This window comes from Phyllobates terribilis, unplaced genomic scaffold, assembly GCF_046119375.1.
Source record: "Phyllobates terribilis strain yellow unplaced genomic scaffold, ASM4611937v1 Scaffold_323__1_contigs__length_2155407, whole genome shotgun sequence".
Lineage (NCBI taxonomy): Eukaryota > Metazoa > Chordata > Amphibia > Anura > Dendrobatidae > Phyllobates > Phyllobates terribilis.
Window position 1 is genome coordinate 152,367 of NW_027363083.1, and position 288,358 is coordinate 440,724.

Here is a 288,358-nt window from a genome sequence, read left to right on the forward strand (position 1 = left end):
GACGTTCTCTAATACTTTAATGCAGATGATTTATGCATAAAATAGGTCGTCTATATCAGATCGTTGTAGGTCGACTCTTGGCTCCCCACCAATAAGCTGTTTATAGCTCTGGCAACGGCCGGATGTAACTTGTGAACAGAGCGCACCCCAGTGGCCACTGCCTGGTGCTGCAGATCACCTCCGGTACTCCTCAATAGCTGGTCTGCACCCGGCAGCGGCCGCAGTGTACGGAGCGGTTTTGTTCCACTTTGAACATTGCCTGCATCTTGCCAGAGGTGATGACAGCTGATCATCGGGGGGCCGATGGTTGGACCCCCACCTATCTTATATTAATGACCTATCCAGTGGAGTATAAAAGTGTTTGATAACTCCTTTTAAAATCTTGTTTCCATCCCATTGTCTTATACAGCGTGTATCTGTGTTCTTTCTGTAACCAGATGGGCCTGACCTCTGATGGTTCTTCTAGGCTTCTATTACAGCTCTTACAGCCCCAGCATGCATCATTTGTGCTGGAGAGGAATATGAAGACGCAGGAGCAAATAGAAGAACAATTAGGAAAGCTTGGATTATTAGAAGAGCAAAAAATGCTCATAGTGGAGGTGAGCCGATTATTATTTTTTATTTATTTTTTTTTAACTTTTTTTTTATATTTTTTTATTTTTAGGACATTTGTTTCCTCTCTTCAGAAAATAACAGCAGATAAGATTGATTAAAGCTTCTGGAAAGGTGTTCAATAACGTCTGATCAGGTGGCTGGTTTGTAATGGTTGTCCCATCTTACCAATCCCTCTCTTCTACCATGAATGTGACATTGTGGGATGAATATATATATATGTATATGTGTATGTGTGAAAAGTTGTTTGCCCCTTCCTGATTTCTCATTCTTTTGCATGTTTGTCATACTTAAATATTTCAGATGTCAAAACAAATTTTAATATTAGACAAAGATAACACAAGTAACCACAAAATGCAGTTTTTAAATGAAGATCCTAATTATTAAGGGAAAAAGAAATCCAAACCTACAGGGCCCTGTGTGAAAAAGTGATTGCCCTCTAAACCTAATAACTGATTGAAGCACCCTCAGCAACAACAACTACAATCAAGTGTTTGGGATAATTGGCAATGAGTCTTTTACAACACTCTGGAGGAATTTTTGCCCACTCATCTTTGCAAAATTGTTGTAATTTAGCCACATTGGAGGGTTTCCGAGCATGAACCTCTTTCTTAAGGTCAGGACTTTGACTAAGTCACTGCAAAGTCTTAATTTTGTTTTCCTTAAGCCATTCAGAGGTGGACTTAATGGTGTGTTTTGGATCATTGTCCTGCTGCATAACCCAAGTGCACTTCAACTTGAGGTCATGAACAGAAGGCCAGACATTCTCTTTCAGGATTTTTTGGTTAACCAGCAGAATTCTTGGTTCCATTTCCACAGCAAGTCTTCCAGGTCCTGAAGCAGCATAACAGTCCCAGACCATCACGCTACCGCCACCATATTTTACTGTTGGTATGATGTTCCTTTTTTAAAATGCAGTGTTACTTCTACGCCAGATGTAATGGGACATACACCTTTCAAAAAGTTCAACTTTTGTCTTGTCAGTCCACAGAGTATTCTCCCAAAAGTCTTGGCGATCATCAAGATGTTCTCTGACAAAACTGAGATGAGCCTTTCTTCTTATTGCTCAGCAATGGTTTTCGTCTTGGAACTCTGCTATGCGTGTCATTTTTGCCCAGTCTCTTTCTTTTGGTGTAGTCATGAACACTGTCCTTAACTGAGGCAAGTGAGACCTGCAGTTCTCTGGATGTTGTTGTGGGGTCTTTTGTGACCTCTTGGATGAGTCGTTGCTGCGCTCTTGGGGTAATTTTGATCAGCCGGCCACGCCTAGGAAAGTTCACCATTGTTCCATATTTTTGCCTATTGTGGATAATGACTTCCACTGTGATTCGCTGGAGTCCCAAATCTTTAGAAATGGGTTTAGAACTTTTTCCAGACTGATAGATCTCAATTACTTTGTTTCTCATTTGGTCCTGAATTTCTTTGGATCGCAGCATGATGTCTAGCTTTAGAGGATCTTTTGTTCTACTTCACTTTGTCAGGCATGTCCTATTTAAGTGATTTCTTGATTGAGAACACGTGTGGCAGTAAACAGGGCTATGTGGGGCTACGGAAATTGAACTCAGCTTCCCAAAGATGTGACAAATCACAGTTAATTTATGTTTTAAGGAGGGAGGGGCATCACTTTTTCACACAGGGCCCTTTAGGTTTGGATTTCCTTTTCCCTTAATCATAAAAACCTTCCTTTTAAAAACTGCATTTTGTGTATACTTGTGCTATCTTTGTCTAATAGGAGTCTGCTGCTGACATTGATATTGGGGTAATGTCCCCCAATTCTGTTACTATCCTCCATCCTGGTATGTATGGTCCCTCCTTCCTGGTATATGTGGCCCCCATCACATCTTGGTATACGTGACCCTCATCCCCATCCTGGAATGCATGGCAGCCCTTGAGCCCCCGGTATTCATGGCACCCCTTTGATCAACCATCCTGGTATGCATGGCACCCCCTGATCCCCATCCTAGTTTTCATGGCACCCCTTGATCCCCCATCCTGGTATGCATGGCATCCCTTGATCACCCATCCTGGTATGCATGACACCCCTTGATCTCCCATTCTGGTATGTATGGCACCCCGTGATCACACATCCTGGATATATACAGTAACAGACCAAAAGTTTGGACACACCTTCTCATTTAAAGATTTTTCTGTATTTTCAATGACAATGAAAATTGTACATTCACACTGAAGGCATCAAAACTATGAATTAACACATGTGGAATTATATACTTAACAAAAAAAAGTGTGAAACAACTGAAAATATGTCTTATATTCTAGGTTCTTCAGAGTAGCCACCTTTTGCTTTGATGATTGCTTTGCACACTCTTGACATTCTCTTGATGAGCTTCAAGAGGTAGTCACCGGAAATGGTTTTCACTTCACAGGTGTGCCCTGTCAGGTTTAAAAAGTCTGGTGGATACACAGCTGATAGTCCTACTGAATAGAATTTGTACTATGGCAAGAAAAAAAGCAGAAAAACACGTCCCCAGCATGAGACACCCATTCAGGGCCGGCGTAATGGCAAGCAGACTAGGCATCTGCCTGGGGCCTCCAGCCCGTGGCGTGCCTCTATAGGGTCCGTGAGTTCGTCCCCCCACATCGCGCATTGAACTGTATAGGTAGCGGGGGAATGACTGTGCCTGCAGAGTGGAGCTGCTGAGATGCTCTGCAGAGCATGGAGCAGCTGGAGAACGAGGAGAGGTGAGTATTGTATGTATTTGTTTTTTATACGTGGTGACCACAATACTGCAGAACTGGGGGGCTGCATTATACTGTATGGAGTGGCTGAATTATACTCTATGGTTGGGGCCGAATTATACTTTACGAGGACTATGGGTTGCATTATATTATATGTACTATATGTTTGGCTGCATTATACTATAGGGAGGCTGCATTATACTCTATTAAGGACTGAGGAGAATGCATTATACTATATGAAGGACTATGGGGAGTGCATTATACACTATGAAGGACTATGGAGAGTGCATTATACTATAGGGAGGGCTATGGGGAGTGCATTATACTATAGGGAGGGCTATAGGGAGTGCATTATACTATATGGAGGGCTATAGGGAGTGCATTATACTATATGGAGGACTATGAGGTGCATTCCATTATATGGAGGACTATGGGGAGTATATTATACTATATGGAGGGCTATGGGGAGTGTATTATACTATATGGAGGACTATGAGGTGCATTATACTATATGGAGGGCTATGGGGAGTGTATTATACTATATGGAGGACTATGAGGTGCATTATACTATATGGAGGGCTATGGGGAGTGTATTATACTATATGGAGGGCTATGGGGAGTGCATTATACTATATGGAGGGCTATGGGGAGTGTACTATACTATATGGAGGACTATGAGGTGCATTATACTATATGGAGGGCTATGGGAAATGTATTTACTATATTGAGGAAAATGGGCCACATTATACAATATGGAGGGCTGTGGGGCACATTATACAATATGAAAGACTATGGGGAGTGCATTATGCTATATGAAGGACTATGGGGAGTATATTATACTATATGGAGGGCTATGAGGTGCATTATACTATATGGAGGGCTATGAGGTGCATTATACTATATGGAGGACTATGAGGTGCATTATACTATATGGAGAACTATGAGGTGCATTAAACTATATAGAGAGCTATGGGGAGTGTATTATACTATTTGGAGGAATATGGGCCACATTATACAATATGGAGGGCTATGGGAAGTGCATTATACAATATGGAGGACTATGGGGAGTGCATTATACAATATGGAGGGCTGTGGGGTACATTATACAATATGGAGGACTATGGGGAGTATATTATACTATATAGAGGGTTATGGGGAGTGCATTATACAATATGGAGGACTATGGGGAGTATATTATACTATATAGAGGGTTATGGGGAGTGCATTATACTATATGGAGGGCTATCGGGAGTGTATTATACTATATGGAGGGCTATGGGGAGTGCATTATACAATATGGAGGGCTATGGAGAGTGCATTATACAATATGGAGGGCTGTGGGGCACATTATACAATATGGAGGACTATGGGGAGTATATTATACTATATAGAGGGTTATGGGGAGTGCATTATACTATATGGAGGGCTATCGGGAGTGTATTATACTATATGGAGGACTGTGGGCCTCATTATACAATATGGGGGGCTGTGGGGCACATTATAAAATATGGAGGACTATGGCATGTATTATACTAAACAAGCAAAATGCTGCCTATTCATCGAGTGATTGGATTGTTTATGCCAGAACAAAAATCCTTGTTCTCAGCAGCACATCGCCCGGTGTAACCTGCAGATGTGCTGCTGATAACATGATGCTGTATGGGGACAGATTGATCTATTAGTGATTGTTCTGTATCCATCATTCTTCCTCAGCTGGTGTAAAGAGGTCGGGAAACAAGCGTTGAACGGCTTCAGTATTGTGGATTGCGCTCGTTTAGCGGCCTGATCTCAGCGCATGTACATACAAGCTAAATGTTTGTGTGGTGCTGTATGTCAGCATTTGGGACCCCACTTTAAACTTTTCCCCAGGGCCCCACTTTATCTAAAATCGGCCCTGCACCCATTTAAATGGTTCCCGTCCGCTGCACAGACTGGGAGAGAGAGGGGAGACTATTTGGGGCTTATGTAGTGGCGCTCAGTTTTGTGGACATCGGAGGGAAAGTTTTCTTTTAATTTATGAAATTCAATTCATGGGATAAATGTAAAAAAATATTAGTAACAATTCAACTTTATTTTAATCCTTAGGTTATGGGTGAGGATCTTTTGGCAGAAAGAACAGAGGAAGGACAAATGGACACAAAAACCACTCAGACATTGGCCTCTTACATAATGCCGTCTGACGCCGAGTTCAGAGTCAAATGGTTTCAGAAAGCGACCACTTTCCTAATGAGCAGCGAGTAAAGATGATCAGCTCTCCGCCATCACTGACTGTCTGCAGACTGGAGCTTGTCCATCTCTAATCATTCCTGCTCAATGGGGGCCACAATATTTTCACTTCACAGTAATCACTGACATCTTTTCGGAGTATATTGTATACATAGTGATCTTTATACGGCTGGAGCACTTACAGTAGCCAATCAGATGGCATGCAGGTAGCGTTGTGCGAGATCCAGTATGCCGTCCTGCTTCTATCATTAGAGGGTCCTGCTAGAGAACAGCGGCCACACTATTATACTGTGTCCAGAGTTACAGGACTCTGTCAGATGGGGACTGCTACGTTGCAAAAAATGCTTAATGAGTTATTTTTTTTCAAACTGGATTGATATGCAAAATATTTTTAATAAAATCATTTTCTTATACTTGCAGGGTTTCTGTTTATTCAGTAATGTTGTAGCTGTTTGCTCTCACGCTGTGGATGATTGTAAATGAATACAGTTTCCTACATAATCATTGCAGCGGATCAGTTAAAAACGGGTGTCGTATGTGTTGTACCCAGGGCCGGCATCACCACCCGGGCAAGTGCCTGGGCCCTGAGCGAGCAGGGGGCCCACTCACCCTCTGGGACACCAGCGCGCTATGGGGCCCATGAGTCAGCGGGGCCTGATGCCAGCGAATGGGCACTTGCACTGGGCCTTCCCCAGTGCTTTAAACTGTTTGCAATACTTACCTCTCCCTGTTCCTCTGCTGCTCCTCTGTCTTCTGCGTCTTCTTACTCTGTGACATCTCAGGGCAGAGGGCGCGATGACATCACTACAGAGCGCCCTCTGCTGAGCAGTCCCAGTGCAGAGAGTCAGAAGACGCTGATGAGACAGGCCTGCTTCCAGCAAGGAGCGGTGAGTATTTGATTTTTTTTTTTTATGTTATGAGTATTATATGGGGCTCATTATCTATTGAACAATATATGGGGCCCATTATGTATGGAGTATTATATAGGGCTTATTATCTATTGAACAATATATGGGGCTCATTATGTATGTAGTATTATATGGGGCTCATTATCTATTGAACAATATATGGGGCCCATTATGTATGGAGTATTATATAGGGCCCATTATCTATGGAGCATTATATGGGGCCTATTCTTTATGGAGCAATATATTGGTCCCACTATTTATGGAGCAATATATAGGGCCCATACTGTATGGAGCAATATTTGGGCTCCATTATTCTGTATGGAGCATTATATGGTACCCATTATGTATGGAGCAATATATGGGGCTCATTTTACTTTATGGAGCAATATATGGGATCCATTATACTGAATGGAGCAATATATGGGGATCATACTGTATGGAGCATTATATACGGTCCGTTATTCTGTATGGAGCAATATATGGTGCCCATAGTACTGGATGCAGGACCATGTGCTGCCCATAATACTGTATATGGAGGACCACGTGGTGCCCATAATACTGTATATGGAGGACCACGTGGTGCCCATAATACTGTATATGGAGGACCACGTGGTGACCATAATACTGTATATGGAGGACTACGTGGGGCCCATAATACTGTATGTGGAGGACCACGTGGTGCCCATACTACTGTATATGGAGGACCACGTGGTGTCCATAATACTGTATATGGAGGACTACGTGGGGCCCATAATACTGTATAGAGGACTATATTGTCCGGTCTGCACTGTGCGCTGGGAGGATTCGCCGGTTTCTGAGCTGTTGTAGACTTTACAATAGATATCACTCATGTAATATGAGAAGTCAGTGAGATCTTTAGCATTGTACTATACCTATATTTCTGTGCATCATGAATCGTGGTAGGTGTGAAAGGGGCCCACTGAGACTTTTGCCCGGGGCCCATGAAATCCTGGAGCCGGCCCTGGTTGTGGCATCTATTTCTTTTTGTACTGTATGCATGAGTTTTAATGGCGAATTTCTTTCAAAAAACAGTGGGATAAACAGTGATCTGAACTTGTCCCTTAACTTACATTGGTCTGTGAGGTGATCTGAAAGCAGAAAATCCAATGCTGACTTCTAGAACATTTGGGGTAACTTTCCCGCATTGGTCTCTACATAATCTGTGAATTCAGGGAACTGCTCGATCTGCAGCAGATAAAAGAGGGATTATATCAAAATGCCATCATGCAGACCAGCAAGTGACACATCGCTGGGATAAGGTCCTCTGCCCAACTTGTTGCTTTTAGATTACATAGCAAAAACCTGATGACAGTTTCCCTGTAATAAAATCCCAGAGCTTCTCCCATGGGAAATCCAGCGGGTGGCAGATACTGGCCTGGAATCCTGCAGATACACAGTACTGCCGTCGCCTATACACTGCATTGTGAAAGGATTTGGCCCCCTTGAACTTTTCTACCTTTCGCCACATTTCTGGCTTTAAACATAAAGATATAAAATTCTATTTTTTGGGGGAAGAATCAACAAGTGGGACACAATCGTGAAGTGAAATGAAATTTATTTGCTATTTTAAACTTTTTTAACAAATTAAAAACTGAAAAGTGGGGCGTGCAATATTATTCAGCCCCCTTGAGTTAATACTTTGTAGTGCCACCTTTTGCTGCGATTACAGCTGCAAGTCGCTTGGGGTATGCCTCTATCAGTTTTGCACATCGAGTGGCTGAAATTCTTGCCCATACTTCCTTGCAAAACAGCTCGAGCTCATTGAGGTTGGATGGGAGGGCGTTTGTGAACAGCAGTTTTCAGCTCTTTCCACAGATTCTCGTTTGGATTCAGGTCTGGACTTTGACTTGGCCATTCTAACACCTGGATATGTTTATTTTTGAACCATTCCATTGTAGATTTTGCTTTATGTTTGGGATCATTGTCTTGTTGGAAGATAAATCTCCGTCCCAGTCTCAGGTCTTTTGCAGACTCCAACAGGTTTTCTTCCAGAATGGTCCTGTATTTGGCTCCATCCATCTTCCCATCAATTTTAACCATCTTCTCTCTCCCTGCTGAAGAAAAGCAGGCCCAAACCATGATGCTGCCACCACCATGTTCGACAGTGGGGATGGTGTTTTGAGGGTGATGAGCTGTGTTGCTTTTACGCCAAACATATCGCTTTGCATTGTGGCCAAAAAGTTCGATTTTGGTTTCATCTGACCAGAGCACCTTATTCCACATGTTTGGTGTGTCTCCCAGATGGCTTGTGGCAAACTTCAAACGAGACTTTTTATGGATATCTTTGAGAAATGGCTTTCTTCTTGCCATTCTTCCATAAAGCCCAGATTTGTGCAGTGTACAACTGATTGTTGTCCTATGGACAGACTAACCCACCTCAGCTCTAGATCTCTGCAGTTCATCCAGAGTGATCATGGGCCTTTTGGCTGCATCTCTGATCAGTCTTCTCCTTGTTCGAGATGAAAGTTTAGAGCAGTGTTTCCCAAACTCCAGTCCTCACAGACCCCACAGGTCATGTTTTCAGTATTTCCATAGTATTGCACAGGTGAGAGAATTCCTGATGCCTTGATGATACTTCCATCACCTATGCAATACTAAGGAAATCGTGAAAACATGACCTGTGGTGGTCCGTGAGGACTGGAGTTTGGGAAACACTGGTTTAGAGGGACGGCCGGGTTTTGGTAGATTTGCATTGGTCTGATACTCCTTCCATTTCAATATGATCGCTTGCACAGTGCTCCTTGAGATATTTAAAACTTGGGAAATCTTTTTGTATCCAAATCCGGCTTTGAACTTCGCCACAACAGTATCTCGGACCTGCCTGGTGTGTTCCTTGGTGTTCATGATGCTCTCTGCACTTGAAACAGAACCCCGAGACTATCACAGAGCAGGTGCATTTATACAGAGACTTGATTACACACAGGTGGATTCTAGTTATCGTTACCAGTCATTTAGGACAACATTGGATCAGTGGATTCTAGTTATCGTTACCAGTCATTTAGGACAACATTGGATCATTCAGAGATCCTCACTGAACTTCTGGAGTGAGTTTGCTGCACTGAAAGTAAAGGGGCCGAATAATATTGCACGCCCCACTTTTCATTTTTTTTTTAAAGTTTAAAATATCCAATAAATTTCATTCCCACTTGTTGATTTAATTTTATATCTTTATGTTTGAAGCCAGAAATGTGGCAAAAGGTAGAAAAGTTCAAGGGGGCCAAATCCTTTCACAATGCGCTGTATCTACCACTCGCTGACCTCCCTCTGTGAGAAGCTGATGGTTATTAATTCTGGAATACAATGTTTTATTATAGCGGTGAGTGCTGCATTCACTTCTTACACTCATTCATGTGGATTTGTCTGATTAGTGACCTGCACCAGCTTATATCATGGGGCTGCTCAAAGTATAAAAATTTACCAAAAAAGTGTGGTCTGTTTATTTTCTTTTGGTTTCCATTTTTTTTACTTTTTTTTTTTTTTTTTACGTGGATCTTTCTGTAAAAAATAAATAAAAAATAAAATATAGTCAACCTCTGGTATGCTCTACTACCATGAGATCCCCATAATAAAGGCAGAATTTAATAAAGGGTTACACATTTATCCAAGACATTGAAAGTTATGGTTAAAAAGGTAAAAAGACTTTTCTTTTTTTGCAGCAAAATTGGCTACAATTGCCCAGACAGGTTATATTTGCCCACAGCGTGGGACTGGGTAGACTGGGGCCCACCCTACAGCTAGATGCAGATACCTGATAGCCTTTATCCCCGTTATAGTGGGACCTCGACTGTAAAACACAGGCGGCTCCTGCACATCTACTGTGCGCACAGCACAACTGGGATGGACAATTACGGTAGTTTGCATTAAAGGGCTTCTTTGGTGAAAACAAGTTATCACCGATCCATGGGCTCCTCAGGATTGGTGATAACTTAATGATCGTTTGGGTCCGACCATTGGAAACTGCACTGATCAGAATTGGGAAGTTTTATCCCTGACAGGACACTTTTATCCCCATTTTAAAATGCAGCGGCAGGTGGGATGTCTGACCGCAGATCCATTCATTCTCTTTGGGGCTTCCAGAAAAAAACAAGAGCAGCGCTCGCAGCCATTGAGGGAATGAATGGATCAGTGGTGAAGTCGCACATGCTGCTCCAGTCTAGTAGGGATAAAAGCTCCACATTCTACCAATCGGTGCAGGTCCCAGCAGTCAGACCCCCACCAATCAATACCTTATCACTTATCCTTTGGAAAGGTGATTACTTGTTTTCACAGTAGAATTCCTGTAAGTGCATCTTGTTCCAAGTATTTAATCACAAATCTAAATAAAGATTATTCTCCTAATATCAGAGAGAACAATTGACTGCTATACACAACACAATCCACTTTTTCAAGACCAATAATACCACATTCAAGGGAGAACTAACGTGACACTGTGACCAGACCACATATTACCAGCATAAAGTGACCGAATAATCCCACGTAGAAGGGAGAAATACAGCCACACCGTGACCAGACCACATATTACCACCACATAGTGACCGAATAATACCACATATTGTATAAGGGACAAATATCGCCACACCATGACCAGACCAGATTTTAGCAGCATATAGCGACCAAATTATTCCACATAGAAGGGAGAACTACCGTCACACCGTGAGCAGACCACATATGACCACCACATAGTGACCGAACAATACCTCATACTGTAAAAGGGACAAATATCGCCACACCATGACCAGACCAGATTTTAGCAGCATATAGCGACCAAATTATTCCACATAGAAGGGAGAACTACCGTCACACCGTGAGCAGACCACATATGACCACCACATAGTGACCGAACAATACCTCATACTGTAAAAGGGAGAAATAGTGCCACACCATGACCAGACCAGATTTTAGCAGCATATAGCGACCAAATAATTCCACATACAAGGGAGAAATACCACCACACCATGTCCACACCACATAGTGACCAAATAATAACACATACAGGGATAAATACCACACCATGACCGGACCAGATATTACAACATAGTGACCGAATATTACAATACTGATCATTAATGAAATGTCCTCGGACGCACATTCAGTTGAAACCAGTGGGCGCCCTCTACGTCCTGCTCAGGGTCCTGCCAAGGACTCTGGCCCACCGGATAATCGTCCAGTGTCCCGGTGCTCCAGTCAGACCCTGTTTGCCCACCAAACTCATCCATTTAAATGTCTGATTTTAGAGTTTGCATTGTGTTCCTTTTCTTTGCTTATAAAAACATAATAATTATAGTCTATGGACCTTTTCTGATGCTGATGGTTCACAAAAGAAATTTGAGACATGTTTGATTGTAATCTGATTTGCAGATAAAGCTGGCCCATTCAAATGATTGGATTGCCAAAAAAAGATCCATTTGCATCCTTGTTCTGTATGTTTTTCACTGACTAATGTTAGAAGTTTGTAAATCTTCATCACTTTTATTCTCTCATCAATAGGTGGCAGAAAATGTCATTTTTCAACATGAGGAGAGAAAACTTCATTCCATCACTTTACCTGATGGGCCCATGCAGGGTTGGACTGGCCTGGTGTGATAGCGCGAAAAATTCCCGGTGGGCCCCGATGAGAGAGTGAGAGAATTGGTAACGGGGGCTCTTAAAAAGTGCGGACCCTTTAAAAGCGCAGCCGAAGGAAATGTAGCGTCGCGTGCGGCGCTCCTACTATTCAGTGGTGACAGCGGGTGACGCGCATAGTCACATGACAGGAGGACGTGTTCTTGGTGGGCGGTGACACGCACCGCGCTCTGCTTTCCCGCTGGTGGCTGGCAGTTGTGTGGTGTCAGGTGACACGGTGACGTCACGCTCTCCTCTCCCTGCTCCCCTGCCGGTTTTTGATACACCGACGCCGCGCTCTGCTCTCCAGTCCCGGCTCCTGCTCCCTTGGAATTTGCCTTGTAACACCGGCTCCCGTCCGGGTATGTAACACCGCACCAGCACCGCGCACCGCCCTCTTCTCTCCTGCTCTCTTGGCCTTTTAAGCCGGCTCCTGGGCTGAGTATGCGGTGACCTGCACTCTGCTCTCTCACCATCACCCTGGAAACAAGGCTGCCGGCCCCGGCTACAGCTCTCCCTGCTTCAACTTCAAGTCAAGTGCAATATCCTCGTTTTTCTGGGTGAGTGTTACCAGCATTGGTCATCATCCATATATGGAGGGGTCGCAGGCTGGTCACATGGGGACACCGAGGGGGACATGGGGCTGAAGGGGGGGCTGGCTGCATCCATGGGGACATGGGGCTGAAGGGGTGGGGCTGGACATGGGGCTGAAGAGGGGGGGGCTGGCTGGACCCATGGTGACATGGATGGAGACATGGGGCTGAAGGGGGGCTGGCTGGACCCATGAGGCCATGTATGGAGACATGGGGCTGAAGGGGGGCTGGTTGGACCCATGGGGACATGGATGGAGACATGGGGCTGAAGGGGGGGCTGGCTGGACCCATGGAGACATGGATGGAGACATGGGGCTGAAGGGGGGGCTGGCTGGACCCATGGGGACATGGATGGAGACATGGGGCTGAAGGGGGGGCTGGATGGACCCATGGGGACATGGATGGAGACATGGGGCTGAAGGGGGGGCTGGATGGACCCATGGGGACATGGATGGAGACATGGGGCTGAAGGGGGGGCTGGCTGGACCCATGGGGACATGGATGGAGACATGGGGCTGAAGGGGGGGCTGGCTGGACCCATGGGGACATGGATGGAGACATGGGGCTGAAGGGGGGGCTGGATGGACCCATGGGGACATGGATGGAGACATGGGGCTGAAGGGGGGGCTGGATGGACCCATGGGGACATGGATGGAGACATGGGGCTGAAGGGGGGGCTGGCTGGACCCATGGGGACATGGATGGAGACATGGGGCTGAAGGGGGGGCTGGCTGGACCCATGGGGACATGGATGGAGACATGGGGCTGAAGGGGGGGCTGGATGGACCCATGGGGACATGGATGGAGACATGGGGCTGAAGGGGGGGCTGGATGGACCCATGGGGACATGGATGGAGACATGGGGCTGAAGGGGGGGCTGGCTGGACCCATGGGGACATGGATGGAGACATGGGGCTGAAGGGGGGGCTGGCTGGACCCATGGGGACATGGATGGAGACATGGGGCTGAAGGGGGGGCTGGCTGGACCCATGGGGACATAGATGGAGACATGGGGCTGAAGGGGGGGCTGGCTGGACCCATGGTGACATGGATGGAGACATGGGGCTGAAGGGGGGGGGGTGGATGGACCCATGGGGACATGGATGGAGACATGGGGCTGAAGGGGGGGGTGGATGGACCCATGGGGACATGGATGGAGACATGGGGCTGAAGGGGGGGCTGGCTCGACCCATGGGGACATGGATGGAGACATGGGGCTGAAGGGGGGGCTGGCTCGACCCATGGGGACATGGATGGAGACATGGGGCTGAAGGGGGGGCTGGCTCGACCCATGGGGACATGGATGGAGACATGGGGCTGAAGGGGGGGCTGGCTCGACCCATGGGGACATGGATGGAGACATGGGGCTGAAGGGGGGGCTGGCTGGACCCATGGGGACATGGATGGAGACATGGGGCTGAAGGGGGGGCTGGATGGACCCATGGGGACATGGATGGAGACATGGGGCTGAAGGGGGGCTGGATGGACCCATGGGGACATGGATGGAGACATGGGGCCGAAGGGCTGGCTGGACCCATGGGGACATGGATGGGGACATGGGGCTGAAGGGGGGCTGGCTGGACCCATGGGGCTGAAGGGGGGTCTGGCTGGACCCATGGGGACATGGGGCTGAAGGGGGGGGCTTGCTGGACCCATGGTGACATGGATGGGGACATGGGGCTGAAGGGGGGTGCTGGATGGACCCATGGGGACATGGGGCTGAAGGGGGTGCTGGCTGGACCCATGGGGACATGGATGGGGCTGAAGGGGGGGGCTGGCTGGATGCATGGGGACATGGATGGAGGCATGGGGCTGAAGTGGGGGGGGCTGGATGGACGCATGGGGGAACATATGGATGGAGGCATGGGGCTGAAGGGGGGGCTGGATGGACGCATGGGGAGACATATGGATGGAGGCATGGGGCTGAAGGGGGGGCTGGCTGGATGCATGGGGGGACATGGATGGAGGCATGGGGCTGAAGGGCGGGGGCTGGCTGGACGCATGGGGAGACATGGATGGAGGCATGGGGCTGAAGGGGGGGGGCTGGATGGACGCATGGGGAGACACATGGAGGTGAAGGGGGCCAAGTTGGGGACCTGGATGGACACATGGAGGTGAAGGGGGGCAAGCTGGACACATGGGGACCTGGATGGACACATGGAGGTGAAGGGCGGCAAGCTGGACACATGGGGACCTGGATGGATACATGGAGGTGAAGGGTGGCAAGCTGGACACATGGGGACCTGGATGGACACATGGAGGTGAAGGGCGGCAAGCTGGACACATGGGGACCTGGATGGACACATGGAGGTGAAGGGCGGCAAGCTGGACACATGGGGACCTGGATAGATGGGTGGGGTGGGATGCATATATGAGGGGGGCAGGATGGATATATGAAGGGGGGTGGGCTAGACACATGGAGGCCCGGATGGATATATGGGAGGGGCAGGCTGGACACATGGAGACCAGAATGGATATATGGGGGGGGGGGTCAGGATGGATAGATGGGGGGCCACGCTGGACAAGGGACTTTATTACTGTTTAGGGACCAGATTGAGGAACTTTATTTGTTTATGATGGCGGGTGGGGAACATTATTACTTTAGAGTCCAATTAGGGACATTATTACTTCTGTAATATAATTTACTCTTTAGGAAACTGTTTTCCATAAGAGGGGACAAAAGGGGGGTCCTGTTACTGTGCAGGGCGCCACTATGTCGCTTTATTTCTTCAACTGGTGTAGTGTAGAAGCCTGGGGAAAAGTGGGAATGTGCTCTAAAAGAGATCAGTTATTGATAACTGTGTGTTATTTTCTGCAGAGATGATTCCTGGCTGGAAGAAGTGATGGCGGACTGTGCCAGATGAAGAAAAGCGAAGATGAAGAACTTCACCTAGAGACATCACTGGTGAGTCAGTGTATTACTGTACACTTACACTATATAGTATATACAGAGCTCCTGTGTATGTCACTGGTGACCAGTGTATTACCTATACACTATATACAGAGCTCCAGTGTATAATGTCACCGGTGATCACTGTATTACCTGTACACTATATACAGAGCTCCTGTGTATAATGTCACCGGTGATCACTGTATTACCTGTACACTGACACTATATACAGAGCTCCTGTGTATAATGTCACCGGTGATCACTGTATTACCTGTACACTGACACTATATACAGAGCTCATATGTATAGTGACAGTGTTGTTAGTATTGTGGTTTGTATTCCTGATCAGTATTGTATTATTTGGTCACTATATGGTGGTAATATGTGGTCTGGTCATGGTGTGGCAATATTTGTCCCTTTTGTATGTGGTATTATTGGTGTTGTTATAGTGGATTATGTTGTGTATGGCAGTCATTTGTTCTCGCTGAGATTAACTAGTAAAAGATTTTTTTCCATGAGGCCACGGCTTCACTATCAGTATTTGGTCAGTATTTTTTCTCAGTAGTGAGAGGCAAAAGCAGGAGTGGGTGATAAATCCAGAATTGGTGACTTGTTTCTATTCTACCTTTTCTCTGATTGTTCCTCACCTGGTTTTGGCTCCCACTCCTGAGAAAAAATCCTGACTGAATACTGATAGTGGGCTGTGGCCTTAGAGATGAAATACTTGGAGCAGAGCGTCAGAGATGCACTTACAGGGGTTCTCTTGTGAAAACAAGTAATCCCCTCTCCACAGGATCAGTGATAACTTATTGGTTGGCGGGGGTCTGACTACTGGGACCTGCACCGATCGGTAGAATGTGGAGCTTTTCTCCCCATTAGACTGGAGCTCATGTGCGACTCGACCACTGATCCATTCATTCCCTCAGAGGCTGCGAGCGCTGCTCTTTTTTGGAAGCCCCCAAGAGAACGAATGAGGCTGCGGTCAGACGTCCCACCTGTCGCTGCATTTTAAAATGGGGATAAGTGTCCTGTCAGGGATAAAACTTCCCCATTCTTCCAATCAATAAGTGATCACCTATCCTGTGTAGCCCATGAATCTGTGATCACTTGTTTTAACCACAGAAGCTCTTTCATGCAAACTCCAGAAATTGTCCATCCCTGTTCTAGTCTGTGCACAGTAGATGTGAGGAGCCGCCGGTCACTGCTCCACTATAACAGGGAGAGCAGAGAAAAGAGATCTGCATATTGCTGTAGGTGGCCCCTAGAGTCAATGTCCCCTGTGGCCCCAGACACCCCAGTCCGACCCTGCTGACATCTGATTAAGGCCTAAGGCCCCGTTCACATGTCAGGTTTTAATCAGTGTTTTTTTTCTCATTTTCATCTGATTTTGGTCAGTGTGTCAGTTTTTCTCCTCAGTGGGGCATATTTTTTTATATGTAAAGTAAAAAGCTAAAGGTTTCCTCGCCTCGCTTGCCCGGCCTATAGTCACTGGAGAACAGGCAGTACAGGCAACATGGTTGGTTCTGGCCATTTTTCTGACAGACTCATTGACTTCAATAGATGATCTTTATCTACAAATCGGATGAAAATCGGACCGGTCTCAGTTCTGATTTACAGATCAATCGTCCACAAAAAATAGAGCTGTAAACCTGTCCCCGGTCTATAACGGAGCATATTCTACCTGTTAGACAAATAACCAGACGTGAAAAGAGCCATGTGCTATTCTTACAGGGAAGGGGCCACCATTTTATGTTTTGTATTAATAATTATGTAATCAATTATTTTTAATGCAAAATTAAATGTACCACTTTATTAGTTTTTTATGTATTTATTTTTACATTGGCCACTAGGGGCTGCCATTTTTATTTGGGGGGGGGGTGTAAGAAGCGCTCTTACACACCTCATTTACGGCAGCCCTGGCCATAAGAGAGAGTAGTCTGTCACCGACCCTATCTGTAACATTAGAGGCCGCTCCTCCTGCCTCTAGCTGTGACCTGGGCATGCCCCCTTGGCTGTTCTGGACGCAGCCGTGGGAGGAGATTGCAGCCATCTTTGTGGAGCCTGCAGTGTAAGCTGTACATTCCCCCTGTCGTCGCACGCACTGCTCAGTCAGAGCGTGCCATGACAGGAGCTGCCGGGGAGGAAATGCCTGGGAGTGGACGTCCCGAGGGAGTATCTGCGGCGGCGCCGTGCGGTGATCTCAGCTTCTCTGCTGTTATCACTGCCGACATCCTCAGGCACCACAGACACAGCGCTGCGTGGGAACGTGGAAGGTGAGTAGAAGCGTTTATTGTTTTGTTTTTTTTTTCCTTTGCATTGAATATATGGGGACATATACACACAAGGGTGGAGTTGGAGGCATATACCCACCAGGGTGGAGGGGGAGGCATATACCCACCAGAATGGATGGAAGGGGCATATACCCACCAGGATGTAGGGAGTGTGCATATACCCACCAATGAAGGGGGGCATTTACCCACCAGGATGGATGAAGGGGGCATATATCCACCAGGATGGATGGAGGGGGGGCATACACCCACCAGGATGGAGGGGGGGTGTATACCCACAAGGATGAAGGTGGGGCATATACCGACAAGGATGGAGGGGGGCATATACCCACCAGGATGGATGGAGGGGGGCATATACCCACCAGGATGGATGGAGGGGGGCATATACCCAACAGGATGGATGGAGGGGGGCATATACCCACCAGGATGGATGGAGGGGGGCATATACCCACCAGGATGGACGGAGGGGGCATATACCCACCAGGATGGATGGAGGGGGGGGCATATACCCACCAGGATGGAGGGGGGTCATATACCCACCAGGATGGAGAGGTGGCATATACCCACCAGGATGGAGAGGTGGCGTATACTCACCAGAATAGAGGGAGGGGGCATATACACCTACCCAGGATGGATGAAGGGGCATATACACCTTCCCAGGATGGATGAATGGAGGGGCATATACACCTTCCCAGGATGGATGGATGGAGGGGCATATACACCTACCCAGGATGGATGGTTGGAGGGGCATATACACCTACCCAGGATGGATGGTTGGAGGGGCATATACACCTACCCAGGATGGATGGATGGAGGGGCATATACACCTACCCAGGATGGATGGATGGAGGGGCATATACACTTACCCAGGATGGATGGATGGAGGGGCATATACACCTACCCAGGATGGATGGATGGAGGGGCATATACACCTACCCAGGATGGATGGATGGATGGGCATATACACCTACCCAGGATGGATGGATGGAGGAGCATATACACCTACCCAGGATGGATGGATGGAGGGGCATATTCTCCTACCTAGGATGGATGGAGGGGCATATTCTCCTACCAAGGATGGATGGAGGGGCATATACTCCTACCCAGGATGGATGGATTGATAAAGGGGCATCTACACCTAACCAGGATGGATAGATGATGGAGCATATGTACTTATCCCGGATGGATGGAGGGGCATATACACCTACCCAGGATGGATGGAGGGGCATATACACCTACCCAGGATGGATGGAGGGGCATATACACCTACCCAGGATGTATGAAGGGGCATATACACCTACCCAGGATAGATGGAGGGGCCGATACACCTAAACAGGATGGATTTATGGATGGAGGGGCATCTACACCTACCCAGGATGGATGGATGGAGAAGCATATACACCTACGATGGATGGATGGAGGGGCATATACACCTACCCAGGATGGATCGATGGAGGGGAATATACACCTACCCAGGATGGATGGATGGAGGGGAATATACACCTACCCAGGATGGTTGGAGCGGAATATACACCTACCCAGGATGGATGGATGGAAGGGAATATACACCTACCCAGGATGGATGGATGGAAGGGAATATACACCTACCCAGGATGGATGGATGGAAGGGAATATACACCTACTCAGGATGGATGGATGGAGGGGAATATACACCTACCCAGGATGGATGGATGGAGGGGAATATACACCTACCCAGGATGGTTGGAGCGGAATATACACCTACCTAGGATGGATGGATGGATGGGAATATACACCTACCCAGGATGGATGGATGGAGGGGAATATTGTTATGTTCTGCTACCAGAGCTAAGGAAAGAGAGGAGATCTGTCCCTACGATAGAACTCAGCTTGATCCCTACGATGTAACAGGGGACCTGATCCTGCGATCAGACCTGCTAAAGTCCTCAGCTAGTCTGTACGGAGACCTATAGATGTGGGGAAGGAATCCCTACAAGTACTAGGGACTGGGAGCAAAATGGACACCTCCTAACAGAAATAGTAGCAGACAGACGAACAAATAATAAATATAGAACACAGAGGTCCGAAGACCAAGCAAACTAACAGAGTTAGATACTGAGCACCGGCTAGCTAAAGAGTAGTAATACAATGAAGTCCAGCAAAGCCAGAAGGGCGGAGCAGGACTAAATAGGCCAACAAGGTCATGTGACCAGCAATAGAAAAAACCTAAGAGCAAGGTTCTAACAGTACTCCCCCTTCTAAGAGGATCCTCCTTATCCCCTAGGACCAGGCTTATCAGGAAATCTCCTGTGAAACGCTCTGATAAGTCTGGACGCGGAAACATCATCCGACCTCACCCATGAGTTATCCTCGGGTCCGAAAAACCTTTCCAGGCCACGAGATACTGCAAACTACCTCTATACCGTCTAGAATTAAGGATGCGAGAAATTTCATATTCCCCGTCCTCCACCACCGGAGGAAAAGAGGCAGAGGCGTCACAATCCGACACAACAGCTTTTTTCAACAGAGAGACATGAAACACCGGATTAATTCTCCAGGAGGTAGGAACCTCCAACCTAACAGCAGATTGGTTGACAACCTGAAGCACCTTAAAGGGCCCTACAAACTTGGGACCCAATTTCTTAGAAGGAATCCTCAACCGCAGATTCCTAGAGGACAACCAAACCATGTCACCAACAGCGAACAAAACCTCCTGTCGTTTCCTATCAAAGTAGTCTTTAGATTTTCTGTTAGCCTCCTGAAGATTACCACGCACATCCGTCCAAACTCTCTCCAAATCGGCGGAAAAATTCTCCTCCTCAGGCACGGCAGATACCAACTTGGAGAACGACCCAAACGACGGATGTCTCCCAGAACAACAAAAAAAAGGCGAACAACCAGCAGAAGAAGATGTATGATTGTTCAAAGCAAATTCAGCAAGTGGCAGAAACTCAGACCACCCCTCTTGATTGTCTGCCACAAAACAACGCAAGAACTGCTCAACATCCTGGTTTTTCCTTTCTGTCTGGCCATTAGATTCAGGATGATATCCGGATGAGAACGACAAATGAACTCCCAACCTGTCACAAAAGGCGCGCCAAAAACGAGCCACGAACTGAGGTACCCTATCAGAAACAATGTCAGTAGGAACGCCATGAAGTCTGACAATTTCCTTGACAAAGGCCTTAGCGAGAGTCTTAGCGCAGGGCAGTTTGACGAAGGGAACCAAGTGACACATCTTGCTAAAACGGTCCACGACCACCCAGATGACAGTAAAATCCTCAGAGGGGGGAAGGTCAGTTATAAAGTCCATAGCCAAATGTGTCCAAGGAGCACTGGAAACCTCCAGAGGGCAAAGCAACCCCGCAGCAGGAGTATGTGAGAACTTAGATCTAGCACATATAGTACATTGATGCACCCACTTAATGACTTCCTTCTGCCATCCAGGCCACCAAAAACTGCGACCCACCAGTCTCTTGGTCTCAGAGATTCCGGGATGACCTGCCAACCGAGATTCGTGACACTCAACAAACAAATCTCTCCTAAAGGTCCCAGGCACAAACAACCTCCCATGGGGAGTGTTAGATGGGGCATTCTCCTGTGCTTTAAGAATCTCATCTTCCAAAACGGAGTCCAAAGCAGCTATCACAACACCTTCTTGTAAAATGTTCTCCTCTTTCTCAGCACCGACTATGGGAGAAAAACTGCGAGACAAGGCATCCGCCTTAACATTCTTAGTACCTGGGATGTAAGTAACGGAAAAATTAAACCGCGAGAAAAACAGTGCCCACCTAGCCTGACGGGCATTCAGGCGCTTGGCAGCATCAGGATATATCAGATTTTTATGATCCGTAAAAACCTGAACGGGAAATTCAGCACCTTCCAAGAGGTGGCGCCAGTGTTCAAATGCGAGTTTAATAGCCAATAATTCCCGATTACCAATATCGTAATTCAGTTCAGTCTCCGAAAATTTTTTTGAAAAAAAGGCACAGGGATGAACTCTATCCCCGTTATCCTGAGACAATACTGCGCCAACCCCCACAGAGGAAGCATCAACCTCAACCAAAAACGGCTTAGTCACATCAGGCTGCATAAGGATGGGAGCAGAGGTGAACCTCTCCTTGAGATACACAAAAGCTTCAATGGCCTCAGAAGTCCACTGAACCGCATCAGCACCTTTCCTGGTGAGATCGGTCAGAGGTTTGACAATAATAGAAAATTTTTTAATGAATTTTCTATAATAATTGGCGAAACCCAAAAACCTCTGTATCGACTTCAAACCAATAGGCCTAGGCCATTCCTGCACAGCTTGAACTTTAACCGGGTCCATCTCAAAACCTTCGCTGGAGATAATGTAGCCCAAAAAACTAATTCTCTGTACAGCGAACTCACATTTCTCCAGCTTAGCAAAAAGTGAATTGTCCATTAATAACTGTAATACCTCACGTATGCTCCGCCAATGAGACTCCAGATCCGGCGAATAAATCAAAATGTCATCCAAATACACAACCACATTTTTGCCGATCAAAGGTCTAAGGATGTCATTAATAAGATTCTGAAAAAATGCAGGAGCATTAGTAAGACCAAAAGGCATAACCAAATTCTCAAAATGACCCACAGGAGTGTTAAAAGCAGTCTTCCATTCGTCACCCTCCTTCATGCGCAACAGATTGTATGCCCCCCGAAGGTCAATTTTAGAGAACCACTTGGCCCCCACTAACTGGTTAAACAGATCAGGAATCAATGGCAGTGGGTAAGGATTGCGTACAGTAATTTTGTTAATCTCACGAAAATCCAGACAAGGACGTAAACCGCCGTCCTTTTTTTTTTACAAAAAAAAATCCAACCGCCACAGGAGACTTAGAGGGCCTAATGTGACCGGCGGCCAAACTTGTCTGTAAGTATTCCTCCAAAGCCTTTCTCTCAGGAATAGTAAGATTAAATAAACGACTCTTAGGAAGAGTCGCTCCAGGGACAAATTCAATAGTACAATCATAGTCTCTATGGGGAGGCAAAACCTGCGATTCCTTCTCAGAAAAAACTCTCCAAAAATCCTGAATAGGAACAGGCAATTCCCCCCCTATCCACAGCTGCAATGCGCCCGTTACAACACTTGTCATAACATTTATGGCTCCAGGATTTAATTTCATTGGTAGACCAATCCAGTACAGGATTGTGCAATTTTAACCAGGGCAATCCCAATATTACTGGAGAAGGCAAGTTATTCAAAACTACCAAATCCAATTTCTCATGGTGAACACCATTAATAGTGAGGGGAAATTCACAGACCTTGAGAGTAACATTCTTCAAAGGGGAGCCATCCACAGAAACCACAGCAATGGGGGATGACAAAGGTTCGGGTTTTAAATTGAGTTTTTCCAAGAATCCCCCATCAACTACATTCAGAGTAGACCCACAATCGACAAACACCCGAAATTCCATTCATTTTTCCTGAGCAATAGTGGAAGCAGCTAAAAATACACCCTTGGAATTTAAACAGGCAATACAGGCATGACTGACCATTTTTTTTTTCTTTCTTCATACGAAGCACACAGCTTTTAATGAAATGACCAGAATTTCAGCAATAGAAACACAAACCTTCAGAAAATCTGCGGTCTTTTTCTTGAGAGCGAGGTGCCATCGCTCCAATCTCCATCGGCTCTCCACTGTTAGTACACACATTCATATGACCAGAAACTGACATAGCAGAGGATTTGCTCTCATTAACCCTTGCACGCAGTCTCCTATCCACCCGTATAGCTAATTGCATAGCCTGTTGCAAATCTTCAGGTGTGGGATAAGCAATTAGCAGGTCTTTAACCCTTTCACTAAGCCCTGCCAGAAACAGACTCTTCAGAGCAGAATCGTTCCACCCTATTTGAGTAGACCACCGACGGAAATGAGTACAATATTTTTCCACATTACCTGATCTCTGTCTCAAACGTCTCAACTCAGTCTCAGCAGATGAGACACGGTCAGGATCATCATATAATAGCCCCAAAGCAGAAAAAAAACTATCCACTGATCTAAGGCATGTATCACTAGGTAGCAAAGAAAAGGCCCACTCCTGAGGTTCTTTGCGCAAAAGTGACATTATGAACCCTACGCGCTGGGATTCATCCCCAGAGGACCTGGGTCTCAAACGAAAATACAATAAGCAAGCATTTTTAAATGAAAAAAATTCTTGGTGTTCACCAAAAAATAAATCAGGCAAACGTACCTTAGGCTCCAAGAAATGTGCTCCAGAACAGTTACTCACGTGCTGATGGAGCTCGGCCACCTCCAGAGAGAGTCCCTGCAGGCGTTTAGCCAAATCCAGAACCGACACCATGATGGAACAGAAAAATCTTTCCTTAGAGAATTTGCGGGCTGGACTTAGTTATGTTCTGCTACCAGAGCTAAGGAAAGAGAGGAGATCTGTCCCTACGATAGAACTCAGCTTGATCCCTACGATGTAACAGGGGACCTGATCCTGCGATCAGACCTGCTAAAGTCCTCAGCTAGTCTGTACGGAGACCTATAGATGTGGGGAAGGAATCCCTACAAGTACTAGGGACTGGGAGCAAAATGGACACCTCCTAACAGAAATAGTAGCAGACAGACGAACAAATAATAAATATAGAACACAGAGGTCCGAAGACCAAGCAAACTAACAGAGTTAGATACTGAGCACCGGCTAGCTAAAGAGTAGTAATACAATGAAGTCCAGCAAAGCCAGAAGGGCGGAGCAGGACTAAATAGGCCAACAAGGTCATGTGACCAGCAATAGAAAAAACCTAAGAGCAAGGTTCTAACAAATATACACCTACCCTGGATGGATGGAGGGGCATCTACACCTACCCAGGGTGGATGGATGGATGGAGGGGCATCTATACCTAACCAGGATGGATGGAGGCGCATATACACCTACCAGAATAGACTACCCAGGATGGATGGAGGGGCATATACACCTACCCAGAATGGATGGATGAAGGGGCATATACACCTACCCAGGATGGATGGATGGAGGGGCATATACACCTACCCAGGATGGTTGGAGGGGAATATACACCTACCTAGGATGGATGGATGGAGGGGAATATACACCTATCCAGGATGGATGGATGGAGGGGCATCTACACCTACCCAGGGTGGATGGATGGAGGGGCATCTATACCTAACCAGGGTGGATGGATGGAGGGGCATTTTCACCTAACCAGGATGGATGGAGGTGCATATACACCTACCAGAATAGACTACCCAGGATGGATGGAGGGGCATCTACGCCTACCCAGGATGGATGGATGAAGGGGCATATACACCTACCCAGGATGGATGGATGGAGGGGCATATACACCTACCTAGGATGGATGGATGGAGGGGGATATACACCTACCTAGGATGGATGGATGGATGGAGGGGGATATAAACCTACCCAGGATGGATGGATGGAGGGGGATATACACCTACCCAGGATGGATGGATGGAGGGGGATATACACCTACCCTGGATGGATGGATGGAAGGGTATATACACCTACCCAGGATGGATGGATGGAGGGGCATATACACCTGCCCAGGATGGATGGATGGAGGGGGATATACACCTACCCAGGATGGATGGATGGAAGAGTATGTACACCTACCCAGGATGGATGGATGGAAGAGTATGTACACCTACCCAGGATGGATGGATGGAAGAGTATGTACACCTACCCAGGATGGATGGATGGATGGGCATATACACCTACCCAGGATGGAAGGATGGATGGAGGGGCATCTACACCTACCCAGGATGGAAGGATGGATGGAGGGGCATCTACACCTACCCAGGATGGTGACCATATTCCATATACCAGAATGGGGCATATAGAAGGATGAGGGGCATATACTGTAGGGCGTATATGGTGTCATTACGCTTAGGCTCCTTTGATACCTGTGATACGTCTGACCTCATAGTATGTCCCCCCCTTTTTACTCTTTTGAAGGAGGCTGTTTTACACTTGAAGCATATATGTTCTACAATCCATAACTAAATCGTGTATATTTTTTTATTTTTCCTCTTTAGTGGTTAACTCTGGAATGAAGCACCGCTTTGTATTCATTTATATGAGATATTTTCATGTGCTGAGTGTCGGCTTATTTGTTACCCCCGCTCTTTTTCTCAGATATGATTATTTGATTTATCATGAGACGATGGATTTTCGTTTTTTATACAGTTCTTCCCATTTTTGTATTGTTTTAGATAAACCTTGATAAAGGCTGAGGCTGAAGTGTTGGTCATACATCTGTATCATGAACAATTTATTGTCTGAATAAATACCTTGATTTGCATCAATATCCATTGTGCCTAAAGGTTTATATATATATAAAATAAGTATTTTTGCTTGTGAGTTTTCTTATAATGTTTTTAAATAGAAGACCGTATTGCGATATCATTGAGATACAAATGTTTCTGTTGCGATCCTCAGCTCTACCTGAGAACACAATCTGCGTGGGACTGGGCAGAGTGGGGGGCATCTGGCCAACATATAGCGGCGGGCACTCTGCAGCAACTCAGCACTGTTGACTTTGGAGGTCCTCTTCATTCCCTGGTGATCAGCGGCTGCATGCATCCCCTAGAACTGGATATGCTAAGACTGTTTGCTGTGGAGCCCCCTAGTTTCGATCAGATAAATGTGGAGGACAGATCAACATATCTGTCATCATAGACAATCTGTGCCGAATCCGCACCCCTCACTGCTGAGCAGCTACCCTGTCTAGGTGGCAGCACACGGTGCTTTGTGTGTGTCCCATTGTGTTACTAGTGATATAGCAGTATACTAGGGATGCACCAACTCCACATTTTTATTAATATTACTCCAGATATGGACGAAACCCTCCAAGATGCAGGCTTTATTATACTGCAGAATTTTGGTGCATCCATAATATATGCTCAAGCACTTTAATAGAAACCTGTTCCACCATGTCCATCCTTCACTGCGCTACTGGTATTTATTTGGAAACACAGGGATATTCCAGGAAAACGTGTTTTATGCTTAATAAGAATAAACTGATCACATTTTCATAGAATTTCCATTGGTGTTTATCTCCTTTTTTGTAATTTATCTGTCTCGTTAATTCACACTTTTCATGTTTTTTGTACAACCAGTTAATGGGGTGGTCTCAGTTTCTTAAAGGGAGTCTGTCACCCCAATACTCAAATCATTTATGGATTTGTATAGGAACCTTGGCCCCTATAAAAAAAATATACTTTATGTACAGATGATGTTTTTATGCAAAAACAGCAATTTACACCCCACGCTTAATTACCATCCTCTGCCCCTTCCCTTACGATGATTGACAGCACTGCCTATATTGAATCCTCATCCCTGCACACACTGACACTGCAGGAGCTGAAAACTCAGTGTCACGAGCTTGCGGGCATCCTCTGATCCCCTTGTCCAGTCTACAGTTGTCTCGTTCAGTGGGCAGAAAAAAGCTTTTACTTAAAAATTGTAAGTCTCGATTTGAGTTTGCCAAAAAACATGTGGGAGACTCCCAAAATATATGGAGGAATGTGCTGTGGTCAGATGAGACCAAAATTGAACTTTTTGGCCACCAAGGTAAATGCTATGTCTGGCACCAAACCAACAGCTCATCACTCCAAGAACACCATCCCCACAGTGAAACATGGTGGTTGCAGTATCATGCTGTGGGTATATTTTTCTGCAGCAGTCACCTCCATTATCTGAATGCAAGGAAGATTGTGAACTTGTGCTACTTGCGCAGTAACACTTGGTCATTTCTGCTCCATTCTGTCTTCAAGCACAGGGTTAACAATGCTCTGACTCCATATCCGGCTTCATGGCTTCATCATAGATGCTGGATCCTGATTCCCAAGAAAATCCCACCAACCCAAGATTGTGAAAGAAATGCACAAAACACTTTTAGTGAATGTTAAATAGACCAAATTTTATTACAAATCATATTATTTCATTCAGTGTCTGAAATTTAGAATCAGCCAATTGCTATGAAAAAGACACTGAAAATGGCAAACCTCTGACTCACGAAGAATCATCCGTCAGCACTCAGGAGAGGAAAACCCCCTGTGGAGGAAACCTCTAGGGAACCATGGCTGGAGGACTTGCCCATCCCTCGGGCTTAGAAGGATAGCGCCAACAAGTAACAGCACAGTGAGACATGATATACATCCACTATAGATATGATAGCAGTGACATCACATAGTCACACAAGTTACACATTACATCATGAGAAAACAGACAGTAATGGAGAAGGTCAAAGTAGGTGCCCTGTGCGAGCACCATATGGAGAAGTCTAATGCGACATCTCCAGGCCGTACACATAAAGGTGAAGGCAACTAGTACCGGACGTGAGGGAGATCTGGCTGCAACATCTGTCACCCCATTGATCGCTAGGGTTAGTTTGATCTGGCTGGCTAGGCGGTATGGCTGATCTGGCTGGCTAGGCGGTATGGCTGATCTGGCTGGCTAGGCGGTATGGCTGATCTGGCTGGCTAGGCCGTATCCCCTTCCTCCCTTACAGGTTATGGAGTGATGAAGCTCCAGGTCTCCAGACACATCAAGTACGGCGCTTCATACGGCTGAATGACCTGTGGTTCCGGAATCATCTTCTATATCATAGATGTATGTGTTTATGACATCAGCACAGTTGCCGTAGTTACCACAGGTGTTTATTACTGGTGCTTCACTGGCTAGAAAGTCTCTCTCAGTGTTCCAAAGAATTAACCCTTGAATGACTGGCACTGTACATTTGTCCAGAATCCTGTAACATAATCTTGTCACTATGCAGGACCGTTATCAATATTATACTTTAAAATTGCCCTAAACAAAGTCTAATTAGTGAGCGCATCTACAGATTTGATGGATAACAAGCACAATAATCCCCTTAAACCCTACTAAATGCATAAATGTCCAATATGAGTACAGAGCAGTCCATACAGAATGGATGATATAGAGGGCAATACAGTTAGATAAAGAAGTAGAAAGCCAAACCAAGTAAATGTCTCCTGAGATCTCGGCTACTGAGGTCTCAATTGCGCATCTGCTGCCTCAGGCGGCCATTTGTGTAACACAAGCGATCGGAAGATCACAGCTTCTAGTCTGCTAAGGAGACTATTGAAGCATGTAAAAAGTAAAAAAACAATATTTAAAAGTTTAAATCACCCCCCTTTTACCCCATTCAAAATAAAACAATCAAAAATACACGTTTGGTATCGCTGCATTTAGAATCGCCCGATCTATCAATATATAAAAAGAATGACTTCCATCAGTAAACCGTATAACGAGAAAAAAAACAAAACTCCAAAATTAAGTTGTTTTGGTCACCGCACCATTGCATTAAAATGTAATAACAGGCGATGATAACATCATATCTACACCAAAACGGTATCAATAAAAATGTCAGCTCAGTGCGCAAAAAATAACCCCTGACCCGGCTCTAGATCACGAAAAATGGAGACGCTACGGGTCTCGGAAAAATTATTATTTTTTTTTACAAGCTTTGAATTTTGATTTCACCCCTTAAATAAAATAGAAGCTTCACATGTTTGGTAACTACGAACTCGTAATGACCTGGAGAATCATAATGGCCGGTCAGTGTTAGCATTTACTGAACATGGTAAAAAAAAACCTTTTGTGGAATTGCACTTTTTTTTGCCATTTCACTGCACTTGGATATTTTTCCCATTTTCCAGTACACAATATGGTAAAATCAATGGTGGTGTTCAAAAGAATAACTCATCCCACAATAAAACAAGCCCTCACATGGCCATATTGACGGAAAAATAAAAAAGTTATGGCTCTGGGAAGAAGGGGAGCAAAAAATGAAAGCGCAAAAACGGAAAAACCTGAGGTGATAAAGGGGTTAACTGGAATTTTCTGCCACGGACTCATTGGCAAATCTGAAATAGATATTTCTCGCTCCCTTATCAGGGTGGAAACATATATCTTTGGCCTCATTCAGACGTCTGTTTTTCATGTTTGTGTCCTCTCCATATTTGTTACGGATAGATCACATACACAATATAATCTGTGGAGTCGTCCACATGTCATTTTTTTTTTTGAAAACCGCGTAGTGTCCGTTTTTTATCCTAGTGGTTGATGAAAATTCTCCAGTCAGATCTATGGGTCCATGACATCGCTGACAGCTGGCATTGCCATCCATGTGCTGTCTGGGATAACACTGTTACCATAGTAACATAGTTACATAGTTAGTAAAGCCGAATAAAGACTTGCGTCCATGAAGTTCGACCTGTTAGTTCTGTAATTGCTAAAGTTGATCCAGAGGAGGGCAAAAACCCCAAATGATTTGGCCAATCTTCACCTGAGGAAAAATTCCCTCCTGACTCTGAAACCAGCAGTCAGAATAAATCCCTGTATCAACCTACTATTTTATTCTATTTTTAAGTATACGCTGAAATCTGCCTGGTATCTAGAAATGCATCCAGTCCCCGCTTGAACTGGTTTAGTGAATCCGACATTACCGTCTCCTCACTCAGTGAATTCCATATTCTCACTGCTCTTACCGTAAAGAACCCCTTCCTATGCTGGTGCTGAAACCTTTTCTCTTCCAGTCTTAGTGAGTGCCCTCTTGTTACCGTAATATCCCTCCTTTTGAACAAATCCCGGGCAAGATCTCTATACTGTCCCCTAACATATTTGTACACATTTATTATGTCCCCCCTCAACCTTCTCTTTTCCAGGCTGAATAGTCCTAGTTTTGCCAACCTCTCTGGGTATTGCAGTCCCTCCATTCCCCTTATTAATTTTGTTGCCCTCCTTTGTACCTTTTCAAGCTCATTTATATCCTTTCTATATATTGGGGCCCATAACTGAGCACAGTATTCCAAGTGTGGTCTGACCAGTGCTTTGTACAGTGGAAGAACAATGTTCTCATCCTTTGCAGCTATACCTCTTCTGATACATCCCATTACCCTGTTTGCCCTTACAGCAGCCGCCTGACTTTGGGCACTCCAATTTAGTTTGCTATCAATCAAGATGCCCAAGTCCTTCTCCATCTCTGAATTCCCGAATGATTTCCCATTCAGTGAGTACTGGTGACTTCCATTTTTCCTTCCCATATGTATGACCTTACATTTCTCCTCGTTAAACCTCATTTGCCATTTAATGCTCCACCTACCCAGCTTATCCAAATCCCTCTGTAGGTCTGCACTGTCCTCTTTTGTATTAATTGTTTTACATAACTTTGTGTCATCTGCAAATATTGATATTTTACTATTTATCCCGTTGACTATGTCGTTAATAAAGATATTAAATAACATTGGGCCTAGTACAGACCCCTGTGGTACCCCACTAGTGACGCTTACCCAATCTGAGTATATTCCATTTATAACCACCCTCTGCCTTCTATCCTTTAGCCAGTTAGCTACCCACTTGCAGACATTTTCCCCCAGCCCCATCATTCTCATTTTGTATACCAACCTATTATGTGGCACGCTATCGAACGCTTTTGAGAAGTCGAGATACACGACATCCACTGGTTCCCCCTGATCTACTCGAGAGCTAACCTCCTCGTAGAAGTCAATCAGGTTAGTTTGGCAGGAGCGATTCCTCATGAATCCATGTTGGTTCGGGGTTAATAGATTGTTAGCATCAAGATGCTCCGTAATTGCCTCTTTAATGAAGCTTTCAAAAATTTTGCCCACAACGGACGTCAGACTCACCGACCGATAGTTTCCGGCGTCACTTTTCGCTCCCTTTTTGAATATTGGCACTACATTCGCCTGTCGCCAATCAAGTGGTACAGACCCAGTCTCAACAGAGTCCTTAAATATAAGATACAACGGTCTGTCTATCACATTACTTAGTTCCCTTAGTACCCGTGGGTGTATGCCATCAGGTCCTGGTGATTTGTTTATTTTAATGTTACTGAGGCGTTTCTGTACCCCAGCTTGGGTTAGATTTGTCATACTTAGTAGAGGATTAAGCTTGTCACTTCTCATTTCTCCTGTTAGTTCGATTTCCTTTGTGAAAGTTGTCGAAAAAAAATTATTTAATAGATTAGCTTTATCCTCATCTTTCTCTATGATTTTGCCTTCCTCACTTTTTATCGGTCCAATATTATTCGATTTAATCCTTTTACTATTTATATACGTAAAGAACAGTTTGGGATTTCGCCCTCCTAAAGTTTAATGTTTTAGTTGTTCCCTTATTGATAACCCTACTGAAGGGCATTTTGAAGTCGATAATATTATGGTCGCTATTACCTAGGTGCCCCCCTATCTGTACCTCAGTTATTCTATCAGGCCTATTAGTCAATATTAAGTCCAACACGGCCTTCCCTCTCGTTGGTTCCTGCACTAGTTGGGAGAGATAATTATCCTTAATATTTGTCAAGAACCTTTTTCCTTTCTGAGATCTACAGGTTTCTGTTTCCCAGTCAATATCCGGGTAGTTGAATTCCCCCATTACAATCACTTCATTATGTTTTGCTACTTTGTCTATTTGTCCTAATAGCAGATTCTCATTTTCCTCTGTTATATTGGGTGGCTTATAGCAGACCCCCAGTAATATTTTATTATTATTTTTAGTTCCCTCTATCTCTACCCACATGGACTCGACCCCCTCTTCTCCATCTCCTATATCTTCCCTTAGTCTGGGTTTTAGACATGACTTTACATATAAGCAGACTCCTCCGCCTTTCCCCTGTTTCCGATCCCTTCTAAATAAACTATAAGCTAATAAATTTACCACCCAGTCGTAGCTATCGTCTAGCCAAGTCTCTGTTATACGTACTATGTCATACCTCTCCTCCGATATAAGCGCCTGCAGCTCATCCGCCTTATTGGTCAGGCTTCTTGCGTTGGTCAGCATGCAAGATAAAACTTTGGGGTTATTTAGCATCCTATTCTTCTCTAACGATCTAACTGTACTATCCCCACCCCCCTCTCCACCCTCATTATATTCACTTCTCCCCTTCCCCCTTGCTTGCCTCACATCCCACCTATTTCCTTGGTTTCCCCCCCGTCTCTAGTTTAAAAACTCCTCCAACCTATTAGCCATCTTCTTCCCCAGCACCGCTGCACCCTCCCCATTGAGGTGCAGCCCGTCCCTACGGTAGAGCCTGTAGCCGACCGCGAAGTCGGCCCAGTTCTCCATGAACCCAAACCCTTCTGCCTTGCACCAACTCTTTAGCCACTTATTCACCTCCCTAACTTCCCGTTGGCGCTCCTGTGTGGCTCGCGGGATTGGTAGTATTTCTGAGAAAACTACCTTGGAGGTCCTTGCCCTAAGCTTCCTACCTAGGTCCCTGAAATCATTTTTAAGGACCCTCCATCTACCACTCACTTTGTCATTGGTGCCGATGTGGACCATGACCGCTGGGTCTTCGCCAGCCCCACCCAGTAACCTGTCAACCCGATCCGCGATGTGCCGGACTCGAGCGCCAGGGAGGCAGCACACCGTTCGGCGATCCCGGTCTTTGTGACAGATTGCCCTGTTTGTCCCCCTAATAATAGAGTCACCCACTACCAGAACCTGTCTTGCCTGCCCTACACTTCCCCCCTCCCCCTCATTACTGGAGCATACACTCCCTCGGCGGTCAGAGGATCTGTCGTGCTCCAATAATTCCGGTTCTGAACCAGCCTTCCTATACTTCTTCCCTCTATCCCTCCTAACTGTTATCCAGCTCCCTGCCTGTTCAGCCTGCACTTCCCCTCTATGCTCCACCCCCAGTATTGACCCATTGAGTGTCTGCTCGGTGAGCAGCAAACTCCGTTCCATGTTGTCGATGCTCCTCAGTACCGCTATCTGAGCACTTAGATCCAGAATTTGGGCTTCCAAGTGCACGATATGCTCACATCTCTCGCAGCAGTATGGATCCTCGAGCGGTTGCTCACGGAATGCATACATTGCGCAAGATGTACACTGCACGGCTTCGGCCAAAATGGACGTCATTCTAAATATGGGGATACAGTCAGTATATATATACAAGCACAAAACACAATTATTTATATATAGGTGTATGGATGGGGATCAATTAGGGATGTGCAAGTGTATCAATTAGATATCGGCGGGGATCAGTTAAGTATGGACGGGGGATCAATTAAGTATCAAGTATGGACGGGGGAATCAGATAAGTAGGTCAGGTGGATTAATTAAGTAAAAAGTAAAGTAAAGAAAGAATGAAATACAGTCAGCAATTCAGTCCTAAGTCCTCCCTTCCAAACTCCCTGAATCCAAAGTCACTGAAAAACAAGTCACACACTTACTTTCGTTCGCACTTACGCTCCAGACACACGCAGCTCGTTCACACTCGCAAACTAAGAGATTTAAAGAGTTTTTTTTTTTTTTTTTTTCTTCCTTTTCCAGCAATGTACCCTTCACCTCAATGCACTTCCAAAGGGAAGGAGAAGCTTCTCAATTTATGGATTTATTTTGCATACAAGAAAAGCTGATGAAACGCTGACGATAAAAACTGACCACTTTCAGACATTTTTTGCATATACGATAAGTCACTGACATCTGATTAAGGCCTAAGGCCCCGTTCACATATCAGGTTTTAATCAGTGTTTTTTTCTCATTTTCATCTGATTTTGGTCAGTGTGTCAGTTTTTCTCCTCAGTGGGGCATATTTTTTTTATACGTAAAGTAAAAAGCTAAAGGTTTCCTAGCCTCGCTTGCCCGGCCTATAGACCCTGGAGAACAAGCAGTACAAGCAACATGGTTGGTTCTGGCCATTTTTCTGACAGACTCATTGACTTCAATAGATGATCTTTATCTACAAATCAGATGAAAATCGGACCGGTCTCAGTTCTGATTTACAGATCAATCGTCCACAAAAAATAGAGCTGTAAACCTGTCCCCGGTCTATAACGGAGCATATTCTACCTGTTAGAGAAATAACCAGACGTGAAAAGAGCCATGTGCTATTCTTACAAGGAAGGGGCCACCTTTTTATGTTTTGTATTAATAATTATGTAATCAATTATTTTTAATACAAAATTAAGTGTCCCACTTTATTAGTTTTTTAGTTATTTATTTTTACATTGGCCACTAGGGGCTGCCATTTTTATTTGGGGGGGGGGTGTAAGAAGCGCTCTTACACACCTCATTTACGGCAGCCCTGGCCATAAGAGACAGTAGTCTGTCACCGACCCTATCTCTAACATTAGAGGCCGCTCCTCCTGCCTCTAGCTGTGACCTGGGCACGCCCCCTTGGCTGTTCAGGTCGCAGCCGTGGGAGCAGATTGCAGCCATCTTTGTGGAGCCTGCAGTGTAAGCTGTACATTCCCCCTGTTGTCGCACGCACTGCTCAGTCAGAGCGTGCCATGACAGGAACTGCCGGGGAGGAAATGCCTAGGAGTGGACGTCCCGAGGGAGTATCTGCAGCGGCGCCGTGCGGTGATCTCAGCTTCTCTGCTGTTATCACCGCCGACATCTTCAGGCAACACAGACACAGCGCTGCGTGGGAACGTGGAAGGTGAGTAGAAGCGTTTATTGTTTTTGTTTTTTTTTCCTTTGCATTGAATATATGGGGGCATAAACCCACCAGGATGGAGGAGGAGGCATAAACCCACCAGGATGGAGGAGGAGGCATAAACCCACCAGGATGGAATAGGAGGCATAAACCCACCAGGATGGAGGAGGAGGCATAAACCCACCAGGATGGAGGAGGAGGCATATACCCACCAGGATGGAGGGGGCATATACCCACCAGGAAGGAGGGGGGACATATACCCACCAGAATGGATGGAGGGGGGTCATATACCCACCATGATGGATGTAGGGGGGGCACATACCCACCAGGATGGATGGAGGAGGGCAGATACCCACCAGGATGGAGGGGGGATATACCCACCAGGATGGATGGATGGAGGGGGGCATGTACTGACTGGGATGGATGGAGAGGCATATACACCTAACCAGGATGGATGGAGGTACATATACACTTACCCAGTATGGATGGATGGAGGGGCATATACACCTACCCAGAAAGGATGGATGGAGAGGCATATACATCTAACCAGGATGGATTGAGGGGCATATACACATAGCCAGTATGGATGGATGGAGGGGCATATACACCTACTCAGGATGGATGGATGGATGGAGGGGCATTTACACCTACCCAGGATGGATGGAGAGGCATTTACACCTACCCAGGATGGATGGATGGGCATTTACACCTACCCAGGATGGATGGAGGGGCATATACACCTACCCAGGAAAGATGGAGGGGCAGATACTCCTACCCAGGATGGATGGAGGGGCATATACACCTACCCAGGATGGATGGAGGGGCATATACACCTACTCAGAATGGATGGATGGAGAGGCATATACACCTACCCAGAATGGATGGATGGATGGAGGGGCATGTACACCTACCCAGGACGGATGGAGAGGCATATACACCTACCCAGGATGGATGGATGGAGGGGCATTTACACCTACCCAGGATGGATGGATGGAGGGGCATTTACACCTACCCAGGATGGATGGATGGAGGGGCATTTACACCTACTCAGGATTGATGGATGGATGGAGGGGCATTTACACCTACCATGGATGGATGGATGCATGGAGGGGCATGTACACCTACCCAGGATAGATGGATGGATGGAAGGGCATGTACACCTACCCAGGATGGATGGATGGATGGAGGGGCATTTACACCTACCCAGGATGGATGGAGGAGCATGTACACCTACCCAGGATAGATGGATGGATGGAGGGGCATGTACACCTACCCAGGAGGGATGGATGGATGGAGGGGCATTCACACCTACCCAGGATGGATGGATGGAGGGGCATTTACACCTACCCAGGATGGATGCATGGAGGAGCATTTACACCTTCCCTGGATGGAGGGGCATTTACTCCTACCATGGATGGATGGATGGATTTAGAGGCATGTACACCTACCCAGGACGGATGGATGGATGGAGGGGCATTTACACCTACCCAGGATGGATGGATGGAGGGGCATTTACACCTACCCAGGATGGATGGATGGATAGAGGGACATTTACACCTACCCAGGATGGATGGATGGATGGAGGGGCATTTACACCTACCCAGGATGGATGGATGGATGGATGGAGGGGCATTTACACCTACCCAGGATGGATGTAGGGGCATTTACACCTACCCAGGAGGGATGGATGGATGAAGGGGCATTTACACCTACCCAGGATGGATGGATGGGCATTTACACCTAGCCAGGATGGATGGATGAAGGGGCATATACATCTACCCAGGATGGATGGATGGATGGATGGAGGGGCATATACACCTACCCAGGAAAGATGGAGGGGCAGATACTCCTACCCTGGATGGATGGAGGGGCATATACACCTACCCAGGATGGATGGATGGAGGGGCATATACACCTACCCAGGATGGATGGCTGGAGGGACATATACACCTACTCAGAATGGATGGATGGAGAGGCATATACACCTACCCAGGATGGATGGATGGATGGAGGGGCATGTACACCTACCTAGGATGGATGGATGGATGGGCATTTAAACCTACCCAGGATGTATGGATGGAGGGGCATTTACACCTACCCAGGATGGATGGAGGGGCATGTACACCTACCCAGGATAGATGGATGGATGGAGGGGCATGTACACCTACCCAGGAGGGATGGATGGATGGAGGGGCATTTACACCTACCCAGGAGGGATGGATGGATGGAGGGGCATTTACACCTACCCAGGATGGATGGATGGAGGGGCATTCACACCTACCCAGGATGGATGGATGGAGGGGCATTTACACCTGCCCAGGATGGATGGATGGAGGAGCATTTACACCTTCCCTGGATGGACTGGCATTTACACCTACCATGGATGGATAAATGGATTTAGAGGCATGTACACCCACCCAGGATGGATGGATGGAGGGGTATTTACACCTACCCAGGATGGATGGATGGATGGAGGGACATTTACACCTACCCAGGATGGATGGATGGATGGGGGGGGCATTTACACCTACCCAGGATGGATGTAGGGGCATTTACACCTACCCAGGAGGGATGGATGGATGGAGGGGCATTTACACCTACCCAGGATGGATGAATGGATGGATGGGCATTTACACCTAGCCAGGATGGATGGATGAAGGGGCATATACATTTACCCAGGATGGATGGATGGATGGATGGAGGGGCATATACACCTACCCAGGATTGATGGAGGGGCATCTACACCTGCCCAGCATGGATGGATGGAGGGGCATTTACACCTACCCAGGATGGATGGATCGATGGAGGGGCATATACATCTACCCAGGATGGATGGATGGGGGGGGCATATAAACCTACCCAGCATGGATGGATGGAGGGGCATTTACACCTACCCAGGATGGATGGATGGAGGGGCATTTACACCTACCCAGGATGGATGGATGGAGGGGCATCTACACCTACCCAGAATGGATGGATCGATGGAGGGTCATATACATCTACCCAGGATGGATGGATGGGTGGGCATATAAACCTACCCAGCATGGATGGATGGATGGAGGGGCATATACACCTACCCAGGATGGATGGATGGAAGGGCATATATACCTACCCAGAATGGATGGATGGAGGGGCATATACACCTAACCAGGATGGGGACCATATACCATATACGAAGATGTGGTCATATACAAGTATGGGGAGGGCATATACTGTGGGGCATATATGGGACCATTACGCTGTAGAGCACTCTATGGGGACATGACGCTGTGGCTCACCATATGGGGCCATTACGCCTTTGGCTCACCATATGTGGCCATTACGCTGTGGCTCACCATATGTGGCCATTACGCTGTGGCTCACCATATGGGGCCATTACGCTGTGGCTCACCATATAGGGCCATTACGCTGTGGGTCACCATATGGGGCCACTGAAGTTCTCCACCGAGGGGGTTAGAAACTCCTATTACAGTTACTGATGATTACTGCACACCTCCTGTCACACAATTATGTTATAGCCTACTGACTTTGTACTTATATATAAAGATGATAATCATAGTGTCGTTTCAGCAGGGACAGATGTTACAGACTTTGCAGTAACTAATAAAAATGATGCCTTAAAACATTCTCTCATTATTCTGGCATTTAGCAAATATTAAAAATTATGGTAATCCTAATTGACCTAAAACGGGAAAGATTTATTCTGATTTCATGTCAGATATTGAGAAAAACATGCATATGTGTCTATTTATATAGTGTATGGAAACTTCTGGTTTCAACTCTGTGTGTGTGTATATGTATATATATATATATATATATATATATATACGGTATATACTCGCTATTGGCGAGCATTTTTATTGGTATATCGTCTCCCATGCTGGTATGTGCTGCCCCCCTCCTTGTATTTGTGCTGCCCCCATACTGTACCCACCATCCAATCCTGGTATGCGTGGTACCCCTCATCCCCAATCCTGGTATGCGTGGCACCCCTCACCCCCAATCCTGGTATGCATGGCACCCCTCACCCCCAATCCTGGTATGCGTGGCACCCCTCACCCCCAATCCTGGTATGCGTGGCACCCCTCATCCCTATCCTGGTGTGTATGGTATCCCTCATCCTGGTATGCATGGCACCCTATCCCTCACTCCCAATCCCGGTATGAGTGGCACCCCTCACCCCCAATCCCGGTATGCGTGGCAACCCTCACCCCCAATCCCGGTATGTGTGGCACCCCTCATCCTTATCCTGGTATGTATGGTATCCCTCATCCTGGTATGCATGGTACCCCATCCCTCATCCCTATCCTGGTGTGTATGGTATCCCTCATCCTGGTATGCATGGCACCCCATCCCTCATTCCCAATCCCGGTATGCGTGGCACCCCTCATCCCCAATCCCAGTATGCCTGGCACCCCTCATCCCCAATCCCGGTATGCCTGGCACCCCTCACCCCCAATACCGGTATGCGTGGCACCCCTCACCCCCAATCCCGGTATGCGTGGCACTCCTCACCCCCAATCCCGGTATGCGTGGCACCCCTCATCCCCAATCCCGTTATGCTTGGCACCCCTCATCACGGTATGCGTGGCACCCCTTATCCCTATCCTGTTATCTATGGCACCCCTCATCACTATCCTGGTGTGTATGGTATCCCTCATCCTGGTATGCATGGTACCCCATCCCTCATCCCGGTATGAACTCCATCCCTAATCCCGGCATGCGTGGCACCCCTCACCCCCAATCCCGGTATGCGTGGCACCCATCATCCCCAATCCCGGCATGTGTGGCACCCCTCATCCCCAATCCCGTCATGCGTGGCACCCCTCATCCCCAATCCCGGCATGCGTGGCACCCCTCATCCCCAATCCTTGTATGTGTGGCACCCATCATCCCCAATCCCGGTATGCGTGGCACCCCTCATCCCCAATCCCGGTATGCGTGGCACCCCTCACCCCCAATCCCGGTATGCGTGGCACCCCTCACCCCCAATCCCGGTATGTATGGCACCCCTCACCCTCAATCCTGGTATGCATGGTCCCCTCACCCCCCAATCCTGGTATGCGTGTTACCCCTCACCCCCCAATCCTGGTATGCGTGGTACCCCTCACCCCCTCCAATCCTGGTATGTGTGGTACCCCTCACACCCCAATCCTGGTATGCGTGGTACCCCTCACCCCCCAATCCTGTTATGCGTGGTACCCCTCACCCCCTAATCCTGGTATGTATGGCACCCCTCACCCCCCAATCCTGGTATGTGTGGCACCCCTCACCCCCCAATCCTGGTATGTGTGGCACCCCTCACCGCCCAATCCTGGTATGCGTGGTACCCCTCACCCCCCAATCCTGGTATGCGTGGTACCCTTCACCCCCAATCCTGGTATGTGTGGTACCCCTCTCCCCCAATCCTGGTATGCGTGGCACCCCTCACCCCCAATCCCGGTATGCGTGGCACTCCTCACCCCCAATCCCGGTATGCGTGGCACCCCTCATCCCCAATCCCGGTATGCGTGGCACCCCTTACCCCCAATCCCGGTATGCGTGGCACCCCTCACCCCCAATCCCGTTATGCTTTGCACCCCTCATCCCGGTATGCGTGGCACCCCTCATCCCTATCCTGGTATGTATGGCACCCCTCATCACTATCCTGGTGTGTATGGTATCCCTCATCCTGGTATGCATGGTACCCCATCCCTCATCCCGGTATGCATGGCATTCCATCCCTCATCCCCAATCCCGGTATGCGTGGCACCCCTCATCCCCAATCCCGGCATGCGTGGCACCCCTCATCCCCAATCCTGGTATGTGTGGTACCCCTCACCCCCCAATCCTGATATATGCATGGTCCCCTCACCCCACAATCCTGTTATGTGTGGCCCCCTCATCCCTTTCACACTGTACACACATACAAAAAAAAAAACAGTTATACTCACCTTTCTTCTCTGTACTCCAGCGCTGCTGCGTCCTCTTCTGCCGGAGGCCGGGGGAGGAGTGCGGCGCCGGAGCACCACGCTGTCCGGTGCCATTTTGCTGAAGACACGCTGTAAATGTGTCTTCAGTAAAATGGCGCCGGATAGCGCAATGCGCACGCGCCGGTCCGACGCCTTCACTCCGCCCCTGATCTCCAGCGGAGAGAGGCGCCGCGGCAGCGCTCCTCCCGGTCAGGTAAGTATCTAAGTATGGCGCCGGAGATCGCGGTATACGTTCAGTGTCTACGCATGCCGCGAACTCCGGCGCCATACACCTCCTCTTACCTGTAACGGCTGGATGCGTGCTTCTCTCTGGAGCCAGACTGCGCGTCACGCATGCGCAGTCTATCGAGGCTTCAGACAGAGACACGCATCCCGCCTTATATTATAGATATATGTAATATATATATATATATATATATATACAGTACAGACCAAAAGTTTGGACACACCTTCTCATTTAAAGATTTTTCTGTATTTTTGTGACTATAAAAATTGTACATTCACACTGAAGGCATCAAAACTATGAATTAACACATGTGGAATTATATAGTTAACAAAAAAGTGTGAAACAACTGAAAATATGTCTTATATTCTAGTTTCTTCAAGGTAGCCACCTTTTGTTTTGATGACTGCTTTGCGCACACTTGGCATTCTCTTGATGAGCTGCAAGAGATAGTCACAGGAAATGATCTTCCAACAATCTTGAAGGAGCTCCCAGAGATGCTTAGCACTTGTTGGCCCTTTTTGCCTTCACTCCGCGTTCCAGCTCACCCCAAACCATCTCGATTGGGTTCAGGTCTGGTGACTGTGGAGGCCAGGTCATCTGGCGTAGCACCCCATCACTCTCCTTCTTGGTCAAATAGCCCTTACACAGCCTGAAGGTGTGCTTGGGGTCATTGTCCTGTTGAAAAATAAATGATGGTCCAACTAAACGCAAACCGGATGGAATAGCATGCTGCTGCAAGATGCTGTGGTACCCATGCTGGTTCAGTATGCCTTCAATTTTGAATAAATCCCCAACAGTGTCACCAGTAAAGCACCCCCACACCATCACACTTCCTCTTCCATGCTTCACGGTGGGAACCAGGCATGTAGAGTCCATCCGTTCACCTTTTCTGCGTCGCCCAAAGACACTGTGGTTGGAACCAAAGATCTCAAATTTGGACTCATCAGACCAAAGCACAGATTTCCACTGGTCTAATGTCCATTCCTTGTGTTCTTTAGCCCAAACAAGTCTCTTCTGCTTGTTGCCTGTCCTTAGCAGTGGTTACCTAGAAGCTATTTTACCATGAAGGCCTGCTGCACAAAGTCTCCTCTTAACAGTTGTTGAAGAGATGTGTCTGCTGCTAGAACTCTGTGTGGCATTGACCTGGTCTCTAATCTGAGCTGCTGTTAACCTGCGATTTCTGAGACTGGTGACTCGGATAAACTTAGCCTCAGAAGCAGAGGTGACTCTTGGTCTTCCTTTCCTGGGGCGGTCCTCATGTGAGCCAGTTTCTTTGTAGCGCTTGATGGTTTTTGCAGCTTCACTTGGGGACACTTTCAAAGTTTTCCCAATTTTTCGCACTGGCTGACCTTCATTTCTTAAAGTAATGATGACCACTCGTTTTTCTTTCTTTTAAAAAAGCAGCTAACAGTCTATTCAGTAGGACTATCAGCTGTGTTTCCACCAGACTTATGCACAACACAACTGATGGTCCCAACCCTATTTATAAGGCAAGAAATCCCACTTATTAAACCTGACAGGGCACACCTGTGAAGTGAAAACCATTTCCGGTGACTACCTCTTGAAGCTCATCAAGAGAATGCCAAGAGTGTGCAAAGCAGTCATCAAAGCAAAAGGTGGCTACTTTGAAGAACCTAGAATATAAGACATATTTTCAGTTGTTTCACACTTTTTTGTTAAGTATATAATTCTACATGTGTTAATTCATAGTTTTGATGCCTTCAGTGTGAATGTACAATTTTCATAGTCATGAAAATGCAGAAAAATCTTTAAATGAGAAGGTGTGTCCAAACTTTTGGTCTGTACTGTATATATGTAATTTTGCATGTGAGCTTCCCTATCATAATGTTTTTAAATAGCAGACCATATTACGATATCATTGTGATACAAATGTTTCTGTTGCGATCCTCAGCTCTAATTGAGAACACAATCTGCGTGGGACTGGGCCGAGTGGGGGCATCTGACCAACATTTAGCGGCAGGCCACGTGACTGCTATGGGGCCCGTGAGCCGGGGGTGCCCCATAGCAGTCGCCCCCCTCCTGCACCCCCCACTCCGCTGCTTGATTGCCTCCGTCGCCCGCCAGCACTGTCTTCAGGCATGACTGTGAGCTGTGCGCTGTGTGGCTGTGTCTTGTAGTAATGACACGGCAGAGGCGACGCTACACCTTTAATTGTGCTTGTGTCGCCCCTGCTGTCATTACTAGCAGACCAGCCGCACTGCATGCGGCCATGTCTGAAGACAGAGCTGGTGGGCGACTGCGGCATTCAAGCAGCGGAGCGGGGGTGCAGGAGGCGGGACCTGATGAAGGGAAGCCCCGAGGGGGGCCCCGATGAAGGGAGGCCTTGAGGGGGGGCCCCGATGAAGGGAGGCCTCGAGGGGAGCCCTGATGAAGGGAAGCCTCGAGGGGGGCCCGATGAAGGGAGGCCCCGAGGGGGGCCCCAATGAAGGGAGGCCCTGAGGGGGGCCCTGATAAAGCGCCGGTAATTAAGCAGCGCTGGCAGAGCGGGGGGGGGCAAGAGGTGGGTCCTGATGAAGTGCCGGCAATCAAACACCGCCGGAGGTTCTCCCTGTGGAGATGCTTGGGGAGCAGTCCAGGCCCCGACGGCGAGTGGGTTCCTCTGATGGTCTAGGGCCTGTGATGCCATCAGACAAGCCAGTGGCCCTGCACAGTTGGACTGGACACAGGACAAGGGGCAGGTGAGTGAGGCTTGTCGCCAGATTCCCCAATCCCCATATTAACCCCTTAACGCCCAATGACAGACACTGCACGGCATGAGCGGGTGTATGTTAACGCTCCTTGCCGTTCAGTGTCCGTCATGGCTTTAAACTCACTGTGTGTAGACACGCAGTGACAGTTAAGTAGTTAAGTACCGACAGCTGTCTGTGACAGCTGAGTGGCACGAGAAGGGGTGCAGGGATCCATGCTGTTGGTCCCTGCACCCAGATCGCTGAGATCGGTCAGTCAATCTGACTGACCGATCTCGGCATGATCGCCCAGGAGAGGCTGTAATATCAGCACCTCCTGCATGTTCAGTGCCAAAGCTCAGCGCTGCTGGTGGCTGAGCTCCGCCACTAAACAGCCAGGAGCAGTGTCAGCACCGCCCCTGGCTGTTAACCCCCTGAATGCTGCGATTGAGCGTGATCGCAGTGTTCAGGAGGCAGGCAGAGGGACGGCAGCTCCCTCTGCCTTCAGATCGGCGCCCCTGCGATGTAATCGCGGGGTCCAATCGTTGCCATGGTGACCCAGGTCACCAAGCTACAGAATGCTGCTGAAACCATGTTCACAGCATGGTCTCAGGAGCTTTCACTACAGGTATAATGTACTGCAGTGCATTATACCTGTGATCATAGGCGGATTATAATGAGGACAATTTGGGCTACCTCCCGGGGCTCTGGGGTGCCCGGGACCCCAGGGGGTCTATGGCCAGATTGCCCTCATTATAATATGTGCGCTGTCGCGGCACATACCGGCAGTCATAGGCGGGGGGCCCCCGGATCGCTCCCCCAGCAGCGGCGCATGGCCACTTCTTCTTCTTCGGCCGGGCCAGCACTGCACCTGTTAACTTCCCCGTGTTTTCCCGGCCGCGTCACAGATAGGAGACACGGCCCTGTGTGCGGCCGTGTCTGCTAGTGTGACGTCACGCAGTGCGCGCCCTGCACTGCTACTTACCACCGGAGAGGAGCTGGACGACAGGAGCCGGGGGATGGTGAGTGTGTGTGTGTGAGTGTGCAGATATGTGTTTATGCGTGTATGTATATGTCTGTATATGTTTGTGTGACTGCGTGCGTCCTCCCGCTGTCTCTGGGGGGGGGGCGCCGTGCGGCCTCCCGCTGTGTATAGATGGTGCCATGCGGCCTCCCACTGTGTATAGATGGTGCCATGTGGCCTCCAGCTGTGTATAGCTGGCACCGTGCGGCCTCCTGCTGTGTATAGATGGCTATGTGCGGCCTCCCGCTGTATATAGATGGCTACGTGCGGCCTTCTGCTGTGTATAGATGGCACCGTGCGGCCTTCCGCTGTGTATAGATGGCTACGTGTGGCCCCCTGCTGTGTATAGATGGCTACGTGCGGCCTCCTGCTGTGTATAGATGGCTACCTGCGGCCTCCAGCTGTGTATAGATGGCTACCTGCGGCCTCCCGCTGTGTATAGATGGCTACCTGCGGCCTCCCGCTGTGTATAGATGGCTTAGTGCGGCCTCCTGCTGTGTATAGATGGTGCCGTGTGGCCTCCCGCTCTGTATAGATGGCACCGTGCGGCCTCTCGCTGTGTATAGATGGCACCGTGCGGCCTCCCGCTGTGTATAGATGACACCATGCGGCCTCCCGCTGTGTATAGATGGCACAGTCCGGCCTCCTGCTGTGTATAGATGGCACCGTGTGGCCTCCTGATGTGTATAGGAGGATTGTGGCAGCTCATATTGTGTATAGGGTCTCATACTGTACATAGGGGATGTCAGCATACTTAAATGTGCTCAATATTAAGTCATACAATTAATGTAAAAAAAATATTATAATTAATATATTAATATTGTGCCAAATTAATTTCACGTGAACTATCACATGATCTATCACAGGGGATCATGTGACGTGTCACATGATACATCAGGTGTGTGTGTGGGGGTGCCACACCTTCTAAACTGCCCAGGGCCCTTGCTACTCTTAATCCACCCCTGCCTGTGATCAAAGAGAAAAAAAGTGAAAGTCCCATAAAGGGACTAAGTAAAAAAGTTTAAAAAAATTGTAAAAAAAAATATTACAAAATAATAATAATAAAAATATTCACTAAGAAATACACATTTTTATGTAAAAAAAATAAATAAAAAAGTACACATATTTGGTATTTCCGTATCCGGAACAACCCAACCTATAAAAGTGCCACACTAGTTAACCCCTTCAGTGAATGCCGTAACCCCCCCAAAAAAACGAGGCAAACAATGCTTTATCATCACTGGAAAAAAGCTATCACCGCTGGAAAAAAGTGGAATAAAACGTGATAAAAAAAACAAATATAAATAAAATTGGCACCGTGAAAACGTCATCTTGTCCCGCAAAAAACAAGTCGCCATACAGCCCCATCAGCGGACAAATAAAAAAGTTATAGCTCTCAGAATAAAGCGATGCAAAAAGATATATTTTTTCTATAAAAGTTTTTACTGTGTAAAAGCGCCAAAGCATAAAAAAACGCTATGTGGTACCACTGTAATCGCACCGACCTGAAGCATAACGCTGCCTTATCAATTTTACCACACGCAGAACAGCATAAAAAAAAAACAATTCCTGAATTGCCGGTTTTTGTTCATTCTCCCTCCCCGAAAATTGGAATAGAAAGCGATCAAAAAATGTCATGTGCCCGAAAATGGTACAAATAAAAACGTCAGCCCGTCCCGCAAAAAAACAGCCCTTACACGACTGTCCTGGAGGAAGATTCCCTATAATGAGGCAGATGGAGGCATTGTGGACGCTGTCTGACCTGTGATCCGAAGGTGTCCGTCTTTTTAGGTCGTCACAGTTTTGTACAGATGGAGCCCAGAGTAACTCTGCTGCCTCATTATAGTGAATGGATCCCCTGGGAGATGTCACCTGAATCACGTCACTCAGAGATTTAGATGGAAACCCCAAAGCAATTGCTCAGCGTACAGCGCCGGATAAATGTGATCCCAAATGCTGTGTAAAATGTTCCCAATAAAAGCTTCAAATCAATCCACAAAAAAAACCTCACTCAGGTCCGTCATCTGTCAATGAAAATATAGGGGGGCTTCCACGTTACTGGTAAAACAAAGGCATCCGAAATTCTAATACCCCCCCACCGTGCCCTTTTGAGCCCCACAGTGTGCCTAAACCACATATAGCATCCACATGTTTGGCAGGGGTATAATTTCCAAAATGGGGTAATTTGAGGGGGGATTCTGCTCTTCTAGCACTTAGGGGCTCTGTATAAGGAGTCCACAAAGTATTCTAGGAAAATCTGCCCTCCAGGAGGCAAATAGCGCTCCGTCCTTCCTGAGTGTCGCCGTGTGGCTAAGCAGTACTGTACAGCCACATATGAGGTATTGCCACATTCAGCAGAAATTGTGGGACAAATTTTGGTGCCAGTTTTATCCATTATCCCCATTTGAAAATGAGAAATCTGGGGCTAAAATAAAATTTTTGCGGTAAAAATTTAATTATTTTTTCTTCACTGCCCAATGGTATAAAATTCTGTGACACACCTGTGGTGTCAATATGATCACTGCACCCCTAGATGAATTCATTGAGAGGTGTAGTTTGTAAAATGGGGTCACTTCCGAGGAATTGTGCTGTTATGGCACCTCAGGGGCTCTCCCAGTGGGTGATGGCACCCTCAAACCATAACAGTAAAATCTGCACTATAATATAGTGCTCCTTCCCTTCTGACCTTTGCACCAGGGTCGGCCTGGCCTGGCGGGAAATTGGGAAATTTTCCGGTGGGCCCCGATATGAGAGTGAGAAAATTGGTGGCGGGGGCCCTTTAAAAGTGCGGACTCTTTAATAGCGTGGCTGAAGCAAATGTAGCGTCGCGCGCATGGCACATTCATTGGTGACAGCGGGACTGCAATGACGTGCATGCAGCATACTTACCACGTGAGTCCGTGACACTAAGAGGATGAAAGTTCTTTCAGGGCGGTGACACGCACCGCGCTCTGCTTTCCCGCTGGCTGGCAGACTGTGGTGTGGTGTCAGGTGACACTGACGCCGCTCTCTTCTGGCCTCTGATACGCCGCGGCAGCGCTCTGCAGTGCTCTCTCTCTGCTCCAGGGCCGGCCTCTGATACGCCGGCGCCACCGAAGCCGACGTCTCGCTCTGCTCTCCCTGCTCCCGGGCTTCTTATATGGTACCATCCCGGCTCCTTATCTGCCCTGGCCCCTTGTAGTAACTCCGGCTCCACTCCGGACCGGGTGGTGGCACCGGCATCGGAGCACCGCCCTCTTCTCTCCTGCTCTGACTCTGGGCTTTTTCATACCTGCTCCGGGGCTGGATATGTGGACGGTGACCTGCAGCACTCTACAGTTCAACTCTCCAACCTGGCCTGGCCTGGAATTGGAAACAAGGCTGCAGGCCTACAGCTCTCACTGCTTCAATTTCAAGTCAAGAGCACTGTGCCAAATATTCAATAAAGTTTTTATGGGAGAGTGTTCCTAGCATTGTCCAACAATAATATACTGTAATTTATTTTATACATTATGCCTTGCACTCTCGGCCTCCTATATGAAATGTAGATCATACTATTGGCCTCTTTATAACATATACAGTCTATATGTCATATAGGAGGCCAAGAGTGCGGTATACATTTTATATGAGGCCTAAAGTGCGGGCCTACATGATGTACAACACACTCGGACTCCTATATAAAGTAAAGTATAGGCTATAGGAGGCAGAGAGTGCAGTATAAGTCATATATGGGGTCACCGCCTATATGATCTATATATCGCACTCTCTGCCTCCTATATGAAATATAGATCACACTCTCAGCCTCTTATAAGATATATATAGTCTATAAAGGGTCTTTAGCACATCTGTGTTTCTAGTTCATGTGGTGACAGTTTCCACACGTACCGGAGACACATACACACGTAGACACATTCAAATGAATGCGTCTGTGCACATGTCAGTGTTTCCACGGACCGTGTGTCCGTGGGCAAAACACGCTGACATGTCAGTTTTTTATACACTGCACTGGCCGAAAAACGTCCCACACACGTGCACACTGATGACACACAGATGACATGCGTGTGTTATCCGTGTGACACATACCGGCGCCTGTGAATCAGCGGTACAGTTCATGCTGTTCCCAGGTGCTTAAGCAATCACTCATCCTTGTCCCCTGCCGGCGCTGCCATCAGCACTAGCAAGGGACAATGTTGAGAGTAGTAGGTTCACCTCCCGATGTCGCCAAAACCAGTAAATATAAGAAAATAAAAACATATTCACCTGGCTTGAGACGACCACACATGCTGAGGAGAATGACTCCCTGCAGCAACCGGGCCCCTACGCTGAGCTCACTGAGTGACAGGGCATCGCTCACTTAGCTCAGCACAGGTCGGGGGCCCGCTCACTGCAACAAGACTAGAAGCAATGGGATGAAACTAAATGGGAGGAGACACAGATTAGATATTAGAAAAAACTTTTTGACAGTTAGGGTGATTAATGAGTGGAACAGGCTGCCACGAGAGGTGGTGAGTTCCCCTTCAATGGACGTCTTCAAACAGAGGCTGCACAGACATATGTCTGAGATGATTTAGTGAATCCTGCTTTGAGCAGGGGGTTGGACCAGATGAGCCAGGAGGTCCCTTCCAACTCTACCATTCTATGATTCTATGAAGACTTGGCTAGACGATAGCTACGACTGGGCGGTAAATTTATTAGATTATAGTTTATTTAGAAGGGACCGGAAACAGGGGAAAGGCGGAGGAGTCTGCTTATATGTAAAGTCACGTCTAAAGCCCAGACTAAGGGAAGATATAGGAGAGGGAGAAGAGGGGGTCGAGTACATGTGGGTAGAGATAGAGAGGGCAAAAAATAATAATAAAATATTACTGGGGGTCTGCTATAAGCCACCAAATATAACAGAGGAGAATGAGAATCTGCTATTAGGACAAATAGACAAAGTAGCAAAACATAATGAAGTGATTGTAATGGGGGATTTCAACTACCCGGATATTGACTGGGAAACAGAAACCTGTAGATCTCAGAAAGGAAAAAGGTTCTTGACAAATATTAAGGATAATTATCTCTCCCAACTAGTGCAGGAACCAACGAGAGGGAAGGCCGTGTTGGACTTAATATTGACTAATAGGCCTGATAGAATAACTGAGGTACAGATAGGGGGGCACCTAGGTAATAGCGATCATAATATTATCGATTTCAAAATGCCCTTCAGTAGGGTTATCAATAAGGGAACAACTAAAACATTAAACTTTAGGAGGGCGAAGTTTGATCAGCTGAAAGAAAACCTTCAACTTATTGACTGGGACAAAGTTCTTAATCAAAGGAATACGAATAGTAAATGGGAAACCTTCAAAAGAATTCTGAATACTCAGTGCGAGAGATATATACCGTATGGGAATAAAAGGGCCAGAAATAAGAGGAAACCAATATGATTGAACAAGAACGTAAAAGGGGCGTTAAATAGCAAAAAAGAGGCATTCAAGAGATTAAAACAGGAAAACAGTAAGGAGGCACTAATGTGTTACAAGGAAAAAACGAGAACCTGCAAAAAACAAATAAAAATAGCGAAGGAGGAAACAGAGAGACGTATTGCTAGGGAAAGTAGATCAAATCCCAAACTGTTCTTTACGTATATAAATAGTAAAAGGATTAAATCGGATAATATTGGACCGATAAAAAGTGAGGAAGGCAAAATCATAGAGAAAGATGAGGATAAAGCTAATCTATTAAATAATTTTTTTCGACAACTTTCACAAAGGAAATAGAACTAACAGGAGAAATGAGAAGTGACAAGCTTAATCCTCCACTAAGTATGACAAATCTAACCCAAGCTGGGGTACAGAAACGCCTCAGTAACATTAAAATAAACAAATCACCAGGACCTGATGGCATACACCCACGGGTACTAAGGGAACTAAGTAATGTGATAGACAGACCGTTATATCTTATATTTAAGGACTCTGTTGAGACTGGGTCTGTGCCACTTGATTGGCGACAGGCGAATGTAGTGCCAATATTCAAAAAGGGAGCGAAAAGTGACGCCGGAAACTATCGGCCGGTGAGTCTGACGTCCGTTGTGGGCAAAATTTTTGAAAGCTTCATTAAAAAGGCAATTACGGAGCATCTTGATGCTAATAATCTATTAACCCCGAACCAACATGGATTCATGAGGAATCGCTCCTGCCAAACAAACCTGATTGACTTCTACGAGGAGGTTAGCTCTCGAGTAGATCAGGGGGAACCAGTGGATGTCGTGTATCTCGACTTCTCAAAAGCTTTCGATAGCGTGCCACATAATAGGTTGGTATACAAAATGAGAATGATGGGGCTGGGGGAAAATGTCTGCAAGTGGGTAGCTAACTGGCTAAGGGATAGAAGGCAGAGGGTGGTTATAAATGGAATATACTCAGATTGGGTAAGCGTCACTAGTGGGGTACCTCAGGGGTCTGTACTAGGCCCAATGTTATTTAATATCTTTATTAACGACATAGTCAACGGGATAAATAGTAAAATATCAATATTTGCAGATGACACAAAGTTATGTAAAACAATTAATACAAAAGAGGACAGTGCAGACCTACAGAGGGATTTGGATAAGCTGGGTAGGTGGAGCATTAAATGGCAAATGAGGTTTAACGAGGAGAAATGTAAGGTCATACATATGGGAAGGAAAAATGGAAGTCACCAGTACTCACTGAATGGGAAATCATTGGGGAATTCAGAGATGGAGAAGGACTTGGGCATCTTGATTGATAGCAAACTAAATTGGAGTGCCCAAAGTCAGGCCGCTGCTGTAAGGGCAAACAGGGTAATGGGATGTATCAGAAGAGGTATAGCTGCAAAGGATGAGAACATTGTTCTTCCACTGTACAAAGCACTGGTCAGACCACACTTGGAATACTGTGCTCAGTTATGGGCCCCAATATATAGAAAGGATATAAATGAGCTTGAAAAGGTACAAAGGAGGGCAACAAAATTAATAAAGGGAATGGAGGGACTGCAATACCCAGAGAGGTTGGCAAAACTAGGACTATTCAGCCTGGAAAAGAGAAGGTTGAGGGGGGACATAATAAATGTGTACAAATATGTTAGGGGACAGTATAGAGATCTTGCCCGGGATTTGTTCAAAAGGAGGAATATTACGGTAACAAGAGGGCATTCACTAAGACTGGAAGAGAAAAGGTTTCAGCACCAGCATAGGAAGGGGTTCTTTACGGTAAGAGCAGTGAGAATATGGAATTCACTGAGTGAGGAGACGGTAATGTCGGATTCACTACACCAGTTCAAGCGGGGACTGGATGCTTTTCTAGATACCAGGCAGATTTCAGCATATACTTAAAAATAAAATAAAATAGTAGGTTGATACAGGGATTTATTCTGACTGCTGGTTTCAGAGTCGGGAGGGAATTTTTCCTCAGGTGAAGATTGGCCAAATCATTTGGGGTTTTTGCCCTCCTCTGGATCAACTTTAGTAATTACAGAACTAACAGGTCGAACTTGATGGACGCAAGTCTTTATTCGGCTTTACAAACTATGTTACTATGTTACTGTACAACCAAAGAACGCATGATAAACAGTGCCATACAAGTGTGGTTCCATGATGAAGAATGGAAGAATTTATGCAAAAACTTGGTAGAATCAATGCCAAAACGCATTGAAAATCTCATATCTGCTAAAGGAGGACATATTTCTTACTAAAATTAGTATGTAACAGTGCATTATAACATTTTATCCTTACATATTCAAAAATATGTTTTTTTTTGGCTTTGTCCCAATTAATTTGCACAGTACTGTATACTAGATTCCTTGATAGGGCGTTGATCCAGGGAACTAGTCTGATTGTCGTATGGAGTCAGGAAGGAATTTTTTCCCCAATGTGGAGCTTAGTGTTTGCCACATGTTTTTTTTGCCTTCCTCTGGATCAGCATGTTAGGCTATGGGTTGAACTAGATGGACTTATTTTTTAAGGTTGAAGGATGATTGTTACTATGTATATGTGTAAACAGATGTTAAGAAAAATTATTTTTTGCCTCATTTCTTTTAGGTATTGAAAATTCAAGTACAGCACATACCATCGTGTGTTTCCTCTTCAAAGTACCAGCCAAACTGTAAGTTACTCACAAAACACACAGACTGACACAGCAGTCATTTTCAGTTTTTATAATTACTTGTAAACTTTATGCCAATTTCCCCTTCAAGTAAGGGGGCATTTACTTTTTTCCCTGTATGATGTTACCCAATAATGTGCAGGAGGTGTCAGGCAGAGGATAAAGCGCACAATCGCAGAGGATATGAGAGCTGGCTTTCTCTGTATATAATACTCATGTCTAACTAGTTAAAAAAAAAAATCTGCCTTCTAACTTTCAGGCACCTGGGCTAAATGCTGAGCGCTGTTTGTTACAAGTGCTGATCGCACACTACAGCTCTAGTCTCACAGCAGCAGGACACTACTGAGATGAGAGCTGCAGTGTCCTATCAGAAGGTGTCGCATACAGCGCTCAGCATCTACCTCAGGTACCAGGGCATTATTCCACACAGCCTGAGATAGATGCAGAGCAGTATATGGAATCACACACCTCTGCTCTCCTCCGCCTGCACAGTAATCACTGCTAGTGACAGTTTTGTCACCTGGTTAAAGCCCCACTCCAGGGTTTGTTTTCTTTTATTTCAGCGCTGGAGTGGTGCAACTAAACTAGTGGTTCCTTAACCCTATTATTATACTTACTAGCCACTGTCTTCAGCTCTTCCCAGCGCCACTTCAGTCCCACAGCCATGTTTTGACTGCAACTTTGGACTGACCTGAAGTAATGGTCAGAAGCTCTCAGTGTAAGTGTGGGGGCCTGTTGCTGGCCTTGTTCTGGATCTCATGGGCTTAAATTGAGTTATGACTTCCTGATAGGCCAGCAAACACTGGAGCAAGCCGGCAGGTCACAAACTGCAGGAGAACGTCAGGAGACTCACGGAATACAGATGAAGATGCCGGTTGGTAAGGATGAGACTAGGGGCAGGGAACTTAGATTAGTGGCTCTACTCCAGTGCCGTAATACAAAAAAACTGCAGTATTGCTTTAAACATGAGTCTTATATTACTCAGAAAAGGTGAGGTCTTCCCTTAATCTGTTGGTTTTTCTTTTTTTTTTCCTTCATGCCTCCAGTTTGGTTGGTCAACCTCATACAGGGGAAATGGGTAACACTTCCAGAGACAAATCTTTACTAACATCCCTTGGCTAAAGTTCAAATTAACCTATTAAATGTAGCAAGTAACATACCCCAAACTATCTGGTATGCTGGAGCTTAGGCTTAGGGAGAGGATACTTTGCTTCTACAGTTTATGGTTCTGACAGCTTTTGAAAAATATATATTTATTTATTGTTATGCATTTGACACTTTATTGATATAATGACTGATGTTTCTATTCTAATGGAAGTGTTATATTGTTAATATTTTCTACTGTATTCTGTGTTTGTTGCACTATTGATATGAAAACCTTGTGAAAATTGGCAAGAGACTTGATTACATATTAAAGTTGGTCTGTTCAATACTATGGGTAAAGTATTTTTTTTAACTGAAGGTAAATTTTAGATTAATGGATGTTTTTTAGGTTAGTTTCACTCGGCAGCTATTTTTTTCAATAATAATGTTTCAGGTATATGGTGACCTCCGACCCGTCACGTGGGGGGGCCACGCGGGGCCCTGGCTATCCTTAATACACCCCTGATACCCAGGTCAGACTACATTCTGTTCTTCTGCACTGGAATTATTTTAGAAGGATGGGTGCGGTAATCATCACCATACTCCCACATGTCATTTACTTTATATAGAAGAATTACTAATCACGATAAAGGATTCTTCATAGAATGTGTGGTATCTGTGTTGTCAGTTACCCGATTTGTTCTACTAGTGATGGTATTGAAAAACTGCCTTAACCTCCCTTTGGCCTGGCAAGTTCACCATTGGCTGGGCCTTCTTGCTCTGCTCCTGCCGGGGATGCTTCGTCCGGGGATTCTTCTTGAGCTGACTCTTCTGCAGCACTAGGCTCTTCTGCAGCACTTACAGGTTCATCTGGCTGTGGAGGGTCTTCTGGCTGTCGAAAGAAGTGGAGTACTGGGATTATGACTGCTCCTCCTATTTGAGGCCAATCTGCTGGGAAATCTCCTAAATCAGTATGGATTACTGCTTCTTCAGGTTCCTCCGGGGTGATGAGAGGCACTTCTTCTTGGGGCTTTAGCAGTTCTGGACACAACTTCAGGTGGTCTCTAGATACCGTTGCAGTTGTTCTTCCTTCATCTTTGCTAATCAAACACGTCTTCCTGTTATCAAACCTATAAATTCAACACAGGGTAGGGTTCTGTCTCCCACTGGTCATCAAGTTTGTGGTTTCTCCTTTTCCTTTTCAATACCACTTATCCTGGTGTGAAGGGTTCTGCTTGCGCACTCTTATTATAGTGGTCTTCCTGCTTGTCCTTCACCCTAGCGAGACTGTCTTCGACACATGCTTGTACTCTTCTGTACTGCTCCTGTCTGGACGTGTCCCAGTCCTCAGTGGACATATCTGCTTCTGGTTCTGCAACACCAAGCTCCAGGTCCATGGGCAACTTTCCTGGTCTTGCTCGCATGAGATATGCTGGAGTGCAATTGGTGGAACTCATAGGTATGTGATTGTACAGATCTACCAGGTCAGGTAGTAGGTCTGGCCACTGATTTCTCTCCTCAAGTGGTAAGGTCTTCAGCAGGTCGATGACAATGTTGTTCATCTTTTCACAGAGACCATTGGTTTGGGGGTGGTACGGTATAGTTCTTATCTTCCTACACACATACAAATGGCAGAACTCTTTGAACAACTTGGCCTCGAAGGCTGGGCCTTGGTCTGTCAGCACCTGCTCAGGGTATCCATGGGGTCTGCAGAAATATGCTTGGAACGTTTTTGCTGCTGTTTCTGCCGTCAGGTCTTTGACAGGGGCGACCACCAGGAACCTGGAGTAGTGATCTACCATGGTCAGGGCATAGGAGTACCCTGACCTGCTGGGTGACAGCTTGACATGGTCCAGTGCCACGATCTCCAGGGGTCAAGCCATCTTGATGGGTTGCAGGGGCGCCTTCTGGCTGCTGTAGTCTTTTCTTCTGAGGCTACAGGATCCACAGTCTCTGCACCACTTCTCAATGGAGCTGCGCATTCCCACCCAGTAGAATCGACACTTTAGCAGGGTTTCTAGCTTTTTCCAGCCAAAGTGCCCCGCCTGATCGTGGTAGGCCTCCAACACCATCTGGATGTCCATCTTGGGGACCACTATCTGCCATACCATCTCGTGGGTCTTGGGATTGATGTACCTCCGGCACAGCTTCTCTCGATAGATGAACAGCCGGCTTCTCTCATTCCACAGCTGTTTTGCTTGGAAAGACGCATCCTTCTCCAGGGAGGAACCTTCTTGGGTTATCAGCTCCTTGATACGGCTGACAACCGGGTCGCTGTCCTTGGTCTCCTTCCAGCTGTGGTGAGGCAAAGGGTTTAACGTCTTACCACGCTGCCTCCTGGAGGCTCGTTACTCGTGGATCATCCCATTCCGGTGAAAGGCAGGTAGCTCAATCTCCTCCAGGTCATCCACTTCTTCTTCTGTGTCTGACTGGTGAGGCATCCTGGACAGGGCATCGGCGTTGGCGTTCTTGCGGCCCGCCCGGTATTTAATTGTGAATTGGTAATTGGACAGCCGAGCCATCCATCGCTGTTCCATGGCTCCTTGCTTGGTTGTTTCAAGATGAGTCAGGGGGTTATTGTCAGTGTAGGCAGTGAACTTGCTGGAGGCTAAGTAGTGCTTGAACCTTTCAGTGATGGCCCAGACCAAGGCCAGGAACTCTAACTTGAAGCTGCTATAGTTCTCTGGGTTCCTCTCAGTCGGGCGGAGCTTCCTGCTTGCATAGGCTGTCACTTTCTCTAGGCCATTCTGCTTCTGACTTAGGACAGCTCCTAATCCTTCATTGCTGGCATCAGTATACAGCAAGAACGGTTGGCTGTAGTCAGGGTAGGCTAGGATCTCGTCGCCTGTCAGTATCTCCTTCATCTCTTGAAATGATTCGGCTTGCTCCTCACCCCAGTGGAATGGGGGATTTCTGCCTTTGGGAGGACTGTCCTACCAGGAGGTCTTGCAGAGGCGCTGCTTTCTTGGTGTAATCTTTTACAAACCTCCGGTAGTATCCTACTAGTCCCAGGAACTGGCGTACCTCCTTGAGGTTCTTCGGCTCCGGCCATTTCTGGATGGCAGTGACCTTCTCCGGGTCTGGTGCCACTCCCTCTGGACTGACAATGTGCCCCAGGTACTGTACCTTTCTCTTGAGCAGGTGGCACTTTGAGGGCTTCAGCTTCATCCCATACTGGGACTGTGACTCAAATACCTCCGCCTGGTGCTTCAAGTGGTCCTCATACGTCTTGGAGTACACAATCACGTCGTCCAGGTATAGTAAGGCTGAGTTCACACGATGCGTTTTTCATGCGTTTCCGCGGCGTATTTGCAGTTGCGTAAACGCCGCGGAAACGCATGAAAAACGCATGGTAGAAGGGCAGCAATGTTCCCCAATGGAAATCCGCATGTGCTGTGCCCATGATGCGGATTTTTCCGCAGTGTAAACGCTGCGGTCAAAAATCCGCAGCATGTCAATTAAGTTTGCGGAAACGCTGCTCTTTTGCCGCCATTGACTTGCATTAGACCGCATGGAATCCGCATCACTGTATATGTTGATGCGCTTTTCATGCGGTCTAATGTGCGGATGGTACCCGGGTGTGAATGAGAGGACTCTCATCCAGACCCAGGTACCATTAAAAAAAAAGAATAAAATAAAAATATATATATTCTCACCATCTGACGGCCCGCGCTGCGTCCTGCCGGCTTCCCGCGCACTTCGCGGTTGAATGAAGGACCTTCGCTGACGTCAGAGTCATGTGACGGGTCACGTGACGCTGACGTCGGAAGGTCCTACAGTCTTCACTGCCGGCAGCCGGGACCGATGAAGCAGGACACCGGGGGCCATCAGATGGTAACGTATAGATTTATTTTTTATTTTTTGACATCACACACTATATAAATCCATGCCGGTTGCATGGATTTATATAGTGTGAAGTTGACAAGCACTTTCCAAGTGATGCTAAAATCGCTTGGGAAGCGCTTGTCAACCCGCATGCGGAAATGAAAGTGAAGACCGCTTCATTTCCGCATGTCCCTGGCAGGAAACCGCATGTACAATCCGCATGCGTTTTTTCCTGCCAGAGAGATGCAGAAACGCTCAGGAAAAAATCCTGAGCATTTCTGCATCGTGTGCACATACCCTAACACAGTCTCGAAGTTGTGGTGTCTCAGGCAGCACTCCATCAATCTCTGAAACGTTCCAGGGTCATTGCAGAGTCCAAACGGCATACTGTTGAACTCGTAGAGTTCCATCGGGGTGGTGAAGGCCGTCTTCTCCCGATCCTCCTCAGCCACAGCTACTTGCCAGTACCCACTAGTGAGGTCAAGGGTGGAAAAGTAATTTGATTTGCAGACTTTAAGGCAGCCAGGGATTCCTCTATTCGTGATAAAGGGTATGCATCTTTATGTGTAATGCGATTTACTTTTCTGTAATCTACACACATCCTCATGCTTCCATCCTTCTTCCTGACTAACACTAGGGGAGCTGCCCAGGGACTACAACTATCCCTTACTACCCTGCCTTTTTCATGTCGTGCAACATCTCCTTGGCTTTCTGGTAGTGTGCTGGTGGTATAGGCCTGTACCGTTCTTTGATGGGGGGATGGTTGCCTGTGGGGATGTGATGTTGTACCCCCTAAATCCTCCCAAAGTCAAGTGGGTGCTTGCTGAATACCTGCGCGTATTCCTGAACCACCCGGTGTACCCCCTGTTTCTGGTGAGCTGGAGTGGTGTCTGTCCCAACATGGATCTGTTGACACCAGTCCTCCACCTGGGTTGTCGGGTCATTATCCTCCACTTGGTCTGGGGAGGTTAAGGACTCCACCGTGTGGATGAAGTTGTTATTTACAGCATGTAACTTGGCAACAGTGGTATATCGTGGTAATCTGACCTCGTCTTCCCCATAGTTGAGAAGACGGACGGGCACCCTCCCATTGCGTACATCCACTACCCCTCTGGCAGTTAAGAGTGTAGGTCTGTGCTCTGAGCTAAGGGGTTCTACTACCGCCTGGTAACTCTGTCCTTTAAGACCTATTGCTGCTCTACACCATATAAGCATTTCACTTATTGGGGGAATCACAATGGGCATCGGGTCTGCTACCCGCACATTACCAATCTCACCACCGGATAACTTTACTTGCTGCTGGTACATCAGGGCTCGAATCTCCTTCTGGAGGGCTCTCCTCTGCCCCGGTCTGGCGACGTCAGCGAGCTGTTGGAGTAAAAACACCACTTCCTCCAAACAGTTATCAACAATATTAGTACCTGGTACCATATACAGTCCATTCTCATCAGAGAGAGTCTCTACTACAATGAACCCCTGGTCCTTCAGCTCCACTCTCCCCACCTTTACCGCCACATCCTTAACCCCGACTAGGTTAAGAGGGAGGTTGTTAGAGGCATAAACGGAGAAATCTGTATCTGGGGGTTGGAGATTGTCCATGGACCAGAATCTCTTGTAAAGGGCATCAGGCATTATGGTTACCTGAGATCCAGTGTCCAGCAGGGCAGGTATCTCAATGCCGTCCAGGATTATGGACAGGAAAGGTCTTCCTCCCACGAACCTGCTGTGCCAGTCTGAGGGGCCTGCTGAGTCTATTCCCGGGTGTTGGCCCTCGGACCGAGGGTTTGCTCTTTTAAAGGGCAATTACGCACTGTGTGGCCTGCCTTCTGGCAGCGGTGGCTGACAAACTCTCGTTGAGGGTGGCGCTGGTTGTTGGTCCTTCCACGAGGTGGCGTTGTCCTCCTCCCGGGCGGCATTGTCCTCCTCCGGGGCGGCGGCGTCCTCCTCCTTCCTCTCATCCAGGGGACATCCTCAGGGCAGTCGGCTAGCAGGATCCTTCCCTCCGTCTCTGGCTCCGTCCGTAGCTGCAGGGCACTCATCAGAGTGAACAGGTTTTTAGTCAGCTGGCGCACTTCTGAGCCCAGACTGTCCAGCTCACAAGGGGGCGCTGCCTGCACTTTGGCTTCATTAGCCAGTGGGGAAAAGGTGGGTGCTGCGGGCATTGGAGTGGCCCTACCCTGGTAATGTTGTATAGCAGTATCTGCTGTTTCCAGGGGTTGCAGTTCCTTTATAGCCATGTCCTTAAAGGTAGCATCTGGATGATCCAAGGACCACCAACGCACAGTCCTGCTCTCCTCTTGGGACCTCAGCCCCCGGACAAATTGTTCTTTTAGCATTTTACTTTCATCAGTTATGCTGGTTGGACTGACCTGTTTCAGAGCCCGCAGGGCCCCTTGCAAACGGCAGGCATAGTCCCGAACACTGTCCACCGGTTTCTGTGAGCAGTGGTAGAACCTCATCTGGAGGTCTGCCTCAAAGAAGTTTGTAACTTTTTGAAGATTACGGACACTGACTCCTGGTCTGCGGCCGACCAAGTCTCTACTTCTCTCTCCGCAGCACCAGTCAATTGTCCCACAACAAGTGCAGCTCTTTGTTTGCCCATCATAGAATACATGTCCAGTATGCTGCATATTTTTCGCTTGAATCCAGACAGGGTGTCTGGCTTGCCGCTGTACTGGGGGAGCCACTTTGCTCCAGGCATGTACTGTAAAGTCAATGGTACGATAGGCGCTACAGGCCCTGTTGATGGGGCGGTTGCTCCATCCCGCGCGGCATCATCCCCGGTGGGATCATCGGGGTTCTCGACCCGAACCCCGGTATCCGGCTGCTCCTGCGACATCCTGGCACCCCCCTAGCGAACCGTGGCCTACCTTCTTTTTCCGTAGGCCGCAGCTCTGCAGGTGACGGTCTTCGGATAGGACCTTGCGTCGCTTCTCGTCTTACGTCAGAGCGTGCGTTGGGGCTTCCTGCCAGGACCTGACGCTGCGTCAGTGCGTGGGGCGTGTCAGAGACTTCGCGCGGTTACACAAGTACGCCTCCTAGTTTTCGCGTGGTTACGCCCTTCTTCTCGCACAGTGACGTAACAATGGCGTCAATCTTCGCCACAGTACAATATACAGTTCGTGAATAAAGGCGCACAGTACCCGGTGGCAACGGGCACAACTCCTTCCGTAGCCGCGGGCAAGCTATCCTGTTCGTGACGCCAGGAAAGAGATGACGAGCCCAGGGGATGGGGATGTACTTGGCGCCTGGGCCTTGATGCCTGGCCTTGGGGGATGTCGCGGTAGTCGGCTCCCGGGCCCGTACCCTGGGCCTCTCTTTAAAAAGGTGGATAATTATGTGAAAGTTCGTGACGCCACCTGTGGTGTCTGGTGAGGATCACCAGCGCTGCGGCAGTTCGCTGAGGCCGGTGTTAAGGCAGCTTGGGTGGTATAGCTCCCCACAGGTGGAGCTGGGCCTCAGGGCAGTGTAAATGTAGGGATGCAGGACAGAGGGGACCCAGCCGGGTCTGAAGAAGGATTGGCAACCACATACAGTTCACTTCAGTACCTTTTACTGGTGGAAATTCAGGCACATTCCGGAGCACTATAGGGTGAAGGGTGCATATCAGGATTCTCCCCAGTGAGCAGGTATAGGGCCTCCTGTTTCTTGCCTTTGTGTAGTAAGTTTCTGACCTGCCTGGAGCTAGGCCTAACTTTGTCACTGTCCTGCACCTGCTGATCTTCTGATAGGGCCTTCTCTTGGAGTTCACACTCCCTGCTTGCGGGGCCTCCGTGACTCCTGGCTCTGGTACGTATCAGCTCTTGGGTGATCCTGGGACCTGAAGTCTTCCAGGGAATCCGGTTGTCTCTACAGGGGAATATATGGCCCTGTAGACGCGGACCCGGTGTCCGGTATATGTTTCTGGGGTGAGCTTGTACAGCTCCTCTGCCCCCAATGCTACTCACTCCACTAGCCTTCAGCCTACTCGGGGCCCTCACTAGGCTATACACACTAGCAGCTGGCAGGCTGCGCTTCACCGCTCTTATGGCGTTGGTACACCTTAAGCTCACTAACCTGAGCTACTTGAGTCTAGCTTGGCCTACCTCTGCAGACTGACTCCTGCAGGAACTGGCTGCAGACCTGTTTCTGTGTCTGAGCCTACACTAAAACACAACTAGACTGTTCTGCTCTGTGGCTGCAGCAGACTCACAGGCTGTACTTGCAGGAGCTTCCTGCTCTGTTCTGACTGCCTAACTCCACCCTCCGTATATATATGTCCCTATCCGGGCTCCATCTGGTGGTCTGAGGTAGGGTGGAGGTGTGTGTATGCTCTGAGGGCCTCTTGTGGAGAAATCCGTCCAAGCACCCCTCTAGGATCTGTGGCACTATTGCGCAGCAGGGCGCCACACATCCTCTATATATTACAGCGCACAGAACAGATCCTCTATATACTACACCACACAGGAGAGCCGACAGATACTCTATACACTACACCACACGGGACACATCCTCTATATACTACACCACACAGGACACATCCTCTATATACTACACCACACGGGACACATCCTCTATATACTACACCACAAGTGACACATCCTCTATATACTACACCACACAGGAGAGCCGACAGATCCTCTATACACTACACCACACGGCACAGATCCTCTATATACTACACCACATGGGACAGATCCTCTATATACTACACCACACAGGACAGATCCTCTATATACTACACCACACAGGAGAGCCGACAGATCCTCTATACACTACACCACACGGGACAGATCCTCTATATACTACACCACACAGGAGAGCCGACAGATCCTCTATACACTACACCACACGGGACAGATCCTCTGTATACTACACATCATGTGACACATCCTCTATATACTACACCACAAGGGACACATCCTCTATATACTACAGCGCACAGGACAGATCCTCTATATACTACACCACACAGGAGAGCTGACAGATCCTCTATATACTACACCACAAGGGACACATCCTCTATATACTACACATCATGTGACACATCCTCTATATACTACACCACATAGGACACATCCTCTATATACTACACCACACGTGACACATCCTCTATAAACTACACCACACGGGACAGATCCTCTATATACTACACCACACGGGACACATCCTCTATATACTACAGCGCACAGGACAGATCCTCTATATACTACACCCCACAGGAGAGCCGACAGATCCTCTGTACACTACACCACACGGGACACATCCTCTATATACTACAGCGCACAGGACAGATCCTCTATATACTACACCACACAGGAGAGCTGACAGATCCTCTATATACTACACCACAAGGGACACATCCTCTATATACTACGCATCATGTGACACATCCTCTATATACTACACCACACGGGACACATCCTCTATATACTACACCACACGGGACACATCCTCTATATACTACACCACACGGGACAGATCCTCTATATACACTGTAACATACCTGGTGGCGGGCTTGCATGGTGCACCATCTCTCACTATGCAAGATTGCAAACTTGATCTTCAGTCCAGTCTGCTAGCCTGGCTTCTATTCATGCTGTCTGTTTGTCTCTGTTCTGACTGCTTAGGGCAGCAGCCCGGTTACTTCCTGTTTTTTGTAGCTGTTGTGGGCACACCCCTAATGCGTCCTCAGCCTATTGCTGTCTGTCACTGGATATTTAAACCAGCTCCACCTTGAAGCTGGTGCCTGAGCAACTCTTATCCTCCGAGGGCTTCTTGCCTGATGTGCTCGGTCCTGTTCTGTTTTTCCTGCCTGTCCGCCTTCCTGGAGGCTGTATTCCCAGGCCTGTCTGAACACGCTCCTAGCCTGTTCGTCCCGCCTTCTGGGGGCCGCATACCCAGACCTGTTATCTGTGTCTTCTAGCCTGTTTGTCCGCCATTCTGGGGGCCGCTTACCCAGACTCGCTCCTGTATCTCGCTGCAGTGTCAGTTCCTGTCTGAACACTCAGTTCCTGTCTGAACACTCTCCAAGCCTGTTACCTGTTTTTCTCTATGTCCGTACCTTCCCTTTTTCTGCAGAGTCTGAACCTGCACCTAACTCCTACTCGTTGTCGCTGTACTTCCGTTTGTGAGTTTAGAGTCCACTCGCTACTTCATTGCAAGTATCTTGTGTATATCTGGTTCTGCCTTTCCCTTCCAGTCTGTTCCGTGTGAACAGAGCCCTGTCCCCTCTTCTCTGCCTTGCTCACCGCTCCGGCGGTTCCTGCTTGCTCACCGCTCCAGTGGTTCCTGCCTGCTCTGCCTTGCTCACCGCTCCGGCGGGTCCTGCCTGCTCTGCCTTGCTCACCACTCGAGCGATTCCTGCCTGCTCTGCCTTGCTCACCGCTCCGGCGGGTCCTGCCTGCTCTGCCTTGCTCACCACTCCGGCGGCTCCTGTCTGCTCTGCCTTGCTCACCACTCCGGCGGTTCCTGCCTGCTCTGCCTTGCTCACCGCTCCAGCGGTTCCTGCCTACTCTGCCTTGCTCACTGCTCCGGCGGTTCCTGCCTGCTCTGCCTTGCTCACCGCTCCGGCGGATCCTGCCTGCTCTGCCTTGCTCACCGCTCCGGCGGTTTCTCCCTGCTCTGCTTGCTCACAGCTCCAGCGGTACCTCTCTGCTCCGCCTTTCCCACCACTCCGGCGGTACCTCTCTGCTCTGCTTGTCTACCGCATCTGCGGTTCTGTTCCTGTATCCCAGTCTGTACTGGACTCTATCCAGCCTGTGCTCCAACCTGCTAGTACCTCCCCGTCTGCACGCCAGCCGCACTGGTCAGTACCCTCCTGTCTGCATAACAGCCGTGCCTGCCAGTATCCTCCTGTCTGCACTCCAGCCGTGCATGCCAATACCCACCTGTCTGTGTGCAAGCCTAACCCGCCTGTTCCTGTATTCCCCGGTGTGGGTCAACAGCCGTGTCCGGGATCTGGCCTGGAGTAGCACCTGGTCCCACTGCTCGGTTCCTCCCTGGTGCACGGCGTCGTTAGCCGTCGTGCGAACTTGGTCGAATCGGGTTGATACTTAGTTACACCCCTCCAGGCACTCTCCGGTTCATGGCACAGTGGAATCACTAAATCACGCACATGCCAGTCAGCCCAGGTGTGTGCATAACATACTACACAACACGGGACACATCCTCTATATACTACACCACACGGGACACATCCTCTATATACTACAGCGCACAGGACAGATCCTCTATATACTACACCACACGGGACACATCCTCTATATACTACACCACACGGGACACATCCTCTATATACTACACCACACGGGACACATCCTCTATATACTACACCACACGGGACACATCCTCTATATACTACAGCGCACTGGACATTTCCTCTATATACTGGAGCTGTGTTATGGCTTATTTTTGCCTTGGCTAGATGATGCTTTTATTAGTACAATTTTGGGTGAAATACATATACACTGCACAGTACCACTTCTCCTGTCCTGAATAGTGGATGTAATTCTCAGTATCTGTATTATTATGTATATATACACTGCACAGTACCACTTCTCCTGCCCTGTATAGTGGATGTAATTCTCAGTATCTATATTATTCTGTATATTATACTGGGTGTAATTCTCAGTATCTGTATTATTCTGTATATTATACTGGGTGTCATTCTCAGTATCTGTATTATTCTGTATATATACACTGCACAGTACCACTTCTCTTGTCCTGTATAGTGGATGTAATTCTCAGTATCTGTATTATTCTGTATATATACACTGCACAGTACCACTTCTCCTGTCCTGAATTGTGGATGTAATTCTCAGTATTTGCATTATTCTGTATATATACACTGCACAGTACCACTTCTCTTGTCCTGTATAGTGGATGTAATTCTCAGTATCTGTATTATTCTGTATATATACACTGCACAGTACCACTTCTCCTGTCCTGAATAGTGGATGTAATTCTCAGTATCTGTATTATTCTGTATATATACACTGCACAGTACCACTTCTCCTGTCCTGTATAGTGGATGTAATTCTCAGTATCTGTATTATTCTGTATATATACACTGCACAGTACCACTTCTCTTGTCCTGTATACTGGGTGTCATTCTCAGTATCTGTATTATTCTGTATATATACACTGCACAGTACCACTTCTCTTGTCCTGTATACTGGGTGTAATTCTCACTATCTGTATTATTCTGTATATATACACTGCACAGTACCACTTCTCCTGTCCTGAATCGTGGATGTAATTCTCAGTATTTGTATTATTCTGTATATATACACTGCACAGTACCACTTCTCCTGTCCTGTATAGTGGATGTAATTCTCAGTATCTGTATTATTCTGTATATATACACTGCACAGTGCCACTTCTCTTGTCCTGTATACTGGGTGTCATTCTCAGTATCTGTATTATTCTGTATATATACACTGCACAGTACCATTTCTCTTGTCCTGTATAGTGGATGTAATTCTCAGTATCTGTATTATTCTGTATATATACACTGCACAGTACCACTTCTCCTGTCCTGAATCGTGGATGTAATTCTCAGTATTTGTATTATTCTGTATATATACACTGCACAGTACCACTTCTCTTGTCCTGTATACTGGGTGTAATTCTCAGTATCTGTATTATTCTGTATATTATACTGGGTGTAATTCTCAGTATCTGTATTATTCTATATATTATACTGGGTGTCATTCTCAGTATCTGTATTATTCTGTATATATACACTGCACAGTACCAGTTCTCTTGTCCTGTATACTGGGTGTAATTCTCAGTATCTGTATTATTCTGTATATTATACTGGGTGTCATTCTTAGTATCTGTATTATTCTGTTTATATACACTGCACAGTACCACTTCTCCTATCCTGTATACTGGGTGTAATTCTCAGTATCTGTATTATTCTGTATACTAGATGGTGGCCCGATTCGAACGCATCGGGTATTCTAGAATAGGTATGCGGCCGACCGGGTGCAATCAGCAGAGCTGTGTTTAAATTTGGGGCCAAAATCGCTGATTGGTCGCGTTAGGCAACCGCGACCAATCAGCAAAGCGGTGTTTAAATTTGGCGGCAATATCGGTGATTGGTCGCGGGCGGCGGCCGCGACCAATCTGCGAACCGTGTTAGTGAGGACTGGAGAGCGTGTTTAAATTTGGCACCAAAATCGCTGATTAGTCGCGACCAATCAGCAGAGCGGTGTTTAAATTTGGCACCAATACTGCTGATTGGTCGCGGCCGCCGACTGCGACCAATCAGCAAAGCGATGCAGCGCGGGGTTTAAATTTAGCCCCAAAGTCGCTGATTAGTTGCGTCTGACGGCCGCGATCAATCAGCGATTTTGGCGCAAAATTTAAACAACGCTCTGTTGATTGGTCGTGGCCGTCATACGCGACTAATCAGCGACTTTGGGGCCAAATTTAAACCCCGCTCTGCATCGCTCTGCTGATTGGTCGCGGTCGCCGGCCTCGACCAATCAGCAGAGCGTTGTTTAAATTTGGCGCCAATCTCGCTGATTAGTCGCGGATGGCGGCCGCGACCAATCAGCAGAGCGGTGTTTGAATTTGGCGCCAAAATCGCTGATTGGTCGCGGGCGGCGGCCGCGACCAAGCAGCGAACCGTGTTAGTGAGGAATGGAGAGCGTGTTTAAATTTGGCACCAAAATCGCTGATTAGTCGCGACCGCGACCAATCAGCAAAGAGGTGTTTAAATTTGGCGACAATACTGCTGATTGGTCGCGGCATTTGTGTTAAAATCGCTGATTGGTCGCTGGCGCTGCCCGCGACCAATCACCAATTTGGGCGCCAAATTTAAATATCGGACGCGACCAATCACCAATCTTGGCTCCAGATTTAAACACCGCTGTGCTGATTGGTCGCGGCCGATATTTAAAATTGGCGCCCAAATCGGTGATTGGTCGCGGGCAGCGCCAGCGACCAATCAGCGATTTTTAACACAAATGTCCGGATCTTTGTAACACCATGCGCATACTGTGGGGAGATCAGCGGTTAGGGTGTGAAGGGAGGACCGGGGAGCGGCGCTGCGGGTCGGGATACTTCTGCTGCGAGCAGTCGCTCATGTCCCGGGTTCTCCCAGCGGAAGTAGCCGCACAGGCAGCGGCGCTCCCCGGTCCTCACTAATACGATTCCGCCCCCCAGCTCCTCCCCAATATGATTCGCTGATTGGTTGCGCTCTCCGCACGCGACCAATCAGTGATCTTGGCGCTAAAGTTAAACACCGCTCTGCTGATTGGTCGCGGCCGCTGTCCGCGACCAATCACCGATTTGGGCGCCAAATTTAAATATCGGCCGTGACCAATCAGTACAGCGGTGTTTAAATGTGGAGCCAAGATCGGTGATTGGTCGCGGCCGATATTTAAATTTGGCGCCCAAATCGGTGATTGGTCGCGGGCACCGCCGGCGACCAATCAGCGATTTTTAACACAAATGTCCGGATCTTTGTAACACCATGCGGATACTGTGGGGACATCAGCGGCTAGGGTGTGAAGGGAGGACCAGGGAGCGGCATTGCGGGTAGGGATACTTCTGCTGCGAGCGCCCTCTCATGTCCCGGGTTCTCGCAGCGGAAGTATCCGCACAGGCAGCGCCGCTGACATTCATGCGGCTAGGGTGTGAAGGGAGGACTGGGGAGCGGCGCTGACATCCAATTGGTCGCGGCCGCTATTTAAATGTGCCGCACAAATCGGTGATTGGGCGCGGTCTTGGCCCGCGACCAATCACTGATCTTGCGGCTAAAGTTAACCACTACTGTGCTCATTGGTCGCGGACGCTGCCCGCGACCAATCACCCATTTGGGCGCCAAATTTAAATATCGGCCGCGACCAATCACCGATCTTGGCTCCAGATTTAAACACCGCTGTGCTGATTGGTCGCGGCCGATATTTAAATGTTGCACCCAAATCGGTGATTGGTCGCGGGCAGCGTCGGCGACCAATCAGCACAGCGGTGTTTAAATCTGGAGCCAAGATCGGTGATTGGTCGGGTCCGAAGACCGCGACCAATCATCGAATCGTCTTGGTGAGGACCGGGGAGCGGCGCTGCCTGTGCGGTTACTTCCGCTGCGAGAACCCGGGACATGAGCGGGCGCTCGCAGGAGAAGTATCCCGACCTGCAGCGCCTCTCCCTTCCTCTCTTCCGCATGGAGGTCAGCGACGCCGGCGGTCCTTCCGCTGCTACCGGCCGGGAGATGAGCGCCTCGCGCCGCTCATCTCCCGGCTGCATCTCCGTCCCGCAGATGGGTCCGGCGGTCGGGTTCCTTCTGCTGTTGCCGGCCGGGAGATGAGCGCCTCGCGGCGCTCATCTCCCGGCTGCATCGCCGCTCAGCTCCGTCCCGCAGATGAGCCGCTAACGGCCGCCATCTTTTTTCAGAAATCCCGCGGTGCTGATTGGCTGCTGCCGGACCAATGAGCGACGCGGGATTTCCTGGACAGACAGACACATAGACACACAGACACACAAACAGACAGACGGGATAAGACGATTATATATATAGACTAGATGGTGGCCCGATTCTAATGCATCAGGTATTCTAGAATAGGTATGCGGCCGACCGGGTGCAATCAGCAGAGCTGTGTTTAAATTTGGGGCCAAAATCGCTGATTGGTCGCGGTTGCCGAACACGACCAATCAGCAAAGCGGTGTTTAAATTTGGCGGAAATATCGATGATTGGTCGTGGGCGGCGGCCGCGACCAATCAGCGAACCGTGTTAGTGAAGACTGGAGAGCGTGTTTAAATTTGGCACCAAAATCGCTGATTAGTCGCGACCAATCAGCAGAGCGGTGTTTAAATTTGGCGCCAATACTGCTGACTGGTCGCGGCCGCCGACCGCGACCAATCAGCAGAGCGATGCAGAGCGGGGTTTAAATTTGGCGCCAAAATCGCTGATTGGTCGCCGGCCGCGACCAAACAGCAGAGCGTTGTTTAAATTTGGCGCCAAAATCGCTGATTGGTCGAGGCCGGCGACAGCGACCAATCAGCAGAGCGTTGTTTAAATTTGGCGCCAATCTCGCTGATAGGTCGCGGATGGCGGCCGCGACCAATCAGCAGTGCGGTGTTTAAATTTGGCACCAAAATCGCTGATTAGTCGCGACCGCGACCAATCAGCAAAGAGGTGTTTAAATTTGACGACAATAGTGCTGATTGGTCGCGGCCGGTGGTTGCGACCAATCAGCAGAGTGAGGTTTACATTTGGCGCCAATACTGCTGATTGGTCACGGCCGACAACCGCGACCAATCAGCAGAGCGGTGTTTAAATTTTGCGCCAATCTCGCTGATTGTTCGCGGCTGGCGGCCGCGACCAATCAGCAGAGCAGGGTTTAAATTTGGCACCAATAATGCTGATGGGTCGCGGCCGGCGACCGCGACCAATCAGCAGAGCGTTGTTTAAATTTGGCACAAAAAACGCAGATTGGTCGAGGCCGGTGGTTGCGACCAATCAGCAGAGTGAGGTTTAAATTTGGCGCCAATACTGCTGAATGGTCACGGCCGACAACCGCGACCAATCAGCAGAGCGGTGTTTAAATTTTGCGTCAATACTGCTGATTGATCTCAGCCAGCGACCGCGATCAATCAGCAGAGCGTTGCTTAAATTTGGCGCCAATCTCGTTGATTGGTCGCGGCTGGAGTCCGCAACCAATCAGCAGAGCATTGTTTAAACTTGGCGCCAATCTCGCTGATTGGACGCGTCCGGCGTCCACGTCCAATCAGCACAGCAGTATTTAAATGTGGCGCCCAAATTGGTGATTGGTTGCGGGCAGCGGCCGTGACCAATCAGCAGAGCGGTGTTTAACTTTAGCGCCAAGATCACTGATTGGTCGGGTGTGGAGAGCGCGACCAATCAGCGAATCGTATTGGTGAGGAGCGGGGAGCAGAATCGTATTAGTGAGGACCGGGGAGCGCCGCTGCCTGTGCGGCTACTTCCGCTGCAAGAACCCGGGACATGAGCGGGCGCTCGGAGCAGAAGTATCCCGACCCGCAGCGCCGCTCCCCGGTCCTCCCTTCACACCCTAGCCGCTGATGTCCCCACAGTATCCGCATGGTGTTACAAAGGTCCGGACATTTGTGTTAAAAATCGCTGATTGGTCGCTGGCGCTGCTCGCGACCAATCACCGATTTGGGCGCCAAATTTAAATATCGGCCGCGACCAATCACTGATCTTGGCTCCACATTTAAACACCGCTGTGCTGATTGGTCGCCGACGCTGGGCGCGACCAATCACCGATTTTGGCGCCACATTTAAATTTAAATAGCGGCCGCAACCAATTGGATGTCAGCGCCGCTCCCCGGTCCTCCCTTCACACCCTAGCCGCATGGATGTCAGCGCCGCTGTCTGTGCGGATAGTTCCGCTGCAAGAACCCGGGACATGAGCGGGCGCTCGCAGCAGAAGTGTCCCGACCCGCAGCGCCGCTCCCCGGTCCTCCCTTCACACCCTAGCCGCTGATGTCCCCACAGTATCCGCATGGTGTTACAAAGGTCCGGACATTTGTGTTAAAAATCGCTGATTGGTCGTTGGCGCTGGCCGCGACCAATCACCGATCTTGGCGGCAAATTCAAACACCTCTGTGCTGATTGGTCGCCGACGCTGTGCGCGACCAATCACCGATTTTGGCGGCACATTTAAATAGCGTCCGCGACCAATCAGTACAGCGGTGTTTAAATGTGGAGCCAAGATCGGTGATTGGTCGCGGCCGATATTTCAATTTGGCGCCCAAATCGGTGATTGGTCGCGGGCAGCGCCAGCGACCAATCAGCGATTTTTAACACAAATGTCCAGACCTTTGTAACACCATGCGGATACTGTGGGGACATCAGCGGCTAGGGTGTGAAGGGAGGACCGGGGAGCGGCGCTGCGGGTCGGGATACTTCTGCTCCGAGTGCCCGCTCATGTCCCGGGTTCTCGGAGCGGAAGTATCTGCACAGGCAGCGGCGCTGACATCCATGCGGCTAGGGCGTGAAGGGAGGACCGGGGAGCGGCGCTGACATCCAATTGGTCGCGGCCGCTATTTAAATGTGCCGCACAAATCGGTGATTGGTCGCCGACTTGGCCCGCGACCAATCACTGATCTTGCGGCCAAAGTTAAACAGTACTGTGCTGATTGGTCGCGGACGCTGCCCGCGACCAATCACCGATTTGGGCGCCAAATTTAAATATCGGCCGCGACCAATCACCGATCTTGGCTCCACATTTAAACACCGCTGTGCTGATTGGTCGCCGACGCTGGGCACGACCAATCACCGATTTTGGCGCCACATTTAAATAGCGTCCGTGACCAATCCGCACAGCGGTGTGGAGCCAAGATCGGTGATTGGTCGCGGCCGATATTTGAATGTGGCGCCCAAATCGGTGATTGGTCGCGGGCAGCATCCGCGACCAATCAGCACCGTAGTGTTTAACTTTTGCGGCAAGATCCGTGATTGGTCGTGGGACAAGACCGCGACCAATCACCGATTTGTGCGGCACTTTTAAATAGCGTCCGCGACCAATTGGATGTCAGCGCCGCTCCCCCGTCCTCCCTTCACACCATAGCCGCATGGATGTCAGCGGCGCTGCCTGTGCGGATAGTTCCGCTCCGATAACCCGGGACATGAGCGGGCGCTGGCAGAAGAAGTATCCCGACCCGCAGCGCCGCTCCCCGGTCCTCCCTTCACACTCTAGCCGCTGATGTCCCCACAGTATCCGCATGGTGTTACAAAGGTCCGGACATTTGTGTTAAAAATCGCTGATTGGTCGCTGGCACTGCCCGCGACCAATCACCGATTTGGGCGCCAAATTTAAATATCGGCCGCGACCAATCACCGATCTTGGCTCCACATTTAAACACCGCTGTACTGATTGGTCGCGGCCGATATTTAAATTTGGCGACCAATCAGCGATTTTTAACACAAATTTCCGGACCTTTGTAACACCATGCGGATACAGTGGGGACATCAGTGGCTAGGGTGTGAAGGGAGGACCGGGGAGCGGCGCTGCAAATCTGGATACTTCTGCTGCGAGCGCCCGCTCATGTCCCGGGTTCTTGCAGCGGAAGTATCCGCACAGGCAGCGGCGCTGACATCCAATTGGTCGCGGACGCTATTTAAAATTGCCGCACAAATCGGTGATTGGTCGCTGTCTTGGCCCGCGACCAATGACTGATCTTGGCGCCAAAGTTAAACACTATTGTGCTGATTGGTCGCGGACGCTGACCGCGACCAATCACCGATTTGGGCGCCAAATTTAAATATCGGCCGCGACCAATCACCGATTTGGGCGCCAAATTTAAATATCGGCCGCGACCAATCACCGATCTTGGCTCCACATTTAAACACCGCTGTGGTGATTGGTCGCGGCCGATATTTAAATTTGGCGCCCAAATCGGTGATTGGTCGCGGGCAGCGTCGGCGACCAATCAGCACAGCGGTGTTTAAGTTTTGCGCAAAGATCAGTGATTGGTCGGGTCCGAAGACCCCGACCAATCATCGAATCGTCTTGGTGAGGACCGGGGAGCGGCGCTGCCTGTGCGGCTACTTACGCTGCGAGAACCCGGGACATCACGGGCGCTCGCAGCAGAAGTATCCCGACCCGCAGCGCTGGTCCCCGGTCCTCCCTTCCGCATGGAGGTCAGCGGCGCCGGCGGTCCTTCCGCTGCTACCGGCCGGGAGATGAGCGCCTCGCGCTGCTCATCTCCCTGCTGCATCTCCTTCCCGCAGATGGGTCCGGCGGTCGGGTTCCTTCTGCTGTTGCCGGCCGGGAGATGAGCGCCTCGCGGCACTCATCTCCCGGCTGCATCGCCGCTCAGCTCCGTCCCGCAGATGAGCCGCTAACGGCCGCCATCTTTTTTTTAGAAATCCCCCGGCGCTGATTGGCCGCTGCCGGACCAATGAGCGACGCGGGATTTCCTGGACAGACAGACACACCGACAGACACACAGACAGACAGACAGGCAGACAGACAGACGGGATAAGACGATTATATATATAGATATACACTGCACAGTACCACTTCTCTTGTCCTGTATAGTGGATGTAATTCTCAGTATCTGTATTATTCTGTATATATACACTGCACAGTACCACTTCTCTTGTCCTGTATACTGGGTGTAATTCTCAGTATCTGTATTATTCTGTATATTATACTGGGTGTCATTCTCAGTATCTGTATTATTCTGTATATATACTCTGCATAGTACTACTTCTCTTGTCCTGTATACTGGGTGTAATTCTCAGTATCTGTATTATTCTGTATATATACACTGCACAGTACCACTTCTCCTGTCCTGTATACTGGGTGTAATTCTCAGTATCTGTATTATTCTGTATATATACACTGCACAGTACCACTTCTCCTGTCCTGTATACTGGGTGTCATTCTCAGTATCTGTATTATTCTGTATATATACACTGCACAGTACCACTTCTCCTGTCCTGTATACTGGGTGTCATTCTCAGTATCTGTATTATTCTGTATATATACTCTGCACAGTACTACTTCTCCTGTCCTGTATACTGGGTGTCATTCTCAGTATCTGTATTATTCTGTATATATACTCTGCACAGTACTACTTCTCTTGTCCTGTTTGCTGGGTGTAATTCTCAGTATCTGTATTATTCTGTATATATACACTGCACAGTACCACTTCTCTTGTCCTGTATAGTGGATGTAATTCTCAGTATCTGTATTATTCTGTATATATACACTGCACAGTACCACTTCTCTTGTCCTGTATACTGGGTGTCATTCTCAGTATCTGTATTATTCTGTGTATATATACGCTGCACAGTACCACTTCTCTTGTCCTGTATACTGGGTGTAATTCTCAGTATCTGTATTATTCTGTATATTACACTGGGTGTAATTCTCAGTATCTGTATTATTCTGTATATATACACTGCACAGTGCCACTTCTCTTGTCCTGTATACTGGGTGTCATTCTCAGTATCTGTATTATTCTGTATATATACACTGCACAGTACCAGTTCTCTTGTCCTGTATACTGGGTGTAATTCTCAGTATCTGTATTATTCTGTATATATACACTGCACAGTGCCACTTCTCCTGTCCTGTATAGTGGATGTAATTCTCAGTATCTGTATTATTCTGTATATATACACTGCACAGTACCACTTCTCTTGTCCTGTATACTGGGTGTAATTCTCACTATCTGTATTATTCTGTATATATACACTGCACAGTACCACTTCTCTTGTCCTGTATACTGGGTGTAATTCTCAGTATCTGTATTATTCTGTATATATACACTGCACAGTGCCACTTCTCCTGTCCTGTATAGTGGATGTAATTCTCAGTATCTGTATTATTCTGTATATATACACTGCACAGTACCACTTCTCTTGTCCTGTATACTGGGTGTAATTCTCACTATCTGTATTATTCTGTATATATACACTGCACAGTACCAGTTCTCTTGTCCTGTATACTGGGTGTAATTCTCAGTATCTGTATTATTCTGTATATTATACTGGGTGTAATTCTCAGTATCTGTATTATTCTGTATATATACACTGCACAGTACCACTTCTCCTGTCCTGTATACTGGGTGTCATTCTCAGTATCTGTATTATTCTGTATATATACACTGCACAGTGCCACTTCTCCTGTCCTGTATAGTGGATGTAATTCTCAGTATCTGTATTATTCTGTATATATACACTGCACAGTACCACTTCTCTTGTCCTGTATACTGGGTGTAATTCTCACTATCTGTATTATTCTGTATATATACACTGCACAGTACCACTTCTCTTGTCCTGTATACTGGGTGTCATTCTCAGTATCTGTATTATTCTGTATATATACACTGCACAGTACCAGTTCTCTTGTCCTGTATACTGGGTGTAGTTCTCAGTATCTGTATTATTCTGTATATATACACTGCACAGTGCCACTTCTCCTGTCCTGTATAGTGGATGTAATTCTCAGTATCTGTATTATTCTGTATATATACACTGCACAGTACCACTTCTCTTGTCCTGTATACTGGGTGTCATTCTCAGTATCTGTATTATTCTGTATATACAGTATATACACTGGATAGAACCAATTCTCCTGTCCTGTATACTGGGTGTAATTCCCTGTGTATGTATTATTCTGTATATACAGTATATACACTGGATAGAACCAATTCTCCTGTCCTGTATACTGGGTGTAATTCTCTGTGTATGTATTATTCTGTATATACAGTATATACACTGCACAGTACCAGTTCTCTTGTCCTGTATACTGGGTGTAGTTCTCAGTATCTGTATTATTCTGTATATATACACTGCACAGTGCCACTTCTCTTGTCCTGTATAGTGGATGTAATTCTCAGTATCTGTATTATTCTGTATATATACACTGCACAGTACCACTTCTCTTGTCCTGTATACTGGGTGTAATTCTCACTATCTGTATTATTCTGTATATATACACTGCACAGTGCCACTTCTCTTGTCCTGTATACTGGGTGTAATTCTCACTATTTGGATTATTCTGTATATATACACTGCACAGTACCACTTCTCCTGTCCTGTATACTGGGTGTCATTCTCAGTATCTGTATTATTCTGTATATATACACTGCACAGTACCACTTCTCTTGTCCTGTATACTGGGTGTCATTCTCAGTATCTGTATTATTCTGTATATATACACTGCACAGTACCACTTCTCCTGTCCTGTATACTGGGTGTCATTCTCAGTATCTGTATTATTCTGTATATATACACTGCACAGTACCACTTCTCTTGTCCTGTATACTGGGTGTCATTCTCAGTATCTGTATTATTCTGTATATACAGTATATACACAGGATAGAACCAATTCTCCTGTCCTGTATACTGGGTGTAATTCCCTGTGTATGTATTATTCTGTATATACAGTATATACACTGGATAGAACCAATTCTCCTGTCCTGTATACTGGGTGTAATTCTCTGTGTATGTATTATTTTGTATATACAGTATATACACTGCACAGTACCAGTTCTCTTGTCCTGTATACTGGGTGTAGTTCTCAGTATCTGTATTATTCTGTATATATACACTGCACAGTGCCACTTCTCTTGTCCTGTATAGTGGATGTAATTCTCAGTATCTGTATTATTCTGTATATATACTCTGCACAGTACCACTTCTCTTGTCCTGTATACTGGGTGTAATTCTCACTATTTGGATTATTCTGTATATATACACTGCACAGTACCACTTCTCCTGTCCTGTATACTGGGTGTCATTCTCAGTATCTGTATTATTCTGTATATATACACTGCACAGTACCACTTCTCTTGTCCTGTATACTGGGTGTCATTCTCAGTATCTGTATTATTCTGTATATATACACTGCACAGTACCACTTCTCCTGTCCTGTATACTGGGTGTCATTCTCAGTATCTGTATTATTCTGTATATATACACTGCACAGTACCACTTCTCCTGTCCTGTATACTGGGTGTAATTCTCACTATCTGTATTATTCTGTATATATACACTGCACAGTACCACTTCTCTTGTCCTGTATACTGGGTGTCATTCTCAGTATCTGTATTATTCTGTATATATACACTGCACAGTGCCACTTCTCTTGTCCTGTATACTGGGTGTAATTCTCACTATCTGTATTATTCTGTATATATACACTGCACAGTACCACTTCTCCTGTTCTGCTGAAGAAGAGGTGGCATTGGCTTTGGGGAGGGTCAGTACTGATGGGTTTATTATTTTCTATGTCTACAATCCTATGGTTAAATAAAAATTAATCCTGAACAACTTGTTTAAAGGGGTTATCTGAAGTTTGGAAATTGTCCTCTATCATTGGGATATGGAATAATTTTCTGATTGCTGGGGGTCCAACAGCCGGGACCCCCACTGTTTCCGAGAACCAGGGATCTGAAGAGCTCTGGGTGAATGGAGCGGTAGTCGATCATTCGCATTGCAGCTCCATTCACACGTGGCTTAATAAACATCCCCTATAATGGAGTGGTGAGGGGCATGAACAAGAAAGCAAAATGTGCTGAACTTTTCATTGTGCCTCAATGGGATGAGGGGGGCGGTGATTTGGTATGTGGGCTGGTGGGGTTTGTGTGACAGGCGTGCTTTTTCATTTTTCATCCCATTCCAGCCCTGATCTCTATATATATATATTATAATTAAAATTCTTTTAAAAGCAGAAGTGTTAATATGTATTTTTTATCGCTTAGCAGAATGCAGAGTGAAGTTTGATAGATATAAGAAAATCTCAATAAATATAGAAGTTGTTTTTTTTTTTTATTAGGGATAGGGTAGAAGGATAAGGGATGAACAAAATCAGGGACAGAATCAGTAGACAAAATCATAGTCAGGAAGAAATCCGGGTCAGATACCAGGTGATCAGTAAAAAAAGCCAAGTCAGGCGAGCAGTATGGATAGAGCGGAGCCTGGTGACAGAGGCATTACCGAAACAAGTCCGGGTAGAGGTGTTACAGTTAGAAGGCCACAGGTAGATGGTGAAGGTCCTTCTTTACAGGTCCAGCAGTGATGGTGGATCAGCTGTACTCCGCTAGATGCGGAGCTTTTCCGTCTTTTAGATGACACTTGGGCAACAGCGACAGCATGCAAATGCGCGAGCAGCCCTAGATAGTCCACGCCGGCAGGATGATAAGATCCGGCGGAAGATGGAACCTAAGAGAAGAGAAATACATACAGTGTAAGTGATGGGACTCCATATTACATGATGCTACTGTGCGGTCAGTGTGGCCGGCCGGACAGCAGAGGAATCTTATTCACACAGATGTCCGGGGTCATTGTCAGCCATCATACATGTGACAATCCCATCACTGACAGATGACATCTGCTCCCCATGACTTATTCTCATCACTAACATCACACAACATGGAGATGATTCTCACACTTACCTCGTCTCTTTTTCCCCTTTTTCCCATTTTCTGAGTTTTGTTGGTCTATACTCAGATTCATTTCAGATTTTCTTTCCTCTTCAGTTGTAAATTCTGATCAGAAAGTAAAAAAAACTCAGTAAAGAAATATTCTTATAGGATCTGCTTTGTGTACTGTATATAGAAGAATTGTTCTTGTCCTGTCCCCTATAGTCCTGATAATCTGGCATTACATTATTTTAGGACAGAATAAGTCCTATATACCGTTCATGACCTAATCTGAGGGGCATTAGATGTATCACTGATATGGAGCAGTAAGCGCCCTGTGTGCCGCCACGTGGTGCATCACTAATGAGCGATATTCTACTATAGGAGACGATGTCTTCTTATATTGAAGTGAGTTCCTGGATGCTAAAACGTATTTTACAGAATCCATGAAAACAATTCCTGGATAAAATTAAGGAAATAGAAATACAGTATGGGCCCATGGAAAAAATAATTGGGATCCATGAAACCTGGACAACATAGGAGACCTAATACAGAAAAACCAAATATTTGAGCCTTGAAGTCAACATTCACCTTTTGATGCTGTACATACATACCTGATGATGGGGACGAGGAGGGCAAGCTGTTTATAGCATTGTCGCTATCAGATTCAGAAAGCGATTCTTTCTGCCTGTCAGGAAGAATCAGGGGGTCGGACCAGAAGACCCAGGAGGTAACTTCCAACTCTCCCATTCTATGATTTAAGAAAAACATGTAAATCACAAGTCAATGCAGAATAAAAGGGGTGGTCTCACTAGAAGAACACCGACTAGAGGGCCTAATAGGACATATGACTGTCATAGTGAGGAAGGTTTTATGCTCCAATCTACCTTCTATGGATCAGAGCGAAAAACAACTAGCAATAATGGCTGGCATGTAATACTACATCTCTCCTACAGTATGGGCAGCTCTAATACGCGTGAATGGCTGCAATTATGGTCTATTATCACCAACGGTTTCTGAAGCCAAAAGCACAATGACCGCTAATCATTGAGGCTGAATTTGATATTATGGTATTTATGTCCTATATTATGTGTTGTGCATATATATCAGCCTGGAACTCCCATTAATGACCCCATAATCTACTCACATTTCTGAGATATTTGTATTGGTTGCTGGCGTACACTCTGGAGGAGACTTCTGGTCCTCATCATTCATCGTTCTGGTAGTGATGGTACAGAGCTAAACATGGACAAAAACAAGATATGAAATACTTTTTTTTACTTTTAGAGGTCTTTTTTGTTTCACATATTTTGGATTTATTGATCACATACGGTACTTACTTTAGAAAGCCTTTCAGAAGATGATGTAAAATTTTGGAAGTCAAGGTTCTCATTGTTCTCACTTGTACCCTCCTCATCCTCTGAGACCGAATGGTCTATTTCAGAGTGATCTACAAAAGTAATGAAGTATTATTAGAGGTTGTTAGTATAAAACAGGCGTCATTTATCACAATATTAGTGGGTACTGATTATTACATTTTATGGAAGACAAGACAAACAGCCGCTTAGTCTAGATGATGTCTTCTTCTACTTACCGATAAATAAGCTGTTGTCCACATCTGAGGCAAGCTGAGGAATGTACTCTGGCTTCTGACTTAGAAGGTTGTTAAAATCTAAGTCACTCAGGAATGGATGACTCTTGATCTCAAGTGATCCTCCTGGAAAAAGAACAAAACAAAAGTGATGTGGACATTGTCAGAGATTGCTTCACATCTGAACAGTTTAACTTAATCTGAATTAATGACATAACTGAGTCAACATGAAGGAAGAAGACTGAAAGTCATAGTGTGGAGAACTAGAAATGGACAATCTGATAGAGAAGTGTTGATCCTCAAGGACATGAGTGATAAGTGTGATAGGTGAATATTAATACTAATATGAATAGTATTATATCTCTTACCTGTCCCAAGTCTATCTGCAGGATTTGTTCTGAGCAGCTCAGTAATCAGGTTCTGTGCATTGGGAGTAGGAGCGGAATTACAATCCCAAATTATGTCGCCTGTTATACAGAAAATAAAATCTCTTTACTGGACTGTAAGCTAAAGCAAAGTAAACACCTAAACCAATGTAACTGATCAAAGCAATGGTCGGATCATTCCACTTACCAATGACAATCCTGTCATAAAGCTCAGCTACAGAATCTCCATCAAATGGTACAGATCCCGTGAGAAATTTATGTAGGATTATCCCCATTGACCACCAGTCAACAGGTCTTCCATAGCCTTCTTTGAGGATGACCTCTGGGGCGATGTAATATGGGGTGCCACATAACTGGAAAACAACAGAAGATAAAGATGAAAATGATAAAATGGTTATTATAACACGTTCTCGCCATAAAAACACAATGACAAAAGATAAAATATCAATGGAAACGTTCTCTAGAAATGAAGAATGTAGAGAAGACACAATAGTGTGATGAGATTTGTAAAGAAAAAAAAACATATGCCAAAGGCAAGGTGAACAGATGGGGTATATTAGTTAACCAAATACCAAAGCAAAACCAAGAAAACCCCTTAAAATATAATCTTTAATAGCTACATTTAAAAGCACCCATATCAATATATGAAGACAAAATGCATAAAATGTACAATATATGGGTAGTGGGATAAACGTAGGATAATTGACATGCAGGCTTGCCCTAGAGATCCCAAATGGGCTGAGATCCCGCATGCCAGTGGAGGTTGACACCCTAGCTAATCGGTTTGGCGCCCCCCTCCACATCGGCACTCCCTCCGTGACGCTATCCACCCCTAGACAGACATACACATATACAGATAATGATGAAAGGCAGACAGTCATGTCGCTGCTAACATGCTGAATGAAAAAAAGGCAATATTCAATGTATCAATTATATGGAAACAGGGAAGCTGATATAATGTAGTTCCACTAGTACAGATAGGATATCAAATGCACCAATCTATACACAATTCAGTATGATATATAAACCATCATTCAGAAGCCTATTATAGATACATAAAGTACATTAGTGCTGGCAATTACGGGCAACAAGAACAATATTATAAAAGCACGTGTGCTCAATTAACGGTAAATATAGGAACATAAATATGTCCAAAGTAGTAACAAGTCACCTATATAATGACATTGAGCATGAAGATAATAGTCTAGGACAGACGGTACATATAGACAACCTCAAAATCCCCCTGGCTAATCTATAGTCAGGACTGATCTACACAGGACACGTCCAAATGTTGGGACAGAGCATTATCCAGTGTGCGAATTACAAAAAAAAGTTGCCAAAAAAGCATTTTAGTCAGCAGTAACCAGAGGACTTATCTGTAAATTGTCCCAACACGTTTCTCCCCCTCCTAATTTGGGGTTCATCAGGGGATCATATTAGGAGATAGCCACAATGAGTCAGTGGACAGACGCGGGAGATAAATACACCCCGATCGGAGAATACTGCTGCCGCCACATTTTATGGATTTTGTCTTTATATATTGATATGGGTGCTTTTAAATGTATCTATTAAAAGTTATATTTAAGGTCTTTCTTTGCTTTGGTCCTTGGAGATTTGTAAAGAACAAGCTAAATTCCTGTAAGTGTTACCCACCTCACGGTCCAGGAACTCCCTGGTGATGTCCTCCGCTAATTCCTTGTAGGTGTTGGTTTTTGGTATCATGACACCAACTTTTGAAATCCCAAAATCGGTAACTTTTATGTGTCCAGCAGATGTAATCAGGAGGCTGTGGAAGAGAAGATGGTTTTAGCCTCACAGACCGTATGATAATAAATGATAACTTCCCCCCTTTATTATACTACGAGGGGCACTTACTTATCCGGCTTCAGGTCTCTGTGCACCACACCGTAGCTATGGAGGTATTCCACAGCAAGAACCGCTTCTCCAAAGTATAAGCGGGCCAAGGGGACAGATAGAGGACCCCTGGTGCTTAGGAGGGTCTCACAGTCACCACCTATAGAAGAAAGGAAATATGACCGGTGAGTGGTTTACACAGCAGATCACCATGATGTATAATGGGAAGTGAGCGGAGACATTGGGATAGGAGAGAATATAAACAGATATAATGTATAGTGCACATAATATTAGTCTGAATCGATGGAGAAATGTCGTCCATGTAACTAATAACATAAAGTGATGTCACATCTCGTCTACAGCTGGAGATACTGACATGCTCAGTGCGGACTTACAGGGAGATCACACAGACAGTGGCGGACAGAGAAATCTCAGGGCACCATAGCAAAAGTTCTAACTGCACGCCCCTTCAAAAAAAACCCTTACTGAAGTCAATCGATGTTCTCAACAGCAATACACCTTTTATAGCCATTTTAGCATATGATGCTCCCAAAAATGCCCCCACCCACAGACTGAGTTAGATATCCCCACAGTGAAATCTTAATCCAGTTTCACCTTACAGATATAATGTAGCACCTGTCTATAATGTCCCCACTCAGTATGAGGCCAGTCACAGCCCCCTACTCAGTATAATGACGCCCACAGCCCCCCCTACTTAATATAATGGCCCCCATAGCCCCTCAGACAATATAATGGTCTCCACCACTGCCCACTCAGTATGATGGCCCCCAAAGCCAATCAAACAGAATTAGGATCCCCACACAGAATAAGGACCCCCACTGCACACCATTCAATATGAGGACCCACAGGGGGTGTAGGGGCATGTACAGTCACCAACTCAATATAGCGGCATTCACAGTCCCCTATAGCCCCTCACACGGCACACCATTCAGTATTATGGTACCCACAACCCTCAATTCTCAGTATTATGGCTTCCACCAATCTCACAACTCAGTATTATGCCCCCACCAGCCCAACAACTAAGTATAATTGCTCTCACCAGCCCCACCACTCAGTATTATGGCCCTCAGCAGCCCCACCACTCAGTGTTATTGCCCCCAACAGTCCCTCCACTTAGTAGTAAGGCACACAATAGCCCCACTACTCAGTATTATGGCCCCCACCAGCCTCAACACTCAGTATTATGGCCCTCACCAGCCCCACCACTCATTGTTACGGCCCCTACCAGCCCCACCACTTAGTAGTAAGGCACCCACCACTCAGTACTACCACCTCCACCAGCCCCACCTCTCAGTATTATGGCCCCCACCAGTATCAACACTCAGTATTATCGCTCTCACCAACCCCACTACTCAGAATTATGGCCCTTATTAGCCCCACCACTCAGTGTTATGGCCCCCACCAGCCCCACCACTTAGTAGTAAGGCACCCACCAGCCCCACCATTCAGTACTATAGCCCCCACCAGCCCTACCTCTCAGTATTATGGCCCCCACCACTACTTAGTGTTATGGCCCCCACCAGCCTCACCATTTAGAATTATCGCCCTCACCAGCCTCACCACTCAGTATTATGGCCCCAACCAGCCCTACTACTCAGCATATGGTCTCCACCTGCCCCATCACTCAGTGTTATGGCCCCCACCAGCACCACCTGTGCAGTGTAAGTACTGAGACTCCACACTACAGATGCAATATTGTGGCGACATCGAAGAACCTGCAATACACGGAGTCTCGGACCCATCTGCGGAGGCTGAATGGTGGATTTAGGAACCTTTGGCTCCCTGATCCACCATTGTTTTCATCGGTATTCATATTCTGACAATGTGAATACCACTGAAATTGTGATGACAGGTGGTGGAATGGGGCCCAGTGCCGAGCGGTGCCAGGCCCGATCTGACTCACTGGCACCATAGCACCGGTGCACACAGATCAATGAATTTCCAGGCATCTTGGTAATAGAAAACCTACAGTAAATGCACTGTGAGGATGTAACTGTCCTAATTATCCTAATTATAAGAGCAGTGATAAGATGTAAGCAGACATGGGCTGAATATACTACAATATACATGTCCTACCTCCTACATACTCCATGACCATACACAGGTGAGATTTTGTTGGAAAGGAGCAGAGCATGGAGACCACGAAGGGACAATCTGCGAATGTTAGGATGTCCCTCTCCAGAAAGGCCAATGCCACTCTTTTTGGAGTGTTCAGGTTTCGCTTGAACATTTTCTTCAAAGCAAAGATCTGGTGTGAGTCTTTATGGTGCGCTAAGTAGACGGCACTGGAGAGAAAGAGAATCAATGGTTAGAATGAATCTTTACTACAAGAACATCTATAGAAGTCATTATATAATGTTTTGTACTAATGTTTAATGCTAGAAGTCTGTCCGTCACTGGAAATCCATGTCTAGAATTTGATAAAAGATCACTACATAGATCACCTATGGGAGGTGTCCACAATGCCACGTCCGCCGGAGCCCTCACCCAGGTCACATTACAGATGAGAGAATCTACTGAAATTATTCTTGGGCAGATTCACTACATTAGACCAGTAGATACGATTCAGTGCAAATAAAAGTTGGTCCAAATTAAAAGTGCTCCAATTGCCATAACATGACGTTAATTATGCTCCCGCATACCCCAAGACATAACAACATAATAAATGGAGGGGAGCGAAGGAGTTACAAAAAATGAAACCCATTATAGCCACTTGTCCTCTGTGCCAGTCTTTATTGCTGAGACCAGGGAGTAGACTCACATGGTCATGGTGGAGGTTGGGGGGTGCAGATGTCATTGATGAAATTTCGTGTCACCCCCTCACTTGACCATGTGTTGCCAATTACTATAATCAGTTCGCTAATGGATTCCGAAAAGAACAGACCGGTGCGGAGGAGGGGGAAGCTCTGATGGGGGTGGCAGTGTAAGAACAGATGAGGGTCTAGGACAGGCAGGTGTAATATATTATTCTATTTTAATCCCTTTCCTTAATAGTTTGTTTTCCTACAGATCATATAATTTCCCTATGATAACACTGAAGGGAAGAGCACAGAGTCTGGAGCATTGTCATTGGGAACCTTGAGAAATGTGGATTATGCCAACAGAAAACTCACCCAAAACTTCCACTGCTGATCAGTTTGGATGTCCCATAGTCGCTCTTATGCGGCTGTCTTGACGGGGTCAATGATTTGATCACGCTCTATAAAAGAATAAGAAATTACGGTATATAAAGATATAGAAGCTGCTGGAAAAAAGCTCCAGATGCAAAAACGTCTCCCTTCTGTCATCTCCTCTTAGAATAGAGACATCCCATGGTTATATGGGGGACAATACTGGAGGTGTCATTCCCACCCCATAATCTGGTGATACACCGACATCTCTCTCCATGATACTTACACCGTCAGATTCTTGGATCTCCGGGATCTCACAGATTCTACTGTCAGCATCCGCCAACACAGTTGTTTCTAAAAGAGTGAAAAAATGATGAAGAAATAAAATGTATTAGACGATATTAATCCTACATATATATTACAACAATATAACTCAGACATGACAAGATGTCTGTAAATGGGAATAATACTTATTATATAGGGATTCTAAATATGAGAACGTACGGAGCATCCATGAATAAACGTAATGGAAATGATGAAGGACTCCCCCAATCATCACATGAATGAGGACCCCCCCACCCTCGCTGTACATGTGAGTGATGGTAAGAGAGCTGAAGCGTAGGAGCCATATGCAGATTATCCTGGAAGTGCACTGGGGGCGTGTCACAGTATGGATTTCTTCTTCCACGCCCCCAGTGCACTTCCATGCTGATTTGTATACGGCTTCTACATTAGATTTCCCTTGACTGAGACATTGGATTTCTGCAAAAAATTATTACAGAGAAATGGCCAGTACAGTCATACCACAATATGCAAAAATGTGCTGACAGGTTCCCATTACACAGAATATACAGAGTAAATGTAAGATTATTCCCTGTTCTGTATAATATCTGGATATTTCTTGTAGGAGGTCGGGTGATCGGCTTACCTGTAGTCAGATCGCTGTTCAGTCCCGGGATTAGATTTTGCTCGTCTTTGGTGTCGCCTTCTGCTGTTTCCTGGTAGATATAATATATATAATTAACATGTGGAACCTTACACTAAATCATCACATAGATAAATCAGGAAGGACTAAACCTGCATTTACAGATGCAGCCAATTGTAACTGTACAAATCAGACGTGTGCTAGAGAAGATGACGGCTCCTTACCAGGCGTTCCAATGAGCGGGCCGGACGCTCCAGTACACACAGGACTTTTTCGGCCAGGTCTTTAATAAAAGCAAAATCTCCACATTGAGATCTTTCTTCAGCCTAAAAAGAGGAAAAGAAACAAAAAGGAAAATTTGGAGATGAGAAAGGTCACAATGGAGGAGGCCGCCATTGTATGTGACATTTGCTCCTCTCTGCAGATACAATAACTCTGGGGACTCATCGTGTTTTATATTGGAGGAAAGAAACTTCTATCCCACCATTATCTATAATATAACCAGGGATGGGTCCTTCTTTCCGAAGCCTCTATAGACTGCGCAAGCGCACTGTACCTGCACAATGTGGCCGCAGACAGAAGAACACATCCAGACCGGGAGGAGGACGGGGATGGAGGAGGAGTGTGGTGCCAGAAATAGAGGTATGCGTCATTTCATCATGGCTATGGGGGGTCTCCTGCTAAAAGTGGGGAGGCTATGGAGGCAGTGGCGTACCGCCAATGGCGGCAGGCCACGCCACTGCTATGGGGCCCGTGAGCCGGGGGGGGGGCCCATAACAGTCGCCTGCACTGTGTATGCCCCGCATCGGGGCCCTTGCAACAGGCTCCGCTCCCAGGCCCGGCGTTAGCACCAGGGCAAGTGCCAGGTCCCTGAGCAGGCAGGGGGCCCCGCTCCGCTCAGGGCCCCGGCACAATACTTACCTCTCCCCGTGCCTCCGCAGCTCCGGTGTCTTCCGCGTCCTGTGCTGTGACGTCTCAGGTTAGAGGGTGGGATGACGTCTTTCCACCACACCCTCTGCTGAGCAGTCACAGTGCAGAGCGGGAAGACAGCGACGCTGAGGAGTCCGGAGCAGAGCAGCGGCAGCAGGTGAGGTGAGTATGTCATTTTTTTTTTTTTTTAATATATGGAGGCCTGGGGCCCATACACTATATAAGGGCTCGTACACTGTATGGAGGACTATTTGGGGGCCAGTATTCTGTATGGAGGACTATATGGGGGCCCATACACTGTGTGGAGGACTATATGAGGGGCAGTATACTGTATGGATGACTATATGGGGGCCAGTATTCTGTAGGGAGGACTATATGGGGGCCAGTATTCTGTAGGGAGGACTATATGGGGGCCCATACACTGTGTGGAGGACTATATGAGGGCCAGTATACTGTATTGAGGACTATATGGGACTATATGGGGGCCAGTACACTGTATGGAGGACTATATGGGGGCCAGTATTCTCTATGGGGGCCAGTATTCTGTATAGAGGACTATATGGGGGCCAGTATACTGTATGGAGGACTATATGGGGGCCAATACACTGTATGGAGGGCTATATTGGGACCCATACACTGTGTGGAGGACTATATGAGGCCAGTATTCTCTATAGAGGACTATAAGGAGGCCGGTATACTGTATGGAGGACTATATGGGGGCCAGTACACTGTATGGAGGACTATATGCAGGCCAGTATACTGTATGGAGAGGACTATATGGGGGCCAGTATTCTGTATGAAGAATGTCTTATACTGTGTGGAGGACCATAGGGAGTGCATTATACTGTGTGGAGGACCATAGGGAGTGCATTATACTGTGTGGAGGACCATTGGGAGTGCATTATACTGCGTGGAGGACCATAGGGAGTGCATTATACTGTGTGGAGGACCATGGCGAGTGCATTATACTGTGTGGAGGACCATGGCGAGTGCATTATACTGTGTGGAGTACCATGGCGAGTGCATTATACTGTGTGGAGAGGTGTGGGGCCATTATACTACATGGAGGGCTGTGTGGGGGTCACAGTTGGGGGATCATACTGTGTTGGAGTCACCATACTTTGCCTTGAGAGTTGAGGTGGGGTACGGTAGAGTCATTATACTGTGCATGTGGAGGAATTCACCATGGGGGTAACATACTGTGTTTAGGGGGGGCACTGTTGTTGGCATCATACCTTATAGGGAAATAAAAGAGGAATCTAGGACTTCAGCAGGAGAAAAATTACTGTGTAAAGGCTGGAAAGTTATGACATATGCTCTTCCTTGACCCCCGACAATTTTCACTTTTTTGGAGGGGCTCCATTTAGCGCTTCTGCTATGGGGCCCCATGATTCCTATGTACGCCTCTGTATGGAGGTCTCCTGCTGGACGTGGGGAGGCAATGGGGGTCTCCTGCTGGACGTGGGGAGGCTATGGGGGTCTCCTGCTGGATGTGCGGAGGCTATGGGGGTCTCCTGATGGACATGCAGAGGCTATGGGGGTCTCCTGCTGGACATGCAGTGGCTATAGGGGTCTCCTGCTGGACGTGAGGAGGCTATGGCGGTCTCCTGCTGGACATGCGGAGGCTATGAGGGTCTCCTGCTGGACATGCGGAGGCTATGGGGGTCTCCTGCTGGACGTGCGGAGGCTATGGGGGTCTCCTGCTGGACGTGCAGAGGCTATGGGGGTCTCCTGCAGGACGTGCGGAGGCTATGGGGGTCTCCTGCTGGACGTAGCGAGGCCATGGGGGTCTCCTGCTCGATGCGTTGAGGCTATGAGGGTCTCCTGCTGGATGTGGGGTGGTTATGGGGGTCTCTTGCTGGACATGGGGAGGCTATGGGGGTTTCCTGCTGGACGTGCAGAGGCTATGGGGGTTTCCTGCTGGACGTGGGGAGGCTATGGGGGTCTCCTGCTGGACGTGGGGAGGCTTTGAGGGTCTCCTGCTGGACCGGGGAAGGCTATGGGGGTCTCCTGCTAGACGTGCGAATGCTATGGGGGTCTTCTGCTGGACGTGGGGAGGCTATCGGGGTCTCTTGCTGGACATGCGGATGCTAAGGGGGTCTCCTGCTGGAGGGGTGGAGGCTATGGAGGTCTCCTGCTGGACGTGGGGAGTCTATGGGGGTCTGCTGCTGGACGTGCAGAGGCTATGGGGTCTCCTGCTGGACGTGGGGAGGCTATAGGAGTCTCCTACTGGATGTTGGGAGGCTATGGGGGTCTCCTGCTGGACATGAGGAGTTTATGGGGTTCTACTGCTGTACATGGGGAGGTTATGCGGTATCTTGCTCAATGCATTGAGGCTATGAGGGTCTCCTGCTGGACGTGAGAAGTCTATGGGAGTCTCCTGCTGGACGTGCAGAGGCTATGGGAGTCTCCTGCTGGACATGCAGAGGATATGGGGGTCTCCTGCTGGATGTGGGGAGGCTATGGGGGTCTCCTGCTGGATGTGCGGAGGCTATGGGGGTCTCCTGCTGGACGTGTGGAGGCTATGGGGGTCTCCTGCTGGATGTATGGAGGCTATGGGGGTCTCCTGCTGGAGGTGGGGAGGCTATGCGGGTCTCCTGCTGGACATGCGGAGGCTATGGGGGTCTCCTGCTGGATGTATGGAGGCTATGGGGGTGTCCTGCTGGATGTGGGGAGGCTATGGGGGTCTCCTGCTGGATGTATGGAGGCTATGGGGGTCTCCTGCTGGATGTGGGGAGGCTATTGGGGTCTCCTGCTGGATGTGCGGAGGTTATGGGGGTCTCCTGCTGGATGTGTGGAGGCTATGGGGGTCTCCTGCTGGACGTGGGAAGGCTATGGGGGTCTCCTGCTGGATGTGGGGAGGCTATGAGGGTCTCCTGCTGGACCAGGGGAGGCTATGGGGGTCTCCTGCTGGATGTGCGGAGGCTATGAGGTTCTCCTGCTGGACATGGGGAGGCTATGGGGTCTCCTGCTGGATGTGTGGAGGCTAAAGGGGTCTCCTTCTGGACGTGGGGAGGCTATGGGGTTCTCCTGCTGGACATGGGGAGGCTATGAGGGTCTCCTGCTGGATGTGGGGAGGCTATGGGGGTCTCTTGCTGGATGTGGGGAGGTTATGAGGGTCTCCTGCTGGACCACGGGAGGCTATGGGGTCTCCTGCTAGACCTGCGGAGGCTATGGGGGTTTCCTGCTGGACGTGGGGAGGCTATGGGGGTCTCCTGCTCGATGCATTGAGGCTATGGGGGTCTCCTGCTGGATGTGTGGAGGCTCTGGGGGTCTCCTGATGGACGTGGGGAGGCTATGGGGGTCTCCTGCTGGATGTGGGGAGGCTATGAGGGTCTCCTGCTGGACCGGGGGAGACTATGGGGGTCTCCTGCTAGACGTGTGGAGGCTATAGGGGTCTCCTGCTGGATGTGGGTAGGTTATAGGGGTCTCCTGCTTTATGCATTGAGGCTATGGGGGTCTCCTGCTGGATGCAGGGAGGCTATGGGGGTCTTCTGCTGGATGTGGGGAGGCTATGGGGGTCTCCTGTTGGAGGTGGGGGGCTATGGGGGTCTCCTGCTGGAGGTGGGGAGGTTATGGGGTTCTCCTGCTGGACATGGGGAGGGTATGGGGGTCTTCTGCTGGACGTGGGGAGACTATGGGGGGTCTCCTGTTGGAGGTGGGGAGGCTATGGGGGTCTCCTGCTGGACGTGTTTAGGCTATGGGGGTCTCCTGATGGACATGGGGAGGCTATGGGGGTCTCCTGCTGGACGTGGGGAGGCTATGAGGGTCTCCTGCTGGACCGGGGGAGACTATGGGGGTCTCCTGTTAGACGTGCGGAGGCTATAGGGGTCTCCTGCTGGACGTGGGGAGGTTATAGGGGTCTCCTGCTTGATGCATTGAGGCTATGGGGGTCTCCTGCTGGACGTAGGGAGGCTATGAGGGTCTTCTGCTGGATGTGGGGTGGCTATGGGGGTCTCTTGCTGGACGTGGGGAGTTTATGAGAGTCTCCTGCTGGACGTAGGGAGGCTATGGGGGTCTTCTGCTGGACGTGGGGAGGCTATGGGGGTCTCCTGTTGGACGTGGGGGGGGCTATGGGGGTCTCCTGCTGGAGGTGGGGAGGTTATGGGGTTCTCCTGCTGGACGTGGGGAGGGTATGGGGGTCTCCTGCTGGACGTGGGGAGGCTATGGGGGTTTGCGTGTGCGCATACTACGCTATCCGGCTCCATTTTATTGAAGACACTCTATGTGTGAATTCGCAGACACAGTGTCTTTAAAAAAATGGTGCCGAAATTGTACCAATAAAAATGCTTGTCACCAGGGTGTAGAACGGGTTCAATAGCTAGTTATCTATATGGAGAAGTTTTGTGCGGAGCGTCCGCTATTTACCTGCTGCAGTAATGTCCTGATGTTATGAAGTAAATCCGTCACATACTCTGAGGTGAGATGACCTTGTTGGTGTTTGGTCAGGCAGTTCCTTACTAGCTGCACCACCAGCCGGTGAGTGAAGCTGAGAACGCCATCGGGTGGTAGAAGCACAATGTTAGGGCGATTGTTGATAAGAATACCCCATAGTGCTTGTACCTGAAAATTATCCAGAAAAAATGCGGCCATAGTGAGAAACTGTAAGTGCGCTCAGTAACTAGCTATGGAGCCAAAATGGCACCCGCTACCCTGTGTACATTGTAGAAGTAGTGACTGTGAGCTGTGATGTCATAATGGGCGAGCATCACCAGTGATGTCATGATGGAATCTTGTGATAGAATCTTCATGAGGCGACTCTGCACAAACAGATGCTGCCGAGCAATGTGTACAGTGGAAACTCCATAGAATAAAATCCATCTCCATGTTATCATGACCGTTCTCTTTTATTTCCAGTTAGAACACAACCAGTATAAGGGTATGTTCACACGCTGCATTTTTGCAGCATTTTTTGTTCAACAAAAACCAAACTGGTGGCAGGAAAAACACTGAGTAAAATACGCACGTTTTTGCTGTGTTTTTAATTGTTTTTTTTCTCATTCATTTGAATTGGTGAAAAACGCTGCAACGGCCCTAAAAGGATTGACAAGCTGCAGAATACAAAACACACTAGAAAAGAAACGCAGCATGTGAATGAGACTTCAGAAATCTCATTCACTAAGCTCGTACTTTAAAGTGCAGTGTTATTGCCGCAGAAAAACAGCCAATTGTGAACACACCCAAAAGATATACTCCGTCATATGGGAAATAATGTGTAGGTTTATTCCTCATTTGTCTTTTTTTTCTCCATAGAACATTTTAGTTTACTATTAACAACTGTGACAAATATTGAAGGTATTGAAGAATTAATAAAAAGTGATAAATCATTTACATCATTGTCATTGATCGTTGTCTTTATAAAGTTCAATCCTTTACCTTGTTGTGTTTAGGTCGCGAGATCGTGCAGCTGCAGGAGCGGTGAGCCGCTGTCAGAGTCGGCCAGACTCCCTATAAAGCCGGTTTCACACGTCCATATATTTCCAGTACCGGAAAGGAAAAAACGGTACCAGAGATATCCGTGTCCCGTGTGTCCCTGTTTGTCACACGTGTGGCAACAGTGTGCCGCATCAGGATCACACGTACCGGCACCTGGGAATTAGCGTTACATTTTAGTGGGTTTGATATGGTTATTTCTGCTAACATCCATCCACAGTTTTAGTAAAGTGCCGTGAGCAGCAGAAAGTGCACACAGTGTAAGATCCTCACCATGGTCCTCCACACAGTGTAAGACTCTCGCCATGGTCCTCCACACAGTATAAGACACTCGCCATGGTCCTCCACGCAGATTAATGCACTCCCTAAGGTCCTCCACACAGTATAATGCACTCCCTAAGGTCCTCCACACAGTATAATGAACTCCCTATGGTTCTCCACACAGTATAATGAACTCCCTATGGTTCTCCACACAGTACATTGCACTCCCTATGGTCTTCCACTAAGTATAATGCACTCCCTATGGTCCTCCATGCAGTAAAATGCACTCCCTATGGTCCTCCACACAGTATAATGAACTCCCTATGGTCTTCCACGCAGTATAGTTCACTCCCTATGGTCTTCCACACAGTATAATGCACTCCCTATGGTCATCCACACAGTATAACGTACTCCCTATGGTCCTCCACACAGTATAATGCACACCCTATGGTCCTCCACACAGTATAATGCACACCCCATGGTCCTCCACACAGTATAATGCACTCGCCATGGTCCTGCACACAGTATAATGCACTCCCCATGGTCCTGTACGCAGTATAGTGCAGCCCCCCAAAGAGTAAAATGCGGTCCCCCACCATAGGGTAAAATGCAGCCCCAGTCCTCCAGTATTATCAGTACACACTGATTTATAAATAAATACATACTTACCGCTCCTCGTTCCCTGCTGCTTCAGTCTCTGCAGCTGATCACCTCAGCAGCTGCCAGCTCCACTGTCTGGCACAGCGTGGCGCGTCATCATGCCGCTGCGTCAGACGCAGAGGAGGAATGATGGGAGAGGGAGTGTCACATGATGCTCCCTCCTCCATCACTGCTTTCAACCAGGGCCGGCTCCAGGTTTTCGTGGGCCCTGGGCGAAAGGGTCTCAGTGGGCCCCTGTAACACTGTAAAATAATACTCTTTCTGTATTATTTTTTTCTACTGAGGACTTCGCAAAGTATCAATATCACAATATTCTTATAAAAAAAATGTATCGATTTATTCTTGGATTGTCCATTAAATAGAATCAGATTGCAGCAGGTACATACAATAATTAGTTATAAAGTAATTGTCCATTTGTCCATAATTAGCTTCATTGTTGAGATTCACCCATCTTTCCTTGGATCCTGGCTGGTAAATCATGTCTTTATCCAGCACGTGTCCAGGCCTACATGTCAGATACTTCTCAGCATGAAGATTCTGTGTCTTGTGGGGTGGGAAGAGCAAGAGAGCCCCCCCCTTTCTGTACCATGGGCTTTTATAGCCAGTCGTATGGACACCTGTTCTACATATGGTAGTGAACCAAAAATACACACACAAATAGCGCATGTCAACTAGACACGATGGCTGAGGCATAGAACTCAGATTTAAGAAAAATGATTATCGATTATTAATTATTTAACATTCCCCCCTTTTTGAGGATAAAAAGGACTGAAAAATCCTCAAAAGAAGACAGGTTTATCATTAGGATAACAATCATTTTTTTCCTTTTCTTCTTCCTTGGCAATATTATTAAATTTCCATAATAATAATATTGATATTATTATTATTATTATTATTATTATTAATATCAATATCGGATTATTGTTATATAATGATGTGAATTCATGTTATGGTAAGCCGTGACTAATATTCATTTAATATGTATAATTATACTTCCCTATATCTAAATTGAAGCAATCGCGGGTCCAATCGTCATCGTCTGATGTCATCGGGTCGTCGTCTCGTCTTCTTCTTGGTTCTTTTATAACACAGTCTTTAGATGAAAACTCCTTTGAAATAAATGACAGCGTGTAGATATTGTACAGTCCATAATTGTATTCATCATTGTGCAGTCTATAAACTGTAGTCTTTATTAGAAAGATCATGTGTGTCAGATGATAAGAAAACAAAGTCCATGGATGAAATGTAGCTTTAATATCTGTGTGATGTCACCTGGACTTACGTAGTTCTGGAATCTTCCGTGTGTCCGCACTGGTCTCGTGTCACTTTTGGAACAGATGTGACGTCTTTGGTCAGTAAAGCAAGGGTTAACTTGACACTTCCCTGCTTTATATAGCCCCATAACCAGTACTCAGTCCTTTATATTCAGGACACATATGTCAGGTATTACCTGTTCACCAGCTTTCATTGAAGCGTTGCAGGTGATAAGAAACCACTGGAACGTGATGAAACTTGAGCACAACACAGTTCATATAGGATCATCGTCCTCTGCCGTCCCGGTGATCAGTGGTGTGAATTGTATCTGACACAGTCTATTATCACTCAGCATTCACACCTGTTACCTTCTGAGACGTCCGGATATCAGTTGCTTCTTCTTGTAACTTTTGAGAGTCTCTTTGATTTATAAATATGAAAAGTCTTTATTAAGATAGAATTCATAATTGCGATGTCTTGATTGAAGTCTTCATTCCCTAATCTGATACCAAATCTGGCAATTTTTCCTAACCTATAATATCACAGCGTACCATAGCAATCAATAATATCCATCTAATTATTATCAAAATATTAAATAAATTATGTTTGGAATAATAAACAATAATAGATAGTAATTCAATCAAGTTCTCCATGTGATAAAATATTTTTATGTCATAGGTGTAATTACCTTTTCCAACCCATAGGTGTCAGTGTGTTTTGAAACAACAAGTGTTTATATCTTTATTAAACCAATAATACCAAAGAATGTATACTCCTGAACTAAAATGAATAAATATATGAATGTATGAATGAAAGAATTGTTGTTTACTCAGAAAATTGAAACATTTTTCTTATATTAATTAATATAATTATATTTAATGAAGCAATATTCTTTGTACTAGACATTACTTTATTAAATATTAATGTGTTTTCTCAATTGAGATATTGAACCGAAATAAAATCAAAAATTGAGAATTAAAAAAATGAAAAATAGGAAAATAAGAAGAAAGCAAGAATAAAATTTTAAAAATGAAAAATAAAATTAAGAATAAAAATAAGAATAAAAATAAGGCCTTTATGTGTTGATGACAAATGCAAAGTAATTATATTCTCTATAAAATTCCCTTATATTTCCATTATCTGGATGATTTCATATTTGTCATAACCTTGTATCACCAAAAAATTATTAAATTATGTAACTTTGCATGTAATACCCTTCTTAATTATATCATTGTACCTTATTATTATTTTACCTTTATTAAAATGTGTGAAAAATAAGTATTGATCAAAAGTGATTATGTAATCAGGATCAAAAACACATTTTCCCCCTTAATACCAAAAATATTATTTTATAAAATAATTTATGTATATATCAGAACCAAATTAAAAAGTTATTCTTCTATAAATATTTTGCATAAATTTCATATCGATGAGTAGCATAGATTTGTCTACAGAGAGGTGTGTACCTATTTAGGGAACCATAAAAAATAATATCATAGTTATTCAAGAATATTATCACGTGGAAAATTATTCTAAATATAAATTTGCTTTGTAAACCATTTGATGTGTGGTTGCCCTTATCCACTATTAGTTAAATCAAGAAATAATAATTACTTAATTATGTATAGAAACGTATATATCATGTAGATAATACCTAATTATATTATAATTTTCTCAGAATTAAATATATTTTTGTACCTTCACATAAAGAAACATTTTTTTCTCAAACATACAAACATACGAGGCCTCTGTCACATCAATCACACTTAGCAGCTGCTGATTTACTCATCTGTCACCTTCACTCTGACATTCACAGATCTGTTCAACTCAAACATTCCACATATGAAGTTTTATATATATATATATATTTAACCCAAAATTGTATCCCAATTTATTAATGCGCATTTAATATCTTAATATTTCTTTGAATATTCCCCAAGTAGAAGTATATATATAATATGAGAGTAAGTCACTGGAATTTCAGACACTTGAAAAAACTCTTGACTTAGATTCTTTTTTCACTGGCTGCCCGGTCTTAAGTTACATCAGCTGAAAATAGAATGAATGGGATCCTATACTATTAGCTCAAAGTTCAAAGGCCTCAGCTGTCATACGTCATGCTGTAAAGCTACTTGTTATAAAATAAACACTTCATGCATAGAAAATATTAATTAATGTTACACATAAATCATGCAATTTTCAGCTTCCTGTGTGAATAAAGAAATAAATCCATTTTAGAGTTGTTTGATCAAATCCTGCTTTGGAATGAAAACTCTAAGGAAATATAAGAAAATAAAATTAAATATCAAATTAATACAGAAACAGCATTATTTAAATATCTTATACATATATTAGTTGGTTCTAATGTAATTCAAAATATTGTTACTTAAATTTATATATGAAGTTCTAATTTATTAATTAATATATATATATTTTTATAAATATATATATAAATACAATTATACACAATCTCTACTTAGACAAGTGTGTGTATATATATATATATATGAACTATTAGAAACTATGTAACTACAATTTTACTGTATAAGATTATAAATAAATATTGAGACATTGTAACACTTCTATGCTACATTATCATTACAGTTTTTTCTTAGCCACTCCCTAAACCAAATCTTCTGTCTCTCTCAAATATCTCCAGGAACGCCCTATTTAGGAAAGACATTTTTCTATCCTTCAAAACCTCAGAGAACTGCCTGTCCTTCCGTCCACATTCCATGATGTCACTGTGAGCCGGTCGTCTCACCTGACTTTGTCCATCAGTTTCAGCCATTTTCCTTTCCAGGGAGAAGTCACAGCTTTGGATTTTTAACTCTTTCTGTGAAGAGATGGACCTTTGCACTGGCTGATATGGCTTATAACAGATATGAAATCTTCTGCGTATTTGATAGAGTTCACTATGGGGATGACTCAGTCTAGGAGAGGTTGATATTGGCTTTTGGTAAGATTTTACCTTTTCTGGTTTTACAAATTTAACTTGATCTATTTTCTTTTCACAACTTTCATGTTTTCTAACAAAATCCAGCAACTGCGCACATTCAAATAATGAATTTTTGTGATGCAATAACTTGGGAAACTGGATTTAGGAATTTGAATTTTTGTACAAAAGTTGTTATGATTTGTTGTACTTTTCCATTTTTGATGAGAGCTTTGTACAACCGTTCAAATATGGACATGAATGTATATGTACATTCCTTCCTACCAATCCTTAGTTTCTGCAGATCTTCTATGTTGGGAAAATCCTTTGTGACACAATAAATCAAATATCTTAACCTGTCCGAATCATTTTCCCATCCATTAGGAGAGTAACATCTGGACAATGTCACAGGAATCCATATTTTAAATAATTGATTCCTCTCCTCATTGGATAAATCAAACTTATCAGAGAAGCTCTCAAATGTCTCTGAATTTCTACAGGCATGGATTTTGACATCATATTTTGGCATGATTTTGTATAATTTCAGCAAATTTTTCCTCCTTTTAATTTGCAGTTGAGCCTGGGTAATTCCTGAATTCTCTGATATTTTTAGTGGCTCTTGTACGTCCATTCCTCCTACGTCACTCACGTCTTCTCCCACATCACCTAGTATGTCGGTTTCTCGTATGTCAGTCATGTCTCCTCCCATGTCAGGTTTCTGTATGTCCGTCTCTTGGTCAGACCCAAGGTCACCTTCAGTTACAGACACGTGTCTTACTTCTTGTTCATTTTCCACATTACAGTCAGAATCATTGTCACCATCTGACACTTCTTCTACACTATTGTCCTGCTTAGACCTCTCAAGTACAAAATTATGAAATACCTGAAAAAGATGTAGAATATTCCGCAATTTGTGTTTCTCTCCAGGGTCGGACTGGGGTGTCTGGGGCCCACAGGGAGAACTGACTCTAGGGGCCCACCTACAGCCATATGCAAATATCTGTTATCCGCTCTCCCTGTTATAGTGGAGCATTGACAGGCGGCTCCTGCACATCTACTGTGCGACACTAACTGGGATGTACAACTACGTTAGTTTGCATTAAAGGGCTTCTTTGGTTAAAACAAGTTATCACCGATCCATGGGCTCTACAGGATAGGTGATCACTTATTGATCGTTTGGGTCCGAACATTGGAAAACGCACCTATCGGAAGAATGGGGAAGTTTCATCCCTGACAGGACACTTATCCCCATTTTAAAATGCAGCGACAGGTGGGACGTCTGACCACAGCCTCATTCGTTCTCTTGGGGGCTTCCAAAAAAGAGCAGCGCTCACAGCCCCTGAGGGAATGAATGGATCAGTGGTCGCATCTCACATGCCGCTCCAGTCTAATGGGGAGAAAAGCTCCACATTCTGCCGGTGTGTGCAAGCAGTCAGACCCCCACCAATCAATATTATCACTTATCCTGTGGAGAGGTGATTACTTGTTTTCACCAGAGAACCCCTGTAAGTGCATCTCTGATGCTCTGCTCCAAGTATTTAATCTCTAAGGTCACGGCCCCACTATCAGTATTTGGTCAGCATTCGGTCAGTATTTTTTCTCAGGAGTGGGAGCCAAAACCAGATGAGGAACAATCAGAGAAAAGGTAGAATAGAAACAAGTCACCAATTCTGCATTTATCACCCACTCCTGGTTTTGGCAGCGACTCCTGAGAAAAAATACTAACCAAATACTGATGGTGGGGCTGTGGCCTAATGGAAAAAAATCTTTTCCTAGTTAATATCAGCAAGAACAAAATGACTGCCATACACAACACAGTCCACTATATCAACACCAATAATACCACATACAAAAGGGACAAATATCGCCACACCATGACTAGATCACATATTACCACCACATAGTGACCGAATAATACTACATACAAGGAATAAATACAGCCACACCATGACCAGACCACATATTACCACCCCAAAGTGACCAAATACTACAATACTGATCATGAATACAAACTACAATACTAACAACACTGTTATTACCACCTGCGACATTATACACAGGAGCTCTGTATATAGTGTCAGTGTACAGGTAATACAGGGATCACCAGTGACATTATACACAGGAGCTCTGTATATAGTGTACAGGTAATACAGTGACCACCAGCGACATTATACACTGGAGCTCAGTATATAGTGTCAGTGTACAGGTAATACAGGGTTCACCAGTGACATTATACACAGGAGCTCTGTATATAGTGTCAGTGTACAGGTAATACAGTGATCACCAGTGACATTATATACTGGAGCTCTGTATATAGTGTACAAGTATTACAGTGGTCACCAGTGACATTATACTCAGGAGCTCTGTACATAGTGTATAGTGTACAGGTAATACAGTGATCACCAGTGACATTATACACAGGAGCTCTGTATATAGTGTACAGGTAATACAGTGGTCACCAGTGACATTATACACAGGAGCTCTGTATATAGTGTACAGGTAATACAGTGATCACCAGTGACATTATACACAGGAGCTCTGTATATAGTGTACAGGTAATACAGTGGTCACCAGTGACATTATACACTGGAGCTCTGTATATAGTGTACAGGTAATACAGTGGTCACCAGTGACATTATACACAGGAGCTCTGTATATAGTGTACAGGTAATACAGTGGTCACCAGTGACATTATACACAGGAGCTCTGTACATAGTGTATAGTGTACAGGTAATACAGTGATCACCAGTGACATTATACACAGGAGCTCTGTATATAGTGCACAGGTAATACAGTGGTCACCAGTGACATTATACACAGGAGCTCTGTATATAGTGTACAGGTAATACAGTGGTCACCAGTGACATTATACACAGGAGCTCTGTATATAGTGTACAGGTAATACAGTGGTCACCAGTGACATTATACACAGGAGCTCTGTATATAGTGTACAGGTAATACAGTGGTCACCAGTGACATTATACACAGGAGCTCTGTGCATAGTGTATAGTGTACAGGTAATACAGTCATCACCAGTGACATTATACACAGGAGCTCTGTATATAGTGCACAGGTAATACAGTGGTCACCAGTGACATTATACACAGGAGCTCTGTATATAGTGTACAGGTAATACAGTGGTCACCAGTGACATTATACACAGGAGCTCTGTATATAGTGTACAGGTAATACAGTAGTCACCAGTGACATTATACACAGGAGCTCTGTATATAGTGTATAGTGTACAGGTAATAAAGGGATCACCAGTGACATTATACACAGGAGCTCTGTATATAGTGTCAGTGTACAGGTAATACAGTGATCACCAGTGACATTATACACTGGAGCTCTGTATATAGTGTACAGGTAATACAGTGGTCACCAGTGACATTATACACAGAAGCTCTGTATATAGTGTATACATAATACAGTGATCACCAGTGACATACACAGGAGTTCTGTATATACTATATACACACGTGGTCAGAATTGTTGGTACTCCTCGTTTAATGAAAGAAAAACCCACAATGGTCATAGAAATAACTTGAATCTGACAAAAGTAATAATAAATTAAAAATCTATGAAAATGAACAAATGAAAGTCAGACATTGCTTTTCTGCTTCCACTGAATTTTTAAAAAAATTAAACTCATGAAATAGGCCTGGGCAGAAATGATGGTACCCCTGAAAATAATGTGACAAAAGGAACATGTTAAATCAAGTTGTGTCCACTAATTAGCATCACAGGTGTCTACAATCTTGTAATCAGTCAGTGGGCCTGTATATAGGGCTACAGATACTCACTGTGTTTGGTGACATGGTGTGTACCACACTCAACATGGACCAGAGGAAGCAAAGGAAAGAGTTGTTTCAGGAGATTAGAAAGAAAATTATAGAAAAGCATGTTAAAAGGTAAAGGTTATAAGACCATCTCCAAGCAGCTTGATGTTCCTGTGACTACAGGTGCACATATTATTCAGAAATTTAAGATCCATGGGACTGTAGCCAACCTCCCTGGACGTGGCCGCAGGAGGAAAATTGATGACAAATCAAAGAGACGGATAATATGAATGGTAACAAAAGAGTCCAGGAAAACTTCTAAAGAGATTAAAAGTGAACTTCAAGCTCAAGGAACATCAGTGTCAGATCGTACTATCCACCGTTGTTTGATCCAAAGTGAACTTCATGTAAGACGACCAAGGAGAACACCATTGTTGAAAAAAAAAATAATAAAAAAGCCAGACTGGAATTTGCCAAACTACATGTTGACAAGCCACAAAGCTTCTGGGAGAATGTACTATGGACAGATGAGACAAAAATGGAAGTTTTTGTCAAGGCACATCAGCTCTATGTTCACAGACCGAAAAATTAAGCATATCAAGAAAAGAACACTGTCCCTACTGTGAAACATGGGGGAGGCTGTTATGTTCTGGGGCTGCTTTGCTGCATCTGGCACAGGGTGTCTTGAATCTGTGCAGGGTACAATGAAATATCAAGGGATTCTAGAGAGAAATGTGCTGCCCAGTGTCAGAAAGCGTGGTCTCAGTCGCAGGTCATGGGTCTTGCAACAGGATAATGACCCAAAACACACAGCTAAAAACACCCAAGAATGGCTAAGAGGAAAACATTAGACTATTCTGAAGTGGCCTTCTATGAGCCCTGACCTAAATCCTATGGAGCATCTTTGGAAAGAGCTGAAACATGCCGTCTGGAGAAGGCAACCTTCAAACACGAGACAACTGGAGCAGTTTGCTCATGAGGAGTCGGCCAAAATAGCTGTGGAGAGATGCAGAAGTCTCATTGACAGTTACAGGAATGGTTTGATTGCAGTGATTGCCTCAAAAGGTTGTTCAACAAAATATTAAGTTAAGAAGAACCATCATTTCTGTCCAGGCCTATTTCATAGTTTAATTTTTTTTTAAATTCTGTGGAAGCAGGAAAGCAATGTCTGACTTTCATTTGTTCATTTTCAAAAATTTGTAATTTATCAGATTCAAGTTATTTCTGTGACCATTGTGGGTTTTTCTTTCATTAAACGAGGGGTACCAACAATTTTGACCACGTGTGTAGTGTAAGTGTACATGTAATACACTGACTCACCAGTGATGTCTCTAGGTGAAGTCCTTCATCTTCGCTTTTCTTCTTCATCTGGCACAGACGGCCATCACTTCTTCCAGCCAGGAATCATCTCTGCAGAAAATAACACACAGTTATCAATAACTGATCTCTTCTAGAGAATATTCCCACTTTTCCCCCCGACTTCTACACTACACCAGTTGAAGAAAAAAAGCAACATAGTGCCGTCCTGCACAGTAACAGGACCCCCCTTTTGTCCCCTCTTATGGAAAACAATTTCCTAAAAAGTAAATTATATTAGAGAAGTAATAATGTAATAATAATAATTGGAATCTAAAGTAATAATGTTCCCCACTGGTCACCATTAATAAAGTATGTTCCTCAATCTGGCTCCCAAACAGTAATTAAGTCCCTTGTCTAGCCAGGCACCCCCATATGTCCCTTCTGGCCCCCATTTGTCTAGTGTGACCCCTCCATATATTTATCCTAGCACACGTGTATCGTGCCTGCCCCCTCCTATATACCCATCCTAGCCCCCCCATGTGGGCAGTCTGCCCCCCCCACATATCCATCCTTGCCTCCATGTTTCCAGCCTGCGCCCCCATATATCCCCCCCCATATATCCTCCATGTGTCCAGCCTGCCCTCTACATATCCATCCTGGCCTCCATGTGTCCAGCCTCCCCCCTCATATATCCATACTGCCCTTACCCCCTGCATATATCCATCCTGACACCCCCCATATATCCAGCGTGCCCCTCCATATATTTATGCTAGCCCATGTGTATCGAGCCCGCCCCCCCCACATATTCATCCTAGCCTCCCATGTGTCCAGCCTGTCCCCCCCCCCCCATATATCCATCCTGGCCTCCATGTGTTCAGCCTGCCCCCCCCCATATATCCATCCTGGCCTCCAAGTGGCCAGCCTGCCCCCCATATATCCATCCTGGCCTCCATGTGTCCAGCCTGCCCCCCCATATACCCATCCTGCCCACCCCCCTTTGCCTGGGTCCAGCCAGGGTTCCCCCTTGTGTGTCCATCCAGGGCCCCCCCTTGTGTGTCCATCCAGGGCCCCCCCTTGTGTGTCCAGCCGGGCCCCCCTTGCGTGTCCAGCCAGGGTTCCCCCTTGCGTGTCCAGCCAGGGACCCCCTTGCGTATCAAGCCAGGGCTCCCCCCTCGTGTGTCCAGCTTGGCCCCCCCTCGTGTGTCCAGCCAGGCTACCCCCTTGTGTGTCTGTCCAGCCAGGCTACCCCCTTGTGTGTCTGTCCAGCCTGGCTACCCCCTTGTGTGTCTGTCCAGCCTGGCTACCCCCTTGTGTGTCTGTCCAGCTGGGCCCCCCCTTGTGTGTCCAGCTGGGCCCCCCCTTGTGTGTCTGTCCAGCCTGGCTACCCCCTTGTGTGTCTGTCCAGCCTGGCTACCCCCTTGTGTGTCTGTCCAGCCTGGCTACCCCCTTGTGTGTGTCTGTCCAGCCTGGCTACCCCCTTGTGTGTCTGTCCAGCCTGGCTACCCCCTTGTGTGTCTGTCCAGCCTGGCTACCCCCTTGTGTGTGTCTGTCCAGCCTGGCTACCCCCTTGTGTGTCTGTCCAGCCTGGCTACCCCCTTGTGTGTCTGTCCAGCCAGGCTACCCCCTTGTGTGTCTGTCCAGCCAGGCTACCCCCTTGTGTGTCTGTCCAGCCTGGCTACCCCCTTGTGTGTCTGTCCAGCCTGGCTACCCCCTTGTGTGTCTGTCCAGCCTGGCTACCCCCTTGTGTGTCTGTCCAGCCTGGCTACCCCCTTGTGTGTCTGTCCAGCCTGGCTACCCCCTTGTGTGTCTGTCCAGCTGGGCCCCCTCTTGTGTGTCCAGCTGGGCCGCCCCTTGTGTGTCCATCCAGGGTTCCCCCCTTTTGTGTCCAGTTAGCTCCCCCCTTGTGTGTCCAGCCAGCCTACCCCCTTGTGTGTCCAACTGGGCTCCCCTTGTGTGTCCAGTCAGGGTTCCCCCCCTGTGTGTCCAGCCAGGGTTCCCCCCCTGTGTGTCCAGCCAGGATCCCCCCTTTTGTGCCCAGCCAGGCTACCCCCTTGTGTGTCTGTCCAGCCTGGCTACCCCCTTGTGTGTCTGTCCAGCTGGGCCCCCTCTTGTGTGTCCAGCTGGGCCGCCCCTTGTGTGTCCATCCAGGGTTCCCCCCTTTTGTGTCCAGTTAGCTCCCCCCTTGTGTGTCCAGCCAGCCTACCCCCTTGTGTGTCCAACTGGGCTCCCCTTGTGTGTCCAGTCAGGGTTTCCCCTTGTGTGTCCAGCCAGGGTTCCCCCCCTGTGTGTCCAGCCAGGATCCCCCCTTTTGTGCCCAGCCAGGCTACCCCCTTGTGTGTCTGTCCAGCTGGGCCCCCCCCTTGTGTGTCTGTCCAGCTGGGCCCCCCCCTTGTGTGTCTGTCCAGCTGGGCCCCCCCCTTGTGTGTCTGTCCAGCTGGGCCCCCCCCTTGTGTGTCTGTCCAGCTGGGCCCCCCCCTTGTGTGTCTGTCCAGCTGGGCCCCCCCCTTGTGTGTCTGTCCAGCTGGGCCCCCCCCTTGTGTGTCCAGCTGGGCCCCCCCCTTGTGTGTCTGTCCAGCTGGGCCCCCCCCTTGTGTGTCCAGCTGGGCCCCCCCCTTGTGTGTCCAGCTGGGCCCCCCCCTTGTGTGTCCAGCTGGGCCCCCCCCTTGTGTGTCCAGCTGGGCCCCCCCTTGTGTGTCCAGCTGGGCCCCCCCTTGTGTTTCCAGACCATTACACACACACACACACACACACACACACACACACACACACACACACACACACACACACACACACACACACACACCCACCTCTTACCTTCCTGCGCTCCCGTGCGGTGTCCTCCTTCTCCTGAGTTGCGCGCCTCCTTCACAGCAGGCGCATGACGATGACGTCATACGCCGGACAGCGAAGGGAGACACGCAGCTTCAGCTGCTTCACTGGGACGTGCGCCGCGGTGGTTCAGGTAATGAACACTGCGTGCGCGCGTCCCTGCATACACTGTGCCTGCGCTTTTAAAGGCCCGTGCCCCTTAAAACCGCAGGATTTTTTTTTTGTTCTCTTCTCCCCTTCTACTCTGCAGCAGGGGGCGGGGCCCACCGGGAAAATTCCCGGTATCCCGCCAGCCCAGACCGACCCTGTTTCTCTCTATTTACCAATTTAGAAGTTAACTGTAAATTCTGCAATTCACATTCTTTGTATAAACTGAGCCACAAAACGTCTAAGTCATTTCCTACATTAACTTTGAAATTAATATTACTTTGTTTAGCAAAAGCAGAAATTATATCCATATTTTGCTTACCTTAAGATTCCTTAGCTTCTCTTTATCAGCACGTCCTGTCTTCAGTTCGTCTGATTCTTTTCCTGTGTGATTCTGTTCCTTGTTAGTACCTCTGCTTCCTGTTAGTCCTCAGTCTGTAGGTCCTTTCTGCTTCTCGTGACAAATTAGTGAATTTACTGACACATGAACAACAGCTGTTCAGCTAGTCAGGACTTTCCCCCCCCCTTTGTTCAAGGAAGAAATTCACTTACGAAAAATCAGGCTGGCTGGCTCACCATTGTTAAATAATACTTCTTTCTGTATTATTTTTCTCTACTGAGGACTTTGCAAAGTATCAATATCAAGATTTCCTTATAAAAAAATGTATCTATTTATTCTTGGATTGTCCATTAAAAAATAATTGAAACAGAATATAAAATAGATGAAGTAGTTACAAAGAGATTCAATCATGAGTGTCCATCTTTCCTTGGATCCTGGCTGGTAAATCATGTCTTTGTTCAACACGTGTCCAGGCCTACATGTCAGCTGCTCCTCAGCATGAAGATCCTTCTTCTGTGTCTTGTGGGGTGGGAAGAGCAAGAGAGCCCCCCCCTTTCTGTACCATGGGCTTTTATAGCCAGTCGTATGGCACACCTGTTCTACATATGGTAGTGAACACACAAATAGCGCATGTCAACTAGACACGATGGCTAATGCATAGAACTCAGATTTAAGAATAAAATGAATATCCATAATTAACTATTTAACAAGAGGTGACTAGATCAGAGTTGCTGTACTGAGATTCATATTTTGTGTGCACTGTACTGTGTATAAGGACGTCCTCTGTACAGTAACTTCAATCTAGATGTCTCAGTACAGAGGTGACTAGATCAGAGTTGCTGCAGTAAGGTTCATGATCTCTGTGCACTGTACTGTGTATAAGGACGTCCTCTGTACAGTAACTTCAGTCTAGTTGTCTCAGTACAGAGCTAACTGGATCAGAGTTGCTGTACTGAGATTCATAGTTTGTGTGCACTGTACTGTGTATAAGGACGTCCTCTGTACGGTAACTTCAATTAAGATGTCTCAGTACAGAGGTAACTAGATCAGAGTTGCTGCAGTAAGGTTCATGATTTCTGTGCACTGTACTGTGTATAAGGACGTCCTCTGTACAGTAACCTCAGTCTAGATGTCTCAGTACAGAGGTGACTAGATCAGAGTTGCTGTACTGAGATTCATAGTTTGTGTGCACCGTACTGTGTATAAGGACGTCCTCTGTACAGTAACTTCAGTCTAGATGTCTCAGTACAGAGGTGACTAGATGGGAGTTGCTGTACTGAGATTCATAGTTTGTGTGCACTGTACTGTGTATAAGGACGTCCTCTGTACAGTAACTTCAGTCTAGATGTCTCAATACAGAGGTGACTAGATCAGAGTTGCTGTACTGAGATTCATAGTTTGTGTGCACCGTACTGTGTATAAGGACGTCCTCTGTACAGTAACTTCAGTCTAGATGTCTCAGTACAGAGGTGACTAGATCAGATTTGCTGTACTGAGATTCTTACTTTGTGTGCACTGTACTGTGTATAAGGACGTCCTCTGTACAGTAACTTCAGTCTAGATGTCTCAGTACAGAGGTGACTAGATGGGAGTTGCTGTACTGAGATTCATAGTTTGTGTGCACTGTACTGTGTATAAGGACGTCCTCTGTACAGTAACTTCAATCTAGATGTCTCAGTACAAAGGTGATTAGATCAGAGTTGCTGCAGTAAGGTTCATGATTTCTGTTCACCGTACTGTGTATAAGGACGTCCTCTGAACAGTAACTTCAGTCTAGTTGTCTCAGTACAGAGGTAGCTAGATCAGAGTTGCTGTACTGAGATTCATAGTTTGTGTGCACTGTACTGTGTATAAGGACGTCCTCTGTACGGTAACTTCTATTTAGATGTCTCAGTACAGAGGTGACTAGATCAGAGTTGCTGCAGTAAGGTCCATGATCTCTGTGCACTGTACTGTGTATAAGGACGTCCTCTGTACAGTAACTTCAGTCTAGATGTCTCAGTACAGAGGTGACTAGATCAGAGTTGCTGTAGTAAGGTTCATGATCTCTGTGCACTGTACTGTGTATAAGGACGTCCTCTGTGCAGTAACTTCAATCTAGATGTCTCAGTACAGAGGTGACTAGATCAGAGTTGCTGTACTGAGATTCATAGTTTGTGTGCACCGTACTGTGTATAAGGACGTCCTCTGTGCAGTAACTTCAGTCTAGATGTCTCAGTACAGAGGTGACTAGATCAGAGTTGCTGTAGTAAGGTTCATGATTTCTGTGCACTGTACTGTGTATAAGGACGTCCTCTGTACAGTAACTTCAATTTAGATGTCTCAGTACAGAGGTGACTAGATCAGAGTTGCTGTAGTGAGATTCATAGCTTGTGTGCACTGTACTGTGTATAAGGACGTCCTCTATACAGTAACTTCAGTATAGATGTCTCAGTACAGAGGTGACAAGATCAGAGTTGCTGCAGTAAGGTTCATGATCTCTGTGCACTGTACTGTGTATAAGAACGTCCTCTGTACAGTAACCATAGTCTAAATGTCTCAGTACAGAGGTGACTAGATCGGAGTTGCAGCACTGAGGTCCATGATCTCTGTGCACTGTACTGTGTATAAGGACGTCCTCTGTACAGTAACTCCATTCTAGATGTCTCAGTACAGAGGTGACTAGATCAGAGTTGCTGTACTGAGATTTCTAGTTTGTGTGCACCGTACTGTGTATAAGGACGTCCTCTGTACGGTAACTTCAATTTAGATGTCTCAGTACAGAGGTGACTAGATCAGAGTTGCAGTACTGAGGTTCAAGATCTCTGTGCACTGTACTGTGTATAAGGACGTCCTCTGTACAGTAACTTCAGTCTAGATGTCTCAGTACAGAGGTGACTAGATCAGAGTTGCTGTACTGAGATTCATAGTTTGTGTGCACCGTACTGTGTATAAGGACGTCTCTGTACAGTAACCTCAGTCTAGTTGTCTCAGTACAGAGGTGACTAGATCAGAGTTGCTGCAGTAGGGTTCATGATTTCTGTGCACTGTACTGTGTATAAGGACGTCCTCTGTACAGTAACCTCAATCTAGATGTCTCAGTACAGAGGTAACTAGATCGGAGTTGCTGTACTGAGATTCATAGTTTGTGTGCACTGTACTGTGTATAAGGACGTCCTCTGTACAGTAACTTCAGTCTAGATGTCTCAGTACAGAGGTGACTAGATCAGAGTTGCAGCACTGAGGTCCATGATTTCTGTGCACTGTACTGTGTATAAGGACGTCCTCTGTACAGTAACTTCAATCTAGATGTCTCAGTACAAAGGTGATTAGATCAGAGTTGCTGTACTGAGATTCATAGTTTGTGTGCACTGTACTGTGTATAAGGACGTCCTCTGTACAGTAACTTCAGTCTAGATGTCTCAGTACAGAGGTGACTAGATCGGAGTTGCAGCACTGAGGTCCATGATCTCTGTGCACTGTACTGTGTATAAGGACGTCCTCTGTACAGTAACTTCAATCTAGATGTCTCAGTACAAAGGTGATTAGATCAGAGTTGCTGTACTGAGATTCATAGTTTGTGTGCACTGTACTGTGTATAAGGACGTCCTATGTACGGTAACTTCAATTTAGATGTCTCAGTACAGAGGTGACTAGATCAGAGTTGCTGTACTGAGATTCATAGTTTGTGTGCACCGTACTGTGTATAAGGACGTCCTCTGTACAGTAACTTCAGTCTAGATGTCTCAGTACAGAGGTGACTAGATCAGAGTTGCTGCAGTAAGGTCCATGATCTCTGTGCACTGTACTGTATATAAGGACATCCTCTGTACAGTAACTTCAGTCTAGTTGTGACGCGCCCCCTGGGCCATATTCTTTAGGGGAATACCCGGAGCCGGATCAGATGGGGGTTGTAGTCTCCGAGTGGCTGTGACCTGGTCCGTGCCCAGGGTGTCAAACTCAGTTGTATGTGGCAGTCCTACAGATGTTATAAAGTTCTTAATTGTCGACTACGCCACCCGTTGTATTGCGGTCACTATGGCCGCCGCTGCAGCAGGGTCCGCTGAGGCTGATGGTGTTGGTGCAGCTTTTGGTAGTATAACCCCCAACGGGTGGGGTATAGCCTCAGGGGGTCAGGTGCAGAGGATGGGGGTTGTGGTGGTGCAGCGTAGATGTTAAGTGAAGACAGAGTCGGGTTGTGCAGTTTAGGGTATTTACTCACTGCTGATGTTCCGGTCACTCCAGCTTCAAGTGACCACCCGAGCCGTGCTGCGTCCACCAGGTCCTGGGTTCAGCCAACCCCCAAACAAGTCCGGAGCGTGACCCTGAGCTCTCCTTCTGTCCTTTCCTCTGGCCGTCCCCACTAGTGATCCACCTAGGTCCAGCTCCCTCGGGCCTTCTGTTGGGAGACCCTTGGCCTTGGGTTCCCTGACCCTCCACGTGGTCTGCCTTCGGGGTGGATGTGGTGGGTGGCCGTGGCAGACGCTGCCCACGGCCTCCGGTCTCTGGCTAGGGTGTGCTTTTGCCCCCACCAGTTTGGGATCCGGTACCCTATTGCCGACTCTTCACCCGGGGATTGAATTTGGGTTCTCAGAGTCCTTTCTTTGTCCCCTCTGGGTCTTTCCTTCTCTGCTCCACTCTCTCTCTCTGCAGGCTCATCTGGACCTCTGCTTCCTACTGACTCTGACAGACTGACCCTGATCTTTGATGGTGCCCACCTTATATACTCCCTCTATGTGTGAGCTCAGGTGACCAGCACCCAATGAGCTCCTAACTTTACCCAGGCTGCTCCCCCTATCTGCCCCTACACTACTTGGGATGTACCACCCCCCTCCCACTCCAGCCAGGAACAGACTCGGTCGTACCTGCACATTTCTAAGTGGGAGTACCGTCGGCCTGCCCCTCGGAAATGGGATGTGTGTAGTGCATGCAGCCTACCGAGCTCAGGTCCACACTCCATCCTTACCCGGGAGTGGAATATCACACCTCTGGGTTGAGGTGCAATACCCCTGTAGCAGCCGAATCCTCAGGGTGCTACAGTTGTCTCATTACAGAGGTAACTCCTTCAGAGTTGCTATAGTGAGATAAATAGTTTGTGTGCACCGTACTGTGTATAAGGACGTCCTCTGTACAGTAACTTCAGTCTAGATGTCTCAGTACAGAGGTGACTAGATCAGTGTTGCTGCAGTAAGGTTCATGATCTCTGTGCACTGTACTGTGTATAAGGACGTCCTCTGTACAGTAACGTCAGTCTAGTTGTCTCAGTACAGAGGTGACTAGATCAGAGTTGCTGTACTGAGGTCCATGATCTCTGTGCACTGTACTGTGTATAAGGACGTCCTCTGTACAGTAACTTCAGTCTAGTTTTCTCAGTACAGAGGTAACTACTGTGGGGGTCGTGATGACATTCCACTCGTCCTCCAGTCACTCCAAATTCAAACTATGAGCATGGGTCAACCATTCAAAGAATGAGTCAGACAACAAGCTGGTTCAAGCTCAGAGCATGCTCAGAAGACTACTACAGTCAACGTCCTCAGCATTGTTCTGCATTTATTTTTTACATGCACAAATCTAAATATACTACATAATGGGAGGGGAAAGGGGTTGTCCGGGGCGGGGTAAGCCATGAAAGTCCAATGTCTGGCCACTCCTGATTGGTCCACATCTCCTTATCTCAGTCTCTGGGCAGATATTGCAGCCGTCAGCTTATAATCTTGTTTCGTTTCTCTGAAATAAGTCTTGGCAACGCTGGAAATGTCTTAGTTTAAGTTTCGATTTGAGTATTACGTAGCAAGGAAAGCTTATTGTTATATGACACAAAATGGTGGTTAGTACATTAGCAAAAAAGCGTATAAAAATTACAAAAGTATAAAAGTTACAAATATATATATTCTCTTTTACCCCGACATTCCCCCCTAAACACTAAGCTTTCCTTTGCTTCGGGGCCTTTGAGACTGTCCATGTGTGGGGAGAGGGGAGGTGGATTTCTTCACCCAATCATCTTAGAAGCTGCCCCCTTATGGGACGCCCCCAGACAATCGAGCCCTATTCTGGGTGACACATGGAGTTCTCCCAACTGATCCTAAACTGAATCTTTCAATTGGACTTTATCATGGGGGGGCTGGTCAGGCTTGTTCAAAGGAGTATATTTCTCCATATCTTCTCTTGATTTAGAAAGGTCCCGGAGGTTGGGACAGCATTGGTTATAGCTTTCCTGTATAAGGGGACTATGCAGCACAGGACCACCAGGCCCAATACTAGTAGACCTTCCATTACTAGACAAACTTGTTGGAGGAATCCCTTGAGCCCTCCCAACCAACCTGAGAAGAAGGAGGTATCTACCCCTGTGTGGTAGCTGTCCACCCTGGGACAGACAGTAAGCATATGGAAAGGATATAGAAGAAGGTAGTCATCTTTTATAGACTCGTTCTGTCTCTCTTGCAGTGGGAGCCGTGAATCCAGGTGCTCTTGCCCTCAAGCTTTAGAGCCGTCGGGGTGGTGAGAAGCACAGTGTACGGTCCCTCGAACCGCGGCTGGAGGCAGTCTTTCCGGACAAACTTCTTCACATACACTAGATCGCCTGGGATGAAATCATGTACTGCATCACCTGTAGATTCTGGGAGAGAAGCAGATACTGGAGAGCGGGTGTTAGTCAATTCTCTAGACAAGGCAATCACAAATTTTACCACTCTATCATGTGTTTCAGACAACTCTTGGGGCCTAATCTCTTCTATCTTGGGTGGGGTCCTAAACAAAATTTTATAGGGAGTCAGCCCATGTTTGGCCTGAGGAGTGTGTGTGATATGATACAATACTATGGGGAGTAGGTCGGGCCAGGGGAGGGGATGATCTTAGGTCATTTTCAAGAGCTGGGTCTTGAGGGTGGAATTCATCCTTTCCACTTTGCCTGAACTGGCAGGATGGTATGGAGTGTGGAGGCCCAAATCTGTTCCCAACATGTTCCAGAGTTCTTCGTAGATATTTGCTGTGAAAGCTGGTCCTTGATTCGATTCTATGACTTGGGGAACTCCAAATCTGCAGGCAATTTCGGTGATCAGTTTCTTGGCTGTGACTTTAGCAGTCATGTTGACAACCGGGTAGGCCTCGGGCCAGGCTGAGAACATATCCACGGCTACCAAAACGTACTCCTATTTTCTTGCTTTAGACATTTGGATATGGTCGACTTGTATTCTCTGCCAAGGGTAGTCTGGTTTAGCCAGATGTTGAAGAGGGACCCGTGCCATACACGTTGGGTTGCAGGTAGCGCAGACAGAGCAGAATTTTGAGTATGCAGTCACAGTGGAAGAGATTCCGGGTGCAAAGTACAGTTTCTTGATACATGCTAAGGCTTGATTCTTTCCTCTGTGTGTAGGCCCGTGAGCCCATGCTGCCACAGCTGAGTACATGCGTCTAGGCAAGCAAGGCTTCCCATCCACTTGGTAAAGAGTCGAGTTGACCTTTGAATCTTTGCGACCTGCCAGCACGGCTCCTGCCGCTTTCCATTGCTTAACTTCTTCAGTGGGGGGTCTTCCTTTGTTCCTCACACAATTTTTCTTTAGGCATCCTGACTTCCCTGGATTCCACTTGTGTTTCCGCTGGACTTGTATGGTCTTCCGCCGGCTGTTCCTTGGCTCTTGCTCTAGTGAGCGCCACAGCTACGGTTTGCAGAGTCTCTCCCATCTCTTCTTCCTTTTCCTGCCACTTTGATGACACATTCTCCACTGCTGCAGTCTTGGCTGCTTGGTCAGCTAGGTGGTTGCCCCTGGCTTCTCTGGATTCTAGTCTTCCATGAGCCTTGACCTTCATAACAGCAACCTGAATGGGTAGTTCCAGGGCCTTCATTAGGGCCTTAATCCATGAGACATGTTTCACTGGTGTACCTGCAGCTGTGATGAATCCTCTAGACTTCCACAAGAGTCCAGAATCATTGCAAATTCCATATCCATACCTGGAATTGGTATATATATATATTCGCCTTTGTTCCTGCTGCCAGGTGGCAGGCCTCTGTGAGAGCCACAAGTTCAGCTTCTTGTGCAGACATGTATGGTGGTAGAGCTTTAGCCTTCAGAACTGTTAGGTCTGTTGTGACAGCATATCCCGTGTGGAACTTCCCTTGAGGGTCTGCGAAACGGGATCCATCAGTTCATAGGTGCAAGGCAGGGTCTGCGAACGGATGTGCCACCATATTCTCTGGAGCAGAAGTCTCTTCCTGCAAAATTTTTATACAATCATGAGGTTCCATCAATGGATCTTCACCCTCTTTACCTTCCCCCCTAGAAGGTGGAAACAAAGTGGCAGGATTGATAGTCAGACATCTGGTAAATGTTATATTGGAGGGCAACAATAGGGAACACTGCAGACGCAGGTGTCTTTGGTTGGTGAAATGTTTCGGAGATGTTTGTTGCAGAACAGCTGAGAGATCATGGCCGGCCTGTATAACTAGATCATGTCCAAGGACGATATCAGCTGACTTGTCAAAGAGGATGTGAGCAGCGTGGACCGCCTTAAGGCACGTGGGGGCAGTTCGGGCGACAGGGTCCAGGCGGGCTGAGTAGTAGCCTAAAGACCGATACTTATGATCAAGCTAGAACTCCAGAGGCATGACTTTCCGATTCCGAGACAAAAAGGTGAAATGGCTGAGTATAGTCTGGTAAGCCCAAGGCCGGGGCAGAGACAACAGCCTGTTTAAGGCGGTCAAAACGGTCTGTGTTGATGAGAAACACGTGGATCTTCAGCATGAAGCCAAACTGAGCCTTCATTCTTGAGACAGTCGTACAGAGATTGCATGAGCTTTGAGGCATCAGGGATCCATTGCCTGCAGTAAGTGATGAGGCCAAGGAAAGTCTGCATAGCGGAGTAGGTGGTTGGGAAGGTGATATCCATGATGGCTTGTTTTCTTTCTTCAGTCAGATGTCTAGTACCTTGTGATATACAATGTCCGAGGAAAATGACCTTGGGCAGACACCATTGGACTTCGCCTTTCGAGACTTTACAGTTAGCTGAGTGAAGAAACCAGAGAAGGGATGCTGACATCTCTGGCAAATTTTCTTCAGTGCTACAGAGTAAAAGATCATCTACATACTGTAGAAGGGTGACCTGAGGGTTCTCTTGAACCCATGGCTCCAGAATAGACTTCATAGAATAAGTGAATTGGTTAGGAGAGTTCTGGGCTCTTTGCGGAGTCCTGGTCCATATAAGCTGTGCTCCTTGAAAGGTGAAGGCAGAAAGAAACCACGAATCTTCATGTAAGGGTATACTGAAGAAGGCGTTGGCCAGATCTAACACCGTAAACAAGGTGGCCGTTGGAGGCAGCTGAGACAAAAGGGTGTTTGGATTAGGTACCACTGGAGTTTCTAAAATGGTAGCTGCATTGACGGCTCTGAGATCCTGAACCAACTGGTATCTTGGAGACTCTCCCGGAACGGTTTTCTTTTTTACAGGAAAGAGGGGTGTATTGCATGGAGATACACATCTGACAAGGACTCCTGATTCCAGGAGGGAAACGATTTGGGTACCCAAGCTTTGTTCTTGTGCAGCCTTGAGGGGGTATTGTGGCAACCGTGGATACCTGTGTCCAGGCTTGAGGTGTACTCGGACCGGGGGAACCTGCAGGAGGCCGACGTCCTCTGGCCCACTGGACCACAGAGAGTGAGGGAACTGTGAGGTTGTATGGTCATCATCATGAGAGGGAAGGCTTTAAAAACACAGTGGTCTTCAGTCCCTTGTTCGGAATGAGGGTCCCGCAAAAGAAGCTCCATACCATGGTTTCCGAAGGTAATTGTTGCCTTCATTCGCTCTAAGAGATCGGTTCCCAACAGATTGACAGGGCAAGTTTCAGAGACCAAGAATCTTGTGAGCACTCCGGTGAACGGTCCTGCAGACACAGGGACTGTGAGTGGAGAGGAAATATGTTGGCCTTCCACCCCAACACAGGTGAGGGTATCCGGTGATAGGGATATAGAAGGAGGGAGCTGTGCAGAAGAAATGACAGATGTGGCCGCCCCAGTGTCCACCAGGAACTTCAGTGGTTGATGGTCCACCTGTAAAGTGACAGTCTCTGAGGATGTGGTCAAGGCTACCACACTCCCAACATAACATTCATCCTTCAGAATCACGAGGTTGTCTTCTGTTTTTAGATGATCCCTTGTCATCTCTTCTGTCTTGTTTTCTATATGTGGGAGGAGTATCATCACCTGTGCCTTTAACCATTACCCACTTGATTCCATGTTGGTTGCCAGGGGTGGGTAGCTTTCTTGAGCTTGATATACCGTGGCAGAAGCGGCTTTCTTCCTTGGCTTAGTATCCTTTTCCATTTTTAGCATGGCTTTTTGGAAAGCTTTGACAATGTTCACTACGTCGTTGAAAGAAGAACGAATCTCGGGCCGTACTCTCAGGACTTCATCTCTGAGAGCGTCTTGTAGGCCATCTACTAGGGCCTGAACCAACAGGGCGGCCTGCGTCTTGACATGAGGACTGTATCCAAGATCCTCAAAATGCATGCTGAGTCTTGCAGCATATCTTTCCACAGATTCATCAGGGTCTTGTTGAACATCTTGTACAGACCCAGCTTGATCTGACAAGCGATCCTGAGCCCAGGCTTTTAACTGTTTCATGTATTCTAGGCCGGATTCATACGTACTAAGGGATCCTGCTTTTGTGGAATTCATGGCCTTTTGAAAGCTCTCCGTTTTCGGCTAAGTGAGCCTGGCATTCTGCAGCCAGAGTAGAACCAGCAGCAAGGGCAATTTTACGAACCAATCCTCCAACATGGCTCATACAGGTGTTTGCAGGGTTGGCTATGGCCCCCACCCGATGTGTAAGGATGTCACCATAGCCTATTGACAGAGTGACAGGGTGTCCTGATGGGTCTACTAGGTTCCGGGAGCGGCAGGGGTCCCAGACTTCTGAGGGGCTGGGGGGGTGGTGCTCTTTCAGCAGTTGCTTGGAGCAAGGGCCGGAGTATGGGCAATGAATGTGGGGCGGAGGATGCCATAGGAAACGTATGGGGTAAAGGGGGGGGGGCTGGAGTATCTTGAGCCCATCCCTCATCTGGCTCCGTATCGTCTTGAGTAACAGTATGTTGGCGGAGGGAGAGCAGTCTGGCCTGAAATTCTGGGGGGGTTGAGGAGGATATCCCCAGGGTTGTGGGTGACTCCCATAGGAAACAGGGGAAGCGTCTCAGCATCGTGGACTGGAGCAGAGGGTATCACATTAGTTTCAGATGGGTGCTCTGGGACTACGGGCTTTTCCACCTGTGCTGGTGGCTGGTAATATGCACCGGACGGATCTAGTAGTGGATATAGGCTGGATTGGGGCTTTCCGGGCCTCCCACAACAAGTAAGAGGTGTAGCAAGATGGCTGTGGGAGGGAGGAGTTGGAATGGAAATGGGATAGTTCTTGGAAGCAGGAAAAGGTGTAGTAAGATGGCCGTTGGAGGGAGGAGGGGGGAGTGGGGGTGGGATTGTTCTTGGGGGCAGGCTGGGCATCGTGCCATGGGCGGCCCCCCCCCCACAGACACAGCAAAACTTTGGGTTCTGCTGTCAGCACATACGACACATCCATCCTTCCGATGATTTAGCGTCGGCGCCATTATAGGGTGGTGGCTGAGGGCTCGGTGTAGTGACAGGCATCAACGGGGTTACGGCCAATTTAGGGTCACATAACAAATCACATTCTGCAGCTTTCATGTATCCGAGCAAAGGCTCGGCATTCTCTGTTCCCCCCTGCACCATCTACTCTAAGATGTGCTTGCAGAAATCCTCACCCAACTTTCCCAACTTCTGTGTAACACATTCTTTCTAAACTGAAGACTAAAGCCTGCCTGTACTGGATAAGCTTATCATATTCTACAAATTCCTAACATTCTTCTTGCCTTCTTGCTTTCCCGTAACTCCACTAATTGGCTTAACTCCCACAGCAGCATTCCACAACTTACGAGATCTTTCAAATTTGAATATACTCAACATTTTCTTATAGAATGCAATGATCTGTCGCGACTCAGATCACTGGTGCAGTCCACAGGTCGCCATTCCTCAGTGTAGAGACACCTCGATACACTGTTGAGATAGAGAGACACCTCAATCTAACTCCTTTCCTAGCCTTGAATGGCGACTTTACAGTGCGACTCACCACGGCACCCTGACTACAGGTCACCACCCGTCAGTGTAGAGACACCTCGATACACTGATGAGATAGAGAGACGCCTCGATCTATCTCCTTTCCTACCACGGTACCACCCGACAGTGTAGAGACACCTCGATACACTGTTTAGATAGAGAGACACCTCAATCTATCTGCTTTCCTACCACGGTACCACCCGACAGTGTAGAGACACCTCAATACACTGTTTCCTAACCTTGACTTTACAGCAGTCTCTGTGTTAGACGAAGAGCACACCTCAATTCGTCACAGATTCTTTCTCCCTTACACTACAATTCAGGAATGCTTTGTAACCTTGACTATCAGTTACGGGAGGCAGCTATCTAAGAAAAGTACAGTGACCGGGGGAGGAGGAGGTGGTGTGCACACGAGCACGCGCAGGCATGCGACGTCACTCGTTTTAACACTTGCTGGTTCAGGACGTGGTGCGGGACGCCCAAGGTCTCACCACTCGACCGGTCACCCACCCAGGTCCAACCTGACAACCCAACAGGAACTGCTGCGGCTGACACACAGGCAAGTGAGACATATAAAATACATCTCAACTTACCGTGTTCGATGGAGGTTGATCAGGCCTCAAATTCAGCCACCGCGGTCACCACCAGGGAAGTCAGCAATATGGGTCCGGGAGGGCGGCGTACCGCTAGCCACGCCGCACGTTGAGCGCCATTTGTGGGGGTCGTGATGACATTCCACTCGTCCTCCAGTCACTCCAAATTCAAACTATGAGCATGGGTCAACCATTCAAAGAATGAGTCAGACAACAAGCTGGTTCAAGCTCAGAGCATGCTCAGAAGACTACTACAGTCAACGTCCTCAGCATTGTTCTGCATTTATTTTTTACATGCACAAATCTAAATATACTACATAATGGGAGGGGAAAGGGGTTGTCCGGGGCGGGGTAAGCCATGAAAGTCCAATGTCTGGCCACTCCTGATTGGTCCACATCTCCTTATCTCAGTCTCTGGGCAGATATTGCAGCCGTCAGCTTATAATCTTGTTTCGTTTCTCTGAAATAAGTCTTGGCAACGCTGGAAATGTCTTAGTTTAAGTTTCGATTTGAGTATTACGTAGCAAGGAAAGCTTATTGTTATATGACACAAAATGGTGGTTAGTACATTAGCAAAAAGGCGTATAAAAATTACAAAAGTATAAAAGTTACAAATATATATATTCTCTTTTACCCCGACACTACTTCAGAGTTGCTGTACTGAGGTCCATGATTTCTGTGCACCGTACTGTGTATAAGGACGTCCTCTGTACAGTAACTTCAGTCTAGATCAGTGGTCCCCAACCTTTTTTGCACCAGGGACCGGCTTGAAGCAAGATCATTTTTCCATGGCCCAGCAAGGAGGGGGTGGGGTGGGCGGGGCTTTGGTCATATGGGGGCGGGGTAATGGAGGGATTTGGAGTTTAGTGCATACTTATCATATAGTGTAGACCAGGTCCCCACCAGGAGCTATGCCAGGAGCCCCACATAATGTGCTGTGCCAGGAGCCGCATCACTGAGGCCCCATCACGCCCTGCAGCAGGACAGGGCAGCTGTCCTGACAGCTGCTGTTCAGCTGCATTTACTTCATCCCAGGGGCGGACACAGACTGTAGTGGGCCCCTGTGCAAGAAATTTTTGGGGGGCCCCCCCCGCCCTTCATAAGGCAACAAAGTTATGTAAACATAACCCCCCCATGTGCATCTCTCACCCCCCCATGTGCAGCTCACCCCCGTGCATCTCTCATCCCCCTCCGTGCATCTCTCATCCCCCTCCGTGCATCTCTCATCCACCCCCCGTGCATCTCTCATCCACCCCCCGTGCATCTCTCATCCACCCCCCGTGCATCTCTCACCTCCCCGTGCATCTCTCATCTCTCCCCTCCCTCCCATGTGCATCTCTCATCTCTCCCCTCCCCCCCATGTGGATCTCTCATCTCTCCCCTCCCCCATGTGCATCTCTCATCTCTCCCCTCCACCCATGTGCATCTCCCATTCCCCCCACTCCTAGTTAATTGTATTTAAAAAAAAAATAAAACTTGTTATACTTACCCCCATGCGATCCCTGCAGAATCCTGGCGCTCGTCCAAATCGCTGACACCAGGTTCTCCTGACTTCCGGCCATGTGACGGCGCCGTCACATGACCGGAAGTCAGGGGAATCATGAAGGTGCTGCCGCAGCAGCGCTGCGCTAAGATGTCCCGGACCCGGCGCTTAGCATGCGGCCGGGGGCCCCATGAGGAGAGAGACGCACAAGAGGGGGGCTCCGAGGGGGCTCCTACCGGCCGGGCCCCATACTGGAGTCAGGGCAGTCATGCCCTGATGGCGGCCCTGCTGGAGGCTGGAGGGGCCCCCTCTCCCCGCGGACCGGCTGAAAAACCCCAACGGCCCGGTCCTGGTCCGCGGACCGGCGGTTGGGGACCTCTGGTCTAGATGTCACAGTACAGAGGTGACTAGATCAGAGTTGCTGTACTGAGATTCATAGTTTGTGTGCACCGTACTGTGTATAAGGACGTCCTTTGTACAGTAACCTCAATGTAGATGTCTCAGTACAGAGGTGACTAGATCAGAGTTGCTGCAGTAAGGTTCATGATCTCTGTGCACTGTACTGTGTATAAGGACGTCCTCTGTACAGTAACTTCAGTCTAGATGTCTCAGTACAGAGGTGACTAGATCGGAGTTGCTGTACTGAGATTAATAGTTTGTGTGCACTGTACTGTGTATAAGGACGTCCTCTGTACAGTAACTTCAGTCTAGTTGTCTCAGTACAGAGGTGACTAGATCAGAGTTGCTGCAGTAAGGTCCATGATCTCTGTGCACTGTACTGTGTATAAGGACGTCCTCTGTACAGTAACCTCAGTCTAGATGTCTCAGTACAGAGGTAACTAGATCAGAGTTGCTGCAGTAAGGTCCATGATCTCTGTGCACCGTACTGTGTATAAGGACGTCCTCTGTACAGAAACTCCATTCTAGATGTCTCAGTACAGAGGTGACTAGATCAGAGTTGCTGTATTGAGATTCATAGTTTGTGTGCACCGTACTGTGTAAAAGGACGTCCTCTGTACAGTAACTTCAGTCTAGTTGTCTCAGTACAGAGGTGACTAGATCAGAGTTGCTGTACTTAGATTCATAGTTTGTGTGCACCGTACTGTGTATAAGTGTGGCACCCCAGGGGTCTGGTTTCCACAGTAATAGCAATATTACGTCTGAGAGCAGGTGGGAGGTCTCCTGGCCAGGAATCCTATGCATGCCACACCTCCTGCCCAGTCCTGGGAGGGGAAGAACTTCCCCTATATAAGACTGGGGCTGAGGCAGGGTTAGAGAGAAAGAGGAGAAGAGGAGTCCCAGACAGAGACATAGTCTGGTCTGGAGAGGAGCAGCTATAGGAAAGAAAGATCAGGAGCTCAGTGGGAGCAGTGCTAAAAGGAGTCAGGGACTGGAAGCTGTAGAGCTCGCCCTGATTGAAGAGTTCTTACCGGACCCGGAGTCCGAGGCTGTGGGGACTAATCCTTACCCAGCAGCAGAAACCGACCGGCAGGGGATTTCAGGTTCTCTGGCCAAGAAACCCGAAGGCACGGTCACACGCAAGGGACCAGCACCGCCGTCGTGGAGCGGAAGCTACCAGAAGGCCCCGAGTCACCGGCCATACGGGTGAGCACCACACGGTACACTCAGGGACGTGGGCTACTTTTACCCGCCTCTAGCAAGGTAGCCAGAAGAGTACAATTAGTTGGGGAGGCCTACAACTCCGCCTGGCCAGGGGAGATCCCATCTGCTCACGGACTGACCAGGCCCCGATCGCTAGCCAGTACTCCGGGAGGGTCTACCTTTGTCATCAGTAAAGACCCTGAACTACACCGCACTGTCTCTGAGTGGTTCCTGCTACCTGCATGCTATTCTGCTACCCCCTTCAAACACGTCGGCTGCCCTGAGGCCATACCCCTCCCGTTGGGGGTTATACCATCTACGCTGCACAATCGTACCACCGGCCTCAGCGGTCTGCCCTGCAGCGGCGGCCTCATAGCCGCATTCAACGGGTTGCGTAGTCGAACACCATACCATCTTCTGCTAAACTCTGCCACTCAGCTTGACTCCCTGGGCACGGACCGGGTCACCGCCACGAGACTACTACCCCTATCAGATCCGGCTCCGGGTAGGCTCCCGCGTGCGCAATGCTGCGCGACTCAGGCCCAGGGGCGCGTCAACTTTGGCGTAGTCGGCAGGATTCCGTGCCCGCAACCACCGGGTACTGCGTGCCTGAAAGAAGACTGTTAAACTTACCTGTGGTGAAGATTCCCGCCATCTTCTGCCTTCTTCCCGCCATCCGTGAAGTTTTCCCGCCATCCGGCGCCATCTTCTGCCTTCTTCCCGCCATCCGTGGAGTTTTTCCGCCGTTGGACGCCATCTTGAAGACGCCGCGCGGGAAGAAAAGGGGCGTGGACTCTGAAAGCGCGCGAGAACTGAAGCCCCGCCTCACGTCAGGACGTTGCGTAAGGTCCTGGAAGGAGCCCAGCAGACGCCGACGTCACAGGAGCGCGACGGAAGGTCCTCAACCCTGACGATCCACTGCGGAACCGCGGCCTACGGAAGAGTATCATCGCAAGGTAGGCCACGGTCCACTAAGGGGGGAGGAGGATGTCGGATACGGAGGAGAGCTTCACTGCCACAGCCACCGCCAGCGCCGCCGCTGCTGCGGTCATGCCTTTCACCATGCCCTATATCCCGGGGGCAGCCTGGCTACCCCAGTACTCAGGGGAGTCACATACCCTGAATGACTTTAGAGAAAAGCTGGATAGCCTCTTCCAGGTGTACCCCCTCACAGAAGAGCAAAAAGTGAGCATCCTGGTGGCCCAAGTAACCGGGGCAGCCCAAAGGGAGGTAAAGTCCTGGCCACCTGGGAGGAGGACTGTCGCAGGGATATTAACCCGGCTGAAGGACACCTTTGATACCCGCACCTCAGCAGAGATTAAGCTTAGATTCTACGGGTGCAAACAGCGAGCACATGAGAATATAAGGGACTATGCACTAAACCTACAAGAGGCCCTGAGAGCCATTAAGCAGACCGACCCTGACGGCGTGGGAAACGAGGACAGGCTGTTGACCGAACAATTTATAGAGGGACTATATTGCAATGCCCACCGAACCCAGTTGCGGGCAATGGCCTTACAGGATCCTCATCTGGACTTTGCACAGTTCAAGGACAGAGCCATCCGGGTGCTCCGAGAACCGGCACCGGGTGGCGTGGTGACCCACAGGCGCCCTACTACCGCTTACCACCAGGAGGCGGCGCCCTTGTCGGCAGGGCCTGTGGGAGCTGACGCGCAGGCTTTGAACAATGACCCGGCTCCAGACCTGCACCATCAGGTCCAAGAGCTAGCTAAAAGCGTTGCTGCGCTAACCCGAACTGTGCAGTCTTTACAGGTTTCTGCTCCAGGGAAGATCCAGCTGGCATCCGGACCGGAGGACATCCCATGGCGTTGACCAAGGAGGACCCCACCGGCCAGAGGAAGACCCAGTGACCGATACAACGAGGACGGACAACCCATCTGCCGCCGCTGCAATCAACCCGGACATATGGCAAGGTAGTGTCCTTTAAACTGGCACAACCTGGGGTAGAGGGCCAACCCCTAGGAATAAGATCACCAGGCCCATCGAACTGGCGTGACAAATACGTGGGAGGACGTCCAGTCTTGCCTGTGGTACTGGATGGCATTCCTATGAGTGCCCTACTTGACACCGGGTCACAGGTCACCACCATCCCGTACGTGCTCTTCAAGCAGTACTGGAATGACTCGGATATAACCCGCTACCCTGACGACGACTTGAGTATCATCGCCAGCAATGGTCAGCCCGTGCCACAGATCGGACTTAAAGAGATGACCATTAAAATCGGTAGAGTCGAACTGGCAGCACAGGGACTGATCATTGTAGACATTGACAAGCGCGAGAGTCACCCAAAGATAACTCTAGGAACTAATGTGATTGAAAATTGTCTTGCAGAGGTGATTTTCCTTTTACAGCAGGTTGCCAAGAACGCCAGCTCCGGCCAGCAGCGAGTGCTCCAAAAAGAGATCCGGGCACTGATGCGGCGGCAACAGGTGGAACTCTCCGGTGGTGAGATAGGAAGCGTGAGAATGTGTGACCCTTTCCCTATTGCCATGCCCCCGAAAAGTGAAATGATGATTTGGTGCCGGGCAGCTATTGGTCTGAGAGGTAGAGATTACCAGGCAATGGTAGAACCAGTCTACTCAGACAGTAGGCCCACCATTTTGACGGCACGGGGGGTGGTTGATGTACGCCATGGGAGGGTGCCCGTTCGCATAATAAATATCGGGAAGAGGGAAGTATACCTGCCCCGGTATGCCACGCTAGCCAAATTGTATACCATCGACCAAAATTCTGTACAGTCAGTGGAACCCTTGCCTCCATCTCACCCAGAGGAAGGTAACGGCTCTAAGAAACCAATGGAGGACTGGTGTCAGCAACTACATTTGGGAACTGACTCCACTCCCTCACACCAGAAACAGGGAGTCTATCGGGTGGTTCAAGAGTACGAGAGAGTGTTTAGTAAACACCCGTTAGACTTCGGGCGAGTAAAGGGGGTAGAACACCACATCCCCACGGGAGACCATCCTCCCATAAAGGAGAGATACCGACCCGTACCCCCTGCACACTACCAACACGCCAAGGGGATGCTTAGAGACATGAAGGAGGCTGGAGTAATCAGGGATAGCTGTAGCCCCTGGGCAGCTCCACTAGTCTTGGTTAAAAAGAAGGACAACACCATGAGAATGTGTGTAGATTACCAGAAAATCAACCGTATCACACACAAAGATGCGTACCCCTTACCAAGGATAGAGGAGTCTTTGGCTGCTTTAAAATCTGCTAACTTCTTCTCCACTTTGGATCTCACTAGCGGGTACTGGCAGGTTCCTGTAGCAGAGGCGGACCGGGAGAAGACCGCATTCACCACCCCGATGGGACTTAGCGAGTTTACCTGCATGCCGTTCGGACTCTGCAACGCACCAGGAACCTTCCAACGATTGATGGAATGCTGTCTGGGACACCGAAACTTCGAGACGGTCCTGTTATACCTGGACGATGTCATCGTCTACTCCACGACCTACGAGGACCACCTGAAACACCTGGCAGAAGTGTTCGAAGCCCTGGCAAACTACGGCCTAAAGGTGAAACCCTCCAAGTGTCACCTCCTGAAACCAAAGGTGCAGTACCTGGGACACGTGGTGAGTGCTGACGGAGTGGCTCCCGACCCTGATAAGATCACCGCAATTAAGGAATGGCCAAGCCCCTCCAGCGTAAAGGAAGTGCGGCAGTTCCTCGGGTTGGTAGGCTACTACCGAAGATTCATTCCCGGTTTCACCAAAAAGGCAGCTCCTATGCAGGACCTCCTGATAGGCCAGTCCAGGAAGGCCAAGAACCAGAAGCCACCCTTCAGATGGGAGAAGCTGGAAGAAGAGTCCTTCCGCCAGCTGAAGATGGCCCTCACGGGGAATGAAATCCTGGCGTACCCTGATTACAGCCAGCCCTTTATCCTCTACACCGACGCAAGTAACGTCGGGCTAGGAGCCGTACTGTCCCAGATCCAGCAGGGGAAAGAACGGGTAATTGCTTACGCCAGCCGAAAACTACGACCCACCGAAAGAAACCCTGAGAATTACAGCTCATTCAAGCTAGAGTTCCTGGCAGTGGTGTGGGCAGTCACCGAACGCTTTAGGCACTACCTCGCCTCTTCCCGGTTCACCGTGTACACGGATAACAACCCGTTGACACATCTGGACACTGCAAGACTCGGTGCCCTGGAGCAGAGATGGATGGCCCGCCTGTCCAACTATGAGTTCACGATCAAATACCGGGCAGGACGCTCCAATACCAACGCGGATGCCTTGTCCAGAATGCCAAACCTACCGGACGTAGGGGAAGATCCAGAGGAACTGGAAGAAGTTGAACTCCCCGCGTTCCACCGTCATGGGACTATCCAGTATTCCCACCGTGTAAGGGGTAAGCAATCTGCTACGTTCAACCCCTTACCTCATTACAACTGGGCGGAAACGCAAGACAGTGACCCCGCCGTCCGACTGGTGAAGGAGATGCTGACTCAGCCAGATGCCCACCTTGACCCAGACGCTCCGGAGGAGGCCAAGCAACTGTGGGTTGAGAAGAGTCGACTGTTCCTTTACAAGGGGAAGTTGTGCCGCAGAATGGTTAACTCCCGGACGCATGAACTGATCTGGCAAGTAGTGGTGCCAAGAAGAGACGCGGCTATGGTACTGGAGGCATACCACAACGGAGCTGGGCACTTCGGATGGAAGAAGCTGGAGTTCCTGCTGCGCGGGCGGTTCCATTGGGTAGGCATGAGAGGAACCATCGAGAGGTGGTGCAGAGACTGTGGCCCATGCAACCTAAGAAGGAAGGACCGTGCTAGCCAGAAGGCTCCCCTGCAGTCCATCGTCACCAAGCAGCCGTTGGAACTGGTAGCCTTGGATCATGTAAAACTGACCCCCAGCAGAAGTGGCTACGTCTATGCGTTAACCATCGTGGATCACTACTCCCGGTTCTTGGTTGTCGTCCCCGTCAAGGACTTAACGGCTCAAACAGCAGCTAGAGCCTTCCAGCAGCACTTCTGCCGTCCACACGGATACCCAGAGCAGGTGCTGACGGACCAGGGACCTGCCTTTGAAGCGAAGGTCTTCCAGGAGTTCTGCACTCTGTATGGCTGCCGGAAGATAAGAACAACACCCTATCATCCACAAACCAATGGACTCTGTGAGAAAATGAACCAGGTGGTGATAGACCTTTTGAAAACATTGCCCCTGGAAGAACGCAGTCTGTGGCCTGAGAAACTGCCTGATCTGGTGGACCTATACAACCACATCCCTGTAGGTTCTACCAACTGTACCCCGGCTTACCTAATGAGAGCAAGACCTGGTAAGCTGCCTGTTGACCTGGATATGGGAGTCCTGACACCCGAGGACACTTCACCAGAAGCAGACTGGGACACAGAGAGGCAGCAGCAGTACCGGAAAGTACAGGAGAGCGTGGAGCGAAGTCTCTGTCAAGCTAGAGAAAGACAGGAGAAGACTTACAACCAGTATGCTCCCGCTGTTCCCCTGGTACCTGGAGAGCAGGTCTTGAAGAGGAAGAGACGGCTCCACAAGTTGGACGACCAGTGGGAGAAGGACCCGTACACCGTACTGCCCTCAAGCCATGAGAACCCGAAAGTCTGCACAATCAGTAAGGATGGAGGAGAAACCACAGCCATTGTATCCCGAGATCACCTGAAGAAGTGTCCCGAACAGCTACGGAACCCTGAAGAAGAACAGGAAGACCCTCGACCCGCAGAGGAAAGGGAAGATATGGTCAGTACTGTGCTCGGAGACTTCCCTCGGTCTTGGACTCAAGTCAATGGCGCTGTTGTGGTACCCGTCCTCACCTTCCTCCAACCAGCATCTCAAGTACCTACGGAGAAACAAGTAGAGCTGGAAGAGCAGCCGGTCCAGGAGGCAGAGGACCCCACACAAGCAGACCAGGAGGATCAACCCTCTGCTTATAGTGAGCCTGCCGTGCCCCTAGTGAGCCAAAGAGCTCGTAGACAGCTGTCCAGTTTACCTTTGACAGCCCCTACACCCTGTAACTCAGGACCAGTCAGTCAGCTCCGTAGGTCTACTAGGGTCACTAGAGGCCAGTTGCCCGTACGTTGGAGGATTTAAAGTGCTCAAACTGTTTTATTTGTATTTACTTGTTTATTGTTGCTTGTGAATAATTGTGTATTTCTAGTTATTTTATAGGTGTCGTTTATGGATTATCCGGAATCCTTTGTACATATGTTTGGAGCGTAACCCAGGAACGGACTAAAGACTGTTAAAGACTCGGGGCAGGACAGACCCCTACCTGGTTACGGCTCCCTGTTCTTTGGTGGAATGGACACCCTTGTTTTCTTCAAAAACTGCACCCGGTTGCGGACACGCCGTGACCATCCCAATGTGTTTTTCTTTATCGTACTGTTTCTGTTTATAACTTGTTATGTTTACAAAAGTATGTTTAGTCCCGGAGTACTAAATTTCACTAGGGGGGAATGTGGCACCCCAGGGGTCTGGTTTCCACAGTAATAGCAATATTACGTCTGAGAGCAGGTGGGAGGTCTCCTGGCCAGGAATCCTATGCATGCCACACCTCCTGCCCAGTCCTGGGAGGGGAAGAACTTCCCCTATATAAGACTGGGGCTGAGGCAGGGTTAGAGAGAAAGAGGAGAAGAGGAGTCCCAGACAGAGACATAGTCTGGTCTGGAGAGGAGCAGCTATAGGAAAGAAAGATCAGGAGCTCAGTGGGAGCAGTGCTAAAAGGAGTCAGGGGCTGGAAGCTGTAGAGCTCGCCCTGATTGAAGAGTTCTTACCGGACCCGGAGTCCGAGGCTGTGAGGACTAATCCTTACCCAGCAGCAGAAACCGACCGGCAGGGGATTTCAGGTCCTCTGGCCAAGAAACCCGAAGGCACGGTCACACACAAGGGACCAGCACCGCCGTCGTGGAGCGGAAGGTGAGCACCACACGGTACACTCAGGGACGTGGGCTACTTTTACCCGCCTCTAGCAAGGTAGCCAGAAGAGTACAATTAGTTGGGGAGGCCTACAACTCCGCCTGGCCAGGGGAGATCCCATCTGCTCACGGACTGACCAGGCCCCGATCGCTAGCCAGTACTCCGGGAGGGTCTACCTTTGTCATCAGTAAAGACCCTGAACTACACCACACTGTCTCTGAGTGGTTCCTGCTACCTGCATGCTATTCTGCTACCCCCTTCAAACACGTCAGCTGCCCTGAGGCCATACCCCTCCGGTTGGGGGTTATACCATCTACGCTGCACAATCGTACCACCGGCCTCAGCGGTCTGCCCTGCAGCAGCGGCCTCATAGCCGCATTCAACGGGTGGCGTAGTCGAACACCATACCATCTTCTGCTAAACTCTGCCACTCAGCTTGACTCCCTGGGCACGGACCGGGTCACCGCCACGAGACTACTACCCCTATCAGATCCGGCTCCGGGTAGGCTCCCGCGTGCGCAACGCTGCGCGACTCAGGCCCAGGGGCGCGTCATAAGAACGTCCTCTGTACAGTAACTTCAGTCTAGTTGTCTCAGTACAGAGGTGACTAGATCAGAGTTGCTGTACTGAGATTCATAGTTTGTGTGCACTGTACTGTGTATAAGGACGTCCTCTGTACAGTAACTTCAGTCTAGTTGTCTCAGTACAGATGTGACTAGATCAGAGTTGCTGCAGTAAGGTTCATGATCTCTGTACACTGTACTGTGTATAAGGACGTCCTCTGTACAGTAACTTCAGTCTAGATATCTCAGTTCAGAGGTGACTAGATCAGAGTTGCTGCAGTAAGGTTCATGATCTCTGTGCACTGTACTGTGTATAAGGACGTCCTCTGTACAGTAACCTCAATCTAGATGTCTCAGTACAGAGGTGACTAGATCAGAGTTGCTGCAGTAAGGTCCATGATCTCTGTGCACTGTACTGTGTATAAGGACGTCCTCTGTACAGTAACCTCAATCTAGATGTCTCAGTACAGAGGTGACTAGATCAGAGTTGCTGTACTGAGATTCATAGTTTGTGTGCAGCGCAGGACAGGATTAGATACATAGCTCAGCAGACAGTATCACACAGGAGAGGATTAGATACATAGCTCAGAAGACGGTATCACACAGGAGAGGATTAGATACACAGCTCAGCAGACAGTATCACACAGGAGAAGATTAGATACATGGCTCAGCAGACGGTATCACACAGGGTAGGATTAGATACACAGCTCAGCAGACGGTATCACACAGGGTAGGATTAGATACACAGCTCAGCAGACAGTATCACACAGGAGGGGATTAGATACACAGCTCAGCAGACAGTATCACACAGGAGGGGATTAGATACACGGCTCAGCAGACAGTATCACACAGGAGAGGATTAGATACACAGCTCAGCAGACGGTATCACACAGGGTAGGATTAGATACACAGCTCAGCAGACAGTATCACACAGGAGGGGATTAGATACACAGCTCAGCAGACAGTATCACACAGGAGGGGATTAGATACACGGCTCAGCAGACAGTATCACACAGGAGAGGATTAGATACACAGCTCAGCAGACAGTATCACACAGGAGAGGATTAGATACACGGCTCAGCACACAGTATCTCACAGGATTGGATTAGATACACAGCTCAGCAGACGGTATCACACATGAGAGGATTAGATACACAGCTCAGCAGACAGTATCACACAGGAGAGGATTAGATACACGGCTCAGCAGACAGTATCACACAGGAGAGGATTAGATACACAGCTCAGCAGAGAGAACGCACAGGAGAGGATTAGATACACAGCTCAGCTGACAGTATCACACAGGAGAGGATTAGATACACGGCTCAGCAGAGAGTATCACACAGGATACGATTAGATACACAGCTCAGTAGACAGTATCACACAGGATACGATTAGATACACAGCTCAGCAGACAGGATCACACAGGACAGGATTAGATACACAGCTCAGCAGACAGTATCACACAGGAGAAGATTAGATACACGGCTCAGCAGACAGTATCACACAGGAGAGGATTAGATACACCGCTCAGCAGACAGTATCACACAGGAGAGGATTAGATACACAGCTCAGCAGACAGTATCACACAGGAGAGGATTAGATACACAGCTCAGCAGACAGTATCACACAGGAGAGGATTAGATACACAGCTCAGCAGACGGTGTCACACAGGAGAGGATTAGATACACAGCTCAGCAGACGGTGTCACACAGGAGAGGATTAGATACACAGCTCAGTAGACAGTATCACACAGCATATGATTAGATACACAGCTCAGCAGACAGGATCACACAGGACAGGATTAGATACACAGCTCAGCAGACCGTATCACACAGGATAGGATTAGATACACAGCTCAGCAGACAGTATCACACAGGAAGGGATTAGATACACAGCATAGGATTAGATACACAGCTCAGCAGACAGTATCACACAGAATAGGATTAGATACCCGGCTCAGCAGACAGTATCACACAGGAGAGGATTCGATACACAGCTCAGCAGACAGTATCACACAGGATAGGATTAGATACACAGCTCAGCAGACAGTATCACACAGAATAGGATTAGATACCCGGCTCAGCAGACAGTATCACACAGGAGAGGATTCGATACACAGCTCAGCAGACAGTATCACACAGGAAGGGATTAGATACACAGCATAGGATTAGATACACAGCTCAGCAGCCGGTATCACACAGCATAGGATTAGATACACGGCTCAGCAGACGGTATCACACAGGAGAGGATTAGATACACAGCTCAGCACACAGTATCTCACAGGATTGGATTAGATACACCGCTCAGCTGACAGTATCACACAGGAGAGGATTAGATATACAGCTCAGCAGACAATATCACACAGGAGAGGATTAGATACACAGCTCAGCAGACAGTATCACACAGGAGAGGATTAGATACACAGCTCAGCACACAGTATCTCACAGGATTGGATTAGATACACGGCTCAGCTGACAGTATCACACAGGAGAGGATTAGATATACAGCTCAGCAGACAATATCACACAGGAGAGGATTAGATACACGGCTCAGCACACAGTATCTCACAGGATTGGATTAGATACACGGCTCAGCAGACAGTATCACACAGGACAGGATTAGATACACAGCTCAGCAGACGGTATCACACATGAGAGGATTAGATACACAGCTCAGCAGACAGTATCACACAGGAGAAGATTAGATGCACAGCTCAGCAGACAGTATCACACAGGATAGGATTAGATACACAGCTCAGCAGACAGTATCAAACAGGAGAGGATTAGATACACGGCTCAGCAGACAGTATCACACAGGAGAGGATTAGATACACAGCTCAGCAGAAAGAACGCACAGGAGAGGATTAGATACACAGCTCAGCTGACAGTATCACACAGGAGAGGATTAGATACACGGCTCAGCAGAGAGTATCACACAGGATACGATTAGATACACAGCTCAGCAGACAGGATCACACAGGACAGGATTAGATACACAGCTCAGCAGACCGTATCACACAGGAGAGGATTAGATACACAGCTCAGCAGACAGTATCACACAGGAGAGGATTAGATACACAGCATAGGATTAGATACACAGCTCAGCAGACAGTATCACACAGAATAGGATTAGATACACAGCTCAGCAGACAGTATCACACAGGAGGGGATTAGATACACAGCATAGGATTAGATACACAGCTCAGCAGACAGTATCACACAGAATAGGATTAGATACACAGCTCAGCAGACAGTATCACACAGGAGGGGATTAGATACACAGCATAGGATTAGATACACAGCTCAGCAGACAGTATCACACAGAATAGGATTAGATACACAGCTCAGCAAACAGTATCACACAGGAGGGGATTAGATACACAGCATATGATTAGATACACAGCTCAGCAGACAGTATCACACAGGATAAGATTAGATACACTGCTATGTAGATAGTATCACACAGTATAGGAATACATACATAGCTCAGAAGACGGTATCACACAGGAGAGGATTAGATACACAGCTCAGCAGACAGTATCACACAGGAGAGGATTAGATACATGGCTCAGAAGACAGTATCACACAGGAGAGGATTAGATACACAGCTCAGCAGACGGTATCACACAGGAGAGGATTAGATACACAGCTCAGCAGACAGTATCACACAGGAGAGGATTAGATACATGGCTCAGCAGACAGTATCACACAGGAGAGGATTAGATACACAGCTCAGCAGACGGTATCACACAGGAGAGGATTAGATACACAGCTTAGCTGACAGTATCACACAGGAGAGGATTAGATACACAGCTCAGCACACAGTATCTCACAGGAGAAGATTAGATACACGGCTCAGCAGACAGTATCTCACAGGAGAGAATTAGATACATGACTCAGCAGACAGTATCACACAGGAGAGGATTAGATACACAGCTCAGCAGACGGTATCACACAGGAGAGGATTAGATACACTGCTCAGCAGACGGTATCACACAGAATAGGATTAGATACACAGCTCAGCAGACAGTATCACACAGGAGAGGATTAGATACATGGCTCAGCAGACAGTATCACACAGGAGAGGATTAGGTACACAGCTCAGCAGACAGTATCACACAGGAGAGGATTAGATACACAGCTCAGCAGACAGTATCACACAGGAGAGGATTAGATACACGGCTCAGCAGACAGTATCACACAGGAGAGGATTAGATACACTGCTCAGCAGACGGTATCACACAGAATAGGATTAGATACACAGCACAGCAGACAGTATCACACAGGAGAGGATTAGATACACAGCTCAGCAGACAGTATCACACAGGAGAGGATTAGATACACAGCTCAGCAGACAGTATCACACAGGAGAGGATTAGATACACGGCTCAGCAGACAGTATCACACAGGAGAGGATTAGATACACAGCTCAGCAGACAGTATCACACAGGAGAGGATTAGATACACAGCTCAACAGACGGTATCACACAGGAGAGGATTAGATACATGACTCAGCAGACAGTATCACACAGGAGAGGATTAGATACACAGCTCAGCAGACGGTATCACACAGGAGAGGATTAGATACACTGCTCAGCAGACGGTATCACACAGAATAGGATTAGATGCACAGCTCAGAAGACGGTATCACACAGGAGAGGATTAGATACACGGCTCAGCAGACAGTATCACACAGGAGAGGATTAGATACACGGCTCAGCAGACAGTATCACACAGGAGAGGATTAGATACACTGCTCAGCAGATAGTATCACACAGGAGGGGATTAGATACACAGCTCAGCAGACAATATCACACAGAATAGGATTCGATACACTATTCAGCAGACGGTATCACACAGGAGAGGATTAGATACACAGCTCAGCACACAGTATCACACAGGAGAGGATTAGATACACAGCTCAGCAGACAATATCACACAGGAGAGGATTAGATACACAGCTCAGCAGACAGTATCACACAGGAGAGGATTAGATACACCGCTCAGCAGACAGTATCACACAGGAGAGGATTAGATACACAGCTCAGCAGACAGTATCACACAGGAGAGGATTAGATACACAGCTCAGCACACAGTATCTCACAGGATTGGATTAGATACACAGCTCAACAGAAAGTATCACACAGGACAGGATTAGATACACAGCTCAGCAGACAGTATCACACAGGAGAGGATTAGATACACGGCTCAGCAGACAGTATCACACAGGAGAGGATTAGATACACAGCTCAGCAGACAGTATCACACAGGAGAGGATTAGATACACGGCTCAGCAGACAGTATCACACAGGAGAGGATTAGATACACAGCTCAGCAGAAAGAACGCACAGGAGAGGATTAGATACACAGCTCAGCTGACAGTATCACACAGGAGAGGATTAGATACACAGCTCAGCAGACAGTATCACACAGGATAGGATTAGATACACTGCTCAGCAGATGGTATCACACAGGAGAGGATTAGATACACGACTCAGCAGACAGTATCACACAGGAGAGGATTAGATACACGGCTCAGCAGACAGTATCACACAGGATAGGATTAGATACACAGCTCAGCAGACAGTATCACACAGGAGGGGATTAGTTACACGGCTCAGCAGACAGTATCACACAGGAGAGGATTAGATACACAGCTCAGCAGACAGTATCACACAGGAGAGGATTAGATACACGGCTCAGCAGACAGTATGACACAGGAGAGGATTAGATACACGGCTCAGCAGATGGTATCACACAGGATAGGATTAGATACACAGCTCAGCAGACAGTATCACACAGGATAGGATGAGATACATGGCTCAGCAGACAGTATCACACAGGAGAGGATTAGATACATGGTTCAGCAGACAGTATCACACAGGAGAGGATTAGATACACAGCATAGGATTAGATGCACAACCCAGCAGCCAGTATCACACAGGATAGGATGAGATACACAGTTCATCAGACAGTATCACACAGGAGAGGATTAGATACACGGCTCAGCACACAGTATCACACAGGAGAGGATTAGATACACAGCTCAGCAGACAGTATCACACAGGAGAGGATTAGATGCACAGTTCAGCTGACAGTATCACACAGGAGAGGATTAGATACACAGCTTAGCACACAGTATCACACAGGATAGGATTAGATACACAGCTCAGCAGACAGTATCACACAGGAGAGGATTAGATACCCGGCTCAGCAGACAGTATCACACAGGAGAGGATTAGATGCACAGCTCAGCTGACAGTATCACACAGGAGAAGATTAGATACACAGCTCAGCACACAGTATCACACAGGAGAGGATTAGATACACGGCTCAGCAGACAGTATCACACAGGAGGGGATTAGAAACACAGCTCAGCAGACAGTATCACACAGGAGAGGATTAGATACACAGCTCAGCAGACAGTATCACACAGGAGAGGATTAGATACACAGTTCATCAGACAGTATCACACAGGAGAGGATTAGATACACAGCTCAGCAGACAGTATCACACAGGAGAGGATTAGATACACAGTTCATCAGACAGTATCACACAGGAGAGGATTAGATACACTGCTCAGCAGACAGTATCACACAGGAGAGGATTAGATACACAGCTCAGCAGACAGTATCACACAGGAGAGGATTAGATACACAGCTCAGCAGACAGTATCACACAGCATTGGATTAGATACACGGCTGAGCAGACAGTATCACACAGGAGTGTATTAGATACACGGCTCAGCAGACAGTATCACACAGGATAGGATTAGATACACAGTTCAGCAGATGGTATCACACAGGATAGAATTAGATACACAGCTCATCAGACAGTATCACACAGGAGAGGATTAGATACACAGCTCAGCAGACAGGATCACACAGGAGAGGATTAGATACACAGTTCATCAGACAGTATCACACAGGAGAGGATTAGATACACAGCTCAGCAGACAGTATCACACAGGAGAGGATTAGATACACGGCTCAGCAGACCGTATCACACAGGAGAGGATTAGATACACAGCTCAGCAGACAGTATCACACAGGAGAGGATTAGATACACAGTTCATCAGACAGTATCACACAGGAGAGGATTAGATACACAGCTCAGCAGACAGTATCACACAGGAGAGGATTAGATACACAGCTCAGCAGACAGTATCACACAGGATAGAATTAGATACACAGCTCATCAGACAGTATCACACAGGATAGAATTAGATACACAGCTCATCAGAGAGTATCACACAGGAGAGGATTATATACACAGCTCAGCAGACAGTATCACACAGGAGAGGATTAGATACACAGCTCAGCAGACAGTATCACACAGGAGAGGATTAGATACACAGCTCAGCAGACAGTATCACACAGGAGAGGATTAGATACACAGCTCAGCAGACAGTATCACACAGGATAGGATTAGATACACGGCTCAGCAGACAGTATCGCACAGGGCGGGATTAGATACACAGCTCAGCAGACAGTATCACACAGGATAGAATTAGATACACAGTTCATCAGACAGTATCACACGAGAGGATTAGATACACAGCTCATCAGACAGTATCACACAGGAGAGGATTAGATACACAGCTCATCAGACAGTATCACACAGGATAGGATTAGATACACAGCTCAGCAGACAGTATCACACAGGAGAGGATTAGATACACAGCTCAGCAGACAGTATCACACAGGAGAGGATTAGATACACAGCTCAGCAGACAGTATCACACAGGAGAGGATTAGATACACAGCTCAGCAGACAGTATCACACAGGAGAGGATTAGATACACAGCTCAGCAGACGGTATCACACAGGGTAGGATTAGAGATACAGCTCAGCAGACAGTATCACACAGGACAGGATTAGATACATAGCTCAGCAGACGGTATCACACAGGAAAGGATTAGATACACGGCTCAGCTGACAGTATCACACAGGAGTGGATTAGATATACAGCTCAGAAGACAGTATCACACAGGATAGGTTTAGATACACAGCTCAGAAGACAGTATCACACAGCATAGGATTAGATACACAGCTCAGCAGACAGGATCACACAGGACAGGATTAGATACACAGCTCAGCAGACAGTATCACACAGGAGGGGATTAGATACACAGCATAGGATTAGATACACAGCTCAGCAGACAGTATCACACAGAATAGGATTAGATACACAGCTCAGCAGACAGTATCACACAGGAGGGGATTAGATACACAGCATAGGATTAGATACACAGCTCAGCAGACAGTATCACACAGAATAGGATTAGATACACAGCTCAGCAGACAGTATCACACAGGATGGGATTAGATACACAGCATAGGATTAGATACACAGCTCAGCAGACAGTATCACACAGAATAGGATTAGATACACAGCTCAGCAGACAGTATCACACAGGAGGGGATTAGATACACAGCATAGGATTAGATACACAGCTCAGCAGACAGTATCACACAGGATAAGATTAGATACACAGCTCAGCAGACAGTATCACACAGGAGAGGATTAGATACACAGCTCAGCAGACGGTATCACACAGGAGAGGATTAGATACACAGCTCAGCAGACAGTATCACACAGGAGAGGATTAGATACATGGCTCAGCAGACAGTATCACACAGGAGAGGATTAGATACACAGCTCAGCAGACGGTATCACACAGGAGAGGATTAGATACACAGCTCAGCAGACAGTATCACACAGGAGAGGATTAGATACATGGCTCAGCAGACAGTATCACACAGGAGAGGATTAGATACACAGCTCAGCAGACGGTATCACACAGGAGAGGATTAGATACACTGCTCAGCAGACGGTATCACACAGAATAGGATTAGATACACAGCGCAGCAGACAGTATCACACAGGAGAGGATTAGATACACAGCTCAGCACACAGTATCTCACAGGAGAAGATTAGATACACAGCTCAGCAGACAGTATCACACCGGATAGGATTAGATACACAGCTCAGCAGACAGTATCACACAGGAGAGGATTAGATACACAGCTCAGCAGACGGTATCACACAGGAGAGGATTAGATACACTGCTCAGCAGACGGTATCACACAGAATAGGATTAGATACACAGCTCAGCAGACAGTATCACACGGGAGAAGATTAGATACACAGCGCAGCAGACAGTATCACACAGGAGAGGATTAGATACACAGCTCAGCACACAGTATCTCACAGGAGAGGATTAGATACACGGCTCAGCAGACAGTATCTCACAGGAGAGAATTAGATACATGACTCAGCAGACAGTATCACACAGGAGAGGATTAGATACACTGCTCAGCAGACGGTATCACACAGAATAGGATTAGATGCACAGCTCAGAAGACAGTATCACACAGGAGAGGATTAGATACACGGCTCAGCAGACAGTATCACACGGGAGAAGATTAGATACACAGCTCATCAGACAGTATCACACAGGACAGGATTAGATACACAGCTCAGCTGACAGTATCACACAGGATAGGATTAGATACACAGCTCAGCAGAAGGTATCACACAGAATAGGATTAGATACACAGCTCAGCAGACAGTATCACACAGGAGAGGATTAGATACACTGCTCAGCAGATAGTATCACACAGGAGGGGATTAGATACACAGCTCAGCAGACAATATCACACAGAATAGGATTCGATACACTATTCAGCAGACGGTATCACACAGGAGAGGATTAGATACACTGCTCAGCAGATAGTATCACACAGGAGAGGATTAGATACACAGCTCAGCAGACAGTATCACACAGGATAAGATTAGATACACAGCTCAGCAGACAGTATCACACAGCATAGGATTAGATACACGGCTCAGCAGACAGTATCTCACAGGAGAGGATTAGATACACAGCTCAGCAGACAGCATCACACAGGATAGGATTAGATACACGGCTCAGCAGACAGTATCACACCGGATAGGATTAGATACACGGCTCAGCAGACAGTATCACACCGGATAGGATTAGATACACTGCTCAGCAGACAGTATCACACAGGAGAGGATTAGATACACGGCTCAGCAGACAGTATCACACAGGAGAGGATTAGATACACAGCTCAGCAGACAGTATCACACAGGAGAGGATTAGATACACCGCTCAGCAGACAGTATCACACAGGAGAGGATTAGATACACAGCTCAGCAGACAGTATCACACAGGATAGGATTAGATACACAGCTCAGCACACAGTATCTCACAGGATTGGATTAGATACACAGCTCAACAGAAAATATCACACAGGACAGGATTAGATACACAGCTCAGCAGACGGTATCACACATGAGAGGATTAGATACACAGCTCAGCAGACAGTATCACACAGGAGAGGATTAGATGCACAGCTCAGCAGACAGTATCACACAGGATAGGATTAGATACACAGTTTATCAGACAGTATCACACAGGAGAGGATTAGATACACAGCTCAGCAGACAGTATCACACTGGAGAGGATTAGATACACGGCTCAGCAGACAGTATCACACAGGAGAGGATTAGATACACAGCTCAGCAGAAAGAACGCACAGGAGAGGATTAGATACACAGCTCAGCTGACAGTATCACACAGGAGAGGATTAGATACACGGCTCAGCAGAGAGTATCACACAGGATACGATTAGATACACAGCTCAGCAGACAGTATCACACAGCATATGATTAGATACACAGCTCAGCAGACAGGATCACACAGGACAGGATTAGATACACAGCTCAGCAGACCGTATCACACAGGATAGGATTAGATACACAGCTCAGCAGACCGTATCACACAGGATAGGATTAGATACACAGTTCATCAGACAGTATCACACAGGAGAGGATTAGATACACGGCTCAGCAGACAGTATCACACAGGACAGGATTAGATACATAGGTCAGCAGACGGTATCACACAGGATAGGATTAGATACACAGCTCAGCAGACAGTATCACACAGGATAGGATGAGATACACGGCTCAGCAGACAGTATCACACAGGAGAGGATTAGATACACAGCATAGGATTAGATGCACAGCCCAGCAGACAGTATCACACAGCATAGGATTAGATACACGGCTCAGCAGACCGTATCACACAGCATAGGATTAGATACACGGCTCAGCAGACAGTATCACACAGGAGGGGATTAGAAACACAGCTCAGCAGACAGTATCACACAGGAAAGGATTAGATACACAGCTCAGCAGAAAGAACGCACAGGAGAGGATTAGATGCACAGCTCAGCAGACAGTATCACACAGGAAAGGATTAGATACACAGCTCAGCAGACAGTATCACACAGGAGAGGATTAGATACACAGCTCAGCAGAAAGAACGCACAGGAGAGGATTAGATACACAGCTCAGCAGATGGTATCACACAGCATATGATTAGATACACAGCTCAGCAGACAGTATCACACAGGACAGGATTAGATACACAGCTCAGCAGACCGTATCACACAGGAAAGGATTAGATACACAGCTCAGCAGACCGTATCACACAGGATAGGATTAGATACACAGTTCATCAGACAGTATCACACAGGAGAGGATTAGATACACGGCTCAGCAGACAGTATCACACAGGATAGGATTAGATACACAGCTCAGCAGACAGTATCACACAGGAGAGAATTAGATACATAGCTCAGCAGACAGTATCATACAGGAGAGGATTAGATACACAGCTCAGCAGACAGTATCACACAGGAGAAGATTAGATACACGGCTCAGCAGACAGTATCACACAGGATAAGATTAGATGCACAGCTCAGCAGACAGTATCACACAGCATAGGATTAGATACACGGCTCAGCAGACAGTATCACACAGGAGGGGATTAGATACACAGCTCAGCAGACCGTATCACACAGGAGGGGATTAGAAACACAGCTCAGCAGACAGTTTCACACAGGAGAGGATTAGATACACAGCTCAGCAGACAGTATCACACAGGACAGGATTAGATACGTAGCTCAGCAGACAGTATCACACAGGACAGGGTTAGATATGTAGCTCAGCAGACAGTATCACACAGGAGAGGATTAGATACACTGCTCATCAGACAGTATCACACAGCATAGGATTAGATGCACAGCCCAGCAGACAGTATCACACAGCATAGGATTAGATACACGGCTCAGCAGACAGTATCACACAGGAGAGGATTAGATACACGGCTCAGCAGACCGTATCACACAGGAGAGGATTAGAAACACAGCTCAGCAGACAGTATCACACAGGAGAGGATTAGATACACAGCTCAGCAGACAGTATCACACAGGACAGGATTAGATACGTAGCTCAGCAGACAGTATCACACAGGACAGGATTAGATACGTAGCCCAGCAGACAGTATCACACAGGAGAGGATTAGATACACAGCTCATCAGACAGTATCACACAGGAGAAGATTAGATACACAGCTCAGCTGACAGTATCACACAGGAGAGGATTAGATACACAGTTCATCAGACAGTATCACACAGGAGAGGATTAGATACACGGCTCAGCAGACAGTATCACACAGGATAGGATTAGATACACTGCTCAGCAGATGGTATCACACAGGATAGGATTAGATACACGGCTCAGCAGACATTATCACACAGGAGAGGATTAGATACATGGTTCAGCAGACAGTATCACACAGGAGAGGATTAGATACACAGCATAGGATTAGATGCACAGCCCAGCAGACAGTATCACACAGCATAGGATTAGATACACGGCTCAGCAGACCGTATCACACAGGAGGGGATTAGAAACACAGCTCAGCAGACAGTATCACACAGCATAGGATTAGATACACGGCTCAGCAGACCGTATCACACAGGAGGGGATTAGATACACAGCTCAGCAGACAGTATCACACAGGACAGGATTAGATACGTAGCTCAGCAGACAGTATCACACAGGACAGGATTAGATATGTAGCTCAGCAGACAGTATCACACAGGAGAGGATTAGATGCACAGCTCATCAGACAGTATCACACAGGAGAAGATTAGATACACAGCTCAGCTGACAGTATCACACAGGAGAAGATTAGATACACAGCTCAGCAGACAGTATCACACAGCATTGGATTAGATACACGGCTCAGCAGACAGTATCACACAGGAGTGGATTAGATACACGGCTCAGCAGACAGTATCGCACAGGGCGGGATTAGATACACAGCTCAGCAGACAGTATCACACAGGATAGAATTAGATACACAGTTCATCAGACAGTATCACACAGGAGAGGATTAGATACACAGCTCATCAGACAGTATCACACAGGAGAGGATTAGATACACAGCTCATCAGACAGTATCACACAGGAGAGGATTAGATACACAGCTCAGCAGACAGTATCACACAGGATAGGATTAGATGCACAGCTCAGCAGACAGTATCACACAGGAGAGGATTAGATACACAGCTCAGCAGACAGTATCACACAGGAGAGGATTAGATACACAGCTCAGCAGACAGTATCACACAGGAGAGGATTAGATACACAGCTCAGCAGACAGTATCACACAGGAGAGGATTAGATACACAGCTCAGCAGACAGTATCACACAGGAGGGGATTAGATACACAGCTCAGCAGACAGTATCACACAGCATAGGATTAGATACACGGCTCAGCAGACAGTATCACACAGGATAGGATTAGATACACAGTTCATCAGACAGTATCGCACAGGGCGGGATTAGATACACGGCTCAACAGACAGTATCACACAGGATAGGATTAGATACACAGTTCATTAGACAGTATCACACAGGAGAGGATTAGATACACAGCTCAGCAGACCGTATCACACAGGAGAGGATTAGAAACACAGCTCATCAGACAGTATCACACAGTAGAGGATTAGATACACAGCTCAGCAGACAGTATCACACAGGAAAGGATTAGATACACGGCTCAGCAGACAGTATCACACAGGAAAGGATTAGATACACAGCTCAGCAGACAGTATCACACAGCATAGGATTAGATACACAGCTCAGCAGACAGTATCACACAGGAGTGGAATAGATACACGGCTCAGCAGACAGTATCACACAGTATAAGATTAGATACACAGCTCAGCAGACAGTATCACACAGCATAGGAATAGATACACGGCTCAGCAGACAGTATCACACAGGAGAGGATTAGATACATGGCTCAGCAGACAGTATCACACAGGAGAGGATTAGATGCACGGCTCAGCAGACAGTATCACACAGGATAGGATTAGATACACGGCTCAGCAGACAGTATCACACAGGAGAGGATTAGATACACAGCTCAGCAGACAGTATCACACAGGAGAGGATTAGATACACGGCTCAGCAGACAGTATCACACAGCATAGGATTAAATACACAGCTCAGCAGACAGTATCACACAGGAGAGGATTAGATACCCAGCTCAGCAGACAGTATCACACAGGAGAGGATTAGATACACTGCTCAGCAGACAGTATCACACAGTATAAGATTAGATACACGGCTCAGCTGACAGTATCACACAGGAGAGGATTAGATACACGGCTCAGCAGACAGTATCACACAGCATAGGATTAAATACACAGCTCAGCAGACAGTATCACACAGGAGAGGATTAGATACACGGCTCAGCACACAGTATCACACAGGAGAGGATTAGATGCACAGCTCAGCTGACAGTATCACACAGGAGAAGATTAGATACACAGCTCAGCACACAGTATCACACAGGAGAGGATTAGATACACAGCTCAGCAGACAGTATCACACAGGAGAGGATTAGATGCACAGCTCAGCTGACAGTATCACACAGGAGAAGATTAGATACACAGCTCAGCAGACAGTATCACACAGGAGAGGATTAGATACACAGCTCAGCAGACAGTATCACACAGGAGAGGATTAGATACACAGTTCATCAGACAGTATCACACAGGAGAGGATTAGATACACAGCTCAGCAGACAGTATCACACAGGAGAGGATTAGATACACAGTTCATCAGACAGTATCACACAGGAGAGGATTAGATACACAGCTCAGCAGACAGTATCACACAGGAGAGGATTAGATACACAGTTCATCAGACAGTATCACACAGGAGAGGATTAGATACACAGCTCAGCACACAGTATCACACAGGAGAGGATTAGATACACAGCTCAGCAGACAGTATCACACAGGAGAGGATTAGATGCACAGCTCAGCTGACAGTATCACACAGGAGAAGATTAGATACACAGCTCAGCAGACAGTATCACACAGGAGAGGATTAGATACACAGCTCAGCAGACAGTATCACACAGGAGAGGATTAGATACACAGTTCATCAGACAGTATCACACAGGAGAGGATTAGATACACAGCTCAGCAGACAGTATCACACAGGAGAGGATTAGATACACAGTTCATCAGACAGTATCACACAGGAGAGGATTAGATACACAGCTCAGCAGACAGTATCACACAGGAGAGGATTAGATACACAGTTCATCAGACAGTATCACACAGGAGAGGATTAGATACACGGCTCAGCAGACAGTATCACACAGGAGAGGATTAGATACACAGTTCATCAGACAGTATCACACAGGAGAGGATTAGATACACGGCTCAGCAGACAGTATCACACAGGAGAGGATTAGATACACGGCTCAGCAGACAGTATCACACAGGAGAGGATTAGATACACAGCTCAGCAGACAGTATCACACAGGAGAGGATTAGATACACAGCTCAGCAGACAGTATCACACAGCATTGGATTAGATACACGGCTGAGCAGACAGTATCACACAGGAGTGTATTAGATACACGGCTCAGCAGACAGTATCACACAGGATAGGATTAGATACACAGTTCAGCAGATGGTATCGGAAAGGATTAGATACATGGCTCAGCAGATGGTATCACACAGGATAGGATTAGATACACAGCTCAGCAGACAGTATCACACAGGAGAGGATTAGATACACAGCTCAGCAGACAGTATCACACAGGATAGAATTAGATACACAGCTCATCAGACAGTATCACACAGGATAGAATTAGATACACAGCTCATCAGACAGTATCACACAGGATAGAATTAGATACACAGCTCATCAGACAGTATCACACAGGAGAGGATTAGATACACATCTCAGCAGACAGTATCACACAGGAGAGGATTAGATACACAGCTCAGCAGACAGTATCACACAGGAGAAGATTAGATACACAGCTCAGCAGACAGTATCACACAGGAGAGGATCAGATACACAGTTCATCAGACAGTATCACACAGGAGAGGATTAGATACACAGCTCAGCAGACAGTATCACACAGGAGAGGATTAGATACACAGCTCAGCAGACAGTATCACACAGCATTGGATTAGATACACGGCTCAGCAGACAGCATCACACAGGAGTGGATTAGATACACAGCTCAGCAGACAGTATCGCACAGGGCGGGATTAGATACACAGCTCAGCAGACAGTATCACACAGGATAGAATTAGATACACAGTTCATCAGACAGTATCACACGAGAGGATTAGATACACAGTTCATCAGACAGTATCACACAGGAGAGGATTAGATACACAGCTCAGCAGACAGTATCACACAGGAGAGGATTAGATACACAGCTCAGCAGACAGTATCACACAGGATAGGATTAGATGCACAGCTCAGCAGACAGTATCACACAGGAGAGGATTAGATACACAGCTCAGCAGACAGTATCACACAGGAGAGGATTAGATACACAGCTCAGCAGACAGTATCACACAGGAGAGGATTAGATACACAGCTCAGCAGACGGTATCACACAGGAGAGGATTAGATACACAGCTCAGCAGACAGTATCACACAGCATAGGATTAGATACATAGCTCAGCAGACGGTATCACACAGGAAAGGATTAGATACACGGCTCAGCAGACAGTATCACACAGGAGAGGATTAGCTACACAGCTCAGCTGACAGTATCACACAGGAGTGGATTAGATATACAGCTCAGAAGACAGTATCACACAGGATAGGTTTAGATACACAGCTCAGAAGACAGTATCACACAGGATAGGATTAGATACACAGCTCAGCAGACAGTATCACACAGGACAGCATTAGATACACAGCTCAGCAGACTGTATCACACAGGACACGATTAGATACACAGCTCAGCAGACAATATCACACAGGATAGGATTAGATACACAGCTCAGCAGACAGTATCACACAGGATAGGATTAGATACACAGCTCAGCAGACAGTATCACACAGGATAGGATTAGATACACGGCTCAGCAGACAGTATCACACAGGAGAGGATTAGATACACAGCTCAGCAGACGGTATCACACAGGGTAGGATTAGATACATAGCTCAGCAGACAGTATCACACAGGAGAGGATTAGAGATACAGCTCAGCAGACAGTATCACACAGGACAGGATTAGATACATAGGTCAGCAGATGGTATCACACAGGATAGGATTAGATACACAGCTCAGCAGACAGTATCACACAGGAGAGGATTAGATACACGGCTCAGCAGACAGTATCACACAGGAGAGGATTAGATACACGGCTCAGCAGACAGTATCACACAGGATAGGATTAGATACACTGCTCAGCAGATGGTATCACACAGGATAGGATTAGATACACAGCTCAGCAGACAGTATCACACAGGATAGGATTAGATACACGGCTCAGCAGACAGTATCACACAGGAGAGGATTAGATACACGGTTCAGCAGACAGTATCGCACAGGGTAGGATTAGATACACAGCTCAGCAGACAGTATCACACAGGAAAGGATTAGATACACAGCTCAGCAGACAGTATCACACAGGACAGGATTAGATACATAGGTCAGCAGATGGTATCACACAGGATAGGATTAGATACACAGCTCAGCAGACAGTATCACACAGGAGAGGATTAGATACACGGCTCAGCAGACAGTATCACACAGGAGAGGATTAGATACACGGCTCAGCAGACAGTATCACACAGGATAGGATTAGATACACTGCTCAGCAGATGGTATCACACAGGATAGGATTAGATACACAGCTCAGCAGACAGTATCACACAGGATAGGATTAGATACACGGCTCAGCAGACAGTATCACACAGGAGAGGATTAGATACACGGTTCAGCAGACAGTATCGCACAGGGTAGGATTAGATACACAGCTCAGCAGACAGTATCACACAGGAGAGGATTAGATACACAGCTCAGCAGACGGTATCACACAGGAGAGGATTAGATACACAGCCCAGCAGACAGTATCACACAGGATAGGATTAGATACACAGCTCAGCAGACGGTATCACACAGGAGAGGATTAGAGATACAGCTCAGCAGACAGTATCACACAGGAGAGGATTAGATACACGGCTCAGCAGACGGTATCACACAGGAGAGGAAAAGATACACGGCTCAGCAGACAGTATCACACAGGAGAGGATTAGATACACAGCTCAGCAGACGGTATCACACAGGAGAGGATTAGATACACAGCCCAGCAGACAGTATCACACAGGATAGGATTAGATGCACAGCTCAGCAGACAGTATCACACAGGAGAGGATTAGATACACGACTCAGCAGACAGTATCACACAGCATAGGATTAGATACACGGCTCAGCAGACAGTATCACACAGGAGGGGATTAGAAACACAGCTCAGCAGACAGTATCACACAGGAGAGGATTAGATACACTGCTCAGCAGACAGTATCACACAGGAGAAGATTAGATGCACAGCTCAGCAGACAGTATCACACAGGAGTGGATTAGATACACGGCTCAGCAGACATTATCACACAGGAGAGGATTAGATACACAGCTCATCAGACAGTATCACACAGGAGAGGATTAGATACACAGCTCAGCAGACAGTATCACACAGGATAGGATTAGATACACGGCTCAGCAGACAGTATCACACAGGAGAGGATTAGATACACAGCTCAGCAGACAGTATCACACAGGAGAAGATTAGATGCACAGCTCAGCAGACAGTATCACACAGGAGTGGATTAGATACACGGCTCAGCAGACATTATCACACAGGAGAGGATTAGATACACAGCTCATCAGACAGTATCACACAGGAGAGGATTAGATACACAGCTCAGCAGACAGTATCACACAGGAGTGGATTAGATACACAGCTCAGCAGACTGTATCACACAGGACAGGATTAGATACACAGCTCAGCGTCATAATAGCACTGCAGTATGTGGTGAGGGACTACAACTCCCAGCAAGTGACAGCGCAGGCACCGATCATGTAACTAAACCATCACTGCGTCATAATAGCACTGCAGTATGTGGTGAGGGACTACAACTCCCAGTAAGTTTATTTCTTTTTATTTTACACGCTGCTGTTTTCCACAGTGAATTCCCAGAAAGATCTGCACCAAAATCATGGAGTGCAAATTTGTTGTTGTGGATTTTCTTGAGGATTTTTGCTAATTTGCTCTGATTTTCTATGGAAATCCTCCAGGAACAATCTGCCACATTTGAACAGATCTTCAGGCCTCATTCAGACATCTGTAGTTTTCTGGTACATTAAAAAAAAAGCAAAAAAAAACAAAACTGATTTTCATCAAAGAGATCGATCCGAATTGTATCAATGTTTGTTACTATATGCAAATAAAAATATATATATATATGGATATGTGAACTGCCCCATAGATGATAAAGGTGCGTATTATGTCTGTCAATAACATGGATGTAAAAAAACAGACGTCTGAATGAGACGTTCACCCACAAGATCATCTAGCAATAGTGCAGCTCTGACCTGACACATCGCATTCACAGAAAGGCTCCTGATCAGCACATATGATGTCTGTGATCTATAAAGAGTCCTCCACATTGTACCCACTACATATACATTCACAATAAAGCTGCCCCCGTAACATCAACTGCCCCACACCTACCACATATAGCCAGGTCCCCGCTCCCCCACACACAGTATATAGCCAGGTCCCCGCTCCCCCACACAAAGTATATAGCCAGGTCCCCGCTCCCCCACACACAGTATATAGCCAGGTCCCTGCTCCCCCACACACAGTATATAGCCAGGTCCCCGCTCCCCCACACAAAGTATATAGCCAAGGTCCCCGCTCCCCCACACAAAGTATATAGCCAGGTCCCCGCTCCCCCACACACAGTATATAGCCAGGACCCCGCTCCCCCACACACAGTATATAGCCAGGTCCCCGCTCCCCCACACAAAGTATATAGCCAGGTCCCCGCTCCCCCACACACAGTATATAGCCAGGTCCCCGCTCCCCCACACAAAGTATATAGCCAGGTCCCCGCTCCCCCACACACAGTATATAGCCAGGTCCCCGCTCCCCCACACAAAGTATATAGCCAGGTCCCCGCTCCCCCACACAAAGTATATAGCCAGGTCCCCGCTCCCCCACACAAAGTATATAGCCAGGTCCCAGCTCCCCCACACAAAGTATATAGCCAGGTCCCTGCTCCCCCACATATAGCAAAGAGAACCAAGTCCAGCACCCCCTCCCCCACACACAGCATACAGTATATAGACAAGTACCCCACACACAGCATACGGTATATAGACAAGTCCCCCACACACAGCATACGGTATATAGACAAGTCCCCCACACACAGCATACAGTATATAGACAAGTCCCCCCCACACAGCATACGGTATATAGACAAGTCCCCCACACACAGCATACAGTATATAGACAAGTCCCCCACACAGCATACGGTATATAGACAAGTCCCCCATACACATCATACGGTATATAGACAAGTCCCCCACACACAGCATACGGTATATAGACAAGTCCCCCACACACAGCATACGGTATATAGACAAGTCCCCCACACACAGCATACAGTATATAGACAAGTCCCCCACACAGCATACGGTATATAGACAAGTCCCCCACACACAGCATACGGTATATAGACAAGTCCCCCATACACAGCATACAGTATATAGACAAGTCCCCAACACACAGCATACGGTATATAGACAAGTCCCCCACACACAGCATACAGTATATAGACAAGTCCCCCACACACAGCATACGGTATATAGACAAGTCCCTCACACACAGCATACGGTATATAGACAAGTCCCCCATACACATCATACGGTATATAGACAAGTCCCCCACACACAGCATACGGTATATAGACAAGTCCCCCACACACAGCATACGGTATATAGACAAGTCCCCCACACACAGCATACAGTATATAGACAAGTCCCCCACACAGCATACGGTATATAGACAAGTCCCCCACACAGCATACGGTATATAGACAAGTCCCCCATACACATCATACGGTATATAGACAAGTCCCCCACACACAGCATACGGTATATAGACAAGTCCCCCACACACAGCATACAGTATATAGACAAGTCCCCCACACAGCATACGGTATATAGACAAGTCCCCCACACACAGCATACGGTATATAGACAAGTCCCCCACACACAGCATACGGTATATAGACAAGTCCCCCACACACAGCATACGGTATATAGACAAGTCCCCCATACACAGCATACAGTATATAGACAAGTCCCCAACACACAGCATACGGTATATAGACAAGTCCCCCACACACAGCATACAGTATATAGACAAGTCCCCCACACACAGCATACGGTATATAGACAAGTCCCTCACACACAGCATACGGTATATAGACAAGTCCCCCCCACACAGCATACGGTATATAGACAAGTCCCCCACACACAGCATACGGTATATAGACAAGTCCCCCCCACACAGCATACAGTATATAGACAAGTCCCCCCCACACAGCATACAGTGTATAGACAAGTCCCCCATACACAGCATACGGTATATAGACAAGTCCCCCACACACAGCATACAGTATATAGACAAGTCCCCCACACACAGCATACGGTATATAGACAAGTCCCCCACACACAGCATACGGTATATAGACAAGTCCCCCACACACAGCATACAGTATATAGACAAGTCCCCCACACACAGCATACGGTATATAGACAAGTCCCCCACACACAGCATACGGTATATAGACAAGTCCCCCACACAGCATACGGTATATAGACAAGTCCCCCACACACAGCATACGGTATATAGACAAGTCCCCCACACACAGCATACAGTATATAGACAAGTCCCCCACACACAGCATACAGTATATAGACAAGTCCCCCACACACAGCATACGGTATATAGACAAGTCCCCCACACACAGCATACGGTATATAGCCAAGTCCCCCACACACAGCATACGGTATATAGACAAGTCCCCCACACACAGCATACAGTATATAGACAAGTCCCACACACACAGCATACGGTATATAGACAAGTCCCCCACACACAGCATACGGTATATAGACAAGTCCCCCCCACACAGCATACGGTATATAGACAAGTCCCCCCACACAGCATACAGTATATAGACAAGTCCCCCACACAGCATACGGTATATAGACAAGTCACCCACACACAGAGCCCGGTATATAGACAAGTCCCACACACACAGCATACAGTACATAGACAAGTTCCCCACACACAGCATACAGTATATAGACAAGTACCCCACACACAGCATACGGTATACGGTATATAGACAAGTCCCCCACACACAGCATACAGTATATAGACAAGTCCCCCACACACAGCATACGGTATATAGACAAGTCCCCCACACACAGCATACAGTATATAGACAAGTCCCCCACACACAGCATACAGTATATAGACAAGTCCCCCACACACAGCATACGGTATATAGACAAGTCCCCCACACACATCATACAGTATATAGACAAGTCCCCCCCACACAGCATACGGTATATAGACAAGTCCCCCACACACAGCATACAGTATATAGACAAGTCCCCCACACACAGCATACGGTATATAGACAAGTCCCCCACACACAGCATACGGTATATAGACAAGTCCCCCACACACAGCATACAGTATATAGACAAGTCCCCCATACACAGCATACGGTATATAGACAAGTCCCCCACACAGCATACGGTATATAGACAAGTCCCCCACACACAGCATACGGTATATAGACAAGTCCCCCACACAGCATACGGTATATAGACAAGTCCCCCACACACAGCATACGGTATATAGACAAGTCCCCCCCACACAGCATACGGTATATAGACAAGTCCCCCACACACAGCATACGGTATATAGACAAGTCCCCCCCACACAGCATACAGTATATAGACAAGTCCCCCACACACAGCATACAGTATATAGACAAGTCCCCCACACACAGCATACGGTATATAGACAAGTCCCCCACACACAGCATACGGTATATAGACAAGTCCCCCACACACAGCATACGGTATATAGACAAGTCCCCCACACACAGCATACAGTATATAGACAAGTCCCCCACACAGCATACAGTATACAGACAAGTCCACCACACACAGCATACGGTATATAGACAAGTACCCCTCACACAGCATACGGTATATAGACAAGTCCCCCACACACAGCATACAGTATATAGACAAGTCCCCCACACACAGCATACGGTATATAGACAAGTCCCCCACACACAGCATACGGTATATAGACAAGTCCCCCACACACAGCATTCAGTATATAGACAAGTCCCCCACACACAGCATACGGTATATAGACAAGTCCCCCACACACAGCATACAGTATATAGACAAGTCCCCCACACACAGCATACGGTATATAGACAAGTCCCCCACACACAGCATACGGTATATAGACAAGTCCCCCACACACAGCATTCAGTATATAGACAAGTCCCCCACACAGCATACGGTATATAGACAAGTCCCCCACACACAGCATACGGTATATAGACAAGTCCCCCACACACAGCATACGGTATATAGACAAGTCCCCCACACACAGCATACGGTATATAGACAAGTCCCCCACACACAGCATACGGTATATAGACAAGTCCCCCACACACAGCATACGGTATATAGACAAGTCCCCCACACACAGCATACGGTATATAGACAAGTCCCCCACACACAGCATACGGTATATAGACAAGTCCCCCACACACACAGCATACGGTATATAGACAAGTCCCCCACACACAGCATTCAGTATATAGACAAGTCCCCCACACAGCATACGGTATATAGACAAGTCCCCCACACACAGCATACGGTATATAGACAAGTCCCCCCCACACAGCATACGGTATATAGACAAGTCCCCCACACACAGCATACAGTATATAGACAAGTCCCCCACACACAGCATACGGTATATAGACAAGTCCCCCACACAGCATACGGTATATAGACAAGTCCCCCACACACAGCATACGGTATATAGACAAGTACCCCACACACAGCATACAGTATATAGACAAGTCCCCCACACACAGCATACGGTATACGGTATATAGACAAGTCCCCCACACACAGCATACAGTATATAGACAAGTCCCCCACACACAGCATACGGTATATAGAAAAGTCCCCCCCCCCCCACACAGCATACGGTATATAGACAAGTCCCCCACACACAGCATATGGTATATAGACAAGGCCCCCACACACAGCATACGGTATATAGACAAGGCCCCCATACACAGCATACGGTATATAGACAAGCCCCCCATACACAGCATATAGACAAGTCCCCCACACACAGCATACGGTATATAGACAAGTCCCCCACACACTGCATACGGTATATAGACAAGTCCCCCACACACAGCATACGGTATATAGACAAGTCCCCCATACACAGCATACGGTATATAGACAAGTCCCCACACAGCATACAGTATACAGTATATAGACAAGTCCCCCACACAGCATACAGTATACAGTATATAGACAAGTCCCCCACACAGCATACGGTATATAGACAAGTCCCCCACACACAGCATACAGTATATAGACAAGTCCCCCACACACATCATACGGTATATAGACAAGTCCCCCACACAGCATACAGTATATAGACAAGTCCCCCACACAGCATACAGTATATAGACAAGTCCCCCACACACAGCATACAGTATATAGACAAGTCCCCCACACACAGCATACAGTATATAGACAAGTCCCCCACACAGCATACGGTATATAGACAAGTCCCCCACACACAGCATACAGTATATAGACAAGTCCCCCACACACAGCATACAGTATATAGACAAGTCCCCCACACAGCATACGGTATATAGACAAGTCCCCCACACACAGCATACAGTATATAGACAAGTCCCCCACACACAGCATACAGTATATAGACAAGTCCCCCCCCCACACAGCATACGGTATATAGACAAGTCCCCCCCCCACAGCATACGGTATATAGACAAGTCCCCCCCCCACAGCATACGGTATATAGACAAGTCCCCCCCCCACACAGCATACGGTATATAGACAAGTCTCCCACACACAGCATACGGTATATAGACAAGTCCCCCCCCCCCACACAGCATACGGAATATAGAAAAGTCCCCCACACACGGTATACGGTATATAGACAAGTCCCCCACACACAGCATACGGTATATAGACAAGTCCCCCACACACAGCATACGGTATATAGACAAGTCCCCCACACACAGCATACGGTATATAGACAAGTCCCCCACACACAGCATACGGTATATAGACAAGTCCCCCACACAGCATACAGTATATAGACAAGTCCCCCACACACACCGCATACGGTATATAGACAAGTCCCCCACACACAGCATTCAGTATATAGACAAGTCCCCCACACAGCATACGGTATATAGACAAATCCCCCACAAACAGCATACGGTATATAGACAAGTCCCCCACACACACAGCATACGGTATATAGACAAGTCCCCCACTCACAGCATACGGTATATAGACAAGTCCCCCACACACACAGCATACGGTATATAGACAAGTCCCCCACACACAGCATTCAGTATATAGACAAGTCCCCCACACAGCATACGGTATATAGACAAGTCCCCCACACACAGCATACGGTATATAGACAAGTCCCCCACACACAGCATACGGTATATAGACAAGTCCCCCACACACAGCATACGGTATATAGACAAGTCCCCCACACACAGCATACAGTTTATAGACAAGTCCCCCCCACACAGCATACGGTATATAGACAAGTCCCCCACACACAGCATACGGTATATAGACAAGTCCCCACACAGCATACGGTATATAGACAAGTCCCCACACAGCATACGGTATATTGACAAGTCCCCCACACACAGCATACGGTATATAGACAAGTCCCCCACACAGCATACGGTATATAGACAAGTCCCCCACACACAGCATACGGTATATAGACAAGTCCCCCACACACAGCATACGGTATATAGACAAGTCCTTCACACACAGCATACAGTATATAGACAAGTCCCCCCCACACAGCATACAGTTTATAGACAAGTCCCCCCCACACAGAGCATACAGTATATAGACAAGTCCCCACACAGCATACGGTATATTTACAAGTCCCCCACACACAGCATACGGTATATAGACAAGTCCCCCACACAGCATACGGTATATAGACAAGTCCCCCACACACAGCATACGGTATATAGACAAATCCCCCACACACAGCATACGGTATATAGACAAGTCCTCCACACACAGCATACGGTATATAGACAAGTCCCCCACACACAGCATACGGTATATAGACAAGTCCCCCACACACAGCATACGGTATATAGACAAGTCCCCCACACACAGCATACAGTATATAGACAAGTCCCCCACACACACAGCATACAGTATATAGACAAGTCCCCCACACACAGCATAAAGTATATAGACACGTCCCCCACAGCATACAGTATATAGACAAGTCCCCCACACACAGCATACGGTATACGGTATATAGACAAGTCCCCCACACAGCATACGGTATATAGACAAGTCCCCCACACACAGCATACAGTATATAGACAAGTCCCCCACACACATCATACGGTATATAGACAAGTCTCCCCCACACAGCATACGGTATATAGACAAGTCCCCCACACACAGCATACAGTATATAGACAAGTCCCCCACACACAGCATACAGTATATAGACAAGTCCCCCCCACACACAGCATACGGTATATAGACAAGTCCCCCACACACAGCATACGGTATATAGACAAGTCCCTCCCCCACAGCATACGGTATATAGACAAGTCCCCCACACACGGTATACGGTATATAGACAAGTCTCCCACACACAGCATACGGTATATAGACAAGGCCCCCACACACAGCATACGGTATATAGACAAGTCCCCCACACACAGCATACGGTATATAGACAAGTCCCCCACACACAGCATACGGTATATAGACAAGTCCCCCACACACAGCATACAGTATATAGACAAGTCCCCCATACACAGCATACAGTATACAGTATATAGACAAGTCCCCCACACAGCATACGGTATATAGACAAATCCCCCACACACAGCATACAGTATATAGACAAGTCCCCCACACACAGCATACGGTATATAGACAAGACCCCCACACACAGCATACGGTATATAGACAAGACCCCCACACAGCATACAGTATATAGACAAGTCCCCCACACACAGCATACAGTATATAGACAAGTCCCCCACACAGAGCATACAGTATATAGACAAGTCCCCCACACAGAGCATACAGTATATAGACAAGTCCCCCACACACAGCATACAGTATATAGACAAATCCCCCATACACAGCATACAGTATATAGACAAGTCTCCCACACACACAGCATACTGTATATAGACAAGTTCCCCACACACAGCATACAGTATATAGACAAGTCCCCCATACACAGCATACAGTATATAGACAAGTCCCCCATACACAGCATACAGTATATAGACAAGTCCCCCACACACAGCATACAGTATATAGACAAGTTCCCCACACACACAGCATACGGTATATAGACAAGTCCCCCACACACAGCATACTGTATGTAACATACCAGGCGGCGTACTTGCATAGTGGTCCATCTCCCACTGTGCAAGAGCGCGCACTTGATCTCCAGTCCTGTCTGCTAGTCTGGCTTCCCTCCGTGCTGTCTGTTTGCCTCTGCTTCTGCTGCTTAAGGTGGTCTCCCGATCACTTCCTGCTTTTTGTACCAGCTGCGGGCACACCCCTTGTGCGTCCTCAGCCTATTGCTGTCTGTCATCTGGTATTTAAACCAGCTGCTTCAATTAACCCATGCCTGAGCATTGTGTTCTGTCAGTTGGCCTTTGGTTACTGATATGCCAGGTCCCGTTTATGTTTCCTGCCTTCGGTATCAGTTCCCGTGTCTGAGCTGTGTCCTGTCTGTATTATCTTCTAGCCTGTTGTCTTCTGCCTATCCTGGAGGCTTCATTTCCAGGCCTGTGTGAACTTGCTCCTGCCTGTTTGTTCCGCCTTCTAGGGGCCGCATACCTAGACCCGCTCCTGTATCTTGCTGCTGTGTCTGTTCTTGTCTGAATACTCTCCTAGCTTGTTTTGTTTTTCTCTATGTCCGTACCTTCCCTTTTTCTGCTGAGTCTGAACTCGTACCTAACTCCTGCTCCTTGTCACTGTACTTCCGTTTGTGAGTTTGTGGTCCACTCGCTACTTCTCTGCAAGTACCCTGTGGGTATCTGGTTCTGCCTTTCCCTTCTAGTCTGTTCTGTGTGAACAGAGCCCTGTCCCCTCCGCGCCTGCGGTTTCGCTTTGCTCTGCCCTGTCCCCTCCGCGTCTGCGGTTTCGCTTTGCTCTGCCCTGTCCCCTCCGCGCCTGCGGTTTCGCTTTGCTCTGCCCTGTCCCCCTCCGCGCCTGCGGTTTCGCTTTGCTCTGCCCTGTCCCCCTCCGCGCCTGCGGTTTCGCTTTGCTCTGCCCTGTCCCCCTCCGCGCCTGCGGTTTCGCTTTGCTCTGCCCTGTCCCCCTCCGCGCCTGCGGTTTCGCTTTGCTCTGCCCTGTCCCCCTCCGCGCCTGCGGTTTCGCTTTGATCTGCCCTGTCCCCCTCCGCGCCTGCGGTTTCGCTTTGCTCTGCCCTGTCCCCCTCCGCGCCTGCGGTTTCGCTTTGCTCTGCACTGTCCCCCTCCGCGCCTGCGGTTTCGCTTTGCTCTGCCCCGTCCCCCTCCGCGCCTGCGGTTTCGCTTTGCTCTGCCCCGTCCCCCTCCGCGCCTGCGGTTTCGCTTTGCTCTGCCCCGTCCCCCTCCGCGCCTGCGGTTTCGCTTTGCTCTGCCCCGTCCCCCTCCGCGTCTGCGGTTTCGCTTTGCTCCGCCCCGTCCCCCTCCGCGCCTGCGGTTTCGCTTTGCTCTGCCCTGTCCCCCTCCGCGTCTGCGGTTTCGCTTTGCTCTGCCCTGTCCCCCTCCGCGTCTGCGGTTTCGCTTTGCTCTGCCCTGTCCCCCTCCGCGTCTGCGGTTTCGCTTTGCTCTGCCCTGTCCCCCTCCGTGTCTGCGGTTTCGCTTTGCTCTGCCCTGTCCCCCTCTGCGTCTGCGGTTTCGCTTTGCTCTGCCCTGTCCCCCTCCGCGTCTGCGGTTTCGCTTTGCTCTGCCCTGTCCCCCTCCGCGTCTGCGGTTTCGCTTTGCTCTGCCCTGTCCCCCTCCGCGTCTGCGGTTTCGCTTTGCTCTGCCCTGTCCCCCTCCGCGTCTGCGGTTTCGCTTTGCTCTGCCCTGTCCCCCTCCGCGTCTGCGGTTTCGCTTTGCTCTGCCCTGTCCCCCTCCGCGTCTGCGGTTTCGCTTTGCTCTGCCCTGTCCCCCTCCGCGTCTGCGGTTTCGCTTTGCTCTGCCCTGTCCCCCTCCGCGTCTGCGGTTTCGCTTTGCTCTGCCCTGTCCCCATCCGCGCCTGCGGTTTCGCTTTGCTCTGCCCTGTCCCCCTCCGCGTCTGCGGTTTCGCTTTGCTCTGCCCTGTCCCCCTCCGCGTCTGCGGTTTCGCTTTGCTCTGCCCTGTCCCCCTCCGCGTCTGCGGTTTCGCTTTGCTCTGCCCTGTCCCCCTCCGCGTCTGCGGTTTCACTTTGCTCTGCCCTGTCCCCCTCCGCGTCTGCGGTTTCGCTTTGCTCTGCCCTGTCCCCCTCCGCGTCTGCGGTTTCGCTTTGCTCTGCCCTGTCCCCCTCCGCGCCTGCGGTTTCGCTTTGCTCTGCCCTGTCCCCCTCCGCGCCTGCGGTTTCGCTTTGCTCTGCCCTGTCCCCCTCCGCGCCTGCGGTTTCGCTTTGCTCTGCCCTGTCCCCCTCCGCGCCTGCGGTTTTGCTTTGCTCTGCCCTGTCCCCCTCCGCGCCTGCGGTTTCGCTTTGCTCTGCCCTGTCCCCCTCCGCGCCTGCGGTTTCGCTTTGCTCTGCCCTGTCCCCCTCCGCGCCTGCGGTTTCGCTTTGCTCTGCCCTGTCCCCCTCCGCGCCTGCGGTTTCGCTTTGCTCTGCCCTGTCCCCCGCCGCGCCTGCGGTTTCGCTTTGCTCTGCCCTGTCCCCCTCCGCGCCTGCGGTTTCGCTTTGCTCTGCCCTGTCCCCCTCCGCGCCTGCGGTTTCGCTTTGCTCTGCCCTGTCCCCTTCCGCGCCTGCGGTTTCGCTTTGCTCTGCCCTGTCCCCCTCCGCGCCTGCGGTTTCGCTTTGCTCTGCCCTGTCCCCCTCCGCGCCTGCGGTTTCGCTTTGCTCTGCCCTGTCCCCCTCCGCGCCTGCGGTTTCGCTTTGCTCTGCCCTGTCCCCCTCCGCGCCTGCGGTTTCGCTTTGCTCTGCCCTGTCCCCCTCCGCGCCTGCGGTTTCGCTTTGCTCTGCCCTGTCCCCCTCCGCGCCTGCGGTTTCGCTTTGCTCTGCCCTGTCCCCCTCCGCGCCTGCGGTTTCGCTTTGCTCTGCCCTGTCCCCCTCCGCGCCTGCGGTTTCGCTTTGCTCTGCCCTGTCCCCCTCCGCGTCTGCGGTTTCGACTTGGTCTCCCAGTCTGTACTGGACCCTACCCAGCCTGCGCTCTAGTCTGCCTGTTCCTGTATTCCCCGGTGTGGGTCAACAGCCGTGTCCGGAGTCTGACCTGGAGTAGACCCTAGTCCCTCTGCTCGGTTCCTCCCTGGTGCACTGGCGTCGTATGCCGTCGTGCGACCTTGGTCGGATCGGGCAGATACTTAGTTACGCCCCTCCAGGCACTCTCCGGTTCATGGCACAGTGGAGTCACTACATACACACACGCCACTCAGCCCAGGCGTGTGCATTACACTGTATATAGACAAGTCCCCCCCACACAGCATACGGTATATAGACAAGTCCCCCATACACAGTATACGGTATATAGACAAGTCCCCCACACACAGCATACGGTATATAGACAAGTCCCCCCCCCCCACACAGCATACGGTATATAGACAAGTCCCCCCCCCCCACACAGCATATGGTATATAGACAAGTCCCCCACACACAGCATACAGTATATAGACAAGTCCCCCACACACAGCATACGGTATATAGACAAGTCCCCCACACAGTATACAGTATATAGACAAGTACCCCACACACAGCATACGGTATATAGATAAGTCCCCCCCCCCCACACAGCATACGGTATATAGACAAGTCCCCCACACACAGCATACGGTATATAGACAAGTCCCCCACACACAGCATACAGTATATAGACAAGTCCCCCATACACAGCATACGGTATATAGACAAGTCCCCCACGCACAGCATACGGTATATAGACAAGTACCCCATACACAGCATACGGTGTATAGACAAGTCCCCCACGCACAGCATACGGTATATAGACAAGTACCCCACCACACAGCATACGGTGTATAGACAAGTCCCCCACGCACAGCATACGGTATATAGATAAGTACCCCACGCACAGCATACGGTATATAGACAAGTCCCCCACGCACAGCATACGGTATATAGACAAGTCCCCCCCACACAGCATACGGTATATAGACAAGTCCCCCCCACACATCATAAGGTATATAGACGAGTCCCCCTCCACACAGCATACGGTATATAAACAAGTCCCCCACACACAGCATACGGTATATAAACAAGTCCCCCACACACAGCATACGGTATATAGACAAGTCCCCCACACACAGCATACGGTATATAGACAAGTCCCCCACACACAGCATACGGTATATAGACAAGTCCCCCACACACAGCTTACGGTATACAGACAAGTACCCCATACACAGCATACGGTATATAGACAAGTCCCCCACGCACAGCATACGGTATATAGACAAGTACCCCATGTGGCACCCCAGGGGTCTGGTTTCCACAGTAACAGCAATGTTATGTCTGAGAGCAGGTGGGAGGTCTCTTGGTCAGGAATCCTATGCATGCCACACCTCCTGCCCAGTCCTGGGAGGGGAAGAACTTCCCCTATATAAACCTGGGGCTGAGGCAGGGTTAGACAGTTCAGAGGGAGAGTTCAGCCAGGAGGGCTGACAGGGAGCTGTGGCTCCGGCTGGGCCCAGCTCCTGGGCCATGCCAGAAGTAGAGACAGAGAAGAGAAGCAGCTATGGGAAGAAACAACAGGAGCTCTGTGGGAGCAGTGTTACAAGGAGTCAGGGGCTGGCAGCTGCAGAGCTCGCCCTGACTGAGAAGCTATCACCGGACCCGGAGTCCGAGGCTGTGGGGACTAACTCCTACCCAGCAGCAGAATCCGTCAGGCAGGGGATTTCAGGTCCTCTGGCCAAGAAACCCGAAGGCACGGTCACACGCATGGGACCAGCACCGCCGTCGTGGAGCGGAAGCTACTAGAAGGCCCCGAGTCACCGGCCATACGGGTGAGCACCACAGGGACGTGGGCTACTTATACTCGCTTCTAGCAAGGTAGCCAGAAGAGTATCGTTAGTTTGGGAGGCCTACAACTCCGCCTGGCCAGGGGAGATCCCATCTGCTCAAGGACTGACCAGGCCCCAACCGCTAGCCAGTACTCCGGGAGGGTCTATCTTTGTCACCAGTAAAGACCCTGAACTACACCGCATCGTCTCTGAGTGGTTCCTGCTACCTGCATGCTCTCCTGCTACCCCCATCATTCACGTCGGCTGCCCTGAGGCCATACCCCTCCCGTTGGGGGTTATACCATCCACGCTGCACCATCCTTCCACCGGCCTCAGCGGTCTGCCCTGCAGCGGCAGCTCCATAGCTGCATTCAACGGGTGGCGTAGTCGTCCATCATCTACCGCTGATACAGCGCCTCCCTGGGCACGGACCGGATCACCGCCACGAGACTACAACCCTCAAGAGATCCGGCTCCGGGTAAGCTCCCGCGTGCGCAACGCAGCGCGACACAGGCCCAGGGGCGCGTCACCCCACACACAGCATACGGTGTATAGACAAGTCCCCCACGCACAGCATACGGTATATAGACAAGTACCCCACCACACAGCATACGGTGTATAGACAAGTCCCCCACGCACAGCATACGGTATATAGACAAGTCCCCCACGCACAGCATACGGTATATAGACAAGTCACCCACACAGCATACGGTATATAGACAAGTCCCCCACGCACAGCATACGGTATATAGACAAGTCCCCCACACAGCATACGGTATATAGACAAGTCCCCCTCACACAGCATACGGTATATAGACAAGTCCCCCTCACACAGCATACGGTATATAGACAAGTCCCCCACACAGCATACGGTATATAGACAAGTCCCCCACACAGCATACGGTATATAGACAAGTCCCCCCCGCACAGCATACGGTATATAGACAAGTCCCCCACACACAGCTTACGGTATATAGACAAGTCCCCCACACACAGCATACAGTGTATAGACAAGTCCCCCACACACAGCATACGGTATATAGACGAGTCCCGTCCCCCACAGCATACGGTATATAGACAAGTACCCCCACACAGCATACGGTATATAGACAAGTTCCCCCCCACACAGCATACGGTATATAGACAAGTCCCCCCCACACATCATAAGGTATATAGACAAGTCCCCCTCCACACAGCATACGGTATATAAACAAGTCCCCCACACACAGCATACGGTATATAAACAAGTCCCCCACACACAGCATACGGTATATAGACAAGTCCCCCACACACAGCATACGGTATATAGACAAGTCCCCCACACACAGCTTACGGTATATAGACAAGTCCCCCACACACACAGCATGCGGTATATAGACAAGTCCCCCACACACAGCATGCGGTATATAGACAAGTCCCCCACACACAGCATGCGGTATATAAACAAGTCCCCCACACACAGCTTACGGTATATAGACAAGTCCTCCACACACAGCATACGGTATATAGACAAGTCCCCCACACACAGCATACGGTATATAAACAAGTCCCCCACACACAGCATACGGTATATAGACAAGTCCCCCACACACAGCATGCGGTATATAGACAAGTCCCCCACACACAGCATGCGGTATATAGACAAGTCCCCCACACACAGCATGCGGTATATAGACAAGTCCCCCACACACAGCATGCGGTATATAGACAAGTCCCCCACACACAGCATGCGGTATATAGACAAGTCCCCCACACACAGCATGCGGTATATAGACAAGTCCCCCACACACAGCATGCGGTATATAGACAAGTCCCCCACACAGCATACTGTATATAGACAAGTCCCCCCCACACACAAAATACGGTATATAGACAAGTCCCCCACACACAGCATGGGGTATATAGACAAGTCCCCCACACACAGCATGGGGTATATAGACAAGTCCCGCACACACAGCATACTGTATATAGACAAGTCCCCCACACACAGCATACTGTATATAGACAAGTCCCCCACACACAGCATGGGGTATATAGACAAGTCCCCCACACACAGCATGGGGTATATAGACAAGTCCCCCACACACAGCATGGGTATATAGACAAGTCCCCCCACACACAACATACGGTATATAGACAAGTCCCCCACACACAGCATACGGTATATAGACAAGTCCCCCACACACAGCATACGGTATATAGACAAGTCCCCCCACACACAACATACGGTATATAGACAAGTCCCCCACACACAGCATACGGTATATAGACAAGTCCCCCACACACAGCATACGGTATATAGACAAGTCCCCCACACACAGCATACAGTAAATAGACAAGTCCCCCACACACAGCATACGGTATATAGACAAGTCCCCCACACACAGCATACGGTATATAGACAAGTCCCCCACACACAGCATACGGTATATAGACAAGTCCCCCACACACAGCATACGGTATATAGACAAGTCCCCCACACACAGCATACAGTAAATAGACAAGTCCCCCACACACAGCATACGGTACATAGACAAGTCCCCCACACAGCATACGGTATATAGACAAGTCCCCCCCACACAGCATACGGTATATAGACAAGTCCCCCACACACAGCATACGGTATATAGACAAGTCCCCCACACACAGCATATGGTATATAGACAAGTCCCCCACACACAGCATACGGTATATAGACAAGTCCCCCACACACAGCATACGGTATATAGACAAGTCCCCCACACACAGCAAATGGTATATAGACAAGTCCCCCACACACAGCATACAGTAAATAGACAAGTCCCCCACACACAGCATATGGTATATAGACAAGTCCCCCACACACAGCATACAGTAAATAGACAAGTCCCCCACACACAGCATACGGTATATAGACAAGTCCCCCACACACAACATACAGTATATAGACAAGTCCCCCCCACACACAGCATACGGTATATAGACAAGTCCCCCACACACAGCATACAGTGTATAGACAAGTCCCCCACACACAGCATACGGTATATAGACGAGTCCCGTCCCCCACAGCATACGGTATATAGACAAGTACCCCCACACAGCATACGGTATATAGACAAGTTCCCCCCCACACAGCATACCGTATATAGACAAGTTCCCCCCCACACAGCATACGGTATATAGACAAGTACCCCCACACAGCATACGGTATATAGACAAGTCCCCCTCCACACAGCATACGGTATATAAACAAGTCCCCCACACACAGCATACGGTATATAAACAAGTCCCCCACACACAGCATACGGTATATAGACAAGTCCCCCACACACAGCATACGGTATATAGACAAGTCCCCCACACACACAGCATGCGGTATATAGACAAGTCCCCCACACACAGCATGCGGTATATAGACAAGTCCCCCACACACAGCATGCGGTATATAAACAAGTCCCCCACACACAGCTTACGGTATATAGACAAGTCCCCCACACACAGCATACGGTATATAGACAAGTCCCCCACACACAGCATACGGTATATAAACAAGTCCCCCACACACAGCATACGGTATATAGACAAGTCCCCCACACACAGCATGCGGTATATAGACAAGTCCCCCACACACAGCATGCGGTATATAGACAAGTCCCCCACACACAGCATGCGGTATATAGACAAGTTCCCCACACACAGCATGCGGTATATAGACAAGTCCCCCACACACAGCATGCGGTATATAGACAAGTCCCCCACACACAGCATGCGGTATATAGACAAGTCCCCCACACACAGCATGCGGTATATAGACAAGTCCCCCACACAGCATACTGTATATAGACAAGTCCCCCCAACACACAACATACGGTATATAGACAAGTCCCCCACACACAGCATGGGGTATATAGACAAGTCCCCCACACACAGCATGGGGTATATAGACAAGTCCCCCACACACAGCATACTGTATATAGACAAGTCCCCCACACACAGCATACTGTATATAGACAAGTCCCCCACACACAGCATGGGGTATATAGACAAGTCCCCCACACACAGCATGGGGTATATAGACAAGTCCCCCACACACAGCATGGGGTATATAGACAAGTCCCCCACACACAGCATGGGGTATATAGACAAGTCCCCCCACACACAACATACGGTATATAGACAAGTCCCCCACACACAGCATACGGTATATAGACAAGTCCCCCACACACAGCATACGGTATATAGACAAGTCCCCCCACACACAACATACGGTATATAGACAAGTCCCCCACACACAGCATACGGTATATAGACAAGTCCCCCACACACAGCATACGGTATATAGACAAGTCCCCCACACACAGCATACAGTAAATAGACAAGTCCCCCACACACAGCATACGGTATATAGACAAGTCCCCCACACACAGCATACGGTATATAGACAAGTCCCCCACACACAGCATACGGTATATAGACAAGTCCCCCACACACAGCATACGGTATATAGACAAGTCCCCCACACACAGCATACAGTAAATAGACAAGTCCCCCACACACAGCATACGGTATATAGACAAGTCCCCCACACACAGCATACGGTATATAGACAAGTCCCCCACCCAGCATACGTTATATAGACAAGTCCCCCCCACACAGCATACGGTATATAGACAAGTCCCCCACACACAGCATACGGTATATAGACAAGTCCCCCACACACAGCATATGGTATATAGACAAGTCCCCCACACACAGCATACGGTATATAGACAAGTCCCCCACACACAGCATACGGTATATAGACAAGTCCCCCACACACAGCATATGGTATATAGACAAGTCCCCCACACACAGCATACAGTAAATAGACAAGTCCCCCACACACAGCATATGGTATATAGACAAGTCCCCCACACACAGCATACAGTAAATAGACAAGTCCCCCACACACAGCATACGGTATATAGACAAGTCCCCCACACACACACACACACAGCATACGGTATATACACTGTTCCAAATTATTATGTAAATAATATTTTCTCAGATTTTCCCAAATTACCTATATGAATTGCAGTCATTGTAATTTTCCAGTCCAATAACTATTAGAGTACAATTGAAAGGTTTTTGTACAAACTGCCTATGATAACAGTATATTTTGAAAAAAATAAAAAACTCAAACTGCACTCAAAATGCATGTTCCAAATTATTATGCACAGCAGAGTTTTCAACCTTTTCATTTTAATAAAGAACAAAAAAATGGTCATTTTTGAAATTATAAGCATTAGCAGGTTATTACAAACTGAAATCAAACAGTTTTCAACTCAAAACTTTATTCCTGGTGATGTTACATTTTCACATAGGACCCCTTGTTCGAAAGGAGCTTCTGAACTCTCTCGTCCATTGAATATGTCAGGTTTTGGATGGTTTCTGCTTCAATTGTTTTGCATGAGGACAGAATACCCTCCCAGAGCTGTTGCTTAGATGTGAACTGCCTCCCGCCATCATAGACACTCCTTTTGATGATGCTCCAGAGGTTCTCAATGGGGTTGAGGTCAGGGGAGCATGGGTACCACACCATACGTTTGTCCCCTTTTATGCCGATAGCAGCCAGAGATGCAGATGTGTTATGTGCAGCATGAGATGGTGCATTATCATGCATGAAATGATCTTGCTGTGGAATGCACGGTTCTTCTTCTTGAACCATGGCAGGAAGTGCTGTTTGAGAAACTCAACATACATTATGGAGTTCATCTTTACCCCTTCAGGGATCCTAAAGGGGCCGTCAATCTCTCTCCCCATGATTCCAGCCCAAAACATTACTCCACCTCCTCCTTGTTGGCGCCGTAGCCGTGTTTGCATGGGGTGTCCATCAACCTGCCATCCTCCACTCCATCCATCTGGACCATCGAGATCATTTCATGCATGATAATGCCCCGTCTCATGCTGCACATAACACATCTGCTTCTCTGGCAACTGTGGGCATAAAAGGGGACAAACTTATGGTGTGGCCCCCATGCTCTCCTGACCTCAACCCCATTGAGAACCTCTGGAGCATCATCAAAAGGAGTGTCTATGATGGGAGGCAGTTCACATCTAAGCAACAGCTCTGGGAGGGTATTCTGTCCTCATGGAAAACAATTGAAGCAGAAACCATCCAAAACCTGACAAATTCAATGGACGAGAGAGTTCAGAAGCTCTTTTCGAACAAGGGGTCCTATGTGCAAATGTAATGACGCGCCCCCTGGGACATATTCCTTTTTGAGGGGAATACCCGGCACCGGATCAGATGGGGGGTTGTAGTCTCCGAGCGGCTGTGACCCGGTCCCGTGCCCAGGGCGTCAAGCTAAGTGTTATGTGGCAGCTTTACAGATGTTACTAAAGTTCTTTTGTGTCGACTACGCCACCCGTTGTGATGCGGTCACTGTGGCCGCCGCTGCTGCAGGGTCCGCTGAGGCTGATGGTGGGTGCGCAGCTTGGTGAGATAACCCCCAACGGGAGGGGTATAGCCTCAGAGGGGACAGGCGCAGAGGATGGGGGTTGTGGTGGTGCGATGCAGCCGGCAATGAAGACAGACTCGGGTTGTGCAGTTAAGGGTGTTTACTTACTGCTGATGTTCCGGTCACTCCAGCTGCTAGTGACCACCCGAGCCGTGCTGCGTCCACCAGGTACTGGATCCAGCCAACCCCCAAACAAGTCCGGAGCGTGGCCCTGAGCTCTCCCTCTGTCCTTTCTTTAGCCGTCCCCACCAGTGATTCACCTAGGTCCAGCTCCCTCGGGCCTTCTTTTGGGACACCCTTGGCCCTGGGTTCCCTGACCCTTCATGTGGTGTGCCTTCGGGGTGAATGTGGTGGGTGACCGTGACAGACACTGCCCACGGTCTCCGGTCTCTGGCTGGGGAATGTCTTTGCCCCCACCAGCTTGGGTTCCGGTACCCTCTTGCTGACTCCTCACCCGGTGCTCTAATTTGGGTTCTTGGGTCCCTTCAGTCTTCCCCCTCTGGGTCTTTCTCTGCTCCACTCTCTCTCTCTCCAGGGCTGCTGTTTCCTTCACTCTCCTCTCCAACTGACTTGTTCTCAGCGTCTGACCCTGATCTAAGTTGGTGCCCTCCTTATATATCCCTCTATGTGTGAGCTCAGGTGACCAGCACCCAATGAGCTCCTATCACTACCCAGACTGCTCCCCCTATCTGCCCCTACACTACATGGGATGTACCACCCCCCTCCCACTCCAGCCAGGAACAGGCTCGGTTGTACCTGCACATTTCTAAGTGGGAGTACCGTCGGCCTGCTCCTCTGGAATGGGATGTATGTAGTGCATGCAGTCTATCTGAGCTCAGTTCCACACTCCATCCTTACCCGGGAGTGGAATATCACACCTCTGGGTTGAGGTGCAATACCCCTGTAGCAGCCGAATCCTCAGGGTGCTACAGTAACATCACCTAGAATAAAGTTTTGAGTTGAAAACCGTTTGATTTCAGTTTGTAATAACCTGCTAATGCTTATAATTTCAAAAATGACCATTTTTTTGTTCTTTATTAAAATGAAAAGGTTGAAAACTCTGCTGTGCATAATAGTTTGGAACATGCATTTTGAGTGCAGTTTGAGTTTTTTATTTTTTTAAAAATATACTGTTATCATAGGCAGTTTGTACAAAAACCTTTCAATTGTACTCTAATAGTTATTGGACTGGAAAATTACAATGACTGCAATTCATATAGGAAATTTGGGAAAATCTGAGAAAATATTATTTGCATAATAATTTGGAACACAATGTAGACAAGTGCATAGCTGTGCTAGGGTAGGAGTGGGAGGAGCCTTCCTTCTCTTGTCAGTGCTGGCCCTGCAGTGGGGCCCACCAGGGAATTCCCCAGCAGGCCAGTCCGAGCCTGGTCATATGCTGACTAGAGTCTCAGACACCTCTCTGAGTAGCCCACTGATAGAAGTGGATGAGAATCTAGTCGGCATTTGACCTCAACTATTACATCATAACACCGGCTTTATCTTTTTAAAGCTTTGTAACCTTTACTCACTTTATGAATCAGCCACAGATAAAACTCAATAAGGATGGGTTGCTACTGTGTGCAATTTGCCAGCCAGCCCAGAACAGCGGTGACCTGAGCCGACAGCAGCGACTTGAGTAGACTGTGGCCACCTGAGCCAACAGCGGCATTTAAATTGCGCTATCGCCAGGAAATGGATGACAATGGCAGTCAGGGGAATGGTGAAGGCCTGCATGGCTGCCATCTTGGTACTCCTGTGAAGTTCATCCACAGTCTGGACTTAATCTTATAAACTGTATACTGCATTACTAGAGGATTACTGTATATAGAATAAGCAGTCAAGAGATCGCAGGTTCAAGTGCCCTAAGGGGACATAAAAAAAGAAAGTAAAAATGGAAAAAAAAAAGAAAAAAGTTTTACAAAGGAAAAAAAATAAACAAAAATGTTAAATCACCCCTATTTTCCGAGGTAAAAAAAAAAGAAATTAAAAAAGAAACATTTTATATTGTCGTGTCTGTAAAAGTCCGACCTATCAAAGCCCAAATTATTTAAACCGCATGTTAAATAGCGGAAAAATAAATGAAGAAGCCAGAATTGCCGTATTATGGTGTCACCAAACAGTAATAAATAACCCGGTATTGTGTCACCATTTTGTGAGACCCAGCATTTGTTCCATGCTTCTGCTGATGAATCTGGGCGAGGTTCGCTTTCTGCTCGCCGACCTGCGGGGGTTATTGATGCCATTCTCTGCTGTCTACAAACTTTTCATCTCTTTTTGATGCATTTTTTGGGAGGTAAAATTACCCAAAAAGAAAAAAAAATTGGGTGTTTAGATTATCTTTGCTGTTGGGCATTTGCTGTAGGGGTTAATATATTTATGATTTGATAGATCGGACTTTTTGTCAGTGTGTCAATACTAAATAAATAAATATATATATATAATCTTTTACTCTTGTTTTGTATTGACAAATGGAGGTAGGAAATTTAAAAGGATTTTTTTTATATATATAAATTTTAATTTTAATACTTTTCTATCACATTATTTTTTGGTCCCGTTGGGCAACTTGAACCAAAAATCCACAACTCATTAGAATTGCGACACTTAAATTCTGCGGATGTCGCGAAGGGGATAAAGAGAATAAAGTAACTTTGCAGAATGCTTCCGTTTTGTGTACACAGCTCCTGTGCTGACTTAGTGTTCTCTTTGGTTACACCACACACCCATTCTGTGTCCGGCCCCCACAGATCGCCATCTCCATAGATATGGGGGGATTTCCTCATGTGACGACCCCTCTGCCGATGTATACAGATCACATGTGGCTTCACCTTCAGCTTTGATCTCCGCAGTCTTCAGCTCCGGATCCTCCAGGATGAGGGATAAATCTGTCTTGCTCTTCATTCCCCTCCGTGGCTGGTACAGCAGCTCCACCGCGCCGACGTTCCCCTCATAGGGAGGAATCGCTCCGCAAAGACTGTTCTCAGCCACAGGACGATCCGCCGGATACAGGAGGAAAGTTCTCCTCTCTGCAATGAAGGATTATTCCACTTTTCTGCCATTTGTAAGATCTCTGCTTGTTGTCTGAGAATAAAATCATTCTTGTTAATATCCAGAACCTGAAAAAAATCTAATCCTGACAGCAGCGGAGCATTTATTACAATGGTATTCAGTCTAGACGATCCTCCTCCTGTCCTGACCGTTTCTACAATGTATCAGTGCAGGGAAAATCTATCAGTTTGGACTTGGTTTCCCTTACAGAGGATTGTCCAGGCCAGACACCATTGTACCCAGTGGCGTCCCGCCAATGGCGGCAGGCCACGCGACTGCTATGGGGCCCGTGAGCTGGGGGGGCCCCATAGCAGTCGCCTGCACTGTGTACCCCTGCATCGGGTCCCCCTCCTGCACCCAGGCAAGCGGCGGGGCCCTGAGCAGGCGGGGGGCTTACTCCCCGTCGGGCATCCCGGCGCACTATGGGCCCCCCCGCCTGCTCAGGGCCCCGGCCGGCACAATACTTACCTCTTCCCGTGCCCTAGACGCTAGAATGTATGGGATCCTTCCAGGTATGATGTCATTTCCGGGGGCGTGTTCTAGTTCAGCACCAGATGCCAGAGTCTCACGCAGAGACAGAGCTGCCGGTGAAGCTGCAGGAGGAGGTCAGTATCCTAAGCTGAGAAACAGGAGATTGTTCTATTAATTGCTGGTCTGATGTCTTTTCTTCTTGTTGTTTTTGGGGTGAGGGGGCTTGATACTTGCGAGTGAGGGATTTGGGGGGGTTAATGCTGGAGGGCAGTCTGGTGGGGTTAATTAATGCTTGTGGAGATCTTAGGGGGCTCTGGGGAATAATGCAGGGATAATGTGTGCTTGTGGGGGCCCTAAGGGGATGCTGTGGGCTTGTGAGGGCTCTGGTTGGGATGCTGCGGGCTTGTGGGGGCCCTAAGGGGGATTTTGCGGTCTTGTGGGGGCTCTGGGGGGATGCTGCGAGCTTGTGGGGCCCTGGGGGAGATGCTGTGGGCTTGTGGGGCCCTGGGGGGGATGCTGTGGGCTTGTGGGTGCTCTGGGGGGGATGCTGCGGGCTTGTGGGGCCCTGGGGGGATGCTGTGGGCTTGTGGGGGCCCTGGGGGGATGCTGTGGGCTTCTGGGACCCTGGGGGGATGCTGTGGGTTTGTGGGGGCCCTTGGGGGGATACTGTGGGCTTGTGGGTGCTCTGGGTGGGATGCTGCGGGCTTGTGGGGCCCTGGGAGGGATGCTGTGGGCTTGTGGGTGCTCTGGGGGGGGGTGCTGCAGGCTTGTGGGTGCTCTGGGGGGGATGCTGTGGGCTTGTGGGGGCTCTGGGGGGGATGCTGCAGGCTTCTGGGTCCTCTGGGGGGGGGGTGCTGCAGGCTTGTGGGGGCCCCGGGGGGATGCAGAAGGCTTGTGGGGGCCCCGGGGGGGGATGCAGAAGGCTTGTGGGGGCCCCGGGGGGATGCAGTGGGCTTGTGGGGCCTCTGTATGGGGTCCAGCCTGCATATGGCATTACATGGGGACCAGGCAGTATTCTCTACGGTGAATTATATGGGATCCAGTATTTTGTATGGAGCATTATATGGGGCTCATAATACTGTATGGAGGACTATGTGGTGCCCATAATATTGTATGGAGGACTTAGTGGTGCCATAACACTGTATGGAGGACTATACTGTCCGGTCTGCACTGTGCGCTGTGAGGATTCACCGGTTTCTGAGCTATTGTAGAATTTACAGTAGATATCACTCATGAAATGTAAGAAGTCAGTGAAATGTTTGGCATTGTACTATATCTATATCTATAATTTCTCTGCTGTATTTGTGCATCATGAATGGTTGGATGTGTTAAAGGGGCCACTGAGACTCTTTCGCCCGGGGCCCACGAAAACCTGGAGGAGGGAGCATCATGTGACACTCCCTCTCCCATCATTCCTCCTCTGCGTCTGACGCTGCGGCATGATGACGCGCCACGCTGTGTCAGACAGTGGAGCTGGCAGCTGCTGAGGTGATCAGCTGCAGAGACTGAAGCAGCGGGGAACGAGGAGCGGTAAGTATGTATTTATTTATAAATCAGTGTGTACTGATAATACTGGAGGACTGGGGCTGCATTTTACCCTACGGGTGGGGGGGGCTGCATTTTACCCTAAGGGGGGCTGCATTATACAGAGTGGGGTCCATGGCGAGTGTCTTATACTGTGTGGAGGACCATGGGGGAGTGCATTATACTGTGTGGAGGACCACGGAAAGTGCATTGTACTGTGTGGTGGACCACGTGGGAGTGCATTATACTGCGTGGAGGACCACGAGGGAGTGCATTATACTGCGTGGAGGACCACGAGGGAGTGCATTATACTGCGTGGAGGACCATGGGGACTGTATTATACTGCGTGGAGGACCATGGCGAGTGCCTTATACTGTGTGGAGGACCATGGCGAGAGTCTTATACTGTGTGGAGGACCATGGGGGAATGCATTGTACTGTGTGGAAGACCATGGGGGAGTGCATTGTACTGTGTGGAGGACCATGGGGGAGTGCATTGTACTGTGTGGAGGGCCATGGGGGAGTGCATTGTACTGTGTGGAGGACCATGGGGGAGTGCATTGTACTGTGTGGAGGACCATGGGGGAATGCATTATACTGTGTGGAGGACCACGAGGGAGTGCATTATACTGCGTGGAGGACCATGGGGACTGTATTATACTGCGTGGAGGACCATGGCGAGTGCCTTATACTGTGTGGAGGACCATGGCGAGAGTCTTATACTGTGTGGAGGACCATGGCGACTGCATTGTACTCTATGGAGTATGGAGAGGTGTGGGGCGGTTGGGGGATCATACTGTGTTGGTGTCATCATACTTTACACTGGAAGTTGAGGTGGGGTACAGTAGGGTCATTATACTGCGCATATGGAGGAATTCACCATGGGGGTATCATACCGTGTTTGGGGGGCACTTTTGTTGGCACCACACTTTATGGGCAATGAAAAAGGGATCTAGGACTTCAGCAGGAGGAAAATTACTATGTAAAGGTTGGAAGGTTGTGAGATCTGATCTTCTGTGACTCCGACAATTATTTACATTTTTAAAAAATTTTTTTTTGGGGGGGCCCAATTAGAACTTCTGCTATGGGGCCCCATGATTCCTATGTACGCCCCTGATTGTACCAAATCCTCAGCTGTGCTGGTACTAAGGATATGGACACTCAGACATTTTGGGCTAAATATATACATACAAATATTTTTTCAATAACGTTTCATAAACAATTTGGCTTTTTTATTTCCTTTGCATTGCTAGTTGCAGAATGAGCTCACTGAGAATTTATCAGTGAGCTCATTCTGACCTTCTCTGTGCTGATTATGTTCACAGACCAGCATGAAAGTTGGGCTGATCTCTGATTCAGTCATAAATCATCGCAGAAATAAAAGAGCTGGAAACTCCACATCATAAGGAGCTCACTGACTGAATCTCAAGTTAACTCATTCTGCAGCCATCAATGTGCTGCTGGGAAACAAAAAGCTGGTAAAGGCCGAACAGAGCAAATGTTACATGAAGCAAAATAATAAAAAGTATTTTTAGACCAATATACATGTATTTAAAGGGATTGTCCGGTGTGAAGCTGAAGGCTGCAGTCATCTGTGTGACTCTCTGTGACTGCAGACTTGTAATCCTCACATCATGTAGACTGCGCGCTGCCAGCATTATTCTCAGCCCAGAGATGGCAGAAGCCCCTGTATCATGTGTACAGGAATTGTGCCCCCTCTCCCCGAGGAGCAGCAGTGCCTCGTCCTCCAGATACATGAGGGTCCCATCGGGGAGATCCGCATGTACCGGCCATGATGTCATCTCCATGGATACGGCATCAATGTGCAGAGCAGAAGACCCCTGTAAGGGAGAGCTCAGACGTGGGGGGATTGATGTGGATGTGAGGAGCAGATCCCCCCATAGTCACAGATTATCGCACAATACATGTGGCCTTGCACAGGAAAAACTGTGAGGAAAGAAGAAATCAGATTTCTTACAATATAGAATAATGTCCTCCTGCCCTCGCTCATGTCCAGTATTATTTATCCCCTGAGCTTTTGGGTGGGGAACCCCTCCTGAACCCCCTCCATTATATAGGAGCCATATATCTGCTCCATTACTGGCAGAAGGTAAGGAGCCAATCACACTGCACGGCTTCTACTTCCTGCTCTAAGCCCCGCCCACCTGCCTTCCCTTGAGATCTCCATGACAACCCTTGTGTGACTACAGTGACAGGCCACGCCCCCGAGGATTCTGATCAGTGTGGATGTCTCCATATTGCTGAGGACTGTGAGCGGCTGATGGGCGGAGCCAGCAGCGATGTGAGGGGCGGAGCCAGCAGCGATATGAGGGGCGGAGCCAGCAGCGACATGAGGGGCGGAGCCAGCAGCGATATGAGGGGCGGAGCCAGCAGCGACATGAGGAGCGGAGCCAGCAGCGATATGAGGGGCGGAGCCAGCAGCGATATGAGGGGCTGAGCCAACAGCGACATGAGGGGCTAAGCCAACAGCGACGTGAGGGGCGGAGCCAGCAGCGATATGAGGGGCGGAGCCAGCAGCGATATGAGGGGCTGAGCCAACAGCGACATGAGGGGCGGAGCCAGCAGCGATATGAGGGGCGGAGCCAGCAGCGATATGAGGGGCGGAGCCAGCAGCGATATGAGGGGCGGAGCCAGCAGCAACATGAGGGGCGGAGCCAGCAGTGATATGAAGGGCGGAGCCAGCAGCGATATGAGGGGCGGAGCCAGCAGCGACATGAGGGGCGGAGCCAGCAGCGATATGAGGGGCGGAGCCAGCAGCGATATGAAGGGCGGAGCCAGCAGCGATGTGAGGGGCAGAGCCAGCAGCGATATGAGGGGCTGAGCCAACAGCGACGTGAGGGGCGGAGCCAGCAGCGATATGAGAGGCGGAGCCAGCAGCGATATGAGAGGCGGAGCCAGCAGCGATGTGAGGGGCGGAGCCAGCAGCGATATGAGGGGCTGAGCCAACAGCGACGTGAGGGGCGGAGCCAGCAGCGATATGAGAGGCGGAGCCAGCAGCGATGTGAGGGGCAGAGCCAGCAGCGATATGAGGGGCTGAGCCAATAGCGACACGAGGGGCGGAGCCAGCAGCGATATGAGGGGCAGAGCCAGCAGCGACATGAGGGGCGGAGCCAGCAGCGATATGAGGGGCGCTCACAGCACTGACAGGAGCAGGTGTGTGTGCAGCCCGTTCCTCTGCTGTGGGTGTTGTGGTGTGTGAGCTTCGCCGTGTATATATTATATATATATATATATATATATATATATATATATATATATATATATACAGTTGAAATCAGAAGGTTCCATACACTGTATAAATAGACACATCTGCATGTTTTTCTCAACATCTGACATGAAATCAGAATAAACCTTTCCCATTTTAGGTCAATTAGGATTACCATAATTTTTAATATTTGCCAAATGCCAGAATAATGAGCGTCTCTTGTAAGGGGCATTAAAAGCGTCTTGCTATACCACTCTGACCTCCGCGTCTCTTCTGAGGGCCATTAAAAGAGTCTTGTTATACCACTCTGACCTCCACATCTCTTGTAAGGGGCATTAAAACCGTCTTGTTATACCACTCTGACCTCCACGTGTCTTGTAAGGGGCATTAAAACCATCTTGTTATACCACTCTGACCTCCACGTCTCTTCTGAGGGGCATTAAAACCATCTTGTTATATCACTCTGAGCTCCACGTCTCTTGTAAGGGGCATTAAAACCGTCTTGTTATACCACTCTGACCTCCACGTCTCTTCTGAGGGGCATTAAAAGCGTCTTGTTATACCACTCTGACCTCCAGTTGTCTTGTAAGGGGCATTAAAAGCGTCTTGTTATACCACTCTGACCTCCACGTGTCTTGTAAGAGGCATTAAAAGCGTCTTGTTATACCACTCTGTCATCCACGTCTCTTCTGAGGGGCATTAAAAGCGTCTTGTTAAGCTACTGGGACCTCCACGACTCTTCGAACGGGCATTGCATTTCCTCATAATTTTTGGAAGCTTTTGCTTGGAAGGCATAAGCAAATACTATGGGAGACCCACTCCCCAATAATGGGAATAATGTTTTTAAGATGCTGTACTGTATGGCTCTTGTAAGGGGCATTAAAACCATCTTGTTAAGCTACTGTGACCTCCACGTCTCTTCAAAGGGGCATTAAAAGCGTCTTCTTAAGCCACTCTGAACTCCACAGCTCTTCCAAGGGGCATTGAAATGTTGTTTTTAATTACCTTACCTCTAATCTCCACGACTCTTCCAACGGGCATTGCATTTCTTCCTAATTTTAGTCAGCTTTTGCTTTTCAATGCAAAGGTGAAAACTAAGGGAGACACACTCCCCAATAATGGGTAGAAGGTTTTTAGTACGCTGTAATCCACGTCTGTTTCAAGGGGCATTGGAGTTCCTCATAATTTTTGGAAAGCCTTCCATTCACTGCTTAGGCCAACAGTGTACAGGAGACCCAGTTGCTATAAATGGAAAAACGGTTTAGTTAAGGCCCTCTGATCTCCATGTCATTTCCAAGGGGCATTGCAGTTCCTCATAATTTTGGAAAGCCTTCCATTCACTGCTTAGGCCAACAGTGCACAGGAGACCCAGTTGCTATAAATGGAAAAAAAGGTTTAGTTAAGGCCCTCTGACCTCCATGTCATTTCCAAGGGGCATTGGAGTGCCTCAAAAGTTTTGGTAGGCATTGCACTCACTGTATGCCCTATAACTGTGTAGCCGAACCGCTCCTTTTGTTACAGAAACATATCCTACAAGACATATGTGGTTGACTGGCCTGATATTGATGTGAATGGTCCCTGTTCCTCCTGCTCTTTCTCCTTTGCCACTACCTCATCCATCATTTATCACTTGAAGCTTTGTTTTAACGAGAGTCATAGAACTTGGATAGTAGCAGGAAAACATCCAGCAATCCTCAGAGGAGGTAGGATATGCACCAAAACGCAGACCACCTCAGGCCTAGCCGCTACTACATACATGCGCTTGCATTCCTTGAAAACAAAGCAGATGCTAACTTCTATCATCCTCATCATGCTCCTCACCTTGGCACTCTCAACTCCCCTGATAGAGAAGCCGGGGCCCACCGGAGAAGTCGGGTTCTCTGGTGGGCTCGTCCAATGCTGCCCTAAAGCAGGCCAGTCTAAGAAAAGTGTGTGGGGATGTTCCGCGGTGAAATCGGGGCGGCTGGGGACCGTTTATGGACACCTGGCCGCGGGGCGGCTGGGGACCGAGTGTGGACACCCGGCCGCCCCCTGGAGACTGGGGACCGTGCGTGGACACCCAGCCGCCGGGCGGCTGGGGACTGAGTATGGATACCTCGCTGCCGCAGCAGCCATGAGGTAGTGGCCAGCTTCGGCCTCCACATGCCTAAAAGGCCCAATTTCAAGTGCACGCAAGCTAGCAGTATGGTATTGCAGCCTGGGGGTGGGTTGGTGGCAGGTTGCACACTTATGCTTGCATTCCAACAAAACAATGCAGATGCTAACTTCTATCATCATCATGCTCCTCACCTTGACACTCTCACCTCCCCTGATGGAGTCGGGTTCTCTAGTGGGCTCGTCCAATGCTGCCCTAAAGCAGGCCAGTCTAAGAAAAGTGTGTGGGGATGTTCCGCGGAGAAATCGGGGTGGCTGGGGACTGTCTATGGACACCCCGCTGCCCCCAGGCGGCTGGGGACCAGGTGTGGACACCCAGCCGCGGGGCAGCTGGGGACCGAGTGTGGACACCCGGCCGCCGGGCGGCTGGGGACTGAGTATGGATACCTCTCTGCCGATGCAGCCATGAGGTAGTGGCCAGCTTCGGCCTTCTCAAAACTAAAAGGCCCCATTTCAAGTGCAAGCTAGCAGTATGGTATTGCAGCCTGGGGGTGGGTGGTTGGCTGCATATTTGCGCTTGCATTGCAAGGAATGGGGGAGGTACAATTGAACACTGCCCTGGGACAAGGACTTGCACGGGGATAGTTGCAAGTCTGCATCTTCTGATGCGGCAAGGATCACATCTGATGGGCACACTTTTAGGCAGTGACATGGGAGTCAGAGATGCTTCCCCATGCTGTTCCCATGTCTTTTCAGCACTGTATGCATGTGTCACACAGCACATGGCCAGATAAGGTTGTAAAATGTTAAAATGACATTTCCCAGTGAATGCATTTGTCACAGTTGAAAGCAATACAAAAGTGCAAAAACGCATAAAAAATGCTACTTGTGAACATAGCCCAAGGTGTGGAGGAGTATTTTTGTTTTTGGTTATTTATTTTACCTTATACACAAGTCTTTACCCTGGAAAGGATGTTCCTTAACATATTTCACAGGAAAAAAGTTTCACTTTCGTTTTTGAACGTTTTCTTATGAGCCTGTAAAAGTGGCTTAATACCTCTGAACACATAGTTGACAACAGTGACCTGGGGGTCATAAATGCTTCCTGGGGCGATCCCCATGCTGTCCCCATGTCATCTGAGCACTGTCACTATCATTTTGGGCACTTTTTAGGCTTTCTACAGACTGCCGGGGGTGCCGCCGCAAAAATGCTCGGGTCTCCCATAGACTAACATGGGCTCGTTGCTCAGGTCGAGCACCCGAGTATCACGGCGAGCTCGGGCCGAGCTTCGAGCACCCGAGCATTTTAGTGCTCGCTCAACACTATTTATAACGGGGGCACAAGCTAGTGACTGATTTATATTCTCAGTGGAGCAGGATTCATTGCGGTGAATGATATACTCATGGGCACAGTGTGGCACATATTTGCATTTGGTGGCACAGTGGGCGGCATTATTTATTTAAGTCGCTTATATTTGTAACATTTTTGTTTTTCAGGAGTGCGGTGATCTGCTGAAAAGTGCGGAGCAGCCGAAACCTGGACAGCAAACTGCAAAGACGAATCATGGCGGGAAGTCGTCACGAAAGACTGGACTAGGTAAAGAAGAGAAGAAAGAGAGCGACTGCAGTGTATAAACTGGAGGGTTAGGTGGGGCCCATTATATTATAATAAATCTATGTGGGGCCCATTATATTATAATAAATCTATGTGCGGTCCATAATATTAAAGGGACGGATATGTGGGGCCCATTATATTATAATAAATCTATGTGGTGCCCATTATATTAAAGGGAAAGCTATGTGGGGCCCATTATATTAAAGGGAAAGCTATGTGGGGCCCATTATATTAAGGGGAAAGCTATGTGGGGCCCAATATATTAAAGATAAAGCTATGTGGGGCCAATTATATTAAAGGGAAAGCTATGTGGGGCCAATTATATTAAGGGGAAAGCTATGTGGGGCCCAATATATTAAAGATAAAGCTATGTGGGGCCCATTATATTAAAGGGAAAGCTATGTGGGGCCCATTATATTAAAGGGAAAGCTATGTGGGGCCCATTATATTAAAGAGAAAGCTATGTGGGGCCCATTATATTAAAGAGAAAGCTATGTGGGGCCCATTATATTAAAGAGAAAGCTATGTGGGGCCCATTATGTTAAAGAGAAAGCTATGTGGGGCCCATTATATTAAAGAGAAAGCTATGTGGGGCCCATTATATTAAAGAGAAAGCTATGTGGGGCCCATTATATTAAAGGGAAAGCTATGTGGGGCCCATTATATTAAAGGGATAGCTATGTGGGGCCCATTATATTAAAGAGAAAGCTATGTGGGGCCCATTATATTAAAGGGATAGCTATGTGGGGCCCATTATATTAAAGGGATAGCTATGTGGGGCCCATTATATTAAAGGGAAAGCTATGTGGGGCCCATTATATTAAAGAGAAAGCTATGTGGGGCCCATTATATTAAAGAGAAAGCTGTGTGGGGCCCATTATATTAAAGTAAAAGCTATGTGGGGCCCATTATATTAAAGGGATAGCTATGTGGGGCCCATTATATTAAAGGGAAAGCTATGTGCGGCCCATTATATTAAAGGGAAAGCTATGTGCGGCCCATTATATTAAAGAGAAAGCTATGTGGGGCCCATTATATTAAAGAGAAAGCTATGTGGGGCCCATTATATTAAAGGGAAAGCTATGTGGGGCCCATTATATAATAATAAAATCTATGTGGTGCCAATTATATTAAAGGGAAAGCTATGTGGGGCCCATTATATTAAAGAGAAAGCTATGTGGGGCCCATTATATTAAAGGGAAAGCTATGCGGGGCCCATTATATTAAAGAGAAAGCTATGTGGGGCCAATTATATTAAAGGGAAAGCTATGTGGGGCCCATTATATTAAAGAGAAAGCTATGTGGGCCCATTATATTAAAGGGAAAGCTATGTGGGGCCCATTATATTAAAGAGAAAGCTATGTGGGGCCTATTATATTAAAGGGAAAGCTATGTGGGGCCCATTATATTAAAGGGAAAGCTATGTGGGGCCCGTTATCTTAAAGGGACATCTACGTAGGGCCCATTATATTAAATGGATAGCTATGTGGGGCCCATTATATTAAAGAGAGAGCTACGTATGGCCCATTATAATAAATGTATGACTATATGGGGCCCATTATATTAAATGGATGACTATGTGTGTTCCATTATATTTAATGGAAGGCTATGCGGTGCCCATTTAATTATGATAAATTCTATGTGGGGCACATGATATTAAATGGAAGGCTATGTGGAGCCCATTATATTAAATAGAGGGCTATGTGGGGACCAATACATTAAAAAGAAAGCTATATTGGGGCCCACTATGTTATCTGGAAGGTTTTGTGGGGGCCTCTGTATTAAATTGAGGGCTATGTGAGGCCTATTAAATTAAATGGAAAGCGTTGCGGGGCCCATAATATTATATGGAGGGCTATGTGAGGCGCATTTATCAAATAAAGGGCTATGTAGCGCCAATTATATTAAATGGAAGCCTATGTTTTGTCCATTATATTAAATAGAGATGTATCTTGCCTCCATTATAATAAATGGAAGGCAATGTGGGGACCATTATATTAAATGGAGGGTTATGTGGGGCCCATTATATTAAATGGAAGCCTATATGGAGCCCAGTAAATTAAATGTAAAGCTATGTGGGGCCCAATATTTTAAATGGAAGGTTAAGTGGGGCCAATTGTATTAAATAGAGGGCTATGCGGTGCCCAATATAAAACATGGAAGGCTTTTTGGTGCCCATTATATTAAATAGAGGGATATTTTGGCCCCATTTTATTAAATGGAAGGCTATGTCAGGTCCAATATATTAAATGGAGTCCAGTGCGGCCTATTATATTAAATTAAAGGTTATGTGGGGTTCAATAAATTAAATGAAAAGCTATGTGGAGCCCAATAAATTAAATTATAGTACATGGAAGGCAATGTGCGGCTCATTATACTATATAGAGGGCTATGTGGGGGCCATTATACTTTATAGAATTCTATGTGGGGGTCCATTATACTTTTGCCAATCGCATATTGTGTGTTCCGGTGGCACTCCAAAGGTAAAGGGTGTGCTCCGGTGGCACTCCAACGTCATAGGGTGTGCTCTGGTGGCACACCAATGGCAAAAAGGCCAAAGAGTAGACCCTGGTGGCAGACTGAGCAGCCCTAGAATGCGCCCCAGTGGTAAGCAATAGGGGCCAAAGAATGCACCCTGGTGGCAGGCTAAAAAGCCCTAGAGTGCGCCCCAGTGGTAAGCAATAAGGCCAAAAAGTGCACTCCGGTAGCAGGCTAAAAAAGCCTAAGAGTGCCCCGGTGGTAAGCAAAATGGTCAGAGTGTACCCCGGTCGCAGTTAAAAAGCCCAAGATGGGTGCCCTGGTGGTAAGCTAAAAGGCCAAAGAGTGCACCCCGGTGGAAGCTAAAAAGCTCAAGATGGGTGCCCCAGTGGTAAGCAAAAAAGGTCACATATTGGGCCCCTCTGGTAGGCCTACGGGAAATAGAGTTCTCCGATGGCACGCCAACGGTAAAGGGTGTGCCCGATGGTACTCCAATGGTAAAGGGTGTGCTTCAGTGGCATGCCAGTGGCAAAAAGTGTACTCCGGTGGCATGCTAATGGTGAAAGGTGTGCTCTGTTGGCACCCCAACTGTAAAGAGTGTGTTCCAGTGGCACCCCAGCAGCCAATGGTGTACTTCGGTGGCAGACCATCGGGAAATGGTGTGATATGTAAGGCTCATGATAACAAAAGGGAGGGCTATGTGGGACCCATTATTTTATATGGAAAGCAAGGTGGGGCCCATTATATTAATTAGGGGCTTATGTGGGGCTCTTTATATTAAATAAAAACATATGTGGGCCCCATTAAATTAAATGGAAGGCTATGTGGACCCCATTAAATTAAATGGAAGGCTATGTGGACCCCATTAAATTAAATGGAAGGCTATGTGGGGCCCATTATATTAAATGGAAGGCTATGTGGGGCCCATTATATTAAATGGAAGCCTATATGGGGCCCAATAAATTAAATGAAAAGCTACAGTATGTACAGCAATAATAAAAATGGTAATAATACAGGGTGGGCTATTTATATGGATACACCTAAATTAAATGGGAATGGTTGGTGATGTCAACTTCCTGTTTATGACACATTAGTATATGGGAGGGGGAAACTTTTCCAGATGGGTGGTGACTATGGCGGCCATTTTGAAGTCGGCCATTTTGGATCTAACTTTATTTTTTTCAATGGGAAGAGGGTCATGTGACACATCAAACTCATTGAGAATTTCATAAGAAAATACAATGGCGTGATTGGTTTTAACATAACTTTATTCTTTCATGAATTTTTTACAAGTTTATGACCACTTATAAAATGTGTTCAAAGTGCTGCCCATTGTGTTGGATTGTCAATGCAACCCTCTTCTCCCACTCTTGACACACTGATAGCAACACCGCAGAAGAAATGCTAGCACAGGCTTTCAGTATCCGTTGTTTCAGATGCTGAAAGGTTATATGGGGCCTATTAAAATAAATGGAAGACTATGCAGGACCTCTTTTAATAACTAGAAGGCAATTTGTGGCCCATTATATTAAAGTAGATGGTGGCCCGATTCTAACTCATCGGTTATTCTAGAATATGTATGCGGCCGGCCGCGACCAATCAGCGAACCGTGTTAGTGAGGACCGGAGAGCATGTTTAAATTTGGCGCCAAAACCGGTGATTGGTCACGGACGGTGGCCGAGACCAATCAGCGAATCGTATTAGTGAGAACCGGGGAGCGGGTACTTCCACTGTGAGCAGCCGGGAGATGACCGGCTGCTCGCAGCAGAAGTATCCCAACCGGCGGCGCCGCTCCCCGGTCCTCCCTTCACACTTGCCGTCGGGAGATAAGCGGCCCTAGCCACTGATCTAGCGACGGTAGCCGCATGGAGGTCAGCGGCGCCGCCGGTCGGGGTACTTCTGCTGCGAGCAGCTGGGAGATGACCGGCTGCATCGCCACTGACCTCTGTGCAGAGCGGTGTTTAAATTTGGAGCCAATATCGCTGATTGGTCGCGGCCGCCGAATCGAATTAGTGAGGACAGGGGAGCGGCGCTGCCTGTGCGGGTACATCCGCTGCGAGCAGCCGGGAGATGACCGGCTGCTCGCAGCAGAAGTATCCCGACCGGTGGCGCCACTCCACGATCCTCCCTTCACACTTGCCGTCGGAAGATCAGCAGCCCTAACCGCTGATTTCCCGATGGTAGCCGCATGGAGGTCAGCGGCGCCGCCGGTCGGGGTACTTCTGCTGCGAGCCGGAAGTTGACCGCTAGCGCCGGTCATCTCCCGGCTGCATCGCCGCTGACCTCCGTGTGGCAGATGAGCCGCTAATGGCCGCCATCTTTTTCTGAAATCCCACGTCGCTGATTGACCACGGTCGGACCAATCAGCGATGCAGGACTTCCTGGACAGAAGGACAGACAGACAGACATGATAAGACGATTATATATATTAAATGTAAGGTTATGTGGGGCCCAATATATTCAATGAAAAACTATATGGGCCCATTATATAAAAGAAAAAGCTAAGTGTGGCCCATTTTATTAAATGGATGATGATGTGCTCCGGTGGCAAGCCAGCGGGAAAGTGGTGTGCTCCGGTGGCAAGCCAACGGGAAAGTGGCGTGCTCCGGTGGCAAGCCAACGGGAAAGTGGCGTGCTTCGGTGGCAAGCCAACGGGAAAGTGGCGTGCTCCGGTGGCAAGCCAACGGGAAAGTGGCGTGCTTCGGTGGCAAGCCAACGGGGAAATGGCGTGCTCCGGTGGCAAGCCAACGGGGAAGTGGCGTGCTCCGGTGGCAAGCCAACGGGGAAGTGGCGTGCTCCGGTGGCAAGCCAACGGGGAAGTGGCGTGCTCCGGTGGCAAGCCAACGGGAAAGTGGCGTGCTCCGGTGGCAAGCCAACGGGAAAGTGGCGTGCTCCGGTGGCAAGCCAACGGGAAAGTGGCGTGCTCCGGTGGCAAGCCAACGGGAAAGTGGCGTGCTCCGGTGGCAAGCCAACGGGAAAGTGGCGTGCTCCGGTGGCAAGCCAACGGGAAAGTGGCGTGCTCCGGTGGCAAGCCAACGGGAAAGTGGCGTGCTCCGGTGGCAAGCCAACGGGAAAGTGGCGTGCTCCGGTGGCAAGCCAACGGGACTGTGGCGTGCTCCGGTGGCAAGCCAACGGGACTGTGGCGTGCTCCGGTGGCAAGCCAACGGGACTGTGGAGTGCTCCGGTGGCAAGCCAACGGGACTGTGGAGTGCTCCGGTGGCAAGCCAACGGGAGAGTGGCGTGCTCCGGTGGCAAGCCAACGGGAGAGTGGCGTGCTCCGGTGGCAAGCCAACGGGAAAGTGGCGTGCTCCGGTGGCAAGCCAACGGGAAAGTGGCGTGCTCCGGTGGCAAGCCAACGGGAAAGTGGCGTGCTCCGGTGGCAAGCCAACGGGAAAGTGGCGTGCTCCGGTGGCAAGCCAACGGGAAAGTGGCGTGCTCCGGTGGCAAGCCAACGGGAGAGTGGCGTGCTCCGGTGGCAAGCCAACGGGAGAGTGGCGTGCTCCGGTGGCAAGCCAACGGGAAAGTGGCGTGCTCCGGTGGCAAGCCAACGGGAAAGTGGCGTGCTCCGGTGGCAAGCCAACGGGAAAGTGGCGTGCTCCGGTGGCAAGCCAACGGGAAAGTGGCGTGCTCCGGTGGCAAGCCAACGGGAAAGTGGCGTGCTCCGGTGGCAAGCCAACGGGAAAGTGGCGTGCTCCGGTGGCAAGCCAACGGGAAAGTGGCGTGCTCCGGTGGCAAGCCAACGGGAAAGTGGCGTGCTCCGGTGGCAAGCCAACGGGACTGTGGCGTGCTCCGGTGGCAAGCCAACGGGACTGTGGCGTGCTCCGGTGGCAAGCCAACGGGAAAGTGGCGTGCTCCGGTGGCAAGCCAACGGGAAAGTGGCGTGCTCCGGTGGCAAGCCAACGGGAAAGTGGCGTGCTCCGGTGGCAAGCCAACGGGGAAGTGGCGTGCTCCGGTGGCAAGCCAACGGGAGAGTGGCGTGCTCCGGTGGCAAGCCAACGGGAAAGTGGCGTGCTCCGGTGGCAAGCCAACGGGAAAGTGGCGTGCTCCGGTGGCAAGCCAACGGGAAAGTGGCGTGCTCCGGTGGCAAGCCAACGGGAAAGTGGCGTGCTCCGGTGGCAAGCCAACGGGAAAGTGGCGTGCTCCGGTGGCAAGCCAACGGGAAAGTGGCGTGCTCCGGTGGCAAGCCAACGGGAAAGTGGCGTGCTCCGGTGGCAAGCCAACGGGAAAGTGGCGTGCTCCGGTGGCAAGCCAACGGGAAAGTGGCGTGCTTCGGTGGCAAGCCAACGGGGAAATGGCGTGCTTCGGTGGCAAGCCAACGGGTAAATGGCGTGCTCCGGTGGCAAGCCAACGGGGAAGTGGCGTGCTCCGGTGGCAAGCCAACGGGGAAGTGGCGTGCTCCGGTGGCAAGCCAACGGGGAAGTGGCGTGCTCCGGTGGCAAGCCAACGGGAAAGTGGCGTGCTCCGGTGGCAAGCCAACGGGAAAGTGGCGTGCTCCGGTGGCAAGCCAACGGGAAAGTGGCGTGCTCTGGTGGCAAGCCAACGGGAAAGTGGCGTGCTCCGGTGGCAAGCCAACGGGAAAGTGGCGTGCTCCGGTGGCAAGCCAACGGGAAAGTGGCGTGCTCCGGAGGCAAGCCAACGGGAAAGTGGCGTGCTCCGGTGGCAAGCCAACGGGACTGTGGCGTGCTCCGGTGGCAAGCCAACGGGACTGTGGCGTGCTCCGGTGGCAAGCCAACGGGACTGTGGAGTGCTCCGGTGGCAAGCCAACGGGAGAGTGGCGTGCTCCGGTGGCAAGCCAACGGGAGAGTGGCGTGCTCCGGTGGCAAGCCAACGGGAAAGTGGCGTGCTCCGGTGGCAAGCCAACGGGAAAGTGGCGTGCTCCGGTGGCAAGCCAACGGGAAAGTGGCGTGCTCCGGTGGCAAGCCAACGGGAAAGTGGCGTGCTCCGGTGGCAAGCCAACGGGAAAGTGGCGTGCTGCGGTGGCAAGCCAACGGGAGAGTGGCGTGCTCTGGTGGCAAGCCAACGGGAGAGTGGCGTGCTCCGGTGGCAAGCCAACGGGAAAGTGGCGTGCTCCGGTGGCAAGCCAACGGGAAAGTGGCGTGCTCCGGTGGCAAGCCAACGGGAAAGTGGCGTGCTCCGGTGGCAAGCCAACGGGAAAGTGTCGTGCTCCGGTGGCAAGCCAACGGGAAAGTGGCGTGCTCCGGTGGCAAGCCAACGGGAAAGTGGCGTGCTCCGGTGGCAAGCCAACGGGAAAGTGGCGTGCTCCGGTGGCAAGCCAACGGGAAAGTGGCGTGCTCCGGTGGCAAGCCAACGGGAAAGTGGCGTGCTCCGGTGGCAAGCCAACGGGACTGTGGCGTGCTCCGGTGGCAAGCCAACGGGACTGTGGCGTGCTCCGGTGGCAAGCCAACGGGAAAGTGGCGTGCTCCGGTGGCAAGCCAACGGGAAAGTGGCGTGCTCCGGTGGCAAGCCAACGGGGAAGTGGCGTGCTCCGGTGGCAAGCCAACGGGAGAGTGGCGTGCTCCGGTGGCAAGCCAACGGGAAAGTGGCGTGCTCCGGTGGCAAGCCAACGGGAAAGTGGCGTGCTCCGGTGGCAAGCCAACGGGAAAGTGGCGTGCTCCGGTGGCAAGCCAACGGGAAAGTGGCGTGCTCCGGTGGCAAGCCAACGGGAAAGTGGCGTGCTCCGGTGGCAAGCCAACGGGAAAGTGGCGTGCTCCGGTGGCAAGCCAACGGGAAAGTGGCGTGCTCCGGTGGCAAGCCAACGGGACTGTGGCGTGTTCCGGTGGCAAGCCAACGGGACTGTGGCGTGCTCCGTTGGCAAGCCAACGGGACTGTGGCGTGCTCCGGTGGCAAGCCAACGGGAAAGTGGCGTGCTCCGGTGGCAAGCCAACGGGGAAGTGGCGTGCTCCGGTGGCAAGCCAACGGGGAAGTGGCGTGCTCCGGTGGCAAGCCAACGGGGAAGTGGCGTGCTCCGGTGGCAAGCCAACGGGGAAGTGGCGTGCTCCGGTGGCAAGCCAACGGGGAAGTGGCGTGCTCCGGTGGCAAGCCAACGGGGAAGTGGCGTGCTCCGGTGGCAAGCCAACGGGAAAGTGGCGTGCTCCGGTGGCAAGCCAACGGGAAAGTGGCGTGCTCCGGTGGCAAGCCAACGGGAAAGTGGCGTGCTCCGGTGGCAAGCCAACGGGACTGTGGCGTGCTCCGGTGGCAAGCCAACGGGACTGTGGCGTGCTCCGGTGGCAAGCCAACGGGACTGTGGCGTGCTCCGGTGGCAAGCCAACGGGAAAGTGGCGTGCTCCGGTGGCAAGCCAACGGGGAAGTGGCGTGCTCCGGTGGCAAGCCAAAGGGAGAGTGGCGTGCTCCGGTGGCAAGCCAACGGGAAAGTGGCGTGCTCCGGTGGCAAGCCAACGGGAAAGTGGCGTGCTCCGGTGGCAAGCCAACGGGAAAGTGGCGTGCTCCGGTGGCAAGCCAACGGGAAAGTGGCGTGCTCCGGTGGCAAGCCAACGGGAAAGTGGCGTGCTCCGGTGGCAAGCCAACGGGAAAGTAGCGTGCTCCGGTGGCAAGCCAACGGGAAAGTGGCGTGCTCTGGTGGCAAGCCAACGGGACTGTGGCGTACTCCGGTGGCAAGCCAACGGGAAAGTGGCGTGCTCCGGTGGCAAGCCAACGGGAAAGTGGCGTGCTCCGGTGGCAAGCCAACGAGAAAGTGGCGTGCTCCGGTGGCAAGCCAACGGGACTGTGGCGTGCTCCGGTGGCAAGCCAATGGGACTGTGGCGTGCTCCGGTGGCAAGCCAACGGGACTGTGGCGTGCTCCGGTGGCAAGCCAACGGGACTGTGGAGTGCTCCGGTGGCAAGCCAACGGGACTGTGGCGTGCTCCGGTGGCAAGCCAACGGGACTGTGGCGTGCTCCGGTGGCAAGCCAACGGGAGAGTTTCGTGCTCCGGTGGCAAGCCAACGGGAGAGTGGCGTGCTCCGGTGGCAAGCCAACGGGAGAGTGGCGTGCTCCGGTGGCAAGCCAACGGGAGAGTGGCGTGCTCCGGTGGCAAGCCAACGGAGAAGTGGCGTGCTCCGGTGGCAAGCCAACGGGAAAGTGGCGTGCTCCGGTGGCAAGCCAACGGGAAAGTGGCGTGCTCCGGTGGCAAGCCAACGGGAAAGTGGCGTGCTCCGGTGGCAAGCCAACGGGAAAGTGGCGTGCTCCGGTGGCAAGCAAACGGGAAAGTGCCGTGCTCCGGTGGCAAGCCAACGGGAAAGTGGCGTGCTCCGGTGGCAAGCCAACGGGAAAGTGGCGTGCTCCGGTGGCAAGCCAACGGGAAAGTGGCGTGCTGCGGTGGCAAGCCAACGGGAAAGTGGCGTGCTGCGGTGGCAAGCCAACGGGAAAGTGGCGTGCTGCGGTGGCAAGCCAACGGGACTGTGGCGTGCTCCGGTGGCAAGCCAACGGGACTGTGGCGTGCTCCGGTGGCAAGCCAACGGGACTGTGGCGTGCTCCGGTGGCAAGCCAACGGGAAAGTGGCGTGCTCCGGTGGCAAGCCAACGGGGAAGTGGCGTGCTCCGGTGGCAAGCCAACGGGGAAGTGGCGTGCTCCGGTGGCAAGCCAACGGGGAAGTGGCGTGCTCCGGTGGCAAGCCAACGGGAAAGTGGCGTGCTCCGGTGGCAAGCCAACGGGAAAGTGGCGTGCTCCGGTGGCAAGCCAACGGGAAAGTGGCGTGCTCCGGTGGCAAGCCAACGGGACTGTGGCGTGCTCCGGTGGCAAGCCAACGGGACTGTGGCGTGCTCCGGTGGCAAGCGAACGGGACTGTGGCGTGCTCCGGTGGCAAGCCAACGGGACTGTGGCGTGCTCCGGTGGCAAGCCAACGGGAGAGTGGCGTGCTCCGGTGGCAAGCCAACGGGAAAGTGGCGTGCTCCGGTGGCAAGCCAACGGGAGAGTGGCGTGCTCCGGTGGCAAGCCAACGGGAGAGTGGCGTGCTCCGGTGGCAAGCCAACGGGGAAGTGGCATGCTCCGGTGGCAAGCCAACGGGAAAGTGGCGTGCTGCGGTGGCAAGCCAACGGGAAAGTGGCGTGCTCCGGTGGCAAGCCAACGGGAAAGTGGCGTGCTCCGGTGGCAAGCCAACGGGAAAGTGGCGTGCTCCGGTGGCAAGCCAACAGGGAAGTGGCGTGCTCCGGTGGCAAGCCAACTGGGAAGTGGCGTGCTCCGGTGGCAAGCCAACGGGAAAGTGGCGTGCTCCGGTGGCATGCTAATGGTAAAGGTGTGCTCCGGTGGCATGCTAACGGTAAAGGTGTGCTCCGGTCACATGCTAATGGTAAAGGTGTGCTCCGGTGGCATGCTAACGGGAATAGGTGTGCCCGGTGGCATACTAACGGGAAAAGGTGTGCTACGGTGGCATGCTAGCGGGAAATGGTGTGCTTCGGGGGCATGATAATGAGAAAAGGGGTACTCCATTGGCACCACAATGGTAAAGGGACTTGGAAATGTCACATGTGAAGTCATACTCGCATAGTGTCTGTTGTTGCAGGGATCAAAAGAGCGACCCGGTGGAACAAGATGTGGACACTGTGCGGCAGATGGTGGTTTAAGGACAGCAAAAAAGCAAAATAAGACCAAGTAACAGCAAGAAAACAATCCAAGAATTACAGCAGCAGACAAGTAAGTGATTGTGATTCTTTTAAACGGTGATGTATGATCAGATGAAGTGGAATGCAGTAAGTTTGGAAATATGATTAACATGTTAATAAAGTGTCTGAAATGTATGAGCGAGAAAGAGAAAAAGGTGGATTGTTACAGGGGGAAAGCTGAGAGTAGGGAGTTGCAGAGAAAGTCCTTCTGACAGGTTTAGGATGTATACGGCTGTTTATTGTCTCCTCCACATACAAAGGCAGGAGATGAGACTATCAAACTATTGAACTTGGAGTTGTCAGTAATGTTGGAGGCGAAATTAATAAAGGAAGTAAAATGGGAAAGAAAATAAGGGGTTGTATGTTTGCCTGGTCAGAGGGATGTTTGCCTGGTCAGAGGGATGTTTGCCTGGTCAGAGGGATGTTTGCCTGGTCAGGGGGATGTTTGCCTGGTCAGGGGAATGTTTGCCTGGTCAGGGGGATGTTTGCCTGGTCAGGGGGATGTTTGTCTGGTCAGAGGGATGTTTGTCTGGTCAGAGGGATGTTTGCTTCACGTTGGGGAAGAGGGAAAGGACTGAATGATCCGGCACCTGTCCTATCCACAGAATGGTCAGCTAGTGCCGCCATAGGGAAAGAGCTGACCTAGTGTCACTATCAATCATCTGAGTCTGCAGTACAACTGATTAGGGGTCCAGCAGGGGGGCGCTGATGACACAGGTGGACCTTGGGGCGGTTTTCCGGTTGCGGACGCTGCACCTAGAGGGTTTTCTTCATGTAATTATCCTCCTCACATTGCAGACTTGTGAACTTTATAAATATTCTTCATTTGCTTATTTTCTTCCTTCTCTCCCAAACACGTTGCTGAAGTGCTGTCTCACCCCCACTGCCCCCATCCAGAAGCTTCTTGTGGCTGCTGTTCAGCGAGATTTGTCCTCTATATACCAGCAGTCTGTGTATGGGCCTGTCTCTGTCTGATCCTCTCTGCTCTCCACCCCTGCACTCAGACATGGGAAACCCTGTACTCGGATTACTTCACATCTTGGTGAACAACAGCTGAAAGGACCCTATAAAGGAGCCTGTACCAGGCAGGTGACAGCGGTGCAGCATTGTGCCTGTGGGGGCAATCGGGCGGTGGAGTCAGAAATTGGGGAATACTTGGGTGCTCTCTGGATAGACAATATTAGTGCTGCAGTAATTTCCCACAAGTTTTTGCACAGAGCGGCCACTAATATAGAATAAAGTAAAACAATTGTGCCCTGTAAATAATGGCTGTGCTTTGCTACAAATGCTTCATGTTTGCAGGAGGTTTTTTTTTCTTTAATAAATTTTATTTCATTTATAGTTGATTTTTTCTCTTTCTGCTAGATATCAGGACATGATAGAGGCCGTACGGGACTGGTATAAGAAGTTCTTGGCTGAGAAGGAAAGAAGCTTCATTCCTCCATGAGCTGCAGTTCTTTGTGTCCAGTCGGGAACTCTATTAGTAAGTAGATTTTATCACCGGCGCAGACATTTCCGGGAAGGTTCCAATTGGCCAAATACAAGACGTTCATTAAACTCTTCATTTGAAATAAACGTCTGGTTATCATCCACAATACTTAATACCGATCACTTGTCACAAATTTGTATATTTTTTACCTGTTATAAAATGCTGCTCATCCCTTGAATCTTTTCTTTTTTTTTGTCATTTTAGACAAAACATTACATATTTCTGACAAGTCCCAGGTCTTTTCACACCACTCGTTTTGCAGGTTCTTTAATACTACAGCACTTATGTTATTGGGGTCATTTTTGTGCAGTTTGCAGTTACATGATTTTTTATACATGTTTTTTTTTTAGGTTTGTCTTGTTATTACATCACATTCATCTTTTTCCTCTCTTGCTTTCCTGGACTGAAGGAAACATATCTCCAAGTCACTCTGAGCTGCCGGCAGGAGAGATGGACCCTCAGGAGCCTCCTAGTCTTCAGAATCCACATGAAGGAGAAGTCCAAGAGCAAGAAAGGCCTCCGACAGCAGAGCAACCTGTCCGCCAAAAAGTCCCAGAAGAAGAAGCGATGGTCCCGCAGCTCATCTGTGTTTTTCCTAAATGTGGTTTATACTTTTACTGATTGTAATTTTCTTGGTCGATACCAGATAAAGTTTTGGATGACAACTGTCTGGACTTGTGTCTTATTTTACATTTCTCCTTTTTTCTTCTTGCTTCCCCTCCAGTGAGATCTGGCTTAGGTGATAAAAGCCTTTCTCTATCCGGCATTTTTTCAGCAGGCTGGAGAAAGACTTTCTGGATGATAACTTGCCTTAGTCTCAGATGCCCATACACTAGTTAGCTTTAGACCGGACGCTTGTCCACACAACACATCCCGACTCCCCCATATACATGAATGTGGTTATATGTGTGGGGGAGATGGCCCCATACACAGCACATGGTCGGCTGCTCCAGCAAAAATCCTTGGGTTTGACCTACCTTCCTGTAATATATATGGGGGGCCATTAGTTGGATGTTTGCAGGACCCCTCTTTGTCCGACAGCTTCCCTCCCCCACACATAGCAAGCAGTGTACAGACAAGCTCCCTTCCCGCACATACAGCATATATAGCATATAAAGAAAAAACCTAGAAGTCTGAACTGAAACATAAATTGATGTGCATGCAAAATGTTAATGCATGTTCACACAAGGCCACTAGACAAAGAAAAACCAAAGACAAGCAAAATATCCAAGTAACCGGAAGTGAATGGGTAAATCGCAAAGTGCAAAAATAATAAATAATGAAGGGTATTTAGTTAACATAATTTTGATAAAAATAATGCAAAAACTATCCCGCCACATCACGGCAACCCTTATGGGACAGTCCTAACTCTAATATTAAAACCTTACCATTTGTCAAGTGACGTACATATGGATAAGGACAGAGAGACTGACCCCCTAGTAGAAGCATAGACCTGAGGCAGAATAAACATTTCAGCTCAGACAAAGGGTGGCCACACCCTAATATGTACTAAAGCACACTACAAAGAAAAAACCTAGAAGTCTGAACTGAAACATAAACTGCATGCAAAATGTAAATGCATGTTCACACAAGGCCACTAGACAAAGAAAAACCAAAGGGAAGCAAAATAACCAAGTAACTGGAAGTAAATGGGTAAATCGCAAAGTGCAAAAATAATAAATAATGAAGGGTATTTAGTAGTGAAGAGCGAGCACTAAAATGCTCGGGTGCTCGAAGCTCGGGCCGAGCTCGCCATGATACTCGGTTGCTCGACCTGAGCCACGAGCCCAATGTTAGTCTATGGGAGACCCGAGCATTTTTGCGGCGCCATCCCCGGCTGTCTTTTAAAAGCCTAACAAGTGCCCAAAACGATAGTGACAGTGCTCAAATGACATGGGGACAGCATGGGGATCGCCCCAGGAAGCATTTCTGCCCCCCAGGTCACTGCTGTCAACAACGTGGTCAGAGGTATTAAGCCACTTTTAAGGGCTCACAATAAAACGTTCAAAAACTAAACTGAAACTGCTTTCCTGTGAAATATGTTAAGGAAGTTCCTTTCCAGAGTAAAGACTTGTGTATAAGGTAAAATAAATAACCAAAAAAAAAAATACTCCTCCACACCTTGGGCTATGTTCACAAGTAGCATTTTTAATGCGTTTTTGCACTTTTGTATTGCTTCAACCGTGACAAATGCATTCACCGGGAAATGTCATTTTAACATTTTACAACCTTATCTGGCCATGTGCTGTGTGACACATGCATACAGTGCTGAAAAGACATGGGGACAGCATGGGAAAGACCCCTGGAAGCATCTCTGACTCCCCAGTCACTGCCTAAAAGTGTGCCCATCAGAAGTCATCCTTGCCGCATCAGAAGATGCAGACTTGCAACTATCCCCGTGCAAGTTCTTGTCCCAGGGCAGGGTTCAATTGTACCTCCCCCATTCCTTGCAATGCAAGCGCAAAAATGCAGCCAACCACCCACCCACCCCCAGGCTGCAATACCATACTGCTTGCTTGCACTTGAACTTGGGCCTTTTAGGCATGTGGAGGCGGAATCTGGCCACCATGTCATGGCAGCGTTGGCGGCCTGGTATCCATACTCAGTCCCCAGCCGCCCGGCGGCGGGGTGCCACACTCGGTCCCCAACCGCCAGGGGGCGGCCGGGTGTCCATACTCAGTCCCCAGCCGCCTGGGGGCAGCCGGGTGTCCATAAACGGTCCCCAGCCGCCCCTATTTCTCCTTGGAACATCCCCTCACACACTTTTCTTAGCCCGGCCTGCTTTAGGGCAGCATTGGACGAGCCCACCAGAGAACCAGACTCCTCCGGTGGGCCCTGGCTTCTCCATCAGGGGAGTTGAGAGTGCCAAGGTGAGGACCATGATGATGATGATACAAGTTAGCATCTGCTTTGTTTTCTTGGAATGCAAGCGTAAGTGTGCAGCCTGCCACCCACCCACCGCCAGGCTGCATTACCATACTGCTTGCTTGCTTGAACTTGAAATTGGGCCTTTTAAGGCACGTGGAGGCGGAATCTGACCCCTGGGGGCAGCCGGGTGTCCATAAACGGTCCCCAGCCGCCCCTATTTCTCCTTGGAACATCCCCCCACACACTTTTCTTAGCCTGGCCTGCTTTAGGGCAGCATTGGACGAGCCCACCAGAGAACCAGACTCCTCCGGTGGGCCCTGGTTTCTCCATCAGGGGAGTTGAGAGTGCCAAGGTAAGGACCATGATGATGATGATACAAGTTAGCATCTGCTTTGTTTTCTTGGAATGCAAGCGTATGTATGTAGTAGCGGCTAGGCCTGAGGTGGTCAGCGTTTTGGCGCATATCCTACCTCCTCCGAGGATTGCTGGATGTTTTCCTGCTACTATCCCAGTTCTATGACTCCCATTAAAACAAAGCTTCAGGTGATGAATGATGGATGAGGTGGTGGCAAAGGAGAAAGAGCAGGAGGAACAGGGACCATTCACATCAATATCAGGCCAGTCAACCACATATGTCTTGTAGGATATGTTTCTGTAACAAAAGGAGCGGTTTGGCTACATAGTTATAGGGCATACAGTGAGTGCAATGCCTACCAAAAATTTCGAGGCACTCCAATGTACCTTGGAAATGACATGGAGGTCAGAGGGCCTTAACTAAACCGTTTTTTCCATTTATATCAACTGGGTCTCCTGTACACTGTTGGTCTAAACAGTGAATGGAAGGCTTTCCAAAAATTATGAGGAACTGCAATGCCCCTTGAAACAGACGTGGATTACAGCATACTAAAAACCTTCTACCCACTATTGGGGAGTGGGTCTCCCTTAGTTTTCGCCTTTGCATTGAAAAGCAAAAGCTGACTAAAATTAGGAGGAAATGCAATGTCCGTTGGAAGAGTCGTGGAGGTTAGAGGTAATTAAAAGCAACATTTCAATGCCCCTAGGAAGAGCTGTGGAGTTCAGAGTGGCTTAAGAAGACTGTTTTAATGTCCCTTTGAAGAGACGTGGAGGTCACAGTAGCTTAACAAGATGGTTTTAATGCCCCTCGGAAAAGACGTGGAGGTCCCAGTAGCTTAACCAGACGGTTTGAATGCCCCTCGGAAAAGGGGATTTTAATGCCTCTTCCAAGAGCCATACAGTACAGCATAGTACAAACATTATTCCCATTATTGGGGAGTGTGTATCCCATAGTCATAGCTTATGCCTTCCAAGCAAAAGCTGCCAAAAATTAGGATGGAGAAACTTGCAATGCCCCTTACAAGAGCCATGCAGTACAGCATATTCCAAACATTATTCCCATTATTGGGGAGTGTGTCTCCCATAGTCTTTGCTTATGCCTTCCAAGCAAAAGCTGCCAAAAATTAGGACGAAGGAGCTTGCAATGCCCCTTACAAGAGCCATGCAGTACAGCATATTACAAACATTATTCCAATTATTGGGGAGTGGGTCGCCCATAGTCTTTGCTTATGCCTTCCAAGCAAAAGCTGCCAAAAATTAGGACAGAGGAACTTGCAGTGCCCCTTACAAGAGCCATGCAGTACAGCATATTACAAACATTATTCCCATTATTGGGGAGTGGGTCTCCCATAGTATTTGCTTATGCCTTCCAAGAAAAAGCAGCCAAAAATTAAGAGGAAATGCAATGCCCGTTCGAAGAGTCGTGGAGGTTAGAGTTAATTAAAAACAACATATCAATGCCCCTTGGAAGAGTTGTGGAGTTCAGAGTGGTTTAACAAGATACTTTTAATGCCCCTCAAAAGAGATGTGGAGGTCCCAGTAGCTTAACAAGACGGTTTTAATGCCCCTCGGAAAAGTGGTGGAGGTCACAGTAGCTTAAGAAGACGCTTTTAATGCCCCTCAGAAGAAACGTGGAGATCCTAGTAGCTTAACAAGATGGTTTTAATGCCCCTTGGAAAAGTGGTGGAGGTCGCAGTAGCTTAACAAGATGGTTTGAATGCCCCTTGGAAGAGACGTGGAGGTCACAGTAGCTTAACAAGACGATTTGAATGCCCATTGGAAGAGACGTGGAGGTCGCAGTAGCTTAACAAGACGCTATTAATGCCCCTCAGAAGAGACGTAGAGGTCCCAGCAGCTTAACAAGACGGTTTTAATGCTCCTCAGAAAAGTGGTAGAGGTCCCAGTAGCTTAACAAGATGATTTTAATGCCCCTCAGAAAAGTGGTAGAGGTCCCAGTAGCTTAACAAGACTGTTTGAATGCTCCTTGGAAGAGACGTGGAGGTCCCAGTAGCTTAACTGGCCGGTTTAAATGCCCCTCGGAAAAGTGGTGGAGGTCACAGTAGCTTAAAAAGACGCTATTAATGCCCCTCAGAAGAAACGTGGAGGTCCCAGTAGCTTAAAAAGACGGTTTGAATGCCCCTTGGAAGAGACGAGGAGGTCCCAGTAGCTTAACAAGACGGTTTTAATGCTCCTCGGAAAAGTGGTGGAGGTCACAGTAGCTTAACACGACGCTTTTAATGCCCCTCGGAAGAGACGTGGAGGTCCAAGTAGCTTAACAAGACGGTTTGAATGCCCCTTGGAAGAGACGTGGAGGTCCGAGTAGCTTAACAGGACGGTTTGAATGCCCCTCGGAAGAGACCTGGAGGTCCCAGTATCTTAGCAAGATGGTTTTAATGCCCCTCGGAAAAGTGGTGGAGGTCCCAGTAGCTTAACAAGACGGTTTGAATGCCCCTTGGAAGAGAAGTGGAGGTCCCAGTAGCTTAACAAGACGGTTTTCATGCTCCTCAGAAAAGTGGTGGCGGTCCCAGTAGCTTAACAAGATGCTTTTAATGCCCATCGGAAAAGTGGTGGAGGTCCCAGTAGCTTAACAAGACGGTTTTAATGCCCCTTGGAAAAGTGGTGGAGGTCGCAGCAGCTTAACAAGATGCTTTTAATGTCTCTCAGAAGAGACGTGGAGGTCCCAGTAGCTCTAACAAGATGGTTTGAATGCCCCTTGGAAGAGACGTGGAGGTCCCAGCAGCTTAGCAAGACGGTTTGAATGCCCCTTGGAAGAGACGTGGAGGTCCCAGTAGCTTAACAAGACGGTTTTAATGCCCCTCGGAAAAGTGGTGGAGATCACAGTAGCTTAATAAGTCACTTTTACTGCCCCTCGAAAAAGTGGTGGAGGTCGCAGTAGCTTAACAAGACGGTTTGAATGCCCCTTGGTAGAGACGTGGAAGTCGCAGTAGCTTAACAAGACGGTTTGAATGCCCCTTGGAAGAGACGTGGAGGTCCTAGTAGCTTAACAAGACGGTTTGAATGCCCCTCGGAAGAGACGTGGAGGTCCCAGTAGCTTAACAAGACAGTTTTATTGCCCCTCGAAAAAGTGGTGGAAGTCACAGCAGCTTAACAAGACGCTTTTAATGCCCCTCAGATAAGTGGTGGAGGTCCCAGTAGCTTAACAAGACGGTTTGAATGCCCCTTGGAAGAGACGTGGAGGTCCCAGTAGCTTAAAAAGATGGTTTTAATGCCCCTCGGAAAAGTTGTGGAGGTCACAGTAGCTTAACAAGATGCTTTTAATGCCTATCAGAAGAGACGTGGAGGTCCCAGTAGCTTAACAAGACGGTTTGAATGCCCCTTGGAAGAGACGTGGAGGTCCCAGTAGCTTAATAAGATGGTTTTAATGCTTCTCGGAAAAGTGGTGGCGGTCCCAGTAGCTTAATAAGATGCTTTTACTGCCCCTCGAAAAAGTGGTGGAGGTCGCAGTAGCTTAACAAGACGGTTTGAATGCCCCTTGGTAGAGACGTGGAGGTCCCAGTAGCTTAACAAGACGGTTTGAATGCCCCTTGGTAGAGACGTGGAGGTCCCAGAAGCTTAACAAGATGGTTTTAATGCCCCTCGGAAAAGTGGTGGAGGTCACAGTAGCTTAACAAGTCGCTTTTAATGCCCCTGAGAAGAGAAGTGGAGTTCCCAGTAGTTTAACAAGATGGTTTGAATGCCCCACGGAAGAGACGTGGAGGTCCCAGTAGCTTAACAAGACGGTTTTAATGCCCCTCGAAAAAGTGGTGGAGGTCCCAGTAGCTTAATAAGACGCTTTTACTGCCCCTCGAAAAAGTGGTGGAGGTCGCAGTAGATTAACAAGACGGTTTGAATGCCCCTTGGTAGAGACGTGGAGGGCGCAGTAGCTTAACAAGACGGTTTGAATGCCCCTTGGAAGAGACGTGGAGGTCCCAGTAGCTTAACAAGATGGTTTGAATGTCCCTCGGAAGAGACGTGGAGGTACCAGTAGCTTAACAAGACGGTTTTAATGCCCCTCGAAAAAGTGGTGGAGGTCACAGCAGCTTAACAAGACGCTTTAATGCCCCTCAGTTAAGTGGTGGAGGTCCCAGTAGCTTAACAAGACGGTTTGAATGCCCCTTGGAAGAGACGTGGAGGTCCCAGTAGCTTAACAAGACGGTTTGAATGCCCCTTAGAAGAGGCGTGGAGGTACCAGTAGCTTAACAAGATGGTTTTAATGCCCCTCGGAAAAGTCGTGGAGGTCACAGTAGCTTAACAAGATGCTCTTAATGCCGCTCAGAAGAGACATGGAGGTCCCAGTAGCTTAACAAGTTGGTTTGAATGCCCCTTGGAAGAGACGTGGAGGTCCCAGTAGCTTAACAAGACGGTTTGAATGCCCCTTGGAAGAGACGTGGAGGTCCCAGTAGCTTAACAAGACGCTTTTACTGCCCCTCGAAAAAGTGGTGGAGGTCGCAGTAGCTTAACAAGACGGTTTGAATGCCCCTTGGTAGAGACGTGGAGGTCCCAGTAGCTTAACAAGACGGTTTGAATGCCCCTTGGAAGAGACGTGGAGGTCCCAGTAGCTTAACAAGACGGTTTTAATGCTCCTCGGAAAATTTGTGGAGGTCACAGTAGCTTAACAAGTCACTTTTAATGCCCCTGAGGAGAGAAGTGGAGGTCCCAGTAGCTTAACAAGACGGTTTGAATGCCCCTTGGAAGAGACGTGGAGGTCCCAGTAGCTTAACAAGACGGTTTTAATGCCCTTCGGAAAAGTGGTGCAGGTCCCAGTAGCTTAACAAGACAGTTTTAATGCCCCTTTGAATAGTGGTGGAGGTCGCAGTAGCTTAACAAGACGGTTTGAATGCCCCTTGGAAGAGACGTGGAGGTCCCAGTAGCTTAACAAGACGGTTTGAATGCCCCTTGGAAGAGACGTGGAGGTCCCAGTAGCTTAACAAGACAGTTTTAATGCCCCTTTGAATAGTGGTGGAGGTCGCAGTAGCTTAACAAGACGGTTTGAATGCCCCTTGGAAGAGACGTGGAGGTCCAAGTAGCTTAACAAGACTGTTTAATGACCCTCGGAAAAGTGGTGGAGGTCACATAAGCTTAACAAGACGGTTTTAATGCCCCTTTGAATAGTGGTGGAGGTCACAGTAGCTTAACAAGACTGTTTGAATGCCCCTTGGAAGAGACGTGGAGGTCCCAGTAGCTTAACTAGACGGTTTAATTACCCTCGGAAAAGTGGTGGAGGTCACATAAGCTTAACAAGACGCTTTTAATGCCCCTCAGAAGAGACGTGGAGGTCCCAGTAGCTTAACAAGACTGTTTAATGACCCTCGGAAAAGTGGTGGAGGTCACATAAGCTTAACAAGACGGTTTTAATGCCCCTTTGAATAGTGGTGGAGGTCACAGTTGCTTAAGAAGAGGGTTTGAATGCCCCTTGGAAGAGACGTGGAGGTCCAAGTAGCTTAACAAGACTGTTTAATGACCCTCGGAAAAGTGGTGGAGGTCACATAAGCTTAACAAGACGGTTTTAATGCCCCTTTGAATAGTGGTGGAGGTCACAGTAGCTTAACAAGACTGTTTGAATGCCCCTTGGAAGAGACGTGGAGGTCCCAGTAGCTTAACTAGACGGTTTAATTACCCTCGGAAAAGTGGTGGAGGTCACATAAGCTTAACAAGACGCTTTTAATGCCCCTTTGAATAGTGGTGGAGGTCACAGTTGCTTAAGAAGAGGGTTTGAATGCCCCTTGGAAGAGACGTGGAGGACCCAGTAGCGTAACAAGTCGGTTTTAATGCCCCTTGCAAAAGTGGTGAAGGTCGCAGTAGCTTAACAAGACGGTTAGAATGCCCCCTTGAAAGAGACGTGTAGGTCACAGTAGCTTAACAAGATGGTTTTAATGCTCCTCGGAAAAGTGGTGGAGGTCCCAGTAGCTTAACAAAATGCTTTTAATGCCCCTCGGAAAAGTGGTGGAGGTCCCAGTAGCTTAACAGGACGCTTTGAATGCCCCTTGGAAGAGACGTGGAGGTCCCAGTAGCTTAACTAGACTGTTTGAATGCCCCTTGGAAGAGACGTGGAGGTCCCAGTAGCTTAACAAGACGGTTTTAATGCTCCTCAGAAAAGTGGTGGAGGTCCCAATAGCTTAACAAGACGCTTTTAATGCCCCTCGAAAAAGTGGTGGAGGTCGCAGTAGCTTAACAAGACAGTTTGAATGCACCTTGGAAGAGACGTGGAGGTCCCAGTAGCTTAACAAGACGGTTTTAATGCCCCTCGAAAAAGTTGTGGAGGTCACAGTAGCTTAACAAGATGCTTTTAATGCCTCTCAGAAGAGACATGGAGGTCCCAGTAGCTTAACAATTTGGTTTGAATGCCCCTTGGAAGAGACGTGGAGGTCCCAGTAGCTTAACAAGACAGTTTGAATGCCCCTTTGAAGAGACGTGGAGGTCCCAGTAGCTTAACAAGACGGTTTTAATGCTTCTCGGAAAAGTGGTGGAGGTCCCAGTAGCTTAATAAGACGCTTTTACTGCCCCTCGAAAAAGTGGTGGAGGTCGTAGTAGCTTAACAAGACGGTTTGAATGCCCCTTGGTAGAGACGTGGAGGTCCCAGTAGCTTAACAGGACGGTTTGAATGCCCCTTGGAAGAGACGTGGAGGTCCCAGTAGCTTAACAAGACGGTTTTAATGCCCCTCGGAAAAGTGGTGGAGGTCACAGTAGCTTAACAAGTCACTTTTAATGCCCCTGAGAAGAGAAGTGGAGGTCCCAGTAGCTTAACAAGACGGTTTGAATGCCCCTTGGAAGAGACTTGGAGGTCCCAATAGCTTAACAAGACTGTTTTAATGCCCCTCGGAAAAGTGGTGGAGGTCCCAGTAGCTTAACAAGACGGTTTTAATGCCCCTTTGAATAGTGGTGGAGGTCGCAGTAGCTTACGAAGACTGTTTGAATGCCCCTTGGAAGAGACGTGGAGGTCCCAGTAGCTTAACAAGACGGTTTGAATGCCCCTTGGAAGAGATGTGGAGGTCCCAGTAGCTTAACAAGACTGTTTAATGACCCTCGGAAAAGTGGTGGAGGTCACATAAGCTTAACAAGACGGTTTTAATGCCCCTTTGAATAGTGGTGGAGGTCACAGTAGCTTAAGAAGACGGTTTGAATGCCCCTTGGAAGAGACCTGGAGGTCCCAGTAGCTTAACAAGTCGGTTTTAATGCCCCTTGCAAAAGTGGTGGAGGTCGCAGTAGCTTAACAAGACGGTTAGAATGCCCCTTGGAAGAGACGTGGAGGTCACAGTTGCTTAACAAGATGGTTTTAATGCTCCTCGGAAAAGTGGTGGAGGTCCCAGTAGCTCAACAAGATGCTTTTAATGCCCCTCAGAAAAGTGATGGAGGTCCCAGTAGCTTAACAGGACACTTTGAATGCCCCTTGGAAGAGACGTGGAGGTCCCAGTAGCTTAACTAGACTGTTTGAATGCCCCTTTAAAGAGACGTGGAGGTCCCAGTAGCTTAGCAAGACGGTTTTAATGCTCCTCAGAAAAGTGGTGGAGGTCCCAATAGCTTAATAAGACGCTTTTAATGCCCCTCGAAAAAGTGGTGGAGGTCGCAGTAGCTTAACAAGACAGTTTGAATGCCCCTTGGAAGAGACGTGGAGGTCCCAGTAGCTTAACAAGACGGTTTTAATGCCCCTCGAAAAAGTGGTGGAGGTCACAGCAGCTTAACAAGACGCTTTTAATGCCCCTCAGATAAGTGGTGGAGGTCCCAGTAGCTTAACAAGACGGTTTGAATGCCCCTTGGAAGAGACGTGGAGGTCCCAATAGCTTAACAAGATGGTTTTAATGCCCCTTGGAAAAGTGGTGGAGGTCGCAGTAGCTTAACAAGACGGTTTGAATGCCCCTTTAAAGAGACGTGGAGGTCCCAGTAGCTTAGCAAGACGGTTTTAATGCTCCTCAGAAAAGTGGTGGAGGTCCCAATAGCTTAATAAGACGCTTTTAATGCCCCTCGAAAAAGTGGTGGAGGTCGCAGTAGCTTAACAAGACAGTTTGAATGCCCCTTGGAAGAGACGTGGAGGTCCCAGTAGCTTAACAAGACGGTTTTAATGCCCCTCGAAAAAGTGGTGGAGGTCACAGCAGCTTAACAAGACGCTTTTAATGCCCCTCAGATAAGTGGTGGAGGTCCCAGTAGCTTAACAAGACGGTTTGAATGCCCCTTGGAAGAGACGTGGAGGTCCCAGTAGCTTAACAAGATGGTTTTAATGCCCCTTGGAAAAGTGGTGGAGGTCGCAGTAGCTTAACAAGACGGTTTGAATGCCCCTTGGAAGAGACGTGGAGGTCCCAGTAGCTTAACAAGACGGTTTGAATGCCCCTTGGAAGAGACGTGGAGGTCCCAGTAGCTTAAGAAGGCGGTTTGAATGCCCCTTGGAAGAGACGTGGAGGTCCCAGTAGCTTAACAAGACGGTTTTAATGCTTCTCGGAAAAGTGGTGGAGGTCCCAGTAGCTTAATAAGACGCTTTTAATGCCCCTCGAAAAAGTGGTGGAGGTCGCAGTAGCTTAACAAGACAGTTTGAATGCACCTTGGAAGAGACGTGGAGGTCCCACTAGCTTAACAAGACGTTTTTAATGCCCCTCGGAAAAGTGGTGGAGGTACCAGTAGCTTAATAAGACACTTTTAATGCCCCTCAGAAAAGTGGTGGAGGTCCCAGTAGCTTAACAAGACGGTTTGAATGCCCCTTGGAAGAGACGTGGAGGTCCCAGTAGCTTAACAAGACGGTTTTAATGCCCCTCGGAAAAGTGGTGGAGATCGCAGTAGCTTAACAAGACTGTTTGAATGCCCCTTGGAAGACACGTGGAAGTCCCAGTAGATTAACAAGACGGTTTTAATGCTCCTCGGAAAAGTGGTGGGGGTCCCAGTAGCTTAACAAGATGCTTTTAATGGCCCTCGGAAAAGTGGTGGAGGTCACAGTAGCTTAACATGACGGTTTGAATGCCCTTGGAAGAGACGTGGAGGTCCCAGTAGCTTAACAAGACGGTTTTAATGCCCCTCGGAAAAGTGGTGGAGATCGCAGTAGCTTAACAAGACGGTTTGAATGCCCCTCGGAAAAGTGGTGGAGGTCGCAGTAGCTTAACAAGACGCTTTTAATGCCCCTTACAAGAGCCATACAGTACAGCATTTTAAAAATATTATTCCCATTATTGGGGAGTGGGTCTCCCACAGTCTTTGCTTATGCCTTCCAAGCAAAAGCTGACAAAAATAAGGACGGAGGAACTTTCAATAATGGCAACACGGACCACGGTCACCCTGGTGGTATAGTGGTGGTGGAGGCTGAGGATAAGGAGAAGAACATAAAACAGCCGAAATGAGGAAGCGTATACCCATGTGTGCGGCCACCACACTGCTTCTTCCTGCCTGTGTGCTGCTGGCCTCGCTCTGCATGTCCTCCTGCCACGTTGGGTCAGTTACTAGATCATCCACCACCTCCTCCTCTTCCACTTGCGCACCACAATCCTCCTCCTCACTTCCTGGCAACTGTGTCTCGTCATCGTCCACCTCTTGTGACAAATTGCCAGCGTTGACTTCCTGTGGCCGTGTCTGTTCAAATATTTGGGCATCTCTACATGGGATCTCTTCTTCCACCTCTTCAAGCGGAGCAGGCGAGGGGCACAAATCTGGAAATGGACCAGTGAACAGCTCTTCAGAGAGTCCAAGTGTGGGATCAGTTGCTGCCGGACGACACTCGGCATGGTGGGAGGGAGGAGCATCAGGGTGAGGAGGAGTATGCGGTCGAGACTCACGGCTACTAAGAGTTGACCGTGTGGAAGACAGACCGGAAGTGGTGGTGCCCAGGTAACTGGAAGTATTATCTGCTATCCAATTAATAACCTGTTCACACTGATCAGTTCGCAATACTGGTGTTGTTCTGTGCTTCCCTAGTAATTCGGTCAAGAAGTGGGAGCGAGAAGATATGGCTGTTGGTTGTGGCACATTTTCACCTTGGCCACGGCCCCGTCCTCTGCATGCACCATCACCAGAACGTCCACTTCCATGTCCCTTGCCACGCGCCTTGCCCATTGTAAAGTAAGTAAAATAGCTTACACTCGCACTATCAATGGAAAAAGGGTAATAAAGTAGATTAGAACCGTGGAAGAGGAAAACCACAGTTCTATTTCTCTGGCCTACACCCGACTCTTTTAAACAATCTGAACAATCAGGGAGAAACTTTTACTGTTTTTCTTTACGGAAAAAATATCAAAAGGTGAATAATAGAGATTTTTTACCGTGGAATGGCAAAACCACAGTTATTGTTTACTGGGGTATACCAGAAAATTTTAAATAGATATATTTGCGGCTGAACAATGAGCGACACACTCAAACTGTTTATTTTTAGGCAAAAATGGCCCAAAAGTGGATAATACAAAGATTTGACCCGTGGAACTGCAAAACCACACTTGTATTTCTTGGGCCCACACCAGACTATTTTCAACAGATATATTTGTGTCTGAACAATCAGGAGACACTACTACTGTTTTTCTTTGCGGCAAAAAATGCCAAAAGCAGGATAATAGAGATTTTTTACCGTGGAACAGCAAAACCACAGTTATAATTTACTGGTGTATACCAGACTATTTTCAACAGATATATTTGTGTCTGAACAATCAGGAGACACTATTAGTTTTTTTTTTTACTGTGACACATATTACTATAACTTGCACCCATAGTGCAAAAAAAAAAAAAACCCTAAAAAAACACAATGGGTACTCATATTGTTAACTAGGAGTAATGATTAGTGTGAATAATATAATATTTTGATTGGAGATGATCCACCCTCTGGTTCCACCACTGATCCTGAGAATGAAGGAATGGGGAATCTATCAGCTTTTTTTTTTTCCTGCACAGCTGTGCTCCCAACCACCCACAGTGCAAAAAAAAAACCTAAAAAAACAATAGGTATAACCGTACTCAAATTGATAATTGGGAGCAACGATTAGTGTGAAGGATATAATATTGTGATTGGCGATGTTCCATCCACTGATTCTGAGAATGAAGAAATGGGGAACCTATTGGCTTTTTTTCATGCACAGTTGTGCTCCCACCCATTGCGCAAAAATACCCTAAAAAAATGCACGTACTCAAATTGTTAATTGGGAGCAATGATGAGTGTGAAGGGATATAATATCTTAATTGCAAAAAGAACTTCGGCACTCCATACATGAAAATATAAGAAATATAGTATCTAGACTAATGTCACTTTGAAAAATGAAGGTTTTTTGCGCATAATTTGGCCAATTTATGTGTGCCCATCAACCACGACAAGGTCACCTTCGTATGATGGGAAACTACGCTACGCTACCACTGGATATGCCACTCTTGGGCTGTAAGCCTGTATGGACAATATGTCTTTGCTTGGGCTTTTAACCTACAATGTATGGGCTGGTAGAGCTAGTTAAAACCACCTGTGACTGAATGGGAGGGACACATGGTCAGAAAAAAGGCTGTCAAACTTCTAATAGTGTGAACACGTACCTGCTGCAATACTCCAGGAGCGGGATCCCAAAAATGATTAATAGAAAAAAGAGAGGGGTCGCTCACTGGTCTATTCGGGTGCTCTGAAGAAAAGAGTAATCTCAATTGCAAAAAGAACTTCGGCACTCCATACATGAAAATATAAGAAATATAGTATCTAGACTAATGTCACTTTGAAAAATGAAGGTTTTTTGCGCATAATTTGGCCAATTTATGTGTGCCCATCAACCACGACAAGGTCACCTTCGTATGATGGGAAACTACGCTACGCTACCACTGGATATGCCACTCTTGGGCTGTAAGCCTGTATGGACAATATATCTTTGCTTGGGCTTTTAACCTACAATGTATGAGCTGGTAGAGCTAGTTAAAACCACCTGTGACTGAATGGGAGGGACACATGGTCAGAAAAAAGGCTGTCAAACTTCTAATAGTGTGAACACGTACCTGCTGCAATGCTCCAGGAGCGGGATCCCAAAAATGATTAATAGAAAAAAGAAAAAAGAGAGGGGTCGCTCACTGGTCTATTCGGGTGCTCTGAAGAAAAGAGTAATCTCAATTGCAAAAAGAACTTCGGCACTCCATACATGAAAATATAAGAAATATAGTATCTAGACTAATGTCACTTTGAAAAATGAAGGTTTTTTGCAGATAATTTGGCCAATTTATGTGTGCCCATCAACCACGACAAGGTCACCTTCGTATGATGGGAAACTATGCTACGCTACCACTGGATATATAATATCTTGATTGGCGATGGTCCGACCTGTGGTTCCGCCACCGATCCCAAGAATGAAGGAATTGAGAACCTGTAAGCTTTTTTTTTCCTGCACAGCTGTGCTCCCAACCACCCACCCATAGTGCAAAAAATAAAAAAAACAATAGATCCAACTGTACTCAAATTGTTAAATTGGGAGCGTGAAAAAAATAATGCATCCACTTCTTTCTAAATTAGGCTGTCAGATCCCCAAGAATGACATCCTAGTAATATGCCATGACTTATACCTCTTTAAATGTATGCAAAGGATAAACCTGGATATCCAGGTATACGTTCTATTGATTGATTTCTATAAGGGCCTATTTACACATGTAAATGTGTATCTGCTACGAACATGAATGATCGGCTGCAGCCCTTCCACTTGGCCAGTCAATGGATCCGCAAATCACAACAAGTAATTCAAGGAAATGGAAAAGTAAAAAAAAAATTCTAGTAACATTGCATAGCGTACCGGCGATTGCGCTATTTAACTTGCCATCAGTGATTGACGGCATATAAATGGTTAAACAGCAGTGATTGACGCTCCGCTCTGGCCGCTGCTGTTACAGCAAGATGTCAGCTGTGTAGGATGGGGGCTCTGCTCCTGAGCCCACCCGAAACAGCAATCCAATGGACGGTTTCACACACCACATTATCCAGTGGTGTTTAATTTGCTTTTCTATTTAGGAAACAAAACCGTTTTAATAACGTTTTCCTTCTCTGGTATCTAGGAGCCATTTCAGCTATTTGTAAAGGGAATCTGTCAGCAGGTTTTTCTTGGCTATTCTGAGAGCAGCATGATGGGGTGAGCGCCGCACTAGGAGTAGGACCACCGAGCCCAGAGCTATTGCAAGACGTGCAGACAATATATACCAGGTATGAATGAATCCAATACAACATTATTGTTACTTAGGAATTAACCTACTTGGATATAATACATCCCTTGATATGTATATACCAAAAGGTCATTATCTTGGGAATGCCTATATTGGCTTTTATTATTTGGGATTATATCCTTTTACTATGTGACCTAGGATATACTATCAGTATGCATTAGCACAATTGGAGCTACTACTATTTAGCCCTGGTGTCTCTGCAATTCAAATATTTACATTATACCTCCTCACTATTATATGGTATTACTATATATATGTGTGTCTGCTCTTTTCTTTGCCGCCATGTACCCAAATTATTATAATAAAGGTCTTTTTTAACACATTGACCCCTTGTCGGATGTACTATATATTGGTTGTTGTTGAGAGCAGCATGATGTAGAGACAAAGACCCTGATTCTAGGGACGTCTCACTTACAGGGCTGCTGGTTGTAGTTTTGATAAAAATCACACTTTTATTAGCAGAAGATTATCACTAGAGGACTAGTAAACCTGCAGCCAGGTAGTCCAACCACGCCCCCCACCACTGATTGGCAGTTTATATACAGTGTACACAGAAAGCGGCCAATCAGTGGTGTGGGTGGGGTTATTATACAGAGCTCAGCATTCAGAGATCTGCATGAGAAAAAAACCCTGCAATTTTATCAAAATAACACCAAGCAGCCCAGTAAGTGATACATCATTGGAATCAGGGCCTCGGATTATGCTGCTCTCAAATGGGGTAGCAAAAAGCTGCTGACATATTCCATTTAAAGGGGCAGCTGCTACTAAATCCAGACATGGTGCAAAATGTAAATTCTGCTGCAGATTTACTGCTGTAGATTTTTAATTCCTAAAAATCCCTGTAGATTCAGAGGATCTCAACCTTTTCAATGCAAATTATTTTCAAGACTTATTCACAGATATTATGAAATATTACAGTAGAAATAAAAAAAAAAAAAGCACAATACCTAAACCCCCTCCTTGGGAAAAATATACGGCAAGTATAAGAAAGACAAAAATTTATTCTGGAGTCATATTGAAGTGTAAATAGAATTGTAACCATACAATGTAAACAGCAGCGAATGTAAGTAGGATCCACTGGATCTATATAAGAGGAACGTTTTCCAAAGCTGATCTTCTGAGCCCACCGCTATGCTGGCTGGACCGGCATTGTGATCGTCAGCACCTGGAATATACGTCACGTTTTACTGCAGCTCATAGAACCAAATGATAAGACGCAGAGCAGTGCGAGGCTTGTGACTCGCTATACACAAAATATACGACATGTTTGATGAATGGCATAAAGGAAAGCCGATGCATTCAGATGTCTCTGGGCAACTATATGTTGTGATAGATAAGTTCCTGTCAGGGTGAGGGGCAGCATCCTATCTGCTCACTCATCATGACAGGTTTACAACATGTTGACTCATGGACGTGATCAATCAGTCAATCAATGACAGATGCACGTTCTTGATTCCGACAGGTAGGTCAGAGATGTCCGTCTCAATCAGTTTACCTTCACCCATCTAGGAAGGATGGCTGCTGACATCGTTGGCCATTATGTCCATATGCAATTATTATCCCCTAATTGTGATGTACAGTACAAATTTATATTGTGGTACCGTGTTAGCCAGAAAATTTGATGGAAATAATTTTATGCCCAAAAATGGCAAAAGTATTCTCGGAGTGATACCTTTATTGGCTAACCAGAAAAAAAAAAATATATATGCAAACTTACAGAGCACACAGGCTCCTTCTTCAGGCAGGATTACAAATGTTAAGAATTCATTTGTAATATTGCCTGAAGAAGGAGCCTCTGTGCTCTGAAAGCTTGCATATATATATTTTTTTCTGGTTAGCCAATAAAGGTATCACTCCAAGAATACTTTTGCCATTTTTGGGCATAAAAGTATTCACATAGAATTATCCACTAATTAAAAGAATTTATTTTTGGTAAATAAATGTATACATTTTTTTACATTTTATTTTATACATTTTCTCAGAGAACCTCTTTAAGAAGGAGATTTCAGAATGGGCTATAAGACATGTCCAGCTTTGCTTAATTGTCTCACCTTACTGTCCTTGTTGAACTGAGCTCCACTTTGTTCTTGGATGATATTGTAAGGAATGAAGACGTCTAGATCAGAGGTCCCCAACCGCCGGTCCGCGGACCAGGACCGGGCCGTTGGGGTTTTTCAGCCGGTCCGCGGCGCCGCTGACCAGGGCCGGCGTCAGCACCCGGGCAAATGCCGGGGCTCTGAGCAGGCAGAGGGGCCCACTAGCGGTCGCGCACCCCGCTGGGCTATGGGCGGAGGAGAGCGGTGTCAGCGCCCGCCCTTCTCCGCCGCTTGCTCAGGGCCCCGGCAGCCCGATACTTACCTCTCCCCGTGCCTCCGCAGATCAGCTGTCTTCCTGCTCTGCGCTCCCTGTGACGTCTCAGGTCAGAGGGCGCGGTGACGTCTTTACACCGCGCCCTCCCCTGAGCCGTCACAGGGAGCGCTGAGCGGGAAGAAACGACAACGCTGGAGTTCGGAGCCGAGCAGCGAGCGGCGGGCAGCAGGTGAGGAGAAGGGAGGTGAGTATTTGATTTTTTTTTTTTTTTTAATGTATGGAGGCATGGGGCAGTATAAAGAGGGGAGGGGGGGCATCCTGCTTGGGGCATTATAAAGAGGAGGGGTGACAGCCTGCATGGGGCATTATAAAGAGGGGGGGATTCCTGCTTGGGGCATTATAATGAGGAGGGGTGACAGCCTGCATGGGGCATTATAAGGTGGGGACCAGCCTGCATGGGGCATTATAAAGAGGGGGGGATTCCTGCTTGGGGCATTATAATGAGGAGGGGTGACAGCCTGCATGGGGCATTATAAGGTGGGGAACAGCCTGCACGGGGCATTATAAAGAGAGGGGGGGACATCCTGCATGGGGCAGTATAAAGAGGAGGGGTGACAGCCTGCATGGGGCAGTATAAAGAGGAGGGGTGACAGCCTGCATGGGGCAGTATAAAGAGGAGGGGTGACAGCCTGCATGGAGCATTATAAAGAGGAGGGGTGACAGCCTGCATGGGGCATTATAAAGAGGGGGGGTGACAGCCTGCATGGGGCAGTATAAAGAGGAGGGGTGACAGCCTGCATGGGGCAGTATAAAGAGGAGGGGTGACAGCCTGCATGGGGCAGTATAAAGAGGGGGGGCAGCCTGTATGGGGCATTATGTGGGGGGTAACAGCCTGCATGGAGCATTAAAAGGGGGGGGCTGTATGGGGCATTATGTGGGGGGGAACAGCCTGCATGGAGCATTATAAGGGGGGGGGGCAGCCTGTATGGGGCATTATGTGGGGGTAACAGCCTGCATGGAGCATTAAAAGGGAGGGGCCTGTATGGGGCATTATGTGGGGGGTAACAGCCTGCATGGAGCATTATAAGGGGGGGACAGCCTGTATGGGGCATTATGTGGGGGGTAACAGCCTGCATGCAGCATTATATGGGGACCGGTATCCTGTATGGAGCGTTATATGGGGGCCAGTATCCTGTATGGAGCGTTATATGGGGGCCAGTATTCTGTATGGAGCCTTATATGGGGGCCAGTATTCCGTATGGGGTCTTATATGGGGGCCAGTATTCCGTATGGGGCCTTATATGGGGGCCAGTATTCCGAATGGGGTCTTATATGGGGGCACGTATTCCGTATGGGGCCTTATATGGGGGCAAGTATTCCGTATGGGGCCTTATATGGGGGCAAGTATTCCGTATGGGGCCTTATATGGGGGCCAGTATTCCGTATGAAGCGTTATATGGGGGCCAGTATTCCGTATGGGCGTTATATGGGGACCAGTATTCCGTATGGAGCCTTATATGGGGGCCACTATTCTGTGTGGAGCGATTCACCGGTTTCTGAGCTATTGTAGAATTTACAATAGATATCACTCATGAAGTGAAATCTTTGCATTGTACTATATATATATATTTCTCCGCCGTATCTCTGCATCATGAATCGTGGTATGTGTTAAAGGGGCCCACTGAGACTCTTTCGCCCGGGGCCCAGAAAAACCTGGAGCCGGCCCTGCCGCTGACAGCTAGCTCCGCGGCCCTGCGCCTGGTCAGAGCTCGCTCTGTGTGGATTTATAATGTTTTCTGCCATAGCCGTGACAGCTCGCAGCTCCTGGCAGAGAACATTATGCAGGACGGGGTGGGGCGTCGGGCGGGTCTTAGTGACGCAGCCCTCCACAGCACAGCATGGTACCTGTTGTACGTCACGGGGCGGGTCTTAGTGACGCGGCCCTCCACAGCACAGCATGGTGTGTTCCTGACGGGGTGGGGCGGCAGGCTCTCCTCACTGACACGCCCCCGGCAGAACATGTTATGTGGGGCGTGCTGGGGCAGCAGACTGGCTTCAGTGACGCGGCTCCCGGTACCGGTGTTCAGTGTGTAGCGCTGCTAAGCAGCAGCGCTGTATACACTGACGCTCAATGTACAATGCTGCTACTTAGCAGCGCTGTACACCGAGGTCCCGCCAGCATCCTCCCCATACAGCTCCACCCCTCCATAACCCCACCCCCATATGACCAAAGCCCCGCCCCCACCCCCACCGGGCCATGGAAAACTGGTCTTCCTTATAGCCGGTCCCTGGTGCAAAAAACGTTGGGGACCTCTGGTCTAGATGATACAAATCGGGACGTCTGACTATTCTGTCTTCACCCAAGTCCAACACAAGAGATCTAGCAGAAGACTGTAAAGAGAAGACCAGCGTGGTAACAACGCTTATGTCGCTGAATGCTTCTGTACGGGAAAGAAAGTTGTAACCAACAAGTGCACAAAAATCTAAACTTTTATCTTGATACGTGGCCAACTAGAAGTTACTGTGTAGCTCCACACGTCTCCTACATTAAATCTGACACGTGGAGGAACTGCTCACAGAAAATGCTGAAAAATATTTTTTAGGATTCACACTGCATTAAAAGGGGTTGTCCACCACTTTAATACTAATAGAATATCCTTAGGATAGGTCATTAATATTAAAGTGCCAGACAACCCCTTTAAGTGAGGCATAATGAATGGTACCAGAATTTCAGATAACGTAGCCTTCATTAGTCAGAAGGCCCACTCGGTTATATGAAGAAATCTGGGGTCCCCAAAAGCAAACCCCGTAATCACCAGATTCCCGTGTGGTGACTACTTAATCTGCTTTTTGGGAAGACCAGAACTGACCCCTATATTTAACCAAGTGGGTCCCCTCAAGCTACATTATCCTGTCTGATGAAGGCTACATTAGCTGAAACATTCTTAATCTTCATTAAGCCTCATTTAACGCAATGTGAATCATGGACATGAGAAAAATGAAATTAAAAAATAAATACATTTAAAGCATTTTCTGTGCGATTCCTCCAAATGTCGCATTAATATAGAAAAAATAAAGAGCGGCGTGTTCTACACTATTGCAACAAGCCTCTTTCATCATTTATATCATCATTATAACATCATTTATATGCACCAGCACCATGAGATCAATGGCACTATATAATTAAATAATAATATATACATCTTCCCACCAGCTTGTTTTCCCTCTATCTCCTCTCTGGATCTATGAAGCCAGAACTGTCAAAGAAGAGGTGATGGTGGAGATGGAGGGGAAACAAGCAGGGGGGAAGGCTTATATAAATGACTGGTCCCGCCGTGAAGCACTGGGCGTCTGTGCTTGGTTTGAACAGTCATTCTCTGCTGACAGAGTCGTTTACAGAGATCTTCTTTCCCATTCCAACAGCTTGCAAACAACCCACCATGGTATGAAAAAAAAAATTATGTCATCATCATCCAGTAAATGTGTCACAGCTGCCAGCAATTGGCTACTGTGGACACATCAAAGCTGTGATGATAAAAGTTGGCAGAGGAGGACCGGTAGCACGAGGTTGGCATAGACTTTTAATAAAGGAAGACTATTGGAAATCACATGAAATACAAAAAGGTCACAATCCTAAACCACATCTAAGGCTCTCACCACTTTAGGTAAAGAGACTTCAGCCACCAGAAAACTTGGTTGTCCTACAGGAGGTTCCGCCACAATCATGTAATCTGGTTTCACGGGTGAACTGATAAAAAAAGGAAGGCAGCAGTATATTGCAAGGGTACACCATCAATTTATGATCTGTTGGGGTCAATCTCTAATATAATAAAGGGGCACTGATGCTGGTAATGAGGAACAGCCCCTTTCACAGTCATTCCCTGCACATTGGCATCATGGCCTCCACTGTGCAGCGGAACGACAGCATAGATCCAGCAAAGTGAATGGGCTTAGCTGCAGTTCTCCTGCACAGTGAATATCCGGGTAGCTGCCCCACACCAGCATATTCTTTAAAAAGGGCAGCGGGGTTACTTCCAGGCTGCAGCCCCCTTATTCTTGGAGTCCAAGAAGTTGGATATCCTATATCTTTTGTAAGATGGGATTCTAAAAAAAGTAAATGCATGCATTAAACCTCAAAGTAACCCAAACCTTTCAACTTCTGAGATGAGGGACTTGCTTGGAGTTAGCTGGGAGGGTCTGTAGGAAAAAAATAAAGACCATAAAGGCATAATAGTTAAAACAAAAAAAAAAACAATGTCCACATTGTTCTTGCACCATAACAAGCCATTCTGCAACTTCCCCCATCTGTTGGGTTTAACCCATCACCACGAGGAGTGGCGCTCCCCCATCTGTTGGGTGTAACCCATCACCATGAGGAGTGGCGCTCCCCCATCTGTTGGGTGTAACCCATCACCATGAGAAGTGGCGCTGCCGCTTCTGTTGGGTATAACCTATCACCAGGAGGAGTGGCGCTCTTCATACTTTGTGTACCTATAGGAAATGTGGTATTATAAGACATCCAATCAATTGAATGGCCGACCATGTACTGCATGGATGAGCGAGGAACATCAGAGAAGAAGCCGCCGATGCTCAACAGCAGCCTACTCTGTCGTCTTTTACAGACTGTATGCCATAGACTTGTACCTTAGAGTTGGGACTTACCCCATTATGTCCATTTCCTGAATCATCGGTTTTGATTTGGTTCTGATATTCTGTTCAAAAATGGATCCCAGGAACTTCCGATTTTTCGGCATTTTCCACTCTGAAGGGAAACCATAGATGATTAACAGGGTCGGACTGGAACTGAAACTCAGCCCTGGCATGTGAGAGGACGCAGGCCCGCCCAACGCGCGTTGAATGTGAAATATTTTCGTGAATGATTTGGGTATATGTCACAATAAAAATTGCTGCAAACTGCACTTTATCATCGATAGACAAAAACTGACATAATGTAAAATATAAACTTCCCTCCAGGAAAATGTTAATTTCTTTCAACTGGAGGGACGGACATATTTGTAATATAGAGCTCCATGTTCCCAAAAACGCTATGTTTGATAGTACCAGGAAAAGCAGGAAAAGTGAATCCTTGCAGATTTGAAGCAGTTTCATGTCTATTCTTTCAGTATTTTTGCAGCGTTTCTAAAGAACGGGACAAAAAAAATCTCAAAAAACGCAATATCAAGGGGATTTTCCTGCCGAGCGACAGGTTTTTTGTGCAGAAATGTTCTTCCCTTTCTTTTTTGTTTATATTTTGTGTTATACACTAGTGGCCAAAATTGAGGCAACACCTTCAGTTTTTCACCATCACCAATATTTAATGGAGGTTTTCACTGACCTACTTACTTGTACACACGCCCTCTTCTGCGATATGTATTCTATGTTGGTTTATAGTGACCTGGGTGTGATTTAAGACAGATATTGTGCGATTAAAATGCGGTTTTTATATTTTAAAGCCAGTTTGTCATCAAAAGGTAAGCAATTACATGTTTTCGTTCTCAAAGTGTGTAAGCGGTTTCAAGAGACTGGTTCGATAAAGAATAAACCAGGTAGAGAAAGGAAGAAGGCTACAACTCCTCAGACTGATAGAAGAATTGTTAGAATCGCCCTAAATAACAGGAAATAAATGGCTGTTAACATCAACAAGGAGCTTGTTAACACCGGAGTGACAGTGTCTGATCGGACGGTTCGACGACGACTGGTAAACGCGGGGTTAAGAGCCAGAATACCAGGTAAAAAGCCATTTTTGAAAACCTCACAGCATCAGAAACGTCTGCAGGGACCAAAGAACATTGTAAATGGACCATTGAACAATGGAGAAATGTTATATGGAGCGATGAGACACGCATATCCATCTTTGGCAGCGACGGTGTCCGCTACGTTCGACGACGACCTGGAGAGGACTGGTTGCCAGAGGGTACAGTACCCACCATGAAGCCTCCTCTGAGTGTTATGGTGGGGGGCTGCGTGTCCAGAGATGCAGGTGGTAGACTGCAGGTAATTGAAGAAACAGTTAATGCTGAAAAGTCCATCAAGGACGTCCTTCAGCCTAAACTCATTCCTTCGGCACGTGATGTATTTGGTGAAGGGACACCGTTTATTTTTCAGCAAGATGGAGCCCCATGTCATACAGCTGAAAAATGTCTCTCTTGGTTCAAGGACAAAAATGTCCAGCTATTGAATTGGCCAGGAAACAGCCCCGATCTCAATCCTATTGAGAATCTCTGGGCTCGGCTCAAAAGAGCGGTGTCAAAACAGCGGGCTTCACACAAGCAGGAACTCACTGCAGCCATCATCAAATCATGGCTTCATATCATCACACCATCTGATTTACACAAACTGGTAGATAGCATGCCAAGTAGATGCCAGGCCGTCATCAAGGCCGAGGGCTGTCCAACTGAGTATTAACATTTAGTGTTAGATATGAAAATAGGACAAATCAATGGCTTTTCTCCCACAGTCATCTAAGTGACAATAGTGTCCAATTTGTTGACAAATGAACAAATTTCCTGCTAATATTGTGTTTCTATATGAGATTTTATTTCTACTTAAAAACTTTACTGTGAAATCAAAAACATTCATGAAATTTGTATTTGTTTTGGCAAAATGCTAAAAATTCATAAATCTTGGGGGTGTTGCCTCAATTTTGGCCAGTAGTGTATAGAGTTCCTCAGTATATTTATATGTTGTCCCCCATCACCTTTTTCATCTCTCCTTACAAGTATGCCTTGTATCTTAGCTAAAACATGGTAGTAAGTAGCATATTAAACCCTTTTATAATGGGTAGTGTAGAATCGCTGCATATTTCAGGGTTATGCGCTCCTGAGGACTCATTAGTGCTGCCCTCCTCAGGCGAAACCTGGTTGTGACCTCGTATAATATGGGGCTAGCCGGTCTCACCTACCAGTTTGGATCACAAACCCTTTTTCATTTGCTTTGATGTTTTACTCATTGTTTATTACATTTACACCCCAAATCTCTCCTAATCCTGGAGATCAAACCTATGAAAGCAATTTATGAATGATCGTAACACCTCTATGAAGGGTAATTATAATCTCATTCATAAATATACATTTATATGTATAAATACATATGTGGTCAATGCATAGTACTGGCACATGACTTATCACTTTCCAGGACCTTACAAAGCACCAGGAACATTTATAACAAGCGGAGGTGAAGCGATTCTGGCAACTTAATAGGAAAGGATTCTTTACAGTTAGAGCAGTCAGACTGTGGAATGCCAACCACAAGATATAGTAATGGCAGATAGTATAACAGCATTTATAGAAGGGCTGGATACTTTTTTAACAAAACATGACATTGTGGGTTATAAATAATCTAGTAATAGAAAATGTATAACTTTGGAGATAGACCTAGGACATTAAAGTTCAAACTTTTTCAACCTATGTAACTATGCAAGTATGCAGAATGCACATTAGGAAAATGCTTGAAATGCAATTCCTTATAATATTATTTTACAAGTAATTTCCTCTTAATTTTCTGCTTTGTAAAGTGCTAGTTATAAGCCCAATCTATGGATCTAAAAAAAGCAAAGCACTCCTGAAACACTTGTACGTATGTTCTATAATCTGTATTTCTTATGGTGCCTAAGGGAAGCCGTAATGATAAGACTCCTGCTTGGTATCAAGTACAATTATTTGCCTCCATAATGAAAGTGAATTACCAATGATGAAAGGGTTAATACTTGGACCCTGCATCAGTAATAGCCCTTGTAGTAACCATGACAACTATTGTGAGGGCATAAACAAGTGTCATAAAGAAGATTCCATAAAAGAATGCCGCACTGCCATGATCAACGCCATTACTGATGATGCGCCTGAGGACCTTGAGCTTGACCACCCCACGTAATGTGCCAACGTTGGTGTAATTTGGAGGTTCTAGCAGGGAAAGGGGTTGTCTTCTTAGACACCCCGTGGGCATGGGAAGGTAACAGAGGGTGGGGTCCCCAAAACAGGATCCCCTTCTGTTACTATGTACAAAGAGCTGCTCTTCTTTGGGAGTTCATGGATGGATCCTTGACTTTAATGGGTGATAAATTGGGAGGGGGGGGATACTCATCCTATTAGGGGTTATCCATAATGAGCAACCCCTGTAACCAAGTGCCCAACTTCTTGAGAGACGGAGCTGAATCTGTAAGGGAGAAGTGGTAGATCCACCTGGGAAATCAGATCAACTAAATTCGTTCCAGCAATAAATGTGGTGACAGATATCGCAGCTATCACATTAATAGTCTATATTTGTTATGTCGTTCTCTGTAAATATGTACAAATTCTAAAACTCCGTCATATATCGGCACTAACTCTCTAAGCCCAAGGGAAGGGCAGCCCTCGAGCCATGGTTCCCTAGAGGTTTCCTCCACAGGGGGTTTTCCTCTCCTGAGCGCTGGAGGGTGACTCTTCGTGAGTCGAGGGTTGTGCCATTTTCGGTGTCATGTAAATTTAAATAAAGTTGAGAATGTTTGACACCTAATTGCAATGATTTGTGTATTTATTTTGTATGTGTCTGATTCATTTTGTTTGGGAGTCGGGGTCCATCACACATCACTGAGTCATACGTCTGGACATCTGCCGCCAGCAGTTTTGCCCCAGGGGTTGCCCCTGCTCTGGGGAGTTTGATGGAGCAGAGAAGACAAGAATTACAGCACTCATCTTCAGAATAAGGACTTCTATTACAGTACTACAAGCAGCTTCCTCACCTCATTCACACAGTGAGTATTTTGGGCACTAATTTACAGCAGTATTTGTAAGCTGAAGACCAGAGGGGAACAAACACAGTGAAAAATAGTAACTGAAACACTTTCACCTCTTCTGTTTTGGATCCACTCCTGGCGTCTGCTAACAAATACTGATGCAAAATATCGCCATGGAAGTGCCCTAAATTCTTACTGACTGATTTGACTGTTTGAGTTGCAGTCAAGCAACAGAGGTTGCAAGCGTTAAAGGAGTTTTCTGGTCTCAAAAACCCCTGTCCCCCTTGCCATTTTTCTCTATCCTGAACCTGTGCTTCCTGCCCCGATCTCAGACTGTCTGACCTAGTCCTTGTCTTCGCTCTCCTGTGTCTGGTACCCTGGTACCTCCGGAATGCTGCTGCAGTCCCGGGGACTGCACTGAAGTTGTACCTGGTGTCTACTGGCGGCCCAGTCTATCCTCACCACCAAAGGTTCTAGTGGAGACCCAGTAGACACCTAGTCACAACCCTTCCGTGGGGCAGTGGGTCCATATCCACCAGTGTTACACCCACATAGCAAATGTGGTACCAATATTCAAGAACGGGATAATATCTGAGCCTGGAATTTATAGGCAGGTAAGTTTAACTTGTACTGTGGGCAACATCTTTGAGGGTTTTCTAAGAGATACTAACCTGGAGCACCTCAATAAGAATAACCTAAACATATGATTATGAGGGATCTGTCCTGCAAACTAATCTGAAAAGATTCTATGGGGAGGTAAGTTCTAGGTTGGACCAGGGAAACTTAGTGGTTTTCGTCTATCTGGACTTTTCAAAGGCATTTGATACAGTGCCATACAACAGGTTAGTACATAAAAATGTTCAATATATTATATGGTAAACTTGCTCCACGAAAGAACAAGTCCTTGTGTTGGAAAAATCAAGGAAAATATCAGTGATGCGGTCGTTACCTCTTGACAGCTCCATTTCGTACTTGTTCTCTAGTCCCTCCATGGCCACGGTGATAAAAAATTCCCTGAGAAGCTCATTATTCTAATAAAAAAAATACAAAGTAAGGAGCTGACACAAAGGAGAGCAGACAGCTCGTATGTCGGAATAAGCAATTGCAGTTACCTTAATTTTCTCAAAGAAGGTGTCATTAATCACTATGTCGTACGCCGTGCAGCCGCCTCCACCTGTAGGACAAAGTGCACCAGGACTTAGATACTTTGCGATGCCGAATCAATCCATTGACCTTAGTTGGGCTGCTATGAATAATTAGCATAAGTTCTTAAAGGGGAATCCAAGTAGTGGGCAATCCCTTTAAGTCCCAAATCTAAACCAAAAAAGTTCAAAAGACAACAACAAACTTTATTCCGCAGACTGGAAGTGGACCTACCAGAACCTGTGGAGACGGCACCTTTGATCATTGAGGATTAGTAAGTTGTAATACTTGCTATTTTATCCCCTTTAAGGATATCTCTGGACTACCCCTTTAAAAAGAGACGTGCTGTATTAAAAAAAAACGTACTATTATCAACTTCAACGTGGGGCTCTCCAAGGCTCATGGGGACTCGATAGCCGGAGGGATCATCAGATTCCAGGATGCTGACTAACTCCTGCTCCATCAGGTCCGGGGGCGCTGAGATCTGGTTCGACTTGCAGATGTTAATAAAGATTTTGGTATTTTTGGATGTGCGAGTTTTAATGCAGAAACCTACCAGAAATAAAAACAAAAAGTGAACAAAAACACAATAAAATCGGCAAAAGCCAAGCAGCATTTACATGTAACCAACTGTATAAGAAAAAACGATGTGACCCCCCACGTTGGTTGCATCATGTGACCGTTGCAGTCATTAAGACCCCACTGCCCCACTGTGGTATCTGTCGCATAATATGCACAAAGTAATCTGGATAATAATCAGAGGACGCCCATCTCACTCGGCTGGGGTCTGATCTGTCTGCTTTCTGGTAAGTTCGGTATTCTGCTCTGTATCTCCTGTTTGGCCTGAAATGAGGCAATAAGTGAGAATCAGTGAGTAACATGAACAGGATGGTTCTGCAAACTGATTTTTCCTGCACCAAAATAGTACAACTGTGAGGGGTCTAAAGCCAACAATACACATTAGGTAAATGTTGGAGACTGCCGCGCCCCCAGCGGCTGACGGAGGAGACATTCACCCGGTGATTGCTGGCCTCTCCAATTCATCTTTCGTACCTTCATCAGCATCTGTTCATACAGCGCTTCCTCCATGTTTGTGTTCATTTCTGCAGACAGCAGCGACTTGTCAGACGCCATTTTTTCGGTCAAAGACAGAAGCTCAGGGTTCTTGTTTTATAAGAGAAAACCTGAAAAATGAAAATATGTATTAATCTTCTCCACAGACAACGAGAAGGGGAGAGTGCGGGAGCCCGACGGCCCACGACACGAGGGGGGGGGCGGGAGCCCGACGGCCCACGACACGAGGGGGGGGCGCGGGAGCCCGACGGCCCACGACACGAGGGGGGGGGCGGAAGCCCGACGGCCCACGACACGAGGGGGGGGCGCGGGAGCCCGACAGCCCACAACACGAGGGGGGCGCGGGAGCCCGACAGCCCACGACACGAGGGGGTGCGGGAGCCCGACAGCCCACGACACGAGGGGGTGAGGGAGCCTGACAGCCCACGACACGAGGGGGTGCGGGAGCCCGACAGCCCACGACACGAGGGGGTGCGGGAGCCTGACAGCCCACGACACGAGGGGGTGCGGGAGCCTGACAGCTGACGACATGAGGGGGGGGCGCGGGAGCCCGACAGCCCACGACACGAGGGGGGGGGCGCGGGAGCCCGACAGCCCACAACACGAGGGGGGGCGCGGGAGCCCGACAGCCCACGACACGGGGGGGGTGGGGGAGCCCGACAGCCCACGACACGAGGGGGGGCGCGGGAGCCCGACAGCCCACGACACGAGGGGGGGCGCGGGAGCCCGACAGCCCACGACACGAGGGGGGGCGCGGGAGCCCGACAGCCCACGACACGAGGGGGTGCGGGAGCCTGACAGCTGACGACACGAGGGGGTGCGGGAGCCTGACAGCTGACGACACGAGGGGGTGCGGGAGCCTGACAGCTGACGACATGAGGGGGTGCGAGACCCTGACAATAATGGGAGTGGGATTCTGCACACCTACAGCTAGCTACTTATTGTCCTGAATGTAGTAATCACCTTGGCACATTCCCATCTTCTTACCTGTAGTACAGACGCCAAACACCACTACTCTGACTGCAATCACCCAGCTACAGCGTCACCACGCCTCAGCAACAGGGGAGCGTCTAGATTGGAGCTGATGTCTTGAGGGGGAGGAGTGATTTCATGGAATCATGACGTCACCGGAAGGGGTGGGGCTTCCTTAGTCCAGTCAGTGGACACTATTCCACCTGCAGCTGCAGCAGTGCGCACATTGTGCCGGGACAGGAGGACTGGTGATGAGGAGCTCGTGTTCAGCGTTGTGCTGTGAGGACTGAGGCGGGGAGAACTGACCATGGGAATAAATGCTGTGCTGGCAAAAAGGGGGGTGGTGTGAGGGGCATCCAGGGGGCTGTGTGGGTGGTGTGAGGGGGCCAGGGGTAGCGGCAATTTTGCTGCAGAAACACTTAAAAACGCTTGGTAGAAGGTTTGCCATGTTCCCCAATGAACGCAAGCACTAACGCAGCACTAACAATTATTTTGCGGAAGCGTGGCGCTTTCGCCGCCATTGACTTGCATTGGAACACATGGAATCCGCATCACTGGATCTGTACATGCAGATTCCATGAGTTTCAATGTGCGGATGGTACCCGGGTTTGGAGAAGAGGAGACTGTCCTCCGGACCAGGGTACCATAGAACCTGTAAAAAAAGAATAAAATAAAAAATAAATATTATACTTACCTTCTGATGGCCCCCGGTGTCTTTATCCGATGCGTCCTGGCTTGCCGGCAGCTCGCGATGGTCTGAAAAGGACCTGCCGTGACGTCATTAAGTCATGTGATGGGTCATGCGACCGCTGACGTCGGCAGGCCATCAGAAGGTAATTATATATTTATTTTTTACCATTCTTTTACGGTCACTCTATATAAATCCATGCCGGTTGCATGGATTTATATAGTGTGACCAAGTTGTCAAGCACTTTCCAAGTGATGCTAAAATCGCTTGTCAACCCGCATGCGGAAATGCAAGTAGAACGCTTCACATCAGCAAGTCCCTGGCAGGAAAAACACATGTACAATCCGCATGTACAATCCACATGCGTTTTTTCTGCCAGGGAGAAGCAGAAACGCTCAAAAAAAATCCGGAGCATTTCTGCATCGTGGGCACATAGCCTTACATTAATTGTATGACTCAATACTGAGCACACGTAACCATCTATACACAGCGGGAGGCCGCACGTAGCCATCTATACACAGCGGGAGGCCGCACGTAGCCATCTATACCCAGCGGGAGGCCGCACGTAGCCATCTATACACAGCAGGAGGCCGCACATAGCCATCTATACACAGCAGGAGGCCACACGTAGCCATCTATACACAGCGGGAGGCCGCACGGCGCCACCTATACACGGCGAGAGGCCGCACGGCGCCACCTATACACAGCGGGAGGCCGCACGGCGCCACCTATACACAGCAGGAGGCCGCACGTCGCCACCTATACACAGCGGGAGGCCGCACAGCGCCACCTATACACAGCGGGTGGCCGCATGGCGCCACCTATACACAGCGGGAGGCCGCACGGCGCCACCTATACACAGCGGGAGGCCGCACGGCGCCACATATACACAGTGGGAGGCCGCACGGCGCCACCTATACACAGCGGGAGGCCGCACGGAGCCACCTATACACAGCGGGAGGCCGCACGGCGCCACCTATACACAGAGGGAGGCCGCACGGCGCCACCTATACACAGCGGGAGGCCGCACGGCGCCACCTATACACAGCGGGAGACCGCACGTAGCCACCTATACACAGCGGGAGGCCGCACGGCGCCACCTATACACAGCGGGAGGCCGCACGGCGCCACCTATACACAGCGGGAGGCCGCACGGCGCCACCTATACACAGCGGGAGGCCGCACGATGCCATCTATACACAGCACGGGCCGCACAATGCCATCTATGCACAGCGGGAGGCCGCACGGCGCCATCTATGCACAGCGGGAGGCTGCACGGTGCCATTTATACACAGCGAGAGGCCGCACAGCGCCTCCCCCAGAGACAGCAGGAGGCCGCACGGCGCCATCTATACACAGCGGGAGGCCGCACGATGCCATCTATACACAGCACGGGGCTGCACAATGCCACCTATACACAGCGGGAGGCCGCACGGCGCCAGCTATACACAGTGGGAGGCCGCACGGCACCATCTATACACAGCGGGAGGCCGCACGGTGCCCCCCCAGAGACAGCAGGAGACCGCACGGCGCCATCTATATGCAGCGGGAGGCCGCACGGCGCCCCCCCCAGAGACAGCAGGAGGCCGCGCGACGCCATCTATACACAGCGGGAGGCCGCACATCGCCACCTATACACGGCAGGGGGCCGCACGACGCCATCTACACTCAGCAGGAGGCCGCACGGCGCCACCTATACACAGCGGGAGGCCGCACGGCGCCACCTATACACAACAGGGGGCCACACGATGCCATCTATACTCAGCAGGAGGCCGCACGGTGCCACCTATACACAGCGGGAGGCCGCATGGCGCCCCCCCCAGAGACAGCAGTAGGCCGCACGGCACCATCTATACTCAGCAGGAGGCCGCACGGTGCCATCTATACACAGCGGGAGGTCGCACGGCGCTCCCGACCTCAGAGACAGCAGGAGGCCGCACATCGCCATCTATACTCAGCAGGAGGATGCACGGCGCCACCTATACACAGCGGGAGGCCGCACGGCGCCACCTATACACAGCGGGAGGCCACACGGCGCCACCTATACACAGCGGGAGGCCGCACTGCGCCACCTATACACAGCGGGAGGCCGCACGGCGCCATCTATACATAGCGGGAGGCCGCACGGCGCCACCTATACACAGCGGGAGGCCGCACGGCGCCACCTATACACAGCGGGAGGCTTCACGGCGTCATCTATACACAGCGGGAGGCCGCACGGCGACCTCCCCAGAGACAGCAGAAGGCCGCACGGCGCCATCTATACACAGCGGGAGGCCGCACGATGCCATCTATACACAGCATGGGGCCGCACAATGCCACCTATACACAGCGGGAGGCCGCACGGCGCCACCTATACACAGCGAGAGGCCGCACGGTGCCACCTATACACAGCGGGAGGCTGCACGGCGCCATCTATACACAGCGGGAGGCCGCATGATGCCATCTATACACAGCACGGGGCCGCACAATGCCATCTATACACAGCGGGAGGCCGCATGGCGCCATCTATGCACAGCGGGAGGCTGCATGGCGCCATCTATACACAGCGGGAGGCCGCACAGCGCCCCCCCCCCCAGAGACAGCATGAGGCCGCACGGCGCCATCTATACACAGCGGGAGGCCGCACGATGCCATCTATACACAGCACGGAGCTGCACAATGCCACCTATACACAGCGGGAGGCCGCATGGCGCCACCTATACACAGCGGGAGGCTGCACGGCGCCATCTATACACAGCGGGAGGCCGCACGATGCCATCTATACACAGCACGGGGCCGCACAATGCCATCTATACACAGCGGGAGGCCGCACGGCGCCATCTATGCACAGCGGGAGGCTGCACGGCACCATCTATACACAGCGGGAGGCCGCACGGTGCCCCCCCCAGAGACAGCAGGAGGCCGCACGGCGCCATCTATACTCAGCAGGAGGCCGCACGCAGTCACGCACACACAAACATATACAGACATAATCATACACGCATAAACACATTTGAAACACAAAAATACATATAAACAGACATCACACAATGATATCTGCCTACACACACACACACACACACACACACACATACATACACATACATACACACACACTCACCATCCCCCGGATCGGCTCCAGCTCTTTTCCGGTGCAGCACTGCAGGCCGGGTGCGCACTGCGTAACGTCACAGCTAGGACACACGGCCGTGCACAGGGCCGTGTCTCCTAGCAGTGACGCGGCCGGGCCAGCACAGGGAAGTTAACTGCTGCAGTGCTGGCCCGGCCGAAGAAGAAGCAGCGGCCGTGCGCCACTGCTGGGGGAGCGGTCCGGGGATCCCCCCCGCCACTGTCTGCCGGTATGTGCCGCGGCGCACATATAATGAGGATAATCTGGCCATAGACACCCCGGAGCCCGGGGCCACCTGGAGGTTCGGGGCCCCGGGCAGAAGCCCAGATCGTCCTCATTATAATCCGCCTATGGAGGGGGCATCGGCTATGTAGAGGGGCATCCAGGGGGCAGTGTGGCTGGTGTGAAAAAGCATGGGCTATGTAGAGGGGCATCCAGGGGCCTGCGTGGCTGGTGTGAGGGGCATTGGGTATGTAGAGGGGCATCCAGGAGGCTGCGTGGCTGCTGTGAGGGGGCATGGGCTATGTAGAGGGGCATCCAGGGGGCTGTGTGGCTGGTGTGAGGGGGCATGGGGTATGTAGAGGGGCATCCAGGGGGCAGTGTGGGTGGTGTGAGGGGCATGGGGTATGTTGTAGAGGGGCATCCAGGAGGCTGTGTGGCTGGTGTGAGGGGGCATGGGGTATGAAGAGGGACATCCAGGGGGCTGTGTGGCTGGTGTCAGGGGCATGGGGTATGTAGAGGGGCATCCAGGGGGCTGTGTGGCTGGTGTGAGTGGGCATGAGGTATGTAGAGGGCCATCCAGGGGGCTGCGTGGCTGGTGTGAGGAGGCATGGGGTATCTAGAGGGGCATCCAGGGGCCGGTGTGAGGAGGAATGGGGTATGTAGAAGGGCATCCAGGGGGCTGTGTGGCTAGTGTGAGGAGGCATGGGGTATGTAGAGGTGCATCCAGGGGGCTTTGTGGCTGGTATGAGCGGCATGGGGTATGTAGAGATTCATCCAGGTGGCTGGTGTGAGGGGCATGGGGTATGTAGAGGGGCATCCAGGGGGCTGTGTGGCTGGAGTGAGGGGCATGGGGTATGTAGAGGGGCATCCAGGGGGCTGTGTGGCTGGTGTGAGGGGCATGGGGTATGTAGAGGGGCATCCAGGGGGCTGTGTGGCTGGTGTGAGGGGCATCCAGGGGGCTGTGTGACTGGTGTGAGGGGCACCCAGGGGGCTGTGAGGCTGGTGTGAGGGGCATTGGGAATGTAGAGGGGCATCCAGGGGGCTGTGTGGCTAGTGTGAGGAGGCATGGGGTATGTAGAGGTGCATCCAGGGGGCTTTGTGGCTGGTATGAGCGGCATGGGGTATGTAGAGATTCATCCAGGTGGCTGGTGTGAGGGGCATGGGGTATGTAGAGGGGCATCCAGGGGGCTGTGTGGCTGGAGTGAGGGGCATGGGGTATGTAGAGGGGCATCCAGGGGGCTGTGTGGCTGGTGTGAGGGGCATGGGGTATGTAGAGGGGCATCCAGGGGGCTGTGTGGCTGGTGTGAGGGGCATCCAGGGGGCTGTGTGACTGGTGTGAGGGGCACCCAGGGGGCTGTGAGGCTGGTGTGAGGGGCATTGGGAATGTAGAGGGGCATCCAGGGGGCTGTGTGGCTGGTGTGAGGGGCATCCAGGGGGCTCCGTGGCTGGTTTGAGGGGCATGCGGAATGTAGAAGGGCAACCAGGGGGCTGGTGTGAGGGGGCATGGGGTATGAGGACGGTGGCCGACACAACCTCCTTAAAGACGATAGCGCGCCATTTTAAAATCTGTCATGGGAGAAATCCTAAAACATTTATGGTACGTGGTATTGATGTCATCCATAGTGGCATTAGGGGTGAAAATGTAAAAAAACTTCTGTCTCAAAGGGAAACCAAATGGATAGTGGAACTGGGAACAATGACGCCAAATGGCCTTAATGAGGCCCTGAGCTTCACCCATTTCTTTAATAGATATAATCTTTGTGGTATTTTTATACAATTGTATGTGTTGATTTTAATTTGTTTTCTTTGTCATTTGTAACTTTCTCCCTCCATAGTCTATATGCACCATCTATATGGATCATCTACATATGGTTAATCAATATGAGGATACTACGAGCAACAATTAAATTGGACCAAGAAAATTGATTTTCGTACTGACAGAATCGTGTTGCAATTATAGGAAAATTACACTTCTTACTCTAACACATTTTTGCATTATTAAGTAGTTGCGTTACTATACTTGTCTTAATGCATTGCTGTGCTCTCTTTGGCGAGCGCGTGGGTGCTGTGCCTCCCCTTGCCTCTGCGTCATGCACGGCATCTGCATGGTGTCTGCGCATGTTGGGGGGCCATGGCAACGTGTCCTGGTTCCCTGTCATGTGTGGTTCACCTTGATGGCCGTACATGAGGCATCTGGCTCGGGTGGTTCAGCGTGCATGCGCTGATCGTCCAGGAGATGATTGGTCCGTTCCGGTCACGAGACCGCAAGCCCTAAAGTATATTTAAACAGACATGGAAGGTCCTATTAAACAATCCCCCCCCCCCCGAGGAAGCCATAGGATATACCACGCGAAACACGCATTGGGGTCCTTGTTTATTCTGGGTGCTGATCTAATATGGGTAAGAGTGCAATATAATTCTTTAGCATTTCTGCATAGGGCACTATAGGCCATATGGCACGTGGTACATATCCATAGTGATGAAATATGCCATAATTTTGTAGCAGTGCATAAATGCCTTGAATACGAGCACTTCTTGCACTTTGTCCCAATAGATATTTAACATCTATTATTATGTTGTATATGTGTCACCCAGTTTGGTTGTCTGTGTGTCGTCCTTTTTAATCAGGTCTGTCTTTTCTGTATATTGTTTACAATAAAGTTTTTTGATTCTTTGCCATATACTCTGTATTTGGTTCGTTTTTGCTATATAACAGCAGAAACAAGTCCGGGGGCGGCTCCCGCCAGAGAAAATATAGAAATAGTCCTTGGATGAGTTCAATGGATCCAGCAGATGAGGGACACAACACAATCCCACGTGGCAGCTTCTATCAATCCACACACGCCACGAGGATCTGGTCGCAGCCTGAGACCCTCCAGCGTCAGGAGGCACCACGCAACTGACTGGGCCAAACATGAGTCTATTGTTCTGTCTACTGGGATCAGCCCCTGGATGGGGAAAGGGTTCACACCCTATAGATGCTACAAGAGATGTTGACCTAGGCCTGATTACATTACAGTCCATGAACACAGGCCGGGGGAGGGACACGCTGCTAGGCTGTGTGCCACGATGCGTTTAAACGTTTCCGCACCGGCAAAAACGCTTAAACGCATGGTAGGCCTGCCATGTTCCCCAATGATAATCCGTGCTGTGCACATGCTGCGGATTATCATTCCGGAAAAATACGCAGCATGTCCATTAATTTTGCGGACACGCAGCATAATTGCCGCCATTGGCATTTGCACACACGGATAATATGTGTTTCTATGTGCGGATGGTACCCGGGTGTGGAGGACAGGAGACTCTCCTCCGGACCCGGGTACCATAGTACCTGTGAAAAAAAGAATAAAATAAATATTATATTTACCTTCTGATGGCCCCCGGTGTCCTTGTCTTCACTTGTCAGCAGCGTGCTGTGGACTGAAGGACCTGCGCTGACGTCATAGTCATGTGACGGCAGGTCCTTCAGTGTACCGCGAGCTGCCGGCAGCCAGGACGGAGCGAAGCAAGACAGCGGGGGCCATCAGAAGGTAAGTATAGATTTATTTTTTACCATTCTTTCGGTCACACTATAAAAATCCATGCCGGTTGCATGGATTTATATTGTGTGACCAAGTTGTCAAGCACTTTCCAAGTGATGCTAAAATCGCTTGGGAAGCGCTTGTCAACCCGCATGCGGAAATGCATGTGAAGAAAGCTTCACATCAGCAAGTCCCTGGCAGGAAAAACGCATGTACAATCCGCATGTACAATCCGCATGTACAATCCACATGTACAATCCGCATGTACAATCCGCATGTACAATCCACATGTACAATCCGCATGTACAATCCGCATGTACAATCCACATGTACAATCCGCATGTACAATCCACATGTACAATCCGCATGTACAATCCGCATGTACAATCCACATGTACAATCCGCATGTACAATCCACATGTACAATCCGCATGTACAATCCGCATGTACAATCCACATGTACAATCCACATGTACAATCCGCATGTACAATCCGCATGTACAATCCGCATGTACAATCCGCATGTGCAATCCGCATGCGTTTTTTCTGCCAGGGAGATGCAGAAACTGAGCATTTCTGCATCGTGGGCACATAGCCTTACACCCCTTACACTAAAGCAGGTTACATTACATAGAGTACATGAACACAGGCTGGGGAGGGACACACTGTTACTGTCATATTGGATAAAACATAAGTTGCTGAGGTTAGGACCACCAGGGACCCCAATGTTACTTAGGAAAGACTATGTCCATGTTTTATAAAATAATTTTCACGTATGCTTAGCACAGGTCTGTCCGTCCATTCATGGATTCTGTATGGGGCTAATAAAAATAGGCCATCACAGCACTCGGCTATGTCATTTATGTACATAAATGCATACAAAATATTAATTACTCCAGCTAAATTGCTGGATTGTCACCTTAAAAGAACTATGCACCTGATTAATGTCTTGATGAGAGGGCAGGGGTGAAGGACGTGTAGCACCCCGAGGGCTCGGCTGCTACAGGGGTATTGCACCTCGAACCAGAGGTGTGATATTCCACTCCCGGATAAGGATGGAGTATGGACCAGGACTCAGTAAGCTGCATACAGCACACACACCCCATTTCCGAGGGACAGGTCAACGGTGCTCCCACTAGACAGAAGTGCAGGCACGACAGCATCTGTCCCTGGCTGGAGTGGGGCGGGGGGTGGAACACCCAGTGGTATAGGAGCAGGTAGGGGTGGGTTTCTGGGCATAGGTAGGAGCCCATTGGTTGCTAGTCACCTGGGCTCGGGTGTTAGAAGGAGGTATATAAGGTGGGCACCATCTTAGAAGTTCAGACAGTAAGAGTGAGAGGAGAAGACAGGAAGCAGAGCCTCTGCATGGGCTCTGCTCCGCAGGCAGGCCTTGTCAGAAGGCTGGAGCTTGAGAGAGAGAAGAAAGAACAGAAAGGAAAGTAAGAAAGGAACTGGAACAGAGGAGAAAGGAAGCAAGGAACACAGAGAAAGGCCCAGAGACACGAGGACAGAAGGAACACCATGTGCCCAGGAGATACAGGGTGAAGGGTTGGCAGAACAGGGTACCGAAACCCAAATTGGTGGAGGCAACAGATTCCTCAGCCAAAGACCGGAGGTTGTTACCACATCTTGGTGCACCCCTCACTACATCCACCAGGAAAGCATACCGCATAGGGTCAGGGAAACCGAAGACAGGTTCCGCCAAGAGAAGGCCCGAGGGAGCTGGACAAAGGTGGGTCACTGGTGGGGACGGCCAGAGAAAGGAAAGGAAGGGAGCCCTGTGCCACGCTCTGGAATTGCCTGGGAGTTGGTCGAGCCCCTTGCCTGGTGAACGCAGCACGGCTCAGGCGGTCCCTCATGTGCACAAGTGACCAGAATAACAACTGTGAGTAAAGCATTGGAAACTGCAATTACAAATCTCTGTGTTTCATCGCCGCACCAGCACCATCAGTACTGGGACGCTCACACCATCACTCCCAACATTCACTCTAGCTGCCTTGAGGCAATACTTCTCCCGTGGGGAGTCATTCCATTCCTGGCTGCGCATATAACATCAGCCTCAGCGGTCTGCAGCGCAGCGGCGGTCCCCACTGACCGCAATCCACGGGTGGCGTAGTCGGACAATTACAATACCAATAGACTGCCACTGGTTTGACCACCCTGGGCACGGACCGGGTCGCCGCCACACGGAGACTACAACCCCCAGCATCTTACAGAAGGCCCGACTCCGGGTAACCCCCTGCACAGCACAGGCCCAGGGGGCGCGTCAGACGCAGCTCCTGATTCATTAAGTGACATATTCATCAGAGGCGTCTGATGGCTGGGCAGCGCCTCCATGCTATGCCACTTACTGGAGTAGGATTTGTAGCGACCACCGCTGCTCATGATGAAGTTGCCAAACAGCAGTCATCACAACCCTGCCCACTTACCGATAAAAATGCCATTAGAAAGCAAAAAGTTGCAACGTTTTTCCATAGCCTTCAGTTGCATCCAAATTATACGATTGAGCATTTTATAACAGAATTCTGGAGTAAACACTATGATGAATAGGGTCCTATGGATTTGTTCTGTTTAAGCTGAGTTGATGCAGGTCTGTGCTATGACGTCAATTCAAGTTAAGAAACCCTTTTATCTACAGGTGCATCTCACTAAATTAGAATATCATCAAAAAGTTAATTTGTCAGTTCTTCAATACAAAAAGTGAACCTCATATATAGAGTCATTACACACAGAGTGATCTATTTCAAGTGTTTATTCTTGTTAATGTTGATTATGGCTTACAGCCAATGAAAACACAACAGTCATTATCTCAGTAAATTAGAATACTTTTATAACAGCTTGAAAAATTATTTTAAAATCTGAAATGTTATCCTACTGAAATGTATGGTCAGTAAATGCACTCAGTACTTGGTCGGGGCTCCTTTTGCATCAATTACTGCATCAATGCGGCAATGTGGCATGGAGGCGATCAGCCTGTGGCCCTGCTGAGGGGTTATGGAAGCCCAGGTGGCTTTGATAGCAGCCTTCAGCTCATCTGCATTGTTGTGTCTGGGGTCTCTCATCTTCCTCTTGACAATACCCCATAGATTCTCTATAATAGATTCTCTATGGGGTTAAGGTCAGGTGAGTTTACTGGCCAATCAAGGACAGTGATACTGTTGTGTGTAAACCAGGTATTGGTACTTCTGGCAGTGTGGACAGGGGCCAAGTCCTGCTGGAGAATGACATTTCCATCTCCAAAAAGCTTGTCAGCAGAGGGAAGCATGAAGTGCTGTAAAATGTCCTGGTAGACGGCTGCGCTGACTTTGGTCTTGATAAAACACAGTGGACCTCCACCAGCAGATGCCATGGCTCCGCAAACCATCACCGATTGTGGAGACTTCACACTAGACCTCAAGCAGCTTGGATTGTGGCCTCTCCACTCTTCCTCCAGACTCTGAGACCTTGTGGAGTTTGTCAATGTCTGCCTTCTGGACATCTGTCATGTCGCAGTCTTCCCCATGATTGTGGAGCCTACTGAAACAGACTAAGGGACCTTGTTAAATGCTTAGGAAGCCTTTGCAGGTGTTTTTTTGTTAATTATTCTATTTACTGAGATAATGACTTTTGTGTTTTCATTGGCTGTAAGCCATAATCATCAACATTAACAGAAATAAACACTTGAAATAGATCACCCTGTCTGTAATGGCTCTATATAATATATGAGTTTCAGTTTTTGTATTGAAGAACTGAAATAAATTAACTTTTTGATGATATTCTAATTTAGTGAGATGCACCTGGATTATTAGAATTATCACACCAGTACACCTGTTATCTCATTTGTGAGATTTAAGTAAACCTTGTATGATATCTTTTTCATTTGTGAATGTCCTTATACTTTCAATCAGAACCTAGACACCCCACAATGCAATAACCCATCGATCACTACAAGCCCTCCGTTTTCCATGGATATCCATATTATGGACTGTGTATACTTTTCTTATGCCTGAACTGCGCACCCCTCGGTGAAGACAGTGAGTTTTTTGGGGGCAGCTTATGGTGGTCTCAGGATATGAACACCCCCTGATCTGCTTGAAAATAGAACTGAAATAAAATGTTGAGAAAAAATGTCAAATATCCCGTTGACCCTTCAAGTCACTGTCTTGTAAATCTTTATCACTTCTCCACAGAATAGGTGATTGGTCTGAAATCACTCAGGGTGTAAAGAGACTCTGTCATCACAGAATTACTAATCAAACCAATCGCAGCCCCTCAGTGTATCATGGCACCCTGTATTTTGATTGGCAGCTGTAGCTTTATAGACTCGAGCGGGGGTCTCAAACATTTGGCCACAGGGGCAGCTTCATGCAGGCCGCAGGCACCATACACCTGGAGGATTGTGGCACGTCAGCACTTTTTCAGTGGAACATATTGCAGGCACCGTGCACAGACAAGCTCTTTGCTCAGCTATACCAATGCCAACTGTGGGTCAATCACAGGCCAGCAGCTAATGTCCGCAGGGGACCAGGATGGGAACAGGACTAGAAGATGAGGATCAGGATCCTGACATTACTGCAAAGAGACATTACTACTAAAAGGGGACCAGGAAGGGACATGTTACTATGAGATAGGGAGCCGAATGGTGAGATTGCTACAAGAAGGGGACCAGGTTGGAGGATATTTCTACAAGATGGCCATGATGGGGGACAATAAAACAAGATGAGGACCATGATGGGGGACATAAGCACAAGATAGGGACCATGATGGGGACATTACTACAAGATGTTGGCCAAAACTACTATATGGCGCTAATAGTAAGATTGTATTACAAAAAGGGGCTAAAATGTAAAAGAAAACAAAAAAAATTCTAAATATTGGCTTCAATGTTTTAGTGCCAATAAAAATGTTTTTTTTATAAATAAACTAAAATAAAGCCAAAAAAGTGCACACTTGTTATCGGTCATCTGTAATAACCCAAGCTATAAAATTATTATACCCCATAACAGAAAATAAATAATTCTGCAAAAAATATTATAAACAAGTGATCAAAAGGTGTATACAACCCCTGGCAAAAATTATGGAATCACCGGGCTCGGAGGATGTTCATTCAGTTGTTTAATGTTGAAAAAAAGCAGATCACAGACATGGCACAAAACTAAAGTCATTTCAAATGGCAACTTTAGGGCTTTAAGAAACACTAAAAGAAATCAAGATTAAAAATGTGGTACTCAGTAAGGGTAATTTTTTTCAGACCAAGCAGAGGGAAAAAATTATGGAATCACTCAATTCTGAGGAAAAAAATATGGAATCATGAAAAATAAACACACAAAAGAACACTCCAATACATCACTAGTATTTTGTTGCACCACCTCTGGCTTTAATAACAGCTTGCAGTCTCTGAGGCATGGACTTAATGAGTGACAAACAGTACTCTTCATCAATCTGGCTCCAACTTTCTCTGATTGCTGTAGCCAGATCAGCTTTGCAGGTTGGAGCCTTGTCATGGACCATTTTCTTCAACTTCCACCAAAGATTTTCAATTGGATTGAGATCCGGACTATTTGCAGGCCATGACATTGACCTTATGTGTCTTCTTTCAAGGAATGTTTTCACAGTTTTTGCTCTATGGCAGGATGCATTATCATCTTGAAAAATGATGTCATCATCCCCAAACATCCTTTCAATTGATGGGATAAGAAAACTGTCCAAAATATCAATGTAAACTTGGGCATTTATTGAAGATGACAGCCATCTCCCCAGTGCCTTTACCTGACATGAAGCCCCATATCATCAATGACTGTGTAAATTTGCATGTTCTCTTCATGCAGTCATCTTTATAAATCTCATTGGAACGGCTCCAAACAAAAGTTCCAGCACCATCACCTTGCCCAATGCAGATTCTCGATTCATCACTGAATATGACTTTCATCCAGTCATCCACAGTCCACGATTGCTTTTTCTTAGCCCATTGTAACCTTGTTTTTTTCTGTTTAGGTGTTAATGTTTAGCTTTTCTGTATGTAAATCCCATTTCCTTTAGGCGGTTTCTTACAGTTCAGTCACAGACATTGACTCCAGTTTCCTCCCATTCGTTCATATGTTTTGTTGTGCATTTCCTGTTTTGGAGACTTATTGCTTTAAGTTTCCGGTCTTGATTCTTTGATATCTTCCTTGGTCTACCAGTATGTTTGCCTTTAACAACCTTCTCATGTTGTTTGTATTTGGTCCAGATTTTAGACACAGTTGACTGTGAACAACCAACAGCTTTTGCAACATTGCGTGACGATTTACCTTCTTTTAAGAGTTTTATAATCCTCTCCTTTGTTTCAATTGACATCTCTCGTGTTGGAGCCATGATTCATGTCAGTCCACTTGGTGCAACAGCTCTCCAAGGTGTGATCACTCCTTTTTAGATGCAGACTAACGAGGAGATCTAATTTGATGCAGGTGTTAGTTTTGGAAATGAAAATTTACAGGGTGATTCCATAATTTTTTCCTCAGAATTGAGTGATTCCATAATTTTTTCCCTCTGCTTTGTCTGAAAAAAAATTACCCTTACTGAGTACCACATTTTTTATCTTGATTTCTTTTAGTGTTTCTTAAAGCCATAAAGTTGCTATTTGAAATGACTTTAGTTTTGTGCCATGTCTGTGATCCGCTTTTTTTCAACATTAAACAACTGAATGAACATCCTCCGAGTCCAGTGATTCCATAATTTTTGCCAGGGGTTGTAGAATGGAGTTTCTGTACAGTGGATGTCCTTATACACAGTACATTGTGCCCACAAATCATGGACCTCAGTGCAGCAGCTCAATCTTGTCATCTCTGTACTGAGACATCTAGATTGGAGTTGCTGCAGGTTGTTTTATTATTTCTTGGCAGACATTATACAAGATTACAGCCACAATTCATGAAGAAACACATTTTGCATGCCAGTATTAATAAAAGGTGAGAGGTAGAAAGCTTTTTTTGTTAAATTAAAAAATTAGTTTTTTTATATTATCACTTTTCATAGTTTAATAACTTACACAAAGCTCTGATTGCTCATGTTTGACAAAATGTTACTTTTCTTGTCTGTCCACCAGTCCTGGCCAGCACCAGCATTTTGAAGAGCGGGTGGACATTATCATAATTTACATCACAAAAGTGGCAAAAATGATTACATAAATGTTCTCTAGCTCCGCCCACTCTTCAGAAATGTCGGTGCTGTGGCTGTGATTGGTGGAAATACAGTAAAAGTCAAATTCGGGCAAAACTGAACAATCAGTGCTGTGTGTAATTATGTATGTCACAAAAAGTAACAATACATCCATCCATTTATAATTCCTATGCCACTAGATTGGAATCTATGAGGAGCTCCTGGAATTAACTCAATTCTCGAGGTTTCAGTCATGAGCCGTCTAGATTGGATTTGATCCTATGAGGACATCGCTCCAGCAACTCCATTCTAGTCAGGTCAGCAATGAACTGTACAGAATGGAGACTACAGGGAGATCATCTAAAAATCCACTCCAATCTAGACGGCTCACTAGTGAATCAGCTAGAATGGAGTTGCTAAAATGAGGTCCTCAAAAAAAGCCACTCCGATCCAATGTTGTAAATTATGAGGACTCTCTCGGCTGCGCTCTGTTATGTTTCTCCCTGCGAAGCTCCGCTCACTGTTTGAAAAACTCGATTCCAGTCACCTCAGCACCAAACTGTACAGATTGGAGGCTACAAGGAGATCCTCAAAAAACCCACTCCGATCCAATGTTGTAAATTATGAGGACTCTGTCTCTGCGCTCTGTTACGCTTCTCCCCGCAAGGCTCCACTCTCTTTAAAAAATTTTTTTTATTTCAGTCACTGACGCACCCAGGGGATGGGGATGACTCGGCGCCTGGGCCTTGTTGTTGCCTGACCTTGGGGGGATGTCGCGGTGGTCGGCTCCTAGGCCCGTACCCTGGGGTCACTCTTAAAAGAAAGGGGGAAAGTTATATGGGATAGGGGAATGTTCGTGATGCCACCCGTGGTGTCTGGTGAGGATCACCAGCACTGCTACAGTCCTCTGAGGCTGGTGTTTAGGCAACTTAGTTGGGTCGACTCCCCACAGGTGGTGCGGGGCCTCAGGGCAGCGTAGAAGAAGGATGCAGGACAGAGGGGACCCAGCCGGGTCAGAGGAAGGATAGAAGAATAGGCACACACACCGGAGTTCACTTCAGTACCTTTACTGGTGGTGTTTCTGGCACGGTCCAGGGTACTTCAGGGTGAAGGGTGCATATCAGGACTCTCCCCAGTGAGTGGGTGTGGGGCCTCCTGTTTCTTGACTTTCCTTGATAAGTTTCTGACCTGCCTGGAGCTAGGCCTAACTTGGTCTCTGTCTTGCACCTGCTGACCTGGTGGTAGGGCCTTCTATTGGAGTGCACACTCCTTGGCCTCCGTGACTCCTGACCCTGGTATAACAGTCAGCTTTTGGTGTTCCTGGGACATATAGTTCGCCAGGGGTTCCGGTTGTTTCTGCTGGATGTAAGGAATCCCTGCAGACACGGACCCGGTGTCCGATATATGTTCCTGGGGTGAGCGGGTAAAGCTCCTCAGCCCCCTATGTTACTCTCTTTCCACTTAGCTTCGGCCACGCTCAGGGCCCTCACTAGGCTTCACACTGCAGCGGGCACACTGCGCTTCGCCGCTCTTTTGGCGTCGGCATGCCCTAGGCTCACTAATCTGAGCTCACTGAGTCTGAACTGACCTGACAACCTCTCTGGCTGCAGCAGACTGACTGCCTAATTCCACCCTCCAGTATATATATCCCTATCCGGGCTCCCTCTAGTGGTCTGAGGTGGTAGGGTGGAGGTGTGTGAATGCTATGAGGGCCTCTTGTGGAGAAATCTGTCCATGCACCCCTCTGGGATCTGTGGCACCAATGCGCAGTAGGGCGCCACATCACCTCAGCACCAAAGTGTACAGAACAGAATCCACTCCGATCCAATGTTGTAAATTATGAGGACTCTCTCGGCTGCGCTCTGTTACGTTTCTCCCCGCAAGGATCCGCCCACTCTCCGAAAAACTCGATTCCAGTCACCTCAGCACTAAACTGTACAGAATGGAGTTGCTAAAAGAGGTCCACAAAAAATCCACTCCGATCTAGATGGCTCAATGGTGAATCAACTAGAATAGAGTTGCTAAAATGAGGTCCTCAAAAAATCCACTCCAATCCATTATTGTAAATTATGAGGATGCTGTCGCTTTGCTCTGTTACGTTTATCCCCGCGAGGCTCCGTCCACTCTCGAAAGACTCAATTCCAGTCACCTCAACACGAAACTGTACAGAGTGGAGGCTACAGGAAGATCCTCAAAAAATCCACTCCGATCTAGACAGCTCACTAGTGAATCAGCTAGAATGGAGTTGCTCAAATGAGGTCCTCAAAAAATCCATTCCAATACAATGTTGTAAATTGTGAGGACTCTGTTGCTGCGCTCTGTTACTTTTCTCCCTGCGAAGCTCCACTCACTCTTTGAACAACTCGATTGCAGTCACCTCAGCACCAAACTGTACAGAATGGAGGCTACAGGGAGATACTCAAAATACCCACTCCGATCTAGATGGCTCTCTAGTGAATCAGCTAGAATGGAGTTGATTGTTTGAGGACCACAAATAATCAACTCCAAACTAGATGCAACCCAGCCTGGAGCGACGCCTGGTCCGTACTCCACAGCGCGCACAGGAAGCAGTCCCAGGGCGATGACGCCGGCAGTGTCGCGCTGCGCAGAGGAGGCAGAGGGGCACTGCGGCAGCAGGCAGAGCAGGTTGACCGCTCTCCCTGCTTTGCTGCTGCAGAGGGCCCATCACTAATCATATCGGCAATGCTGCCGATATGATTAGCGAACTGGGGGGGGGCCCTCTGTTATCTGTACACAGCCCAGGGGGTGTAGAAGGGCGGGGCTTGGGGCGTGGCCATCAGGACCCGGGGCCCACCGGGGGTTTTCCCGATCCACCGGTGGGCCAGTACGCCCCTGAATCTATATACCTATATTTTTCTAATATATATCTAATATCTAAATAGAAAAGTTGGAGCAGCATCAGAGAAATATGGGGGCACAGCCTCCCTGGCAAAAACCAAACCCATCGAGATAGAAAGCAAAAACTCCAGAGCTAGTAAACCACTCTCTTTGTCATAATTTGTTAAAATGCTTCCTCCAGTTTTTGCTTTCTATCTAATATCTATATATCTATCTACATCCCATATGTAATTCAGATTCAAATAAGCTTTATTGGCAGGACCAAGTACACATTAGTTTTGCCAAAGCAAGTGTGCAGTAGAGAATAGGGATAGGGACTGTGGGATGATGGGTAGGGACTGTCGGAACCAATGGCGGACACAGACAGAAAAGGGGCGCTGTAATTGGCTGCTGAAGTCACATGTCCCTCTCCATATAAATAGTGGACATGTTGTTTTAGCGCCATTTTGTCAGTGTAACAGCGCAGAGAGGCTACTCCTGACTATGGTCCTGGATACTGAGAGATTTGAGATAATTCGCTAAGCAGTTGCTTCTAAGTCAGATAGTTTAGATAGATAGGGTCCTGTGTGGCTGGGAAATCGTCCTTCCAGCAGATCAATCATTTTTGCTATTAGTGAGGTCTAGACAGAGACAGCAGGGCATATTTCAGCATAGAACTATGTTATGAACTGATGAGATTGTGCTGCATGCAGGAGTACACCTTTGAAACTCAAATTTTTTCCATTACTATTGTAATACATAGAGCAGCCAACATCTCAGTGAGTAATTTTTTTGGGGTCCAAACTCAGCTGTATCCACAGCTCATCCACAGTAAAAAAAAATAAAAAAAAATTCTGTTACTAATATGATACAGCAGGCCACAACTCAGTTTGTTATTTTTTGGCGCATATATTCTGCTGTATACAGGTCTCGTCCACAGTAAAAAATCTAATTTCTTTTGTTACTAACGCGATACATAGAGCAGGCCACATCTTCACTTGTAATTTTTTGGTGCTGATAATGTTCTCCATACACGGGTTCACATGATAAAATCTAACTTTGTTGCCTTACTACTGTGCTACATAAAGCAGGCCACATTTCAGCTTTTACTTCTTTTTTGCTGATATTCTGCTCCATCCAGGAGTTCACATTACTAAATCTCAATATTTGCTGCTACTACTGTGCTACACAAACTAGGCCACATTTGAGCTTTTATTTCTTTGGTGCTGATATTCTTCTACATACAGGGGTTCACATGATAAAATCTAACTTTGTTGTCTTACTACTGTGCTACAGAAACCATGCCACATTTGAGCTTTTAATTCTTTGGTGCTGATATTCTGCTCCATCCATGAGTTCACAACAGAAAATCTCAATTTTTGCTGCTACTACAGAGCTACAGAAACTACGCTATATTTGAGCTTTTAATTCTTTGGTGCTGATATTCTTCTACATACAGGGGTTCACATGATAAAATCTAAGTTTGTTGCCCTACAACTTTGCTACATAAAGCAGGCCACATTTCAGCATTTAATTCTTTGGTGCTGATATTCTTCTTATTACAGGGGTTCTCATGAAAAAAATCTAAATTGTTGTCTTACTACTGTGCTAGAGAAACCATGTCACACTTGATCTTTTAATTCTTTGGTGCTGATATTCTGCTCCATCCAGGAGTTGACATTATAAAATCTAAATAATTGCTGCTGCTACCGTGCTACATAAACCAGACCACATCTGGGCTTGTAATTGCTTTCCACTGAGATTCTGCTCTATCCAGAACTCCACATTAGAAAATCTATTTTTTTCTGGTACTACCGTGCTACAGAAATCAGGCCACATTTCAGCTTTTAATTATTTTGTGCAAGTATTGTTCTCTAGCCAGGAGTCCACATTTCACAATCTAAATTCTTTGTGCTAATAGCCTGGTCCAGAAATCAGGCCACATTTCAGCATATAAATATTTTGTGCTAATATTGTGCTCCATCCAGGAGTCTAAATGTCTGTATCTAAATTGGTTGTGGTAATAGCATGGTTCTGAAATCAGGCCACATTTCAGCTTTGGACAGTGCTTGGAGCAGCATTTCTAACTTACACTTTGATCAGCAACAGGTGGATGAATGACAGGTGTAGGCCTGGTGCTCTGAGAGCTTTGCCAAATTCAGGCAACACACATGATGGAGACCCAACTTAGAGACCAAACATTTCCAAGAATTATGGGCAGATACCACTAAAGTGGCATCAATTTTTATTTATCTATTTTACTCACTTACTGTTGACAGCCCCTGCCTTTCCCAGTGTTCCGGGTGACAAGTGAAATATGTCATGACTGATTCATTTAAACAGAAAAAACTGACGGCACTTCCAATACAAGAAATAGGTGTGAACAGGTGCTTACTAGGAGAAGCTACCTCCATATACAATTAACAAAAAACAGACTGCTACTTTGTTTGATAATTGATTAATTTAAACAGTCGCATAAAAAATAAAATACACAAACAAGTTATGCACATTTATGAGCTGATTTATATGTAACTTTCTGTTCAAGAAATGTCACCTATAATCAGGATTTGTTATATTTTCAAAACACAACATATATTGCGAATAATGAAAACGTGCAAAAATGTTAACCCCTGCATGGACCTGCCGACATTCAATAGTCAGATATAATTAAATGCTAATTAATTCAAGCAATTGATCATTCCCTCAGAGCTGTATTAAGTTGTCCTGCAAATTCAGACGTTTAGCTACATGGCAAAATGTTATGTTGTACCTGTTATGTTGTACCTGCAAGCAATCACCACTAGAGGGCACAATCAGTCAATGACCTGCTGTATAACAAAAGCGAGGGGAGCTTATTAACTCTGTGAAAGGTGTCAATGGCTTGTCTTTGTGACAGTGAATCAACATCACATGTAATGACTAGTGATGAGCGAGCACTAAAATGCTCGGGTACTCGATGCCTGGGTCGAGCGCATTGGAATACTCGGGTGCTCGACCCAAGCAATGAGCCCAATGTAAGTCTATGGGAAACTCGAGCATTTTTCAGGCGGCTCCCCCTGGTGATCTGCAGAGGGCCTAAAAATTTCCCAAATCTATGGAAACAGTGCTCAAATGACATGGGAACAGCATGGGGAAGACCCCTGGAAGCATTTCTGACTGCCAGGTCACTGCTGTCAACAACGTTGTCAGAGGTATTATGCCACTTTTACGGACTCACAATAAAACATACAAAAACAAAACCAAAATGGATTTTCCTAAAAAAAAAAAATACTCCTTCACATCTTGGGCTATGTTCACACGTAGCGTTTTTGATGCGTTTTTGCACTTTTGCATTGCTTTCAACCGTGACAAATGCATTCACCAGGAAATGTCATTTTAACATTTTACAACTTTATCTGTCCATGTGGTGTGTGAGACATGATCAGACACATCCTGTTTCATTTATGAAGGAGGGACTCTGAAAGTCACAAAGCCTATTTTTATAGGGCCATCAGGCGGCCTTTACTATTCTTAAAGAGCCAGCAATCGGCCCTCGCTATTCTTATAGAGCCGTCAGCCGCCTATGCTTTTGTAGCATAGGCATCTCTGCCCCCTGCCAGGCAGAGACGCCATCCCTCTCACCGCCGCGCTCCCCGCCCGGCGTCCTCCGGCGCTCCTCTTCCTGCTGCTGCCGGCGCGCGCAGCTTCCCGGGTACTGTGCGCGCGCTCCCTCCCTCTTAAAGGGGCCTCGCGCGCCGACCTAAGGAGTTCCCGGATTTGAGTTTATGTTACGCTGCTATCATTCGGTGGTGTTGAAAAGTCTGGCCCAATCCAGCCCTTGTTCATTTTTATAAGAGTCTGCCTGTCAGCATTTTGAGTTCCACCAGCGGCACTAAAAACCCGCTCTGATAAAATGCTAGAGGCAGGGCAGGCCAGGACCAAGGCATAGAGAGCCAGTTCATTCTACGTGTCCAGCTTGGATACCCAATAATTATAAGGCACAAAGGAATTACCCCGCTCCTCAGGGCCTGTGCGATAGGAGGGGCAAAGAAAACTCTTCCAGAACTTTGACAGTGTTCCCCTGCCTCTGCTGGATTGAAGTTGTGTCTCTCTCGCCTGTAGTCCTTGGTTGTCCAACGAACTGTGACCTCTGCCGCAAGTGACTAGCCCAGGGGGATGGGGATAACTCGGTACCCGGGCCTTTAGCCTGGCCTTTAGGGATGTCGCGGTGGTCGGCTCCCGGGCCCGTACCCTGGGGTCGCTCCTTTAAAAAGGGGATAGTTTGTTTATTTTTTTAAGAAAGAGTTCGTGACGCCACCTGTGGCTTCTGGTGAGGATCACCAGCGCTGCGCAGTCCTCTGAGGCCGATGATAAGACAGCTTGATGGTATAGCTCCCCACAGGTGGAGCTAGGCCTCAGGGCAGTGTATGACGGGGTATGCAGGGCAGACGAGACCCAACCGGGTCAGAGCAAGAACAGGGACAGACATGATAGTCACTTCAGTACCTTTTACTGATGGAAATTCAGGCACGTCCCGGAACACTGTAGGGTGAAGGGTGCATGTCAGGATCCTCCCCAATGAGCGGGTTTTGGGCCTTCTGTTTCTTGCTTCTGCATAGTAAGTTTCTGACCTGCCTCGAGCTAGGCCTAACTTTGTCTCTGTCCTGCGCTGGCTGACCTTGTGGTAGGGCCTTTTCTTGGATTACACGCTCCCGACTTACGGGGCCTAAGTGTCTCCTGGCTCTGGTACGTATCAGCACTTTAGCGATCCTGAGACTTGTAGTTCTCCAGGGATTCCGGTTATATCTTACTGGCTCATAGAGATCCCGGTAAACTTCGGACCCGGTGTCCGGTAAATTCTTCGGGGTGAGCCAGTTAAGCTCCTCTGCCCCCTATGTACTAACTCTCCACTCGCCTTTGGCCTACTCGGGCCCTCACTAGGCTACTCACACTAACGGCAGCTTGCCGCGCTTCACCGATCTTATGGCGCCGGCACACCTAAAGCTCACTGCTCTGAGCTACAACTGAGTCTGGACTGTGCTCCACTGCAGACTGACCTCTTTCAGGCTTTTGCACTGCAGGAACTCTGTCAACAGGTTTGCTTTCTGTCAACTCCAGTCTAGACTAACTGAGCTCGACTCTGCATTCAGGTTTGTACTTGCTGAACTCTCCAGAGGAACTGCACTGCCTGGCCCCACCTTCCCTATTTATCTATCCCTAACGGGCTCCCTCTGGTGATCTGAGGTGGAAGGTGGAGATGTGTGAATGGTTATGGGGGCCTCTTGTGGAGGAATCCTTCAATACACCCTTCTAGGATCTGTAATACCAAGCGCAGCTGGGCGTCACACAAGCGTTTTCAGTTGGGCATTTTTTTAATAGTTCTGCAACAAAGGGCCTTCTGGTACAGCCCCATTTTTGTAGACCTGTCCGCCTCAGGAATAAGAGATATAAAGTTCTCCTTGTAGCGTGGGTCAAGAAGTGTCACCAACCAATAATGACTGTCACCCAAAATTTTGAGAACGCAAGGGTCACAGGAAAGGCAGCGTAACAAACTCAGCCATGCCTGCCAGATTGCTAACAGGTAAGACTTCCGTGTCCTCACCAAGAGGACGACAGACCATGCTCTCCTCCTTCTCCCTGTCCTCAGGCCATCCACGCTGAACAGACGGTATGACAGTTGTGCAGGTAGTACCGTCTATAGCGCATGAAACTAGCTCCTGTTAGCTTCCTCCTCCTCTTCCTCATTGTCACCGAATCCACATTGGGATGAGATGAGGCTGGGCTGTGTGTAATCACCCTGTATGGCTCCTTGCTCCATCTCATCGAGCTCCGCCTGCAACGCATCCTCTTTGATTGTGAGCAGAGAGCGTTTCAGAAGACAGAGAAGCGGGATAGTGACGCTAATTATGGCGTCATCGCCGCTCACCATCTTGGTGGAGTTCTCAAAATTTTTGAGGATGGTACATATATCTGACATCCATGTCCACTCCTGAGGTATGTGTTGAGTCTGAACTGAATACCGACAGCCTTGTTGATGCTAGTAGTCAACAACTGCCCTCTTCTGCTCACAAATCCTTCCCAACATCTGCAGTGTAGAGTTCCAACGTGTTGGGACATCACACATCAGTCAATGAGCCGGAAGCTGCAAACGCTGCTGAAGCACGGCAAGGGTGGCGGAAGCTGTAGCTGACTTTCTAAAATGGGCACACAGGCGCCGTACTTTGACAAGCAGATCCAGCAGCTCCAGGTAGGTTTTGAGAAACCGCTGAACCACGAGGTTAAGCACATGGGCCAGGCATGGTACATGTGTGAGCTCGCCTCGCCTCAGAGCCGCCACCAATTTCCAGACATTGTCACACACGACCATGCCTGGCTGTAGGTTCAGCGGTGTGAACCACAGATCTGCCTGCTCTTTCAGAGCTGTCCACAACTCTTCAGCATAGTGCGGTTTGTCACGAAGCATATTAACTTCAGCACAGCCTGTTGACGCTTGGCTGAGGCAGTGCTGCAGTGCTTCCAGCTTATGACTGATGTGGTCATTTCAGAGATGGAGGCTGAAGAGGAGGAGGAGGCTGAGGAGGATGAAGTGCAGGTGATGTAGACTGTGGGGGCAACCCTAATTGACCTAGGGCCCGCAATCAGGAGGATGTCAGGAGTCAGGAGGATGTGTTCCGTCCCAAGGTCCGACTGGGTCCCGGCCTCCACTATGTTAACCCAGTGTGCCATCAGCGAGATGTACCATCCCTGCCCACAAGCACTTGTCCACATGTCCGTGGTTAGGTGGACTTTCCTAGTAACAGCGTTGTTGAGGGCAATGCTAATGTGGGACACGTAATTGTGTAATGTGGGAACAGCACACAGGGAGAAATAGTGGCGGCTGGGGACCGAGTACCGAGGGACTGCCGCCGCCATCAGTTTGCGGAAGGCTTCCGTCTCCATGAGCCTGCAAGACAACATTTCGAGCGTAAGCAGTCACAAAATGTGGGAATTTAGTAGTGTGGCCGGTGGGGCATTGGCTGCGTATTTGTGCTTGCGTTCCAAGGACTGGGGTATGGACAACTGAATGCTGCGCTGGGACAAGGACGTGCATGCTGATGGTGCTAGTTGAAAGTGTGCAACGACAGGTGAAGGGCAAGAGGCATCTTCGCATGCACTATGGACAGGGGAGTGGCTTGCACGCACAGCAGTGGAAGAAGCAGTGGTGTCACCCGCAGACACTGTTCCTGGACCCTGGGGTTCGGCCCACAAAGTCGGGTGCTTTGCTGCCGTGTGCCTGATCATGCTGGTGGTGGTCAGGCTTGTAGTTTTGCTACCCCAGCTGATGCTGGCCTGGCAGGTGGTGCAAATGGCCTTTTTGGGGTTATCTGCAGAGTTTTTAAAAAACAACCAGACTTGGGAAGACCTAACAGTTGTACTGGCAACTTCTGTCGTGTTGGTGCCTTCAGTCTGCGGCTACCACACTGCTTCTTCCTGCCTGTTGGGGTGCTCTGCCTCCCTTCACCTGTGTGCTTCTGTCCTTGCTCTGCATGTCCTCCTGCCAGGTTGGGTCAAGTTACTATATCATCCACAACCTCATCTTCCACTTCCGCACCCTGGTCCTCCTCCTGATGTTCTGGCAATTGTGTCTCATCATCGTCCACCTCTTGTGACACTTTCCCACCGTCGCCTTCATATGACCGTGGCTTCTGAAATATTTGGGCATTGCTGCATGCGATCTCCTCTTGCTCCGCTTCAAGTGGACAGGGCGAGAGGCCCGAATCTTGAAATGGAAGAGTGTACAGCTCTTCGGAGTGTCCAAGTGTGGGATCAGTTGTCTCTGGGCACTCGGCATGGTGGGAGAAAGGAGGATCAGGGTGAGGAATATGAGGTCCAGACTCACGGCTACTGAGACTTGACTGCGTGGAAGTCGGGGTGATGGTGGTGGTGGCTAAGTGACTGGAAGCATTATCTACTATCCAACCAATAACCTTTTCACACTGCTCTATGTTCAATAGTGGTGTTCTGCGGTCCCCTATTAATTGGGACAGGAAGGTCAAGCGAGAAGATGTGGGTGTTTGTTGTGCCACAATTTCAGCTTGCCCATGGCCTCGGCCTCTGCATGCACCATCACGTCCAGTTCCCCATCCCTTGCCACGTGCCTTGCCCATTTTAAATGGAGGGCAATGTTTTCCACGCTCACTACAAATGGCTGAATTTGGAGCGAACTTATATGTGATGCATGTGATGGACAAACCATAGTTTTAAATAGCTGGCCTGTAGGTAACAATTTTTAACAGCGCCAACCTCATGTCAATAAGTTCGCTGACACATTGCAACAAAATTCTAATGGAGGCCAGAAATGGCAGAATTTTCAGCGCAATTATATGTGATCCGTGTGACGGACAAACCCCAGTTTTAAATAGCTGGATTTTTAGCGCTGTAATATGGAAAGGACCTGGCTGTATTCTGCAGTGCCAACAAGCAATTGGTGCAGAAAAACTGTGTTCTCTGGATTGCTTTTTAAGCAAATAATCAGGATTAAGATAAAAAAAAAATATTCCTGGCCCCTGATACCTGGGGCTATTTCTACAAATATCTGTAAAAGCACCAGCAGACAGAACTGGAGTGGACCCTCTTGCTATGTGCACTGCAGTCTGCTATATACCCTGCCTGCCTGCCTAGCACTGATATCTCTGCAGCTGGATTAGACCTCATTAGGACTGTTAGTGGAGATGGATATGTGTAGAGAATCTTGTAGAATACCTACACTAACTAATAAACAACCAAATCTCTCCCTAGCTCAGCAGCACCTCTCCCTACACTGTCTGATTCTGGAGTGACTGTGACGAGCATGGCGGCGCCAGGTCTGATATAGACCTGATGCGCTGTGCGGCCAGCCAATCACTGCAATGCCACAACCAACAAGGCTGCGGCATTACAGTGTGTGGCAGACAATCCCTACATGTTGATTGGCTCTGTAAAGAGCGCCAAACATGCAGGGAGAGGACCCAAGCTCCCGCCGAGCAACCCCCGAAATACTCGGCAAGCGCCGAGCATCTCGAGCAGTGAGATGCTCGGGCGAGCACTGAGAAGTAGCAAGCATGCTCGCTCATCACTACTCCTGAATGGTGATGAGTGAGCACTAAAATGCTCGGGTACTCATTACTCAGGTCGAGCAAATTGGAATACTCAGGTGCTCGTCCCAAGCAACGAGTCCAATGTAAGTCTATGGGAAACTCGAGCATTTTTCAGGTGGCTCCCCCCGGCGGTCCGTAGACAGCCTAAAATTTGCTCGGGCGAGCACCGAGAAATAGCGAGCATGCTCGCTCATCACAATTCAGATTATCAAAAAAAAATACCGACATCGCTGCCAGAAGAAAACTCAAGCACAATTATGCAGTGGCACATAGACAATAAGTGCAAATACAAAATGTGCCCCCTAAAATTGTAAAGTGCTGCAGAATATGTTGGTGCTATAAAAATAAAAATTATCATTATTATTAAGTGCAGAGTAAGATTTACTTAAGCACAAATAACACTTAAGTATAAAGGGGTCGTAGTGTGGACCTACGGTAAGTAAATAGAGAAGATAAAGAGTAAGGCTGCTTGCCCACTATCCGTTTTTCAATCATTTTTGCCGCTGAATTTCTGCAGCAAAAACGCTTAAAAAACAGTTGGTTTTACGTGCCCCATGGTCCCCAATGATAATCCGCATGTGCTGTGCACATGCTGTGGAAATTTCCGCTGCGGTTATCATTGCGGAAAAATCTGCAGCATGTCCATTATTTTTGCAGAAACGCGGCGTTTTCGCCACCATTGACTTGCATTGAATCGCATAATATCCGCATGACTAAATGAAGCGATTCAATGTGCGGATGGTACCCAGGTCTGGAGAAGAGGAGACTCTCATCCAGACCCGGGTACCATAGTACCTGTAAAAAAAAAAAGAATTTAAAATAAAAAAAAAATTATACTTACCTTCTAATGGCCCGCGGTCTTCTCTCCGGTGCGTCCTGGTTCCCCGGTAGCTCGTGAGGGTGTAAAAGGACCTTCCATGATGTCATTTAGTCATGTGATAGGTCACGCGACTGCTGACGTCGGCATGGAAGGTCCTTTTACACCATCGCTAGCCGCCCAAGACACCGGACGCACCGAAGGAGACTGGCGGCCATCAGAAGGTGAGTATGTTTTTTATTTTTACATTTTTATTCTTTTTTTAACTATTAACTTGATCACACTGTATAAATCCATGCCGATTTATATATATATATATATATATATATATATATATATATATATGTAATGTGACCACGTTGTCAAGCACTTTTCCAAGTGATGCTAAATCGCTTAGAAAAGCGCTTGACAACCCGCATGCGAAAATGCATGCAAAAACGCTTGACAAATGCTTCTGTGGCACCCCAGGGGTCTGGTTTCCACAGTAATAGCAGTATTACGTCTGTGAGCAGGTGGGAGGTCTCCTGGGCAGGAATCCTAAGCATGCCACACCTCCTGCTCAGTCCTGGGAGGGGAAGAACTTCCCCTACATAAACTGGGGCTGAGGCAGGGTTAGGGAGAGGAGTTCCAGACAGAGACGGAGTCTGGTCTGGACACGCAGAAACAGGGACAGACAGACATCAGGAGCTCTGTAGGAGCCAAGGAGAAGCGCCAGGGGCTGGAGCTGTGCAGAGCTCGCCCTGGGAGAAGGTACTAAAACCGGACACAGGAGTCCGAGGCTGTGGGGACTAAGATATACCCAGCAGCAGAATCCATCCGGCAGGGGATTCCAGGTCCTCTGGCCATAAAAGCCCGGAGGCTCAGTCACAACGAAGGGACCAGCACCGCCATCCCGGAGCGGAGGCTAACAGGAGGCCCCAGGTCACCAGCCATACGGGTGAGCACCACACGGTATACCCAGGGACGTGGGCTACTTGTAACCGCCGAAAGCAGGGTAGCCAGGAAGGGTACAGACTAACGGGAAGGCCTACAACTCCACCTGGCCAGGGGAACTCCGGCTTACTCGCAGACTAACCAGGCCCCAACTACTAGCCAGTACTCCCGGGGGAATTTGCCTTGTACCATCAGTAAAGGCCCTGAACTGTACCCTCGCGTCTCCGTGCTTCCTTGTCGCACCGTTAGTGCTGGGACATCCACACCATCACTCCCAACATCACCCACATCCGCTGCCCTGAGGCCATACCTCTCCCGTTGGGGGTTATATCAACATTGCTGCACACCTATACCACCGGCCTCAGCGGTCTGCCCTGCAGCGGCGGTTTCATAACCGCATTCAACGGGTGGCGTAGTCGGACACTAATACCATCATACCAATAACTGCCACTTAGTTTGACCACCCTGGGCGCGGACCGGGTCACCGCCACACGAAGACTACTACCCCCATCGGATCCGGCTCCGGGTATCCCCCGCGCGCACGCGCGCCGCACTACAGCACTGGCCCAGGGGGTGAGTCACTTCTACCTGGCAGTAAAAACGCATGTAAAATCCGCATGTGTTTTTGCTGCCAGGGAAATGCAGAAAAAATCAGCAGCATTTCTGCATCGTGGGCACTTAGCCTTACTGAAGCAACAGTGGCAAATGAATGTGAAGAGGCTATGGTATAAGTGGTATAAGTCCTCATTAAATAAATAGGGAAAATTACTAACACGGGTTCATGCTGTCGATGCTGCTGCCGCCGCCTCCCGCTCAGTCACTCAGCTCCCTCAGGGAGTGATCAACCCCTCATATACAGCCTGCACCCCATGTACCCCTCATACAGCCTGCACGCCCCATATACAGCCTGCACACCATGTACCCCCTTATACAGCCTGCACCCCCCATATACAGCCTGCACACCATGTACCCCCATATACAGCCTGCACCCCGATATACAGCCTGCACTCCATGTACCCCCATATACAGCCTGCACCCCCCATATACAGCCTGCACTCCATGTACCCTCATATACAGCCTGCACCCCATGTACCCCTCATACAGCCTGCACACCCCATATTCAGCCTGTACACCATGTACCCCCATATACAGCCTGCACCCCCCATATACAGCCTGCACCCCATGTACCCCCATATACAGCCTGCACCCCCCATATACAGCCTGCACTCCATATACCCCCCATATACAGCCTGCACACCATGTACCCCTCATATACAGCCTGCACCCCATGTACCCCTCATACAGCCTGCACGCCCCATATACAGCCTGCACACCATGTACCCCCATATACAGACTGCACCTCCCATATACAGCCTGCACACCATGTACCCCCATATACAGCCTGCACCCCCCATATACAGCCTGCACTCCATATACCCCCCATATACAGACTGCACACCATGTACCCACATATACAGCCTGCACCCCCCCATATACAACCTGCACTCCATGTACCTCCCATATACAGCCTGCACAGCCCATATACAACCTGCACTCCATGTACCTCCCATATACAGCCTAAACTCCATGTACCCCTCATACAGCCTGCACCCCCCATATACAGCCTACATACCATGAACCCCCCACTTCACTTCCTGCAAACTTGTATGGGAGGATGGCTCCTCCTATATGAGTCACATGGGCATGACGTCCTCACAGGTCCTTTACCTGTCCTCTAGGATTCATTGTCTCCTGCAGGAGCAGGGAGCTACTCAGTGCTCCTCCGCCCATGCAGCACACGGGCGACTCCTGAACCTCCACCATCTTTCCCCTCCCATCCTCTCCAAATAAAAACTGTGATACTGATATTTGGTCCAGCGATGAAGCAGGGGGAAATTAATATTAGTTTTTTAACTCCTTCATGGTGGCGCTGCCCCCTGCCATCTTATGCACCCGCCCTCCAATGCCTAGTAGCTGCAGATGCAGCATTCTACAGCCAGCCAATCAGAACGCTTGTCAATTTGTTAGCCGGGGTGGGTCAATTTGTCAGGAGGGGCAGGTCAATTTGTCAGGAGGGGCGGGTCAATTTGTCAGCAGGGGCGGGTGAATTTGTCAGCAGGGGCGGGTCATATTGTCAGCACGTTACTTTTGAGTTTTGTTTTTTTTTTGTCTCCCTAAGGTAAAAAATTCTCCATTACAGGCCCATAAATAGAGCTGAAGTTCTCCTGTATAATTGTGTGCGGAGCAGAGATTGAGGTCGTCATCCAGGCATTTGCATGGAGAGCACGGGAGTGACGCAGGTATCTGTTTGGGGCTTACCATACTTAGTGATCCAGGTACTTGCCATGTGCACATACGATTACATGGTTTACAAGGCAGCCCACCTTACCTGAGAGTTCTCATATGTGGTGATACGTAACTGGAACTCGTGACATGAAGTGGTCTCTCCGCTGCACACACTTTTTCCTACAGGTTTGGTGGCTCAGAGCTTAGTGACCAGGCGGTGCTGGGGTTGTGGCCTCAGATCCCCCCGTGGCCACATCCACATTGTATTTTTAGGCTTGCTGTTATGTGGACCTCACTGATACAGTCATGTGCAGGTTACATGTGCATTTATTAACTTTTCACTGCAGAAATGCAATAAAAATACAAAAAGTGTTCGCTCTCTGCAGATTTTCCTCATCTCATTCAAGTCTATGGGTAAAATCCTCAAATAAAATATTATTTGAACTTAACCTAATATTTATGGGGGCCCCTAACAGATGACTGTGGAGGTAGATGGGGGTCTGCCATGTCCCCTATCAGAATGCTGGTCAGGGGCATCGCTACCATCAAAGATCTGGGGCTCCAGCCCCGAACGTTTTGCTTAGAGCCCTGGATCTCCTGCTACTGCTGCATTGAACTGTGTTGGCGTAAACTGACACCAATACAGGTCAAAGGGGCGTGTCATGCAGGAGAAGAGCACTGACCAATGAGCATCAGACTGATAGAAGATTGGTCAGTGTTCCTCAGAGAGCCAGCAGCAATCAAGAGGCAAGGTGAGCATAGGCGGATTATAATGAGGGCAATCTGGGCTACCGCCCAGGGCCTGAGGCTCCGGGGGGTCCATGAATTGCCCCCATTATAATTGGCAATCCAATGTGTTATTTAAGTGACCGCTGCGGGCTCGCGGCAGAAGGCGGCTTGAATTATGCTGAGCCCGCCCTGCCGCATGACGTCAGGCAGAGCGGACTCAGCATACACAGCGCAGGCGGCCGGGCGCGTCTATTTTCCCACTCATGTCACGACCAAGCCGCTCCTAGCCGGCCGCCGCGGCCTCATATTGTCACCATCGCGCGCAGATGCTGGGCCCGCCCTGCCTCATGACGTCAGGCAGAGCAGGAATGGCCCCGGGTACCATCTGGAGCACAGCGTCTGGGGTACGGGAGCGAGGTGAGTATGTGTTGTGTTTATTTTTTTAATTATATACAGTACAGACCAAAAGTTTGGACACACCTTCTCATTTAAAGATTTTTCTGTATTTTCATGACTATGAAAATTGTACATTCACACTGAAGGCATCAAAACTATGAATTAACACATGTGGAAATATATACTTAACAAAAAAGTGTGAAACAGCTGAAAATATGTCTTATATTTTAGGTTCTTCAAAGTAGCCACCTTTTGCTTTGATGACTGCTTTGCACACTCTTGGCATTCTGTTGATGAGCTTCAAGAGGTAGTCACCGGAAATGGTCTTCCAACAATCTTGAAGGGGTTCCCAGAGATGCTTAGCACTTGTTGGCCCTTTTGCCTTCACTCTGCGGTCCAGCTCACCCCAAACCATCTCGATTGGGTTCAGGTCTGGTGACTGTGGAGGCCAGGTCATCTGGTGTAGCACCCCATCACTCTCCTTCTTGGTCAGCTAGACCTTACACAGCCTGGAGGTGTGTTTGGGGTCATTGTCCTGCTGAAAAATAAATGATGGTCCAACTAAACGCAAACCGGATGAAATAGCATGCCGCTGCAAGATGCTGTGGTAGCCATGCTGGATCAGTATGCCTTCAATTTTGAATAAATCCCCAACAGTGTCACCAGCAAAGCACCCCCACACCATCACACCTCCTCCTCCATGCTTCACGGTGGGAACCAGGCATGTAGAGTCCATGCGTTCACCTTTTCTGCGTCGCACAAAGACACGGTGGTTGGAACCAAAGATCTAAAATTTGGACTCATCAGACCAAAGCACAGATTTCCACTTGTCTAATGTCCATTCCTTGTGTTCTTTAGCCCAAACAAGTCTCTTCTGCTTGTTGCCTGTCCTTAGCAGTGGTTTCCTAGCAGCTATTTTACCATGAAGGCCTGCTTCACAAAGTCTCCTCTTAACAGTTGTTGAAGAAATGTGTCTGCTACTAGAACTCTGTGTGGCATTGACCTGGTCTCTAATCTGAGCTGCTGTTAACCTGCGATTTCTGAGGCTGGTGACTCGGATAAACTTATCCTCAGAAGCAGAGGTGACTCTTGGTCTCCCTTTCCTGGGGCGGTCCTCATGTGAGCCAGTTTCTTTGTAGCACTTGATGGTTTTTACAACTGCACTTGGGGACACTTTCAAAGTTTGCCCAATTTTTCGGACTGACTGACCTTCATTTCTTAAAGTAATGATGGCCACTCGTTTTTCTTTACTTAGCTGCTTTTTTCTTGCCATAATACAAATTCTAACAGTCTATTCAGTAGGACTATCAGCTGTGTATCCACCAGACTTCTGCACAACACAACTGATGGTCCCAACCCCATTTATAAGGCAAGATATCCCACTTACTAAACCTGACAGGGCACACCTGTGAAGTGAAAACCATTTCCGGTGACTACCACTTGAAGCTCATCAAGAGAATGCCAAAAGTGTGCAAAGCAGTCATCAAAGCAATAGGTGGCTACTTTGAAGAACCTAGAATATAAGACATATTTTCAGTTGTTTCACACTTTTTTGTTAAGTATATAATTCCACATGTGTTAATTCATAGTTTTGATGCCTTCAGTGTGAATGTACAATTTTCATAGTCATGAAAATACAGAAAAATCTTTAAATGAGAAGGTGTGTCCAAACTTTTGGTCTGTACTGTATATATATATATCCATCTATGGGGACTCATACTAAATATAACCAGCTATGGGCGGCTTATATTGTATATAACCAGCTATGGGGTGCTCATATTGTATATAACCAGCTGTGGGGGCTCATACTGTATATAACCAGCTATGGGGGGCTCATACTGTATATAACCAGCTATGGCGGCTCATACTGTATATAACAAGCTATAGGGGGGCTCATACTGTATATAACCAGCTATGGGGGCTCATACTGTATGTAACCAGCTGTGAGGGGCTCATAATGTATATAACCAGCTATGGGGGCTCATACTGTATATAACAAGCTATAGGGGGCTCATACTGTATATAACACGCTATGGGGGCTCATGCTGTATATAACAATCTATGGGGGGCTCATACTGTATATAACAAGCTATAGGGGGCTCATACTGTATATAACCAGCTATGGGGGCTCATACTGTATATAACCAGGTATGGGGGGCTCATACTGTATGTAAGAAGCTATAGGGGGGCTCATACTGTATATAACCAGCTATGGGGGCTCATACTTTATATAACAAGCTATAGGGGGTTCATACTGTATATAGCAAGCTATAGGGGGGGATGTGTCTCCGAGACCAACTGGCTCCCTGCACTACAATCCATTCCAAAGGCCAATCAGAGGCCGGCAGCTGACGTCGGCCAGCCCGTCATGGACGGTGCATGGCAGTGACGCACCGTAAGACAACGACAGTATATAGATAGGTAGGAAAAGACAGTAACAGCTGCACTGTAGAGATGAGCGTTGTTCTACTCGAACTGTTCGCCAATCTCAAATTCGAGCTGTTTTGGGCGGTGTTCGAGCCGTTCGGCGAACACGAACAATTTGAGAAAAATTCGGCTGTTCGAGGTTATGTTCGATAACTGTTCGTGCACGAAAATCATAACTGGATTTTTTCTCAGTAATGATGAAAATTAATGTTAATACGCAGTTTGAGTGTACAGCGGGGTGGGGGGAGGGGCAGGGGATGGATCTCTGCAGGAACAATGAAGATCTCCATTTTTTTTTCTCTTTCCCGCATTTACAGTGGGGAGGTGCAATCTGTCAGCCTATCAGCAGCGCACACACGGAGCGAAGTGCTTTTTTTCACACAAGCAAGGGCATGTGTCATTGGCAGTGTATGTCACATGTCCTTGCCCTATAAGACCAAGCCATTTTCCCCGTCGCCACCATTTTCTCACTGCTGCAGCTGCGTGTTAGACGGCACCGCTGTTGCTGTGTGCGCTATACCTTGTTAATTTCAAGCCAATTTTCGCACAAATCTACAGATAGCTTGGGAGTAGGGAATAGTTGTGATTGCAGTCCTTTTAAGGACTAGGTTACAGCATTTCCTACGACTTTTATCAGGCAGGTCTGTGCTCTTAAATAGATAGATTGTGGGAGTAAAGACTAATTGTAATTGGAGTCCTTTTCAGGACTAGGTTACATCAGTTCCTATCAGTTTTTGCCAGGCAGGTCTGTGCCAGTGCTGTGCAAGTTTTTTTCACAGCATTTGGCTGAATCTAGCAAAGCTAATCCTTTTTGGCCTATTGCAGAGTGTGTTAGTCAGTGGAGTAGCCTATCTGTGTTGCAAGATATACCACCTGTGTATAGAATACCAATTTTTTTACTGCACCTAGTGAAGTAAAATCTTTTGGGCATAGCATCATTCTATTAGTCCATCTATACTGACCTCCATCAGGTTGCAAATTGAATATAATTTTTTTCTGCATCTAGCTCTGAAAAAATATTGCGCTTCTAGCTGTGTGTGGGACTTGTTGTATTAGTCCATCTATACTGACCTCCATCAGGTTGCAAACTGAATATATTTTTTTCTGCATCTACCTCTGAAAAAATATTGGGCTTCTAGCTGTGTGTGGGACTTGTTCTATTAATCCATCTATACAGACCTCCATCAGGTTGCAAACTGAATATATTTTTTTCTGCATCTACCTCTGAAAAAATATTTGGGCTTCTAGCTGTGTGTGGGACTTGTTGTATTAGTCCATCTATACTGACATCCATCAGGTTGCAAATTGAATATAATTTTTATCTGCATCTAGCTCTGAAAAAATATTTGGCCTTCTAGCAGTGTGTGGGACTTTCTCTATTAGTCCATCTATACTGACCTCCATCAGGTTGCAAATTAAAAATAATTTTTATCTGCATCTACCTCTGAAAAAATATTTGGCCTTCTAGCAGTGTGTGGGACTTGGTCTATTAGTCCATCTATACTGACCTCCATCAGGTTGCAAATTAAAAATAATTTTTATCTGCATCTACCTCTGAAAAAATATTTGGGCTTCTAGCTGTGTGTGGGACTTGTTCTATTAATCCATCTATACAGACCTCCATCAGGTTGCAAACTGAATATATTTTTTTCTGCATCTACCTCTGAAAAAATATTGGGCTTCTAGCTGTGTGTGGGACTTGTTGTATTAGTCCATCTATACTGACCTCCATCAGGTTGCAAACTGAATATATTTTTTTCTGCATCTACCTCTGAAAAAATATTGGGCTTCTAGCTGTGTGTGGGACTTGTTCTATTAATCCATCTATACAGACCTCCATCAGGTTGCAAACTGAATATGTTTTTTTCTGCATCTACCTCTGAAAAAATATGTGGCCTTCTAGCAGTGTGTGGGACTTTCTCTATTAGTCCATCTATACTGACCTTCATCAGGTTGCAAATTCAAAATAATTTTTTGTCTGCATCTAGCTCTGAAAAAATATTGGGCTTCTAGCTGTGTGTGGGACTTGTTGTATTAGTCCATCTATACTGACCTCCATCAGGTTGCAAACTGAATATATTTTTTTCTGCATCTACCTCTGAAAACATATTGGGCTTATAGCTGTGTGTGGGACTTGTTCTATTAATCCATCTATACAGACCTCCATCAGGTTGCAAACTGAATATATTTTTTTCTGCATCTACCTCTGAAAAAATATTGGGCTTCTAGCTGTGTGTGGGACTTGTTCTATTAATCCATCTATACAGACCTCCATCAGGTTGCAAACTGAATATATTTTTTTCTGCATCTACCTCTGAAAAAATATTGGGCTTCTAGCTGTGTGTGGGACTTGTTCTATTAATCCATCTATACAGACCTCCATCAGGTTGCAAACTGAATATATTTTTTTCTGCATCTACCTCTGAAAAAATATTGGGCTTCTAGCTGTGTTTGGGACTTGTTGTATTAGTCCATCTATACTGACCTCCATCAGGTTGCAAACTGAATATATTTTTTTCTGCATCTACCTCTGAAAAAATATTTGGGCTTCTAGCAGTGTGTGGGACTTTCTCTATTAGTCCATCTATACTGACCTCCATCAGGTTGCAAATTCAAAATAATTTTTTGTCTGCATCTAGCTCTGAAAAAATATTTGAGCTTCTAGCTGTGTGTGGGACTTGTTGTATTAGTCCATCTATACTGACCTCCATCAGGTTGCAAATTAAAAATAATTTTTATCTGCATCTACCTCTGAAAAAATATTTGAGCTTCTAGCTGTGTGTGGGACTTTCTCTATTAGTCCATCTATACTGACCTCCATCAGGTTGCAAATTAAAAATAATTTTTATCTGCATCTACCTCTGAAAAAATATTTGAGCTTCTAGCTGTGTGTGGGACTTTCTCTATTAGTCCATCTATACTGACCTCCATCAGGTTGCAAATTAAAAATAATTTTTATCTGCATCTACCTCTGAAAAAATATGTGGCCTTCTAGCAGTGTGTGGGACTTTCTCTATTAGTCCATCTATACTGACCTTCATCAGGTTGCAAATTCAAAATAATTTTTTGTCTGCATCTAGCTCTGAAAAAATATTGGGCTTCTAGCTGTGTGTGGGACTTGTTGTATTAGTCCATCTATACTGACCTCCATCAGGTTGCAAACTGAATATATTTTTTTCTGCATCTACCTCTGAAAACATATTGGGCTTATAGCTGTGTGTGGGACTTGTTCTATTAATCCATCTATACAGACCTCCATCAGGTTGCAAACTGAATATATTTTTTTCTGCATCTACCTCTGAAAAAATATTGGGCTTCTAGCTGTGTTTGGGACTTGTTGTATTAGTCCATCTATACTGACCTCCATCAGGTTGCAAACTGAATATATTTTTTTCTGCATCTACCTCTGAAAAAATATTTGGGCTTCTAGCAGTGTGTGGGACTTTCTCTATTAGTCCATCTATACTGACCTCCATCAGGTTGCAAATTCAAAATAATTTTTTGTCTGCATCTAGCTCTGAAAAAATATTGGGCTTCTAGCTGTGTGTGGGACTTGTTGTATTAGTCCATCTATACTGACCTCCATCAGGTTGCAAATTAAAAATAATTTTTATCTGCATCTACCTCTGAAAAAATATTTGAGCTTCTAGCTGTGTGTGGGACTTTCTCTATTAGTCCATCTATACTGACCTCCATCAGGTTGCAAATTAAAAATAATTTTTATCTGCATCTACCTCTGAAAAAATATTTGAGCTTCTAGCTGTGTGTGGGACTTGTTCTATTAGTCCATCTATACTGACCTCCATCAGGTTGCAAATTGAATATAATTTTTATTTGCATCTAGCTCTGAAAAAATATTTGGGCTTCTAGCAGTGTGTGGGACTCATTGTATTAGGCCATCTATGCCAAGCTCCACCAGCTTTGAAATGAATAATAATTTTTAGCTGCATCTAGCCCTGAAAATAATTTTTCCCTCTAGTGGTAGCAATAGAAATATGGGGCACGCGCCTGGCTAACAAAAATATACGCTTCATAACACAAAACACCAGCCTAGCGCACTGCATTAATAAGATGGCATCATCGTCTCTTCCAGTGCTAGGCCTACTACGCAGGCTAGCATTCCTGTGCCTAAAACACAATGTATGGGTCCGCGCTAGCCACTATGCTGAGGGGTATAAAGCTTCTGCTAACGCTTTATAACAATTCAATTGGCAGATTTTCACAGAGCTCTTCCACAACACCCACCCATCGGGCAACAGTTGCCCACCCTCCCTATGGGATCTAGTGGCGAATAGTTGATGCCATTAATCAGAGCGTCAGTTGCCCCGTCAACGTGGCAAGCATACGGTAAGGCATGGGAAGAGTGGACACGACTAGTAGCAGGCAGACCGGTTGACCAATGTGAACAAGCCAGATCAAGTCACCATAGAATTTCTCCACCAGCTAATGATGAGGGGCATATCAGGGGCGTCAGCGCAGCGGTGTCTGACCGGAGTAGCATTTCACTTCCAACTACTGAATTGGGGAGATGTGACAAAGATTCATCATCAGACAATCCATAAAAGGGTGGAAAAGGGGTCAGCCAAGTCAGGAATGTAGACGTCCCGTCCCGTGTCACTAAAACTGATTTCTCACATCTTATCCCTAACACCATTAACATGACACTCACAATTTGAAGCAACACTAATGTCTACTGCATTTGTGATCGCCTTCTTCGGGGCACTATGTATAAGCGAATTAGTCACTCAATCCAAAATTACCACCAGTGGAGGCTTATTACACCAGGACGTAGTCATAGCCAATAATGCAATACGTCTACGCATACACCAATCGAAAACGGTTCCAGCGGGCAGGGGTGCTTGGGTACTTCTACAACCCACAAACGGTACACTGAGTCGGGTAACAATAGTAAAAACATCTAACCATCAGATCACAAAGTAATTTCTTCCTATCACACATTGATGAAACGCCATTATCAAGATACCTGTTCCAAGCTATATTTAATAAATGCATAACATCGGCAGGGAACCACCCCAAAGATTACGGGACACACTCATTCCGCATAGGTGCGGCCACGGAAGCAGCAAGAGCAGGACTGTCAGAAACGGAAGTTCAGAGGATAGGGAGATGGCGATCCACGTGTTTGGCGAGATACATAAGACCGGACTTGTTATCCTAACGTGGTTTGTTTCTTTTACAGGTGACGCTAAGCCAACAGTGTGAGTGATAGGCCACTCGTATATATATTGGGCACAAAAAAGGGCGAAAGTCCGCCCAGGCGGGAGGAAATTAGAGTTTCATAACACATATTTCAACTGGAGAGGTATTAGAGGCCTGCTATGGCCACAGGTACTAATGGAGGTAATCAAGGTAGGGAGAGAGGCAAGAGGTCCGGTCATCTTAGTTATACAGGCCGGGGGAAATAACCTAGGTCATCACAAGAGCGCATAACTAATGGCAATAATGAAACTAGACACTGAGCGCTTCAGAGAATTTTTCACAAAATTAGCTATAGTATGGTCAGAGATTGTGCCGATAGCGGTATGGCAAGGTGCGCGAGACATCACGGCCATCAAATGGACAAGGCGGGTAATAAATATTCGGATGGCAAAATTTAGAAGAGACAGAGGCGGTGTAGTGATACGACACCGACAACTGGAAGGAGATAAAGCAGGCCTCATACGGCCCGACGGTGTTCACTTAATAGATATTGGACTGGACATATTCCTGTCAGGACTCCAGGACGGAGTGGAACAAACGTTAAGAGTGATGGGTGGGGGTCAGAGTCCTGCATACGAGTACGCTGGATCCTCCGTGGCCTGGAAATAGAAAGGACATGTTGGAGAGTTACACTTGTTGGCCAACTTGCCGGAGTGGGGACCCAGGGCATGCTGCAACAAGCTGAATTATTTTAGAAATAAGATGCCTTTCTAATGGAATGAGTATAAAGAGTTAATAAAGCTGTGACCGATCCTCACCCATCCAGTTGTAAGAGTTACATTATTGTATTGTCCATGAAAGGGGGGCGTTAGGGGGGCTGAGCGTCTGGGTTTGGTTGGGGGTCCCCACAGTCTGCCTAGGCTAGATTCATTTAAAAATTCTTATTAGATACACAGGCGGTGCAGCTTGCTTCGCAGCTGGGCTACTACGCCCAAAGTATTGCCTAGGCTAGATGCAGTTAAAAATTCTACACTGACTAGCAGACACTGAAGATTTGGAGCAGACCTCTGAGTAAACAGCTCTTCAGACTCAACCATCTGTGTTACCCCAAGCCATAGTGTATGTAGTTTCTTACAGTTAAAAGGGGGGGGGGGGTGCAACCCAACTCACCTGGAATTGACGATGCCAACGTCACGTAAGACACAGCAAGGGGACTCCCAAAATTGTGGCACAGACACCACTTAACCCTAGAACGCATACCTTGCAGGCCCGCCCAGTTAATTGTTTTCTATTTTCTGCAAGATTACTTTAGTTAGAATTTTGAAACTCTAGGTATTCTTCATGTATATAGTTGTTTGTCATTTGAGTTTGAGTTATTCCATGTTATTTGCACACGGGCCTAAAGGGCCCCAGGTATGTGAAAGTGTAGATTTTTATGGTCATGCGTTCTAGGGTTAAGTGGCATCAATTGCCCCACTGTTGCTTAAAACGGTTGGTGAGGTGATTTTACCAAATCCCCAAGCTTTTAGTCTCCCAAGGATGACACAGGGGTAGAAATGTCCTTGCGAATCCATGATTTATTCATCTTTATGAACGTGAGTCTGTCTACATTCTCAGTGGACAGCCGCGTGCGCTTATCTGTCAGCACACCATCAGCAGCGCTGAACACACGTTCAGAGAGAACGCTGGCTGCATGGCATGACAAGATCTCCAAGGCGTGAGTGGCGAGCTCTGGCGATTTTTCCAGATTGGGATACAAAAATGAGCAAGGGTCCAGTGACACAGTCATGGCTTCGATGTTCACTTGGAGATTCTCCTGTACCATCCTCTCTAGGCATTGACTATGTGTCAGACTTCTTGTCTCCTGTGGCCTTGCAAAGGATGGTCTAAAAAAGTGGTGAAACGATTCCACAAAATTGCTGTAACCAGCAGATACTGTGTTACTGTTACTGTTTGAGTGATGAAGACTCGACAGTCCCACCGTTGGCAAGTTAGAACTGTGAGATTCACTACGTGCACCACTGGTGTTTTGTGGAAAAGCACATGTAAGATTCTGCAACAGCGTCTGCAGATACTCCTGCATTCGTCAATACCTTTTTATGGCAGGAATTATTTCGGCAAATATACTTTTGTACCGGGGATCTAAGAGTGTGGCAACCCAGTAGTCGGGATTACTTCGAATTCTGACAATCCGGGGGTCATGTTGCAGGTAGTGCAGCAAGAAGGCACTCATGTGTCTGCGCATCCAGAAGGACCAAGTCCTTGTTGTGTTGGTAGCGAGGTAAGAATCATGCTTCCTTCCTCTGCCCTCTCCCCCCAACCTCGCACAACAGAAATGTGATCAAGGTCTCCCTCATCTGATGAGTCTTCCATGCCCATCGCCAGTTCGTCATCCACTTCTTCCTCGGCTCCTGCACCTTCCTCAACAGTTTGGCTGCTACCATGCGCCCTGGTTAATCCCTCTCCCCCACCCTCCCATGCCTGCCGCCTTGGTGCTGCCAACCGTCTGGACCTTGGAGATGTTATCCCTTCCGCATACGACTCCTCCTCTACTTCCTCCACCTCCTCTTGTCCCACCACCTGACTCTGAATTCTGTTTAATGTGTGCTCCAGCATGTAAATCACCGGAATAGTCATGCTGATAATGGCATCGTCGTCAGCACTAAACATCTTCGTCGCCATTTCAAAACTGTGCAGAAGGGTGTGTGGCGCCCCTGAGGGTTCAGTCGCCACAGAGTTACTGCATCTCACCCAGAGGTGTGGTATCTCACCCTCAGGTAAGGAAGGCATATGGCTCGGGACCCTAACTCCTGCATCCAACACATACCCGCAGTGGGGGTAGGGCGAGATTGCTCCTAAGGGAGAGCACAGTCCCAGGTCCCTAGCTGGTTTGAGGGTCCTATGTAGTGGGTGCTTAGGGGAGCAGCTTAGGGGAGCACATGACAAGGAGAGTATAAATAGGAAGCCATCTTAGAAAGAGCAAGCCAGACAGAGGAGGAAAAGTGACAGGAGCAGAGACTAGGCATGAGCTCTGCTCCGGAGGCGGGCCTAGCCTGGGAGGCCCAGGACTGAAGGAGAGAAGAGAGGAGTGGGAGCTGGAAGGCTCCAGGAACCGAAGGGACCCTACGGCTACGGGCCGTGCAGAAGGCCACCCGTACTCCCGCTGCTACCAGGAGGTAGAGGGGTCAGGCCAGATAAGGGGAACCGGTCCCTCAACTAGCGGAGAAACAGCAAGGCTCAACTAGAAACCGGAGGCTGCTGCATTTCATGTACTGCAGGCCAAAGTCCACACCAGTCTCACTAAGAAGGTAGCCACATAGGACCCAGGGGACGGAACACACGTCACCCGCCAAGGCCCGAGGATACCGGATAGAAGTGTCACTGGGTGTGAGGTGCAGGGAGAAGGCCAGAGAAAGGACACACAGAAGGGGGTCCTGCTAAGAGCTATCTGGGGGTGGACTGAGCCCCTCACTGAGTATGCACAGCACGACGGGGGAGATTGCTCTGGTACCTGTAATCTGGACTACAACAACTGTGAGTAATATCTTGAGACGGCATCACACGGACTCTGTGTTCATTACTGACTCCCTGCACTATAACCACCATAATCCACCCACACTGCCCTGAAGCTACACTCTTCCTGTGGTGAGTAATAATACCGTTGCTGCAAAACCACCAGCTTCAGAGGACTGTTCCGCAGCGGCGGCCCCTTTGGCCGCACTCCACAGGTGGCGTAGTCAGACATTATAAAATCCATATATACAAATTACCCTTGGATTGACCGCCCTGGGTCACGGACGGGGTCACCGCCACAGTGACTACAACCCCCAGCGTCTACCGGCCCGGCTCAGGGTACCCCATGGCCCAGGGGGCGCGTCAACTTCATAGGTCCCTGATCTGAGACCACTCCTGCAGCGTGATTTGCCCCACTTCTGGATCTCGTTGGCCCAGGCTATACGTCAGAACGTATTGCACCAGGGCTTGTCGGTGCTGCCACAGTCGCTGCAACATGTGCAGAGTTGAATTCCACCGTGTCGGCACATCGCATTTCAGCCGGTGAACTGGCAGGCCCAACGACTTCTGTAGAGATGTAAGTCGTTGAACTGCGGGATGCAAACGGCGGAAGTGAGCACACAGCGACCGTGCCCTCTGCAGAAGGCCATCTAGTCCGGGATAGTGGGCTAAAAATTGCTGGACAACCAGGTTCAACACATGAGCCATACAAGGCACGTGTGTGACATTGCCCCGGCGAACTGCCGCACCCAGGTTTGCAGCATTGTCGCACATGGCCTTCCCTGGTTGCAGGTCCAGTGGAGACAACCTTTCATGAAACTGGGTCTCCAGAGCTGACCACAACTCCTCAGCTGTGTGACTCACATTTCCCAGACATTTCAAAGTAAACATTGATGCCGTTTAGCCCTGCTGCCAGCATAGTAAGGAGGTGTGCAGGATTCCTTCTGCGCAGTTAGAAAGCAGGTGGCATTACCAGACAGGCTTTGGGTGCAGGTGGCGGACCGAGAGGAGGTTGAGGAGGCAGAAGCAGTGGAGGAACTTCGAGATAAAGAGGATTGATGCACAACTCGTGGGGACGGTAAGACTTGGACAGCAGCCCCTTGTCCTGCTGTCACCATAGTTACCCAGTGCCCAGTCAGCGACATGTAACGCCCCTGTCCATGCCTTCTCGTCCAAGTGTCTGTGGTGAAGTGCACCCTGTCACACACAGAGTTTCTCAAAGAAGCGGTGATGTTGTGTGCGACATGCTAGTGGAGCGCAGGCACACCTTTCTTTGAGAAGTAGTGCCGACTGGGCATCTGGTACTGGGGCACTGTGACGGACATAAGGTCTTGAAAATCCTCTGTGTCCTCCAGGTGGAAAGGCAGCATTTCTGTAGCCAACAGCTTGCAGATGGTGAAATTCAACCTCTTAGCTTTCTCATGGCTAGGAGGAAATGGTCTTTTACTTTTCCACATCTGAGGGACCGAGGGCTGGCTGTTGTGCTTAGACGGTGTTGAGTAGGGTGTCCCCGGCAAACTGCCGGTCTGTGAGGAAGATGCAGGCGGACATGTTAGGTTGCCTTGATCAAAAGGTGGTGCTCTCGATGTCGGAGAGCGCTCAACACTAGCAGGTGTTTCCACTTCCCAATGAACTGACGACCTGCCAATCACACTGGCTGTTGCGGGTAAAGAGGTGGCAGGTCTGCGTCCAAAAACATGTGTGACTGCTGTCCCCCCAGTCACAGAGGATGAAGAGGCTGCGGATGCACAAGATGGGGCAGACGGTGGTTGGCCCAGCCGGCTAGGCCGCATTGTAGCACAGTGAGCTTCCCACTGCAACTTATGCTTCATATCCATGTGACGGTACATGCATGAAGTACTCAAACTATGGATTTTTTGGCCTCTACTTAGCTTTTGCTGACAAATATTACAGATAACACGAGTTGGGTCATCCTTATCGATCTGAATAAATGCCCAGGCTATGCAAGGCTTAGAGCCCATGTGACCTGAAGAGCAACTACGACTTGTGGTCAGAGGCAGAGTTGTGGTTGAGGATGCAGTTGTTGACGTGCTTCCAGTACTCCGTCTCTGTTCAGGAAGGCGCAACCTAACCTCGTCGTCAATAGCATCTGTGATGCCCCGCTGCGCTTGGTATCACAGATCCTAGAAGAGTGCATTGATGGAATCCGCCACAAGAGGCCCCCATAAACATTCACACATCTCCACCTTCCACCTCAGACCAGCAGAGGGAGCCCGTTAGGGATATAAATAGGGAAGGTGGAGCTAGGCAGTTCAGTTCCTCTGAAGAGTTCCTGCAGTAGAGAAGCCTAAGAGAGGTCAGTCTGCAGTGGAGCTCAGTCTAGTCTAGAGAACGCAGTTAATAGTTCAGCAGTGGAGCACGAGGCTCCTGCTTGCTAGATTCAGGGAGCCCAGATAGAGCTTAAGGTGTGCCGGTGCCGTAAGATCAGTGAAGCGCGGCAAGCTGCCGTTAGTGTGTGTAGCCTAGTGAGGGCCCGAGTAGGCCGAAGGCGAGTGGCAAGTTAGTACATAAGGGGCAGAGGAGCTTAACCAGCTCACCCCGAAGCATTTACCGGACACAGGATCCGAGCTTACCGGTATCTCTATGACCCAGTAAGGCATAACCGGAATCCCTGGAGAACTACAAGTCCCAGGATCGCTAAGGTGCTGATATGTAACAGAGCCAGGAGACGCTTAGGCCCCGCATACTGGGAGCGTGAACTCCAAGAGAAGGCCCTACCACAAGGTCAGCCAGCGCAGGACAGAGACAAAGTTAGGCCTAGCTCCAGGCAGGTCAGAAACTTACTACGCAGAGGCAAGAAACAGGAGGCCCTACACCCGCTCATTGGGGAGGATCCTGATATGCACCCTTCACCCTACAGTGCTCCGGGATGTGCCTGAATTTCCACCAGTAAAAGGTACTGAAGTGACTACCGTGTCCGTTCCCGTTCTTGCTCTGACCCAGCTGGGTCTCGCCTGTCCTGCATTCCACCTGCATACGCTGCCCTGAGACCTAGCTCCACCTGTGGGTACTATACCATCAAGCTGCCTTATCACCGGCCTCAGTGGACTGCTGCAGCGCTGGTGCTTGTCACCAGATACCACAGGTGGCGTCATGAACTCTTATAAAATTAACAATTATCCACCCTTTTAAAGAGAGACCCCAGGGTACGGGCCAGGGAGCCGACCACCGCGACATCCCCAAGGCCAGGCAAATGCCCGGGTACCGAGTCATCCCCATCCCCAGGGCTAGTCACATCTTCCCCCACCTCCTCTGCTGACCTCATCGACTGGCTGACTGTGGGTTGACAGTAAGTGGGATCTCCAACCTCGTCATCATCACCCTGTGTGTTATCACTCCCGTCGTCCTCAGAGCCAACCTCTTCCTGCCCTGACCTAAAAGTCAAGTTGTCGCTCCCATCAGGTATTTGAGTCTCATCATCGTCTTCATCATTGTCTCCACCAACAGGAGTTACAGTTTGGGAACAAGGGTCTACATTATGCTCAGAACCTTCTTCATCTGGTCCTGGATCCGACTTATAAAGATTCTGGGCATCAGATCAGATCATTTCCTCATCTGGATTAACAGAAGCTCTGGAGCAGACCTCCGTTTCCCAGGCTATAGTATGAGTAAACAGCTGTGCAGACTCAACCATCTGTGTTACCCCATACTCAGACGGGCAGCTGGAGACTTGGGAGCTGTGAGGAAGCAAGTGCGATTGGGGTGACACCTCTGAGGACTGGAGTATTTGTGATGTTGAAATTGAGGTGATGGAGAGCCCACTTGAAGGAGCACTTGATATCCGTAGAAGCACCTGCTGTTTTTGTGCCTCATCTAGAATTTGTAGCGATGGGCGTGTCCGTAAGAATGGGATCGTATCACATTGTCCACGAAAAGAAGTCGACATCTTAGTTTGGCTGGAAGATGGTCTTTCTTCTGCAGATGTTACTCCCCCCCCCCACCGTGGGGGGCCTCGACCCACCGACGGACAGGCACCAGTATTGGGATAGGGGGGCTGGCTGTCAGGGTCCACCGCGGCTCTGGCACAAACCCGGCGACACAGAGGTGGCACGGGCTGGAACGGACTGGCCGTGTCGGCTTCTCACTTTTTGGATTTTAGAAGGGCATGACATGCCTATATCTGTGTCTCCCCCTCCTTTTACTCCTCCACCTCTTTTCTTTTCGCATGACTATATGCACTTGTCACTTTTCCATGTGTTAGTTGTGTCTTCTGAGCAGTTTGTCAGCTTTTGGACACCTTTGAAGGTGTTTTCTATGTGTTTCTATGTGTTTTTGTTTGCCTGCCATTGGTTTTAACGGTGTTCGAAGGTGTTCGACGAACTGTTCGACGAACCGAACCGAACTCGAACACTACGGGGGTGGCTCAACACTACTGCACTGTGAAATATTGGGTGCAAGCCCCTATACAGCGACCTGAGGTCCACTATATAAGTATAGAATATGCAGGCTGCCCTCCAAATAAGGTGTACAAAATACTGGGGGTATGTCTACTGACCCACCTGAAATGTTGTGTGACCCATCAAACAACATGTTTTAGAAGCCAAAATATCCGCATCATTTTTGAAGCAGATGACACTTCAGGAAAACAATGGCGGCGTGTTTCCTGAAGTGACTTCTTTGCCGTCTTTCTTGTCATTTCTGTGGCGGCTTTGCTGTCAATGTCCTTTTTCTTTACTTTTATACCTAAGATAGTGGCTCCGTCTGAAGAATGGCCCGGTCACGTCTTTTAGCCTCTTCACTGCTGTTGAATTCTGAAGTGGTTAAAAGAAGTGACAAAAGACGGGACATATTCTCAGCAAGGCGTTTTGACTTTGCTGTGTATATATTCATTCTATTTGCCGTTTATCGAGCTCTTTTTCAGGCGGGTTTCAGGCAGAATCTGCCTGTATATGACATTGTGTGAACATACCTTTACAGTCCAACAGAACCCAGCACCGTACCCAGTATTCAGATGTGTAACCTAATTCTATACAGTAAAGAGTAACAGCCGGACATAAAGATGGCAAATGATATTTATTTGAATGAATATTTTGCCAGTGGATGTAATGTATGGCGACATCCGTGTCTGTACCATGTGCCATCGCCTTCAGTCCTTGTGCTCACCTTGGCTTAGTGAACCCACCTCACCAGGTAAGCCCTAACAGAACAATCAGGCAATGGAGTCCAGAGGAGCAGGGCTGACAACACTGCTGCCATTAGATAGCAGCTGAATGGACTCATGGTCTCTTCCAGTATCACTGCCACAATCTTAACTTATTCCTTGAATCTTTAAGATATTCTGAAGCTTCAAAGGAAGCAGTGACTACGGCATAGGGGGCAGCGAGGGCTGGAGTGGAGCCATGTAGAGATGCAACCGTGATGGTAGGAATGATTGCATGGCAGAACTACGACTTCCTCTCCAATCTCATAATCCATTATACAGATGGCACAAGATTCGGCCTCCTCCTGAGATTTTATATTCCTTGTTGGGAAGTTCCTAGCTCGCAGAGCTTGCCTTCGCTGCAGAATATTAACCAGATTATACTGTGCAGGTGGGGATGGTGGCTCCATCTGTGGCCGAGGTGTCACCATTCCCATTCCCTGCAGCTGAATGATGAGGTCAACCAGACGGTTGTCCTGGTGTAGCTGTACAGCAGATCGGCTTGGCGCTGGAAGCTCCCTGGGTCTGGAGGGTTCTGCAGGGACCGGTCTTAGTGGCGAGCGGCTTCTTTCCCTGCTCTCTTGTGCTGTCTGCCGCAGAGGAGCTCTGGCCCATCTCCCACTCGCGGTGACGGCAGTGGGGTCTGCCTGATGTCCATCATTGCTGATTAGCCTTCTCTCATCCCTTTGAGAAGATCTTAATCGATGGTGGAGGATTATGGCCTGACCTATAAAGAAAAAGATTACTATTATTATGCTAAATTAAAAAAAAAAAAAAAAAAAAACACTTTTTGGCCAAAGGGATAGAACCAGCTGATGCTTCGGGATTCAGGGAGAGAAGCAAAAATTATTTCATCTTTGGACTACATAATCCTGCTCAGTTTCAGTATTCCTTCTCTTAAGACATCACAAAGCAGGGGTGCAAATATGTTAGCATTTGGGGCCCCAGTTTTAAATTTTTCCCATGGTCCCACTTTGTCCAAAACTGGCCCTGATCGGCCCCAAGGAATATGAATGGAGGGTGGAGGACACACTGTGTGTTATAAAACATCTTACCCCAGGGAAAACTCTCAGAAAAGCCCCTATAAGGCGGAATATTCTGTCACTTACCCTGATTTTCAGGTCGGCTCATCCATGTGTCGTTGTCAGCATTTAGCTGATGAAGCTCCCGGGAAGTCATGGCTTGGTTACCCGGGGCTGAGATGGTGAAATGTAAAAGAACTAAGTTCTCTGATGGCGCAGATGTTATAGCGCCCAAATAACAGTAAGAAGCTGTGGAAGTAAATACTAGACGTACAGAACAATCTAGCTCGTGCTTCCAAGACCAAAGTGGAGTCTCCGCAAATACATCAACTCTGAAAATGGCGCTGATGTCACCGTGCGTAGAGATTGTATAACCTCACAGCATTCTATGTCATTGTGACATCACATGTGAGAGCAACAACGCGCTGTCATAATGGCTGACTGTCCAATCTGTTATATGTCCTCTATATACACACATACAACAAAACAAATGACATGCATACATTGTAAGAATAATAGACACCTAGGAATAAGAATCATTTTATCATTTATATTAATCTGCGCATTATTCCCTATAGAAACCTCAGCCACTGCAGAACCGGTTTCTCACGGTGGTCCTGAAATAAAGCAAAACACAAACTCGCCTACAGACCCCAGCTGCTCCTCGGTACTGCTGCCAGTGTCCCCCGCCAATCTCCTGGCTTCCTCTTCTAGCAAAGGCCATTGGGTGACCACTGCAGCCGATCAGTTACTTTAATACAAATTTCCTATTCATTTGTTTAAAGAAAACAGATAAATATGATTTTCAGAAAATGGCATGTATGAAGATGGATACTTATGGTATGATATGCAGAGAGAAGAATACTGGGAGGACACAGATCTTGTTAGTCCACCTGCTTAACCCACAGGAAAATAATCAGGTCATACAGGGGCGTACATAGAGACCCTCAGACCCAATAGCAAAGGTCCGAATTGGAATCTCCCATTGGCCCCCGGCAGCTATTAAGCAACCTGGTGGAGATGACAGAGGCCTCCAGTCTAACTGCTTAGTTGCTGGTCACTATGGAGTCTAAGGGGTTAAACTGAGCGAGCTTGAATTGCAGCAGGTGTAGAACAGCCGGCACCCAGTGGATATAGAGTGGGCTCAGCTTGTGAGTCTGCTCCTTATAAATCATCTTATACTGTACATATACGGCATGAGCAGGGGATGGGGCCATTCGGCACCAGGCTCCCCCTGTACATAGACCCCATAGGTGAATGAAAAATATATAAAATAATGTACGGTAGAAAATTAAGATTCATCTCAGAAAAAAAGTCCATTTCTCTTGTGCCCATTCACATTAAAGCTAATTTATCTGAAACTGCTGACTTTGGTTGGAGAGGCTGATTATCCTATAGAAAGCACATGCACGCTCGGCCGAATCAGTCATACATGTGTATTGGGGGGGCGGTGAGGGAGAGAAGATTGAAGTGCTAACAGTACATTACATAGATATTTAGGACGGATTAGGAAAAATATGTTATGTTTTTGACCCATAACATGAAAATAGGGTTAATAATTTAACTTTCATTACAAAATTATTATTATTATTTATTATTATTATAGCGCCATTCCTTCCATGGCGCTTTACATGTGAAAGGGATATATATAGCACAAATAATTACAATAAATTTGAACAATACAAGTTGGTGACTGATACAGGAGGAGCGAGGACCCTGCCCCCGAGGGCTCACAATCTACAGATCTTCAGTTTTACTCAAATTAGTTGTTGCAAAAATGAGTACACCCTACATTAAAAACTACTACTATTTTGTATGACCCCCACAGGTGCATCTCACGAAATTAGAATATCATAAAAAAAATTATTTATTTTAGTTCTTCAATACAAAAAGTGAAACTCATATATTATATAGAGTCTTTACAGACAGAGTGATCTATTTCACGTGTTTATTCTTGGTAATGTTGATGATTATGGCTTACAGCCAATGAAAACACAAAAGTCATTATCTCAGTAAATTAGAATACTTTATAACAACAGATTGAAAATGTTTTTAAAATCCGAAATGTTGTCCGACTGAAATGTATATTCAGTAAATGCCCTCAATACTCGGGGCTCCTTTTGCATCAATTACTGCATCAATGCGGCAATGTGGCATGGAGGCGATCAGCCTGTGGCACTGCTGAGGGGTTATGGAAGCCCAGGTTGCTTTGATAGAAGCCTTCAGCTCGTCTGCATTGTTGTGTCTGGTGTCTCTCATTTTCCTCTTGACAATACTCCATAGATTCTCTATGGGGATTAGGTCAGGCGAGTTTACTGGCCAATCAAGCACAGTGATACTGTTGTTTGTAAACCAGGTATTGGTGCTTCTGGCCGTGTGGACAGGGGCCAAGTCCTGCTGGGGAATAAATTTCCATCTTCAAAAAGCTTGTGGGCAGAGGGAAGCATGAAGTGCTCAACAATTTCCTGGTAGACGGCTGCGCAGACTTTGGTCTTGATAAAACACAGTGGACCTCCACCAGAAGATGACATGGCTCCCCAAACCATCACCGATTGTGGAAACTTCACACGAGACCTCCAGCAGCTTGGATTGTGGCCTCTCCACTCTTCCTCCAGACTCTGAGACCTTGATTTCCAAATGAAAATTGGAAATCTGGGACCTTGTGGAGTGTGTCAATGACTGCCTTCTGGACATCTGTCAAGTCAACAGTCTTCCCCATGATTGTGGAGCCTACTGAAACAGACTAAGGGACTTTTTTAAACACGTAGGAAGCCTTTGCAGGTGTTTTTGTTAATTTTTTAATTTACTGAGATAATGACTTTAGTGTTTTCATTGGCTGTAAGCCATAATCATCAACATTAACAGAAATAAACACGTGAAATAGATCACTGTTTGTAATAACTCTATATGAGTTTCACTTTTTTTTTTTGAAGAACTGAAATAAATTAACTTTTTGATGATATTCTAACTTAGTGAGATGCACCTGTGCATAGACATATATTATACATATACACTGCTCAAAAACATAAAGGGAACACTCAAATAACACATCCTAGATCTGAATGAATGAATGAAATATTCTCATTGAATACTTTGTTCTGTACAAAGTTAAATGTGCTGACAACAAAATCACACAAAAATCATCAATGGAAATCAAATTTATTAACCAATAGAGGCCTGGATTTGGAGTCACCCCCAAGATTAAAGTGGAAAAACACACTACAGGCTGATCCAACTTTGATGTAATGTCCTTAAAACAAGTCAAAATGAGGCTCAGTATTGTGTGTGGCCTCCACATGCCTGTATGACCTCCCTGCAACGCCTGGGCATGCTCCTGATGAGGTTGCGGATGTTCTCCTGTGGGATCTCCTCCCAGACCTGGACTAAAGCATCTGCCAACTCCTGGACAGTCTGTGGTGCAACGTGACGTTGGTGGATGGAGCGAGACATGATGCCCCAGATGTGCTCAATCGGATTCAGGTCTGGGGAACGGGCGGGCCAGTCCATAGCTTCAATGACTTCATCTTGCAGGAACTGCTGACACACTCCAGCCACATGAGGTCTGGCATTGTTCTGCATTAGGAGGAACCCAAGGCCAACCACACCAGCATATGGTCTCACAAGGGGTCTGAGGATCTCATCTCGATACCTAATGGCAGCCAGGCTACCTCTGGCGAGCACATGGAGGGCTCCAAAGAAATGCCACCCCACACCATTACTGACCCACTGCCAAATCGGTCATGCTGAAGGATGTTGCAGGCTGCAGATCGTTCTCCACGCCTTCTCCAGACTCTGTCACGTCTGTCACATGTGGTCAGTGTGAACCTGCTTTCATCTGTGAAGAGCACAGGGCGCCAGTGGCGACTTTGCCAATTCTGGTGTTCTGTGGCAAATGCCAAGCGTCCTGCACGGTGTTGGGCTGTGAGCACAACCCCCATCTGTGGACGTCTGGCCCTCATACCACCCTCATGGAGTCGGTTTCTAACCATTTGGGCACATTTGTGGCCTGCTGGAGGTCATTTTGCAGGGCTCTGGCAGTGCTCCTCCTGTTCCTCCTTGCACAAAGGCGGAGGTAGCAGTCCTGCTGCTCGGTTGTTGCCCTCCTATGGCCCCTTCCACATCTCCTGGTGTACTGGCCTGTCTCCTGGTAGCGCCTCCAGCCTCTGGACACTACGCTGACAGACACAGCAAAACTTCTTGCCACAGCTCGCATAGATGTGCCATCCTGGATGAGCTGCACTACCTGAGCAACTTCTGTGGGTTGTAGAGTCCGTCTCATGCTACCACGAGTGTGAAAGCACAAACAACATTCAAAAGTGACCAAAACATCAGCCAGAAAGCATTGGTACTGAGATGCGGTCTGTGGTCCCCACCTGCAGAACCACTGCTTTATTGAGGGTGTCTTGATAATTGCCAATAATTTCCATCTATTCTCTATTCCATTTGCACAACAGCACGTGAAATTGATTGGCAATCAGTGTTGGTTCCTAAGTGGACAGTTTGATTTAACAGAAGTTTGATTTACTTGGAGTTATATTCTGTTGTTTAAGTGTTCCCTTTATTTTTTTGAGCAGTGTATATATATAATACATATATGCCACCAAACAACTTTTACCATATGTGAGGCAGTGACTGGGATCGTATATGACGGCCGTTATATATCACCCAGAATGTGTACAGAGACCTATGAAACCCATTGATGTGCATTGCAGTCACAGACACACCTGCAATGCAGGAATGAAGGTGAGCACTGACCTGGTGAGGCTATCTGGCTAAGGCAGATTAAGTAAAACCCGGCAGGGGCTTTATTTTTTGGAGGAGGCTACAAGAAGGCAGTGGGGACGGCCTCCTCCCTCCAACCCGGGTTTTCCAGTGGCTCTTGCCACAGGTCCTTTAAAAACCCTGCATTAAGGTTAGTGGTGTTCAGTGTTGGGACCTGCTAGGCGCATAGCAGGAAAGCTTGGCGGGCCTGTGTGTAGCTGAACCCACGCCTGGGAAGGCTCTGCACCCGTCAGGCTCTGAGCGGCCCGGACCGGCTGTTGCCCACGGCAACCATTGTTTATGGACTTATGTTAACCCGGCTGCGAACCGGAGGACTTTCTGTTAACCCGTGAGTTGCTGAATAAAAGCTGCTTATGTTGGACTTGCTTGGGTCACTGCCTCAGTTACTGCACGGTGTGAACACCGCCTCCTTACAGATATATATATATATATATATATATATATATATATCTACTGTACTGTATATTCCCTACTGTATATACATATACTGTACATACAGTAGGGAAAATAAGTAGTTAATACACTGTCAATTTTGCAAGTTTTCCCACCTACAAAGAATGGAGAGGTCCGTAATTTATTTCGTAGGTACACTTCACCTGTGAGAGACAGAATCTAAAAATAAAATCCAGAAAATCTCATTGTATGATTTTTAGATAATTAATTAGCATTTTATTGCATTCAATAAGTATTTGATACATAAGAAAAACAGAACTTAATATTTGGTACAGAAACCTTTGTTACAATTACAGAGGTCAGATATTTCCTGTAGTTCTTGACCAGGTTTGCACGCACTGCAGCAGGGATTTTGGCCCACTCCTCCATACAGATCTTCTCCAGATCTTTCAGGTTTCGGGGCTGTCGCTGGGCAACATTGAGTTTCAGCTCCCTCCAAAGATTTTCTATTGGGTTCAGTTCTGGAGACTGGATAGGCCACTCCAGGACACTGAAAAGCTTCTTATGGAGCCACTCCTTAGTTGCCCTGGCTGTGTGCTTCGGGTCATTGTCATGCTGGAAGACCCAACCATGACCCATCTTCAATGCTCTTATTGAGGGAAGGAAGTTGTTAGCCAAAATCTCGTGAAACATGACCCCATCCATCCTCCATTCAATATGGTGCAGTGGAGTTGATACCAAGAGGTTCTATTTGGGTCTCATCTGACCACATGACCTTCTCCCATGCCTCCTCTGGATCATGCAGATGATCATTGGCGAACATCAAACTGGTCTGGACATGTGCTGGCGTGAGCAGGGGGACCTTGCGTGCCCTGCAGGATTTTAATCCATTATGGTATAGTGGTGCTAACGGTAATGCTTGAGACTGTGGTCCCAGCTCTCTTTACGTTATTGACCAGGTCCTCCTTTGTAGTTTTGGGCTGATTCCTGACCTTTCTCAGAATCATCCTTACCCCACAAGGCAAGATCTTGCATGGAGCCCCAGACCAAGTGTTTCTTCCATTTTCTAATAATTGTGCCAACAGTTGTTGACTTCTCACTAAGCTGCTTGCCTATTGTCCTTTAGCACTGAGATGGCCTTGTGCAGGACTACAATTTTGTCCCCGATGTCCTTAGATAGCTCTTTGCTCTTGGCCATGGTGGAGAGTTTGGAGTGTGATTGATTATGTGGACTGGTGTCTTTTATACAGGTAATGAGTTCAAACAGGTGCAGTTAATACAGGTAATGAGTGTAGAGTAGGAGGGCTTCTTAAAGAAAAACTAACAGGTTTGGGAGAACCAGAATTCTTGCTGGGTTGTAGGTGATCAAATACTTATTTCATTCAATAAAATACAATTTAATTGTATTTTATTTAATTATGTAAAAATCATACAATTTGATTTTCTGTTTTTTATTTTTAGATTCTGTCTCTCACAGATGAAGTGTACCTACGATAAAAACTGCAGACCTCTCCATTTCTTTGTAGGTGGGAAAACTTGCAAAATCAGCAGCGTATCAAATACTTAGAGCCGGTGCAACAACAATATTTGGGCTCTTGGCAGCACAAGAGCTCCTCATAATGCACAATTCCACAGGCTTTGGCAGTAGAGGTGGGCCCCTTACCTCTTGGGCCCATATACACATACAAATACACACACGCTCTGCACAATACCACTTTTCTTGTCCTGCATAGTGTGTGTAATTCTCAGTATCTGTATGATGATGTCACACGATGGTGTACACGGATGCCATAATTGTTACCAGAACAAATAGTCATCCTCCGTGCTATTTTCTCTAGCACTGTGCTGTGTTGTTGTACACAGCACATGACGGTGTGAATACATTTATGTTTTCAGGGTAGGTAGACAAAACAGGCTGCATATAAAGTGAAAACCCATGAAGGGTAACTCACTCCAGGAATGAAAATGTGCTGATACATGAGATCTAGTATAGACAGCAGCATCCTGGACACTGAGGACTCACATTCAGCATTTATATGGATACACCTAAATTAAATGGGAATGGTTGGTGATATCAACTTCCTGTTTGTGGCACATTAGTATATGGGAGGGGGAAAACTTTTCCAGATGAGTAGTGACTATGGGGGTCATTTTGAAGTCGAACATTTTGGATCCAACTTTATTTTTTTTCAATGGGAAGAGGGTCATGTAACACATCAAACTTCTTGAGAATTTCATAAGAAAAACAATGGTGTGCTTGGTTTTAATGTAACTTTACTCTTTCATGATTTTTTTACAAGTTTATGACCATTTATAAAAAGTGTTCAAAGTGCTGCCCATTGTGTTGGATTGTCAATGCAACCCTCTTCTCCCACTCTTGACACACTGATGGCAACACCTCAGAAGAAATGCTAGTGTAGCACCCTGAGGATTCGGCTGCTACAGGGGTATTGCACCTCAATCCAGAGGTGTGATATTCCACTCCCGGGTAAGGATGGAGTGTGGACCTGAGCTCAGAAAGCTGCATGCACTACACACATCCCATTTCCGAGGAACAGGCCGACGGTACTCCCACTTAGAAATGTGCAGGTACGACCGAGTCTGTTCCTGGCTGGAGTGGGAGGGGGGTGGTACATCCCAAGTAGTGTAGGGGCAGATAGGGGGAGCAGCCTGGGTAAAGATAGGAGCTCATTGGGTGCTGGTCACCTGAGCTCACACATAGAGGGTGTATATAAGGTGGGCACCATCAAAGAACAGGGTCAGTCAGTCTGTCAGAGCAGAGCAGAGGAAGAGGAACAGAGCAGTCCCAGAGAGAGAGAGAGGAGAAAGAAGGAAAGACCCAGAGGGGGAAGCAGAAGAGAGGACTCTAAGACCCCAAATCCAATCCACGGGTGAAGAGTCGGCATTAGGGTACCGGAACCCAAGCTGGTGGGGGCAAAAACACACCCCAGCCAGAGACCGGAGGCCGTGGGCAGCGTCTGCCACGGCCACCCACCACATCCACCACGAAGGCATACCACGTGGAGGGTCAGGGAACCCAAGGCCAAGGGTCTCCCAACAGAAGGCCCGAGGGAGCTGGACCTGGGTGGATCAATAGTGGGGACGGCCAGAGAAAGGACAGAAGGAGAGCTCAGGGTCACGCTCCGGACTCGCTTGGGGGTTGGCTGGATCCAGGACCTGGTGGACGCAGCACGGCTCGGGAGGTCACTTGAAGCTGGAGTGACCGGAACATCAGCAGTGAGTAAATACCCTAAACTGCACAACCCGACTCTGTCTTCCTTTAACACCTATGCTGCACCACCACAACCCCCATCCTCTGCACCTGACCCCCTGAGGCTATACCCCACCCGTTGGGGGTTATACCATCAAACGCTGCACCTACACCATCAGCCTCAGCGGACCCTGCTGCAGCGGCGGCCATAGTGACCGCATTACAACGGGTGGCGTAGTCGACAATAAAGAACTTATAACATCTGTAGGACTGCCACATACAACTGAGTTTGACACCCTGGGCACGGACCGGGTCACAGCCACTCGGAAGACTACAACCCCCATCTGATCCGGCTCCGGATATTCCCACTAACGAATATGGCCCAGGGGGCGCGTCAACTTTGGCGTAGTCGGCAGGATTACGTGCCCGCAACACCCGGGTACTGCGTGCCTGAAGAAAAGAACGAGTTTACCTCAAAAAGAAGTCTCCTGCCGGTTCCGGAGGGTCCCTGCCATCGGACTCCATCACAGGTCGATTCCAGCCGGTTGTCCGCCATTAACAGCGTTTTCCCGCCATCTGCAGAGTTTCCCGCCACTGGGAGACGATTCCCGCCATTTCCGAAGGTTTCCCGCCTTGGAAGAGCGGACGCCATTATGGGCGTGCCAGAGGGTGGCGAGAGGCCACCTCCCATCGTGGGCCAGGACCGAAAATGGCGCCAAAAGTGGAAACCGCCCCCACCAACAGAGACTGTGGTGCTAGAGGTGTCTGTCAGCGTGAAAGAACAGCCCCTGGAGCTGACAATCACCAAGTGGCCCCGGGACCGCCCTCGAGGGGGGAGGAGACGAAAGGAGAGAACAAAGATGGGTGCCGCCTGGAGCAGTCTAGAGCGAGCGCACCCGGAGGCAAGAAGCCGGGAGAAGAATATCGGAGGAGCTTACCCGGAGATGGCGAGAAAGCAGAGCAGCACCGGCCCGCTGGCCAGGAGCCTGCTGGAGACAACAGGAGGAGAGCAGAGCAGCACTGACCCGTTGGTCAGGAGCCTGCTGGAAACAACGACCCCACTAGGACTAGTGGAGGTCCTAGCACAGCTCCCCCGAGACCGGGAGTGTGCACAGACCGCTCTGGAGGGCCTCGCAAGGAGGATGGCCCGGGTGCAGCGAGAGACGTTGGCGGAGTGGAGCCGAGAGATGGCCCAGCAGACCGAGACCTGTCAGCGGAGCACGCCACCCAAGACGAGGAGACCGACCGCCTCTGAGGATGGCACGGGAGGACTGAAGGCCGGAGACGGCGCCGAGAAGGGAGCCGAACGAGTGGAGGCAGGTAAAGGGGACGTCTATACCCCAAACCGGGAAACCGCGAACCTGCCCCAGCTCCCCGTCGCAGAGCCCGAAGTCTATCCTGCCGTGCCCGTCGCTGCAACGTCACCGCCGCAGACTAGGCCTCAAACGGGAGCCGCGACCCCTGTGACGTCACACGCCTCGACCCCGAGCGTGACCAAGCAGGAAGTACCACCAGCCTGGTCGCAAGGCCTAGTACCCCCGGGCGCCGCAATACCAACAGCGCCCCCTACCTCCGCGGAGCCCCCGGCCTGGTCGCAGGGACAAGTAGCCCAGGGCGCCGCCGTCCTTACGGTGCCCTTCACCTTCCAGATACCCCAGGCCTGGCCGCAAGTCCCGGGCAACCCGGGCGCTAACACCGCCGCGCCCATAAGACCAAGAGTGCCGCATCTGGGAGAGGACCTGTACGCCCAGCATACGTGCCCGGATGGGCAGCCATTTATATGGCCACCGGAGTTCCACCATCCCCGACTCCGGAGAGAGAGACCCCTGGATGAACCCCTGATCCCGGCTCCAAAGCCCGTAAAGAGGATCTCGCCCCCGCTAGCGGAAGCGCAGTTTGAGTGGGACCCCACCGGAGAAGATCTCATGGGGTTCACTCAAGAGACTCGGGCAGCTGCAGCGGAGCGTGCTGAGTGCTGCCGCCAACAGCTCGAGGACTTTGAGAGGGAGCGGAGAGGGAGCGGAGAGAGAGGCGGGTCCGGGAACAGCAAGCTCAAATAAGGAGCGCGGAGCAGAAGAGCCGGGCCAGGAGAGACCCCCGTGCAGCGCATAGTCCCCGCACCACCGGGACTGTGATAAAGTTTAATATGCAGCATGGGTGGGGCTTCATCCGAGACCACCGCACCCTAGGCGACGTCTTCGTGACCAGGAGAGACATTGAGTCCCACCTACCGGAGGGACACAGAGGTCGTGACCTTTACATCGGGGACGAGGTCACTTTCACCCGGCACAAGTGTGCCAAAGGACCCTACGCCCTCCATGTGCATCGTCTGACGGAGGAAGAGCTGCGGTGTGAGGAGGAAGAACAAGAGGACCTGGACGGGTCTGAAACTAGAGCCAAAGGTAACAATAAAGAAAGAGCAGGAGGACGCCGTCGTTAAGTACAGCGAAGCAGGAGCTGTATATAGTTGCCCGTCGGGGCACAGTGAACTGAAACTGAAACTGTTACTGTTGCTAATGTAGTCCCCGTTGGGACCAGCAAGTGTGAACTGTTACCCGTTTAACCCCTAAATCCCACTGACCGAGGACTGAGAGCGGTCATTCCTCCCCAATACCTGGCCGAGGACTGAGAGCGGCCACCTTCCCTTTTTGTATATAGTTGCGCGTCCTAAAGCGCCCCTACCGGTTTTATAGGAAAACCAGTTTTCCAGAGAGAATATGAAAAGTTTTATATGATGTTTTATTATGTTTATGTTTATGAAAAAAAAAAATGTATGTTTGTGGATGTTTTGTCTTACAGCCCGAGGACGTGCTGTGATTTACCAGGGGGGAATGTAGCACCCTGAGGATTCGGCTGCTACAGGGGTATTGCACCTCAATCCAGAGGTGTGATATTCCACTCCCGGGTAAGGATGGAGTGTGGACCTGAGCTCAGAAAGCTGCATGCACTACACACATCCCATTTCCGAGGAACAGGCCGACGGTACTCCCACTTAGAAATGTGCAGGTACGACCGAGTCTGTTCCTGGCTGGAGTGGGAGGGGGGTGGTACATCCCAAGTAGTGTAGGGGCAGATAGGGGGAGCAGCCTGGGTAAAGATAGGAGCTCATTGGGTGCTGGTCACCTGAGCTCACACATAGAGGGTGTATATAAGGTGGGCACCATCAAAGAACAGGGTCAGTCAGTCTGTCAGAGCAGAGCAGAGGAAGAGGAACAGAGCAGTCCCAGAGAGAGAGAGAGGAGAAAGAAGGAAAGACCCAGAGGGGGAAGCAGAAGAGAGGACTCTAAGACCCCAAATCCAATCCACGGGTGAAGAGTCGGCATTAGGGTACCGGAACCCAAGCTGGTGGGGGCAAAAACACACCCCAGCCAGAGACCGGAGGCCGTGGGCAGCGTCTGCCACGGCCACCCACCACATCCACCACGAAGGCATACCACGTGGAGGGTCAGGGAACCCAAGGCCAAGGGTCTCCCAACAGAAGGCCCGAGGGAGCTGGACCTGGGTGGATCAATAGTGGGGACGGCCAGAGAAAGGACAGAAGGAGAGCTCAGGGTCACGCTCCGGACTCGCTTGGGGGTTGGCTGGATCCAGGACCTGGTGGACGCAGCACGGCTCGGGAGGTCACTTGAAGCTGGAGTGACCGGAACATCAGCAGTGAGTAAATACCCTAAACTGCACAACCCGACTCTGTCTTCCTTTAACACCTATGCTGCACCACCACAACCCCCATCCTCTGCACCTGACCCCCTGAGGCTATACCCCACCCGTTGGGGGTTATACCATCAAACGCTGCACCTACACCATCAGCCTCAGCGGACCCTGCTGCAGCGGCGGCCATAGTGACCGCATTACAACGGGTGGCGTAGTCGACAATAAAGAACTTATAACATCTGTAGGACTGCCACATACAACTGAGTTTGACACCCTGGGCACGGACCGGGTCACAGCCACTCGGAAGACTACAACCCCCATCTGATCCGGCTCCGGATATTCCCACTAACGAATATGGCCCAGGGGGCGCGTCACTAGCACAGGCTTCTAGTATCCGTTGTTTCAGATGCTGCACATCTCGTATCTTCACAGCATAGACAATTGCCTTCAGATGACCCCAAAGATAAAAGTCTAAGGGGGTCAGATCAGGAGACCTTGGTGGCCATTCAACTGGCCCATGACAACCAATCCACTTTACAGGAAACTCTTCATGTAGGAATGCTCGGACCTGACACCCATAATGTGGTGGTGCACCATCTTGTTGGAAAAACTCAGGGAACGTGCCATCAGCAGTGCATAAAGAGGGCAACACATCATCATGTAGCAATTTCAGATATCCAGTGGCATTGAGTTTCCATTGATGAAGAATGGCCCCACTATCTTTGTACCCCATATACCACACCATACCATCAAGATACGAGATGTGCAGCACCTGAAACAACGGATACTGGAAGCCTGTGCTAGCATTTCTTCTGCGGTGTTGCTATCAGTGTGTCAAGAGTGGGAGAAGAGGGTTGCATTGACAATCCAACGCAATAGGCAGCACTTTGAACACATTTTATAAGTGGTCATAAACTTGTAAAACACTCATGAAAGAATAAAGCTATGTTAAAACCAAGCACACCATTGTTTTTCTTATGAAATTCTCAATAAGTTTGATGTGTCACATGACCCTCTTCCCATTGAAAAAAATAAACTTGGATCCACAATGGCCAACTTCAAAATGGCCGCCATGGTCACCACTCATCTGGAAAAGTTTTCCCCCTCCCATATACTAATGTGCCACAAACGGGAAGTTGCTATCACCAACCATTCCCATGTAATTTAGGTGTATCCATATAAATAGCCCTCCCTGTAGAGACCAGTTGACAAGAAAACAGTCTGACACCAATAATAGATTATAAATTGTTCACCAGTGAGTCGCAAAATAAATGAAACAGTGTAATGTTTTTAACCCCTTTTCATTGTTGTGCTTTTTGTTTTTCCTCCCCAGGAGCCATACTGACTTGCAGTCTTGAAACACACCTTTCATTTTACCATTCAATATAGTAAAAAACTTTAAAAAAATTGGTGAAATTGCAGGAAAAAAAACCCTTAAAACTGTATTTTGGGTTTTGTTTTCACAGCCGGCATGTTATGGGACAAATGACTTGTTAACATTATTTTCCAGGTCAGTACAATTTTAGTGATTGTGTAAGGTTTTTATTATCTAAATAGTGAAAAAAAATGATGGAGACTCATAAAAAAATGTTGTGTGTTTGGCCATTGTCCAAGCAGTTCTCCTTATCTATCCAGTTTCTAAAGTCATCAAAACTATAAGTGAAGTCTGCTGTAGACGTGAGCGAGACATCTCCAGCCATTGGCTTTTGCCTTAGTGCTGTAATTGCATTTAGCTTACAATCCCGACCTGGAGGACGCACACACCGGATTCTGCACCATTACATCCATTAGTTGTCATAGTATTGCAAATATAGGAATTGTAAAATATAATGTGGCCGCTGAAAGGCTCCTCTCCATGTTCCAGGTGATGCTTCAGATAAGAAGCTCCAGTGAAGTCTGAGATAAGGATCGGCCATTATCACAGTGAATACATGATACAGTCACAGGAATAAAACTAATTAACATCAGATTTTATTGCATAATAGTGACATCAATATTAGAGTTGAGCAGCCATGATTATCCACCAGCCATGTCAGTAGCCCATAGCCACCAAACCTCCACCCCTGCCCGCATTTGCAGTGGTTCTTCTGATTATTAAACCTGACACAACATCATCATTGCGGCATGACATACACATGATGTCCTACTAATCAGGTATCTGGACCGGAAGCCACAGACTACTGACATGGCCACCAGACCAGGGTCCTCTGGATATTTTAACCACACTCTGATATCATACATGTAAGTACAGCAAAGAGTTGTAATATTATGTACACAATATGGATTCCCAGGAATTTCAAAGGGAATCTGTCAGTAGGATCAACCCTCCTAAGCCGTCTATAAGGGCATGTAGGTCATAGGAAGCTGAATAAAATGATACCCTGAGATCTGATGTCTTATTCCAGAGAATCTATTATTTTCTTATATGTAAATGAGCTGTTCCAGCCTATAGGCCGGACACTGATCTGCATGAGAATCTGTCTCCAGAGCTTATTGTAAATGATAGGAGTTATCATTTTGAGACATGTAAGGGCTGACACTTTGTTCTCACACAGAGCTCTGCAGCAAGATCAGAACTAACAGTACAGCAGAGATTAACTTTGTCTCAATGCAAATACATTTGCAGCTGCAGTTGTCCTGTGTGCTTCCGCAGCCAGCGCTGGCGGGAGGAGTACAGCAGAGCTGTCAGCACTGTGAGAAGAGAGATGCAAATGTGTTTGTAACGAGACAAGGTTCATCTCTGCTGTACTGTGTGAATTATAATCAGATACAGCTCTGCAGCAGAGCCGACAGCTATATGAGAGGATAACTGCTGCAGAAAATGTGCTTGTAGTGAGACAAAGTTAAGTTCTGCTGTACTGTTTTAATTGCAACTACACACAGCTCTACAGAGAGATCAGACTGTCAGTCATTACATGTTT

At 48.0% G+C, this 288,358-nt stretch overlaps 1 protein-coding gene across 1 annotated transcript; it reads right to left on the reverse strand.

The window, feature by feature from the left end:
• Positions 1 to 46,399: 46,399 nt before the first annotated feature.
• Positions 46,400 to 224,469, reverse strand: LOC141221150 (microtubule-associated serine/threonine-protein kinase 4-like). Its single transcript, XM_073666496.1, has 27 exons — positions 224,380 to 224,469; positions 223,372 to 223,502; positions 223,095 to 223,161; positions 222,685 to 222,870; positions 222,288 to 222,349; positions 222,125 to 222,206; positions 217,128 to 217,227; positions 216,615 to 216,662; positions 216,123 to 216,213; positions 214,790 to 214,856; positions 212,207 to 212,277; positions 211,300 to 211,320; positions 87,120 to 87,221; positions 86,899 to 86,968; positions 86,257 to 86,324; positions 85,974 to 86,059; positions 84,937 to 85,145; positions 82,861 to 82,999; positions 82,639 to 82,771; positions 81,173 to 81,338; positions 80,968 to 81,066; positions 80,603 to 80,725; positions 80,349 to 80,458; positions 80,156 to 80,247; positions 79,623 to 79,759; positions 79,042 to 79,134; positions 46,400 to 46,422 (listed from the first exon to the last, which is right to left on the reverse strand). The coding sequence occupies exons 2-27, from the start codon at positions 223,450 to 223,452 to the stop codon at positions 46,400 to 46,402; spliced, it is 2,526 nt and encodes an 841-aa protein (XP_073522597.1). The 5' UTR covers positions 223,453 to 223,502; positions 224,380 to 224,469.
• Positions 224,470 to 288,358: the final 63,889 nt, after the last annotated feature.

Excerpts from the sequence above, each read along its gene's own strand:
- LOC141221150 (XM_073666496.1), bottom strand. The coding sequence starts at position 223,452 with ATGGCGTCTGACAAGTCGCTGCTGTCTGCAGAAATGAACACAAACATG. Across the intron at positions 211,321-212,206 it reads AGTTCAACAAGGACAGTAAG|GTGCTGACGATCACAATGCC; the intron begins GTGAGACAATTA and ends CGTATATTCCAG. Across the intron at positions 80,248-80,348 it reads CTTCTGAAAGGCTTTCTAAA|CTCTGTACCATCACTACCAG; the intron begins GTAAGTACCGTA and ends GTCCATGTTTAG.